This window comes from Anopheles gambiae, chromosome 3 (genome assembly GCF_943734735.2).
Source record: "Anopheles gambiae chromosome 3, idAnoGambNW_F1_1, whole genome shotgun sequence".
Taxonomy (NCBI): Eukaryota; Metazoa; Arthropoda; class Insecta; order Diptera; family Culicidae; genus Anopheles; species Anopheles gambiae.
In genome coordinates, this window is record NC_064602.1 from 75,841,022 (window position 1) to 76,120,082 (window position 279,061).

The following is a 279,061-nucleotide window of genomic DNA, read 5'->3' on the forward strand; positions in this document are numbered from 1 at the left end:
TGCTGCTGCTGTTTCTGCTGCTGTTGCTGGAGCATAAATATTGTTTTGCATGCACGCTGTTTTGTATACGTGTATACGAGAGGGAGAGAGAGAGAGAGCAAGAGACTCCTGGTACATAGAGCATTTAAAAACTCGTTCGTTGCAACCCCAAAGAAGTAACAAAACTATGTATAACAACAACATAATAATAACAACAACAGCAGCACAGGAAACACACTGATAATGTGTGCAATAGCGCACATCCCCGCCCTGCTGCTTGCTCTCCTCCCTTACCGGTCGATAGCAGGGCAATACAATGGACTGCAGGCGGATTTGTTGGTTGCAGCCATGCTTAGTAGCGATTGGAAAGCTGCATCGAAAGGACTCGACCGCGCAACCACTCACTAGGTGGAATCAGCAGGACTCGCCTGTACAGAGCTTTACAGTGATGGACACAGCAACGGTCACCGTGCCATCCTGCCAGCTGGTGGATTTGAACAACAACTGTCAGTGTCGATCGACCGGTGCGCCCAGGACACGCGCACCGCGAGCATTGGAGGTGAGTGCTGCGCTGCTCAAACCTTTCGTGCAGTTAAGGCGCGAAAAGCAGCTCGTTCGAATAGTGCGATCGTCCATACAGAAGCGACACAATCCAAAGTGGCACCCGTACAGGGTGGAGCTGCAGCAGGCAACCATCCAGAGCACTGTCGACCAAGCGGAACAGATCGTTGAGGGCGCTATCGATAGGCAGAGCAAAGACTGTGGCGGGACGGCTAACAAGAGCAAAGAGCTGGCGGGGGAAAAGCTGGAAACAGTGGCGTAGAGCTTTCGGGAGCTCGAAAAGGGGGGGGGGGGACTTGTTGTACATGTTGAGTTACGTGGTACATTCATAAAGCATCATTTGTTAATCGTTTTACAGTTTCTAGTTTTTGTAAAGGAATGAAATAAATTTAAAAAAAGAATTTAAAAACTGCGAGTTTTTGGAAGTTTCTTTTCCGTCTTTTACAGCCCGCTCATGATGACCCGTTGTTTTCACTATGTCGAATCATGCAGAACATCCGATAGCGGTGCCGGAGCGGTACTTTAATAAAACAGTAGGTCGAATGTGGTTCAATGCACAACTAAGCTGTTCCACGACTATGCAGTACAACGTATCAAAATGAATTTCTTGAAATATGGCATGATATATCACTATGATGTATATCGACTGCAATGATGTGCGAGGCGACCAGCACCTTCTAGGTCAGGGGCTATTCATAAGCAACCCGGAGTCATACCAACCATTGGCTAATTAACACAAGTGCAGGCCCTAAGCGGTCACCTTAATGTAGGCCTTTCTTAAAGTGCCGTACGACTGGTTGTATAAGAAATTCGTTAAGAACTACGTACAACACAGGTTGGGCGCAAGTGATTAACTTGCATGCAAAATGACTGAAATGAAATCTCCCCCGGGTTTGGAAAAAGAGCATGTTAAAATGATATAGGTTTTAAATTTTAATGATTTAACGTTTTATAATAATTTTTACATAATCCGTGCTCCAATCCTGACGATGTTTACTCATTTTGTATGCAATTTTAAGACTCGCGTGCAACGTGGCATATAAAAGTACGGTAAAAAGTACTTACCCAAGTACCACAAATCCACTAAATGACCACTAAACGGGTTTTAAACGGCTCAAGCTCTCAATCTAAACGAAATATAAAAAGACTTCGTTTAGCAGACGACAAAATACGGAGGTGACAAAATGTCTGAAAAAAATTTCAACTTTGTCAAAATTGCTTGTCAACTGTAAAAGGAGCTTTTCTCGTTATCGTTAATGAGAAAAGGCTCAATTATCTGAATCTGTTTAAGAAGTACTAAACAGGTACATAAATCAATTAAAAACATGCATTTTAACATTATCATAGCAATGGGTCACAACAGCGTTTGTTTACGCTTTTTTGCGAACGTTAGGTTTTGTCAACTTTTGTCAACTTTATTTCCTGGCTGCTCCAGGTTGCGACATTTTGACAAAAGCTAAAAAAAGTGACAAAAGCTCAAGTTTTGAAAAAAAATCAGCATTTTGTCACTCCCATGGCCTTGCGCCTTAATAATAACAAAAAAGCTGGAGGCGCTGGTGGGATAGTCACACAGCGGAGCTTACTTCGCTTTGAGTGCTTTCTCCCTTCCCAAGTGCCCCAAATCTACTAAACGACCACTAAACGGGTTCTAAACGATTCAAGCTCTCTACCTAAACGGAATATAGAAATAATTCGTTTAGCGATTATAAAAATAGCAAAAAAGCTGGTGGCACCATCTGTTGGTGGGATATCCAACCAGTTGTGGAGCGCTTTCCTTACTTTGAGAGCTTTCTCATTCCCTCTGTACTGGTATATGGTTACGCATTGATGTTATGCATCGCTAGAACTAGAACGACGATGCGATTGTTCCCAAATAGCTAAAATTGCTTAAGCAGGTCATCCTGGCACGCTAAAGCTCGCTGCTTGAATTCGCCTTTTGCAGTAGATAAACAGCGTCAAAGTTCCAGGTGGTTCTTTCAAATAGCGCTTAAGCAGCTTGCTTATGCCACGGTGCCAAAGATTATTTTTCTTTGCGTTTTATTTTCAGGCAAGTGTCATCGATGAAATAAACTAGAGGATTTGTTTTATTTGTGTACATGTGTATGTTTGTGAATCCTTAATATTCATAAATTACACGAAATGTATCACAATTTACTGTACAATCACAACCACAATCACAATTCCCTCAAAATCCCTTCTTCAAAGAACTAATCTAACTTTTGCATCAGCAATGAGATTATTGACGGCGTCAGTATTTAACAATTTGACAAGAGCTACCTTGTACCGGAATCATGCATTAAAAAGCTATACAGTTCTACCAAGTTCAGTACGCTTTCTTAACAAGCCCTCAAGTTCCATCATAAACCATAACATCAGGCTAAACAGCCACAAGGTTCCTGAGAGTATCATGTGCTTCTTAAAAAGCTCCATAGTTCCGCACAGTTCCGCAATCTCTTAACCACCCACAAAGTACGACATCGGAACGATTTTTTGTTAAACAGCCCCAAATCAGCTATAAAGTACGAGCTGGCTATTTGGGAATGATGAGTTGTAATACGCCATCTATTGATCAAACCAATGACGCTATGGAGCTTTGGTTTTTTTTTCTATGGATATTTGATTTTCCAGTCGTTTAAGCTTAATTTGTGACGCTTGGGGACAGTTCAATACGAAGGTGACATTGCGTTATGAGGAGGATATTTGAAAAAGCGGTTAAAAGAGCCCATTATCATAACAAAAGACACGATAATTCAAGGCAAATTTCAAATGTTCTTTTGGGAAAAACATAAAGTTAATAAAAACTGGATTATTTTTATCAAAAAATAAGATAATTTTCCAAAAATTAATCAGGAATTAGTGATAAAATATATCATTTGATTCATTATCCGTGTTATTCGCATATCCGGGTGAGATCGAAACGGCAACGGCGAAACAGAAACGGCGCTCCCCAAGTGCCACAAATCCACTAAACGACCACTAAACGGCTTCTAAACGACTCAAGCACTCTACCTAAACGGAATATAGAAAGACTTCGTTTAGCAGACGGCAAACGACTCATGCATTCTAAAAATAGTAAAAAAGCTGGTGGCGCTATCTGTTGGTGGGATACCCCAACCAGCTGAGCTTCATCGCTTGGAGGAGAGCTTTCTCATTTCCTCTGTACTGTTGTATGGTTTCGCATTGAAGTTTCGCATGCATCGCTAGAACTAGAACGGCGATACGATTGTTTAAATACTAAACTCCAACGGAAACCACCAGCACTGAAGCAAGTGAGATATGAGTTATGGTCGTTGGTGTTGATACCCACGTATCTGACCACACGACCATTCATGTAGATTTTTGCTCAGAAAGTTAGAAGGCTACCCAAATAGCCAGCTCGTACTTTATAGCTGATTTAGGGCTGTTTAACGAAAAATCGTTCCGATGTCGTACTTTGTGGCTGATTAAGAGATAGACGGTACTTTGCGGAACTATGGAGCTTTTAAACAGGCACATGGTACTCTTTGGAACTTTGCGGCTGATTAGCACTATGCGTAGGGTTCATGATGGAACTTGAAGGCTTGTTAAGAAAGGGTACTGAACTTGGTGGAACTTTATAGCTTTTTAATGCATGACATCGGTTCAAGGTGGCTCTTGTCAAAGTGTCAAAGACGGACGCCGGCAATAATCTCATTGCTGCTGCACAAGTTAGATTCGTTACTTGAAGAATGAATATTGAGTGAAGCGATTGTGAATTATCAGTAAATTGTGTAAAAATTTGTGTAATTTATCAATACAAAAGATTTAAAAATATACATATGTGTTTAAACGAAACAAATCTTGTTGTTTATTTCATCGATGACGCTTGCTTGAAAATAAAACACAAAGAAAAATAATCCCTGGCATCGTGGCATAAGGAAGCTGCTTAGGCGCTGTTTGAAAGACCCACATAGAACTTTGATGCTGTTTATCTACTGCAAAAGGCGAATTAGAGCAGCGATCTTTAGCGTGCCAAAATGAGCTGCTTAAGCAATTCTGGCTATTTGGGTATATCCCAAATAGCCAGCTCGTACTTTATAGCTGATTTGGGGCTGTTTTACGAAAAATCGGGCCGATGTCGTACTTTGTGGCTGATTAAGAGATGAAACAGTACTTGGTGGAACCATAAAGCTTTTTAACTAGCACCCGGTACTCTTTGGAACTTTGCGGCTGATTAGCACTATGTTTAGGGTTCATGATAGAACTTTAAGGCTTGTTAAGAATGTGTACCGAACTTGATGGAACTTTATAGCTTTTTAATGCATTACATCGGTACAAGGTGGGTCTTGTCAAAGTGTCAAAGACAGACGCCGTCAATCATCTCATTGCTGCTGTACAAGTAAGATAAGTTAATTGAAGAAGGAATATTGAGTGAAGTGATTGTGATTTTTTAGTAAACTATGTAAAATTATGTGAAATTAAAGAGCTTTTGGAGTTTTAAAATAAACATGCACATAACAAAACACAAATCGTGTTGTTTATTTCATTGATGACGCCTTGCTTGAGAATAAAACACAAAGAAAAATAATCCCTGGCACCGTAGCATAATGAAGCTGCTTAGGCGCTGTTTGAAAGACCCACATAGAACTTTGATGCTGTTTATCTACTGCAAAAGGCGAATTAGAGCAGCGATCTTTAGCGTGCCAAAATGAGCTGCTTAAGCAATTCTGGCTATTTGGGTATATCCCAAATAGCCAGCTCGTACTTTATAGCTGATTTGGGGCTGTTTTACGAAAAATCGGGCCGATGTCGTACTTTGTGGCTGATTAAGAGATGAAACAGTACTTGGTGGAACCATAAAGCTTTTTAACTAGCACCCGGTACTCTTTGGAACTTTGCGGCTGATTAGCACTATGTTTAGGGTTCATGATAGAACTTTAAGGCTTGTTAAGAATGTGTACCGAACTTGATGGAACTTTATAGCTTTTTAATGCATTACATCGGTACAAGGTGGGTCTTGTCAAAGTGTCAAAGACAGACGCCGTCAATCATCTCATTGCTGCTGTACAAGTAAGATAAGTTAATTGAAGAAGGAATATTGAGTGAAGTGATTGTGATTTTTTAGTAAACTATGTAAAATTATGTGAAATTAAAGAGCTTTTGGAGTTTTAAAATAAACATGCACATAACAAAACACAAATCGTGTTGTTTATTTCATTGATGACGCCTTGCTTGAGAATAAAACACAAAGAAAAATAATCCCTGGCACCGTAGCATAATGAAGCTGCTTAGGCGCTGTTTGAAAGACCCACATAGAACTTTGATGCTGTTTAACTACTGCAAAAGGCGAATTAGAGCAGCGATCTTTAGCGTGCCAAAATGAGCTGCTTAAGCAATTTTGGCTATTTGGGATAGGTCATGATAAGATAAAACTTGTCGAAACACATTGCAAGAAAAGGATAGCAATATAATGATGAGTTGTAATACGCCATCTATTGATCAAACCAATGAAGCTGTGGAGCTTTCATTTTTGTTCTATGGATATTCAATTTTCCAGTCGTTTAAGCTTAATCTGTGGCGCTCCACTGAAAAATTATTTAAACATTTATATAATTAGAAGTGCAATATAGTAATCTTCGTATTGTCTATCCTCCTAGCAATGAAGAATATGAAGAACGAAGTAAATTTAAAAAAAAATGAGAAAACCTTTTAAAGAAAGGATAACTGCTAAAGTTGTTAAGTTAAGAAGAATAATCATCATGTAGAAGGTTTTTTTAAGTCTAAAAATGGTTTACATACATTTTATTTTGCATCACGTAACAGAACATTACCCCCTCCCCACATGTTAAAAATTGTGTCCTTAAGGACACCCCATTTCCTCCCCTATGAGTGTTACGTTATTTATGGATGCCGCCTGAACTGAACTGACAGACCGATGCGATGAGGCGCTACCGCTGTGCAGAATTGAAAGCATCCCCGGGATAGAATACCCCCTAATAACATTCGCACACATGGTATCACCTCCCTCGCACGGCTGTGAGCAGTGATAAGATTTCGGTGGAAAGCAAATATATAAAAAAAAACCTCCTCGCGGTCATCGATCGGGCTATTGTTCTAGCTCAGCGACAATACGTTCCCAGCATTGGTGTGCATTCATTCTCCTGCGAACGTCCGCGAACGCGCTGCGCTTGTGAAAGAAGAACGAACGAAACAGAAAAAAAAACCTCATCATGGGCAACTACAAGGTAAGCACCGCAGGCACGTGCAAAAATATCGATTTTTGCATCTAGTTTTCTTCGCTTTTCCAACCCTGCCACAAATGAATTTTGGATAATTTGATAACGTACGTTGGATCTCCCCCCTTTGCCCCCTTTCATTCCCCCCCCCCCCCCCGCCACTCACAGCCAATCGATCTGTCCAAGGAGGAGTTCCGGAAGTATCTGGACCGGCAGGGCGTGCTGGACGCGATAACGCAGGTGCTGGTGAAGTGTAACAGCGAGCGGCCGGACAATGCGCTCGCCTTCGTGCTGGACAATTTGACGGAAAAGTACGTGCCGCTGAAGGCGAAGCTGCAGGAAGCGCACGAAGAGATCGACCGGCTGAAGGCGGAGCTCAGTGCGCTGAAAGTGTGTGACGAGTCGAAACAGCAGGAACAAAAGCAGCAGCAGCAACCACCACCACCGGCGAAGCCCCAAGACAAGCGCGGTGACGATGCGGAGGAGAAGAAAATCGATACCGCTGCCGCACCACAAACCAATGGGGTGGTTGAGGGCGCAGCTGCGGCAGGTGCTGCCGGAGAAGCCACCACTACCGGTGGTGGGACCACCGTGAAGGAAAATGACGCAACCACGACGACTCCGCCGTCCACTGCAACCGTGACAGGTGGAAGCGCGGACAGTGCGCCCAAAGACGCATCGAGCGATGCCCCCGGGACAGGTGCACCACCTGCTGCTGCCGGGGCCGTCGATGCTGCGGAAGTAAAGAAGGAACCAAACAGCACCACCACCACCTCTGCCGCCGACACTACCGAGAGCAAGTAAATGTGTGTGCGTGATTGTGTGCGCGTGAACGTGTAGCTAAAGATTCCTATATAGGTTAACTTGTTTGTAGTGTCTTTCGAATCGGGTATTCGAATTTATTAGAACATAGGGCCCACTAAGAGAGGAACAAAGAAACGGTGGAGTAAGGCAGAAACAGAAACCGAAACAGAACCTTGCCGCGCGAGCGAACCCGTCCAATTCTCTAAAACAAAAAGACCGAACCTAGCAGCCAAGGAAGAGGCTTCAGAATGTGCCGTACTCGAAAGCAGGGAATTATGAATCACGTTGGTCACTCGGTATACTACTTTAGAAACGCTATTTGACCATTTTGCGCTACTATTACTTTCCGCGTATTTAAACGAAGGCGCACGTGCGCGCGCCGCTTCTTCTCATTTTGCCATCCCGCCCCCGGGTCATCTTTAGCTGCATCGCCCATTATCTAATGTTTAATCATCTATCTAGAACCGACCGATTGAATCGTGTGAATCGTATCGTGACATAGATCACCCACCCACCCATGTTCGGGGGTGCCGCTGCTTAGGCGATGAAGAACCAGAGAAAACGCGGGGGAGCCGTATCACGCATCCACTGGCTCCCCCGGGCTCTTTCTCTCTCTCTCTATACTTTAGAGAATAAAAATATCATTCCAGCCATCACTAACAATTATAGTACGGAGACGATATATAAACGATAATAAAAAAGAGAGTATAGATGTAGATAACGAACGATGGATATCAGAAATGCATTTTTATTTCCCTCATACGTCTCCGATTAAATTGGTGTGTGTGAGTGTGTGTGTCGCCGCTGCCGCTTTCTCTCCCGTGTCTGCCGCCTCTCTACGATTTGTCCTCGCCGGACGCTTTCTTCGCCTGCCGCTTCTTCACGTCGTAGTTGTGCACCCGGGCCATGTTCACCTCGGTCGTCGTGATCTGGTCGCGCAGAAACTCCTGATCGTGCTCCAGGCACCGGAGGTTCACCTCGGCCGACTTTTTGTTCTGACGCAGCAGCTCCTCCGCCTCGTCTAGCGGATACTCGAGCATCACGTTGGCGCCGAGCCAGAGGCAGACCGATTTCGTCGGCGGCATCACCGTCTTCACGAACACCTGCTCGCTCAACAGGAACTGCGTCTCCTGGTCTTCCGACTGCTCCCGCAGGTGCTTGATCATTTCCAGGTTTTTGGTCAGATCGGGTATCTGCTGCCGCAGCCGCCTTCGGCGCGACACCATGTTGTACTCCATGAACCGGTACTTGCTGTGCTGCTCATCGAAGCTCTTCAGCACCTTCTCCACGCTGTCCTCGTTGCCCGAGTCCTTCATGAACTGCTCCACATCGTCCTGCGGGTGAAGCAAAGCATTCATCAATGCAAAGGCGAACCCATCTCACACCCCCCAAAAGGCTCTACACAACACACCGCCGCCCCCCCCCCCCACCGATCGGGTGCGCGGGTGCGTGTGTGTGTGTGTGTGGCCACTCAGCCTTAAAAGGGCATTGCACGCCTACTCACCACGAACACGGCCTCCGGGATGCCCGCGTACGATTTTTGGTCGCTTTCTAGCTTCGGCAGCTCGATTTCCTCCATGCTGGCGGGCGGTTTGTGTGCCGGGTCGGGGCTGGGATGCGGATTTTCTGCGCTGAGCGGCTCGATACCTGCGGAACTACCGAAAACACACAACAGTTGCAGTGCAGAAGTTGCGGTTTCGGCAAAAAAGGGAACTGTCAAAGTTATTGTTCCCCTTTGGTAGGAAAAGATTTCTTTCCAGGCATGTGCAACCCCTGTCCATGTGGTGAACTGTCAGTTTGTGGGCTGTCAAACATTTAGGCTCAATGAGCTGTCAAAGAAGAAAAAATTGATGAATTTTTTTATTATTTTATAAATTACGAAACCAATTTACAAAAAAGTGATTAAATGGCGTATAAAATATGATTCACAAATAGTAAAAATAGCTACATGAAAATGACACCGATTTACATTTTAAAAATACCAAAAAAAAGTTTTAAAAAGTGTAACATTACTATCTGTCCTTTTTACATTATTCTTATAAAAATCTCATAGAAAATATCATTATTAAAGATAGGAAAATACAGGCGGTCCCCGAGATACACGGTTAATGGGGACCGAAAACGGCCGCAAAATACCGCGTATCTCGAATTTCCGCGTAAGTCGAATCTCGTGATTTCCAGCTAAAATTTCACTAATTTTCGTGTAATTTTGCAAGTAGGGGGCGGTTTTAGTCACTTTATGAGTTATTTGATATGATTCTGACTGAATATAACAGTTTTAAACTTTTTGAAATAGTTTTTAACACTCTATCAAAATGGAAATTATTTGGAAATATACAATTGATGTGTCAAATCAGTACAATTTGCTCAAAGAACTGTCAAATTTAGAAAACCGCGTATCTCCGAATCCGCGTATAAGAGGTACCGTGTATCTCGGGGACCGCCTGTAGTTAGAAATGCTGGTAAAAATTACCATGTTTACCAACGCTAGGGTTAAAAATCAATCGGCAAATGCATCCATCATTCCTCGGCTTGCTTGACAACCGAACCTACTGGCACCATTTTCTTGAGACGTCTCCAGTTTTGGTAGCACTGCCCGTGAGTAACGGAATCTACAACCGTACGAGCGCGCGCGCGTGTGTGTGTGTTTTGTGTGCGCGTTCATCTATTCGTACAGTTGTGCTCTGTGAACGGAGGCCCTTGTGCGTGCGCCACATTCTTCTCGTCGTCCGTCAGGGAAAAGGAATAGATTTTCTTTTTTCCGCGGCATTTGCCCCTACGACTCGACGGTACTGTAAGCGGGTGACGCAAATCATCCAGCCACGGTAGAAGCAAAAGAGGATTTGTCGCAGCCAACCCTTTCGAGTGGAGAGCGAAAAGTGCACCCCCTTCCCCTCCCCTCCTTATACCCGCAAGAGCACACGGGTTGAAGAAAAAAGCGGAAGAAGCGCACACAGCGGAGCAGGGAGCGAAGCAGAGAAGAAGCAAAAAAAACCCCAGCCAGCCATCATTTGGGGCGATACGCGCGCGTCAGTGTGTGTGTGAGTGCGCGCGCGAGCTAGTGTGTGTGTGTGTGTGTGTTTGCACCGTGTTTTTCTTCGCTCGATTTTAACTACAGCGCAAACGGGCGAGAGACGACGTCGTCAAACCGCTGGGGCTTGTACGATCGCAGTAGTCGCGGCAACAACAGGAGAGCAGCCGCCCTTAATAAGAGCATCGGTCAGCGAGTTGCTGCTGCTGGCTGCTGTACTAGCGAAGTAAAGAGGAGCCTTGGAATCGAAGGCAGAAGGAGGAAACGTCCCAAGCCCAAGCCAATTTTGATTCCCGCAGTGTGAAAAAGAAAACGGTGTCCGGAAGGAAAGGCTCCCCCAAATACCACACATAACACACACGCACACATCCGTCGTCTGGAAAACGTCGTCGTCGTCGTCTTCATCCCCGGTGTGTGCTCTACCCCCGCTCCCCCACTACCACACTCCATCCACAACGTCAACTGTCCGTCATCATTGAGCGTAGCTGAGCAGCGCGAATCGATCCAAAATGTCGGACGTAGAGTTATCAAACATAGACCACCTCATTGCGATGCTTTTAGAAGGTAAATTTCATTTAAAAAAACAGCACTTGCCACAGTGCATGTGTGTGCAAGTGTGTGTGATTATGATGTGAAAAAAAATAGATTGTAGATATGTGATCTCGCCGTCGCTGCTCTGCCCTTCTTCTCGCCATCCCCGGGGCCCTGTTTTTGGCCAACGCCCCCGCTCTCCTCACTCGCTCTCTCTTTTAGTTCCGGTGTGTCTGTATATATGTGTGTGTATTTGTTGAACGAAGAAATGAGGTGTCTACGCGTGTGAAAGAAGGCAAACGGTGGTGGTTGCCTTCACGATTAAAGCCGCAATTTTAGTGTGAGAAATATAGAATGACCGTGCATGGGATGACCCCCCCCCGCCCCTCCATCCGTCGTCGTCGTCATCGTCTGCTTTCGTGATTATGATGGTCACAATCATGCGCGCGTGTGTGTGTATTTGCAAGTCGCTGAGGATGAATAACCATCGCAAATCTGCGAATGCGAATGTGTGTACGAGTGTGTATGTGCTTTTGAACAGAAATTTCGTGCGTGCTTATGAGTCAGTGTGTAGAGAAGATTTCGCTGCTACCCCTGGCGTGTGAGCGAAAGCGAGAAAAGGCAACAGATGAGAGAGCGAGAGAGAGAGCGCGTTGGTCAAACGGTTGCAGCGGGGAAAGGGGAACGGTACGATGAGAGAGCGAGAGAAAGAGCGGCAGCGTGTGAGTGCGCGCGCGCACCCGCCGGAGAGCGGCTGTAAAATGCGTGTTGCCGCTGCAGCCGCCGCCGCCGCCGCCGCCTCGACGTCTTTTGGGCACACGAACTGTCACACACCGACACCTAGTAGTACTGCGTGTTTTTTTTTTACTCTCTACCTTTACTGATTTTCATCATCTACCCTTTTTCCACCCCTTTCCCCACACTCACACACACACAGTTCGCGGTGCAAGGCCAGGGAAAAATGTACAACTGTCGGAAACGGATATACGTCTGCTATGCCTGAAGTCGAGGGAAATCTTTCTCTCCCAACCGATACTGCTCGAGCTGGAGGCACCGTTAAAAATCTGCGGTAAGTAGTGGAAAAGCCGGCACTCTCACCCCCCGGGCGGGTGTGGGGTGGGGTGGATGGTTGTGCACTAGTTTAAGATCAAATTTTATGTTCGGGTCGGGCGGGCCAAGGTGACTGAACGATTTACGGGCCCTCCTCTCGGGGGAGGGGAGGAGGGCGGTTTTAAAATCTGTTTAAAAAAAGTTTATTTACTCCTAGTGTTGCTGCTCTTTCTCTTCGGATGTGTATGCTGCTCCCCGGCGTATGCGCGTACTACACATTCGGCCATATTTGTTTGGTCTTCTGGCTGGAGGTGTTTTTTTTTCTTTTCTTTTTGCATTCTTTGTTATTGCCATTATTCACACACACACACACGCACCGGTTTTGGGTGGCATTACGCCGGTGCCGTCCCGGTGGTGTTTGTTGCTGGTCGGATAAATTGTCCTTCTTTTGCAGTCGCTCTCCGGTCCCCTAGCCTCTGGCTTGGTTTATGACGCATCGAACATTGTTGATCAATGAACAGCGCAACAACAAACAGAGCCCATATTTGCGAACAACGTGAACAATACCGCAAAAACCACACACCGTCGAGACGACCCTCCCCAAAGTGCCTGAGCAAAAGAGGGTGTGGTGTGAAGGGTTGCTGCTGCCCTCCTGCTCAACCTTCGCGCATATACTGCACGTGTGTGCGCGAACCTGAGGCTCTCGATCATCACCGTCGATCGAACCCACCCTTCTCATACCGGCGAAGGGGTGGGTGTTGGTTGCCCTGAATCACCCTAAAGTGGCCGTTGCCGTAATAAAAACAGCGCCTGCGACAGTCAACACGCGCGCACACGACGCACTCCTGCTCGGTTTCATGATGATAGCGCTCGGCTTGGCTCATATCTTACCCTACCCTCTTACCCTTCTATACTAAGAAGAAGAAGAAGAAGAAGAAGAATCTACACTTCCTTTTATTGGCGGTGGTGAGATACTCTCAACCCTAGCCCCACGCCACATCTCTCGACTTGCCCCCCACGAGATAAAAGCGATCGGATTAAAGAGTTGTCTGATACCGTGCGTCGGTGTGCGTGTATGTGTGTAAATGATTGCACGTATGAAAATGAAAGTGTATTTGTCACGACGGCGGAGACCGCGGCAAGGTCTAGCAAAGCATATATGAGGGCCGCGACACTAAAACCCTTCGCCTGGGGCCCACACACACACCATGAGCAATTGAAAAGGGATCGCTTGTGTACTTTCACGTTCGTGCAATTGTTGCAACTTCATTGCACATTGCTCCGCAAGCGTGTATTATCAGCTTACATTTGATATGTTTAAGCACAGAAATAGTTGTGCGGTTACACGCCTTCCAATTTGCACATTTGTATCTTTAAACGAATGACTCAAAAAAGACCAATTTCCTGGGCGCTCATGAAACGTGCTCAAAGGTGATAAGAAAGCGACACGAAAAAAAAAATGTTATCTTTACAACAAGATGCGATTGTAATCAACACACGCGGGGTCTTTCCCAGCGTTGCGAACGAATTCGCGCATCGCTGTACCTTGCGCTGTTTAAATTAAAACGACCCTCCCCCAAACCCCATTGAATCGATACACATGTGTCTCAACTAGTTCCGCTGGTGGCAAAACATTTTTACTAACCTTTCCCGTTGCTTCTCTCTTGTTGCCCCTATTTCCCACAAACAGGTGACATCCATGGTCAGTATTATGACTTGCTGCGTTTGTTCGAGTACGGCAGCTTCCCGCCCGAGTCGAACTATCTGTTCCTGGGCGATTACGTCGACCGGGGAAAGCAGTCGCTCGAGACGATCTGCCTGCTGCTGGCGTACAAAATCAAGTATCCGGAGAACTTCTTCTTGCTGCGCGGCAATCATGAGTGCGCCAGTATCAATAGAATATACGGGTAAGTGGTGCCGGGGTCCGGCTGAAGCAGGGGTTTTATTTTTGTGTTCTCACCGTTGCTTCCATATCGATCGAATCGTATCGAAGAACGGCAAAGATACGATTGGCGAGCGTGTGTGTGTGTGCATGTTTTCTCCTCTCGCAAACACGGCTTTGGGCTGTGTACACAGGACCAACGTGTCATTGGCATTTCGCGTGGGCATCGATTTTTCATCGCGCCTTCTCTCCGATTGCAGATTCTACGATGAGTGCAAGCGGCGCTACAACATCAAGATGTGGAAAACGTTCACCGACTGCTTCAACTGTCTGCCGGTGGCCGCGATCGTGGATGAGAAGATTTTCTGCTGCCACGGCGGCCTCAGCCCGGACCTGCAGTCGATGGAACAGATCCGGCGCATCATGCGACCCACAGACGTGCCGGACCAGGGCCTGCTGTGCGATCTGCTGTGGTCCGATCCGGACAAGGACACGAACGGCTACGGCGAGAACGATCGTGGCGTCAGCTTCACGTTCGGTGTGGATGTGAGTGTTGTTGTTTTTTTTTTGTTCCGTCATGGACATTGTGGAATTGTAGAACTGATATTAATTACCCCTCTTTTTGTTTGTGTGAATTGTTTTTTTTTATTTATCGCACTCTCTAGATCGTGGGCAAGTTTCTTACCAAGCATGACTTCGATCTAATCTGTCGAGCGCATCAGGTGGTTGAGGACGGGTACGAGTTCTTTGCCAAGCGGCAGCTGGTAACCCTCTTCTCTGCTCCCAACTATTGTGGAGAGTTCGATAATGCCGGTAAGTGTCACAACTATTCCCCCTCGGAAACGCCAAACTTGCCCTTGGCACATTTATTAGTAATTAAAACGGTAATTTTATTTTGCTCTCCCCCCCCCCCCCTCTCTCTCTACAGGTGCAATGATGTCCGTCGACGATACGTTGATGTGCTCGTTCCAAATCCTGAAGCCAGCCGATAAACGTAAGTTCCAATATGGTGGCCTCAACTCCGGACGGCCAGTTACACCACCGAGAAGCTATAGTAAAAACAAAAAGAAATAATTTATCAAATAGTACTATTCTCTTACAAAAACAAACTACTACTACTACTATTAAACAAACAACAACAACAACAAAAAACTTACTACAAAACTACGTACTACCAAACTTGTGCGGTATCCGTTCTGTTTTCATCCACCTCCGCCTCCTCCCTCCTCCTTACATTGTCCCCCCCCCTCCCCGCATCCAGTTGTCCCGGTTATTTTTCCCATGTAATTTCCTTTAAAAAAAAGAACATTTTATAAAATAAAACTCGATCGACTGACAATGCAGTGCCCACGCGTGTGTGTGTGTGTGTGTCGGTGCGCTCGCGCGCGCGCGTGGCGTTTGTGAAAGGCAAAAGGTGTATCTCCGATTGTGGAAATGAAAGTAATATAAAACACAGTAACACGCGGTACCAGAAGAGAATCATATGCAAGCGCTGTTCTGCGGCGGGAGTGAAGGACAAGCGCACGCGGGCTTTCACGAGGTGTTCGCATGCGCGAGCGCTCTTTTCTCCGCCGACGGTGGTTGAAGGCGATAGAAACACAATTCAGCTTATAAGTAGATATAAACAGGTGCAAGGTGACAAGCAGGCATAGCAACAGAACAGAACGGCAAAAGGAGAATGAAGGAATATGATGGTATTTGACGAAGGAAGAATTGGGTGGACTGCAAGACGAACAGCAAACGCCTAGGATCAGTGAGTAGGATAATAGCGACGTGTGTGTGTGTGTGTGTATTTCCCACACAACGTGTTTGGATGTTGTGTGTGTTGACGGTTGTTGCTCGATAGCTGTTTGTTGTGCAGAATGAGTAGAATGAGTAGAGGAGACGAAGCGATAACACAGGTTTTCTGTTGGCACCATAACACACCACCACCACCATGCGGGAAACGGTAGCAGAATTAGCAGCTGTTGCAGGATAGAGGAGAAGAAGAAGAGTAAGAGCATGGCAATAACCATGCAAGTGTTCGCCCCTGAAGTTTGAGAATGTAAGCGAGTGGTGGTAGTAGCACGCGAAAATAAGAGCAAACGAAGTGCAAACGTTTCTGAATGATAATTTAATTAGAAACACTAGCGCCAAGAGGTACACTCACAGTGAGCATAAGAAAAAAAAGAGGTAAATAAACATACAAACAAATATGCATGCTAACAACACATGATAACAAGAGGGCGTAGAGAGATTTGTCAGTTGATGATGATGATGATGATGATGATGATGATGATGATTGTGTGTGTGTGTGTTTTAAAGAAGAGCGCACACATCTCTGTAGCAGCCGGTAGCGTGTGGTGCACGGTCAGCTGTCCCAAAACCACACTCAAGCATCCCCCCAGCGCACACGGTAACTCCTCCTCTCCCTTTACGACCCAACTTGCATTATAGTGGACAACACACAGACACCTACTATATATGGGTACTAAACATCTTTTTTCTGATTACAATAATTGCGACAATGTTTACAAAACAGCAGAAGCAGCAGCATCAGCAATCAGGAACCCCGCAGCTGATAAATGCATGCAGGGGAAAGTAGCAAAAAGGCAGGCAGAAAAGCGTGCGCTGCATGCGAAACCGACGAAACTATTGAATTCGATCGAAATTATTAGCAAAAAATCGGAAAATGTGGCGCACATTGTCACCTTTTCAATTGCATTGAGATTAGTGAACGTACATCATCAATTTGTCTGTCCCGTCTGTGTCACACAGTGGATGTAATCCAACGACTAATATAATGCGTAAGCTATTGTTTCTCTCACTCTCTCTCTCTCTCGTCTGTAATCGCTGTAATGATGTTTTCTTGATTGTTAAAACAAACATACACACACACACGTTACATGTAACGGTCGGGGGACCCTCACAAGGAGAAGGGAACAAGGAGGGCAGATGATAATGAACCGCCGCGTGTTTTTCGATTAGCAACGGAACTGGTTGATGGTAGACGGCCCCATCGTTTTCGAGCGAGAACAAGGCCAAGGAGAAGAAGCAGTAGGAGAAGCTAGAATGAGGAAGAACTGTGCATGTTTCTGCGCGTGTGCGTGTGTGTGTGTGTGTGTGAGATGCACCTGTCATCAGTAGTCGGCGTGACCAAAGTGAAGTGTGTTGGTTCCCTCGGACTGCCGCCGCCGCCGCCGGATTCGCACGTGTTAACGGCGCAAGGGTCTTGCCAGTTTATTGTGAAATGTCCCACGATTATGTTAATAAAGTATCACGCGAGCTCATTCTCTTCTGAATCTGGACTAAATTTCTCTGGATGTGTGTGTGTGGCTTCAGTGAGCCCCTCGCGCACCCTTGTTATCACGCTGCATCTTCCATAAATGAGAGAAATTATTATCTTTATTTAAAAATGATCGCTTTTTTGTTGGAACCTAAAGAAGTGGATTCAAATGATCACATGTGATCAAATTAAACCGTATCATTGAAATGGCTATCGTTTTTTGGCTAAATATAATTTCGTTTCTTGCTTGCTTAAAACTAGCATAATAGGGGTGTGTTGACAAACGCAAACCCCCTCGATTATGGTGACATTACAGAATAAACCGACAAACCCTGTTAAAAAAAAGTAAAACGAGGATGCATTTCTTGCCGATGCTTGTGACAGAAGGTTCCACCTTTGGAAAAAGTCTTTAGGAAGCGCGATTACTGTTACGAATACTACGAGTAACTGCTTCTTTTATTGCTAATACTTGACCCTTAACCTAGCCAGCCTCGTGGTACAGTCGTCAACTCGAAAGATTTTAACAACATGCCCGTCATGGGTTCAAGCCCGGAATAGACCGTGCAGCGCTCATACGTAGGACTTTGGACTATCCTGTTACGGCAGGAATGAAAGAAGACTTGACCCCCTATACACTACTACTTGTCTTAACGGGTGGCGGAAGTGTTTGTTGTTGTTTGCCCTTCATGATCGTTCTGTTGGTGTTAACCCCTGAGAGAGAGAGAGAGAGAGAGAGAGAGAGAGAGAGAGAGAGAGAGAGAGAGAGAGAGAGAGAGAGAGAGAGAGAGAGAGAGAGAGAGAGAGAGAGAGAGAGAGAGAGAGAGAGAGAGAGAGAGAGAGAGAGAGAGAGAGACAGAGTAGACGAGGTGTACCAAAACACCGTATGCACTAAGCGTTTGTCGATCACCACTTGCTGCCCCTGTTTATTTGTTTACTTTCACGCGTCCCCCTGTGCGGCGCTGTCTGTGTGTGTGTGAGTGTTGCTGGACTAAAGGGTAAAAGTACGTGCTGTACGCATTGAGCGATGAAGAAAGAAGGAGTCTCTATATAGATTAGCTCTTTTGCATAGTTATTGGTAACAGAAACTGCTCCAAGTATGCGCCTCTTTGGGGGGAGAGAAGTAAGAACATATAATAATGCAATAAAGCTCGCTCGCTCGCTCTATTCGTAGCAAAGTGGGAAAACGATGTTGAACGGTGGCAGGCAAGTTTCTGAATATAATCAATAACCGCTTTTCTATCACTCTCTCTCTCTCTCTCTACCCCCCGTCGTAATTTACAAATGAAATGAGAGGGAAAAAAACAACTCAAATGTGGATGGTGGATGGTTATGGACGAGTGTTATGTGTTTGTCAATCAATCATTACTAACCCCCGAGCATCAGGTGTTGAACAGCTCGCAGCAGCAGCGCAACGGAAACACGTGCTGCAGTTTAGAGAAGCATTATTAGCAAGCGAGATCAATGTCAGACGACAGTCTAGAAGTCAAGAAAATACACAAACCACCCACAAAACACAATGCTGCAATACGGCTAGAACTGTGTGCGTGTGTGTGTAAGGTAAAACAAAAAATCACACACACACATGCTCTACAAAAAACACAACAGCAAAAAACCACACCAGCATAAGTAAGAATCAAAATTTTAAACCAGCATAAATAAAATTGTATCACACAAAAATGGATAAAAACGAAAACAAGGCGTGTGTGTAAAGGCGGTTGTTGCTGTGCGGATTTTAAATTTAAATTATTTCGTGTTCGCGTGACGGTCGGGGGGGAATGCGTGTGTGTGGTTGGTGCGCTCCAAAGGTTTGCTTGTTGTGTTAATTAATGTGACACCCGTGCTGCGCGGCATGATCGTACGGCCTGTATCAATGCGATTTTTGGTTTTAGTTTTTAGATTATTATTTGTTATGTATATTTAGACAAATGTTTTTTTTTCCACATGTTATCATCATCCTCCCCGCGTTGTTTGTAAATGTTGCTCGGAACACGCTCCTCCTCTCTGCTCCACCTTAACGTGTTTCGTCCGGGTTTTCCCCTCAATGTCCTCTTCAATGTGTGTCCGTGTGTGTGCGTGTGTTTGTGCCAAAGTGTGTCCACAATTTCCCTCTCAAGACCACACGGACTCCCACACACACACACACACGCGTAGGACATCTTACAACGGCCACCCCTGTGTTACCCTGTTTGCGCTTTAGTTTAAATATTATCACCACCATTAACTAATTGATTGCACGTTTTTGTTTGTTGCCTATGTTTGCCCGGCGCAGGTGGCTTTCAGAAGCTCATCAAAAGCAGCAAATTTTAGGCGGCAGCATATAATGGTGTGGTGCGTGAGGAGGTAAACATATCATGCAAAGACGCAGGACCATCATCAACAACTTCATCGCCAATCATCAACCCCCAAATCCCACTGCACATAGAAAATGGAAAAGCAAATGGGACAGAAGAGAGTGCGTGTGGACACACGGCCCAATGAACAATCAGCAGCAGCGGGCCAGCAGTGTATCGGGAGCAACACGAGTCACAACAAATTGGTGGGGGTATGGTACCTTGTTTAGGTTTAGAGGCGAAAAGCCCTACTACTACCACCAGCCTCTCCTCCATTGAATATCTTCTCCCCCGCGGGCCTGTGTGCTGGAGCCAAATGTTGTGATTCCTTGCGGTTGCGTTCGAAAATACCACCATCATCCCACACACACACGAATCAAACACCGACTCGAAAACACTTACCTACCCCACACAAAACACATCGCAACCAAAAGAAGCAAGAAGCAGAGAAAGCTCTATCGGATTTTTGTGCCAAATGATAACAACGTGGCAAAAAAAGCAAGAAGAAGAAGAAGAAGCGTTCTACGGCGGCCAACAATGAACAACAACGAATGCGGCACCACCACCATCTCACAACAGCAACAACAACAACAACAACAGCACCACAACACCCTCCCAACCTGCGTTGTGTTAATATGATTTCTCAAGTTCTGATTTTGTGAGTATCTTTTTGACCCCGTTTTTTTGTTCGTTTGTTACCGGAGCCACGGTTTCCACCTACCTTCATTTCTTTATGCGCTTTTTTCCTCCCCCGTATGCCTATTTTTCCTGTTTTTCTATTTCTCTTCTATTTCTCTGTTGTTGTTGTTGTTGTTAAACGAACACCAAATCTCTCTCAAGTGTGTGTGTGTGCGCTCTGTTGTTGTTGTTGTTGTTGCTGTGATGTGTGTGGTGGATGTTTAGTTGGTTGTTGGCGCGGTTGTTGTTCATAACATTCTATCAGTTTGCCGCTGTTGTTTTACGATAAAACCAATCAATCCGTCTTTCAGATTGTTATTGCGCAATCCCGTTTGTGTGATCCTTCCTTTGTCTGCGAGGCGTTGTGTGCTACTCAAATCGACAAGAAGTAGCGTTGTTATTTCTAATTTTCTATTTTGTTTGTTGTATTTTTCATTGTTTTTAATTCACCTCTACCGGTGTTTCTTTACTTATATATTTTATACCTTCTCTTCTTTCTTTTTCTTTGTTTGTTACACTACTTTTTCGTCTTCTTTTTGTAAATATTTCCTACAATTTTGATCGTTCTACTTTACATTCAGGTTTTATTCGTTTTCTTTATCGAGTTTTATATTCTTCGAATTTTTTATACATTTTCTTAGATTTTTCTTTGTTCGTTATACTACTTTTTCGTCTTTCTTTTGTAAATATTTCCTGAAATTTTGAACGTTCTACTTTACATTCAGGTTTTATTCGTTTTCTTTATCGAGTTTTATATTATTTAAGATTTTTTGTATACATTTTCTTAAATAATTCTTTGTTCGTTATACTACTTTTTCGTCTTTCTTTTGTAAATACTTCCTGCAATTTTGATCGTTCTTCTTTACCTTCAGGTTTTTTCGTTTTATTTATCGAGTTTTATATTCTTCGAATTTTTTTCATAGATTTTCTTAAATTTTCGTATTTTTTATTGACTGTTTGAATTGATTTCAAAACCTTCCAAAAACACCCCCCTTTACTTCTCATCTCTAAAGAACTTCCTGACCTTGTCATGTCACAATCCCTTCCAATGCTCTGCCAGCAGTGACTTTGTTCTTCTCCTCGTTCGTTCTCTCGTTGAAGCATTTTATTCCCATCTACTAATAATTGCGTATGTACGATTACTGCGTACCTCCTCTTCTACTTCTACTCCTCTCTCCCTTCTTCCGGGTGCGTGGACAATGGTTCCAATATCACAGCTGAAGGTTAACATCGTTGTTGGTTGCTGTTGCTGTGTTTGTCGCGTCCCCAGCCACTTCTCCCTTTTCTTATCGATCCCCTGTTTTGTGTGTCTGTGTGTGTGTGTGCCGTGTATTGCTTTCGTGTTCTTCTACACCCTTCTTGCCATCAGCAAATTCCAACACTCTGTGAAGCTGCTCCTGCTATGTGCGTGTATGTGTGTTTTAGTGTGAAAATTCTCCCGCTGTTTTTTTCTTCCAACCTTTTTCCGCGCTGCTGCTGCTGCTGTGCTTCCATGCTAAATGAGCCCAACACAAAAATCAATTTCCCATATTACACATCGCCATTCCTATCTTGCAGCAACCTATACTGCGCAAAAGGGTACCAGCGGCGGTGGATTTAAGATGCAGCAATACTTGGGGCCAAATGTACCTTTATGGACCTGTCTTATGATTTTGGGGTCACCGCCACCACCACCACCACCACCAGCACTACCACCACCACCCCAATCACCATCGTCATGTTTTGCCGCATGTTTTAGTGTACGAACTTGTTGGTTAGCATTTTTTGGCACCGTCTGTGAAATTTTACTTCCAAATTTAATGCAAGCGATCCTTTTCGAATATTAAATTCCCTTTTTTAGGCACTATTTGGACGAATTGTTGTTTTCTAAAAGTAGCAGTTACGGATTAAAGTATTAATAACTCACTACAAAACAATCGAGGTTTCCTTTCCAGCGGTGGTTTTCCTTCTTTTTGTTCTGTATCTTTTGCTTTATTTTTAAAATACGGTTTTGTTTTGTTTGAAAGAAGCGGTCCAGGAGTGCGGGTTTATCTTACCTTCCAGCAATTAGTCACAGCTTTTTATGTTTTTTATTTATCTCACAGCGGAACCGTGTGTCCTATCGTAACTCCTGGTCTGATAAAGAAGAGTTCCGCTTACCGATAACGAATCGGTTGGGAAGAGGGGTTTGCCTGATAAACGGGCGGCTAAATTCGACTTCATTTTTTTACATTGACGAAAGAAAGAACCTTGGGCATGGCTGATTTCGGTTTATCGTCCACTTTTTGGGGGCATGTTTCTCCATTCCACCCACCCCAGGCACATTCCTAAGCATATGAAGCTAATGAGCAGCAATGTGAGCGCGAGATCTATAATTGTTCGTCGATATGATATGGTGCGTGGTGCGTTTGCTTAAACTTTTCCATCCTCTCAACGCACTATTGTTATTCCACTTGGCTCTGAGCTCGCTGGTTTCGAGCTCAAACATCGTTCCGTTTAAGGTCACACTTGGGGGGAGCCCTTGTCCGCCCAACAAACCGTGCGCTAAATGGGTAAGCAAGCGGGGAGGTGTAACGAAATTTTAAAGTAAGAAGAAACAAGCATCCATCCATCCATCGCTGGTGCTGGTTTGGCATCGCAGTCTGCAGAAAAAAACAGAAGAAGAAGAATAAGGGGCCGGTCCCGGTGTTGTGTACAATTTGCATATTCAATCATCGGTCTATTATCATACGCCGACTCTACGTCAATTGTCGAAGTTATTTTTCGCAAGCGGTTTATCGAATATAGAATAATATTGTTTTGGAGCGACCGTCCCCGGTGGGATGACGAAAGGTGATGATGACACGAGGTGCTAAACCAAACCATTGATATCACACTATCTTTCTAGGTCAAATGGTATATACAACTTCAAGATCACCTGCAAGAACAAAAAGACTTATTTTAGTGTTTTCTCCAAGCGACTTCTTTTGTTTCAATACTGATTCTGATAAAGCCGAGTCTCGTGATGTACCGCTGACCCTTTCAAGATTTATTACATCCTGCATATTAAACATGTCTGCAAAAGGTCCAATCGAAAATACACAATGCGCTTGCAACACTTGCACTTGTCTGGCTCCACTGTTTGTGTCACGCCGACTCCCCGCGCATATGATCGATTTACGCGTATGCGCACATCAAACAACGAATCTTCGGCTGTCGTCTACGGAACTGTACGACGTGATCTGCTTCCGTAACTAACGCAGCACGCCACGCTCTCTCTGCAAACGCGTGTCTCTCTGCTTCCATCTGGTGATGATAAAAGTCGTGCGCGGCGTGGTGTTTTCCGGGTTCTTGTCATCTCTTGAGCGCACGCCCAAACAAAGGGCTACTCATACTTAGTTGGGTGGTGTCCCTCCGTACCCGGTTTGATATAAAACCGTCGATCCCAACCGACTACTTGCAGCATTCTTCTTGCAGCTTCGCCATCGAAGCTACACCCCGACACGAAAAAGCGGACAGGATCTTAACGGAAGCGATCGTTTTGGTGGATCGACCATTCTTCTCTTCACCATGATCAGTGTAAACGCGCTCGCGTGCTGCCTAGTGGGCATTTGGTTCCTTACGCTGGGCGCGCACACCATCGAAGGAAAAGATTTGCGTAAGTTGAGCTCGTAAAAAGATCCTGTAAGAATTGAGTTAAAATATCTTGTTTTTGCTTGCAGCCACCAGCTTCGAGAAGTGCCACCGAAACGATCCCCAGTTCGATCAGTGTCTGCGGAGTGCGGTTAACGGTGCGATACGGCTGCTGAAGGATGGGCTGCCCGACTTTGGCATCCTGCCGCTGGAACCGCTCGCCGTCGATTCGCTGGTCATTGAGCAGGGTGAACCATCGTCGCCGATCAAGCTGAAGCAACATTTCACCAACGTTCGGTTAAGTCATCTTACCGAATCGACCATCCTGAAGTATCGGTAGTGTTTTGGGGGAGGTGGATTGTCACAAGTGGGGAAAAATGGAGCAGCATTAACGCTTTTTATTCGCACCTCAGAACGGATCTCAAAAAACTCATCATCAAGGCGGAAGCGATCACGCCGCAGGTAGAATTTGCCGGCAACTATACGATGGACGGACGGATACTGGTGCTACCGATCACGGGCAAAGGGTTGGCCAACATTACGCTGCACCGGTTGAAGACACACCACGAGCTGATTGGCGAGCTGGTGGAGCGGAACGGTGAGCAGTACATGCACATACGAAAGTATTTGGTGCACTTTGAGCCAAAGCTGGTCACGTTTCAGTTTGGGAATCTTTTCAACGGCGATGAAAGGCTCGGTAAGACAGCTACTTCCTTCTTAAAATAGGGTTACTCTCAGTGATATTGACCCGTTTTTACCTGTCCGTTGCAGGGAAAACCATGCACCAAGTGCTGAACGATAACTGGGAGGTCGTGTTCCGGGAGCTGCGCAGCTCGTACGAGGACACGTTTGGGTACATCTTCAAAAAGATTTCCAATCAAATCTTCCTAAAGGTACCGATGAATAAAATATTCCCGCAGTAGTAGTTAGTAAAGCGTTAGTAAGAGCGAACAAATTGAAGTAGCGTTTTCATGATGACACGCCCGTTGCCACTACTATATTGGAAGATTATTTTGATTTTATTTCCATTCTTTTTGGTTTATTTGCATATCGTTTTTTGGTATATAATGTCATACATTTATCAAAACATTATCGGGTATTTTCTTATCTAAAAACAGTTGGGAGATCGTACGACAATTCAAAACCCGAAAAAAAACTTAACCTATCAACGTATTAAACGTGTACGCAAGAAGGAATAAAGGGATTTCTCTTAAGCTTCCTTCTGTTTGTTCTTTCTCTTTGTACCCATTCCATTATTGTCGCATTGCTTTGCCATGTCGCCTTATACATAGAGTATTAAAAAAGGTGCAATTTTTACGCAGAAGTTCTCTTAATTAAGCCTAGGGGACAAGGTACACGAATTGAGGATCGATGCATCGAAACGGTTCATCAACTGATTGGCATTAAGCTTAAAAGTAATATTATTATTTGTTTGTGCTAATAAGAATTTTCTTCGCGATTGATGCCGCCAGTTTCAGGGAATAAACCGACAAATGTTCGCTCTATCATATTGGATGGTTGTTTTCTGTTGTTTGTGGATCTTTCGTTTGGAGTTACTGTCCTTCTTTTTGGTATACTAGCTTGTTAGATTAAACAACGTTGCCTTTAAGTAGTGTATTACAATATATCGTCCCTAGGAATGCCTATGGCACCGGTACACACAAACAATTGCTTGCCATCAATTCAATCTTAAATAATATTTTGCACACACACTAACACACACGCACACACATACTGACACCAATGTCCATATATAGATAACACATTATAGATAACAGCTCAGTGAGTAACAATGATTGGTTTTGTGGTGGGGGGAAAAGATGTAAAAGCCTATTTTCCCCAATGTTTTGGTTCCCTTTTGGTGTGGTGTGTACGACGCACACGATTTGAGCATATGAGCTTTCGAATGTGTAAGAACACGTGTTTAACACAGTGTTTTGTACATAATTTTCAACCGATCGTGCGGCGGTCCGACCCGAAACACCGGATGAACACCGTCCTGGTCGAGATAGTCCTCGTACTTGACCTCGTGCCTGGTGACGAACCCGAGCGAGCTGGCCACCCGTTGAGAGAACAGCCCCGTGGCGTCGGTTTTCATTAGCTGGGTGGAATAAAAGGGGACTTTTTGTTGTATTTTTATTCCAACAAAAAAGGACTTCAGACTTACCTGAAATCCGTTGGTGCGTGCCACTTCTTCACTTTTTCTCATCAACTCCTTCGCCAATCCTTGTCCTCGAAACCTAAGCCGAAGGAGAAAGGAGCAGTAAATTACTTACAAGTCTTCTAATTGTTCTAGATGCACACACACACACGTACTTCGAGTCCACCGATAGGATGCGTATCTCAAAGATGCTCTCCACCGAAAACTGCTCAAACAGATCGATCTTCAGATTTTCCTCGTACAGGAGGGTGAAAATTTTGCGGAATTTCTCATCATCCATCTCGGCCAGCCGGTCGAGGGCACGGCCCGTATCCTCGTTGCCGTGCAGTATCCCGTTCACGACCACTCCCGCTATCTGGGGTTGAATTGGGGAGGGGGAAAAATGAGAAAACATTACTGACATTCTTTGCATCCCTCCACACCACACCGTTACCCCTCCTCCGTCAAGCAAGAAAAGGGACACGACGCGCCGTCGTGTCGGGACCAAAGGGATTATAACCAACCTAACACTAACCTCGCCACTGTTCGTCACTGCCATGACACTAATACCGTCGCGAAGGCTCGAGAGACTGTGCTTCTCCAGCAGCGTGTGCCCATCGCCGGGACGGCACAGACTGACGGCCTTGTTGAGGGGCTCGTCGGCAAAGAACGTTTGCCGCAGATGCTGTATCACCTCCGGGAACCACGGCTCGGTAATGATCTCCATCCGCAGCCCGTTGCTGTTGTTCGCAAGCATTCTTAGCTCTTAGTTTACTGTGGAATTTAGAGAAAGAGGATAGAAATGAAATTAAAGCTTTGATATATAGGGTTTCTTTTAAGAACTGTTTCAAAAAGGACGCGACTTAATGTCACACTGAACGTTCTTTATAAAATAGTTAATTAAGTAATAACGTTAAGAAAACAAATTTAACAAAATTATAACACTTTTTGTTGGAAAAAACGATTACCTTATACTGCACACACAAAAAAAGTAACGCAGGGAAACCCAAGCGCAATGATGATTCTGGAGCAAAACTGCTTCTTCACCCACTGTCTGTGCGTGCTCACCACAAAATGAATAATCCTTGGCAGAAAAGTGGAATGTGCTCGACAATAGAGCAGCGAGTGGAGTGTGTGCTGGTCGGTGGGCCGGCTCCCCCCCCTTTTCGATTCTCGAGAAGAGGAATCAATTCTCGCAGCCACAAGGACACAACTAGTAGAATGACAATGGTCTGTTTAGTGGCAAAGGGGCGCAGGGACATTGGTTACCCCGGGGGTTTCGCGGGCAACATTCTGAAGGGTCGCTCGGGACGAAAACAATCCCTTTTTACGCACTTTCTACGCATGTCCTGGTTTTTGCTACTGCTCCGGCTGTGTGTGTGTATGTGTGTGTGTCCCCACCGTTCCTCGGAGCACTACTCCGAGGGCAGCGAGTCCGTCGTCGTGCCCTGAAGGGCTTACACGGGAGGTTTTTGATCCGAACGCGATGTCATCGCCTCTGGAGGCTCGCCCTTTCAACAGGTGGTTTTGGTTCGGCACGGGTGAAAGAGGGGTTTTTTTTTCTTATTGCGGCATCATACATCCCCCGGTACCTTTCGGAGCAAGCGTAGAACGGCGTTCGGTTCGGTGCCGCTGTACAACACAAAAAAACAATTTACAGCGGTACGGCGGCACGGAGCGAAGGAAGTGAAAGACACAAAATCTCTTAGGCCTTACTTGGATTTATTTATTTTATTTTAATTAAAAAATATTTCTTCTTTTTCTTTTCTTCAGATCCAAAAACATAAACGAAAACAATCGAAACGTTCCAAAATTCTTCCCAGTCGAGCAGTGCTGCCAGCCCACCAGCAGAGGCAATGTGGTGAAATCACGTGTTGACACCACCGTCGTCGCTATGGCAACGCAACTGGACGTAACAACATACGCAAAAAGGAAACAAACGCAAATCGCATTGCCGTGTGTTATTGTTGTTCTCTTTTCCAAAAGTAAGCTCTTCAAGGTGTTTTATTTTGTGATAAATATCCGTTCGTTTTTTTTTGTTTTCTGTGGTCTAATTTTGTGCTACATAAAAAAATAATTAAGTAGTTTAATACATCCGTACAAAAAGCAAGACAATATCGTCGGCACAGTACGCTCGCGCGTGTGTCTTGTGAGGAGTTATAGAATCGAAACTTAACAAACACGCTTTAGACGCCAGAATCGCAACGCCAACAAAACAAGGCACTGTACCGCACAGGAACTTTACATCGCGCAAGGAAACGGAGCGGAGGAAAACGCAAGTCAACGAGAGACAAAAGAAGCGGTAAGCTGCTGGGTGTGTTCAACCTACTAGCCTGTAATGAAATCTACCTAAGCTACTTAAATATAGCCAGTACGAGTGCACTGAATCTCGTTTTCTCGCTTGCACGGACACGCAAGATGGCTCCCCGTTCTGCGGGTCGTGGATTGTGGTAATTAGCGCCTCAGTGTATCACTTTACTTACTACCTCCCTTACGGTAATTTGAGTATACTTCGCGGCGAGTGATATATCCCGCCTCACACATTCCCGGTGTTTTATACCGCTCGTAACCTTTGCAATGCGTACGTGAATATCACGGCGGCAACCGACAGCAGCAGCTGCTGCACCAAGCCACCCCGGTACGGTTGCGCACTAGCGCTATGCATCAGATACGCACCACCGGTCGGCTCGAAGAACCCATCGCTCTTGTCGCGCATCATTTCCTGCCGATTGCGCAAACTCTCCGTGCCGTCCTTAAACAGCACATCGCTGCGCCCATCGAACAGACCGTAGAGGTTAAATGCTTCCGCCTTCAGACCGTTCCGGCGCCCGAAAAGCTTGTCAATGTCTTTGAGCGCATTGTAAATCTCCTTCTGCCGCCGCTCGATCGTGCCGTTGCTGATCATGACGCGCCCGACCGCCGTCCAGCCGAGGTAGCAGAGCGCATTGTGCTTCACCGGTTTGTTGAACGGGCAGAAGATGGTCCAGTCCGTGGGTTGCTGCTTCTTGTCCGGCCCCTTCATGCTTTTGTACGTTTCGTAGCTCACGAAGGCAACGTCGGCCACCCCGTCCTGCAGGCAGCGCATGGCACCGTCCTCGCCGTCGTACACGGCCGAACAGCGGCTCGTACTCTTCCAGTTGCACGAGCTTTCGGCGAAGAAGTTGCGCACGTCGCCGATCGAATGGTTTTGCAGTGCAGTCAGTACTGCGGTGTGGGCCGCTCCCTCGAACTGCGGGAAGCAGGCACGTCGGTTGCGAAGATCTGCAAGAGAAGTGTGGGGAAGCGGATCAATTTTGTGACCTTACAAATGTCTATAATTTCTTCAAAAGCTTACCATAACCCGATCGTAGATTTGAGCCACGTGCAACGACCGCCACAATGAGATACTTGTGCAGCGCATTCGACGAGTACTCGTACAGTATCGGACGCAGCCCGTAGTCTCGTTCCGCCCGCAACGCACTGTCCTGATCAACGATCATCACATCCGCATCGCCCGACCGTACCTTGGCCATGCACTGGTCCAACCGGTCCACCCGGATGCACTGCAACCCCGGCTCGACCCCGTAAACACTCGCCACCTCCTGCAGCCACGAGCACTTGTACATCTCGAGCAACGACTTCGTACAGAACACGATCGATCGACTCGGACTGCAGCCCGGGTTATTGTACGCGTCCTGGAACCCGACCGCCTGGTCCAGATAATCGTCGACCGGTATGACCGTGTCCAGTGTCGTGATATTAACGTGATACGTTTCCAGCACCATCAGCAGCGCGTTCTGCCAGCTGTTGATGTCATCGTGGGACAGCTTTGCCACCAGGTCCTGCACCTCCATTGCCACTTTCCTGTTGAAAAGCGCATCGTGTTAGCAGAGAGGGGGATGAATATTCTTATCACGAAACTTAACACTTACGACTTGGCAGCAATCGCTGGCCAGGGTTTCGCTACCCACACGCACGGTTTACGCGTGTTGAGCGGCTGCAGATGCCCGTCCGGGCAGAGAAAGCTGTACTCGGACGGGTTCGCTTCGGCCGCCAGCCCCGAAAAGCCAAAGTGACTGCGCACGTCGTCCAGGCGGGCCCACGCCACCTCACCCGCACCGCTCGTGAGACAGTAGAGCGGGCCGCGTCTACCCCAGTGCTTGTCGCCGATTCCACACTGGTACGAGTTGTAGCACAGTTGGCACAGTGAAGGGTACTTCTTTTCTGTGGAGATTGAGAAGAAACAATGACAAATAGTTAGGGAGAGCATTTGAAGGGGAATCGTGTGTGTATTACGTACTTAATCGACGATCCTCTGTTGGATCCGGTACCCAGGGTCCTGCACGGCACGACGGTCCAAAGAAGGAGGACACCGATTTGAGTCTCGATTCGACGGGCGAGAGGTCTTCCTCACATTCTCGCGGTGTTAGTCTCGTTTCGAAGTACTGGAATATATTGGAAAAATGAGAATCAAAAGGTGATCTGTTATGACTACAAACAAGTTTGTGGAATCTGGCAACACAGGCATTTTGAAGAGATGACACTTCAAGAAGGCTTTCTTAGGTGGATTGAAAACATTGCAATTGCAAGCCCCCAGCAACTTCCAATAACTCCGTTTTAAAAGTAGCAATTTTGTTTTGGAGGAGATTGAACGTTCCAGAGAGGACTTAAAACTTGATTTTGGAGGCACCACCCTCTGTTCGATGAAGATCCTGTACAAAAATATCAAGGAATTTCCCAGCAATTAACTGTACTTGGAATGATCCGAATAATGCGATGTAGAGTCCAAATATCAAATGATGCTGCGAGACAATGAACATCTCTTGAACTTGTGAGCAACTGCTCCACTGATATTTGGAAAAAGCACTTAGAAACTTTGCAAATGGAAATTGCTAACATCCTGGCTGTATAGCCTAGGCATTGATCTTTGAGATTATAGTCTGTTTTAGCCGTTAGAGCATGATCTGGCTCACCAGTACTTCTCCAATTACGAAGAAGTTGGACCAATGGACCATCAATGGATATTTCCCAAAGAGCCGACCTTTTTTTCGCGATTTCTCGATACATTACCAAAATGATGGGAATAAGTAGTAATTATCCACAGAAAAAAAACTTGGAGCATTGAATGTGTTACCAAACATTCCAGTAATTTCGAAGCCATACTCACATCAGCCAGTACCGCCGTCCAGTGGTTCTTCAGCCCATGCCCGGGGTGGCAGAATTTGCTGCCCCGCAGCTCACGGGCCGTATTAATCTCGGCCTCATTGTCAACCACCACCACAATCTCATACTCAAAGTGTTCTGCAGAAAAAACCAAGCAAAATAAGAAAAAGGAACGCAAATGAAAGAAATGCTCGAGAAATGCAGCACCACCAATGGCCGACCCACGCATGCTGGGAGAGCCGCCGTACACTCTGAACTTGACATTGAGGGGCTTACCGGTGTGAAACCTCAGCTCGCTGGTAACCAGTATGTCCACGCCCGACCAGCGCGCGGCAAGAAAATCTTCCGGATAGAAGGCGGCAAAGTCGGCCGCGCCCTTGTGTATCTTGCGCAAGCAGTCTAGCCGATCGAGCCCGTACACGCACCGCACGTTCGAGGCGGCCTCCAGCGTCGGGCAGTTCTGGGCGCCCTTCTTGTAGTTGCCGCCACCCTCCACGATGCAAACACGCACTGGAAATTCAAAAACAAAAAATCGGTGAGCAAAAGCAAAAAGAAAAGGGTGTTAATTGAATACGACGTTAGTGTTTGAGTTGCAGCAATGTTGCACAAGGAAGTTTCTCGGACCTTTTTTTCTATTTTCTATGTGTGACAGATGAAACGGAGAATTGTGAACGATATAGATTCAATTGCTTATGACTGGCTCGAGCACACTACTCCACGGGACTTCCCCGGTAAAACGGTAAGGTTAGCAGTATGAACTACTCATTAGAGCAAAACGTGGTCGAGATATCATGTATGCAAGCAGAAAAAACGGATTGCTATGACAACCCGCAGCGCAGATCGATGGTTGGTGTACTTAGATTGAATTTCAGGTTTTTGACCGCCCGACATTTCCACCCAAGCGACCTTCAGCAACGAAGTGGAGGAGAGGGGAGGTACAAAACAATGTAACCCAACTGGTATTTCTGTAGGAATGCGCTTTGGTGACAAGCCGCGGTCCCATGCCGGAATGGAGTTGTACTGAAAAATTGACTGCATTTTAATGATTTATGCCTGCAGCGATAAGTCGCATTAATTTATTCTACTCCGCATTCTGCTTCCGTGGGGAGACTGTGGGGGTCTGTTTTGTGTTAGAAGTCGCCATCTATTTGTAACGCTCCAGCCGGCAGTGAATACAATTATCGTAAAATCATCATTTTTCTCGCTTCCTGATTAAATTAAACACGCTTCAAGTGTGTTTAATTACAACAGCAACAACGACAAAACTCCAACAAAGAAGTGGACACCAAAAATTATGGCAAATCTTATGCAATCCGATTCCACATCAAATCGAATCCCACCGCCCGACAGACAATGCCAAAATGTGGATCACAAACTGGCTCTCGGACGGCCGAAACAAAAGTGAGCCGAAAGCCCAAGTTCGTCAAAAAGTGAAAGGATGCCATAGCCGGTCCCGTAGCAGTGCCGGCCGCTGCTGAGGCCAGATCAAGGTGTACACAGAGACAAAAAGACACACAAAGCCTGGGTGGGTGGGTTAAATACGAGAAAAGATAAACTCGATAACATTGGCCTCGTTCACAGTGCTTCGGACAGGACATGGTCCGTTACACTCCCAGCGTGTCCTTGAGAGGGGGGACCGTTTGCGATGCGAAACGGGAGGAAAGGACGGACAGGTTGGCAAGCGAAAGTGCTGAACTTTTGGTTCGCAGACATGGCGGGACCAATTCGAAAGGGACACGAACACACACCCGGATCGGAAGATCACTTGTTCGACACACTTCTTTTCTCGCTATCCTTGTCAATTGTCACTTGGAAAGGGAAGACGATAATGCGCCGCAATGGCTCCTAATTACCCAATTCCCCCCCGGACACGACTGTTCCATTATGCAACGAAATGGAGTGATAATAATGAGCACCCTCCCCGACGAAGACGATACTGGAAGGGAATGTGCGTTCGTAACTTGCACTAGCATTGAAATCACTTGTTCTATTATACCACCGCCAAAGCGCGCGCGTGAAGGTACGGAGCGTGTTTGGTGAGGTGTGTTAGCGACGAAAACACAGACACACTTTTGCCCCCCACAAATCACCAAACGCGTTCACCATTCGTTTTTGCAACGTCCAAAAAAAAGCGTATTGCAACACAACTTACACTGTTTGGAGGTTTGTGATTTGGCGTCGATCGCGTGCAGCAGCGCCAGCAGAATGATCGCGCACTGCGTCAGCCTTTGAAATTGAGCCATTTTGTTGTTGTTGGTTGGTTTTATTATTTTCACTACTTCACTGGGAAACTATTAACTATAAATGCTCTTTAACGTGGATCTTCTTGTTGCTTGTGATCAAGCAATCGTAACTTAATTCACACTTCACACACTGCTTTGTGTTCCACTTGTCACTTTTGACCGTGGTTTTGGGCGTCTTTACTATCTTTCTTGTTGTTTTTGTTTGTCTGTCTTTGGAGGACAGCTTCTGCTTGTAATCCCTCACTCGCTCGTACGTTCGTAATCCCTCGTCTGCGCATTAAAAGCACACGCGAGCAGGATACGTTCACACACAGAGCGCGCGCCGTACACGCGTTCGCGATCGCAAACGATCTGACGGCTGCGGTACGGCTGGAACGTCACCGAAGCCCCTCTGTGTTTTCTGGTAAATCCACCGACCCCGCACACACACGCACACACACATACGCAGGACCGTCTAAAACAATACCCACACAAAGCCACAGAGCGCGCGAATGCGTCGTCGCGGAAACAGGTGAGCCTACACACAGTGGTCAATGGAAAGTCCGCGCACAGTCCCCTGTGCCCACTTTGTGGGGAGGTGGGGGGTTTGTGGGAAAGCAAACCAAAACAACGTGCTGCGCCTTACCCACCGAGAGGGATATTGACCACTACGTGGACGTAATTCCCCCGAGGGGGTAGGTAATATGTGTCGCCGATTTGACCGCTGGTGTGCGAGGAGGTCTGAGTGACGCGAAAATGCGACCCCGTCTGTGTTACAGCCCGATCATGCGTGACATTAGTTTTGGGGTTTCGGCTTTATGCAACAGACAGATGAAGCTTGCTGCTACCACTAACACAACCGGGGAGGATCTGGTGAACAGACACCGAAACGCAAACCATCGAAAAATTAGAAACACACACAAGGGAGAAGAACGAGAGACAGAAACGACAACGAAAAAGGGGGGAAAAAACGACAAGCATTTAATAGCTAAAACCCGTTTGCGATTGATATCCAAGGGCGATGGGGGACGCATTCGGAAGAAGATCGAGACGCGAGCGCACGCTAATGCATCTCGCCGTGTGCGGCACGCATCTTACGAAATACCGCATTTGCATGCTAAACGGAAGGGAGGGCACACATGCTGTGGTGGATGGTTTGAATTTTGGCGATCATCTTCGGGGGCGAGGTAGGCGAGCAAATAATAGAAAAAAACGCAAACTCCCATACCATCACGATCGGTTCCGGCGAGCGGTAAAGAGCTCGAGCGGGAAGGGAGGTCAAAAATATTTCCCCCTGAGTCACCACTGGCCAATGTTTGACCATGAAATTACCGGTTCTTCCCCCCGCACGCACACACACACATACATGACCGCCCCGGTTGAGGTCAGCTGAGAAGGAAGGTGTAGCTGAAAGCTACTCGGCAACGGTTACAGTGCGTTGCGGAATTTAGACAGCATGAAAAGATTAGATTATCTTGTAAGTTTGAAATTATTATTATTGTTATTATTATTATTATTATTATTGTTATTATTATTATTATTATTATTATTGTTATTATTATTATTATTATTATTATTATTATTATTATTATTATTATTATTATTATTATTATTATTATTATTATTACTTCTATTGTTTTTATTATTATTATTATTATTATTATTATTATTATTATTATTATTATTATTACACTTTTTTTATTGGAGTCGCTTACTTTTGGCTATGAAGCACTAGAAGCAAACTAAAATAGACTTAAAACATGTTTTATTATTTTTTTATTTGTTTTCCGTCAAAGTTGTAACGGGAAGAAAATCTTTGTTATTTTCTAATAATTTTGATATCATCATTTGTTATCAAATAAAAACATTTAAAAAATATGTTTTACTTTATTAGCTTATAGGTATGAAATGATCACTCATGATCGCACAAAGAGCAGCACCACAATGTATTACCAAATTACAATCCCTCCGCACCGTTTGGTAATATGGCTTCCTTTTCTCATTAAATAACCCTCCCCCACCCCATCGTTCACGTGCTCATTGTGTGTGGCATTAGCTGGCTTAATCAACTTATCAAAGACACACCACCACGCGCTGCCCTTAATCCAGTTCCACCAGATGCAGTTTCCTAACCAGACCGGGCCCGGCGGCCCCCGTACTGCTACAATCAATCATTAAAAATCGATACGTCTCGTATTTTCGCGACCAATTTTCACGCTTGCACGAACGCTGCTGTAACTTTATTGCCGTGGCCAAATGACACACACACCGACCACCGATCAGCGGCGATTACGAAAGACTGGTAAACCGAGCACCGCTTTACACTTGGTAGCGATCGTGCTGCGGCCTGCTGGTTTGCCCGCGATTGCCCGCGAGCGATTGTTGTAAGGGTATGGTTGTAAGGGTAGCAGGCAGACAGGCACGAAATGTCCACGAATTTGCATGCCAAAATCTGCTGGTTAAAGTGCCCATTAAAGTGCGGCCAGCGATTGTAAAGGCAATTGTAAGGGCAATATCGTTTCTGCAGTTGTGAAATGTTGGCAATAATAAGCGACCAATGTCTCACGAAATCATACATCCAGATCATTATTACTATTGCTTTCTTCGCACTCCACGCTGCTGCTTCTTCTTCTAGATGTCTTTTGGCCCTCGGAAACCAACCATACCGTCACGGCCTTCCCGTCCCGGTGTGGTGAAAAAACCCATCAGCAAACCGGTAACGAAGAATGAAGCGGCAGCAAAGCTACAACAGCAGCAAGCCGTCAAGCCGAAAGGAACATCATCCACTGGAGCCGCTTCCAAGAAGACGATTGCACCCGTTGCACCAAAGCCAAGCCCTCCGAAACCTCCCACCCCGGAGCCGGTCTATGATTATGAGTCGGATTTCGAGTCCGATCAAAGCATGCCCAGCCCAGCGGGCGGCTCGTCTAGCACGGAAAGTAGCGCCGAGAATACGGAATCCAACAGTTCCTCTTCGGAGGGAGGGGACGATGAAGAGGAAGAAGATGAGGGCGAGGAGGAGAAAAGGGAAAGTGATCCACTGGAAAGGGTACCAAACGTTACGGCACGTCCCGAGGTGCAATTAAACACACCATCGATCGTCCCCAGAAATGCAAGAAGCGTTGACATTTTGAGTAAGATCTCCCTCAACGACATTACGGTGCAGGTGTACCGGTTCGATCCGGAGGAGTACGCGGAGCTGAGAACTAGCTTCGGCATTACCAGCATGGTTGCGTACGGGAAGCACACGCAGACGGACTGCGGCATGGTGTCAACGGCTTCGCAAACATCCGCGATCAGTGTACGCGATCGTTCGACTTGTATGCATGAAGTGATCCGTTCGCCGTACCACGTTGAAGAGGAAGAGGAAGGGATCGATCGCATGCATGGGGACGATGGGGAGAACGATGAAGTGCAGAATTACAGCAGCTTGCAGAACATTGAGCGTATGTTTGGCACGCTTAACGGTGCGCTTGAACGACGATTCTCCAAGGTCAGTGGTGGGCCGAGATTAATGCCCACCGCCGGACACGACGGACGAAAGCAAAGCCAGCAACGAAGCATTCTGCAGCTACTGCGCAAAGCTGCACCGATCGTTGAGACATTGCTGGAATCGAGAAGAACTCGAAATGAAGAGGATAAAAGCAGCACCAATCACAGGCAGCAAGATCAAGACGATCGGTTGGATGTGGTCCGTTCGTTCGATGCTGGCAAAATGTGTCCCGAGTTTGAGATTAAGCTAGTGCTCACGAAAGGTACAGAAGCGTCAAAGGACATCACCTCTTTTGTGCTTGAATTTTGGGCCCGTGGTACCTACTCCCGGCCGATGTACCAATTCTCCTCCTGGTCTACGATCGTGTGTGTGGACTACGAGTTGCGCAACAGCATGATGGTGTTCGGTGGTACTAGTGATGGGTAAGAAAATGTCACTCGCCTTGAATATGCAGTGGTAAATGAGGCTGTTTTTGCTTTCACTCTTACACCAAAAGGACCTTGCAGATGTGGCTGGGAGATGCTGATCGATGTCACAGTGAGGTCTTGCCGCCGCATCAGATCGTAGCACCGAAGGTGCCTCGGAAGCACACGCTCAGCTGCTGCGAATTGGTAGCTGTCAAGGTGCTTCCAGTGCCGATCGTTCGGGACAGTAGCTTGGAGATTGGAAGTGAGAATGCATTCAATCAGGTATGATGCGGATTTCAATCCATCGTGACAACCATTGATCAAGATCTCTTCGTTTAGGTATTTGGACTGTTCTCTACCGGGATCATCGTCGTGTGGAACGTTCAGACACAGCAACATGGCGCTGTCCGTGCAGACGATGTACTGAGTGCAAAGTTAGGCACTCCAGGCGTTACGCTGGTACAATCGAAGGTGATAGACTTAGCCAGTCGTATCGGAGGTCGTTTACCGTACGATGCTTTGCGCACTTTTGAGAATCTCCTGCTGCACGATCATCATCAGATGGTGATGTCTAGCGGTCATGCCGTGATTCGGCTGAGCCACTTCGTCCAATCGGAGTACGATCCTGTGCTGTTGATTCAACCTGACTCTTGTAAGTGACTCATTCGAAACGAACGGCCAGTGCATGGACTCCGTTCGCTAAAATCCGTTCGCTATCTCCGCTCATTTTCACTCACGAGTGAGTAACATCACTCACTTTTCAATAAGAAACCCGTTCGTTGCCGTTTGTAAGGGGGAACTGATACATTTGTAAGACGTTCCCTAAACAGAACGTTGCACATGCCTACATATTTCCTTTGCTCTCACCGTAAATGATAGGAGCACTCACGCTCAGCTGAGCTACCTTGTTCCACTTCTGTTCTGCCTCACAAGGTGGGAATAGATGTGGAACAACATTTTGCCCATTTTGTATCGAAGGTAACTCAGTTGAGAGTCGTTTTACTGAGTGCCTCTATCATTTTCAGTAAGAGCAAAGGAACTGGAGCACATTCATATCAAATTGCTCTCTACCTCCTGCTAATGTAGGTATAGAAAACGTTATGTGTAGGGAACGTGTTAGGCCGCGGGGCCATGGGGATTCTCAGCGCTCATTTTCTCAAGCACTCATGAGTGCTTTTGAGAAATCCTCGTTCTCAGCGTTTGTCGAATCGCAACAAAATCGGTTTTGAGAATCTTTGAGAAAGTTGACGATGCAGCGATCGGCTTACTGAAATATAAGCAATTGTGCTATTTGTTTTTCGATAATCACTTTGGAAAATGTATTCAATATTTATAATTGAAAAAGTTTAAAAAACATGCAACCAAAAATATATTTTCTATTTAAAGCTCCAAATAAAATTTGAGTGGCTTTATCAGTTTTTCAGAGTAAGAAAAATTGACGACGGCCACGAGCTCGCGTCTGAGAACAAGTTTTGAGTGCTTGAGAAACTTAAATTAGTGTTTGAGAATGTTTCCTCAGCTTGAGAAAGCCCCATGGCCCCGCGGCCTTAGAAATGTATCAGTTTTGCGGCACGGATTCTTGTGTTATACTCTTATTTTGCGCCGTGAGTGAGTGAGCGCCGAACGGATATCGGCGAACGTGGTGCATGCTCTGGGCGTAACTCTAAAAAAGGGGAACTAACTTCCAATGTCTCTCCTCAAACACTTCCAGCTCACTCGATCGTTAATCTGAAGCGGATGGTACAAGCGAACGATACACTGTTTGTGCTGTACTCCAACAAAACGGTGCGCGTGCTAAAACTCTGCACCGAGCCGGGTGGCCGTGAGTCGGCCCAGAACCACCATCACAAGCACGACGATCAGCCGCATCTGATGCTGAGCGTTTGCACCAACAAATCCTGCACCATCCAGAGCATCGTGCACGATGAGGCTAAACGATACGGTAACGGGAACGGAGCGAGTGAAGGTCGAGCGGATGGTGGTGGTGGGAGGACGCCGGTTCCGAAAGTAACCGATCGTGGCGAGAAAGGAGAGGGTGAAGCGTTCGCCAAACCACGCTTTCACCACGGCCAGCAGATATTGTTTTTCGATGCTCAACATCCGGACGGTATGCTCAAGGACGTGTCGTACCGCGAGCGAAGGTTGGTTTAAGTATGGCGAAAATTGGAATAGGATTAAACATTGTGTGTTTTTTTTCTTAATCAACTTTATTTTGAACGTAATACAACATCATACATGTGTAGAAACAGAAAACCAACTTTGCACTTTGCCTCACTTCTGATCGGTCGAGAAGCGATGCACCGAGCGTGGTGCCTTGATCATCGCGTTCGCCCGCTCCATCCCGACCATCTCGGTCAGCTGGTACGTGTCGTACCGCGTGTACACCACCGTCACCGTCATCGACGCGTCGTCCACGCCGTCCTGCGGGTTCTGATTCTCCTTCATCATCAGGTTGACCAGCTCCGGGTAGAAGTGCGGGAAGACGGGCGGCCCGTAAAAGATCAGATGCCGCACGCCCCGTATCCGGTGGCGGCGGAAGAAGTGCGCCCGCTCCGAGTATAGCAGAAAATGCTTGCTACCGTGAAAGAACATATCCCGCGCCCGCGCAATCTTCCCGTCCGGCGTGTACTCGCAGATCTGCGTGAAGCTGATTTCCTCCTTCTTGAAGTGGTTGCGCAACCGCACATAGTCGAAGTAGCTCGGCACGTAGATCATGCAGCGGGCCATCGCGACCGTGCGGGCCTGCGGCAGGATGACGTTCACGAAGTGCGCGAACCGGGCCAGCCCCGCCCCGTCCAGCGTGCTCGTCTCGACGCGCTGAAAGTTCTGCGCCACCGGCACGACCACGCGCCGGATCGTGCCGGCCGCCTGCTGGTCGCGGCGCGCGACCGTCCGCACCTTGCCGCGATAGTTGCGAAAGTGCTTGTTGTAGAGCGAGCGAAAGTCGGGCAGCTCGAACGCGGACAGCAGCACCGACTGGCGGTAGAACTTGGACCAGCCGGACAGGCACCATTCGCGGACGCGCGAAAACTCCGTGTACTCGGTGCTCTTCGGCTGGTGGTGCAGATGCTCCATCACGTGCAGCAGGTGGTCCCAGTTCTGGGCGTAGCACACCTCCGCCTGGTCGACGATCAGCAGCTCGATGCTCGCGAGAAAGTCGTAGTCCCGGTACTTCTCGCCCTTCGCCCCGATCGCCATGCGCAGCCCGAGCGGGGACGCGATGATCACGTCGGACGAGTAGTACTTCGCGTACAGCTTCATCGTCGAGCGGTTGAACGCGATCGACAGCCGGAAGTTGTCGTCGATGTTGCCCGCGAACGTGCGCTCGTAGTCGGCCGGTTTGGGGTTTTTGCGCGGAAAGGCCATCGACGCACCGCCGTACTCCTCCGTGAAGCGCTTCCAATTGAGCACGCCCTTCTCCTGCCCCTCGCCCGCAAACAGCCGCTTCAGCACGGTCACGCACTGCAGGGCGGACTCGCGGAACGGCACCACAATCAGCACCTTCGGCCGGACGAAGCCCTGGTCACGGCACTCTAGCCCAACGGATGGCTCTTCATCGACCGTCGCCACCTTCAGCTTCCGACGGAACTGATCCTCGGCTGGCTTTTTCCTCTTCCGCCCTGCCGCCTTCGCCGCCTGGAGCTTGACCGTGTGGTGCTGCATCTTGCTCACCGCCTTCAGCACGTGATTGAGCGCGTGCAGACAGTACACGTACCGGAAGCGGTCCGCATTCTCGAAGCTGCGCTGCGTCACGTGCAGATCCTGGTACGCGTTCAGTATCGCGAACGTGTCCCGCTGCAGCGCGTCGAGCGGCTCGGTAATGTTGCGCGCAATCTTGTCCTTCACGTGCAGCGCCTTCCAGTCGATCGGTGCGTCCGGATCCGGGACCGTCGGCAGTGTGCCCGGTTTGGCGTACCGTTCCGTCTCGAAGATGCCCCGCGGTTCTGGGCGCTTGCCGACGGTGCCGCACTTCGGCAGCTCGACCAGCACGTTGCCGAGCCCGGGAAAGGACAGCTTGGACTGCTCGACACGTGGCCGCTCGGCTGCAATCGTTTCCAGCATGGCCGGGCTTAGGTTGAACGCCGTGTGCTGCATGTACGGATCGTTCGTCTCCGCACCATCCTCGTCATCGTCCGTCGACAGGTCGTTGGGGTCTTCCTCCTCTAGCTCCTCCTCCTCGTCCTCTGATTCACTCGCTTCGGAACCCATTTTTAGCCCTTCATCTTCATCTTCATTTTCTTCCTCCCCGTCATCCATTTCCACTGCCTCGCCTTCCCCATCCATCTCTTCCTCTTCCCCCATTTCCTCCTCGTCCATCTCCTCGTCGACAGGCTCTTCCTCCTCGCTTTCGTCCGCACTATCAATCACCGTCCGGCCCAGCGGGCCGTTAAACTCTACCGCCAGCTCCTCGAACGCTGTTCCATCCTCACCGTCCGCTTGTCCCTCCTCCTCCTCCTCCGAGTCGCTCGAGCTGAAGGCACCCCCACCGAAGGACGCATTCGACTCCTGGCGGTACTTGCGCTCCGCCTCGATCTGGCGCTTCTGGGCCTGGGTCGCTTCCTGTGCCCGCTCGATGTGCTTGAGGCTGCGCTGGAAGCGCGTCGGCGGCGGCCGACCGGCCTGCTCCTTCTTCAGCTTCTTCTTCATGTCCTTGCTCATGTAGCCCTGCTGTTGCCTGCCGCCGCCACTCTTGCCCCGCGGCTTCTTGAATATCGAGCGCCGCGGACCCATCGTGCCCGGGTTGTTTCCTTCGGCGCTAAAACACGTGGCTACTCACTTGGCTGGGGAAAATCAAACTGCGTCAAGGGGATGATGTTTACCGAACGATGAACGTAAGATATAAGTTTATCAAGGAACTATTTAGATTGGTAAGATATTTGTAAGCAATTTACTACACTTTTGCGGCCCTTGTTCAACGACGGTCGCTGTTTGTTTACGTTTGACCACGTTTGAACTGACAGCTGGCGCGATCTGGCACGATGGGTAAAATATGGACATTTGTTGTATTTTTTTTTTAATATTTAAGTAAATTCGCTTAAATTACAGTTCAAATGCTCTTTGTAAACTTAACAGAAGTCAATTATAGAAGTAAAAAAAAAGAAGAAAAACACTAAAATTGCTTCACTTTTTTGCTGACATTTTGTGATGATTGGCAACGTTTTTTTTCCAAGCAAAGTTCCAATTATTTCCTTTTACTTATCGCTTCCCTTTCATGAGCTAAACAACCGCTGAAAGCAACACTTTTTCAATAATCGTTCGTCAAAACCAATTTCCCACGGACCGTGCTCGGCAACATTCCGCTGGATGACAGTGCTCGCCGCAGTTGTGTCAACCCATATGGTCCGTCTCGTCTGTAGTGCGCGGTGTGCAGTGTGTGTGTGCGGTTGATAATACACCAGCAGCGAGAGCGATTGGTTCTCGGTGCCCACCAGGTGGTGGGAGCAACATTCGCCCTTCCTGCCCAGCACGGTATCGGACGTGTGCAGGCGCAGAGGTGTTCCGTCCCAGTTTTCCTCTCACACCCGCCCCCTTCCCACTGCCCTCAAAATGGTCAGCGACAGCCAGAAGCGGAAGGCCATCCGGGAGTTCCTCATACCGGACACGCTGAAGGACGACATCGCCTACTGCCAGCGATCTTTGCGGGACTGCGTGAAAGTGCATCAGGTGGGTACGGCTGGCTCGTGGCAGTGTGTGTGTGCGTGTGTGTACTGTGTCGTGACGAAAAACACGTTCCTCCCTTGCCCATCAAAAGAATAGTGAAATGTTAAATTGTGATCTTTTCTTTGTTATCGCTTCCTTTCTCATTCTCGCCACAGTATTTCGCCCAACGATACAACAGTTTATCAGCAATACAGGTAGGAAGTTGTCCCAATCCACGTCCCTCCACCCAAAAAAGTAGGCGCTGTCCTTTGACTAATGTGTGTCTCTTTGTGTGTCTGTGTCCTGATTCGATCATCATTTGTCAGCAGCAAGGGCAGGTGAAGCAATACTTGCTCGAGCTGGAGGACGAGATGCGAGCGATCGGGAAGGAGCAGAGCGGGCTGGTGCAGGATCTGGCCCGGCGGCTTAAGCACTTCCAGCGCAAGACGGCCACCGAGAAGCACATCGAGCTCGGCGATGACCTTGCCAACGGTTACGTCGCCTGGGTGCTGTCGAGCCACGCGGAAATACAGTGCAGCGCCGCGTACGTCCCGCACGCCGTCTCGGAGCGGCTGAACGAGAGCCAGCTGTACCAGAAGTATCCGCTGCTGAGCTGCGCCGCGGCCGAGGCGGCCACCGCCGCCCAGCCGGAGCAGGAGCGCAAGCCAGACACGGTGCGGCTGCGGAAGCGACCGGTGCTGCAGACGTCACTGCTGAAACCCAAGGAGGAGCGTGATCTGCTACACAACAACAACAACACCACTGCCTTAAAAGAGAAGCCTTCCCCGGCGGCACGATCGCCGCCCTCGTGCACGATGTCAACGCCACCGCCGCCCGTGCTGCCCGGCCCGGCCCGGACGGGCAATCGGCGCAAAACGCCGCCCGAGCAACCGCTGGTGCCGACGAAAATGCTTCGCTCGCGATCGACTACCCCGGTCGTGGTTACGGTGCTGAAGCAGGAGCCGAAGCAGGAACTGGTGGAGCCGGAACCACCAACAGCAGCAGCGGTGAACGATACGGAAGATCGTGCAACGCCGCCGATCGTTATCCGCGAGTCGGCTGCGGTGAAGCGGGGCCGTAGCAATCTGCTGCAAGCGCTGAGCAAGGTCAAAACAACACAAAAATCGGCCACAAAACCACTGCCACCAACAGCAACAACCACATCGACAACGAGCCCACCCGGTTCGGCGTCCAAGAGCGCCCGAAACTGTCGGGCCGGTTCGGTAAGCGCTTCGTCCGATTCGTCCAACTCGCGTGCCTCGACACCCGGGACGAGCGGCGGCGCTGCTGTCCCGCCGAAGCAAACGGACGAGCCGGTATCGGCCGAACGGTTGCCACCGCTGTCGTTACCCCCGCTGCCACCGGAAGAACCGACCGGCACGCTGCCGACCAGCATCGACGAGCTGGAGCAGTACAGCTTTCTGAAAATGTTCGCCCTGCACACGATCGAGGACAGCAACTTGCTGAAGGGGCGCAAAAACGAGCGCAAGCGTCGCAGCTGCTGCAGCACGGAGCGGAAGGAGTACCACTACGGCCGGTTCGACTACTACGAGCAGCAGTTTTACATCGTACAGAAGCGCCGGTACAACGCTAACAAGCGGCTGCTGTACACCGCCACGTCGGCGGAGAAAGCGATCAGTGCGCGCAAACCGTGGGCAGGTGGTGGGGTGACGATACCGCCATCACCACCGCCGCCTTCTTCTGCTTCTTCGCAGCCGGTGCAGGACACGCCGGTGGTTGAGGTGAAGCCTGCCCAGTTGGAGAGCGTCTGCGAGGAGGAGCTCCAGCCCGAGAACAAACTGTGCTGCGTCGTGTGCAATCAAATCGGTATGTATTGCTTTTTTTAATTATTTACTAGTTAATGTGGTCAGGTTACAGGGTTACGCATTTTAATATCAAAAATCCCCTTTACTGTAAAGAGTACGCCGAAAACAATGGTCTCGAAACGCAATTAAAATAAGGTACTTATGACGACAGGGCGGTCCCGTAGTACAGTCGTCAACTCGTACGTCTCAATAACATGCCCGTCATGGGTTCGAACCTAGAATGAACCGTCGCCCCGTAGTAAGGATTGACTATCAGGTTGTGTGGTAATGAATTAAGTCTCTAAAGCCTGTATAGGTCGTCTTGTCCGCGTAGGATGTTAAGCCAAATAGAAGAAGAAGAAGAACTTATGACTACCCCTTAAGAAACCTTAACCCAAAACCAAGCCCATACTGGTCCTTGCATCAATACATAACCTTTTTTGGTTCAAGAACTACACATGACCATGCTGGTCCAGCAACCAATACTGAATCCATTCCAGTCCAGGAACCAATACTGAACCCATTCCGGTCCAGGAACCAATACTGGTCATACCGATCTAAGAACTGATCCTGAACCCATACTGGTCGTGGAACCGATCCTCAACCAATACCTGCCCTGGAACATATCTTGAAGCCATATTGGTCCTGGATCCGATCATGAACTCATACTGGTCCTGGAATCTATCATGAATCCATACTGTTCTTGGAACTGATACCGAATCCTTACAGGAATTGGAACTGATATTGAACCCATACCGTTCCTGGAATCTATTATAAACCCATACTGTTCTTGGAACTGATACTGAATCCATACAGGAATTGGAACTTATACTGAACCCATACCAGTCCTGGAACTACTTATGAATCAACATCAGTGCTGGAACTGAAAGTAGACCCATAAAGTACCTGGAACTGATACTGAATCCATACCGGTCCTGGAAACGATCATGAACCGATACTGGTTCTGGGAGCTATGATGCATTCATACTGATCCTGGAACTGATACTGAACCCATATCGGTCCTGGTACCTATCATGAACCCATACCGATCCTAGAATCTATCATGAACCCATACTGGTCATGGAACTGATACCGAATCCATACAGGAATTGGAACTGATACTGAACCCGGAACTGATACCAGTCCTGGAACTTCTTATGAATCAACATCAGTCCTGGAACTGAAAGTAAACCCATAAAGTACCTGGAACTGATACTGAACCCATACCGGTCCTGGTACCGATCATGAACCCATACCGGTCCTAGAATCTATCATGAACCCATACTGGTCTTGGAACTGATACCGAATCTATACAGGAATTGAAACTGATACTGAACCCATGCCAGTCCTGTAACTACCTATGAATCAACATCAGTCCTGGAACTGAAAGTAAACCCATAATGTACCTGGAACTAATACTGAACCCATATCCTGGAACCGATCATGAACCCATACTGATCCAGAAATAGCTCCCGATTTCATGTATGTGCATGAACTGTACCTGGAACTGTTCCTGATTCGGATTCGGAACGATACTTGGCCCTGGTTTGGTGTATGGAACCATGGTGTATGGATACAATTCCACTTCCAATCGACAAAATATACCTGGCAGTAAATTAGCGTAGCAATTAGCGTAGGAAATTTAGCAGAATTCGTATAGTGATATTATTGGATAATTAATTAGAATTTTCTGTTTTTCCAGCAGGAACCAGCAACGAGGAGCTACGCGCGTGTGCAGACTGTAGCAATAATTATCATCTCAGCTGCCACCGCCAGGTGGACGACGTCGACGGCGAAACAGAACAAAAGACAGTGCCCAAACCCGCCCAGCCCGCCGAGGATGGCAACGGTGTCGAGGAAGCAAATGATGGGCAGCAGCCACCGGAGCAAAGCAACCGGTGCCCGGCATGCCTGGCCTTAGCAAGCATCCAACAATGAGGCTCCAATACTCGGGGCCCGTGTGTCGCCTCCCTGTTAGTTGAATTTTCTGTTTTTTTTTAGTAATTATTCTTGATATTGTATGATAATGGGTGTGTTAAGCGGAAGAGCAGTTAGGTAGCGAAAATTAATAGTAGCAAAAGGCAGGAGGACTTCTAACACATTAGTTTATAGCCCTCACACGTACACGCGAACGTGCAATAAATTGGAAACAAGATCATGCAAACGTGGTTTCACGCACATTTTATGGCAAATGTTAAGATTTTGGGGTGTATTTTACGCTTGTTTGTTGTTTGTACGTTTGCTGCCGTTGGGCAGGCATTTTCCGAAAGGGGCAGTAATGGTTGTTTCCGCAACCGCGCATCAGTAGCATTCCTTATGCCTTATCCAGCGCTTGCTGCAAATCGGCGATCAGATCATCCACATCCTCCAGCCCGACGGAAAGCCGAACCAGCCCATCAGTTATGCCGAGCTCCTGGCGCTGCTGCAGCGGTACCGACGCGTGCGTCATCACCGACGGCAGCTCGGCCAGGCTTTCGTACCCGCCGAGGCTTTCCGCGAGCGTGAACACGTGCAGCGCCTTCAGGAAGTTGCTCGACTCCTCCAGCCCGCCGCGGATGTAGAACGACATGATGCCGCTGTGCCCGTACGTTTGCCGCTTGGCCAGCTCGTGCTGCGGATGGCTCGGCAGGCCCGGGTGCAGCACCCGCTCCACCTTTGGATGCGTTTCGAGGAACCTGGCAATCGCCAGCGAGTTGCTCTTGTGCCGTTCCATGCGCAGGGCGAGCGTTTTCAAGCTCCGGTTGACCAGATAGCAGTCGAACGGGGATGGCACAATACCGGCGGCTAAAAATTGCAGTTGATACAAGTAAATTATTATTGAGTTTAATGTGCAAGCAAAAGAAGAAAATGCTCACCATTTTGCAGGAACTTCAAACGTTCGTACACAGCCTCATCGTTCGTTACCATGGCACCCATAATGACATCCGAGTGACCGTTCATGTACTTCGTCAGCGAGTACATGACGACGTCCGCGCCCAAATCAAGCGGGCGCTGCAGGTACGACGACAGGAACGTGTTGTCCACAACCACCACGATCTAGAAGAAAAGAAATAATCATTTTTCCATTTTCAAATCTTCTAAAAGCAGGCCCAAAAACCACTTACACCCGGATGCTTGTGGGCGATCTCCGACACCGCCCGTATGTCCACCACCTTCAGCAGCGGATTGGTTGGCGTTTCCATCCAGAACAGCCGCGTGTTCGGTTTGATCGCTTGCTCCACCAGCTGCATGTTGGTAAGATCGACGAAATCAACCTCAATGCCCATCTTGAGGGCGACATTGCGCAGCAACCGGTTGGTGCCGCCGTACAAATCGTCACCGGCCACGATGTGGTCACCGTTCTGCAGCATCGTAATGATGGTCGTCGTCGCACCGAGCCCGGACGAGAACGTTAGCCCGAAGCGTCCGTTGTCCAGCGAGGCAAGGCAGCGTTCCAGCACGTCGCGCGTTGGGTTTCCGCTGCGCCCGTACTCGAAGCCCTAGAGAAAAGGGAATGGATGGAAATGGAAAATGGTGTTTAAAACAGTTCTTTCGGCGCAATACTCGGTGGCTCTGGCCGTACCGCATGCTGCCCCGGACCGTGCTGCTTGAACGTGGTGCTCATGCTGATCGGTGGCACCACCGCCATGCTGTTCCACTGCTCCGGATCCTGCCCAACGTGGATCGCTTTGGTGGAGAAGCCCTTCGGCTGGCTGAGGAAGCCATCGCTGCTGCATTGGAAATTGGTAAGAAAGCAAATGAAAATGATATTATTAATTTTAAATTATCTATACTGCTTTTAGTGTGTGGGTTTCATCAGCTGATTAATCGATACGCAAAAAAGAGGGAAAAAGTGAAGCTTCTCGCATCAAACGCGTGTTTTGATTGGTGCCAACGGTGTGTTGTGTATCCGTGGTTTCGTATTTTCTTCGCGCTGATAAGGAATGAGGGGGGACTGATGAGACACCGCGGTGGTACACACACACATTTTAATGCATGGTGTGGTTTTTGGTTTTACTTTTTGTATACTTCACCCACAGATATTCTTATCACTTTGGGGTGTGTTGTGTGATGTGTGATGTGTTTGACCACTCTTCGGTGTTGTGTATTTTTGCATCCCGAAATATTTAAAGTACTTTATTGTGTACTGCGCGCTCCTCTCCATCAGTGTTTGATTTCGGGACAAAAAGACTGACGTCAGTTGTTGTAACAAGAAAAAATGAATTTTTCGAGTGATTGCCAGAGCACAATGGAACAAGGATGTGTCTGTCGTGAGCAATTTTGAGCAAAATTGGTTCCTCTTCTAACGCACATGATATGGCGCGTTTTTTTGTTGTTGCGGGACCGATCAGCCGATTTAAATGGCGCTCCAGAGAATGACAAAATATATGCGTCTGTGTGGTTAGGGTCTTTTGCGACCCTTATCAGCAGCTGGTGATAGTGCCAACTCTACGGCAGGGATGAATGATGGGCATTACGCTTATTTAAGAATCCTTTCAAGTGCCAATTGGAAAGAAACGCCGCCGGTCGCACCGCCAAACGCACACGTCACACGCAGGTTCACTGGACGTGGTTGACAATGAACCTTCAAGTGAACGTTTGCGTTCTTGAGGTGCGTAAGGGACCCGGGGGTTTAGGCACAATCTGGGTGGGTCTATTTTCGCGAGCTTTATCTGTCCGTTATCATGATGCCACGATAGATAAAACACAGTCAATAGCATACGATTAAGTTATCAGGGAATATCCAGGGCAGGGTGTGTGTGTACAGCCAGAGCAATTTACGACTCGTATAGGGCTTATCTTACCATTTAAAGATAACGGATAAAATGTCCACTACAATTCGAAATGAATGTTAATGAACCGTAACCGGTACGAGACTGTTTTCTGTGCTCTTTGTGATTCCATAGAAGCCACTCAAAACGCTCGTAATAAGATCCTTTCCAACTTACAACCTTTCTTCTTTTCTTGTGTGGTTTAGTATTACGAAATCCACTCGCCGCTCGCCATTCATAGTTGTCTAGCCGGTGTACGTTTTCCGGGGGATCCGGTTTTAATGGCAAGGGCTACACACGACAAAAGTGCATCGTCATCCAATTGGCCTGTTTAGCAGTGGTAGGGGAGGACGATAACTGACCACACATGTAATCATCTCATAACGCGTCATAACGCGATACTGATTTGAATGCAATTAAAACAGTAATTTGCTATGCCAATTGTCGTGCAGTGGAGCGTTTTTTTCCACTTTTGCGGGATGGTTTATGAATGTATAACGAACTTGTATTTAGCATGATTTAAAAATTGGTGGAATTCCCTTCGCTAAACTTTTATTGGAAAGTCCGTTTGGTATCGTTGTACCGCCGCCGTTTGTAATTTACAGGGGTTCCAACGGTTCTCATAGTTGTGGGACACTTCCTTGACTCTTTATTATAAGAATTTCATATGATGGAAATTGGACTCTAGCACCCCTTTTAAACAGGATCCTTGTAAATTCCTATTAGAATTCTGCTACAAGAGTGCTATGTGGAGTCCAATTCCCATTACACTAAGTTCATTTCAAGTAAGAAATAGTCAATAAAGTGCCCCACAGCTATGAGAACTCCTGGAAAACCCTGTAAAGCTGCGACAGCAAATCACAACACCATCACCTGAGACAAGTGGTAAACAAATCTGATAAAAATAACACCGGCCATCCCGGCCGGTCCCATTGCGGAGGAATACATGTGCAAATTTTGACGCGCACACACTTTCCAGCAGCAACAGTGGTGGGAATTGCCGTGTTTATGTGCAAATACAATTAGCGTAATACATTTGTTACTTGCAAAATATTTTAACATTCACTTTTCCTCTTTTGCAAATTGCGTCACTCCTACATTCGACGTGTAAATTTCGCGGATGTAAACAAACTCTACGCACCTGTTTGATTGGGCCATTGCTTCACGGCAAATGCTGTTTTGAACAGATTGAACAGAAAGTAACAACACTCGAAAACGGCAACACTCTGAACGACGAGCACACGGGCAGCACACCAGGTCCGTCTCGTGCGGCGACGTAGAATTAAATGTCCAGCGACACGCGGCCGTCTCGCACGATCATCGAGATCGACGGTACGGACCACGCAATTTTTTTAGCGCAGAATCTGCGATGTGGGGGGAAAACAATGGGTCCGGGAGCGCAAGGATGGAGGTCAAAATATTAATTTGGGTTTTTATTTTTACATTTATATTAAGGAATTTAGTGAATATTCGTTGAATCTGAATTATGTTAACCGCAGAGCAAAAGCAACTGAAATTTGTTTCCGCTGTTGGGTAGCGATGGCGGTTGGTTGAATGTTTGAATAGACGTTGCAACAGCAGTGTTCTAAAATAATTATTTTAATATTTGTCTGTGATGAGTTTTTAACTGATTTAACCACCTTAAAACTATTTAATTGCCTTTTGTGCGCTGTTTTTATGAGAAAGTAACAAATAAGGACAATGAATTACAGGCGGTCCCCGAGATACACGGTTAATGGGGACCGAAAACGGCCGCAAAATACCGCGTATCTCGAATTTCCGCGTAAGTCGAATCTCGTGATTTCCTGCTAAAATATCAAAAAAAATTGTGTAATTTTGCAAGTAGGGGGCGGTTTTAGTCACTTTATGAATTATTTGATATGATTCTGACTGAAAATAACTGTTTTAAACCTTTTGAAATAGTTTTTAACATTCGATCAAAACGGAAATTATTTGGAAATTTGAAATTGATGTGTCAAATCAGTACAATTTGCTCAAAGAATTGTCAAATTTAGAAAACCGCGTATCTCCGAATCCGCGTATAAGAGGTACCGTGTATCTCGGGGACCGCCTGTAATTTTAAATTTCCATCAGCACATGTGCCACAGTTGATTCGCCATCGATACAGGGTGATTCGACACATCCCTTCGAAAAACAGATTATTCCGACCAATTCCTACGATTCAACACATTAAAAGATAGCAGATTACCCTCTACACATTGTAAATTGCTATATTCTCTATCTTGTTCTTATAAAATTATTTGTTTTTAGCCCATTTCAGTAAAATGTTTCTAATTTTTCAAAAACATTACTGAGAAAAGACAATAACACAGCAGTTCGACTTTTCCAAGAACTCAACTCGCCGCCTGAAACACACCCTGCAACTGTCAACTGGCCCACCCGTACTGTCAGGCAAAAACGGAAATGAGGTTTCGGCCATCGGCCTTCTGACAGTTCTTTTTCCGGTGAAATTTGTTGTTTAGCGGACGCGTTGTTCCACGGTCTGCTACGAATTCCTCGTAATTTAAGGTACGGAACCGAATCGGACCTCCGCCGAACCGGGCACCAGTGGACGAACAGCATTCTGCAGTGTAGCTAAATACGTTATTTCTTTCGTTTCGTTTTAGGTAGCCACAATGGTAAGTGTGTAAGAGAGCGCAGTCGTGGAGCTCGCCGGAGGAAGGATATCAATCGTGACAGGCGGGGGGATGCAACATCCACCCGACCCTTACCCGCGGCATGAGCATGGCATTCGGTGTACACCTGTGTACTGTTGTGTTAAATCGGCAATGTTTCTTCCCTTCTTTCTTCCTCTCCCTTCCGTTGTTGTGTGCCGTGCGCAACCCTGTAGCCAGCGAAGGATGAAAAGACCGCGAAGCCCGCTGCGGGCAAGGACAAGTCGAAGAACGTGATGCGCGATCTGCGTATCCGCAAGCTCTGCCTGAACATTTGCGTCGGCGAGTCCGGTGATAGGCTGACACGTGCCGCCAAGGTGCTGGAACAGCTGACCAACCAGACGCCCGTCTACTCGAAGGCCCGCTACACCGTGCGCTCGTTCGGCATCCGTCGTAACGAAAAGATTGCCGTCCACTGTACGGTGCGCGGTGCCAAGGCGGAGGAGATCCTCGAGCGTGGCCTGAAGGTGCGCGAGTACGAGCTGCGTCGCGACAACTTCTCGCAGACCGGCAACTTCGGCTTCGGCATCCAGGAACACATCGATCTGGGCATCAAGTACGATCCGACGATCGGTATCTACGGTTTGGACTTCTACGTTGTGCTTGGCCGTCCAGGTGAGTGCGAGGCGCGCGTGTGGTGTGTGTGGAAGGAACCTAATTGTTGTTTAGTGCGCAAGGAGCAATTTATGCTCAAATGTGTGTAGTGGTGGTAAAAGTGTTTATCCTTCAGTTTTTTTTGTGACTGTTTACATCGTGGCAAACAAGTGTCCCCGTTCAGTAGTCAGCATTTTTCAAACTCAAGCCTCTGTTGCACCTTAATTAAACGTTTCTCCAACACTTCCCGGAGTCACGTTCAGTCCGGTGCAGAAAGCGAATTTGTCCCCCCGGAAGTCGGTTTCGGTCGTTTTTGCTCTGGCCATACCGATCATCCTACCAATTTAATTGGATCAGGGTGTACTGAACAGCAACGATATAGAAATTAGAATACAAAAAATACGCACAATTCCTTCATTTCATCTATTTGCTATGATACTGACTGTTCTAACGTTTGTTTTCGTTTTCTGTTTTGCAGGATACAACGTTGCCCAGCGACGACGCAAGATGGGCAAGATCGGCTTCATCCACCGTCTGACCAAGGAGGACGCGATGAAGTGGTTCCAGCAGAAGTACGACGGTGTCATCCTGAACAGCAAGGCGAAGTAAGAGCCCGGGTTACGCTCTTCCTTATGCACGTGTATGTGTGTTGCGAGTGCTTCTAAAGTTTGGGTAAGACAGGTGTGCCGCGGAGGAGGCGGAGGAAGGACCGGAGCAGGTGGGCGCGTTGAGAAAAGAATAAACAATTTTCATCGAAGCCATCATCGCCGAAGGTTTGGGTGAAAATACGGTGTACAAAACCTACATAAGCGTGTTGTTGTGTTGCTGTGAGGCAGCTCTTTCTTCGTCACTGAGTGTAATGATCCGAACTGCCCTTACCGACACTAGAGGAGAAACAACGTCAAGGACACGCCCCGGGGAACAACTTTCAGTCAACCACTTCTAAGCAAACGGTCGTGATGATGAAGCCGGAAAGTTCAGCAGAATGTCCGCTCCGACATAAACGTCGATTTTGATCTGTTTACGTTACAGCAGAAAAATCAATTTCGCCATCATTTGGAGTCTTACGCCAAGTAACCGGCAACTTAGGTCCCTAGAAAAGAGGACCCTGTTGGATAAAACTGATTCAAGTTCACGAGTCTGAATGAATTTACGAAATGGTTCAATGTTTCTGAATCTCGATTGCAAAGATTACGAATGAATCTCCAAAGATTTTTGAATCTCGAAAGACTCATGAATCGCGAAATATTAATATATCTCGAAAGATTCACGAATCTCTAGGGATTTATGAATTGCAAGAAATTCATACATCTCCAAGGATTCATAGAACTTGAGCTTTTCATTGTTCTTCTTCTTGAAGTAACAACCAACGTGGTCATGCCAGCCTATAAAGGCTTTCGGGACTGTGCAAGTACCACGTAGCCGGATAGTTTGTTTTGCTACGAGGAGACGGTCCATGCGAGGCTTGAACCCACGACAGGAATATTGTTAGGCGGAATCCCGCAAATTCAATATTTTGATAGACTCAGGAATCCCTGGAGATATATGGATTTTATGAATCTCACAGATTCGTGAATCTTTCGAGATACATGAATCCTTGGAGACTCACGAATCTTTAAAGATTCTTGCATCTTTAAAGATTTCATCAACACTAGGTCATAGGCACATTTTCATCTTCATCTTGTTGAGCTTTTTCCCCTACAGACCCTTCAGCAGGGTTTTAATTAATTAATGTTAATAGCTCAATGCTTGTCCATTTGTTAGGACATGCCTTAAGTTCGAATGCATTTCTTTCCGTGGCAGTCAATCTCATTCTCAACACAAAATCTCCAAACCAAAACCGTTTTTACGTGATCGGCTACCTGCATGAAAGCAACCGTATCCCAGAAGAAAACTGTTTTTTTTTTTTTATTTTGAAATGATACGAAAGTGATACACAAAACGCTGGATACTCGAAGGTGCGGCGGTACGAATGCCCGCTGTCCTTCTCTAATTGTAAGTCATATACCTCGGCGTGGCGCTGAACTTGGCGTAGCTCTTGATCACCTTGTTGACCGCCTCAAGGAAGTCCTTCTCCGTCGCCACCTTGCGTCGCGCGCGGATCGCAAACATGCCCGCCTCCGTGCACACCGACCGGATCTCCGCGCCGGTTGAGTTCGGGCACAGGCGGGCCAGCAGCTCGAACCGAATGTCCCGCTCGACCGACATCGAGCGGGCGTGAATCTTGAATATGTGCGTGCGGCCCTCCAGATCCGGCAGCCCGAACTCCACCTTACGATCCAACCGTCCGGGACGCATCAGCGCCGGATCGAGCGTATCGGGTCGATTCGTCGCCATCAGCACCTTAATGTTACCGCGCGGATCGAACCCATCCAGCTGGTTGATCAGCTCCAGCATCGTTCGCTGCACCTCATTGTCCCCTCCCGCACCATCGTCGAAACGGGCCCCTCCGATCGCATCGATCTCGTCGAAGAATATCAGACAAGCCTTTTTCGAGCGCGCCATTTCGAACAGCTCGCGCACCATACGCGCACCCTCGCCGACGTACTTCTGCACCAGCTCCGAACCGATCACGCGGATGAAGCACGCATCGGTTCGGTTGGCCACGGCACGGGCGCACAGCGTTTTGCCGGTACCGGGCGGCCCGAACAGCAGCACACCCTTCGGCGGTTCGATGCCGAGGTTGACGAACTTTTCCGGATGCAGCAGCGGCGTTTCGACGACCTCGCGCAGCTTCTCGATCTGCTCCTTGCAGCCGCCGACGTCGCTGTACGTCACGTCCGGCTTCTCCTCGACCTGCATCATCGTTACCGTCGGGTCGATCTTCGGCGGGAGCGGTATGTGAATTTGATACTTGTTACGATCGACACTGGAAGAGGCAAGGAGAACGGTTAAAACGGGCTGGGATTCGAGACACCTTTGGACTTACCCAACACGCATGCCCTCCTCGATATCAGTCGGCGCCACAGAATCTGCCAAATCGACGACAAACTTGGCGAATTGCTTGACGTTAATAATGTACTTGGGATCGTCCGAATCGGCATTGATGATCTTTGTGCAACGAGCGACCTGTATTTGTGGTGAAAGATACGTTTTGTTAGACGTCTTCCGGCAACAAAGATCCGCCACAAAAGCCAAACCTGAAGCGGCTGCTCATTCTGAAGGATTTGTTTATCGGACGCCAAATCCCACAGGGCCGGCGGTGCCAGCCCGGTATCGCTTTCCTTGATGCCCGTCAGTTCGTTCACCTGCTTCATCGCCTTCTGGATGTCTTCGTCGATTTGCTTGATCGACTTATGGTACTGCCCTTGGCCCTGCGGAACAAAGCGAACCGGAGAAGCGGGGTTCAGTGTCGTTGGAAAGGGTTAAATACTTTTTTCTCCTTTCGTATACTTACATACGTCTTCAGCAGCTCGATATCGACCTCATCAAGAGCTGAAAAGGGCACACGCGAAAAAAACAGAACCGTATTGATATCGCCGTACAAGCAGCAGCGGGGTTAAGCAACGGAGATTGCTTCTGGACTCGGGGCATCTTACCTTCTATTTCAGGCTCAACCTCTTTGTTGTCGGCTTTCACCTTACGCATATCGTCTCCCAGATGGTCCGGCATTTTGGATTATTTGATACCTGGACAGAAACGAAGCAGTAAAAACGATAATAAAAACAGCGAATTGTGGGTTTGTGGTCGGCTTTTCGGTAGGAAAACTTGTTTGCTGGAGGTGAGAATGAATTCGCCAAATTTCTCACAATGACAAGCAAATCGAAGTGAAACGCCAACAGACTACGGTTGACAACTGAACTGACCAAGCGAGCGATATGTAAAGGTGTGCTGATTGAACCATTTCTCCCAAATGGCAAAATTTATGCAGTCAACAAAACAAACATGATTTCCCATTTCTGCACATGGTATTTGCTACGTGCTAGAGTGAGAAAGCGTGCTTGGTTAATTTCTGGTAAATTACTGATTCTAACAGTTTTGTATTTCAATGAAAAAGATGGAGTAAAACCCCGATATGACTTGAACAATTTCGAAATGGGCTTTGGAAGGAATTAGGAGACGTCTTGAATGGTGAGGTGCCGACCAGAATCGGTCCAGCATCGGTCAGAGAAGGCCAGAATCGGAGTCATCCGGAGTCGGACTCGTCCACAGCTAGAGTCGTCCGAGGTCAGAGTTATTCCAAGTAGCAGTACCCAAGTGCCACAAATCCACTAAACGACCACTAAACGGCCTTTAAACAACTCAAGTTCTCTACCTAAACGGAATATAGAAAGACTTCGTTTAGCAGACGGCAAACGACTCATGCATTCTAAAAATAGCAAAAAACTGGTGGCGCTCTTTTACGTCCGTTAGTGATATATGCGACAATGGACAATACACACACGAACATAAATACAGGTATAAACTTAACGGATGCTTTATTGCTAAGTTGTGTACGCCGCGCTGCCCCGATGCGAAGTGTCCTCTGCTCTTCGCGCAGCAGCCGAACGATCCACCCCGACCGATCGCTCTCAGGCGCTCACGGCTCGTCAACTGCAGTAAGAGTGGCTTACTGCAGAGAGAGCACGCGAGCAGCTGGCTGCATTCTTTCATCTAACATCTCCCCCTCTTTTTAAAACCGACGGTACACGTCGAACCGACTGGGCGGTTTTCTAACTCTAGAAGACCGTCGTGGCACCTGGGCCGAAGCACACGATGGAACAGGTCGTTTCGTCGGGCGTGTGTATATCGCTGGCGATGTAGCGGGAACATAAGGACCGTTGGTCTCGGATGACGGCTGATGAGGGGACACAGAGATGTCCACATGCTCGGGGTCGACTGGCTGTGGTGGTATGCGGGACGTGCCAGTAGATGGTTTCGGTGTTAGCTGCCAGGTATCCAACAAAACATCTATCGGCAGCTTACGATGGGTGACCGAAGCCGGAACGTGATGATGCCTCTCGTAGCGCTTGCGTATCTGGTTAATATGAGATCTAAACATTTTCTGATCATCCGTTCCAATCATATACATGACATGACCTATTTGCTTAACAATTGTACCAGCTACCCATCTCCATCCGTTACCTGCGAAGCGTTTAAAATAGACTAGATCGTTGGGTTGGAACTGTCTGCTTGGTTTCGGTTCGTTTTCCATACTAATGGTTTCAGGACTTGGTGGACGGAGCAGGTTTAAAGTTGTGCGCATTTGCCTTCCCAACATGATATCCGCCGGTGACTTAGCATTTCCTAACGAAGGGTTTGGCGAACTTCGATATACTAGTAGGAATGTATCCAGCGCTTCTTGTAGTGAGGTACCATCCGCAGATATCTTTCTGACTGTTCGCTTGAAAGTGTCCACAAATCTTTCAGCTTGCCCGTTAGATTGCGGATGGTAGGGGGCCGTTGTGATATGTTCGATGCCATTGCGGTCGCAGAATAGTCCGAACTCCTCGCTGGTGAACTGCGTACCGTTGTCCGATACCAACGTTTTCGGGATTCCAAAACGAGCGAAAAGTGAGCGTAACATGGCTATAGTAGCTTTCGCTGTAACGTTACTGGTACGGATTATTTCGGGCCATTTAGAAAACGAATCTACGACAATTAAGTAATAATCACCGTCTAGTGGGCCCGCAAAATCGACGTGTAAACGTTGCCATGGGCCTGCTGCCCTCGGCCATGGTACCGGAGCGGAATGTGCGGGTGATTTGGCAGCTGCTTGACATGGGTGACATGTCTTCACCCATTCCTCGATGTCAGCATCTATTGTAGGCCAATAAAAGAAACTCCTAGCTAACGCTTTCATACGCTGCACTCCTGGATGGCCCTGATGCACCTGCTGAAGACATTTTTGTTGCAGCTTTTTGGGGATTACCACCCTCTCACCGAAAAGAATGCAATTCTCTACGGTTGTTAGTGCATCTTTCCTGGCATTAAAACGAGCAAGCTCATCGGTAAACGCTGCGTTTCTGGGCCAGCCTTCGCTGATGCAAACTGACACCTTTTTCAGAAGTGGGTCTCGTTTTGTTTCTCTGGCGAGATCAGCAAAGTTCAGCGGTAGTGAATCAAGCGCGCTTATTGCCACCGATTTAATGTCTTCTTCCAAGTTCACGCTTGCTATAACACAGTCTTCATCTGGCTTGGTGTGCGTGTTAATGAGTCGTGAGAGCAAATCAGCATTTCCGAAATCGTCGGTGCGCACGTACTCAATGTTAAAATCGTAGGCCAGCAAAGTAAGCGCGAAACGCTGAAGACGGTTAGCAGTAAATATTGGGATGCCTTTCTTCGATCCGAATATATGCAGTAGAGGTCGATGATCAGTCTGAAGCGTAAAATGCCTACCAAAAATCATTTTGTGGAACTTTTTTACTGCGTAAATGATCGCTAGTCCCTCTCGATCGATCTGGCTGTACCGACGTTCTGCCTCAGTAAGGGCACGAGAAGCGTGTTGTACTACACGTCTGAGACCATTGGGGTACAGATGGCTTATAGTTGCCCCAAGGCCAATTGATGATGCGTCCGCCGAGATCACAATCTTTTCTTGCGGATCGTAGTGAGCCAATTGTAGGTCTGACGATAAAATCGTCTTAAACTCTCTGAAAACCCGTTTACATTCCGACGACCAATGAAATGGAGTATTTGCCTTGAGTAAATTATCCAAAGGATGCCTCAATTTTCTCATGTCTGGTATAAACTTCCCGTAGAAGTTGATTGCACCCAAAAAGGATCTAACACCGGTGACATCTGTTGGTTCAGCAAGATTTTTGATAACCTGGATTTTTGCGGGATCAGGCCTTAGTCCACGACGATCAATTACGTGTCCGAGGTATGTTATTTGCTGCATTTTAAATGCGCATTTATCAACACGAATCGTGAATCCAAAGTCTTGAATGCGTTGGAATACTTTGGCTAAAATCTCGTCGTGCTCTTTTTCTGAAGTGCCCCCGACTATAATGTCATCCAGGTATCCAGAAACGTTATTTAGACCGGCTAACATTTTGTCCATGATCATCTGGAACGCAGCTGGAGCGACCTTAACTCCTGGTGGAAGGCGGTTATAATGATATAACCCGCGATGCGTATTTATTGTAAGCAGTGGGCGGTACTGCGGCTCGACTTCCACTTGCAGAAAAGCATCGGTTAGGTCTATCTTGCTGAAAATTATTGAATTAGCCAACTTTGAAAATATGTCATCCGGTAAAGGCAACGGGTAATCATTTGGCTGTAGCGCATCGTTGAGGCCAGTGGAGTAATCTCCACATATGCGAATGGCACCATTTGCTTTTTTTACTACAACGACCGGTGCTGCCCATTGTGAAAACTTCACTGGAGTTATTACTCCTATGGCCTGAAGTCGATCTAGCTCTCGGTCTACTGCTTCTTGTACGGCGTAAGCCACTGGTCGTTTAGGGCGAAACACAGGGCGACTATTTTCTTTTATAGCAAAAGAGACGTTTCCTTTCTTACAAAGTCCGGTTCCTTGGAATACTTTAGGAAAACGTTCTTGCCACGTTCTTTGCGACGTGAATTTAGTACCTCGTACTTGGCAGCAGAAATTATCTATTGGTAAAGACCAAAGAGCAAAAAGATCGATGAGGTCAGCACCTAAAAGCATTAAACGTGTCGGGGAAACAGTAATTGTAGCTTCTTTGGTCTGATTGCCTACACTGGCTTTGCATACAAATTCCCCGTCTAGTGCCAAATTAGTGCCAGAAGCTGATCGTGCAACCACTGCTGGTGGTGATAATGTCGGACTGCCAATCTTTTTCCAAGCTTCACGATCAATGACTGTGATGTCAGATGCCGTATCAAGCTGCAGACGGACGGGCGTGCCATTCATTGCAATAGTGACATATCTGCGGCGTTTCTGAACACTATGCACGTTCACCGTAACTACTCTGGTCTGCGTTTTGCCTTGCTTTTTATATTTCGGCTTATTATATTTCTGGCGATTTGCTGTTTTGCAGAAACCCTCTTTGTGTCCCGTTCTGGAACAGATCGTACACTGGTGTGCTTGATATCTGCAGTCATGCACCCAGTGTGTACCTCCGCAGAGCCAACATGGTTTGCTGGGATTCGCTTTTGAGGCATTTGGGAACTTTTTCTGAGGGTAGGGCGTTTTCAGGTTCACTGCCATAACTCGATCATTTCCCGGTGTCTCGATCATCGCACTATCTTTTTTTAAATTTCCCAATCTACTGCATTCGGCGGCTAGCTGTTGCAACGTCATGCTATGGTCCTCTATTTTTGCCAGCAAGCGTGTTCGTATGTCTGCATCAGTCTCGTCCTTCATACCACAGACGAATAGCAAGCACTTGAAGTCCTCCTCGTTGAGCTTGCCGAGCTCGAATTCAACGGCCGCCTTGTTGATTCGACAGGCATAACTTAGATGGTCTTCGTTCCGCTTCTTCACTAACTGCAGGCATCTGAATCGCTTACTCAGCAGCGATTCCTGGTAGTCGTAGAGGGTTGACAGCTTTTCCACCGTTTGCTCGAGCGAAAAATCGGACGGGCGGCTTGGCAGGATGAAACTCAAATAACGGTCATGCTCGGCAGCTCCCAGTTTCCGCAGCAATAACCGGACTTTCGCAGCATCGTCGATCCTAGCAGCATCTTTCTGGAACAAGTCTACGTAGCGTGAGTACCAGTTTTTGAACGTGATTCCCGTGTCCGTATCGAACCGGAACTCTGAAATATTTCGAGACAAGGAATCAATTATTTGTTCATGACTAAAACTGGTTGTTGCAGCGCCGTGACTTATAAGGCGTTGCTGCAAAAACTCATTCAGAATCTTCTGTTGCTGGGCCATTTGCTGTTGAAGCAAATTTAACGTTTTCAGCATCGGGTCATCATGCTGCTCCAGACGTTGCGCCTGCGATGGCGCGGGCGCCTGCGATGGCGCGGGCGCTTGCAATGGCGCTGGAGTGAAAAACGATGGCGCTGGACCTGGCAGCGATGGCGGCGGCGCGAATGCAGTTCCTTCCCGGCGTCCACTATACTGCTCCTGGGTTGAGAAAACTCCTTGCAGCAGGCCGCTTGGATGCGCGGCTTGGACAGGAACGGGAACACGGCCTTGCGACAATCGTCGTTGATCGGCATCTCCAAAAAGGTCACCAGAGTTCACTTCGTCCGTCTCCATCCTTCGACGTTTCCGACGCGGTGAAGGTATTTTAACACACGCACATACGATACGCGATCACACAATACGAATAAACGAACACGTTAAAAGGTCCCGATCGACACACGAGATAAAATGCACACGTTAAAATTGGGTTATAAACACGCAAACTAGCGGTATATTATAAAACTTTATCCTCGTCGCCACTTTTACGTCCGTTAGTGATATATGCGACAATGGACAATACACACACGAACATAAATACAGGTATAAACTTAACGGATGCTTTATTGCTAAGTTGTGTACGCCGCGCTGCCCCGATGCGAAGTGTCCTCTGCTCTTCGCGCAGCAGCCGAACGATCCACCCCGACCGATCGCTCTCAGGCGCTCACGGCTCGTCAACTGCAGTAAGAGTGGCTTACTGCAGAGAGAGCACGCGAGCAGCTGGCTGCATTCTTTCATCTAACACGCTCTCTGTTGGTGGGATACCCCAACCAGTTGAGCTTCATCGCTTGGAGGAGAGCTTTCTCATTTCCTCTGTACTGTTGTATGGGTTCGCATTGAAGTTATGCATCGCTAGAACTAGAACGGCGATACGATTGTTTAAATACTAAACTCCAACGGAAACCACCAGCACTGAAGCAAGTGAGATTTGAGTAATGGTCTTTGGTGTTGATACCCACGTATCTGACCACACGACCATTCATATAGATTTTTGCTCAGAAAGTTAGAAGGCTATATAGGTCATGATAAGATGAAACTTGTCGCAACACATTGCAAGAAAAGGATAGCAATATAATGATGAGTTGTAATACGCCATCTATTGATCAAACCGTTGAAGCTGTGGAGCTTTCATTTTTTTCTATGGATATTCAATTTTCCAGTCGTTTAAGCTTAATCTGTGGCGCTTGGGTAGGCTAGAGTCGGAGCCAGTTGAAGACGGTTGCAGTCGAATCCGCAGACGGCTTGTGTTTCATGAACCGTTTTTGTTGTGGGCAGCCGTGCGTGCCGACCCCTGGACTTGCCGTGGCAGTTGCGCTGCCACCGGTCAACGTCCAGAGGGACGACAGTGTGTACACGCACACTGTCGCACACACTAAGCGCGCAAGGCTTAGTGTGTGCCGAGCGCCGAGCAGAGTGTGTTTGCGAGCCGATCGAGCAGGAGCTCTCGGCAGGGGCGCTCGGTGCGGCTGGTGCGCGGCCTACGTTTTAAAGTGTTGTACGTTTCATCAATATTTATTATGTATGTTTTAATATGTGTGAATAAAGTTTTAAGTGTATAAATAAGGTGCAAATAGTCCAGTTCATAACATATTTCAATGAAAAGGATGGAGTAAATATGACCGATATGACTTGCACAATTTCAAAATTGGGTTTGGTAGGAATTCGGAGACGTCTTGAATGGTGAGGTGCCGACCAGAATCGGTCCAGAATCGGTCAGAGAAGGCCAGAATCGGAGTCATCCGGAGTCGGACTCGTCCACAGCTCTGTAGCGCTAGAATCGTCTGAGGTCAGAGTTTTTCCAAGTAGCAGTAGGCTAGAGTCGGAGCCAGTTGAAGACGGTTGCAGTCGAATCCGCAGACGGCTTGTGTTTCATGAACCGTTTCCGAGAGCTCTGGGACTAACCGCTTTGAGCTTCAGAGATTGTGAAGGGAAAAATAAAGATTTCGTCTAGCTCCGAAGTTTTCGGGAATTAATTCCGGATAGTAGTTGGCTCCGGAATTGGCTCCAGAATGGGTATCAGTTCCGGAATTGGCTCTGAAATCAAAATCAGCGCCGTCATCGGAATTGGCTCCAAAATCAAAATTAGCTTAGAAACGGAGTCGATTTCGGCATCCCCATGGGAATAGGCGTTTCAATTATGCTATCAATAAAGTATTTCTAAAAGTATTTCTTTTAGAAATTGTTGACACTTTTCTTCAACAAACCAGCAGCAGTACAAATTGTATGTAAGTTACCATAAATTTGCGTCCGTGTCATCGTACAGGTATTTCTTTTTTAAATTCAACCGACAACATTTGTTGCAAAATTATTTCTATTCAAACGACGAACGATTGTCCAACACGATTATGTTCTTTGGGTATTTTTGTTGTTGTTTGATAGACAATTCGAACGACACCCGCGTTATATACACCTTTACCACGAAATGTCAACGGCTGTCATCGGTTGACTTTTGCTGCTTCTTGTTTTTTGCTTCTTGCTCGCACTCGTCTTCACGGCCGTCCGAGAAAAGCACAAACTCGTTTTTCTCTTCTACCTCTCTTAGCAACTACGATCAAACAATCGTTTTGTGGCCAGAAAATCGGGACACAGCAGGACGGAAAACGATTTTAGTTGTACCCTCCCACCCCCACCCCTCTGCGAGAGAACCTGAGTACTTCCTTCGACGAAGTAAAGTAGTGCGGACGGCCATGGACGGAGCGAGCTGCTAGGCTGACGAGAACGACCTCGGGAAGGGTGCTGGGTTCAGCCGCGCTCATCACAGTGTGGCGGAGTAGCCAGTTGTTTTCGTAATGTAAATCCCAAAGCCCGTCGTCGTGTTTCGTCTCCCGTGTCACATCCGTCCTTTGCACGCACGGTGCTAGCTGTTGCTGGCGTACACAGATGAATTGCTTCCTGCGTGTGACGTGAGGGTCCGTTTTTTTGTTTGCTGGCATTCGCTCGAAAGGAAAAAAAAGTGCGTCGAGGAAGCGTGTGTTCGAACGACTATCGATCCTATCGACTGTTTGGATTGGGAGGTGGAAAGGGAAAAACGTCGGCGTGCATTTAGGGCCACGCAGTATGCCTTTCGGTGACAGAGGCAGTTGTGCATCAGCTTACTCTACCACCCCCCGCGAAGGCAGCAGCAGCACCATTGGATGGAGTTCCGTGTGATGTGCTCCGGGACTAACGACGGCCAACATGAGGAACGTTCTATCGAGTGTTTACCTTTCCACGAGCATACTGCACGCCTGCAGCGCTATACCGATCCCGTACGTCCATACAGGTGAGCGAGTGCGATGCAGAACGTTGCATTAAATGTCAATCGTCTGTCTGTCTGTCTGACTGTCGAGGCGCGATCGTGTGTGCTGCGTTTGTTGATTAGCAACTGCAGCAGCGGCAGCAGCAGCACGAGCAGCGGCAGCTGTCTGTTGCAGCAGGCCGATGCAAGTGTGGCCTTGCATCATTACATAAAACCGTGCCGTAAACGTAAACGATGAACCCATTCAAGAGCGTGCAAATTTGCTCCCTTTCCCGTACAGGACAGCATGATGCCGTGATCTTCGGGATGCTGGCCTGCCTGGGGCTCGGCTCCTTCATAATGGGGTTTTGCATTTTCTGCAAAAAGAAGAGTGGCAAATTTAAGGTACGTAACAACGCGCGATTCGGTGTCAAATTCAAAGGGGGACGACAAAAAACGGGCTAACTCCCGTGTGCATTACAGAAATTCAAAGACGGGGACATCATACAGGAAGTGATATCGACGGAGTATCCCATCCTGAAGGCGCTGAATGTGCTGGAATCTTCGGTACCGTGTGCCGTCATCCCGTCGAGCCCGAACAACGTACGTAAGCCAGTTTCCTTTGTGTGTCTGTGTGTGCGTGCGCACAACAGACAATGGCAAACAGAAAAATCAACCAGTCGGTAACGGTTTGTCTAACCTCTTTTAGCTTTCCACCGATAATCTGCTGGACAAGATTGAAACCTATCAGCTCGATGTGGACGACCACCAACACCACCGGCACGATTCGTACTGTACGCGCCGTAGCGACCCACTGACCTGCACGTACGACGAGTTCGACCCGAACGACGAGTCGGACGAGCGGACGGAGCGGACGGCCACGACGGCGACGGTGGAACCGGTGGCCGGCGACGAGCCGCTCCTGTTCTCCGACGTGTTCGACGAGTCGCTCGAGCGGAGCGAAAAGTGCAACCTGACGGCGGTGTCCGCCGCACTGCCCACGTCGTCCGGCGAGGAGGACGAGGATGGGTTGCCTCCACCGCCACCGCCGCCCCGATCGGACGCGGAGGAGGACGAGGACGAGCGGCGCCCGCTGGTGAGCGACGATAGTATTGACGAGGCGGCCGCTACCACCGCCACGACCATTACGGTCACGGCGACGGCGGCCCAGTCGGCCGACGCGATCAGCATCGAGGAGGCGCTGCGTGCGCTCGACATTGCGATCGAGGGCGAGGAGGATGAGGAGGACGAGGAGGACGAGGGGCAGGCGACACCGTTGAACGGAAGCGATGACGATGGGTCGATGTCGCGCTCGATCTACTCCGAGCCACCGCACGAGGAGGCCGCACCGATGGTGGAAGAGGAAGCGGAGGTTGAGCCAGAGCCAGAGCCGGAACCAGAGATGAAGCCAGAGATGGAGCCAGCGATGGAGCCCGCTCTTAAGCGGGAAGATGTCGAGCAGCAGGCAGCAGAACTGGTGGACGATGTGCTTTACAAATGCCAGTACATGCTGCAGATGATGGACGCCAACGGGAGTAACCTTTCGCCGCTCGAGGCGGACGAGTTTTCGCCCACCAACTCGCGGGGGAACATATTCGACGGGTGGGGCAACCTGGAGCTGGACGAGAATGTGTCCTTTGCGCCGCTGGACGACGACAACGACGACGACGCGTGGTGGAAGGGACCGCTGGAACCGTTCGACGGTAGCGAGGACGACCATGGGTGGAATCGTGCTGGCAACGATCCATTCCAGGACGATCATACGTTCGATCTGCTGCGCCAACAGCTGAGCCAGCTACTGCCACCCCAGGGCAATGTAGGTCGAAACGAGAGGGTGGGGGGGGGGTCATTTCAACTCGTTGAGCTTTAACTATTCTTTACCTTTCAATAGGATTGTGCCGGTGGAGCTCTTCGCACCGAGAACGATCACGATCAGTAAGTATTTGCTTGTGACCGTATTTGTGCAATAGTGTTGGGTAAATCTGATTCAGATTCATGAATCTAAATGAATTTTTGGAATGATTCAATGAATCTGAATCTCATTTGGAAAGATTCAGGAATCTCGAAAGATTCATGAATCTCGAAAGATTCATGAATCTTGAAATTTCTCGATAGATTAACGAATCACTAGGGATTCATAAGTCTCCAAAAAATCATAAAGTTTGAGTTTTTTACTACTCTTCTTCTTAGCTTAACAACCTACGTGGCCATTTCATGAATCATGAATTCCTGGAGATATATGAATTTTAATGGATTTATGAATCTTATAGATTAATGAATCTTAAGAGGTTCTTGAATATTTGATTCTTTGAAGATTCATGATTCTTTGAGGATTCATCAATCTTTGAAGATTCATGAATCTTATAGATTAATGAATCTTTAGAAATTCATGAATATTTGAAGATTCGACACGAAATTCGAATCACTCATCACTGAAGATCCATATGAATGAATCTCAACGAAAGATTCATGAAACCCAACACTAAATGTGTATTGTCGTGTGTACTTACCCTACATTTTTTTTTGTTTTTGTTATTGCTTGCAGAGCGCCCGGTGGAAGCCCGAAAGCGCAGGGCAACGGGGGGACCGATTACGACCGGCCGGAGCGTGAGACGGAGGAGAACGAAATCATCATCAACTACAACCGGTCGCTGTCGCCCATTTTGGAGGAGAACGAAGACGAATGCAGCTTACCCCCGTCGGTCAGCGTCGCGCACTGTTCCAACATTGTGGAGAGTACGATAGTAAGGTAGCTTTCTTTGTCGTCTCTGTGGCTATGAAAATAGGGAAGTGACCGTGTATGCTAAATCTTACCTCGTTTGCCACTCTTCAGCACTGAGGGACCGGTGGTGTGCGAAGCGACCGAATCGGTGCCCGCCCTCGCCCGGCGAAGCTCTCTAACGGCGTCCAATGACACGCTGTTCAACCTGGAGGACGTGCTGGAGGACCGCTGCCTGACGCCGCCCCAGGACGATACATTCCCCGCGAGCAGCCGCAGCAGCAGCAACACCGCATCCCCACGGACTATGCTGGTCGAGGCCACCAATGGCGATGCGAGTGGGCTAGAGAAATTGTACACCTTCTCATCGCGCCTCATGCCAGCACCAGCACCACCACCACTATCGTCTCACGGTGGTGGCGCTACCCGGCCGGACGATCATCTACTACTGCATCACCACCACCACCTCCACCATAATCATAATCATCACCTACATCAGCGGCATCACGTACTGCTGTCCTCGATCTGTTTGGACGATTTAAGCGTCGATGATCTCGGCATGGAGTCGCCTCCACCGCCACCGCCACCACCACCACCCTCACAGCCGTCGACCGTTGGCGGGGTAGGCAACAGTGCGGGCGGGCTACTCATGGCCGAAACGAAGCAAGATCTTCCCTCCTCGGCCTAACAAAGGGAGTAGCAGGAGCGCTACGTTTTCTTTTTCTTTTTCGATATTTTTAGTTTTCTTTTAGTAGATCTGAGCTTCTGGTGATGGTGGCAGTAGACCAAACCGGTGTAGTGTAGACACTGTGACCCAACAAAGGGTCACACATACACACAAAGCACATACACACATACACACACACATTCATCCCTTCTCGTCTACTCCTACAGACTGCTGTTTGAGCAGCAAACAAATCTTAGTACTGATTTGTACATAAATGTGACTGTGAGCGAGTGTGCAACTGTTAGTAGGTTTCTTCCGTTTGGATGTATTGTTAATCATTATGAAAGAGGGCGATGCGCGTACATCACACATCCAGCTGGGGAGGGGAAAACACTTGGAACTGGAAGTATTTTACCGCCCCAAAGTAAGACACTCGTGGCTCGTTTGATTACTCGGTGGAGAGGAATGCTCGTACAAAAGGCGAGTTTTTGTGAATATGCGGTTGTTTAGTTAATTATTGTGTATTCCGTGAAAAAGAAAAAAAAAACACGGACACGGTCGGATTGGACCCCGAGTAACCGATATTGATGTGTTGGTGTGATTCCGTGTGTGATTGTATTGTGTGGTACTAATACTCCCCGCACACAACAGCAACACCAGCAACGACACAACAAACTATCAGAGAAACTCAGTTGAACGTTTAGTTACTTATTGAATAGTGTCAATTCTCAACCCCCCCCGCCCCATGTTGTACTACAGTAAGCATTCGACTTTACCCTCTTTACCCCCTCATCCCCTTGCAAAGCACCCATTTACCCTGCTGCGTGTAATGCACACTAATCTTTCACCGCTTTTCCCTTCCCAATCCCATTCGTTATTTATGCACACAAGCCCCCTCCCGCACAAGTGGCGGGTGGTTTAACTTAATCGTGAAGTTTCCGTATCAGTTTTTTTTTTTAATATTTTTTTGTGCGATCCCGCATCTTCTTATCCGTTCTTGCATTCTTGCGCATCTTACGTTGTAGCGAATAGAAAATTGTGGAAACTGATGGATGCTGAATTCACCCCTTCCCCATTTCCTTTACACACGTAGAGGGACGGAAGGAAAAGAAATGCCCTACTCCACACCCTGTAAGAAAACTAGAAGAAATGTGACAAAATAGATTGCCTAAGATTTGTAAACTATTACAAAAAAGAGTAATCGAATAATCGATTTTTTTCGAAGTGGAACAGAATTTGAGAAATCGAACCGGAACTTTATCGATCACCGAAAACTTTTAGGCGGCTTAAATGGTAAGATTTATTGTTACTAATTCTATGATTTAGCATTACTTTTACCTACTCTATCTGGATTTTTTGTTGGAAATTACACTTAAATCTCGATTACAGAGAAGGTCGAAAAGGTCAGAAAAAGAATCGTTTTTGACGCTCACACGGTACTATAGTTTTAGGTGTATTTTCTCGTACGTTTCATCATAAGGAAAGTATGTAAGCAAATTTAAACGATTTTTATTCCATAATCATAACTATACCTTCACTTTCTATAACCACCTACCCGGGTAAGCCATACATTTCACAGATGAGAATTTACTTTTTTGTTTTTGTTAGAATAAGTATCTATTACCCAATTTTATGTTTTTTATTCAGAAAAAAAAAAGTTGTTTTACTGTGTTGTAACTTTTGGTTAGGAAGGTAGAATTATAGAAGTAAGTGGAGCAAATAGATTTTGTTTAAAAAAAAGTATATTAAATTAATTGCTTTAAATCAATGTTTTACACCACTGTTGGAAAACATGTGTTTCTAGGTATTTTTACCAATAAGACAATAACAAGTAAGATTGTTTAATAAGTTTAAAATAATAATTTGCAATTAATGAGCAATACTATCAGGGATAGGTGGTAATGTAATGAAGGTAAATGTAAATTTACAAATTTATAATTGTACAATAGTTTTCTCCTTTTATATCTTCATATATTATATAGCTTCTACCTTATCAAGTTTTCTCGCTTACCCGATTCGCTGCTCTTACTTATGTCTTTTGTCTGTATTTAGTCCTAAAAATGTGAAATATTTCCCGCACAGCGAGTTTAGTACATTCACCAAAGCCAACTACATTTACATTTAGTGCACGCACTGTAAGCACGCGCGCTGTCGGAAAAAAGTGTACGACACACGCGCGCACGCGAACCCCTACCAACCGTGTGTGTGTGGCTGTGTGCCGGTGTGTTATTCTGCTCTGTTGTTTTTCCTCCTCATTCGCCTTCCACTAGTAGGCCATGGCGGGTGGAAGAAGAGCGGCGTACGGCCGCGCGATAACAAAACAAACCTGCCCCCACCCCACCGACGGACGGCTCGTTCGGTCGGTCGAGAACTGTCACAATCAGCTGATTGCTCCGCGGAGGGGAAAAAACAGGACGAACGCGCGCGTTCTCGCCGGCGCTGCCGTCATCGGTTCGTAAACACACGCGCGCGTCCGCAAAATGGAGGGGAGAGAAGACGGCGTCGGCAGCAGCGAAGGGGAAAGGCCGGCGGCGCAAGGGCAAAAAGGGAGAGGATATCGATTTTTCACAACCAGCCTTCATTTTGGAAGACGGAACGCAAAATCCTGCTCTGCTGTCGTCGTCGAGGGCGTTACGGGTAGCGGGACGCCTTTCTTTGTGGTGAAAATTGTTTCCCCGTTTTGCTTTTCCCATCGGTAGTGTTAGGTGACTAGATAAGTTGGGCTAGTTATCTTCAAAGGTGTCCACGGAGGAGCAGCGAGGATGGAGCTGTACGATTCGGCACGGTATGGGTCGGTGTTTAACAGCATTTTCCTGTCGACCGAAACGTCCGAATCGGGCGAGCACGGGTCGGCGGGCTCGAAAAAGGACCCGAAGGCGAAGCAGCTGCAGCTGCTGCTCGAGCCCAACCTGGACCGGTACGAGATTGCCTCGAATGCGTCCCGCTTTGCCGTCTACCATGCGGTGCGGTCGATTGTGCTGGAACGGGAAACCACCACCAGAGCGACGGTCTCGTCCATGCGAATAATCGATACGGCGCTGGACGAACCAAAGTCGGTCGGTCGGGGCGAGTCCGGTGCGACGCAGCGCGTGCCCCAGATAGTGCTGGCCGGGCTGGACAGCCTGTACGGCATCATAGCGGAAACGCGCCAGAGCCAGCCCCGGATCGCGACCAAGGCGCTTCGCTCGCTGTACGACATACTGCAGGGTAAGTGCGAAACACTTCAATGAATTTTTCGGGGAGGGGACCCGATATGGCTTCGTCGTTCATTTTCGTCGCTTCTTTTCAGGTCAAGATCCGGAGGGTATGCGGCACGAGCCGGATGCCGTGTTTGGTCCACTGTTCGATTTGCTGCTGGAGCTGTCCACCGTCAGCAGTGGGCCGTCGGCGGCAAACGGTGCCTGGTCGTCGCTCGCCTGCTCGACGCTGCTATCGCTCGCCATCGCAAAGGGTGACACAGGGCGCATCGTCCGTGCGGTGGCCGCCATACTGATGAACTCGGTGTACGGCAGCAGCAGCACCAGTGGCAACAGCAGCACCACCAGCGGCGGTACGGTGCAGATGCCGCAGAGTGTCGCAAAGCTGCAGCGCACGATATTCTCCATGGCAACGGGGCGCGCCACCATTGCGGACTACTTTCGGTGCGGTGTGCCGCGTGGCAGCCTGATTGGCGAGTTTCGGCTGCCGCTCGAATCGTCCACCGTGCACTCGGTCGCGTCGGACGGGAAGTTTCTGTACCTGGTGACCGTGAAGGGGCTGCTAAAAATCGGGTCCGGCTTTAATGGCACACAGGAGGGACTGATCTATGGTGCGGTGACGATATCGAACGCCAAGAACGAGCTGCCCGGCTGGATCGGCTACTCGGGGGTATGTACCGCGGGCGAATCAATTGGATTGCGCTGCATTAATCTAATTAACGTACATCGCTTTATTCGCAGGGGAAGTTGTACTACGGCCGCATCAGCAAAATGATGGCGTCCAGCAGTGGGTGGACGTTTCAGCTGTACGACCCAACGACACTGACCGCCCTGGGCACGGTACAGACGGCACCAATACCCGCCTTTCAGCGTCGTTACGGGCAGCTCTTCTCGGACGGTGATGCAATCTGTTGGCTCGGTGCGGTGTCCGACTCGATCCGCGACTCGACCGAGCTGGACGACCAGGAGGAGGACATACTCGTGGTGAAGCAACTGTATCCGCCGGTGGCAACCGGCCCCAACAACAGCTCTACATCCGCCGGTGGCCAACCGACCGGTGGAGAAAGCCGCCCCGAGCTACGGCTAAAGCTGGCCAAAAACCGGTACCACACGTACGGCTGGGCAGCGTTTGAGGAGGAGCTGGTGGAGAATGGTAGCATGGCGGCGCCACCGCCGCCACCGGCCAGCATCGCCCCGATGCCCGTGCTGGAAAGCAATCCGACCGGGGCGGCCATACAGTCGATTAGCTGCGGGAAGGAGTTTGGCCTGGTGCTGGTGGACGACGGCAAGGTGCTTTACTGGGGCCGGGGCACCGCGCTGGGGCTGAAAACGTCGCCCAATGTGGCTGGTGGTGCGGTCGGCTGCGTGATGAGTGCACCGAAAGCGACCGTTTCGATGAAGCTGAGCGAGCTGACGGCACTACCGAAGGGGGTGAGCTGCTTTCGGCAGGTTGCCGTTGGCCATGAGGCGAACCATGGGCTGCTGTTGACGGGGGACGGAACGGTTTACTTTACCGGGACGGCCAAGCGCGGCGAAGACGGTGAGCTGGCTAAGACGAACCGAAGGCAACCGAAAGCCATCAAGCCGAAGCGATTGAACAAGCTGGACGGACAGACGATCACGTTCGTGGCGTGTAATAATGGTATGGAGAGATGGGTTGTTTACTGTTCTGTGGTGCGATAGCTTATTTCGATTTGTTTTTCTACGTTTTAGGTACATCGGCGTTTGTGACGAAGGATGGCAAACTGATCATGTACGGCAAGGACACCAATTACTGTGAACCGAATGGTGTGGTAGGTGGTCTAACAGACGTTGTGATACGGAAGGTGGCCCTCGGTAAAGCGCACTGCGTGGCAGTCGATGCACTGGGTCAACTGTACACCTTCGGACTCAACAATAAGGGCCAGTGTGGTCGCAAGTTTCAGCGAGAACGCAATGGTGAGTGTGGATTTTAATCTATTATTATGTCCATGATGGCTTCTACTGACTTTTTCTCTCCCTAATTTCTCTTCCCAGTGGATGAATTAGTGACCACCAACAACCAGGCAAATGCAGGAACGCTAACGAACGGCACCGGAGCCCAAACGCACCCAAACGCTTTAAACACAACCAACTCTACCTGTAACGCGTGCCACTCGGCACCATCCGCAGCGGCAGCCCATGCCACCGATCCGCCGGTCGCTTCGTCCGCGGCCAAATGTGGCTGCGGCTGTGGCTGCTGCTGCCATTGTGGAAATTCGGGTGGAACGGCTGGCGTCGCCGGTACCGCCAACCCGATCGCTGCCACCAGCAACGATGCCGACACACCGCGCATCGTACCGGTGCCACCGCAGCGGGTCGAGCTGCCACAGCACACGGGCAACGGTGATGGACGGCAGCGGCCCCCAGTCGTCACGCAGATCGCCTGCGGTCAGCACCACTCGCTGGTGCTTACGTCCGCGGGGGAGGTGTACAGCTTTGGCAGCAACCAGTACGGCCAGCTCGGCACGGGTGATCTGCAGGCACCGGCCGGCGGACGACCCCACTTGGTGCGCTTTCCGAACGGAGCCGGGACGATTGTGTCGGTTGCGGCCGGGAGCAACCATTCGGTGGTGCTGACGAGCCGTGGGGCCGTGTACACGTTCGGCAACTACCACAAGGGACAGCTGGGTCGGGAAGCGCCGGGTGGAGGGGGCAGATTGGACGGTGCCGGGGAGGGCAACTTCTTCTGGCACTGTGCGCCCGTGGCGATCGAATCGTTCGGGCCGGGCACGGGCCGTCGTGCCTCGTTCATTGCGGCCAGCGGCGACCAGACGTACATCAAGGTGGAGGAATCGCTTATAAACGGTGCAGCGCTGGCAAAGTATAGCGTGACGGCGGATCGGTCAACGATTTGTGAGTCTCTACGCCATGCTTACGTTAAGCTGGATACTAAATTATGTTTTTTCCCTCCACAGTGCTTATCCCCAACAATCAGTCACACCTGGGTGGCTCAATTACGATCGATCGGCGCACCGGGCACTGCCGGGCGCACAGGATGAACCAGTTCGATGCACGTGTTGAGCTAAACGCAGGTGCGCAGGCCGGGTTGAAGGAAGCGTATCGAAGAAATCGGTGGCACTTTTCGTTCACACTCGATCCGCTGTTCAACGTCCTGTGGGGTTACGACGCGATCCGGAAGCGTATGCTCATTTTCAATCCCATCGCGTCGGAGTTGTTTCGACGCAAGTCCAAGCAGCAGCGCAAGCCAAACACGCAGCGAGCACATGAGCAGCCGTCCTCCTGCCAGGTGGATGGTGGGGAGAAGGGCGACCCGGCACGGTACGGGACGCACGAATCACTGTCCGTGCTGAGTCCGGAGATAGCGCTTCCGCAGCGGTGGAACGGTTGTGAGGTGCCGCGATTTCAGCTTGCGCTCAATTTGCTCGCCTGCCTCGATGTGCTGACGGAGGCTACGGAGCGGCTCGGTGCGACTGGGCAGTGGCCACCGTTCGAACCGACGCTGGATGCGGGTGGTTCGTCATCGTCGCCGCTCGACGGGAATGTTAATGTGAACGCATCGGATTGGTTTACAGGGTCTCGCAGTGGTGGTGGTAAGTAGATATAATTATTCATTTAAATTAGCTATATGTTAAGTAGAGCAGAATCTGACTCATGTTTTGATCATTCACGATGCTTAATCTCCAGTCTTTTCAAGGTTCTTTGCAAAATTTTGCAAATCCCCAATGATTCATGAACAATAGTTCATAAGGATTTATAATTAATAATTTCCCTAAAAACTCCTGAAGCTTGAGTGAAGTCCTGTGACATTTATTGCATATTTTGAAGTTTATAATTGTCAAACTAGGTCTGCTTATACTACCACTAATAGGCTTGGTGTTCACTGACTTTCTGGCTACCTTATAAACCTTATACCTTATATCGTTGGCTTAAGATTCAATAAACTTGTGCAACTCGGATTAGGTGCAAACTAGAGATAGTTAACCCTGATTTATATCCAGACATCTTAATGAATCTGAATTTCAAGATTTGAGATTCACCTATCTTACAGGATATATGGATCCATGGATCTTTTAAAGATTCGTGAATCTCTGATGATTCATAGATCTCTAAAGATTCCTGAAATTCTGAAGATTCAAGAATATCTAAAGTTTTGGAAATTTGAAAAGTCTTAAAATCTAATGAATTAAGAGTCTTTATCTAAAGATTTTTGTCGTGATAACTTCCTTGTTTCATGGTGATTGCCTGCATTGAGTGTAATTCCGGCCTCTTTTCCGTGGCTAATGCTTTTAGAATGAGCAGGCAATCGTAGATCACATCTACACGCATAACGGATAATGCAAACCCTGTCGTTTTAGATATTCATGAATATCTTGAGTTTTATGTTACATATCCATAACTTTTAAGATCCGAAAGCCTTCAAAAATTCGCTAGTCGAATAATTCTTCTTAAAAGATTCATTATCTAACCAAAAACTGTTACTTTAACCTCTCTTTTTCAACCAGCATTTGGCAGTGCCAGTGGACGGCAGGTGAAACTTTGCGACCTACCACCGGAGGACGATCTACAGGAGGATGATCTACCCGAGCACAGGTCGGTACTCCTTACACCTACCTTCGGTTCGGGCAGTATTGACGAGGAGGTTCCCGCCATTCCCGTGCTGAACCGCTGGAACATTGGCAACGCCGACATGTCCGGCAACGGGTTCTCACCTTCAAACGTCGCCAGCGAGGGTCGTTTCCCGTTCCGAACCGGACGCACCAAGGGTTCAACCAGCGAGCAACGCATTGCCTCTACATCGAATGTGCAGTACCGTCGCAAGAAAGGCGGCGGACAGGCGACACCAAGCGGTGGTGCCGCTGGTAGTAATCAAACGCTCAGCAGCTCCTGCACGGAAGAAAGTGTGATCGCGCTGTGCCCCATCTCAAGGCGCTTTGCGACGGGCGTTAATAGGGAAACGTTTGAATCGCTTACCGCACTGCTAAGCTGGGCCTGGAACGCGTTCCGCAATCTGTCGGGCGAGCAGAAGCGGGGCGGCGGTGGAATGAAGACTTTTACGACCAACCCGATGACGACCAATAATGCGGGACTGATTGGTGAGGCAAAGGTAAGACGCTCTTTGGTTTATTCATTTTGTTTATTCGCTAATTTAATTGATTAAATAGTCTTGTTGAGGATGTGCCAGACATCTTCTGGAATTGTATGATGAAACTAACTATTTTTAATTTCCAACCCCTCCAGCTGATCGTTCGTCTGTCGTTCATTTGCCGAGTGTGTTTGCGTTTGCTTCGTCGCTATCTAAATGCAATTTATCATCCAACCGGATCTCGCTCCTCCGAAGACGACACTGATGCTCACATCGAAGATCAGTTCCGTTCGGACTTTAGCAATCCATTTGGCAACCCTTCACACCCAACGACTGGTTCACCGATGTCCTCCTCGACAGCCCATCCGATGGCATCGTCGATGACGGGAACGCATCAGTCACTGGCGATGGCCGTGGTCGAGATACGTACGCTGCTGATCGACATACTGGCCGATCGTGTCACACTGCCGGTGATGGAACGCTCGATGAGACGGCGCGTCTGCAAGGCTAAGCGGGAAGTGCTGGGCGAATGCCATCGGACGTTTGTGCGCTGCTTTGACATATTCTACCCGACGCCTCCGTTGAAGTGGGAAGTCCTGTGTAGACGGCTGCTGTTGCTGCGCGAATCCGATCCGGGTGGGATACATGCAGGGCCCAAGCCACACGTCGACCGGTACCGGTACAGCTACGGCTCCTCGAGCAGTAGCGGTGGTACGGAACGGTGCAGCGGCAGGCTGTTGCTGAGCGCCATCCTGGCCGGTCTCTGCCAGCCGTCCGTTAATTTGCGCGTCACGTTCTCCATTCTGATGTCCTCGCCGGCGCAAGCGGTACCGACGGGATCCGCCTCGACTAGCCGGCCTCAATCGACCGGTTCCGGGGCACTGCTGATCTCGCGCAATCGTGACCTGCTGGCGAGTTTAATCGAGCAGATGACAAGCACGGTTGGCAGCGGTGGTACCAACAGTGGCGGCGATGCTGGAGGACAGGCTGGTGTTGTTGGTGTGCCGCATCTGCCCGACTGGCACTTTCGCGATGTGCTGGAGCTGCTGCTGGAGCTTGTTTCCGATCCGGTGCGTCGAAAGTTGGACCGCATCGGGCGACATCGAAGGCGTGGTAGCAGTAGCAGTGGAAGCAGCAATAGCAACACGAGCAGTGCGAGTAGCTGCCGAAGCAGCGAAGGTGTGGAGTATGATTACGAGCTTGACGATGATGAAGCGACCGATGTGGCGGAGGGCGATGGAGGACCGTTTCCGTATCGGGCGGATGAGTATGACAGCGAACAGGGCGACGGTGGCAAAGGTTGGCCGATGGCGAAAGGCTACCGGCACGAGTCGCTCACCGAAGGTGACAGCGACGCAGAGGATGACGATAGCGATCAGGACGAGGGTCAGGATGACGATCAGAACCAGGAGCGGCTGCTGATACGCAACGGTTGCCGGCTGCTAGCGAAGCTGCTCTCGGAAATCATTCACCACGGGTGCGATCCGGTCGATCGGGAGCGTGGCGAGCGGGGCGGAGATCAGGAGGAGGCGACCCAGCAACCGGCCACCGATTTGATGGTCCCGCCGATGGCCCCGATGGGTGGAAGCAATCGGCTGTTCAGTACGGGCAGTCGCTTCGGGAAGGTGGATCTGGGGAAGACGTGGAACACGGGCAACTTCGGACCGGATGCGATCGCGTTTACCGTCGACCGGGCGGGCATATCGATTGTGGGGGCTTGTGTAAGTATTGGAGCGATTTTTTCCCTCTTTTTGTGGACTAATCGTATGGTTTCAACGCTCTTTTTAGGTTTACTCCGGTTCGGGCAGCTACGAGTATCAGCTGGAGCTGCTGTACGACAGTCACCATTCGACGCATTCGCACACCTACTCGCATTCGCACCGCTGGGAGGTGCTGGAATCGATCGTCGGCTCGTACGATCAGACTGCCGTCCGGCAGCACATGGCCGAGCTGCGCTTTAACCGCGCGGTACTGCTGAAGGAAAACCATCGTTACGCACTGCGTCTGTGCAGCCAGGGAGCAAGGACACTCTCGGGCGATTGTGGTCAATCCTCACTTCGTGGGCCGTGCGGTACGGTCACGTTTCGGTTCTATCCGTGCGATCTTAGCTTCAACGGGACAACGCCGGCCCGGGGACAAATACCGGCCATACTGTACTACTGCACGCCGGTCGGTGGTGTGGCGGGATTCCCCCACGGCGGCACGAATGTAGCGAATGGCCGCGAGCTAGGCAACTGCCGTACGCAGGCGCGTGATTTAGCGCTCGAGGTAGCGCGCGCAATCGTTGGCCGGTGCCGCGAGCTGCTGACGGTGGCGCACGAGCTAGCGCTGTGGACGTCGGCATCGCCCGGCATGCGTGCACCGTCCTCCTCGGAAACGTCCTCCACACCCTCGTCATCCGCTTCGTCCGGCGTTATCGGTGGCACTGCGGTTGGTGTGATGGGAGCAGCCGGTGCAAGTGCGGTTGTAGGCGGCGGTGTTGCCATCGATTCCGAGCACAACATAACACCGATCGAGGAGCATATGGACGTTGGAGCGACGGGGCTGGTCGGGGTGCTTGCGTCCAATACGGCCGCGACGACGATCGAACGTACGCGGCGCACGATCGGCAAGGTACTGCCAAAGGGTTTGCTGGAAACGCTGCGTGGTAGCAGCGGTACGGCCGGCACACCGTACGATCCGTACGAAATCGATTCCGCCTCGGAGGCAACGGTCGGTGGGATAGGCGGTGGAGTCAGCGGAAGTGGCGGTACAGGAAGTGCTGGTGGAAGTGGCGGTGCTGCTGCTGCTGCTGCCGGAGTCGGGATGTCCGCCGCGAATGGCAACGAGATGGAACTACCGGCCGGTGCAGCCTCCATGGTGCTTGCCGTACCGATACGCAAACGCACCGTGTGGGATCTGTTCCGTGCGCGCACCACCCGCTCGCCCTCGGTCGTGAACTGTCTGTTCCGGTACCTGCTGCCGCTGACGCTGGCCCAGCTGGAGCGTTGCATTCGCATGGATCTGAAGGTGTCGGTTGAGGTGCTGTCGATGGTGCAGGAGATACTGCCGCCCATTACGGCGCTGAACGAGCTGCGCCGACAGCGTGGCAGCGTGGGCAAGTGCTTCGCCCACATGACGCACAGCAGTGGTGCGGCGGGCAACGGCACGACCATTACCTCGTCCGCGACGAGCATGAACACGACCAGCCAGCACTACTGCATCCTGGAGAGCGACCATCCGTACAAGACGGCAAGCCTGACGGCGTACCGGGTCCGATTCCCCGCAACGGTGCGCTGGATGTGTCTCACGTTCGATGCGCAGTGCGGCACGGTACAGGAGGAGGACCGTGTGAAGGTGAAAATTCCTAACCGTCGAAGTGGCTCCGGAAGCGAAAGAGACTCACTCGATGATTGGTGCACGGTGCGGATGTATAATACACCCGCCCGGTGGGCTTACGGTGGTCCGGGCCGTGCGATGGTGCTGCCTGGGCGGGAGGTAGAGATCTCGCTCGAGTCCTGCTCGACGTACGTGAACGAACCGAAGCAGCAGTCGTACGGGTTCAAGTGTCTGGTGATAGGGTACGAAAATGCGGATCAAGTTCCTGGCGGTGAACATGTGGATGCGCAGGGTATAATGGAGCATGCAGGTGCCGGCACTGGAGCCGGTGGTACGCTAATCGCGCTGGAGCATGAGCTGGCCCATCTGGGTGGTCGGTGTGCGAGGAATCTTCTCCGGAAGGAGTTGCGTTTCGATGACGACCCAGACGATCGACTGACGGAACCGGAAGCGGCCACACTGGAGCGGTACGGGACGACGCTGCTTGCCAAGGGGCTGATGGTACCGGACGCCATGCTGACCATCCGCAACGCACTCGACTGCCATCTGCCCGTGCTGTGAGTATATTCGAATAAGCGTATCTTTCTGCTGATAGTAGTCGTTGAATTCTTAATCAGACTAGCTTAGGACCTCGTCAGAGGACCTTGTGGAGAGTCTCTTAAAAATCCGTCTTCAGCGTGCCGACCGTTTCGAGCTTGAGCAATATCTGCGTTTCACGATACGTTCTTGGCTGGACGACCTTCTGCTCGAGTATTAACATTTGCTCCTTCCTGCGATAGTGTCGCCAGCACAAGTAGCCACCAATGGCACCACCGAGCACGGTCACCCCAAGCAGGGTAGCTAAGATGATAATCAGCAGTCTGTTGTCCTCCGAATCACAACCCTCCTGGGTACGGTACTGCTCTACGGAAATGTAGGAGTCGGGATGATCGCGTGGTGTTGTGGCAAACGGTTGTAGGAAGAAGATCTCCGACCAGGCCGGGAAGGTTACGTTTGTGCTTTCGCAGGTCGCAAGCTGCGCGATGCGGAAGGCTTGTAGGCTGATGGAAAAGTTTCGTGGAAACACCAGAAAGCTGCTCGTGTCGGTAGTGATCGTGAAGGTGTCGATCAGGTTACGTTCCAACAGTATGTCTGGCTGTGCATTCCAGGCAGTTTCGTTGGATATTCGAATGCCTGAAATGGATAGATGGAAGCGAGTTATTGAGAAGGCCTTAAGATAGTAGTATGTATAACATACTAGAGATATGCAGAATGAACAAGAATGAGTGAGTTGAATCCTTAAATTGAATATAAGGATACAACTCACCACAAAGAGTTTATGTGAATCTTTTCCCTTTGGATTCTATTTTAAAGGCTCAATCTTTTTGGATTCTTCTTAACCTGTGCCCGGGAAATGAATTCCAAAGAATTGGGTCTCTAGTTGATCCAGAAATTCAGTGATTTGAATCCCAAAAGAGTGAGTCTACTCTAGTCTAGTCGGTACTAGTGATGTGCTCTTTGGAGCGCTATTATTATTCAGATTACGACTGCGGTAAAATCCGAGCCACTAGTTCTGCCCAGAATCGGAGTCGTCCGGAGTCATCCGGAGACGCTCGGAGTGGTTCAGAGTCGGTGTCACTCGGAGTCGTCAAGAGTCGATCGGAGTCGACCGGAATCGGAATCGGCGGAAGTCAACAGGAGTCGTGCGGTTGAATATGCTTGTGATCAGGTATTTCATTTCGTGGTGTTTTTTTGTCCTTCACTTTGCGCGTACACTTCGTATGCAGGCCTTTGTTTCGAAAGCCGACTCCGGACGGCTTCCTGACGACTTCGCTTTCAAATGACTCCGGTTGACTCCGACTTCCAATTAGTCCGGACGACTCCGAACGACTTCTGACGACTCCGGACGATTTCGGACGACTTCGGACGACTCCGGATGACTCCGGACGTCTCCAACTACGAATAACTCCGGGCGACTCCAGACAACTCCGGACGACTCCGAACGACTCCGGAAGACACTAGACGACTCCGGACGACTCCGTAAGACTCTGGATAACTCCGGCTCCGAATGACTCAGGGCGACTCTGGGCGATTTCGGACGATTCCGAACGACTCAGGATAATGCAGGGCGGACTAACCTTCCGGAGTCGATTCCGAATTTATCGGATTCGGATTGGAGTTGACCCCGGATTTTTGCCAACTTTGAGAGACTTGAAGACCTCTCAAAACCCCTTACGACACTCTTCTACTCTGATTCAAATCACTCAAAAGATTGAGTATTTTCATCTATCATGCATACCTCTGAACAGATTTGATGAAAGTTGATTGAAGCTGTTGTCCAGGAGCCTTACTCGAAGCTTTATTTCGAGCTGAAATGCTTCGTCAGCGATTGACTCATTGAAAACATTCCCCTGGAGCAGCAACTCGTCAGTGCCTGCAAGTAGCATCAAAGCTTTGAGTAACTCTACACATACACAACAAGAAGCGCATTCTTCCCATACGTACTGCTCTCTGTGATTGCGGCCGGGTGAATTGTTTGCAGAAACCTGGAAGCTCTTATCTGTATCGAGTTGCCGACGATAAGCCCCTGCCAGGCCTGCGAAGCCCACGCCCCGGTCATCGTGACATTGTGCAAATGCAACTGCTCCATCTGCGCTCGCTTGAACGCATGTCGGGAGAACGACCCAACAACCGTGTCGGAAAGTAGGAACTGTTGAAAGCGAGTGCTGATGGCTAGCGATCGGATCGCTCCAATGCTGGACGCACTGAACAGCACCGACCGTATCGCCGCTCCGTGGAACACATTGGCGGGCAGCTCGTCCAGCTGGCAGCGGTCAAAGCTAAGCGTAATCGGGCCAAGTATTGGATGAGGATCGCGTGGGTTCGTCACCACCTGTTGAGCGCGCGTTGGGCTGTCGCTTTCAAACGCGAACGAATCCAGCGTCAACTGTGCGATGTTGACGAAGCGTATCGTGCGCGGTAGAAATGCGGCCCGTATGGACCGGAAGGTACCGGCCGGGACGTGCAATTGGCCACAGTTTACGATCAGTATGTCCGTGGCGACGGTAGTTGCCGGGAAGGCGGACAGGACAAATACGGCATTTCGTAGCCTGGGCTGGTGATAGTAACGGAAGAGACACGATGATTCATCATCACTGGTGGCGTAACTCCAAAGCCATATGTTGATTTTGACACCTCAACGGAATAGGCATTTGTTGAAGGTCACCCAGCTTACCTGCTGATCGACGGTGTACTCCTCACTTCGACGCGTTCGGACACTGTCGTGACAGTCGCAGCGCAGTACCCGATCGCCTATCCTTCCGTGGAACGGTTCCCAATCATTTGCACTCCCCGGTCGACTCCACTGCGAGTTATCGATCCGTTCGCAGTGGACCGGCTGTTGGACGATATCTTCCAGCTGCTCCTGTTCACTCACTACCAAGCCACAGGGGACGCTCAGAAACACACAAACCACTGCCCAAAAGGGCCACCGAACGAGTCCCATTGCGCACTGGGCGAAAGCAATCCTCCAAAGCACGGTCGAGACGGTTCTAAACCATAGTTAACGCTCGGGCACGGCAAAAGGGCACACTGTGAAGGTTTCGAACGCGATCAGATCCGTTCTGATAACGAAGGTGTATGGCACGCTCGCTTGCCGTTACGGCACCCATTGCCCTAAAACGCTTGCAGTGCACACGTACACAAACAACTTATCGCGGTGCGCTGCCGTATCGTACGCAACGAGGTCTTGCGATAAGATAATAAGCAAACAATCTTATTGCGCTCCCCCTGCGTCTGGTACAGAGTTATCGCGCTACGAAACCTGCTACGAACGATGCGGTATGACTCATTCCCGTTTTGGATTTCGCAAAGCGACCGAAAAGCGCTGCGCTCGCTACACTTGTTTATACGAGTGTTGCGAGCGAGAATGTTTGTTTGAAATCTATTTTTATGACTTTAAAAAGTATGAGACGTTTTTATTGCTCTAGTACACAGATACACACTTTCTCTCTCTCTCTCTCGCACGCTCTCTCGCACTCTGAGCATATGTTACCGTTGCTCACGGGCGTCGTCATCCGCCAGGGTCATATCTTCGATGCGAACCGTTTGCATGCTACTGCCGGAATGTTCCGACCGGTTACCATCGTTACCGTCCGGTTGGTCCTCCCCGCCACTACCCGACGGCACTGGGGGCGGCGGTGTTGGAGGTGGTGTGTTGCCCCTATGGGGCCGCTTCAGCTGCTTCAGCGATATTGCGTACGTGGGCGCCCCAGCGCTGCCGCCATCCATCATCGGTGGGCGAAGCATCGTTTTACGCTCCGCTTCCCCATCGATGTCGTCCTCATCCTCATCGTCCAGGTCGTCCTCCTCGGCGTTAGCTTTCCACGCGTGCCCAGTGGGACGTATCACGTCCGGCAGGTTGCCCTCAGTGCCGGCCGGATTGCGCTGCACCGTAGCATCGCCAATCGCGTACGGGCTGATCAGGTTTCGATTGTCTACCGGGGTGGCGGAGATAGAAAAACGGTTAATAATGCGTTTAAAGTTTAAAATGCGTGTTTTTCTGTGGCCCGCAAACTTACCACCTCGGTGTGCTTGCGGCAAGCGCTGCCCGTGCAGGACGGGCTCGGAATAGATGCCCTCGGGCACGACGGTCACCGCACCGTGATCGAGCGGTGCCGCGTAGTCGCCGAGCAGCCGCGGCGCTCCCCTGTTCGGTTGCAGCTCGTCGTAGATGTGTCCGAGCAGCTCGTCATTGTTATCACTGTTTGGTCGTTCGCGTTCGGCCAGCTCCGGCGCTGCTGCTGCTACGGCCGGTGGTCCGAGTTGCCGGAACAGAACGTCATTGAGGGCGACGATCTGTGTGCCACCGATTTCGTGGCGCTTCAGGCTGTCGAGGATGGTGCCGATCAGCCGCACCTTATCCTTCTCCTCGACGACGCCACTGCCACCGTTCTGGGCAAGCAGCTCCTGCATCGGTGTGTTAATTTTGCTCCAAACGTCCGGCCCGTACGCTTCCCTGATCCAGCTCAGTGCGTTTGAGATGATGCGCCGGTCGGCCGGCGTGAACGGGCAGCGATTGAGCGACGCCGAACGGAACGTGCCCTGTCGCGAGCCGGCCGTTTGCGCTGTCATGGTTTGGTGGTGGTGTTGGTGTTGCGTTTCCGAGCTTGCCCGGCGCCGACCAATACATATCACTAAAATTACTGCTACAGCTATAACCAAAGCCCCCGCAGCAATGGAAATTGGAAACACATGTTCCTGCAGGAAGCTAGCGTTGCCACCGTCGCCCAGCGAATCGATCTTGTCGAGCGGTATCAGTGGTGGCGGTTTGCGATTCGCCGCATCCTCGCCGCTCGCCGCATACGAGGAGCACTTCTTTGAGCCGTTCTTTTGGCAAAACTCGGTCAGGAAGTAGTGCACGTTCACCTGGCCACCGGTGGAGGACGGTGAAGTGGTATCGTTGTGCAGTGGTGGACCATCGCTGCGATTAAAGCAGTACCGCAGGCTTTCCTCCACCTGACACGAAACGCTCGACGTGACGGCGGACGGCAGCGATGCATGGCCCGCCAGCCCGAACAGCTTGCTCAGCCACCCGCCGTACTCGCAGTCACACTCGCGCCCGAAGTGAACCGACCCCACCCGACAGCTGGTGCGTCCGAAGGTAAAACTGTCCGGCAGCGCGTTGGTGATCGTGTTGTTGCCAAAGTAGCAGTCCACCCCGTCCGTCCGGTCCGTGCGTTTGCGGTCCTTCAGCAGGATGCCGTTGAACTCGCCGAACGAGTTGCCCGCGATCGTTACGTTGACCCAGTCGCGCGGATGAAGCCATTCCTTGCCGGTGCGTATAATGTGATTCCCCACCACCAGCGTGTTCACGCCGGTGAAGGTAAAAGCGCCCGCAGCAATGTCGTCGATTCTGTGTGTGTGAGAGAAGAACCACATTGCAATGAGTTAGGTCAACATTCTTATCGTTGTAATTAAGATATCTTTTTTACAAACTTACGTGTTACTGTCGAGCACCAAATTGTTCAGCCCGCTACCGTTAACAAACTGCCGCTCGATGCTGTGTATGTAGCAGCCGCGGAAGATGAGCGAATCGGTTAGCAGACGCTCCGTTACCGCCCTTGCCCGCAGGCTCGTCAGCCGGCAGGCAACGAACTCGACGTGCTCTATCTCGTTCGCGTCGAGCGCGTGTGACGTGATCTCGCTGATGTTGCACTCGCTAAAGCTTAGCAGCCGGAAGGAAACGCCCAGCTTGGGCAGGCTTTCGATGGTGGTGCGAAGAATTTCCACCTACCCTCACGGGGGGAGAGAGAGAGAGAGAGAGTTTTTGTATTAAAAAGATGCGTTACAAAGGCGTTAAAAGGGCGTTTTTTTGCTGATCACACTTACCCGGGACGAGGTGGAGCCACTGAACGCGTTCGGCTCGATGTGCAAATTGTTCACGTCCTGGATGAACAGTTCCGCCTCGCTCACCGATAGGAACTCCGCCTTGAGCAGCACATCGTGGACGTGCGTGATGTTTAGCAGATGTGGCCCTGGCGGCAAAACAAGCAGACACAATAATTGGCAATTAATTAATCAGTTTATAGGGAGCGTATGTGTGTGTGTCCGTGGACATCCGAACACTTACGGCACGATATGTTTCGATGCATCACCACCCGGCCCACGTTCGCGATCAAAATCTCGGGAAACTGGCCCTGGTTGTTGCACAGTGCGCCCTCCTGAAACTCGACCGTGCCGGAGGACCCGGTCCGCGACTCGCTGCCATCGATGGACAGGTGGTTAATGTTGTTGCTCGGCTGGAAAAACTCCTTCCGAATGATGAGCTGCTGCTGCTGCTGCCCGCCGGCAAGCAGTTTGATGTGCAGCGCGGTGGCACTGGCCGGCAGCTGCAGTTGGCCATCGAGCACGATCGGTTCGGCGGCCGTGTCCTCCGTCCGGTTGGAAGCGCCTAGTGCACAGTCGACGGTGACAAAGTTCTGGTTGGTGCAGGTGCAGAGCCCGGAGCAGACGGACACGGCAGCAGCGGCAGTGACGACGACGGCCCTGTGGTGGTGAAGGGTGACGAATGTTATCAGCAGCAGCAATCGCCGGATTGAGTGGCCAGATTCCATCTCGCTTTTTTGTATTATTTTGTACTGTTGTTGCTGTTACACACACACACACACACAGACACACTGGTGGTTGGTGATGGCACGGGCTGATGATGTGATACGATACAGGGACAGATCGTTTGCTCTCGGCATCGATTGTTGTGTGTCACATTTTTGCTTGCGTGCGCTCTGCGCTGGGTGTGTGAATGGCGCTGCTACTACTGCTGCTACTGGTTTGCGCACTTAGTTTGCGCTACCAGGCGGTTGAGCTAATCGCGCAAAGAGCACTGGTTTCTGCTTTGCGCGGATGAATCACACGCGGCTGGTGCTTTGTTGTGACACGGTGTGTTGTTTGACTAATAGGTATTTAGCGATGTATATCTAGCGCGTGCTGTGTGATGTGTGATTGCAAACACTCCTCGATTTTGTAAAAAAAAAAAATAGGTACAAAAATACCAGTACCGCACCACACAGAGACTTATCCGGACGGAATTCCGTGTTTTTGTTGTTGTTGGACGTTTGTGTGTTTTTTCTCTATCTTTCTTTCTTTCTCACTAGCAAACACAAACCGCTAATGCTGAGATTTCATTACCATAACCACTTCTCCTCTGTTCCTCTCTGTATTGCACCTAATATTCCACTTCCAATGCACACACAACATTCTCGAGCGCACCAGCAGGGGTTTTTGTTATTGTTGTTGTTGGTGCTGCTGTTTAAAATACCGTTCACACTAAGGGCCGGAAATCGGTGCTGTGTGCCGGAATTCTGTACGCCCCGGTTAATTGTGACATGCCGCGATTTGGTTTCTGGCCCCGCACGCGTATGTTTTGTGTACCCGCTACTATACCGCGATCACTTTACACGCCAATTACCGTCTAATCACTGTTTTGGGGTGGAAGGGCTCTCCACCGCCGTTCCACATACACAAACTCTAATCAAGCACCAGAGAGAGCGAGAGCAAACAGGTTCACGCACGGCGAGTGATTGGTGTGTACTTGCGCGACCAATTTTACGAATCGGCTCCAGCGACTGTGCTGCTGCTGCTGCTGGCCCTTCGTCCGATCTTTTTCTCTCTTGCGCGAAGTACTGCGTATGTGCGTGCTGCTTCTTCTACCACCGCCACCACCGTAGCAGCCACTGACATTTTCTCACACCAACCGGACGGTGGACGGAGGCGGCGGGGCGCCCCGCAAAAAGCCAGCTACTAGTAAAAACAAAACATAAAGTTGTGCGCTGAGATCATGAATGTCAATCCGTACGTGTTCGGACAGGCTGGAACAGGATTTTAGGGTTTTCCAATCGTACGGGATGCACCCACACACACACACACGCACACACTAATGGTCACTTTATCATCAACACTAAACTGTCTCAAGTGGACGGGTCTCACTTTGTCAGGTGCATCGTACTGCACACACGGGGGAGGGACAGACCAGACAGCAGCACCAGCGCGACGTGAGCGAATGAATGGGCCACCGTCCAAACACCAGCAGAGCGGAGAACTGAGGCCGCACCCACTCCACCAAAGAATGGTTCCACTGCTGCTGGGTGTGTTTGTGTGTGTGCGTGCGTGCGCTACGGTTGCATTTACACACTCTCTCACGCACACGCACACATAAGCGCACTGTCAACGGTGGCAAACAAACAAAGGAGAATGGAGGAGTTGCGTGCGCAGATCTCGTACCCTCGCTCACTGCAAGGGTGAGAAAATCGCTGCACGATGGCTCCGGGCGTGGACATAGCTTAAAGTCTGTCGATATTTAAAATTAATTTGTTTAAAAAATACATCTCATAGAGACATTTATTATTGATGCGTTCCCATTCATTCCTAATGTTAACATGTGATTTATTAATAATTTAGTTTAATTATTTTAATGAATTGAAAAAAAAAATGTCATACTGCTAACTACAATTTCTCGGAAACTATGATTTGATTAGTTTGACGCATTTTACTACGCTTTTTTATTTTTAATCGAATTGGAGACCAATTGGATCGAAATTTTCATTAACAGGATTCATTTCCAAGCATTTTAAAAGCGACATAAACTGATTTGTCTGTATGATAGGCAGCCGTTTTGACAAAAATGTATTATTTTTTTCTTCCAAAATTATGTTCTTTTGACGTTGACCATAGTATAGTTGACTATACTGTTGTCATGCTAATTCCGTGGTACAGTCGTCCACTCGCACGACTCCATGACACGATCATGAAGTGTTCAATTCGCGTATGGATCGTACTTCATAATTGGTTTTTGCTCTATATTATTAAACAAAAAAGAACAACTTTACCTTGCACAATCACTTAAATTGACATGAATGAAATATTTACACTCGAAACCAGAGAAGGTTTTCAGGCGCTGCTTAAGGGCTACTGTCAGCCTCAAAGTGACAAAAAGGTGCTTTTTGTTCCTTTGACACTTTGGCTTTGTGTTAACTTGCGCCCCGACCTTAATATCTAGTAATCGGTGACTCAAAATTCAATCAACTGTCTGATCATGAAACATTAAATGGCAACAATCGCTATAGAAGAGGGGCAACATCAATAGCAAGTTTATTTTGTTACACTTTTAAAAGACACAAACTTACTTAATATCATTTTTCCTTTCCCCCCTTTCCAGCGAGAAAAACTACGAGAAACAGTTCCTGCGTGACTTTATCTATGTGGCGGCTGGTTCACCCGGTGCACGGTTGGCTGCCTGGCTGCAGCCAGAATCCCGGCTAGATCCCAGTCGGTGTGAAATTAAAATTATTTCCCCCCAATCGCCACCGCTACGGGCGGGCTGGCCATCACACTTCCGCCTGGAGACACGGGATCAGTACGGGGAGGAGATATTCGTTCCCGGCATAAAGGTAGGCAGTGGTGTACAATAAGAAAACAATGTTAAAATATCTATTATTACAACTTTTATCTGAAAATAAATAATGTTTCTCCTTTTCACGATTCCAATATACACGCAGATCGAAGTAAAGGCATCCCTGCGCCGTGACACGTCTGTTAGCGCAATCACGCCAAAAGTGTCGCCCGGAACGCCGACGGCCGCCTCTACCGCGACCGCCGTGCCGCCGTCCGTGCCGTACGAGCCGACGTACAAGGAGAAGGAGAAGAGCTGCCTGCAGGCAATCAGCGCGATGCGCCCGTACCACGGCTACTCGTTCGAGGAGCTGCGCCTGTACGCGGCAAGCGTGAGCAGCGCCAGCACCACGACCACCGCCACCACCGAGATCTTGACGGCGAATGATTTGGGTAAAAATAAGTACGGCTTCGTCTGGACGCCGATGGTGGCGGGCGCGTACGAGCTTACGCTGCAGATCGACGGTGTGCCGGTGGTGGTGGAGGACGAGGAGGAAATCTATCGCCTCGAGGTGATTGATGCGGGTGGCGCTGGTGGCGGAGCAGGTGGTGGTGGTGGTGGTGGGGCGGGTGGTGTTGGTATTTGTGCGGGCGGAAGCGGTGCATCCGGCGGACTGCCCAAGATGCTGAACGGTGACAAGGGCCTGGTGAGTGTCGGGCAGGGGCTGAAGAAGGTGCATCCACCGACGAAGCTGCGTAAATTTCTGGCCAAGAACTCGGCCGGCTTGCGGGTGCGCCTGCACCCAACGCTGCAGTCGGAGCAGATCGGTGTCGTTCGTCCGAATGGAATTGTCGCGTACGGTGATGAGGTAAGTGTGCGGGAATGATAGTGTGCATGAAGCGTTGGTAGAGGCTTAAGTAATTGTTAGGAATATATTCTATTATCATCAGTTTATGAAATACTAGTTCATTTGGGCTAGTTAAAGGGTAAGGCATTATAGTTTCGGAATACTTAATCCGAACTCCAAGGTGCGTACAAAAGTTTTCAACGCACTTCCCAGGTGTTTCTTTAAGAGGCCTGTCAAGAGAAACTGATGTTGTTCCACTTATTGGCAATGGAACTGATATTAAATTCATATCGGCCTAGGAACTCCTGCAGAACCTATACCGGTGTTAAAATTTTTGGGTAAGGTCTTGCAACAGTTCCAGAATTTAGAATGCATAATGGTCTTGGACTCAACAACATGCTCATAATGGGTTCAAGCCTAGAATGGACCGTCTCTCCGTAGCAAGGATTGACTATCCGGCTGCGTGGTAATGAATTAAGTCTCGTCTGGTTAATGAATTAAGTAATGAATTAAGCCTGAATAGGCCGACAAGTCCGCGTAGGACGTTACGCCAAATAGAAGAAGAAGAATGGTCTCGAAACTGATTCTGAACCATTACCGGAAGTGACAAACTGATTCTGACCCCATTTGGAACTAATCTTGATCTCATATTGGATATTTGATCTCATAACTTATCCTGAACTCATGTCGATCCTGGAACTGATCCGCAACCTATAACATCACATACCGGTCCAGGAACTGTTATCGACTCCATGTCAGACCTCGAATAGATCCCAAACCCATATCTGCCCTGGAACTGATCCTCAAACCATACCGATCCTAGTACACATACTTAACCTATAAATGTGTTGGAACTGATCGCCATCTCATACCGGCCCTAGAACAAATCCTGAACCCATACCGATCTTAGAACTTATGCAAAAACCACGCCAGTCCTGAAATGTATGTCTTAAAACAACTCCTGATCTCACCCACGTCTTCGAATTGATACCCACCACATACTGGCCTTTGACATGGTCCTAAAGATATATCAGTCTTGGAACTAATCTGGAACCGATATCGGTCCTGGAACTGATTCTGAACCCATACTGGTCTTGGAACTAATCCTGAACTCATAACGGTTCTGCAAACTGATTCTGAAGTTATGTAGGCCCTGTAACTTCATATCTTCCAACTAACATATTCCAATTGCATTCCGCTATATCTCCTTCCCTAGATGGAAAATGATGACGGTGTTTGGGTACGGTTGACCGCAGAATCTATCCGAGAGCACTGTCCCGCTTCCTGGTTTCCCGTCGAAGCCTGGTGCCTGCAGTACAACCAACATCTCGGGAAAACGCTGCTCCACCCGATCGTGGACACCTGCACGACCAAGGTGCTGCTGGAGCATACGGCCGCCAAAGAGGAACCCTCGGTAGTGGACGACACGGTCGAGGACATTGAGGCGGACGACGATTGCGAGGGTGAAGGTGAAGGTGAGGAGAACGAAAATACGATAAATTATGGCGATTTCCGCAAAGCAGCAACAGCCGCCCTGTCCGAAGTTGTTGGCGGTGGTGCTAAGGCTCTTCAGAAATGGTTCCACCGATCCGGCACGGAAGGCTCAATGATGGATGAAACAGGCCCCAACAAGTCACCGCATCATCAACCACCGTCGGCCAGTTTGTCTCAGCAGCAACAACCTCAGTCCAACACACAAACTCAACCACAGCAACCGGATCTGCAGCAGCAATCGTTCCAGCAGCATCTTCCCAAGCGCGCTCTGTCACCTTCGGTCGCGGAAACGTTACGTGCCGTGTTTGCCGCCTTCCTTTGGCACGAAGGGCTCGTGCACGATGCGATGGCATGTGCTTCGTTTCTCAAGTTCCATCCAACCATCTCGAAGACGGCTGGGATTGGGCTTGGGCCCGGTGCGGTTGGAATGGCCAATCAGTCCAGCGAATTGCCCATCCCGGCGGTGCTAACCCGCGAACAGAAGGTACTGCAGCGTCACTCGGTCGAGTTTTCCAACGCCACGCTCGATGCGCTGGAACGGAGCGGCAATCGGTGCATCATGAACCGAAGGCATCGTGGCATTGGGGGAGGATTTGCAGCTCTTGATGGGTCAAACGGGCAGTCGTCGTCGGTCGGTTCCAGTGCGGTACCGCCGGTAGCGTTGCGCTGTCTGGTGCATCTTTGGGATCAGTTAGGCTCTAACTTTGTGCAGCTGGTCGAAACCAATTCGAACGACAAGCGCAATGATGATGGGAAGGAATGTGGTCCCATTCCAGGTACCGGGTCCGGTACTGGGACGGTAGCAATTGCACCTTCAAGCGGTGCTCCACTGGTAGCCAGCAAAAGTGGACTCACGCTGGCAGCAACGGCCGGCACAGGTACGACAGCGGCAGCCGCTTCCACAACGGCTCCTGCGAACGGTGCAGCGGCAGACGGCAGTTACTGTGAGCTATGCCGCACCATACTTCACTCCATCCCGGTGACGTACCACATGCGGCTGGCCCATCCCGGCTGTGGACGGCCGGCCGGTGGTCAAGGCTACAATTCCAACGGCGTTTACTGTGAAGGCTGGGCCGGTGACTGTGGCGACGGTGGCCATGGTGTGTCGAGCTGGTATCTTCTATGCGAGGCATGCAGGAAGCGATACGAAGGTACTACCCCTGTGCCACTTCCGGTCGGACCACAGGCAGCTCTATCGGCTGCAGCGGAGCGAAGAAACGAACCGCCACGATCGACACTGCCCTCGGAGCTGTTTGCAATGATGAAGGAGAATGCGTTCTTCTTGCTGGATCTTGCCCCTGTAGAGTCGTCCGCGTGTAGTGGCAATGCAGCGGGAAGCAGTGAGGCGTCCCTTACCGAAGTAACGGATGCATCGGAATGGCCCACACCATCCGATCGACCAGCCTGCCTCAGTACGTTTGTGGATTCGGAGGGAGCCGTACAGACGACTGCCCGCTTTCCGAGCGATGGAACACCGGGCAGCTGCTATCTGCCCCTGTCTGGGGGTAAGTTTCATCGCAGCGTCTCGATGGGACAAGGTGCGGGACCGTCGGTGGTACTGCGCCGGCGACAGCGCCGCGAGGATGAGCGTTCTGATGCGAACTTGTTGAACCATCCTTCGGAGAATCTGCGCCGGCTGGTGCCGATGGATGTTGGTGCGTCGCATGGAGGTGGTGGTGGTGGTGGAGGTGTAGATGCTGCCGCTGCCACCAACAGCGTCCAGACGGGTCTGCTTGGCCGCCCGGCAATGGTGTTCATACTGGAACGACACAATTTGGAGCGTTTGCGTCGATTGCTCATACGGCAGCTGCGAAGGTCACTGTGCCATCGGTACAGTCTGCAAGGCTTTAACTGGCTTGTTCGGCAGCTAACTGAACCGATTGGGCTGCATGACGTCATGTGGTGGTTTGTGTCGGCCCTGACGACGTGCGATGCGGATGCCGATCCTACTGATGCTGACTCGGAGTTGGGACTGGAGCATCCTGCCAGCAGTTGTGAGGGTCATCTCGGGCGTGGCATTTCGCGTGCCCTGCACGCCTTCCTGTCGACCGTATCTGAGCTGACGCTACACTTTCCACTGGGGTCACCGCTTCAGCGCATGGCTGTCCAGTGCTTTGGATTGCGCTTCGTTCCATCCGATCATCAGTTTTTGCATCGTGTGAACGTGTTTGGAAACATCTCGCGTATCCTCTCGAAAGCGGAAGAGGAAGAGGAGCGAGCACTGGAGGCCCAGTCGGTACGGGATCATCTGCTCGGGGGGTCCGAGGAGGCACCGATCGAAGTAACGCTCTTCCAGGATGTTACCGATCTGTATGAGGTAAGGCTTGGTTGGAATTTTGGAGCGTAGTACCTAACAATAACCAATGTTGGCGTTGTTTCTCTGTCTTCAGCTTACGGTTTCTTCGCGTCCCGCACTCGCACAAGCACTGCTGGACAACTCCACGGAAACGTTCTGGGAGAGCGATGAGGAGGACCGTGGAAAACCGAAGACGATCGAGCTGATACCGGGAGGACGTGCGGCAGGCTCTGCAGCACCCGGAAACGGATGTCAGCTAACGCTGATTGCTGTTCACGTGGATAATAGTCGAGATGTGGCGGTATGTATTAGTAATGGGGAGAATGACGTTTTGGTCAGAATCGATTATTTCTAGCTTCGATGTTTTTGGGATTCGATTCCGGAATCCTTATCGGATCTGGATTCGGAATCGGATCTGGATTCGGAATCGGATCTGGAATCGGAATCGGCTTCAGAAACATAATCGGCTCAGGAACCGGAATCGGATCTGGAATCGGAATCGATTCTGGATTCGGAATTGGTTCCGGATTCGAAATATGTTCCGGACTCGGGGTTAAATTTATAATTGAAATCGGTTAGGATACAGAATTGAAGTCGGTTCTGAAATCGGATTCGGGTATTTCTGATTCCAAGCTCCTACCACTAGTTTGTATGCCCCAAAATGCATCCAACTCCTCAGAAAGTCTTCAAATATGCTGTAACTCTCATTCCAGTGCAAGGTAACATCCCTGTTGCTTTACGGAGGCTCCCATCTAAACAGCGTCACCGGAACTGGGGAACTCTCACTACTGCGCACGATCGAGATCGATCCGACTGCCTGTGCCTGGCAAACGATTCCAATAGCCAGCAGTGCAAACGGCAACACGCCCACCTCCGGACACTATCGTCTCGAGATCCGAGGCCCGGATGCGACACTCCGCATCCGGCAGGTGAAGCTGTACGGAACGCGCACGGGACATTCGGCCCCAGCGCCCATTCCCACTCCCCGGCAGGTACAGTCGCGTCTGTGTGAGCAGGAAACGCTGCGCGTATTCCGTCTGCTAACGGGGCAAGTGTTTGGGAAACTGTTGGAAGAAACTTCCACACTGATCGGGAACGGTGGTAACGGTGGAGCTGCTGGTGGAAACGGGGCAGGAGCAAATGCAAATAGTAGCAGTAACGGCGATGCGTGCAGTACGGAGCTGTCTCCGTTGCCATCGTTGTCCGAGTCGATACACGATTTGCGCGAACATGCGGTCGGTATCCTGTTTAGCCGGCGCAAGCTGAGCCACCTGCAGAAGCAAATCATCGTGCACGTGGTGCAGGCAATAGAGCGCGAAACGGTGAAGGCCCGTGATGCCTGGGAGCTACTGGTCGCTGGGGAACCGGCCAACACCGCCACCACGTATAATGATGCGTACTGCTTCGAGATGCTTAGTATGGTGAGTTTTGGATGTTTTTATTTCAGGGTTTTGCTGTTTGTAAACTAATTCAACACTTCCTGTTTTTCTTTTCAAGGTCCTGGCGCTTTCGGGAAGTTCCGTCGGGCGCACATATCTGTCCCAGCAGCATCATCTGCTGAAGGATCTACTATCCCTTGCCCACACTGGCAGCGATCGTGTGCAGCGGCAGGTGACGGCACTGATTCGCCGCATTCTACCCGAACTTCCCTCGGACGGTGCTGCTCACAGTACGGCGGACAGTGCAATCACCACCAACCATTCCGTCGATACCGATTCAGAGGCCCTACTAGACGTGCTGCTAGCACTGATCGCAAAATCGCTCCAGGTGCAGGTGAAGGTAAAGAATGGTTCGAACGGGAATCATCAAAGTGCTTCTGCTGCTGCTGCTGCTCCTCCATCATCGCTCGGCACCACCGTCGTTAGTTTGGGCAGCGTAACGTCATCATCCTCTGCCTCGCAGACCTTAGCGACCGGCACTGGGAGCGTCAGTCGTTTGCAGCGGTATCGCTGGTACCTGCGCGGCTCGATAGCGGCCAAACAGGCGGAAAGCATTATCGCGCTTGTGCGCGATATGGCCAGTGGAAAGCTGTCCGAGCGATGGGCGACGGCATGCCGGGCAGCGGTGGCAAGCTGTCTGCTCAATGTGACCCAACTGGAGGAGGAGTTCCGACGCAGCGCTGATGCTTGCATCCGTACCGCTACACTTTGGTTGGCCTTAGCTGCACTTTGTGTGATAGATCGTGAGCAGATAGATCGGTATGTTTGGGAGGGACTGAGACAAATATTTGGAATGCTTATCAACTCCTTTTCTCGCTACAGATTGTCTTCCAACCAATGGCACCGGCAGTCGGAATCGAACAGACCGTTGTGCAGCAATCATGACGATGAGGTTACCTACGCCGTTCTTAACTGCGCCCTTTGCGGTTCGCTCTGTGCCGATTGTGACCGTGTGCTGCATCTGAACCGTCGTGCACGAAGCCACCATCGAGCGGTAAGTGGACAACTGTCGGGAGCAAGATAAATGTACCTCCAATTTAACCCCTTTCCATCTGGCTTTAGGTTTGCAAGGAGGAACAGGACGCAATACGCGTGGAGCTGCACGAAAGCTGCGGCCGGGCCAAGCTCTACTGGCTGTGGGCGGTGGTCGATTCGCGCACGCTCAAGGGTATGCTCGAGTTTCGCGGGCACGATCCGGCTGCCGGCTGCGCGACCGTACCGGTCACGGCGACCGGCGTCGGCGTGTGCCGGTTCTGTGGCGCTACAGGAAGCAGCGGCCTGCTGGCGCTGGGCAACATCTGTCCCGATGCGCAGTGCCAGGAGTATGGGGCAGTGTCCTGCACCAAAGTGCATCAGCGCTGTGGGCACGCGTGCGGTGGCATACTGAATGAGGGCCAGTGTCTGCCCTGCCTGGTGCCGAACTGTCAGTCCGAGGCGGGGGTAGTAGACCCGCCGGGCGGGCAGTACGCGCAGCCCCGGCTGACGCAGGACGGTGAGGACATGTGCATGATCTGCTTCACGGAAACGCTCGGGACGGCACCGTCGATTCAGCTGCGCTGTGGCCACGTGTTCCACTATCACTGCTGCAAGACGGTGCTAATGAGACGCTGGAACGGGCCACGGATTAGTTTTGGCTTTGCGCAGTGCCCGATCTGTAAGGTGGATATTGAGCATCCGTCGCTGGAACCGTTTTTGGCGCCGATTGTCGCGCTGCGGCAGGACGTGAAACGAAAGGCATTGATGCGGTAAGCTGGGCGGTAAAGGTGAGGTGTATATTGGGTATTTTAATTGAGTTTTTTGGTTGCTTTCTTCGCGTACTTCAGGCTCGAATATGAAGGACTGGCAAAGGCGGTTACTGCCGACGGAACAGACCCCACCCGGTACGCGATGGAACGGTATGCGTATTACGTTTGCAGTCAGTGTGGAAAGGTACGTATCGAGCATTCTATCCCATCGATGTCCTTGATGCCAATGACGGCCTACACCTCCTTCCAGGCATACTACGGCGGTGAGGCACGTTGCGATGCCGAGCTGGGCGAAAACTTCAACCCGCAGGAGCTCGTTTGTGGCGGGTGCAGTGACGTTTCCAAGGCGAAGATGTGTCCCAAGCACGGTATGGACTTTCTCGAGTACAAGTGCCGGTACTGCTGCTCGGTGGCGGTGTTTTTCTGCTTCGGCACGACCCACTTCTGCGACACGTGCCACGACGACTTCCAGCGCTTGACCAACCTGCCGAAGGGGAAGCTGCCGCGCTGCCCGGCTGGCCCGAAAGCGACTCAGCTGACCGGGGAAGAGTGCCCACTGCACGTGGTCCATCCGCCGACGGGGGAAGAGTTTGCGCTGGGCTGTGGCATCTGCCGCAATGCGCAAACGTTCTGAAGAGAGAGGTATGTATGAGTAGTTATGCATAATGTTAAGGAGGCGAGGAACGTTGGTAGGACAAAGTTTATACTGCTATTGCACTGCACACATGACGCTTAGCATTTGGCTGAAGTCTGTCGAACCATATTTATATATATATATTAGGGTATACACAAACACTATATTTATATACTTAAATCAATCAAAACCGCATTAGATAGGATACGTGGAAGCGGGGGCAGCAGACTGTAACGATTACGATTTGATATTTTTGAGTTTTGAGCCTCCAGTCCAGGGACGAGTCCATTGTGTAGGGGTGGGCCAGCAGACTACATTAGCAATACATTCCACGCTACGATTTCTATACACTAGATCGCAAAGTGATTTTATACAAGCTGCTCCACCAACCACAGATTCCACATCCAGAGAACGTCCAGAACAGCTACCAAGCTAAATGCTCTCCTGTTTTTTGTATGGTAAGATGTACACGTAGTATTTATATGTTGCGACAAGCAAAACAAGCTAAAAGGCTATGAGATGAACATATGACAAATATTGCTTAGAGTCTCTGATACACCGTTTTCCCGTTTTACCAAAGAATCTGTCTAGTCAATTTAAGTTAAACTCTTATTAATGTAGTAGTGGACGAGTTTAGACGAGCGTGGTAGTGTTGTCGTGTCGTAGTAATATCCATCCACAAGAGAAACAAAATGTATTACCCCCTAATCAGGATCTCATTTGCGATATTAAAAGCATTGGAATACCTATAAAAACACAAATACTGCACGCTAGTTGAGCGCAGAGTCGTCAGAGGTTCTTAGAACGTTTAGGGTGCAAATTGCGGTGCAATTTTCCACGCTGCCGTGAGAGGACGATGGTTTTGGCTAGTTATATCTTTTCATTCCATCTGAACAATCTGATTATTTAAATAAAACAAACTTGCTAGTCAATTGTGCAATGCTGATGTAAAATGTAACTGACTGCTTCTCGGTATTGATATTAACTGTCATCACCTTAACACTCCTATCCCACTTAAAAAAGTCCATTTCCGTACAGTCGTTTAAGGTGTTTATTTTCGTGTCTAATTAAATGTATCACATTGTTTTGTTTATGACATTACTCGAATTACCAGGCATCGAATTTGCATAGGGTTTTGTGATTGGGGGCTATGCATCCTCTTGCAAACAAACATAAAACATGTATAAAATGTATTACATATAATACGAATACTATCGATGTATCTCGCCCCTCCTTGACACCGCTCGTCCTGGTCGTCGTAAAATCATAATGGTAATCATAATTGAGACAATCACAACATCGTTTGTTCGCCGGCTGGGTTAGGTGGTTTGTTCTCTTCTCCTTTTTTTCTCCGCAGGCTCTATTCAGTGATCGTGGTCATGGTCCGGTTCGGTCCCTCCACCGTGGCTATGTCCGTGATCGTGGCTGTGTCCGGCTGCGGAACACAAAAAGGTAAGCAAACATATCATTTAGTATTATTGTGCCATTTGCTCGGTTTGATTGATTGTAATCGGCTTCGGTTTGAAGATAAGAAACAAAGTATCTAAGCCCACTGATTGAGGGATTATGCGGTTATTTTATGCTGCAGGAGGGGTAGGCGTTATCTGTTTAAAAGCGATTCTCCGTATCGAAGGATATCGTAACGAAATGTGACACTAGCACGGCGAATGGAGCGATTATTGGCCAGTACCAGGAATCCAATTGGAGCGTTATCTTATCGGAACGAACGCCGTCCACTTGATGGCTTGGGGTCGGTTGACATCATTAACGATATATAACAAATGTGGCGCAAACATCCAAATGACCAAGCCGTTGATAATAGATGGAATAGTGGGTACCATCGCCGTTACATTGTTTTAACGGCGAAACGATAACGGACGGCACGAGTGCGCGTGATCGTTTCAAGTTCGTTCGACTACGAACCCGTAACGGGAAGCTTTGTTGTCAAGCCCGCCGCGCCGTTATGGAGAAAACGAGTCGTTTGTTGGGTAAAACCGTCACGAAACGGCCGTTTCGAAATGGGCCACAGTGAGAGGGGCTAAAAGCTGATGGGGTTAAGGGCAAATCTTTAGCCTATCATTCGCTGCTTTGATGATAAATTCCTTTCCAATCCGTTATCATTTACTTGACAAAGTCGTCATATAACGGCGGGGTGATAACGGCGCACAAGACTTCCGATTGATACTTGGCGTCCGGAGGATTGTTGAGATTGGGATCATGTGGATTTGGGAGATGGTGGGCTTTTTGCTGTCGTGAAATGATGATGCATGTTGAAACATAGCAACTGTGTAGCAAAGAAAAGCAGGAAGTAAAGACACCTTAGATAAAAAACAATAAACATCGACTGGGAACGTCAGTGAAGCTCGAGATGTTTGCATGACACACGCTGCCGACACTTGAGGCATCCCGAGTGCACTTGATCTCTCAACAAGTCACAAAGGGGTGGGAATGCTTCTTTGGACACGAGAGCTTAATGGAGGTGCTTTTCTCGAGAGCGATGTATATATGCTGAATAAAGCCATCGAGAGTGACCATTGCAATCGTGGCCGAACGATTAATGGATCAAGTGATCGGCTAATGAGGGATTGTACAATTAATGCACATTATATCCTCAATGCTGTCCGGGGTGTGTGTGACTCACTGGACAGGTTAATTAGTTCTTCTCGTTACATCATGTTTACTGATCAATGATTCCACCAAACAAGTGTTTCTGGAATGTCTGGGTCTAATGCATTATTCATGAAATGTGCGCGGTATGGAAATTATTTGGAATAGAAGAAGTTATTCTATTAGCTTAACTAGTTTAGATCAATCCGATGATAGCTATTTAGATTAAGTGTCTATCCAACAACGAGTAACTTTAGGCATTTAAAATGAAAATTAGGATGTATTTTTCGTCCGTCTAGTCTAATGCCTTATAGTGTGAAAGTTATGCAATGTTATTCTGAACACGAACCAATTCGACCAATAGATTCTCGATGCTCTGGAATGGATTATTTTCTATTTCTTCATTATCGTCTTGATGTAACGCTACACCCAAGACTTCGCCAAATGCATCTATACAAAGACATCAACGACCTCCTGTAGATGATAGGCAATATCATCCACCCAAGGTTCCTCTCCTACTACGGGGCGTGGGTCCGGATGAGAATCCGACCATTAACCGGCCTTGTAGCAACCGACACGCCTTCCCAATAGACCACAGAGCCTCCGAAACATCTGAGCTTAAATTGCTCCGTTTTGTCAAGCAGGTACAGTGCGTCACATCACTCACTCAGCCATAAATTTAACAGACAAATGTGATACCATCCCACACACTAATCCATCCGCGTGTTTTTCCCCGCAAACAACGTCATCGTTAGCGGTTGGAATTATAATAGGGCAATGAAATTCAACTAACGCTTTTGGGGAGGAATGTTTATCTTATTTGAGCAAGTGTTTCGGCGATACAGCTTCGCTGAAAGATGCATATTGTTTTTGCTGGGACTGGTTTGAGCTTAGCCACATATACTGATATACTGGGGAAATTGAAGTAAGTTGGTGCTCTTGTGAGATCCAATTTTATAAGTACTTTCTTTCGTTCTCGGGGTCGTTTTGTTTACGACCGACAGACAGAGGAATGCCAGCACTCATTGCGTACAATTAAGGTGCATCGTTCGCACCGAGAGACCTAATGTAAAGACAGACGACGTTCCGGTGTTGGTGTGTTTGGTGGATTTAATTTAAGCCTCCCTGAACTGCTGCTCCTCCAGTTTTATCCGGCTCCGGGGAGTGACGATATGCATAGTTGCGGTTATCTAATGTGCGGGTTGTAACCCACTGTTCCTTACCCCTTCCCCTTACTTACTACTACTACTCTATTTGCCCCGTTTCCCACAATCAAATCCCTCCTACTCACTTGCGGCCTTGATGCCAAGCAGCAGCCCGAACCCGGCCAGCACGGCCAGGAACTGCCACAGCCCGTTCGTGGGCGACACCGAATGCTGATGGTCATCGGCACCGTGCTTGTGCTCATCGTTCGCTTCTCCTCCTGCTCCTCCTCCACCTCCACCGTGGCTGTGGCCCGCATCTTTCGCGAGAATTTCGAAAAAGATCACATAGATGAGCGTCCCGCTGGCTAGACCCTGCAGCACCACCGACACCACCTCGATCGTCTGGTTCGTGTCGGAGCTGACCGAGCTGAGCGCAATGCCGATGCCGATACCGACCGGACTAACCACCGAGTAGACGAAGATGTACAGTACGGCAATGCGGAAACGGACGGCCGCCACCAGCAGCTCAAACGCGACGCAGAACGCAATCACAAACTTGTGCGAGGCGACTGCACCGAACAGCAACCATACGGCGGATGGTGACCGTTCCAGACCTACCGCGAGCCCTTCGAACAGCTCGTGAATGGAGAGGGCAAGTACGATTAGCAGGCCACGCAGGGGACCGTTAGCGCTTGGAGCTGGCGGCACCGGTACCACACTCGGTACGACCTGCGTCCCATCCACATCCGTCACGGGGTAGACGGCGGTTACGTTCCCGATCGGAAGATGCGAATGTCCGTGCGCGTGGTCGTGCTTCGATGCGCCACCATCGATCGGTACCATTGTACTGCTGCCACCGGGCGCTGTCTTTTCGGACCGTGCGATCCGCCGGGCATTGGCCGAGCGGCGATGCATCCACCAGTGGACCAGCTCCTCCGTGAGGTAGATCATGAAGAAGCCGCTCGTAAGGAGAAACTCACCCAGCGGGAAGGGCAGTTCGTCCGGGGCGGGTAGGGCGCCCGTCTCAACGAGCGCTTCGATCGAGTGATTGATCTCGGGCAGTAGATGCAGAAAGGTGGTACTTAGGAGGGCACCACCGCCGAAGGAGAGCAGCAGCCGGATCAGGAAGAGGTGTGTGCCTCCGGACGGGGTGGCCGGGTTGAGGTTAAACCAGCGCACCAGCTTGAAGGGTACGAGTCCGCACACCATGCTGACGCTGAACAGCACCACCATGGAGGTGACTTTGGCGATCGTTGGTGAGTCGTCATCGTGATCGGCATGCTCTTCGCCATCTTGCCGGGGGGTTAGCGAGAGCGTCCCGTTCGCGAGCGTTTCGACCAGCCGCTCGGTTGTTGCTGCAACAATGTCCATGATGGTGGTGGTGGTGGTTGTTTTCGGGTTGGTACTGTACGCGCTGTCTGGCTCCTGTGCAGATGCTGTGCGGCCTTGCGTTGTGCCGTTGTCTCGTGGTCTACGTTCTGGTTGCTGCGTAGCAAACTGTTTTGTTGACGCTTTGTATTAACACCTGTGATGGTGGCACTCTTTCTCTTCCTTTCCGGTCTGGTTTCGGATCGTATTCCCCCTCTTCTTCCTGCTTTTTCCTTCTCCTCCCCACTCTCGGACCGATCACTCTCACTAGTTACGCGTGCGCTACAAACACACATACACAAACACACACACACAGCCTGTACACTTTAGAGCGACCGCGACCGTTAACACCTTTTTAATGTCTTTCACCTTGCCCTTATCACCCGCGGACCACCGCACGCACCTGCCGTCCCGTCGTCGTCGTCGTCACTAGTGCACTCTGATATGGTCGCATCGGACTCCGGATTCTCTACTACCTAGCGGGAAAAACCCTTCAAACCTGCAACCTGGTGGCGAATCGAACGCTTACTAACTGGTGCTCTGTTAACGCATGAGCGCTTTTGCCTGACCGCTTCTCTAACACAGAGTAATAGTGGACGCCTCTGTTATCGCATCCAAATTTGAGTGCTCCCGCTCTAACCTGCCACCTCTACCCGGACTGTGTCTCTTTCTTTCTCGCTCTCTCGCACCTTCGTTCGATCTCTCTAACGCGCTTTTGAGAATGCTGTTTGTAACGGTGTGTGTGTGTGTTTGTGTGTTATCTGCCGCTCCAGATCGCGTCGTCTGCGACTACACCTGACATCCACTCCATCAAAGGAGCACCTGCTGCATCGGTACGTTATCAAACCAACTACGTAACGGATCGGGTCGTAGCAGCCGTTGGTTGCTCTGGTTGCTGCTTGATTCGTTGCTCTTCTCCCAGCGGTCGCTTCGTTTGCTGTGGAGAGAGAGATGGTTTGGAGGCACGTGTGCTTCGGATCTTCTCTCGTGTTGCTGCTTGCTCCGTTACAGCATCTGTGTGGGGGGATGTGGTAGACCTGGTGAGATCCTTCGGCGTTCAGGTTCGCTCTTCTGTGCCCTATATCCGTTGACAGCTACGCCAAGAAGCTGGCAGCAACAACGCCTGCTTGGATGTTTCCTGCTCCGTTGTTGTCTTCTGCGGAGGTGAAGAAAGCGAATAGCCAAAGACCAGCGTGTGCCCGTGGAATTATGGTAGATTATGGAGTTATATTCCCTGCCACCCCATGGTTGATGGAGGCGCACGATTAGTGACTAGCGTTTGATACCGATCGCGCTGCCGTACGTGATCCGTACTTTGGTGGTTGGTCCTACACGTACCAGATCGTATCGTGTGTCAGTGGCCAACCATTGGCTTGTCAAGGTGGTGGGGTGTATTTTGTGCGTGCTGAGATATGGCGTGTAATCGTTCGCAGTGTGAGATTGCTTAAGGCGGATGATGCACTGATAATTGTGGGGTTTTGGGGCTTTGTATCAGTTGTGCCTTACTTTCAATGCTTTGTTGCAGCAGCACGTGATACAGTAACAACATTTAAAAAGATTAATTGGGGCTGATGCTGTGATGACTACAGCTATAAAAGATTTGGATCAATAATATATCCGGTCGGAGTTTAAATCTGGTCAGTATGGAATCACCCAATATGTGTGCGCGATCTTCGCAAGATTCTATCCGCGCGGCTACATGAGGTGAAATATACAGCGAAATGAACTATTTGACAGGCGAAATATCTGACGGATAACGCATCACAGCAACCAGCTGATGTGCAATGCAAACAAATAACGTGTACAAAATCGTAATTAAATCCATTAAATAACTTCAATATTGAGTATTTCTTCAATTTTCAGTCAACAGATTATAATTTCTTCCAATTAGGGAATGTTCTGCTTGAGAAGATATTATTTTTAATAGAATTTCGAAAGCGGATGTTGTGTCTCTCCCAACCCTTTAGCTGTACCTGTCAGATATTTCACCTGTCAAATAGTTCATTTCGCTGTATATTTCACCTCATGTAGCCGCGCGGTATTATGTATGGGTGACCGATTAGTCAAAGACAATGAAGTTCATTAGTGTCTACGACACCACCAGATCAGCTAAAGTTGTTACACTGATAAATTGACGTTAATTACTTACTATCTTTTACATAAAACGAATTTATTTTAGTAATAAAATATTCAACATCCGTAAATAAGTAAAAAAAATGAATATCAGGATTAATGACGGAAAATAGGACACACCGAATCATGAAAAGCGAAGGTGACACGCGCTTCTCCAGCACTATAAATAACCGTTTTCATGCTTGGTGCATTTTGAATGAAAACATGTAACGCTTCGTAACGCTTTGTGTCGTGCGGATTGCATACCCGGAGGTAATTTATTTGCTAAGTATAAACTGGGAATGAATCCACGTGCTGTGCTATCCGCTTATACAACGGCTACAAATAGCTATTTATTCAACATGAAATTAACTTCCAGCATACTCATATGTTTAAATAAATAGAAATATGGCAATTCCTTGGCCAAATCTTGGAGTTATAGCCAAGAGAAGATGAAACAAATGCGTGCTATAATACATCTATCGTTGTACACCGGATCTATTACTGTTCTGCTGTTCCTGATAAGCAATCTATAACCATTAAAAATAATTCTTTTTATCATCATGCTCCATTTATGATTTATCGTCTACAGTTGTTTCATTTTTAGGATGCTTGTTCCTAAATGTCGAGTTGAGCCACGTTGCCCGGAAATGTCTGCTGCAATTGATGAAGATAAACAACGAATTATTTGGATTTTGGTCACTAAAAACTGCACAAGAAGCACTTACCTCACTCTTGAAAATCGTGACCGCTCAAGTATCTTATCATCCTGCGATGATTGTTCCATTTCTTCCGAATTCGTCCTCGAAAAACAGCAACAGATCGTTGATTTGCTGGGATCTGCAGGAGTTTGTGTCGGTTCCGGCTGGTGGAGGAAAGAAATGCGAGTCCATTTCGATCAATATAGTATGCCTGATTTACGCTTACAACACTTACCTCTTCCGGGGCCAACCGACAAAGGCACTGCAAAATCTTCGATCCGCGAAGTGCCTTTTTGAACGTTTTGTTGGTGAGTCCGTAGATGAGCGGATTGATGGCAGCATTTAGAAAGATGAACGCCACTTTCGCAAGCCACCAGACAAATATGAAACTTTCGCTAAACTGTGGAGAAGAAGTGCATTTCATTCATTCAAAATTGCGCACAATATTCGACAACTCTACTACCTGAAAATGGTCCAAAGGTTCGATGTTGTAGTACACAAACACCATGATGGTGAAGGGCACCCGGACGACGATAAACGCCAGCAGCACAATGTAGAGCGTTTTGGCCACCCGGCTCTTGTACCGCACTACCATCGGATGCTGCCGGCGAAGGGCATTCCGTTCGTACCGGTCCAGCTTAACGATGATCAGTGTGTACGCTACCAACATAACGCCCAGCGGGACCCACACCAGCATGACCAGCAGAAACTCCCAGTACGTGGCCAGTACGGAGCGATCCTCGTAGCAGTACATCTCGTCCACATCCTTCCAGTGGCGAATTTTGAAGTGACGATACAGGGACAGTGGCATCGCAATGCTGAATCCCATCAGCCAGCAGAACACAATCGCTGCTACGGTGCCGCGTCCTTTCAGACGGGTGCCGGAGGACAGTACGACGGCCGACAGTCGGTCGTAGCTGATGACACACATCCCGAGGACGGAAGTGACTAGGAGACCACCTGTCGAGTTCAAGATCATGATAGGAACTGCTGCTACTGAGTACTCAACCCCTTTACGTACCTTCTATAAGCCCCTCCAGCTTGCAGCCGACCGGTCCGAGCAGATAGTTCTGGAAGAAGTCGTGCGTCATGAAGAAGAGCGGACACACGAGCAGGGTGAGAAAATCGGTCACCACCAGGTTCGCTATCAGCAGGTGGCTGGGTGTGCGTAGCGTGCGATTGGAGAAGATAACCTCCAGCAGGATACCATTGCCGAGCAGCCCGAACACGATGATGGGAAGGAAGACGCACAGCTTCACGATCAGCTCCGACTCCGGTATCGTACTCCACAGCTCCAGCGGATAGTTGTAGAGGGATGTGTTGGGCTGGTGTGTGTGTGGAGAAGATGAAGATGAGAATGAAGATCGAGAGAGAGAGAGAAAGAGACACTTACTGCAGTGGGTGCTTCCCAGAAGAATCTTGACGCCGGTATGTAGAGGAGTGGCCGATTCTCCGGAATAAATTGGAATCCCGTTTTCATGATGCACTCGAATTTTTTAGTACTATCCGGAGCAGTTAATAGTTACTGTTTTTTCTTCGAAAAAGAAGTCCAACAAATCCTGCGTCACGATCCTAGTCATTCATGTTCCTGCGAAAATGAAGATCAACTTGGTACATCAACCTTAATTGACAGGAAACCACGCGAAAAACCATTCCACACACACAATTCCACCGAAACATGATCATTAAAATTAATCGCCAGTCGCCATCGTCTGGGTTGGCCATCTGCTTGCGTGTGCCGGCCGTTCGATCTTTCACCCCAGTGCTTGAAATATTATGTCGTTCCGCACACAATATATCAACGGTGTGTAAAGCAAACAACACTGCCTGCCTTGTACCGCCCTTGTACCGCCTTGTACCGCGAATCAATCTCAAAGTCCAGAACGTCCAACAAAGGGACGGGAGGATGTTTCGGGAAATTCGGACAACGATGGGAACGATCTGGCGATCGGATTTTTACTGTTGATGGAAACAACAGCCAACGCCGTCGGTGGGGTTTGGTTGGAAATTCGGAAATTCGACACGTAAATTAATTGCAGGTGAGAAGAAAATTGCCCAAATTGCGTCGATCTGGGCGGGCGAGGTCCAGGTGCAAGTGATCTCGGTTTCACGCGCCACTAAACCGTACGTACGTAAGTGCACACCTTTCTTTTGACGGTAGTAGTACGGGAGAAGGTGTAACTTTGTTTAGAAAAAAGCACATTGAGTCATACGACCATAATCGGGGGGGCAATTGGAAAGATCACTTGAGAATTGCAGAAAATATTGATTTTTTTGTGCGTTAAATTTAGAGATTGTTTGATTAGTGTTTAAATTAAATTAGTACACTTAAGCCGCTTAATACACTGATGATAACACATTTCACTTCTTTGATGTTTAATTCTTAGGCACTAGAACGGTGTTGTTTGTTTGTTTTTGTTTTGCACTTTTAACAGCTACTACTAACAAAAATTCCAAAACAAACAAATAACCACCAACGCCTACTACGACCGGTCAGGTAATTCGTCGGTTGGTAACGATCGCGAATAGCTAGGCTAGAAAAATCGTTCCATTCCCGGTAGCGCACCGAACCGAACTGACCCGACTGACTGACCACCAAAGACGCCATGGACCTGCCTGTATGGATAACGAAAGGAACGTTTACTTTACCGAAAAGAGAGGATATGGTGTGTTTTTTTTTGGTGGGGGTTTTGGGAAGATAAAATAATTCCTGGCACGCTTCGCAAAACCCCGCTCACCGTGTCTTTTCCCCCCTAATGTGCGGGGGGTACAGATGGAAGCAAACAAGAACTATTTATAGGTTCATAGGAAATCGCATTAGTTCCATAGGGGTTTGAACTTCATGACGTGGTTGTGATTATTTTTTTGAATTATTTCTATACAAAATCACCCAAAAGGGGATTTGCGTATTTAACCCTAAATCTCTTGTAATTGGATTAGATTTTTGAAAATGAAGGTAAAAAATAGTTTTAAAAATTCATCAACAAAAAATAGATTGACACAAAAAGGAGCTCTAAATGCATCACGGAATTTTTCATTGGAAAAGAACAATATTATTTAATTCCCATCGAATGTACTACGAAGCTACTTAACTTTTCGATTCACCCATAAACACTTAAATCGCTTATCAATGCACCCTGGAATGGGGGCGGGCTATAGAGACCGACTTGCCAGTAATGCCAAGCCCATGCCAATGGCAGCCGGGCTTAGTGGTTCGGTAGCGGAAATTTAAGAACTGCCGAAGCAAACAAACGCATATTTCGCTCATACCATACCATTGGACCGGATTTACGCCAGTTTTTGTTGATGTTGGCCGGTTGTATAAACACTTAAGGAAGGCGATGAGTCGCGTCGAAGAATTGAGCGTTGGATCAGATTTCAGGTCCGCACCATACCACAGACACTATGGGACACTAATCGTGTGGTTCGTTTTTAATGAGTTTTATTCATTTGAAATCACTTTGTCTATAGTCATTTTTCCGTAAAATTTAAATTCATATTACTATATTCATAGCTGTGTTTTTATGTTAAAGTGTGAGTGTAGGTAACACATAGCAGAGATAGGGTGTAGCGCAATGTGCTACTAACTTAGCTACAGTGCACGCTAAACTGACTGCACTGACTCGCCTTTCTTAGTACAACGTTTCGTACTTAACGTTACACTAAACTCTCTCTCTCTCTCTTTTGCGCCTAACTGACGTACCGTGTTTGTTTGTTTTTCTTTTAATTTCAAGCAATTGAGACCAAGACGACAATTAAATTAAAGCACACTAATTTTCGTACACTTACATCTTAACCAATACTAAAACGGCGGCCTACTCTGGGTGGTGTGAGTGTGTCTGTGTTTCTTATAAATTTATACGTCTCCTGGGCGCGCTACACTAATGTAGTAAATCACATAAAGGTAAAAATAAATGCTCAGTGTGTCGCTGCCGATGTACCCTGGCCTACTGATTGTAAATTAAAGCATGAATTGAAAATGTTTGATGAAATAAAAGAAACGAAAGTGTATGGCCACTTAATTACTAGAGCATGGAGGGTGGTTAGAGCAGATGTGAGCTGAGTACATTTGCGGGAGAGCCAAAGCGCACACAATAAAGCGCTGCCGCTCCATTTACCTTCCTATAGCGTGTGTGTGTGTGGGGGGGAGGGGAGGTTTGTGTGTTTGTTTTTTTGGTAAATAAGCACCCTTTGCTGGGTAAAACAACTACTTAACTGCATGTACTATTGGTTTGGATTAGTGTATCGCTTACGCAGGCTGTTGGTTGCACTAGCGTACTACTCGCGATGGGCGTCAGTAGACCATCCTGTAGCAGCGGTGGTGTGTCAATAGTGTATGGCGTTACGGTACTCACATCGGTACCGTTAATTATTAAAACATTAATAACATTGCTTGACGGCTGTGACGTGCCGTTGCTGTTCGGGCTGATACCGTCGGATGCTACCACCGGTATCGTAATGGGTGGTGGTTGCGGTGGCTTTGGTACCTTCAGGATCGTACGATCCATCACATTGAGCTGGTTGCCGTTGTGCAGCAGTATAACCGTTGAGTCGGCGGCGGTTTGCTGGGTTGCGGCGGCAGCACGTTGATTTTCGGACATTTCACCCCCAACCGGACCGTTCGTGGACGAGGATGATGGTGATGGGATACTATTTACCGGTGCTACCGGCACCTGCCTCGGCTGTGCAACATAGTTTACGCACGTTGCAGCAATTTCAGTGGATTTTAGCGTTTGAATGGGAGTACTGCTTGCTGGAGGAGTCGGCATTTGCAGTGCGGCGCTGGCCGCACGCACGATCTGCGAGGTGCTGTTCACCAGCAGCGGACGAACCTTATTGTTCCACAGTGGTCCGGCAACGGGCAGGGAGCTTGTTTTGGTCGGCACCGGTACGGTGGCCACACTGCTCACCGGTTTATCCATCACCGGGTGGTGCGTCGTCGTCACCTGCATCTGATCACCGGCCACGAATTGGTTGAACACGGTGAAAAAGTCTTTGCTGTTGTCGAACAAATCGGGCGACGGTTTTTTGAGCGCCGTTTCGTACACTACCGGCTTGGCGGACACGGCGGGCGTCGATTTCCGTCGCTTCGTAGTCGATTTTGGTTTTGGAGTCGAGTTTGTGGGAACGGACGTACTGCCTGCAGTGGCAGCGCTGCTCGAGACTGTTGTGGCCACGGGAGCACTGCTGGCGCTAGGAACGGCTGGTAACGATTTTCTACCCTGCGGTGGCCGTTTGCCGATCGGTAGCAGCAGACTAGTGGCTGCCTGAATCGATTTGGTTACACTTCGTGGCTTAGCAGCAACTGCTTTGGAGGGTATGGATAGCTTTTCCTGCTTGCAGCCGACGGAGGTTAACAGGTAATCCTTTGCGGGACGTATTTCCAGCTCCGGGTACCGTTTCGCCACATCCGACAGGAAGGTATCGGGCAGCGACTTGCGCTCGGCCGGCTTGCCGATCATCGTCGTCGGTTTGGGTGCTTTGGTCGATGGCAAGGATTGGCGCGCTCGTACACTGAGCGGATCGACCTCGTCCAGCGATGCGGCCCGTCGCTGGTAGAACGGTGCCTTCAGTACGCACACTCTTCCCACTGGCACCGCTGCTCCGCCCCGGTTCGAGCTCGTTTCGATGCGCAGTGGATCGGGTGGAATGGTGCGCGGCATCGCTTTCTGCCGGTCGATCATGCCGTTACTGCTTTTACCGTTCGTCGGTCGATTTTGTTGCTGCCTTCGAAGGAGCAGCTGCTGCTGTAGTCGTTCCTTCTCGAGCCGTTGCTGCTGCTGCTGTAGCCGTTCCTTCTCGAGCCGCTGCTCCTGGCGCTTTTTATTGATGTTGAGCCTTTTCGCCGCCAGCTGCCTTTCACGCTTTTCCGTGTCCAGTGGCGTGTCGTCCCGCTTTTTGGGCGTCCCACTTTTCCGTCCCTTCGATTTGGCGTGCGTGGTGGAGTACCAGTCGTCGTCGTAATCGCTGTCCACTTTTTTCCTCTTCTTGCCCGCCTTCTTCCGACGCTCCAGATACTCTTCCTCCTCCTCTTCCTCGTCCTCGTCGTCGAACGGATCATACGAGGACTGCTTGAAGCTTTTCGCCGGCTTGGGCGGCTCCTCCTCGTCGGCGATGCCGTACAGCGCCTGCTTCACGTCGTCCGGCAGGTGCGGGTTCTGCTGGATGTCCGTCAGGTCGAGGTCGGGATTTTTCTCCTTGAACGAAACGTTCCGTATACTGACGGTCAGGTTGCAGCCCTTCTTGAGCGGTGCCGCCGCCGCCGTCGCCGCCGGCCCACCGTCCTCGATGCCCTCGTCCCGCTCGTCGCCGCTCGCGTCCAGTATGCGGGGCGGCGGGCCCAGTATCGTGGTCGGATCCTCCGGATGCGGCCCGAAATCCGTACCGTCCATCCACGCCTCGTACCGGTCCGGCTGGAATCGCTTCACGAAGGTGTCCATCAGTATCTTCACCATTTCCGAGCTGCAGTAGCACTGGGCCGCCCGCTTGCCGTACTCGATCCACCGGGGCATCGCGAAGTTGGTCGACTCGGCACAGTTAAACCCGTGGTTGAAGCCGGCATGGTAGCCGAACGGGAACGTGATCATGATTTCGTTCTCCTCCTGCGTTATCTTATCGTACGGAATGTTGTGCTGCTTCAGTATCTGCGGGCTGATCAGCGTCATTTTGTGGCGCAGAAAGGCGGGACAGGTCTTGTGGCTGGCGGGGAAGCTGTTTCTGGCCAGCTTCTCTAGCTTGCGGCCATGCTCCGGCGGCACGGCGTACCACGTCTTCGGTGCCCCGAAGTGAAGATAGTTGATCGAGTACAGGTCCATGTCCTCCGTGTGCCAGGCGAAGGTTGTTTTCCACATGCCGAAGTACAGGTAGGCGGTGTTCACCCCGTCGATCGAGATGCCGTAATCTTCGTCCACAAAGTCCAAAATCGTACCGAGATGGTTGATGTTCCAGATCTGTGAGATGAAACAGGTGGGAAGGGTAACGTTAGCGTTATTCGGGAATAGTGTAACAGTCGTTTTCAAAGCTACACTTACATTGCAGTCTTTATCGGTGATGCTTCCACACACATCGGCACCATAAATCGGAGCCACATAGGTTATGTTTTTCCAGTATTTTCGCTCCAAATCTTCAAAGTCGAAATGTTTTGGAGTAGCATAGCTATGGAATTAAGGCATAAAAAACAAAATTAAATTTTTCAATAATCAATCAATCACTAATTCACTTTATCCGTACCGTTCTGTGTTGGCTAACTCAGCAAACTGCTTGACCGTGAGTGGATTTTTCTGAATATTGATTTGTTGATAGAGCCCCTGCTTGCCGGCAACCACCTGGCAGATGGGCGACGGAATAGTAATGTCTAAACTATCCAAATCGTACCCACTTTTGCGCGGCTTCCACTCTGGTGGAGGAATTATCTGTAAAAAATAAATAAATAGAAACATAATTTAGAAAACGAAAGATAAAAAATTAATAACAGAAAAAAGAAAAGAAATTGTGTTAATCACCATCAAATTAATCCAAATATTAAACGAAACAAAAATGAGCAATAAAAAAACAACTAAATGAAATGAAAACAAAACAAAACGAACAAAAAAACCCACACGCGATAAGTTCATTCATGACGCTACGCGCACGTGATACTGCAGCGTACAAACAGAGGCGCCCCATATGGTGGAGTTGTTTACATCGGGAGGCTACAAGTGTGCGTGCGGGTAAGGTGTTCGTAGTAGTATGCGTGGTATAAATACACACGCGCTAAGCTGCCACCACCGGCGCTGCTGTTGCTACACACTACCACACACAAGCACTCACGCACTCGATGTAAACAATCATCTGAGAACATTACTATCAATTGCATCTATAATGCTGTGATGTTAAGCATTTGATAAAAATGACGAAAAAATTTCGATAAAACATCAAGCGATTGCATCAACCCGCAAAGCGTCGAAAAATGAATGTGCTAAAACAAGACAACAGACAACAGCGTACTATAAAGATAGCGGCGTCTGTAGTAGTAGTGGTGTGACGTACGCTAAACGTCAAAATCAGCTGACTGCCGAGTACTGTTGATGTCGACTGTGTGCATACACGTTTCGATGCATATTTATCCTAGTGTTTGACTTTTTTTTGATAAAATGTTACAAAATACACTCTAAAAGTAGTTTGCTTTATTTTAATTCTACTTGCAGTCAAATTTTCTTATTCCACCCGCAAAGCTCACTTTTCAATGTGTTAGTGAGCGAGGGCGTCTGTTTATAGACGACGCGGCGTGGAGAGTGTGTAAACAAAGCGAGCTATACCCTTTTTAACTGAGCGTCAAACACAACGTGCTAGGTGGTTTACGCATTCACCGTGTACTTTGGGGGTTGTGACAGTGGTTGTGTAAAAAAATCCGGATTGACCTCTGGGACGGGGTCAAATTCATGCGATTTTTTTAAATGCTGTCGATACTTTTTTTTGTTGAGAATGCTTTTAGGGTGCGAATAATGTTTGTCGCTTACCTTTGCTAGACCGGCTTTGTGGGCGCCCTGCGACTCGATGTATTCGATGTACTTTGGGAAGTCTTTAAACTCTTCCCAGGTGGGCCGGAAGACCTGTATCTTCACGCGTGTGTCCTCTGACATTTTGTGTGCTTGTCTGGTTGTCTTTTTGTCTCGTTGTGTGTGGACCTGTACGATAAAGCGGAGGAAAAGGAAAAAAGAAACAAGCGCAACATTATTTTCCACTTTTAACTCAACATCAACTGATCAACATCAACTATCTAAAATAAAACAAAAAACATAAATCCTCTTCATCGAAACATGCTTTACAGATTGCATCATTGTTCGGATGCAGTGCAGCATTTTTTTTTTTTTTTGACAGTGCACAAATTAGATCGAAAAATACTATGATGGCCTACGTGACTTTCTTTGCTGTCTCTGCGCTGTCTGTGTGTGCCCTTCTGCAAGGAAAGCACCCTCGCCCGTGACCTGCAAATTTAGCAAATTTCTTGGTATCTGTACACAATCCACCTCTTTGTATGATACATATAAACTTCCTGGAATACTGCTTCCAGTGCAAAATATCGTTTAATTTCACTTTCAATCGCTTTATCTCAACTTTTTTGCCTAAATTTGTGCCATTAGGGTTCCGAGGATTGTGGCACTTCTCTCAGCTCTTCACTGTCTCTGTCTCACTCGCACTCACACTTTCTGACAAAATGGAGGCACCAACAAAAAAAGGGAGAAGGGTTTTTCTAATGAAACAATCCAAACCGGGCACACACACACTCGCCTCTCTAGAAAAGAAATTCGGAGAACACTTTGAGGGGGAAAATTCCTTACCTTTCTAACCGCAGAATAAAGATCACTTGTAGCTTTTTCTTTTTTTTTGGTCACGGAGCACACGGAGTTCACGGAATTGTTTCACTTCACGCTTGTATGTGGTGCGGCCGTGTGCCAGCCTCGACGAGATGAAAAACTGTTCTGACACACTCACACCAACGGCTACTGGCGAGTATGGCTGAATGCTCCGTGTATCGCTTCGTCGCTCTCTCGCTCGTGCAATGTTGCGCACACAATCTTTCTCTGTCGCTCACATGTACGTTTCAAACGTCTTACGTCTGAACGCTTGACAGTTGCGCTGCAGTACGCTTGACAGCGGAATACGAAATGTTGTGTTTGTTTACATTTAATTTAACAGCTGCAACATGAACGAAATATTCTCCTGCACGGAGGAAAAACGACTATTTCAGCTAGATGTCTGTCGACTATGCCTTAGCCAGAACGGTGAGCAAACGGGGGTGTTTTCCAGCTCGTCAGCAGCGGCACTGTTTGAACGGATATTTCACTGCACCGGCGTAAGGGTAAGTGAAACCCTTCGTGTAAAAGGCCCGTCCGGATTCTCATGAGAATACGCTTCACTTTTCAGCTAGCCGATTTTCCCGATGCACCCACAACGGTGTGTGATGGATGCATTTCCCAGCTCATTATTTGCGAGAAGTTTGTGAAGCTATGCCGTGAGGTGGATCAGAAGCTATGGCACCGGAGACAGCACAGTGACAAGACTGAAGCGGCAGTGCAAGAGCAAGATCCAGCGAACACGATCTCGCAATCGAATGATGAGCAAGCACCCGAATCCAAGGTACAGCAGATGCACGTGAAATCGGACGAAGCATCGCCAAACCCTCCGTGCGATGGAAAGAGCACGAACGAGGAGTTTTATGTGGTCGAACTCACGGACGCGCATCACGAGTACGAGCTGGACCTACCCGGCAGCGAAAGTATACCCGTCCCACCGGCCACTACTACCTCGAACGCCACAGATAATGTGAAGCACAGCCATTTACCCGTGGAAAAGCAGCCCCACAGTAAGGGTAGAACCGGGAGCAAAAAAACACAATGTACAGTGTGCGGTAGTTGGCAGCAAAATTTAAAGCAGCACATGCTTGTCCATACCGGAGAAAAGCGGTACGTGTGCCCCGTTTGCCAGCGCGCTTTCGCCCAGAAGGGTAACCTGACGTACCACCTGAACCAGCACACGGGCCACCGTCCGTACCGGTGCGATCAGTGTGATAAGGCGTTCAAAGATCCACAGTCGTTACGATCTCATAAGGTACGCATTAATTGTAGAGTGATTTTGGCCATTGGTTTGTAATTAATTATTTTCACAATCAATCTCTTCTAGCTTACTCACACGGATGAGCGTAAGTTTAAGTGCGAAGTGTGCGAAGATACGTTCAAGTACCGAAGCTCGCTGGTCGTTCATATGCGGTACCACACGCAGAACAAACCGTTTGCATGCAGCGAGTGCGAAAGCTCGTTCGTGAACAGGTGAGTGTTGGCGTTTTATTTTTTTATATAATATAATTTGTATACTTTTTCTCCTGTTTCGGTAGTTCCGGATTAAAAAAGCACCTGCGAACGCACACCGGCGAAAGACCGTACCAATGTGGCGAGTGTAAGAAATCATTCAAATCTTCGCACAATCTGCGCCTGCACAAGCTTTCCCACACCAAAGAGCGACGGTTTCAGTGCGATCTGTGCGAACGCTGGTTTAGCTACAAGAATGTGCTACAGACGCACATGCAAGTGCACCGGAAAGGGCAGGGCACGTGCACCGGAAGCACCAGACCAGGAACGAAAAAGAGCACCGAGGGAGAGATAGAGAGCAAAAGTGAAGGATAATAAAAATGATTAAAATTGATAGCTATTGCGGTTCGGCGTAAACTAGTTACCCCCATCCTTCACTGCCGAAAAACATGTTTACAGCGCCTCTTTTTTATCTTAGAAGAGCTGTTTATTTTATGTGTTTTTTTTTTGTTTTCGTTCCAACTATTTCTCCCAACGCGGATGATGCTATCTTATCGTGGGCGGCATCTTATCACCAGTGTCCTTGGTGTGAACTTCTTAGCACCATCGTTGGCATATTTTTCCTTTAAAAAACAACCATTTACGCCTTTATGTACAACGGAAATGGGAGCGTGGAAATTTGCACGCTAAATGCACTTTACCATTGTCAATTATGCAACCACTCTGTTTGGCCCGTGCGAACATAAACAATTAGCCAATAGTTTTTGGGGCTGAATCACATGCGCGTATGCGGGGTGGCGGAACACGATATTTCCTCGTACAGTTAGCACTTCTAATGTCAAGATCGAAAATTCCCCACCTTGGGCGCAGACACTCCAGCGCGTGGGCTTTCCAACCCGCGGTAAGGGGTCATTGAGAGTAATCTCTTTGGAGGTCAAGCAGGACTAGCTTTTGACGAAGTGGCCCGGCTGTCAAGAAGGACGCACCGAACCAGTGGTTAAAAACTAAATGCGGCATCATAATGCATAAAGAAACAAAACGGAAGCCAATTAGTTCCAGGGCGTCGTCCGCTCAAGGGCCTTGCCGCTGCGTTGTGCTGGGAGCGTGCATTGTTGCACGGGTAGGCTGCCTGCATAATGCAGTATGAGTCGGAACGAGCTGCTAATTTTAAAATTGATCATTACTATTGTGGCATTATTCAATCCAACACGTTGTCGAGCATTTTGGAGGTACGTACACACGCTCTTCGCCGATCAATCAATGATCGCTTGAATCAAAGGTCACATTCACACCGTTTACACCGCGCTTGTACAACTAGTTAATGAAGTGAAGTGAGAGTAAGAGAAAAGAGCCACCCTGCCTTCCCCTACCATATCCGGCGGTGGCTGAATGGGTTTGTACGACACAAAACGGAATAAACAACCACCCGCACCCGCGATCGTTGCGCCGTGGAGCATTGGCGTTTTGAACATAAAAGAAGCGATCGTGATCGCGCATTACACTCCACCTTGAACGGGTGTGTGTGTGTGTGTTTGGATGGCTGTATTCCACCGATGACAAATAGTGCGCACACGTTGGTTCCCTTCCTTACGTACCCCATTCCCTGCTATCTCTCTGAAAACGCGCGTCTGTTGGCCACATTTCACTCTCGCTCTCCGCTCTTCTCGCCGGTGCTCACACGGTGCCGGAGAAGAGCCGGTTCTCTTACTCCTATCGGTGGCGGCGGCGGCCGCTGCGCACTGTATAAAAGTTTCCGCGCGCCGCCAGAGCGCATTCAGTAGTAGCGCAAGCGAGCGGGAACGCGTAACCGCGTGGTGTTTTTGGTCTGCGGCTTTTGTACAGTGCAATATATACGTAATACACAAAACGGTTCAGTGCGGAGTGAAGTAGTGGTATCAGGAAGTGAATTCAAAGTGTTTCAATTTTGCCTCTTCTGTTGTTTGTTAAAGTGGAAAGATGTGGAACAGCATCACTGCCAGCGGTTTGATGCTCGTGGCCGCGCTTGCCACATTGTGTCATGGTAATAATGGTTGGCCACAAGTGAATATTACATACTGGGGCTGGGAGGGAAACGGGACGGAGGGACAGAGTGTGGTGAAGTGAGCCCTAAAAGAGCATTCATTCAATCGGTAACTGCCGCTGCGGTGTAGTTATCCACGAATTTCACCCTTGTTTGTGAAGCTCCGTTCGGTGACGATACCTGGAGAACTGGTTTTTACACCTTACAGTGCGTCAAAGTCAATGTGCGGCAGCTTTAATTGGAACCGTTTTGTTCGCGCTTAATTGGTGGCTTGTTTGCAAAGAGTGGCGTGTTTTGGCGACATTAGTTGTTTCATTCGTCGGCGTTTTAACGTGTTACAAGGACATTTTAATAATTTTGTGTCTAACATGTATCTAGGGAACTAATGTGGTTACAGTGGAGCCCATAATAGTTCAAATTATCATAGTTAAAATCAATTTTTGTGATAATTCAGAAAACTCATACCTTTTCCTCCTACCCGGAGAGAAATTGTTGAAATCTTTTAAAGACTAACGTAAAAATTAAAATGGCTCCATATCTAGTCGCGAACATTCATCAAGAGAAACAGTTGAATTCGAAAAATTGGTATAATTAGGTGATGATTTTAAAATATTATTCGTCCATAACTCGACCATCAGTCAAACTATTCGATGGCAGTTACAGTGCTTTCCAAATCACTTTCGAATGTGCACATAATTATTCAACGAGTCCAAAATGTTTTTCGACAACTGTATTTATTTGCTTCTTAATGAAATTTCAGTTCTTACACATGATTTTCAACACACTACAAAGAACTGTCAAGCTCAATCCAGTTTGAGTCGTGTTGAAAATCATGCTGTAGAAATTAAAAATTATTGTGATGGGAATGAAATGTCAGATCGATGTGGAACAACATTTTGCATGCGGTGAATAACAACGCTGATATTCGAAAGTGATTTGGAAAACCCTGTATAGAGTTTTCCAAGTCACTTTCGAATGTGTACATAATTATTCACTGCATCCAAGATGTTTTTCGACAACTGTCAAATTATTTATTTGCTTCTTAATGAAATTTCAGTTCTCACACATGATTTTCAACACACCACAAAAACGACAGAAACTCAATCCAGCTTAAGACGTGTTGAAAATCATGTTGAAGAACTGAAACATTATTGTGATGTACATACATTATTTGACAGTTGTTGAAAAACACTTCTCAAGCAAGGAAAAATGTTGTATACATTGGAAATTGACTCGGAAAACCCTGTAAATCAAAAGTGCATTGTGTCATTTTTATCATTAAAAATAGAAAAAAAATGCTAAAAAATTTCGTTCTTGAGCCGTTTCTTTCTGCTTGGTGTTTAAATGCGGCTTACGAATGTCTTTAATCGATCACTAGATTCGATCGATCACTTGTACGATTGCATGGGAACCTCGTAGACACAAGACAGAGACAGTTCCACATGCAAGTGCCCCGCTCAGCCTTTGACGCACTGTACGTCTCGATTGCCCTATCGTGTCGTTTATGCAAACAAAACATAAAACCCGCACGAAAACAGGTATCAATGTGTGATGCCGTTGACTTGGTTTGTCATTGAGACGACGTCAGTCGACCTCAGCATTGAAGGATTTGCATGTTTTGATGCGGCGCATCCCCGGCTCTCGGCCGTCGAAGGTTGCTTGGATGAAATTAGCAAACCGGCGGCTCGATTGCCATACTTAGCTCATTTCTCGCTAGCGAAAAAAAACTCTCACTTCCTACGATAAATCAACGCCTACTAGCGCACCGCAACACCGGAAATGATTCGTGTCACGTCACACCGCGATCGTACTGCACCCCCTATGAAGCAAAGATTGAATTATGATTTTAATTAGCGATTGTGTTTGCGTTGTTACCCACCCGTTCTGTTGCAGGAGCGTGCGATGAACCGTGCCCGGTGCCGCCAAAACATTACGCCGAGCTTGGCTGCAAACCAATCCTCGAGGAAGGTCAGTGCTGCCCGAAAAGGTAAGTCCGGTGTTTTGGGTTTCCGGGAACGTCAGCTTAACGTGACAGTAATCCCTCAATGCCTTCCCTTTCCAGATACCAGTGTCCCGAGTTGACCGATCGCGATGGAAACAAATGCTACTTCAATGGCAACATTTATCCGGCCGGCGCCAAGCTAGCTCCGGCCGAACAGGAAATTCACTCCTGCTCGCCTGCCTGCTTCTGCTCCAAGTAAGATCGCTCGACTTTTTGGAGCATTTCGTAGCATTTTGTCTTAACCCGTTTCCTTCTTCGCTTGCAGCCACACCGCACCGGCAACGTTCCGTTGCGCCAGCATCGATTGTTTCGAGTTTTTCGAACCGACCAAAGAGGACTGCATCCACCAGTACACGCTGCACGGGTGCTGCGCGGAAAAGAGCGTTTGCGGTGCGGACAAGCTGGCCAAGCTCGCCCAGTGCTATCTGGACGGCCGGCAGTATTACGAGGGCCAGCGGATGTACCCGAAGGAGGAGTCGTGCAAGTTTTGCTACTGCAAGCCCGGCTTCGACAACAGCACGGTCGGGGCGGACAATCCGAACTGCTACGAGACGCAGTGCGGGCTGGAGCTGCACGCCGGCGACCGGATCGCGATGGGCTGCATACCGATCTACTTCGGCAACCATCGGTGCTGCCCGATCTCGTGGAAGTGCCGTAAGTGCGCGGGTTACATCACCTCTTGGGGCGGGGGTTTGGGTGTAATATTTCATCGAACGTCATCGGTTTTTTTTCTCTCTTTGCTTTGGCAGCATCCGACAGCGATGAGGTGATTGTCGAGGGACGCATCGAGCAGGACGATGACGCCCAGCCCGAACCGGCCATGCAGTGTAAGTTCGGCAAGCTGACGCTGAACAAAGGGGACGGCGTGAGCAGCGACGACAAGTGTGTGGAGTGCAAGTGCACGGTACCACCGCTAGCCCACTGTATCCAGCGGGAGGATTGCTAGAGCGGAACGGGGGCCACGATTAGGGTTAGGTTGTTTTTTAAAGTAATTATTTAAATTTTGTCACCAGAGAGAACGCGAGGAAGAGAAAGAAAGGAAGAGAAGGAAAGAGTAGAGCGTCGAACATCATGTACTTAATAAGCGCGGCGTGAAGGCTGTGTGGAGTTTTTTTGTTTCGAATAAACCATGCTCGTTTTAAGTAGCCTGTAATTAAATTCTTTTGTTTCATGCTTCACTTTCATTTTCAGTTCACTTCAATTTTTTAAATATAGGACAAAAACAACACAATGGACTATTTATTTTAGCCATGCCTGTATGTACTTATTTGCCAAATTGGAGTAAATTTTCCCCTGATTTCACATTTGGTCAAAAAACTTTTCAAAAATGTTAATATCAATCATCTAATTTATTATTCTTTTCAATAACCAATATCCCCACAATAATTTATTACAATTTTTTTTACCGAAAATTTGCACTTTTATAAACTCTAAAGATTTAAGATGGTATGTTAGTTCAAACATTTTGTTGTTATTTCTCAAACCATTTCAATTACCGCTTAATGCTTTATTCAAACTTTCATTCATGATATGACGATAATGGCCTAATATGGATGTCTACATTAAATCGAGACTTCGGACCGATGCAGTTCAGTGTAGTGATCATATGATCATAAGCATATTATACATATTACGTTCACTTTCACTCGATCGCTATATGGACCTTTAACGTTATCCGTTACTTTCGCCACGCTGTTATGGTTTTCTCGGCTCATTAGGTTCAATATTTTGCGGTTCGTTACTAATTAAAGTTTTTTTTTAAATACCCATATTGCTCAATACGTTAAAATTGTGATATACTTCACCTTCTGCACCAATTTGAAAAGGACTTCAATACTTAATGAAATAAAACCAAATTAAAATAATAAACGACCAACCACAAGAAGTATAGAACTATACGCGTCCATCACTGTATTCGCCAGTTGATCGTTAAGGTGTAAATAGAGGTAGCGGGAAAGCAACATTGATAGGGTTTTTTGGTTATACTTTCTTCAAACAAATGTCACAATATTATTATGTGTAGCTGTATTGGGCATCAAATGATGGGATGGGGATTATTTACGAGAGCAAATTAATTCAATTTTCTATCCATTTTAGAAAGTATACACAATGACTTTTTTTATCATTATTTGCTAATTTCACACAGAAGACTATGAAAAAATGAGAAAATGAGAAATAAATCTTTATCCTACGAGGAAAGTAAAACTAAATATAATATAATAATAAACTTTTGATTACCCTTTATTGCTTCTTCTAATCATTGATTAAAACTTATAAAAATTTGTTCAATTAATGTCCATTTATATCCACTAATCAGAAAGGAAATATTTTAGATAAAAAGAATGATTGCCAAAAGATCGTATCCATTATTATCCAAAACCATTTATCTTTGTAACGAATTTTATCATTTTTTAACATCTAATAAGATTTATTTCTTTTTGGTTCATGGAATAGAAGCGCCAGCTCGTACAAGCTGAGCTGTGGTTCGGTTCTCATTTGAAAAATACCCTCTCGTCGTGAATATCGATATTCTACTAGTGCCGAACATGTTATTCGTTCGGCACCGGACAACCTTAAAAGTCATTTGCAAATCAATTGCATATGCAGACGAGAGCTGGTGAACAACAATAAAAACGAAAAATGGTTAAATGACGAAATACAAGCTCCAACACAAAAGCCGGGTGCAAAAGTTTGGTATTTTAAAGCCCAACACACGTGTGTATGGTAATAGCCAACCAATAACAAGTACACCAATTTTAAAAGTCGATTGTTCCACTGATTGGCCATATTCATTGGACTGTTTGTTGTCGTGTCTTTATTATTTTTGCTACAAGAACGGGTTTGTTACTGGTACCTAAAGAAGACAAAAAGAGGTAAAAATATCACCTGAAAAGATGTCGTTGTTTCCATTTCTGAAGGTAAACACATTTCTTTCCTTCTTCCCCCCGGTAAAGCCCACCAAAACACAAACACACCATTGTAATACTACCGATCGGCGCGAGGGGATGAGATCATCGGGTCATCATCTACAAGCAGGCCTGTGGGCTGCAAAGCCCGATCGATAGCGCCACCACCATCGACTTAATCAGTAGTCGTTGTTCAATCGACCTCACCAGAAGCACAAAACCTCGAGCTCTCGAGAGTGGGAGCGCCCAAAAAAAATGCATTTCTTAACAGTTTTCACCCTGACGCTGTGCGGTGGTAAGTGATCGTGTTGATATTTTACCCTTTTTTGCACTAACTTTTCTCGGCCGTTTTGCAGCGCTGACCGTCGCGCGCGGCTGTGATGTACCGCTGGCGCACTACAAAACGATGCACTGCCAGCCGGTCGGCAACCGTCCGGACGGTTGCCCGGAAAGGTACGACTGCCCCTCGATAACGGCGCACGACAGCAGCAAGTGTTACTTTAATGGCAAAACGTACGACATCGATCAGCCCGTGCCGGACGCGGAGGTGTCCCAGTTTTGCTCTGCCGCCTGCTACTGCCGATCGTAAGTGTGTGCAGGAAGTGGCCGGCTTCTGCAACCCCCGGTCACCCCCCTTTTTTCTAACGCTCGCTTCGGTTCGATTGCAGTGCTAATCCGATTGCTAAATTCCGCTGCGTGCACGTGGACTGTGCGGAGTTTTTCAAGCGGTTCGATTACGACAACTGCGTGCGCCAGTACAGCCCGCAGAGCTGCTGCTCGACCGGTACGGTGTGCGGGGAGGAGCGCAAGAAGCTGGCGACGTGCGAGCTGGAGAGCGAAATCTACCGGGAAGGCCAACGTATGCGCTTCAAGGGCAACCAGTGCCGGACGTGCATCTGTACCGCCGGGTTTAATGCGACCGCGATCGAGCAGGATCCGAACTGCGTGGAGACGGTGTGCGGGTTCGAGCTGTTCGAGGAGAAGCAGGTGTACGGTGGTGGCATCCCGGTGTACAAGCCGGACGGCTGCTGCCCATGGGAGTGGCGAATGCGTAAGTACACAGGGCATCTTTTGTCGAAGATTATTGCAAAAAATGAGCTTTATCTTCCCCTTTTCGTTTAGCAAAACAAACGGATACCGTTGTGAAGGGCGCTGGAAGTAAGCCGGCCACTGATCCGAAGCTACAGTGCAAGTACGGCAGCCTCACGCTCGATGTGGGAGACTCGCTCGACATACAGCAGAGGGCCGAGGGACAGAAGTTGTCCTGCAGCTGCCAGGTGCCACCGTTGATGCACTGCATGTTGAACTAAAGGACGTCCAACACGAGTGAAAATATACAATCAATAACCATTATCAAGCTAAAAGCATGCATACAGGATTTTCCAGGGGTTCTCATAGCTGTGGGACACTTTGTTGCCTCCTTCTTACTTGAAATGAACTTAATCTAGTGTGAATTGGATTCTATGGTACCCTTGTTTGACAAATCTAATAGGAATTTTCGAAGAGCCATTTGAAGTTCACTTCCCATAAGAAAGAGTCTAGGAAGTGTCCCTCAGCTATGAGAACTCATGGAAAACCCTGTAAAACCGCCATGCATTTGTCATGCGATCGTTTTTAAAGCTTTTTATTCAGTAATAATTGTAATAAATGTCACATATCACGCTCAACATGAAGTACATTCGCGTATCACGCTCCTCGCGCGTCAGTTTGCCGTTAAGGTACAGTGGACCATCGGGGGGATGGCACAGAAGCACTGGTAAATGCCGACCGGCGTCACATCCGCTACCAGTGACTCCCCTATGCTTAGCGTCAAGTTACCATACGTGCAGCTGTCTCGAACCGTCCTCCCTTCCAAAGCGTTTGAGCTCTCCGTTCCCTCGTCCCGCCGGATACGATCGTTTGCTTTTGCTGTTAATTAAGAATTTGAACTTATTTAATTAACAAATAGATACTACCAAACAACCGGCCAATCACTTACGCAGTCGCCACTCCCACGGGCAGCACCGATTGCCGTAGTACACCGGGGCTGCACCGTGCGCCAGCACCGACGGCGCTATCAGCTCGAACGCACACGCGTTCGTGTAGCATTTCGTGTGGCCGTGCGGGTCGCTCGCGTTGAAATGCTGCGTGCAGATGCACGTCTGGCACGGGTCGTCCGGCAGCTGCATCCGTTCGCCCTCGTAGTACGTCACCGCGCCCACCGTACAGCGGGGCAGATTGGTGCGCTTCTCGCCGCACGCCTGCCGGGACGAGCAGCAATCGTTCGTGCGGTACTGGCGCACACAGCCGGCCCGGTGCGGCGACAGGAACTCCGGACAGTCGATGTGGGCGCAGTGGAATTCGGCAACGGCGCGCCGTGAGTTCCTATATGTTTTACAGCGGGAAGGAGTGTGGTTTACTGTTACTAAATTCTAAATTCGCCGGCTATCAAATGAACCACACATTACTCACATTTGGCATGTGCACAGGGCCAGGCAGGACGATTTCACCTTCTCGTCCGGGACGTGCGCGTGCAGTTCGTACGTTTTGCCGAACAGATAACACTTATCATGGGCGCGCTGTTCCAGCATCGAACAGTTGAACCTGGAAGCCGAGAGCGAGAGAGAGAGAGGGCGTTATTGTGAGTTATTTTGGGATTGTACAAAGCGAGGGAAGTCTTACCATAGTGGGCAGCCCTGTGCGTTTTGCTCGGCGGCCGGTTCGCACCCGAGGGTCGTGTAGTGTTTGGTGGGCACTGGACATCGGCCCAAAGCGTTTGTGGCTGCAAAGAAAGTGGTGTAAAAAGTGATTAGTTTTGATTGGCAAAAGCAGTAGCGATCATTAGCTCACCTCCAGAGATCAGCAAAACGGCAACGATCAGCATCGCTGGAAGTTTGTGCACTAAAACTGAAAACATTTATGTCTAGATGTATGCTTTCACACGTAAAGGAACTAGAATTGCTGGTTTTTAGACAAGGATTTTGCTCCCAACTTCTTTAATGTATGCACTCCATTACCGATCACACCGCCGACACGACAGACACGTCGAGAGAGACGGCAAGCTGCTCACTGTGTGTCGGTTTGTGTTGTTTTTTTTTCGCACGAGATGCCACCGCCGATAAGCGACGGCAGCCCGGGACCGGGATCGAATCGACGCGAATGGGTTTTGTTTGGTGTCGCGTGATGTAATTCCGTGGAACTGATTGTGTCCGGGATGGGAAGCGTTTTGTGTACCTATTTATGGATGGTTTTCGGCTGTTAGTGCAGGATGCAAAGCAACTCAGCAAAGGAACCGATCTTATTTCCATGGAAATGTATTCATAGTATAATTCATAGCATAGTTGTAAAACAGCTTACAATAGAGCATTTCGTAACGCAACACACCGAAAAATTCTGTAATCCCATTCACCCCCATTCACGTAAACGTTAAAATATCAGCAAAGTAAAAAACTAATCACTGAGTTCATGTTCTCCCATCCGTCTTCATCACTCCTGTACCTTAAGCTTCTGTATGCGGCTCGATACGAACTCCATCTCGTGCGATACCTGCGACCCGTCGAGCGAGTTGTCCACGCGCACGTTCTCCAGCGAGCGGGACTTTTTCAGCAGAACGATCGGATTCCGGCTGTACCGCACTGCATTGATCGATACGTCATCCATCATCGGCGTGGAGTGTTCGCACGTTTCCATCAGTGTCGTTGCGATCCCGGCATGACTGGTGGACGCCGACGGATGATTGTCTGCACTGTCCTGCCCGGCTAGCCCGGAGTGGTTCGTCGGATCCGAGCTTTCGCTTTTCGTGCGCGTTCGATGAGGTATAAAGTAGGGGCGCATCCGACCGTACGGTGAATAGCAGTGGGAAGCTTTCGTTGGTGACTGAGGGAGAGGTATAAAAAGCATAAGAATAATTTGGTAATTTAACACTCACACGGACCACCAACACCTACCTCATTTTCGTACACTCCCATCGAAAAGTGTACGGCGTGACCGCGATGATTGCGCGTGGTCCGATGGTTGAGCGCCGGGGTCGGCGTAATCGGTACCGTATCTCGCACGTGGCGCCACGCCTCATGGTAACTAGCATTGCTTGGCAATGGGTGAAAGGTAAAGGGCTGCCCGCGCCGTTCGGTGTCTTTGGTAGGGTCCACTTCCTGCTTCGTTTGGCACATCGGGTTCAGTTCGGCCGCAGCCGGCACGCTGCTTTCGGCGGTTGGGGTCTAGGAGGAGCGAATTAAATCGAGGTATTAGAGCAAATTTTAATTGTTTGCAAGCACTGCCTTACTTACTTGCATTGTTAGGCCTTAACAACGGGACGGTGATGTGGTGAAGAGGGGGTATATTTCTGCAGTGCCAGTGCCAAATGGTTGGTATTGCTAAATTTGATTCCACGCTTAAAACATCTTGTCACGGCATACGCATCTCGTTCGGGTTATTAGTGCCAGGTTTAGTGCCGCAAGTATAATTGATTGGAGTTTTGTTTTCAGTTCATTGCTGCAGATGGATTAATTTCCAGAGAAAATGTTCGTTCGTTCGTTCGTTCGTTAACAAATAGCAATACCGTACCTGAATCGTTGCTCGTCCTGAAGGGCAACGTACCGGATGCGATTGGGAAACTGAACATCCTAGGCAATCCAATGCTCGATTTTATTAGTAATCAGTTTTTACGAGCGATGATTGTACCGTTTCTGTGGTTATGAAATAGAGTAAGTTAGTTCATTTATTCAAGTAGGTATTTGCGCAAAAAGTGCTTACGAGATTTTGGTACACAATTCACCGAAAAACGGATCACAGATGTAAACAAACATCCAATACGTTGACAGCAGCGCACTGTGATGCAGTGTGGCCAGATTATTTTGGCGGATTTCGGTAGAAGCACTGTTGAGAACGCGAAAATTTAAATTTAATCAATTATTTTAACAACCAATTTCTTTTTAAGCTTTAACCGCCAATGGCGAAATTCAAATTTAAATTTAAATGATTTTCTTTGACTAGCAATTTTTGGAATCCACACAACTGACATTTTCTTCTTATTAAGAACATAAAATTTTAACGGATAAAATTTTGAATTTAATACGTATGTAGCTTTTTTCAAGTGCCAGGCATACAAACGTGCATTGTGCGCGATAAGTTAAATGAGGATAGCGATCCTTGAAACAGCATCCCAATAGCCACAGATTAAGCTTAAATGATTGTAAAATCAAATATCTGTGATTTTCGGTAGGATAAATGAAAAATCGGTAGTTTTAGGGTATTCATCTGTGAATCGGTAGGAATACAGATAAATCGATATTTCTGGTCACTCTGCTGTGATGAAGCCACGGATAATCGAGGGCAGGCAAAAAAAAAATGGACAGTGGTTTAGAAGATAAGCCGAAATTTGGTCAAAATTTTGAAGAAAAAAAAAAGCTAAAACAATCCTTTATTTAAGATAAACTGTTTTCAAAATTAAAATCTGTTTTTCTTCTGCTTCATCATAATCATTTTCTCATTCTTATCTTTACTATTCATTTTTGTAAAGTTTCTTCACTCTTTAATTTTTGTTTTGTGGTACTTTTTTATATAAATTTTGTCTCCTAATTTATGATTTTTGTGAATCTTTTTTTCTAGCTATGTTTTATTATTTTTTTTCACTTTATCATTGCTGTAGTTTTTTCGGTTTTTCTTTTTTTGCATTGTTTTCATTTCTTTCCTTTTCGTTTTCCTTCCATTTCGTGTAATGATTTTTTATTGATTTATGTATTTTATCTTGAGCCCTTTTTGTTTCTCTGCTTATTATTCTTCTTTTACTTTTTACTTTCCTTCTTCGTCTTTCTCGTTTTTACTTCTTCTGCTATTTGCTCCTTTTCTTCTTCTTCTTCTTCTTCTTCTTCTTCTTATTCCTCCTTCTTTTTTCTACTACTTGCTTTTTATTATGATTCTTCTTCTTCTTTTTCTTCTTTTTCTATTACTTTCTTTTTCTCATGATTTCTCTTCTTCTTCTTCTTCTCCTTATTTTTCTTCTTACTCTTTTTCTTCTTTTCTTCTTCTTTTTTCTTCTTTTTTTTCTTTTTGTTGTGATCTTCTTCTTCTTTTTCTTTTTTCTATTACTTTCTTTTTCTTATGGTACTTCTTTTTGTTCTTTTTTCTTGTTTCTTCTTTTTCTACTACTTTCTTTTTCTTCTGTTTCTTCTTCTCCTTCTTCTGTTGATGTTATTCCCATCCGGACATGTAGCGAGGGCCAGCTACTCCGCCATTGAGCGAAGAAACGAATCAATATATCAACATTTATTTCATAATGCTATTTCCTTGCATTAAACATCAATATGTTTTAAAATTGTTGATCGAAATCCTTGTAATATTTCGAACCAACATATGACACCTTTTACCGGCCCTGCACAACACAGCATGCGTCCTTAGGAATGTGTCCGACCCTTCTAAAGCTAGCGCCATAAACAGAGAAATCACATTTCCATAAATTATCATTACGTCATCCCCTTCCCCCACCCGGTGCAATGAGCTTCATTTTTTCACCATTTCCTGCACTACTCCCAGCTCCCCAACCCGCCGGTTTGGTTTGATCGCTTTCACACGCACCGCATCGGAGGGGAAAGTGGGTTTATTTTTCTCCCGGTGTAGCGGTGTACAAACTCATATGCGTGCGTTTTAAGCGACTTTTGTGCGTACAATGTTTTTTTTTTGCTGTTGCTTTTGCGCCTTCTCGGGGGATGTTTGCTTTGAATTTTTGGTCGACCACCGTACCGAGGGTTGCGCGTATGAAAAACAAACCCCCGAGACGAATCGTGCGTTTTACGAGGTGTAAAAAGCGGCTAAAGTACGGCTAAAGAAGGCATAATGTAATGGCGCGATGGCGTAAGAAGGTAGCACGGCGTGCAATGAGTGCCTGGAGTGAAATTTGGCAAATATACCTTTTTTGTTGCTTCCGTTGTGGCCTCTTCTGAGCAGTCAACAAAAAAGGGGACACACTAGAACACAACCACGCTGTGGCCGTGCCGTTCGTTACACCAATTCGAGGGGTTTGTGTGCAATGCTTCCGATGTCAATTTCGCATCGAGTACGGGAGAGCATGTGTTTGCGTTGTGGGGCTGCTCATGGTGCCGAAAGTAGCCAATAAATAATTTAATACAAGCCTGCTTGTTAAGGGAAAGGCTCATCGCTTCATCGTACCAGGCCCCAGCACGTGGGGTTCGTTTGAGCAGCGAACCCTTAAGGCTACTACTACTGGTTGTCCAGCGGAAGGAAAAACTGGAAGCACAAAAGTTTGACTTTATCTTACCCGCATCCCCCCTAGCGCAACGATGGCAATAACCGTGCCCCGAATGATACTGACGAGGGCGATAATATGGCTTAGGATGGATGCTGCTGCAACAGCAGCAGCATGCGTGTGTTAGCCTTTGGGGGGGAAGCGACAATAATGCTCTGATTTGGTGGTTCCCCCCACGGAAACACGCTTGACCGACTAGCAGGCTGAAAATAACGAAAATATTGTTGAAAAGGAAATCCAAAGGCTGGGGAAAAGAAAGAAATGGTCACCAAAGCCATTGCTGGCCATGGTGGCGGGTTTGGATATACAGCCAATCCCGTGATACACTAGCACGTCTATCCGTTGCTATGCCTACGGTACGAGGATTATGTACATACGATCACTTCAATCCCTGATTTTCCCTTTTTCCGAATCTTTTTGTTCTACGAGGATGTTGACCCGAGCATATCCAAACGGCTCCGGCCCTCCTTCCCGTTTGAACGGATCAGGACGAATGTTTTCTAATCCTTACTTATGGTTGCTTCGTTGTGTGTGTGTCCACACGCGTGTTCGCTTCCCTTGCTTGACTTTCAACATAGCGCCTGAATGTAGGCACTAGCGCCCGAATGTAGGCAATTCGTAGGTCGTTCACGGCAAAAAAAGGATTTTTCAGGCAGCGAATGAGTTTTGCTATGTTTGGGATCAAAAATCCGACCAGCTTGGCCAGATACGTTGATACCAAAAAGGTTACAATAGTTGGGAAATTGCTACAAAAAAAAAGAAAACGACGCTCAAAGTGCGCACCGGGAAATTGCAATGCATAAAGTTTGAAACTAAATTGCGCCGTATGATGGTTTATCGTGGAGCTGGAAATTAGATTTCAGTTCGTGAGAGTTATGAAAGAGGGACCAAACACGGAGGAAATAGTGTGGTGTGAAGGTGGGCACTATAGTTGAACGTAATAATAAGTGTAATCGTATTAAATCGTAACTTAATAGCGTTAGTTTGTTAAAGGAGATAAGTTTTGGGCAGTAGAAATAGGGGTGTTGGTAATATTTAAAAGCGTAATGTAAAATTACCCTTCTCAGCCTAAGTTTTCCAATCCTCGAACGTTACTTTTAATCAACACAACTAAGGCAAAACCTCATCGGATCACACATCCCGAGCAAATGCGTCTCCAATGGCACCGAAAGGCAACTAGGCACGACAAAAAACCCTGCCACAAATCTCCTTGGCAGGCATCATCTATGTGTCCGATTGTCGGGGTAACTAGAGGACTGGAGCAATAGTAATTACAGCAAAAAACACAGGATGGGGTAAGGATCCAACCAACAACCAAACAACCAGACTAACCTATCATGGCCCGCACCGAAAGCCGACCGTATAATTTATTAATTACAGTGTCGGATGAAATCTTACGCGAGGACTTTTCAAGCCCTGAGATCTCCAGGAAAAAGGGAGCACCAGTACTAATCATAGGGAAAGGACTATCGCTCTTTTGCAGAATTTGCTTGCTAATATTAATGAGACTCTTTTTCCAGTGTGTCAGATTGAAGCTGTCAAGAGGGTGGCGAAACAAAAAGTCGATCCTAATACAATTGTATCATATTTTATAAGTTCAGTTCAGTGGTTCTCTCTCAACACCCACTAGCGATGCCGAACCTTTCAGCTGGTTACTTGTTATCTTGTTATGCCTTCCCTTACAGCAGCTCCCCACAAGCACACACTTACAAGATTGAATTTTAACCCTGCCGAAAACTTATCATGTTACTGTTTGCGGGATGTTTAAAAGTTTGATACCGAAACCTGGTAGCGGCAAAGATCTTTTCTCACACAAAGTAGAGGGCGTAAGTAGACGCCCCGGTAGCTATCGCCAAACCCATCGTTGGTGCTATCGATACTCTTGTGTGTTATGCCACCACGGGCCAGCCGCGAGGAAGTAAACTCTAACAAGAAGCTGCCGTGTAAGTTAGCTGCATGTTACGGAGGAGCATGGAAATGAAGTTTCGGTGAAGTGTAGTTTCGCCGGCTAACTTTGAGTTTGCAGGTGATACATGAGAAGGAATCTTGAAACTATTGTAGGTAACGAAAAGCGCAGGCTTTCAGGTATCTCTTGGTTGTAATTTGGTATTTTAATATTTTACACACTTTTGTTTGTTTTTCCGCTAAAATAGAAAGTTCCAGTCCACGTGTGTCCTGTGTTAAAAAGCTCTTCTGTAAAGTACTCTTCAGACGACTCACTGGCGCCAACGTCCTCCGTCCTCAGTACAGCCATAAAAACCGCTTGCTTGGGAAAAGAAAGAACTTTGCCATCGGTTATTTCCAATCAAGGGAAATTCGTTCAGTTCGATTTATGGCCCACTTTTCTGGGGCCAACTAGGAAGCGCGTAGCTGGCAACTGCTTTGCGGCGCTGTCCTCCGCTGCTGCTGCTGGTTATGAAGTAACCGTTGACAGGCAGCTGCATTTGGGGTAATTAGTAATAGTAGTAGTTGATTGGGGGTAGTGAATTGGGTCATGATAAGCGATTGGACATCGCCGACATGCATATTGGATTACGAAGAGGGGATGTACATAGTCACAGTTACAAATTTAGCTCTAGTGATATAGACGAAACGTGAACGGCGCTGAGTGTGAAGTGCGCTTGGTAGTGTTTGACGAATTCCATAAAAAAAGGATAATAGCTTTCGATGAAACCCATAACATCGGCCCCATGACGCTAAGGGTCGCGAGACGCAATCGATTGACTACCATGTGGAGTAATCGGAGAGCACGAGTACATGATTACTTTATCGTTTCGACGAACTGCACGCGTTGCTCGTGTCTTCGTGCTTGCGTGTATACAATTTCTTCAGAAAACCAAGGCGCCTCACAAAATTGCCTCAAACCTATTCCCAGTACGATTTTGCAGGATCCGATTTGTTCCAAACGAAAATAGGAACGGAACGATGACACGCGTACCGAAGAGTGTGCCCGTCGTCATAGCCCCGAGAAGTACCTGGGATTGATACATACCGCGCGACTGTCGTTCAGTACGGTTGCGTATGGGACTTGACATTGCCGTCAGATCAAAGACGTCGCCCAGATGGACCACACACTAGTGTCAGCTTTTCGTTTCTTTTTGTCGCCTCCGAGTTCTCTCCTCCTGCGGGGCCCAGAAATAGGAGGCCAGAAGGTAATGCGCCGCCGGAACCAAACCCGGTAGCTCCAGCCCAGTGCAGAGTGAAGCTGAAACGAATCGGTAACAGCGTTTGAGGGGAGATACAGAAAGACTAATTTTAACCATCCTGAGCTGCGATCGTTCACGCCCTACTCACTAGCGCACAGCAACTGGCGCCTTCAGTTTCACGGGGGATCTCCTGAGCGAGAGCGTGTTCCTGAAGCCTCCCTTTCAGAGCCAGCCTCTTCTAATTACCACACCAGCCCGAACTTTGACCTCGACTTTGACGGAGTAGAATGATTTGTTTCGCAGCTAATTACCTGCTGCCGCCGGGCGACCAGCTGCAAGATCTCCGTCCCGGGGCGTGTTTTTTTTTGATTGACTTCCAGGGACACGACTCCACGCAGCCATCAAAGTGAAGTAACGCACCTCGAGAACCTCGAGTCGATACAGTGCAGTGAAGGGGTTTTCGGAGACGGGAAAGGCAAATTATGCGCGGCACTTTGTATAAATAGCGCAGAAAATATGTTTGCCACCGCGCACGGGCCGGTACGCCCGTTTGATGTCGACGAGTGTAACGCTGCACAGGGCTGTGACTTTCACGGGTTCACCAAGTTCCGAGGAGCGACACCGTCGAACTAATTGGTTGTGGCATGGGTGCGCGGCATAAGACTCACTCCGTAGTTGTAGGGCGTGTAGAGTGAGAAGGGAGAGCGAAACAAAAAAAAACAGAAGCACGTGCGTGTGTGTGTGCGCGAAATGGGCCGGCATAGATCACTCATCACCACTATGCCACCCGTTGATAATTGGTTCGGGGTAGAAGACTGGCTCTGGGTCTGGGTCTGGGAGACTATTTTTGGAAAACCCCCCTCAGTTCGTCTCGGTTCTTGCGCGTGCATACGCGTGGAACGGAAGCGCATCGAGCGTGGAAGTTGGCGACAATAAATTTGAAAGTTTTGGCAAAATTTTTGCACCAAGCGAATGGAATGCAGGCAAATCGAGGGATCGAGAAGGGAAGGTTTTGGTGAATTTTGATGGCTATCCCTTTTAGTTGGCTCGGAATGTCTGTAGGGGAAAGACTAAAATGTTGCATTCCACAGTAAACACACAGTGGGAAGAACGATGTGTGTGTGGTCTTTGGTATTTTCAGACGAAGATGCAGTTTTTAGTGAGATATGGCATTACAAAATGACTCAGACGGCAGGCACATTGTGATACAAAGCAATAAAAATCTTTATGAAGGCTTAGCATCTTGGTAATTAAAGATACTGACAGTGAGATATTCAGGAGTTGTTCAGCTTCAACATAGGCGTTTAATGCGTTCCGAAGACATCCACGTAACTCGAACATCCACGTGAGTCGTATATTGCCAAATATTCTCCAAATCTGCATATTTCGAGAACCGCTCGTAATGCTAGAAGGTTTCATTCCAGTTCCCCGGGAGCGTATCGTAATTTAAGGATGATCCTCTTCTACCAATCCTTACTAGCTAAAATCCTTTTATTTGATGAGGCTTCAGGAAGGTTTCCTCGCTATCTCCTTGCAAGCGTTGCGTAATTCAAGGATGATCCTAGTCTACAAATCCTTACTAGCTAAAATACTTTTGTCTGATAAGGTTTCAGGAAGGTCTCCTTGCGAGCGTTACTTAATTTAGGGATAATCCCCTTCTGCGAATTCTTGTTAGCTAAAGACCTTTAGTTTGATGAGGCTTTAATCTCATAAACGTCCCGACTAGTTTTTGGGAACGCTACCAAACCAAGTCTCTCCTGCTGCACCAAAAGTTTCCCAATTTACGGGTAATAATAATAAATTGTAAACATAAACTTGACTTGTCCGCACACTTCACTGCATCACCACAGGAGTGTTCTTCAAAAGTTTCTAATCCATTTCCAATGCGCTCCGATCGTCCTTACGTACATCATCACACGCACGGACCGTTGCGGTAATTCCCCCGGGGAAAATTCGAGAGAGACACTCAGATCGACACTCCGTGCCGTATCGATTGCACCCGTTTGTCTGGAGCCTCGAAAACTTTACCTCCATCCAACTGGCACAACCGGCACAAGCGGTAACTAAATCGAACCCATTGTACTCTGATTTACTGCAATTACTTACTGCTCCGGGGGTGCCATTAATCGAACGAGCTGCGGTGAAACACTCACCGCCGACTAACTTACCAATAAACGGGGAGGGAAGCTTTTAGCGGTCCCGGCGTAAATTTGGCGTAAACCACTTTGCGCATCAGCTGCATCAGTGTAAGTGTTGGAATGTTCGTGTCCGAGCAGGGGGGGATTTTCTCCATTGCTTTTCTTCCTACCTTTGTCGCATTCTACTTCGTGCGTCCATCTCCGTGACATCGTGTGTCCCATCTGCAACTGCAGCCATTTGGCGATCGAAATGGGGAAAGTTTTTCTTACAATGCTCTGTCACCCTTCCCCGTCCCCCCATTACACAACCTTACGTGTCGCGTAACGTGAAGGACGCACCGGATGTGGTGGGTCTCACCCAACTGGCGACTTGCGGACTTTGGCGAGAGTTGCGTTTCCGGTTTTGGTAGGTCAAAACGTGTGCCAACGGTGGGGGGCTCGGGCAGCTGAAAAAGGTGACATGTTGGTCGGTGTTTGAGTTTGAGCAAAGTACATTGTACTACTTACTGATGTGGTGAGTTTTGTTTTAAAAAGAGGTTTAGAGTGTTCTCAATTTTATCTTTTTGGGTTGACGTAATGTAGAAAATTCCGAGCAGTTGCTGTAGCAATGCGTACGCAGGATGAAGTACAATGTTCCGTTCCGCATATGGGAACGTAATACCTTAGTAAAACGGTACAGCTGCGGAGTCCACCAAAAGCCAAAACATCACGTAACTGAGGCAAAGTTGACTTAAACTTCACCCGTGAATGGGACGGAGTTCAACACGGGCTGACGAAACGATAAAGCTCTTGCCGGTGCAGCACCGACATTGAAGCTAGTTATCTGTCGCAGGTCAGTGCTGCAGGTTGGACCATGGAGCCCCGGTTACTCTTAACATTGTTTCTGTGCCTGGTCGTCCGCGGATGGTTGGATAATCCGGCACAACACAGTGCCGTAGCAGAATCAGTGCACCCACGGGAGATTCACTTGAAGTTGGCAAAAACTCCGCAAACATTCGCGCCGAAAAAGAGTAAAGGATTTCTGTTCACTACGGAGCATCCCGAATCCAAAGAGCGGCCACCCTGTGGTGAGTGTGTTTTTCGCGTCGTATGTAAAGGCTCCAAGTGTGCGAAGGCATGTAAATATTGTGAAAAACATCCAGAAACAGGAGTGAAGGTAAACTTCGATTTTGATAGCGTGTCTGGCAGTGATTCCGACGAAGAAGATCATGACTATTGGGAAAAGGAACACAAACCTACAGGTGGCCCTAGACATCACGAAGCGGTGACAAAGTCGAGCAAACCTTCTAAAACGGAACACAGACAGACACTCAAGGACAGTGACGAAACAGTGACCAAATCGAACGCTCTTACTAAAACGGAACACAAACCGACCGCTGCTCCCAAGCAACACGAAACGGTGACAGCGGTGGACAAGCATATGGGACCGTTCCGGAAGTGGATTCACTCACGGAGAGAGTTTCGTAAAAAGAAAATGGAAGAACGAAATGAGCCTAAACACGAAACAACTGTCAAACCAGCCGACCCTAAGAAGACTCATGAAACAGAAAATTCGAAATTAAAACACGACAAAACAACACCGACCGACAAAATGACGACAGCAACAACGATGAAAGAGAAAGAAGCGCCGCTCGATAAAACGAATGTGTTTAGTGTGGCAAAGAAGGAGGAAATGAAACATGAAAAGTCAAACACGATAGTAAAAGACGATAAAAAATCGAGTGAAAACAAGTCGTTGGAAAAGTTAAATATTATAAAACTTCTTGACAAAGTCGTAAAAGATAAGGATCATCATGATAGTGACAAACATGAAGGGGACAAAGACAAGAACAAAGAACATGACACTAAAGTAAGCAACAAAATCGAAAAACATATAGAGAAACATACAAAGGAACATGACAATAATAGTAAAGCTAATGAGGTTGATGAAATAGAATGGGATCCGGTACTGCAAGCCAAGATAGACGAGGAAGTAAAGCATGACACATGGCCGTACGTGATCGGCAAGCTGCTGCAAACGGAAATAGAGAGTGCACATTACATGCTCACGAACAAACCGGTGAAGAAAGTGCTGAAAAATATAAAGGACCGCTTTAAGCCCATTTTCATATCCGTTAGTAAGGCTTTGGCCGAAGTATTCGCTACCGATGCGGCCCAGGCAGAGAAATCGCTGCAAAGCCTGCCAGCAACGACAGTAGCGCCGCCAGCGCCTACTAAGCTCACTAGCAAAGCGACGCACCTGTCAAAAGGGGCAGCTGTCAAAGCGAATGCGGACCGGAGGCGCATCAGGCACCGGCAGCGGACGAGACCGGGGGCGGCAGGGCACGGCAATAAGCTCAACGAGCTGGAATCGCACGGTGCAAAGTCAGGGGAAGTGGTGCAAAATGAAGAATTGCACCCAGTGACACGGTGCAGCTGCAAACGTGTACGTCCGCGTAGAATTGATGCCCCGCGGGCACGAGGCCATCGACTTCGTGCTCATCGCCACTTGGATGGTGCGTAAGGGAAGCGAAAGAGGGAAATGGAGACGGAATAAGCTCTGATAATTGTCAAATAGCCAGCGGCAAACGACGGCCAAGGGGGGCCCCGAGCATGCGACCGTCGTTTGGCTGTGGGAACCGTTTCAAATGTTTTGTAAATAAACCGTGCCGTGGACGTGCCTGCCGTTGTCCCACGTCGTGTTTTGCGAGCAGCGACGAAATGTTTGTTGTACAAACAGTCCGCCCGTTGCAGGCGCCTCAGGTAGTGCACTAGAAGGTAGTGCAGAATTACAACTGTTAGTAGTTAGTAGGTGAAAGAGAATTGTAAATGTCTTTCGGTGGAAGTGTGGTCGTCGCTAGGCTACATGCTATGGATAAAATAAAGATGTTATGCGTTTTGTTATGTACAAATTGGTTTAAGCTCATGTTGGAAACGTTGCGAGATCGTTACTTTGAGGTAATCCCATAAGGGACGAAGCGCCAGGATTTTGCAGCTTTTGAAATATCAAAGGGCACGAAAGAAAACGTATATTTGTTTGTAATGTTCCGTTTTGCAAAAAGCGCTGGCTTCGTTCGCTTGCCATGACCGAAATGAGTCGCTTTAATTAAAACAATCAAAATAGTTTTGCAACCAACCACCAACCAACGAACGCCGCTGTAGTCATCGTCACCGTGCGCAGGTTTAAACAAAACCACTGCCAAAAAATATGTTGTTTGTCTTTGAGCCGCACAATTGTTGTGCGCTCGGCGGCTCGGCCCGACCCCCAAACACAAGCGCGGGCGAACCGGCGAACCCGCAGGAATGCTGATAGTGAGAAAAGTTTTGCCATATGTGCTTGCAAAATTGTATCCATTCGGTTTCGCGTTCCATCGCCCCATCGCACGGCGAGATGCCTGTAAAACGCAGATTTCTGGTTACACGAATAAGCAGTGCCGATGTCGCTGTTGTTGTTGTTGTTGCTGTTGTTGGGTGGTTGGGTGGGTTTGCTGGAACAATTTTCACGTGTGCCCTGGAAGGCCGGAGTTTGTTGTGGCGGTTCCAGACCGAGCTATATATGCACGTGGTATGGGTGCTGCACCTGGCTGTGCGGTTTGCAATACCCAAAGGACCATGGATTGCCTGGAATGGAGGGAAAAATGTAGCAGAAAGCGTCTCTCTTATGCATATTTATGCGGTAAGGTTAGGTTGTTTTGGTGGGCGAAGTAATGCACCGAGCTGTGTGTTTGCTACCGTGCTGCGTTGCGTTGGCCAGTTGTGTACTCACGATGAACTCAGCATTGGCGTAAACGGGACTACCTTTACATCCAGTGGTGCCTGCATATGTTTTGAGATTTTGGTTTGCAGCGTGTTTGTTTTGTAAAGGGGTTTCGGGTGCAACAGAAATGCTCTTCGTTGTGGTATAGTTTTTGTGCGATCGAAACTGCTCGTTAATATGTTATAACTTGAATTGTTGTCTTTGTTGATAGATAGATTGATGTGGATACGAGTCGAGATTTAGATTGCATTGTATATAGATGTTATGATTGTTGTTACATGTTATAGGAGAACTGAAAGGATTGGTACACAAGATACTTTTTGGAGGCGTTATTGTTGAGTAACAGTTCGGATCGTAAAACCAGCTGAGGTTTATTTTGTTATTATGCAAGGATCACTCTATCTCCTCTATTTCAGCGTCTGCTCGACATTTTTGGATTAAGTAATTTTAATTACAACTTGATAAAAAGGGGTCAACAACCGAGACACGCTGCTTTAACATATTTTCCCATATCTAAGTACAAAAATCAGTAAAAACGATAAAAAAATGTAAGACGCTATTTGAATTACCGTTATGTACTTATATAAAATATATTGATTGGAATCTTAGTTCTTTTCTGTATTAACTAGATGAGACATCTCGATTCTCATTGTAACAAAATATCAAACTTCTGTAGAAATTGTAATAAACGGGCGACTTTACTAAACTGTAATAAACGAAATCCTTTCCAGAATTGAAAAGATCAATAGCTAGTATATCGAAATTGATATTAAAATTGTTGGAGAGTAAAATAGAACTAAAAAAACTACCCCAGATTACTTCAAGAACTGTTTCTTCACAAACTCCATTAGATACATGATCTTCAGTACGCCATTGCACCGCAACCAAAATCATTCCATTCTGAATGATCTCGTTCTACTTCCTGCCGAATTGTGTTCACCTTTGGCGCACCAGACTTTTCCAGCTGAAACCTCACACAATCTACACGATCGCCTGTGTAACGGCATCACATCGCTGGCTACCACCAGCCAGCCGCTCCCCAAAAACCGCCTTTCGGAAGAGATCGGAACGATCGTTACCGCGTGCATGGCAACCGACCAGCGACACGATGTAGCGATCATATTCGATCCGATAATTCGCCACCAGCTCCCACCGCAACGGATTGGAATTTTAAATGAATTCCTCCAGCGTATACCCCCGCTCGAGCTCACGTTCGCGAGCGGCCCTGCGCCACGAGCACACCGCACACACTGTCCCGGATTGGTGCTCGGTGCGATCTTCCTGCGCAATTTATGTCCGTACTCGAAATTTATCAGTTCGTGCATTCGTGTATTTGCTCAGGGCTCCCTCTCTGCTTCCAGCCCACCGACCCGATGTGCTGAAGTCATGCTTTTTTCGTGGTGCAGTCCTCCCGGAAAGAAGATGCGCGCGCATTTTGCGCGCGCGCGAGGTTGCGGAAAGACAGCGAACAGCGGTGTACTGCTGGTTCGCTTATATCTTAATCTCGACCTATCGCGTTATGCATCGTTCGGGACGGAGGTGATGCTGGAGCTGGGAGAGAGAGCATCTTTTCTTCCTGTTCGACGACACGGGCTGGTACGCTGTACCGGAAAGCGACGAAACAGAGCATCGCCACACCGCCGCACAAGATATGGCCAGATTTGTGCATTATCATTATCGATCGATTTCGATCGACATTATGTTTTCGTTTCTCTTTGGCTGTTTTTTTTGTTGTTGTAGTTGTTTTTCTTGCGTTTTTGTGTGGGTTAAAGTGAGGGCGAAGCGAGGCGGCTAATAGCTTTCCTCATTGCAGGCGCGCGATCGAGTGCAAAATCGACAGAAGGTCTCCGGCGTTGGTACCGGAGCAACGCAAGCTATGGCTATCGATTACGAGTTTCGAGTTTTGTCCATTTATGCGAGCACGACCCGTGGGTTTCGAATGCCGCCGAAGAACCGTGGGTAAACTGAGCCGAAGAGGTGGAATTATGCTTCTGCCAATGCTGCTGCTGCTGTTGACGTTGTTACCGTGCTGCTGCTGCTCCTCCGGTGCCTGTCATCGGCGAGCCTCCGACGAACCAAGGAACCGGGAACGACCACCTTGTTTTCAGCACGCCGTGCAGTTGAACTTAATCACGATCGCGGAGAGCTTCACTTATTATTAGCTATTATGTGTAGGGATGAAGGCTTTTTTTTGGGCCGTGTTCACCAAAAGGTTTAATGTTGGTTTAATGCAACCGTTAAAACCTGAACCTTCAGAGAGACTTCAAACTACGGGGAGGAATTGTAAATCGATGTTGAGTGTACAATTAATGCTTAAAGTTAACAAGAACATTTACAGATCATTGTGGCCACCCTTGCCTTGACATCTCGTGATGTCGTAATGTTAGGAAACGAACTCCATAAAATTGGGATACATGATTGTTTTGAAGATAAAAGCTAATGGATATTAAGCTCTTCCCCGAGCATTCCTTTCATATGAAACCGTCTCCTTAAAATGCCTTACTTATGCGACCTGGCATATCTTCTATCTCCAATAATTCGCCTTCGCCCCCCACCTTCACCCCAAAACAGTGGAGTCGAAATAGGCTTTCCGTTGGATCGTGATTTTCTGCTCTGACCTAAGCTTAGGGCCTAATTTATGAGACATACGGAGCGGTTCCTATTCCAGCCGGCAGAGCCTCCCGGAACAAGGTCACGGGAAGGATTTGTGCATGAGAGTGCACAACCAAAAATGGGCAACCTATTGAATTGTTTGTGTGGTTGGATCCGGTCGGCAGAACTGGGTGATCTCCACAAAGGCGTGCGGATTTTGTGCATTGCGCTTGTCGAGGCTTAGGTATTGATGAATGGCATCATTGTGGTGCTGTGCTGAGGAGAAAACTAAACAAACAATAATTTATGTCGCTTTAATTTAGGGAAAAGTCGATACGAAATAGTGTCTTACAGCTCCGAATCGATTAGTTACACACACAGGCTGAATGGACCACTACTTTCCCGAGTTTGTCGAAGTTGATGACTCATTTTGGGGGCGAAACTTAGCCAATCGTTCACATCGCATCGCAGAACCCCTTCTGTGTCTGTCCACATCAATTAAATGTGCTCAGATGAGCGAGTCCCTCAGCGCCTCCCTTTCGCCTTCCTTGCCGGCTTGACACTGGCTTCGATACGCGTTCCAGTTGCATGTTCGTTGACAAGCTGACGTCTGCTTCCACCACTCCTCGCGTAGCACAAAAAAAAACTGACGTGGCAAGTACAGAGGGCGAAGGATCCTTCCAATAATCTGATTACATTAATCTTCTTCATTTTGGCTCTCATCGGTTTTATGTAGACTCACACATACACACACAAACACAGACTGTGTGTGTGTTTTTTCGTTCAATTTTCTTTTGTTTCTTCCCGCATTATGCAGCAGCATCCTTCCCGCAGCTCAAGGACGTTTCGGGTACGGGGAAAGCCTTGCGATTGCGCGGCGGGGGAAAGATGATGAGTAGCGCACAATGTCCAGAACATCCGCTTCCTACCCCGTGTTTGGCGTGCTATTTGCCAACAATGGACTGTGTGGAGCGATTTTTCTTCTTCGCTTTTCGGCCTTCGTCCCGATCCAAAGTGTCCCTTACGTTCTGTTCTGTGCCTTCGCCCCGGGGGCACACCAACTGCAATGGTTCCGAATCCGATTAAATGAATTGACAAAAGACAGGCTCAACCGTTCCGGGGGAAAAACAAAAGTCATGCACCAGTGTGTTTATGGATCCCGGAAAATAGGGAAAAAGGGCTCACGAAGAAGGACACACAGACACAGCGGACTGCGCTGTCTGGTTGGGGGAAATTTTTTTTGCGGCCGTTGTTGTACAGTATACTACCACTTCCGGGGCGAGTTTGTCACTCAAGAATCGTAGAATTTGGCGCTAGAAACGGCTCAATGGTAAATGATGCGCTCGGTCAGGGAAAGAGTGAGGCGCACAAAAAGATATTTAATTTTGGATCCCACAACTGTTGTCATGGTTTGCTGCTTGAATTAATTCCATCCCAGCGCGTCGTCTCCATCGATGACGTGCGGCGGAAGTGACGTTTTGGTTTTTGCAAACCAAACACCCAGTGCCTGGCCATCACTTTCTCCCCCCATCGTTTGATTGTTTGCTTGAGCAAAACATTAATATCATTATCATCGTTGAGTGAATCAATCCAGCAGCAGCAGCAGTGGCAGTGGGATGGGATATTGGGCGTCACACTTTTTGGAGCGTCACGGGCAAAACAGGAACGGGAAAGCCGATACTACCGTCAGAAGATGATGGCACAAGCACTCCCGTCGATGGGACTAATGAAGTGGATTTTCAGCCGGCGAAGAAGCTACCGTCGTGGAAGATCACGCCCGGCAAACGGATAACGGCCAAAGTTTTCGTGCCGGAATAATGGTGCGATGATAATCCGCTCTGGCTGTGTGTGGTTGTCTCTTTGCTACGGATAAGTGGGTTTATCGATGCTACCGCGTACCGAGTGGGTGCGGGATTTCAAATGCCGCATTAAGGATACGGCGAGGGTGGTCCTCATTATCGTAAGTACGCGGCGCGGCGAATGTCATTTGTACCGTGGCGTATCGTTTTGAAGCGTGTAGCGACATTTTATTGTCACTGCGTAAAACGTTGATGGTGCGTATCAATCCCCGCCCGATGCGTTGCGCCAATGGAAAACAATCGAAAGGATTATCATGTGGTTGGAGATTGGGGAGAAGCAAATTGTGTCGGTTTTATTTTTGAGCAGCAGTGAATGAGCAGTCGATTAGTAATCCTCGTAATACTTATAAAATATGTATAAAACATTAATTAATTTCTAGTACATTGATTGCTGATGTATCAAAATTCCAATTTTAGATCTCAGAATATCTAAAATCTGCTTTTATCGCAATTTTCAGAGAATTTTTGTGTTTTTTTTCTTGAATTCCTGGAACTGTACTGTGATCGTTCCGGTAGTACAAATCTCGAATTTTAATAAATGATGAGTTCTAAGGTCGTTATTAGATCATTATTATTTTATTATTACTAGTTAAAATGGCCCGGTTAGAGGGCTTCGCAACATTGATTATGGGACATATGAGAATTGCACTTTTTGAATGCTTTTGATTAACTTTGTATGCTTATAGTATTTACAACATACATTGCAGTATACACACAACCATGATTTCTTAATTTTCTATTATTTAAAATTCTATAAGTTAAATTGAGGATGGTGTACCTCTTGGAATAAATAATTTATTCATCGAAATTCACATTGCTGCCATATATAACTCTCGCCGATAAGGAGCAGCGATTCTGCGAACTCTTTCCGCTCTTCAGCATCTTGAACAGTCTGGGCTTTCTGCACACGCATTTTTGGCCGCAAACGCAATACCCTAAATTGGCATCACAGCATGCTCTGCCGGATACACTGCTGCAAAACCTAGACGTTGGTATCTGTCGGAAGTCACCACATAGCAGCACCATCTTATCACCGAACGTTTGCCGATTTCCCATAACGTCCTGCAAGGCGTGATCGAGGGCGCGAGTTTCAAGAGCATAGCGGCTACTCATGGATGTCTCGTTCCATACGATCAGTGTTGGTGCCCACTGATCTCAGGGTATGTGTTCCATCCTTGTCAAGGGGGTGTGCTAACCTGCTCTACTTTCAAATGACACAACCAAACGATCAGTGAAGCCTGTTGCATCAATTCAGCCTGTGCTGACTGTACACGGATGTTACAGGAACTGTTAGCGTCCAGGTTGAGCGATAGCTTGAATTTAGAGTGTAGCGTACGTCACCAGGTCAGCAGCAGAGCAGCAATTCAACTCAAAGCCACTGCTATTGCAATGTTCAATCGACGCCGCGTGTACGCAAGATTAGTTTTGAGCAGAAACGGCTACCCGGTGCCACCAGGTTCATCAAAAATAGATTGTTCTGTCAAACCGTAGCTATCCATCCACTGCTGCAGTAACTATATCATACACCGTTCGTTGTTCATTCGGGTCACGTTTGCTAATATGTTGTTCATCACATCGATAGCATAAGAGTGCTCCCATAAGGCTCCGCATATCGATAGCATAAGGCAGATTTTAGCAGGTCTGGTCGTATTTGCACAAAGTCGGTTAACTGCGGAAACATCGTCAGCGTCTTCTGCGGCGTCATTTCGCGCAGGTGCTGATCAATGAGTCGCAGCGCTTTGAGGAGCTTGACAGCCCGCAGCTTCCGATTCTGCTCGGAGTCTTCAACGGAGTACCGGTCCATATTTTGCAGGTGAAAGTCTTCACAAACGTGGTTCACGTTTGCGTCCTACAATAAGAGAGGATTCTGGGACACTTCCTCAGACAATATAAGGGCAAATAGGTGACGCAGATAATTGAGCATTTTAAATCAGACTGCAACCTGTAGGGTCCTGGATATTTTGATGTCGTACTGCAGCAATCCGAACATCAACAGTACACCATGCAGCCAATAACGATATTAGTCTGGCAGTGGCGCACGATCTACTGGTTACCCGTACCATTATACCAGGGAAGCTGCTGCAATTAATTTTAAACTTACCTGGACTTATTTAATCTTTCTGCTATTTAGATTACTTCATACATATTACACAACTTCACATACTAATGGACGATATTCTTTTGACGAAAACATGGTTGTCGTTTTACGTCACACGCCTACATCGATGAATCGCTATGTCGGTGCAAAGTGTGCAAGAAAAACCAATACGGTATAAAAATCATCCAAGCTATCTGGACCTAACATCAACTCACTTACCAACATCGTCTCACTATAGAGTGAAAAAGTAACGCTCTATAGTGAGAGATTGAAAATGAGAACCTTTTTGTAAAATTTGTTATAGGATTTTATTATTTAAAATTGTCCGCCAAAATGGCTTAACAAAGTGTGTACTTAATGCTAGTTGACGAGAGGAAATAAGGTGGACGGGTACAGATTACAAAGACTGGAGTGAGGAAAAATCACGAAGACGTGAACGGAAACGGGACACTGGGACATTGAAGTCAAATAATTGATAAAAGTTGTTGAAAGCCGATAGAGCTCGGAGAAATGGATCGTTCGAACCGTAGCGGGTCTGGCGGGATGGGATGGATAGGGGAGGTCTGTCACGAAGGCGACGAGAGGGCGCATAGAGAGGAATGGCGGATGAGTGGGATGGGACGTCAAGTTCATTTAACAGGAGAGCTGAGATGAAACTTGCACGGATGTGGGAATGTCTATTTTTGATGGGGAGTAACCTAAGAAGGCGACAGTGGATAGGATATGAGGGAAGGGATTGATGAGAACCTGGAAGGAAGCGTCGAACAGCTACTCGAGTGATCTTACGCTGGACACTCTCCAGCCTGGCCATCGCTGTCGAGCCTGGAGGAGACCAAACAACGGCGGCGTATTCCAGGATGGGTCGCACCTAGCAGCAGTACAGAGACTTCAAGCATAGGGGATCGTGGATATCAGAAGCGAGTCTTATAATGAGTCCCAATGACTTGTTGGCCTTGTTGATGACATGGTCAACATGTGTATTAAAGGACAGCTTCTCGTCCAGCCACACACCCAGATCCTTTACCGACGATACTCGACGTATGACAGTACCACATAGGGAGTAGCTGAACGGAATCAACGCAGATCTGGTAAACGAAATAACGCAAAACTTATTAGGACAAAGGTGTCCAGTTGCAGATCGGATGTAGCTTCAGAAGCTATTCCAGAACCGATAAGAGTTTAGGGTCAATTTTAGTGTCAGTATGGGATCTGTTAGATGGATTCTTTATATAAGTTTCAGAAACTTTGTGGTTTCGTGATCAGTTCCAAGATCGATTTGTGGTTAGGACCAGTTCGAGCTCCGAAATAGGTTCAAAGCCTGTTCTTGGGCCGGTATGGGCTTAAGATCTGTTCCATGTTCAATATTGAATCAGCGTAAGTTCCAGGGCCGGTAAGAGCTCAGGATCGTTGCTACTATCGCTGTTTCAGAATTGACAAATTGGACAAATAAAATCTCTCTCTTTCTTTATCTCTCCCTTTCTCATTATCTCTTCCTCCTTCTCCTTCTTGCCACAGATAGTTAGCTTCGTGTTGGAATAGTTTAACTACTAACAGTTGCAAGTTGCATTTGTTTCCGGTAGATGGTGCTATTGTTCCAACAATACGATACAGTTCGTCAAAGTACACAAGAAAATTTTAAAATGGACTTCCTACTGAAACAGCATTGCATCTGATGGCACCTGGTCTGCAAAAAGTTAGGTTTAATCAACTTTTGTTCAATTTCTTTAATTTAATAACTCTCGTACCAAAAACAACTCTGCTAAAAGATACTAAAAAGCATTTCAATGACCTTCAGTTCGGGCATTTCCATAAAATTGCCCTTCGACTTCGGGCAACCTGTCTCACCCGGTATGACCACTTACGCCACGAGTTGATTTGCTTTCCAATTAACTCGACAGAAACAATTCCAAAAACTATTTCCCAAAAATCGGGCTGAAATTTTTCGACAGCGAAAACTTTCGCATCGCCCTTTTTTGGCAAGAAATCGGATAGAAAAAAAAGCTCCAAATCGTTACAAAACTGTCAGCCTCAGTCAACTCACCCCAAAACTAGGAGGGCAGCTAGGAAAGTTGAAATGATATTTCTAGCCGTTTCACTCCAGTTACTACCAGGGGTTTGGGGCGCTTCGGAAATCGAACAGTTACAGCATTCCTCGAAACCGGAGACCTAATTCGCAAAGTTTATTATTTTAATGCCACACACTCCTGACAAGCGGCACAGTTCTGGCCCGTACTCTGTAAGGGCAGGCTAACTTGTTCCGCCGTAAGTTTAGTTTTGGCCCGGTCGTGGCCCGCGACGCCAACGCCCGGAGGTGGAAAGTTCACAGAAATAGGTTTCGGTTCTTGTTTGTTGGCTGGGCAGCTGTCCGGGGCCTGTAACGGCTCAATCAAAATTGCTGATCTAGAATCGACCTGGGAAGAGAGGGGGAGGGGAATGGGCATATAGGAATGGAAGTATACAAGCAACAAAGCAAAAAAAAAGCAAACACAAAAAATGTAAAACAAAACTTGAACAAAACTGAACACTTCATGCATGAGGTACCACCATCGGGGGGCTGCAGTTTATAGCGACCATGTGTGTTCACTTTTTCTGTTCTGTTGTAGCTAGTTTAGGTTGAGGTCTTTTCCTCTCTCTCGTCCCCTCACCACTTTCCACTGTTGTTGTGAAAAATCCTTTACACCTGGAACATGTCGAAATTTGGTACATCAGGTTTTAAAAATTCCATCCAAAAACGAAGTGGAGGGAATAGGTCGACCTGTGAAATGAGATTTCGGTCGATTCGTTTCACCTAACACACACACACATACAAACACACACACACGATAAAGAATGCACGAGTGTGCAGCGGCAGCGGTGAAACATTGAGCGCACATCGAGCTTTTGCGCCATGTGCCACAATTTGCATGACGATGGACACACGATGGGTCGAGGCTTTTTTCCATAACTTTGCCGTTACCTCGGGAAAAATCTCGGTGGAGCCGGCTGAAGGGGGAGAGTTTTTGAGTGCTCCTTTTCTCCCCATGCCCCCCCCCCCGGTTTGCCACAACACACGTCGACCGGAAATCGACTTCTTTCGAGCTCGGTGCACACGGTACCTACGCCCAGGACCCGTGCATAAATGGGGGCTTCCGTCTGGCGTCGTCTAGCGAGGCGCTCGTGTTTGCACAGTTAGCACGCCATGTTAATAATTTTCATATTTTATGAAAATGAAAAACAACCGGAGATTAGCTTTACACACCTTTTGCTTCAGCCCCGTCGATGGTCGACGAGAGCGGCAAACTTGCGAAACCGTTCCTTACAAGCCCCCGTGCTGTGGGGTCAGTGTGGCACCGAGCGTGTAGTGTTAAATTTTTCCCTAACGAACTTGTCCATAAAGGCCACACACACGCACACATATATACATGCACAGGGCTTGGGAATTGGCTGTGTGTGAGAAAATTAAAAAGAATACAGAAACACCTCCACATGGAAGCTGTTGATAGCGAACGCCCAGGATAGCAAACACAGTCACAGGATGCGGCGACCGATTGCGCGTTTGAAAAAGCCCTGGATTTCCCCTTTAGAATGGGACGAAAACACATCCAATCGAGACGTGCTTACGAGCGAGATGAAACGAGCCATGCAATCAATGAGGCAAGAGCATGAGGCTTTTGTTTTCCATGCCATCCGACCTGTTTACATTTTTGCGGTATACACACATTTGGGGAGGAGGAGGGTTTTGCAAGAAAAACACCGATGTCGCCTGGATATGAGGTGCGCCATTGATAGTGTTACGGGTGAATAGGGAGGGAAGGGAAAACCGGTGGCAAGTACGATGGAAAATCAAATATTAATCAAGCACGTGATTACGAAAACGCACGGTAAAGAGGCTCCTGGCGGGAAAGGATGATTGAAGCAGGGGACAATCTAATTGTTGTCAAAGTTCAACCAGTGCCAGTGGGTGGACGGTGGAGGTCCTGCGAGCGGGAGAAAGGTTAAAACAGTTCAAAAAGGTGATGAGGTGCCTGGGCTTATAATAGGAACATTTAATAGGTTGTCAATTTTTATCCTGTTCATTATCAGTAGGACATCGCGGTGCAGGGGTTCCAGTGGGTGTTTGGTTGTTTCATGTTTTTTTTAAGGACAGATTAAACATATGTGTAGGAAACAGTCAACAAGTATTGACAGAATTCGTGAATTCCAATTGTTTATGGCACTATCAAAATATTCGTGGGAAACCCTGTGAAGTAGCAAGGAAGTAGCAAGGAATATGTGTAGGAAACAGTCAACAAGTATTGACAGAATTCGTGAATTCCAATTGTTTATGGCACTATCCAAATATTCGTGGGAAACCCTGTGAAGTAGCAACACTGTAGCAATTTTTAGTTACGTTTTTTCGAGATGAATTAACTTTTTTTTAAACTTAACGGTGCGTAATTTATTGGGGCTTGTAGAAACTGCTTGTTTTTTACATTATTTGAAAGTTGTTTCTTTTATTGGAAGTATCATTTGCAAAATTTTTGTCATCATCATCATCATGAATTGTATGAATTTTACGATTTTAAAAATATTAGTCCAGATCTTCACCATGCGGCAGATCTTGGAGAGCTTTCAGAACCTTTTGCTACCACCAAAGGTATGCGCCAGGGGGACGGGCTGGCTTGTCTCCTATTCAACCTGGCGCTAGAGAGGGCCTTCCACAACTCGTGGGTGGAGACTACGGGAACCATCTTCTATAAGTCAACCCAGATCCTGGCATACGCTGATGATATAGACATCATTGGTCTGCGGCTCTCCTATGTAGCAGAAGCCTACCAAGGGATCGAGCAGGCGGCAGAGAACCTCGGATTGCAGATATACGAGGCAAAGACCAAACTGATGGTGGCAACATCAGAGGGCCTAGCAATAAATAATCAGATCCTACGAAGCGTGACGTACAGATAGGTGAACGCACGTTTGAAGTCGTCCCAGAATTCACCTATCTGGGGTCAAAGGTCAGCAATGACAACAGCATGGAAGCTGAGTTGCGTGCAAGGATGCTGGCTGCCAACCGGTCATTCTACAGCCTGAAAAAGCAGTTCACCTCAAAGAACCTGTCGCGACGGACGAAGCTGGGACTATATAGTACCTTTATGGTACCAGTACTCACATACGCCTCTGAGACATGGATACTGTCCTAATCTGACGAAACCCTCTTAGCCGCGTTCGAGAGGAAGATGCTCAGAAGGATACTTGGCCCGGTATGTGTGGAAGGACAATGGAGGATCCCCTATAATGACGAGCTATACGAGGTGTACGGCGACGTCACTGTTGTACAGCGTATCAAGCTCGCCAGGCTCCGGTGGGCAGGCCATGTTGAACGCATGGAAACGGACGACCCAGCCCGTAAAGTCTTTTTAGGCCGTCCACAAGGACAGAGGAGGAGTGGTAAGCCCAAATTGAGGTGGCAAGATGGCGTGGAGGCGTCCGCCATTAAGGCTGGGATAACGGACTGGCAGACGAAGGCGCGAGACCGCGAGTGGTTTCGGACACTCCTGAGGCAGGTCAAGACCGTAAAGCGGTTGTTGCGCCGGATAACAACAAACTAACAAAGAATATTATTCAAATTCCTTTTAAAAATGTCATATGCTTATGAGCCACCGTCTCGCTTTGAGACATACTTTTCAGCCGTAGACTTTTACAACAATTATTTGAGAAATTTGAATGTTACTAGATTACATTAATATGTAACAATTGAAATGTACAGAACATGGAAGCTTTATCAAATCTCTTAAACATTCGAATAATAAGTAAATAAAAGAGTATTTTCAGAACTCAAAAATGAAGCATTGTACAATTGGCATTCTTTCAGGGGCCAACTGGTGTATAGAAAGTATATTTTCTTTTTGCAAATAGCGACGACACTTCAAGTTTTTGCCTCTAACGCGGTTTGAGTGTTTGTACACGATCGGATTGAAGATCCAATATGGTAAACTAAACTTGTTAATCGATGAAGAAAATAAAACAAACTTATTCTGAATATGTAGCAAACATTTGACAAATATAGAGTGTAAACTTCAATATTTTGCTAATCCTCAACATGAAATAAGCTACTATGTCACATTTAAATTGAGTTTTCAGTTAATATCAAACACTGAAACTAGATTGAATTAGGACTCAGGCTACTTAAACGTCAACATTACGAACCGATTCACAAGCAACCGATTCTTGGTGCTTTCTTCTAAACATCCAGTTCGAGGAGCACTTGAAGGATACAACCTTCGCTACATTCGCTGCACTAATCAAACAACATTAGTGACATATCATTGAACCACCAGCCACACATTCATAAATCCATTACCAACTCCGACTTGCCCTGTTCCGCGACTTATATGGTCAAAGGCACCCCTTTTTCCACCCATTTCAACCACCCAGAACCCAGATTCAAAGACGCTCAATAACAATCAAATGCACCCCGTCCGACCAAAGGGTCTTACCAGTTGCGAGAAATAAAACGCTTGTCCACTTTAATTGATATCAATTTACAGCGTAGCGTAGATTGCTTACGATCCCCGGAGCCCAACGGGCCCCATCCGATTGTGTACAGGGGCGGACGGGACCGCGTGGGATCGGTGCGCTCCTCACCGTACAACCGTGTGTGTGTTTTGTGTGTGCACTTTTTGTGCCACGCGCATACATGTCCGGGCTCGCGCATCGTCGCGCCGTTTGCGACAATCGGTGCTCATTGTTGTGTCGTTGTGCAGCGGGTGAGAAGCTCCCACGAACCGGGCGAGTGGAGTGGGAAGTGTTTTATTTGGATTCTTCGGGGCCATCCGCTTCCTACTGCCATCCAGGGGTTTGGCAAGATGGACGGACGGGTTGCGGGTGCTCGGAACGATTTGGAAAAGAAATGCCACACTTGAAGTGCCCGCTCGAAACCATCTGCCCGACCGCCCCCCCCGCACTGCCCCAAGAACTCCAGTTCAATTAACCAAGATTAAATCTTGTACAATTTAATTGGCTTTTGCGCCGTCTCGGTAACTGTTGTTTGCACTTATTTGTCCGAGGACGGCAGCAAACCGGCAATGCGGTTTTGGAGTTTCGCGGTCCCCAGCACGACGACGACGACGCCGATGTGTATGTGAGTGTGCAATCAAGATCTGTTTATTTATGCACTCGATCCAATGTCGATGGAGGTTTCTGATTCTGTCCACACTCGAAGGCACACCCCGGCGTATCACATCCTCTGTCCCCCACTTGGACGGGGACGATGGTTGCGTGCTCGCCCTCCGATGCCCCCCGGAAACCCCAAAACGGTGACGACAAACACCGGCGACCGTACGACAGCGCTGCGCAGCGACTCGTATCGACAGACGTGTATCGTGTTATGTTTATTGATACAGATATGTATATTTTGCAATTTACATACAATATCTCGGAATGTGGACCCAGCAGCGTCGCTGTGGGGTCGCCACGAGATTGGGACGAGTGCGCTCCCTGCAAATCAGTCAGTAAGTTCGTTCGCTCTCGTCCGCTCTCGAAGCTCAGCTCCATTATCGTTGCGGCTTGGTAGGGCTTTTGGAAATCGAATTCTCGTAGTACCACACCGCCGCCCGATCCAACGGGTGGTCAGAAGAACTGATTGGAAGGGGGGGAAAGGGAGGCGTTACATAATCGCGATGTGTTCCGTCGGCCCTCTAGTTGGATGAGATGGGCTCTGTTGTTTAGGTTTGAAAGATTTAATTAAAAGTAACGGGCTGGGCACACACACGTTAAGTTGTCGTTTGGACACACGTTTGAACATGGGAAGTTCTTGCTGTTCTGACTTTTGGGGAGAATATGTTCAAACGATATTATTTTAATATCGTTTTCACACTTCCTGGCGTCGTTCGCGACAGGTGTAGTAGTTTTGTTCGAGCAACAGTGTGCGTGTGTGTGGCATTTCGCTGCTCAAACCAAACAAAGCACAATTAAATGGTGTGCAAACTTTCGCGATATGATGACTGTTTGTCTGCTGCAAAATTGGATTAGCGCTTTTAATTACATTTCCTCAAACTATAGCCTTCAATTCACGGTTAAACACAATCAAGATGTTCCTAATATGAGGACAAACTGAGGTTCCGGAAATCAGCTTAAACGTGGCATAAATTCAGTAATGGTAATTGCATTTTCCAAACGTACCAGCACGCTGGTGCATATGTTTGGACGATTAAATTTAAATACATCACCCATAAACCATGCTCAAACTGGCAAACGATACCTTGGGACTTGCAGCCGTACGTTGCAGCGCCCTTGTCGCCACTTGTCGCCAAGTAAAGAAGCAAATAATTGCATTATAGCTCGCTCTCTATATCATGGTACGCTGAGATCCCATCGTCAAGTGACGCTCAACCGATCGTACTTCAACGAAGGAGCACAACGCTATAACATCAGAAAAAAAAATGCAGAAAAGACGCAATAACAGCAACAGCCGACGACAATACGCCAGACACTTTGCAGCCCAACGAACCCACCCAACGAGTGCCAGGGCGACAGTTTGTCAACACAGTGGTACTACACAGTAGTTGGATGCCAAAAAAAAAAAGAGAACAGAAGCGACAACCCCGCCCGACACATTTTGGAGCAACACAAGAAGCTGCTGCTGCTGCTGCCGCTGCTCAATGTAGTGCGAATAATATTCAAATTGTCGGCATAAATATGATAATCAGTTTTTGAAAGTTTTATGTTTTTCGGTTTGTTGTGTTCGGTTTCTGCCGTTTTTTTTCGCAAAGGGCAAGCAAGGACTAGTCGCAAGTATCGAGTAAAGGGAGTGACAGGAAACAATATCAGACAACTTATCCCTTGGTGGAGCTGGTGTGCCGATCGACACAAGAGGACACGAGATTGGGTAAGGGCAGCCCGTGTCCTCCCCCTTCTAGACGTTTGGCAAGTGTTTGCAAATATTTCCGTTTAGCTGTTATTTCTTTCGGGAACTGCACAGAAGGATACAGATACAAAAAGAAATCCTTTGGAGCTTTTTTTGCGAGCTGTTGTACCCACAGGAAGGGAAGGCGACAAGTGGAAGCGGCACACACCAAACAGGGTTAAAATGATATGCGAAATCCGGTGGCGTTTCTCGATGGTGGACGGTTGACGCCAGCAAGTCTTCGAGAGGCGTCGAATGCAGGCGCACCCGCCGTAAATGGGAAGGGAGCGAGTAGCACATCGGGTTACAATTTATGGGCGTAAAATATGACCAAAACTTTGGACAAGATGTGTGTGTGTGTGTGTGTGTGTGTGGAAGTTGTCCTCCAGACCGTGTGTGTGTTTTTTTTTTTGTATTTTTAATCTCCCATTGTTTTTACGTCCCACGTCTGTGGAGTTGGAACTTCCGGCTTACAGCGATATGCTTTTCGATATGTGAAGAAAGGGGTATCGCCAGAGTTTTGCCAGAGAGTGGTTTGGGGTCGGGAAGTGGTTGGATTAAATTGCACTTTGATGACTTTGTTGGTGTGAAAAGGGTTAAGTTTTTCCCCATGGCGCCTGCAAAGTATGCGTCGTTAGACGTGGAAGGAACTCATCTTACGACTCGGTTATCGGTTTAATCGCTTTGATGGAGACCACACACTAAGACAGGATGGAGTCCTTGCTATGGTCAAACAAATTACGGTTGAAAAAGGATACAATAATATCCTGGCCCTGTCGTCTCGAGACTGGAGGCTTTTCCATGTTTAGATGTAATAATCCTCGAGTTGAGTGTTTGAGTGTGTGCCACGCCAAAGGATGGGCTCCCTCTCTCTCTCTCGTCCGATGGATGGGGATGTAACTAATGAAGTGACTGCGCTGCGATGGGGAGGCTAGAGCAAAAGTAGGTCAATCGCCATCCATCACTGTTTAATCGGTTGATTCTTAAACCTCGTGTGATCCGGGGGCGATCTGGCGACGGTGCAGAAAAAGGGGAAAATTTATTGACGTTAATAAATGACGGGCCTGTTTATTTGACCGGGGCCAGTTTGCTGGAGAGGGAGAGTCATTTAGCAGTGATGGAGTGTGACTGTCCAGCTCGGTTCGACCGTTAAAGCCAGTGTACAATGTGCTGTGGGATGAGGATCCTTCTGGGGCAGAAAGATGAGAATACGATACGGGTTGGTGAGAGGATAATTTCTGGCTAGTCTCATTTGTGTCTTTTAGGCACGATAACGCTGGGTAGGATAGTTTATTTCAGCATAGGATAAATAGAGTGCCATTAGTCGATTTCGAAATAGAATTAAACCAGGCAATGTAGTATAATTAGAATTTGGTAGTTTGCGATGAACATACAAATAGAGTTGTTGTTTATAGTGCTAGAGTGGTATATGATTACTTATACTTATTGGATGATCACAAAGACTCCAACGAAACCGGACGGGTTTGATTCTCGTCTAGATTATCTGCCCGTAGGAATGATACTAACATACTACTGTGCATATGGCAACTTTGAAGTGCATCTGATAGCGCTTAGAAGAAGACACTAGGGTCAAAGAAACGACATGAATCGCCTTCTTTCCAGGAATGTATATGAGGAATATTTAAAAAATGCATGATAATAAATAGAGAAAGAGACTCATGAAGACACAATTCAAAATTTAACATTTTAGTCTTTATTGATGTGACTGTTTGGGTATTAGGGATATTACGATATCTCACTTTATCTTGTCTATGTCATAATGGGAGATTTAAAAGTCTCTGAATAAAAAATAAACAAAAAATGAATCGTTAGAAAGTTTGAGCCTGGACCTCGATTTTGGTAGCAGATCTTAGGACTTTTGGTTGAAGCGGTTTCTTTATTAGAACATTAAGAAATTGCACTATAATTTCACTAACATATTTACTTGTTAATTGCAGGCATTCCCAAAATACATACTACAAAGCTATCTTCAACAACCAACCTAGTACCAAAAATAACTCTTCCAACATCTTCGAAAATACCTCGGAATACTTGCATCGCACATAAAAACCCCCGTTTTCCAATTTAATCCCCGGCTTTCGTGAAAATGTAATTGACCTTTTCGGTAAAGTAAAAGAAACTAGCAGAAAAAAGTGGAAAATGGATACATGATCCCGATCCGTCCCGGACTATCCTGGCAAAACCAAACTGCCTAAAAAAATTCGGACATGTCTGGACTGCGGGCAAATCCACCGGGGGAGCAAGAAACACTACGAAAAAAAAACCAACATATTACCCGTTCGAGATCGTTTTGATAAATTTAACCCAAATGAATAATTAATTCCCGGCCCAAGTTGCCTACCAATCTCGCTTACCTTGAGCCCAGGGAGGAATCGATCGGGTGAACCCATTTCACCATTCCGGTGGGTTTCCAAGCTTCCATGGTTTAATCCGGTTTCGGGTATCCCGGCTCGTCGGTTTTACAGGTTTGCGGCAAATTGAAAGGATTCTATTTATTTGAATCGGTAAAAAATTGGCAACTTTACTGCTACAGTTGGTGATGGTGGTACTGGTGGTACACGTGCACCCGGCTGTTTGAAGTTTGATACGAAGGAAAAAGATGGGATTTTTTGGAGCCGGTGCTGCAGCTAGGGCAGTTGGGTACTCGGTACTAAGCATGGTCAGTGTTTGGGATTTTATTGAGCCGCAAAAAGCACTTATGTCTTTAACACTTTATGGAGCAGAAGGTAGTAATAGGGATTACCGGGATAGGGGATAGGGTGATCTATTTTTAAGGTGAAGGTTGATCAAATTAAACACTTACGGTATATTGTTTGGAAAGAAGATTACGCATAAAAAGGCTTATTTGGAGTATTAAAATGGGTTAAAAGAGTAAATTTCAAGCATCGGATGTGACCTATTTTCAGCCATATTGTACACAACATCATGTTATAAGTGCTTGCGCGATTGTTCCCAACAGATTAAATGAAATGATTGCCTTGTCTTTACCACACCCATTCCAGTACTTTCTACAGGAAGCTGTTCCTGGCATCACACGTTTAATTTCAGGATCGATCCGTTGGGTTGACATAGCTGGTAAGCGGTACAGAAAATAAGTCATCTGCCGTGTGTGACTCCACCTTTCGCATTGCATCAGCACCGAGCCATGTCACGGGATGAAACACGCACACATTGTCGTGTTGCCGAGAGTGCAGCAGGCGTTACAGTTGGCGTGTTTGACACAAAACGCTTTGGGATGCACGTGATCCAGTCCGTCCGTCAACTAGTTGCACCGACGCATTAGGAGAGAGACACACACTCACCATTCTCAGGACGGCAAGAGACTCGGGGAGTCTTGCAAGGCAATGTGCAAGTGATATAATTTACACATCACTAGGAACCAGCAGCACAGAACCGATTTGCCGACAAAACGGGGATGAACCATGAAAAGACAGATCTCTCTGCTGTCCGCCTACCTCCCCTCCGCCGTGGGTCGTTTTTGCCGTCGTATCTTGCAGCCGAGGTCGTGTTTTGCGCGTTGCAAACCATCCTCACCGATGGTATCGCCCAGACGGGTGGCTGTGTCGTGTAGCACGACGACGATGATGGTTCGCCCAGCCCCGTGTATCGGGTGGCGTGGAATCTCTCCTTTTTATCCACCGGTAGGCGCATGGGTTCACTTGACTGCATTGGGGCGAGCTGGTATGAGCCGCAGCAGCCATTGACTCACTCTATGGTCGGAGGGGGGAGGACATCAGGGCGTCAGGATGCAACCGTGCAATGCTGTGGATCATGATGATGATGCGAAGCGCATCCGGTGCAGTTCTGCCCATCCTCGATCGTGCATGGTGCGGGTGCACGAACACTTTTCTAATGGAGATACATGGTAGGTGGTAAATAAATTGTAAATTTTATTTCATTTACCAGTTGAGCTGAGATGAAAGTTTATTTAATTACTTTGCAACTCAATTTATTGCAGCGGCGGCCGTGTACTGTAGCAGCACCAGCGCAGCATCATGTATGCAGCGTGGTGCATACTGCAGTGGAGTGTGGTTTTTGCATCGCCTCCACGAACCCTTTTCCGTTCGATCGACTGATTACGTTCGTAAAAAAATCGACTTTTGGATGCATCAGAGGACCGTGTGTGTGTGTGTGTGCTGCAGGATGTGTTTTGGACAAGATGAATATGGTAGTGGGTTGTAAATTTTAGAATCATTCATCTTCATATCCCTATTTCGGTTGCACCATATGATTCGGGGTCAGACATATGTGCGGTCCAGTTGTGTGCGGTGTGTTTTGGTGTGATGGAAATGCATTTTCGGTTGCATTGGACCGTAACGGCACCGATTGAAATGATCTGTAGAGTGCAGCTCGGGGATGTAAAACGAACAAAAAAGGACCAGTGCAATCAGATGCATCGTTGTCACCGGCCATGCGGGTGCGAATTTGTTGGACTGTTTTTGGGCTTGACCGAAGGACACATTGAATGCAATACGCAGCGTACCAATTAATCTATTTTATGGGTTGAAATATTGTAGCGAGAGTGCATTGACTGGCCAATAGACCTATGATGGTGTTAGCTGAAATAGGTATAAAAACGCTATACAAAGTAAAGATATTAATAGAATTGAATGGAATATTTACGTAGTCAATTCTGGAATCAATTTTAGCAGAGTTTTAGAGTTTTATATTCGTCGCTAACATTCTACTATTTCTCACCGTGACTTGCTAGATTCGATCACCATATCACTTGTATGTGTACAGCTGCACGATATACCTACGTACTGCATTGCGTCATCGTAGTCTTCAGGTTGTTCTGTCTAGCCTTGTTGAAACATGTGTCTTCACACTGTTCCTGCTTTACGCGTCTCAAGTTTTGAAAATAGCATTTGCGATTTGTGCCAGCGAATAAAATTAGTGTCTCGCGTAAGGTGATACAGCTGGACTGTGGAACGCTTCCTTTGCGAGGAGTTAATTGATTCTGAAGTGAAACACGAAGCTTCAGAAAGCAAACAATGTGTGGTGTGGAGTTAAGAAAACGTCCATTCCTATTGTTAAGTTTATTTATCTGTTTCTGATACCAAACATGTAACGAATTGGCCAAGATTCTTAATCACCATGCATCCAAACAGTGATGTTAGGCCATTCATTATTAGGGCCCTTTTATGAATATACTTAGTACTCGAGGTTCTAAACCACTCCTTCCGGATTTTGGATAAATTCTTGCGCTCTAAAGTTTACTGAGGATTATTGAAGCTTAATCGCAGCTTTATCCATTACAACAGGAATTTTGAGGATGATGTAGTTCTTCACAAGGCAATTTAACAAATATAGTTAAATATGGAACTCAATATTTCCACTCTCATTGTACCAATTTGTATTGAAGTTTTTCAAAATTGTGCATTCAAAAAGACTTCCAAGATAATCAAGAGCCTTGTTTGGTTGAAATTTCATCGAGTCTTATACTTATTCATCCTCTTATGTTCTTATCCCTATCCATTTGTTTAATTTAGTTTAAATCTTATTAATTTTATCAGTTTCAATCTGATTCGTATCGTAACAGCATGATCACTATTTATGCCTGTCGTTGCGGAAACAATTTCAGTACCAGCTCCAGCTGCTATTGCTTGCGAGGCTGTCGATGTAGGTGATCCCGTATTAATAGCGGGGACAGTAGTAGTTGACTTGCACGGTATAGGTGTCTTCGAGCGTTTGGTCCTATCTTTGTGAACGCGCTTATGGTGACCACGGTGTGCATCGACCACATTTTGTAAACGAAAGAAAGATACGGTACATATAGCACATAGAAGAACCAAAAACGTGTGCAAATATTACCAAAATGAGTACCATGGGTACAACGAAAAGGAAAACGTATTACAGTTTCATCGTACCAGCTTAGCCAGGGCGTTTGCATGCGAATTAATGTAGGCGCTTGCTATCGGTGTAGGTTTTGTAACTATTTGCCGAAACAGATTTGACATTGAAACATATATGGTTCCATTCGCACGGCATATGATTAAAAGGCCGTACGGTGGCCGTACGCAAAAATAAAGCAAAACCTTGCGGATATACACAAGTGCAATCTGTGTCTGGTATTTGCATCCCACGTGCCTTCTTCCAAATAATATTCCAATACCTACACCAATACCTAAAAAGTAAAACGGAGTCAATCTCGAATATCGCACATATTTCGTCCAAGACATTATGGGTATTGTGCATTTAAAATGTAAGGCTCAAGCTCATGTAGAGTCTTGCCACAGATCAAGTAACAGATGATGAAACTGTTTCGTGCCTTCATCCATTGAACTCATATGACACTAATTCATTTCCTATTAGAGTTATGATTATTTGTGTAATCCGCCAAAAAAAGAACTCCTAACTATGATTATGGATTCGTAAGCTGGGTTTATTTCATGAGAGAACTTTTAACAGTTTTTGCCGTTAAGAATAGCTCGATCATCATTTGGTAATCGGAATTACTCTAATCAAACATGCTTTCCTGCAGGGGTTATTGTAGTCGTGTTGGTTGTGGATTACGCAGTAGGCACTGGTGCGGCGGTCGTCGTAGGCACGGCGGTTGTCGTGGTTGACCTCGGACGTCTGGTTCTAGTACTATTTTGACGGTGTCCTTCGCGATGCTCCCTCTTGTCTTCACCGGAAAAGTCGCGGGTGCGCTTCCTTGTCTTGTTGCCGTGTGCGTCCGCCACGCTCTGCAAAAATAACAACAAAAAAAGGTTAGAAAAGATTACAATATTCTACAACTCCAAAGGAAAACTGTCAGTACCAAGACGAGCACGATGACCACAAGGACGAGGAAAATGTAAGTAAACTTCATGATGATTGTATCGTTGGCCGAGGTAGCACTAGAACTGATTTGGAGTTGAATTTGGGGCCCGCTTTTATACGAGTTGTCAGACTCAACCAGACCTGACTTGACCAGATTGAACTGGATGCGGTATAGTCTACATTGTACTGAATCAGATGGAGTATAACAAAAAAAAAACCGCAGTATAAACACAAGTGCTGTATGTCTGGTATATCCAATGGCCTTACACAGTAGCTTCACTCACGCTAAATTAATCAGTTGTTTGAAAATAAGATACTCATAGTTTCATGTTCTTATAATCTTAATTCTGCCAACTGGCTATCTTATATATCTCACAATTAATGGTGATCTTCAAGCCTACAGCAAAACATAATCACATGGCAGTTGTGCCGTACAGTTTTTGGTTTTCCCCGGGTTGAGGTATTTGAGGTTGTAGGTTGAAGATCTTGGTGTTTCAACCCGGAACTCTCTAGAAAATCAAGTAGGAAGATGACATTGTGACCATTTGTTAGGTGTACTCTTGAAGAACATTTTAGTACTTACATTTCAATTCATTTGTAACGATTCACGTTGTGATGTTTCAATCCGAGTGGGAATATTAATTGGCTACTGTTATGAATTCAAAGGCTTATTTTATTTAATGCATAACATGTTCTGTTGTCTTTTATCATTCGGAACAGCAAGATCATTACTTGGGAGACGAATTCAAACAGACATCCCTGCTGCTCTACCCTTGAGCAGTAGAATCAACAATTGTAGTAGCAGGTTCCGCAGTAGTGGTAGGTGCAGCAGTCGTCGTTGGTGCTGCAGTCGTCGTTGGTGCTGCAGTCGTCGTTGGTGCTTCAGTCGTCGTTGGTGCTGCAGTCGTCGTTGGTGCTGCAGTCGTCGTTGGTGCAGCAGTTGTCGTTGGTGCAGCAGTCGTCGTTGGTGCAGCAGTCGTCGTTGGTGCAGCAGTCGTCGTTGGTGCAGCAGTCGTCGTTGGTGCAGCAGTCGTCGTTGTAGGTACAGCGGTGGTCGTTATAGGGCCTGTAGTAGTTGTAGCTGGCTTGGTCGTTTTACAAGGGGGAGTCGTCTTCGGACGCTTGGTCTTATTCTTGTTGTGCTTGTTTTTGTTATGGTGATGTCCTCCGTGATGTCCACTCTTTTTCTTGTGCTCACCGGAATGATCGGGTGAACGGTTCTTCTTTTTGCTGTTGTGTGCGTCCGCCACATTCTGAGAGGAGATGAAAAAATAGTTAATAAAGTTGTTCAATTTCACACGCCTGAATGGCAAACTATTTGTACCAAGACAAGCACGATGACCACAAGGACGAGGAAAACGTAAGTCAACTTCATGATGATTGTATCGCTGTGCGAGGTGGCGCTGGAACTGATTTCGGCTATATTTTGGTACTGAGTTTTATACTGTTTAGCACAACAGGGTGATATCGAAGCACACGGGATTTGCTTTGTGACGGTGATGGATATTGATATTCGGGATGTTGAACCAGCAGGTAAGTAACGAAACACACAAACAATCTATCAGAGCAAATACAAGTGCGTTATTGCCTGGCGCTTAACGTCATACGAAAACACGTACGTCATAAAATACTTTGTTCTAGAACAAAGGTTGAACCTGAAGGTTGAAGGAAAAAAAACAAATAAAAATAATTGACACATTCAAAATAAAGTATAATATAACGAACCATGTTATACCATATTTAAAAACATGAATATCTACACAAGATGAAGTCTGCAATCGCTCTTTTGAATATCTTAAAAAGTAAATCTTACTGTCTAATGCAAAACTAACCATGTTAGCAATGCACAAGAAACTACGTTATTTTTTCTTGTGAATTTGTAAGGTTTTCAGACAAGACGTGAATATTCTCAACGCGTTGCAAAAAAGTCGATGAAAGATCTGTTTGTTACATCAACGAGACTGTTACAGTGATAGCAGTAAGTAGCAAGTGATAGCATAACTTTAGGGGTAAATGGAATCAATTTGAACTACAATACGCGGCAACAACATAATCTTATCCAATTATTGTATAAAAACTGGACAATAAACCTTGAAGTTTCAACAATAAGCCATAATAACGGTAGAGATTTAAAATTGCTTTCTTCAGGATCACCTTTTTACAACTCCAGAATACTACCGTGACAGTCCACGATCCAACTGCGGAAGTGTGTATCAGTTGAAGTATTCTTCATTTCATCGATAAACGTTTTCCCTTTCACGTGCACCAACTTCATCACTACGCTTTGATATGATGATCGTCTCGGTTTTCTTACCACCCCAGCAGAAGAGGGGACCACACTTTTTTTGTACTTCCGGCCATGACCCCGTCAGTCCTTACGTGGTAACAACTGGTTTTTACTTTGATATTTCCTTACCCGAACACGAGCCAGGGGAAAGCAGGGCCTGGGAAAACTGAAATCGAATCGAAACATAAGCAAACAATCCCCGAAAAGCGGTTCAAAAACAGCAGGAAAATTTATTTCCTGTCTTCCTCGACTACCCTTTCCGAAATGCTCTTCCTTTCCTTACCTTTATTCATTCGGTCTCTTCATCTTGCCCCCAAAGAATGGATGAGTCAAAGCGACGTAATTTAAGAATTGGAGACTTTGTTTTTTTCTTTGGGCCTTTCTGTGGTGCGTGATTTGCTTGCGGTGTTTTTCCTTCTTCCTCGATTTTTCCGCTTGTTATACTCCACACGGGAAGCGGGTGATGCGGGAAATTCAATATATTTTTGTACACAGACACACATTCTGGGGGGCACGCAGTACAACGACGACAACGTTTCGTACGGCCACCGCCGACGCCCAAGGGCAGTTTTCCGGCTGGTTTTTCCAATTCAATCTTAACCCGATTCAACCTGCCTTCCTTGGGAGCGCGCTACTGGAGTGCAGTGGTAAAAAACCTTCCTTGCAAGGGGACGCAGGAGGAGTTTATTTTTTCACTCTTGCCTTCCCGCCTAGCTCTTCCGTTCCGTGCGTCATCTTGGTCTGGCTGCCCATCCGGGAGGTTTTTGAAATATTTATGATGGTACACATTTCAAAAATTCTCGTCCCCAAAACATGGCCTCGGCCGCAGGAGCAGTTGGTCCCGGGACTGGGGGGGGGAAGAAATCTTGGGCCCGTTCGTCCGGGACGCTCTGGGAGCTCTGTGCAGAGCCTGGCATGGAGAATGTTTACTGATTCGTAATAAAAATATGAAAAATAGAAACAAACCTTTCGGTAGCAGCAGCACTTTTCCTGGAATGCGCTTGGCAAACGCACTGGCTCAGTCCGCTGAAATGCCTTCGGCCGACTGCCGGATGAAACCGGAAACCCTGGGACGGAAGATGAGTTTCCTCTCCCCGCCGGAAGACACCCGCCGGGTGGCCAGCTGAAAGAAAGAATGAAAAAAAAAGAAGACAGAGACCAGAAAAGAAAATAATTCCGGAATTCCGGTTGCAACAAAAGCAACCCTGCACAAGTTAGTGGGAGGGTGGCGAAAAACGGGCTTACGACCGGGGTCTTATGAATAGGAAAAATTGCGCCTAACCGTCTGGTCATTTTTTTCCTCCCTGCTTTGCCCAAAAGGGCACATGTGGGGGCCAGTGGATGGGTAAGGCGTTAGGGCAATTTCTGCGCGAAAAATCACACTACCTTTCTGGTGGGCACTCGGCAACATACGGTAGCACCGGTAGCCAGACCGAGGTAAGAAGTGGAAGGTGCAAGCATAAGCAGCGTTGCAAAGATGAAGGCGTCTTGTAGCCGAATGCCAAACGTTGGAAGTCGCGGGCAATAGGTAGGATGAATGCACGCGCCGAGAGGAATGAATAATGGGCGAGGAAAACTTGTTGCTGAGCAAAGAGTTTTCCCAGCGCAACGGAGATGGAGCTGGAATGCATACAGCTGGATGGGAAGAAAGAGCTGGTAGCACGGGTGCTGCAAGTGGATGGACCGCCAACGTCCGCCCCCCATTAATGGGCAAGCTCGGAAACGGACTGCTGTATACGGCACACGGAAGGAAGAAAAATGAAGACAGGAAGATGAAAAATGCATGAATACGAAATGTTCTACATTTCAGGGCAGTTTTCCCATTCCCTCTGGTACCGTGTTTGAGGCAGAGGGGGAAGAGAGGGAACAGCTAGAGTAAATCGGGGGAAGCAGGAAAGTTGCACCGGTAATGGGCGCCTGAAAGAAAGTGGAAGTGGAACAGGAATCTAAGGAAAAACGGTTACCTCCTACGCACGCCAGATTACTTTCCACTGTTCGGAGGTTTCCCGCATTGCATTGAGAAGTTCAGCGGAAGGAGGCAGTGAGGCAGCCCCTCCCGAAGACGGTGGCGCGCAACGGAAACGCGTTGAACTCGAGGCTTCACGCTGATTTTAATATTTTATCAGCTTTACTTTCTGCCCAGCTTCGTTCTAAATTTGGGTCCATGGAATGCGGGATTGCAAACGGGCCAGGGGGTGGTTGTGGTGCTGGGAAGGAAACAGTGAGATTGAAATGGACGTGGGGTAGAAGCGTGGCAGTAACAATGCACTTGACTTTTACACTGCGCTTTGTCGCAGTGGAACGTGCATCGAGGGTAACGAAAATGGCTCAGCGGAAAGAAAGGGAGAGGAAATGGAAAAAAGGAAAAACTAAAAACCATGCCACAATACATGGAACCACCGGGAGCGTGGAGAAGACATGAGAAATCTTCCACCAAGCCCCTCCTTCGCGTTGCAACAGAACCCGCCCGATTGCTCCCTTAATGGCTTCATTTTTGGTTTTTGCTTAGCGCGTCCGTGTACATCGCAGCAAACGTCTTGCCAGCACAGGGGCACAAGACACAAGTTGTCTGCTCGATTGTGCATTGTTTTGTCTTGGGGCAGGTTGTGCACACGTACAGTTCGACACGGTGCGGCTACGAAGGTGTCAAAATTGATGCTGCAGTAATAAACGGCAGTCCCTAAATGTGGCGGAGCTGCCGAGATTTTGCCGTTGGTTTTGCAGAAGTGAACACAATATTCGGTCGATCTGCGAAGGAATGGAAAGGAATGTGTGTTTGATTGGTGTAGAACAAAAAAATACGCTCAAAATAGAGCATTGGATTGCATGCAAAATGGATGTCGCAGAAGTGATGGTAATCTTGTTGACATCGTTATCTCTGAGAGCTTTATTTTAAGTCGTTCTTATTGCAGTATTCCCACAAGTTGGCCTAATTTTATTGGTAGTAGACAGTTCGTATCGCTTTTTCAGGTTTAGTATTTCATGAAGCAGAAAATAAACCATAGGAAATTGGTTGACCATTGGATTGCACTTTTGCCCTAAAGTAAGAAACATTTTATTTTGTAGAATGAATGTTCAAAAAAAGATTCTACACTGAGGAAATTAAATCAGCTTTATGCTTGTTTGGTTTTAGAATTCTTTTTTGACTTTTTATTTTAGGAAGAGAACTTTATACTATGGGAATTCGACTCTATGGAACTTCAAAACTTCAAACTCTTTTGGAGATACAAATAGGTACATAGGGACATATAAAAATGAGCTAAATTTGGTGATTCAGTTGAAGTGATCATCATTTTGTTGGAAATCGATGAGGAAAATGTAACAATAAAGCCATAAAACAATGAAGCTTTAATTATTATCATAAACTTTAATGAGAAAACGTGGTACACAACTAAATACAGCAACTTATGCTGTATCGCTTTAATAAATTCAACCTAAGCGGCGAACCCAACCAATCATGTGAACAAGGAAATAGACTAAGTACATTTGCAAACACATACACACACATACATCCTTTCCACTCATCAAACTAATAGTCTTTGCTTTCACGTGGTTCGCAAGATTAGCCAACTGCGTTTGAACCAAAGGTTCACCCATATCAGTGAGAAAAAACAAATGACGACACACTCAACCGTAATCCATCCTCGTCCAAACGGGCGCTTCTCAGCATCCATTTACAGAAAAAGGGAATGTGGTACCTTCAGTTACCGGCATGATTTTTTGTGCTGTTCGTTTTGTTCTCTGCCCAGTGCCCAGCGCTCTACTTGTTGCTACATATCCGCTGGCCCGCGGTTGGCCATTTTGTACCGCGCGCGAATGACGCATTTTCTAATCTAATCCTCGGTGGCTACGCGATCGGGTCCGCAAACCGATCGCTGATTGAGAAGGCAAAGTTTAATTTGCTTAAAGATTTTTCATCTCCATCCAACGGACAAGGCTAGATAAAGGTTTCGGAAGGGCAAGTTTGAAGACTAACAGAGGAGCAAAAAAAAAACAAACTGCTCTCCCCGTGGAAGCCCTTTCGTGGAAGATTGGAGAAGCCCTCTTCTCACCCTCTGCTCTGCTGCAACACCCGTGTTCTACTGGGTGCTTGCTTTTGTCTCTTCGGGAAATGTTCCGTCCGAAGCACCGAAACACTTACGGCCAAAACAAATGTCTTGCGATAAATTATCCGCTTTACAAATTGTTCGACCCGGCCGGTGTCCGGTGCTGGAGCTGTTTGCCCGTGTGTTTCCACTGTTCTTCTTCACCATCATTTCTGTTGCGTCTATTCATCGGTTCATCGCTTCGAGCTCTTCGCGCACCGAATCGTCATCGTTGTCTGCCGTTGCTGCTTTTGAGAAATTGATCTGTGGTCATCACACACCACGGTGTACTCCGCTCACCGTAAGGAACCGTTTCGGAGCGGAAGGACCTATTGGACCCCGAGCGCACAGGCTCTCTGATGGACAAGCTGCACGGATCGCACTCGTCCGTGAGAGTCATCGCGCTGAGGTACATAAAACAAAACCAACTTAGGGGAGGCATAAAGGCATTCACAAAAGTAGGAAAAAGTGAAGCAAAAGCGCCGTGAGAAGTCCTCCGCCGAACGCGATCGCGGAACGAAGCAAGTGGACGACTTTCGCCCGGCGGCCAGGTACGATACGGTGGGTCAGGTGAACCAGAAGTGAGTAAGCAAACGGAACAAAACAGAACAAAAAGCATCATGAGAATGGAGAAGGGGGGGCAGGAGGACCTTGGGGTTGGTTGGATGGGGTCTGCGAGACCGCACACGAGACCACCCAAAGGTGTACGCGCGAGAGGGCTCATAAAATCGAAACCGAACGACGGCGTACAAAGGGAGGACAAGAAGCAACAAGAACGCTCCAGAGCACCAAGAACGGTGCTGGACGCGTACTGAGTGCGTGTGTTTCTCTCTCACTATGTGTGTGTGTGTGTCCAGGTTATAATAGTTTTGGATAGCTGACCCTGTGTTTGCACGTCCGTCTCGCGTATGCTGTGAGGGCCATCGGTGAGGGCCGCTCGCTTGGAGCTGGGAGGGAATGCACACACGTCGAGCATCACAGCCGGCTTCGAAGGGACAGGAAAACCAACAAATCGTGGCAGCGGGAAGTGAGTGTGTGCTCGAACGCTCGTGTGCCCAAGGAGTTGCATGACACGGACTCCCCGTTTCTCCTCCAACGTCCCGTTCTTTCCTCCCAAGCGGTTGCTGTTGCTGCTTCTGCCATTAGAAGCCCATTATCTATGATGTTCATTGTGTGAGAGCATCACGTTCTGGGTGCCGGGAATTATGCGAACATCGCCGCTTTTTTCTCTTTTCGTTTGGTTCCTCTTCCCTGGGCTGGAAGATGGGGAATGATTTTCTCACATACTTTCGGGGGCTGGGTGTGCTGAAGAATGCGAATAGCATTATCGTGCGCTGATTGATGGTGCAATTCACCGATCACGTGCAGTGCTGGAAGGTGCCTGATGCGGTGATTCTACGCTGGAGAGGAGACTTATTTTTAGCGATATAAATTGATACTTTGTTTGGGGAGAGTTAGGTTGGTTTAGATGCAGTGTGGGGCTCTGGGAAGGAAGGATTCTGTACCCTTGTGAAAGATGTATTTTATTTGACAACTTTTTGGAGTTTGCATATCAAGATCTTTGGATTATGCTTGGACCCTTGCTGGAACAGCTTAATTATACAAGATCTTTGTCTAGAAGAGTAAACAATTACATCAACGTTGTATCTCTATTGTGTAAAGTCAGTCATCACAAGTACCGATATGATTGAAAAATCATTCAGAATTTATTTAATTCGTTCGGTTCTCAGTAAATCCAAAAAAATGATGTTTGTTATCAAATCCAGCATATCCAGTAAGAATCTCATGTACAGATTATGGACCAGCTTTTGATCCGGGATAGGTATCAGGCAAGCATTGGGAAAGGTTTTAGAGCGGTTCCAGGACCGGATCTAAAACTGGAACAGGTTTGGCATCGTTTCAAGAATCGTTATAGAATCGACGTGACTTCTATTGATCTATTTCTATTGAGATAAGAGAAGACTAGTTTCTCGTAAAGGTATAGGCTTGCCATTGATTCATCTATTGAATAAACTACATGATCAGCTGCTGGAGCGTAATATATTCTGAAGCAGTTCCCGTTGAAGTGCTTCTTAGAGATGATGGGTGAAATGAACTAAGACATGATTCGCGACATCTTCTCACTAGGAGTAAGAAAACCTGAATAAAAATGAGTCTATTTATGGGAGAATGACGACTAACATTGGCTACATTTATGAATGATAAACATTAAATCAGATTGCCACTATTCATTTTAGAAATAACATTTGTAGTATCATGCGACTCTTCTAAAGATTCATGGGAATTTGTAAGTTTGAGTTCAAAAAACCTTTTTCGTTTTGAATTGAATGCCTAAACCATAATCAACTGAGTACAGTAGCAGATCACGCCAACATAAAGAAGCGCTAAATTAGGAGTTGGTAAACAGTATGGCACTAACAACGAGTTGATAAATAGAAGGGACAAAGCAAACAGTTTTAGGAAATCAGTGATAGCATCTTCAACCTAAATTACAGCTCCAACTGCGCTGAACCGTGGAAGGAAACAATAAAGTTGCCTAATTTTTCAGCACCCCCAAAACAATTTCGGTGTATTCTAACACCGCATCACCTGCGCGTAGAGATCGCACTTCTCTCTGCTATGCTACCACCAACGATCGGCGTGCGCCCGTCTCGCCCTCCCATTAATAATACATAAATGCGCAGGCAATGTTTCCACCCGGTTTGCCGTTGAAAAAACCAACTCCCCCATCTTTTACAATACGACACTCTAATAGGTTACATTGTTTCGCGGCCGATGATGGTCTATTATGCGCACGGCGGCCGTAAATTGTTGCGCCTGTGTGTGTGTGTGCCGGGACACACAATGCGCCGCTCACCGGCCAATAACTCACCCATGCACGGCAGCTGCATTTTAAGCCCTCGAAAAGAATCTCAAGAATTACACGCACGCCTGTCCATGCACACAGACACAGAGACGCTCGTGGCTTACTGTTCTATCATTTTCTTAATTTCTCTCGCTACAATGCGTGCGCGCGCGCTTTCGAGCGACTACCCAAAGCCTACTTGAGGCATTTTCAGAGGGGATTTTACTCGTCGAGATCTTTTCTTTCTAATTTCGAATTCCCTCCCCTTTCCGATGGTGGCCACGTTCCGATGGTTAATATGCGTTTTAGGTAATGCACCCTAATATTATTATAATTAGCTGCGCGTTTTTTTCCCTCCTCCTCGGTCCTCGGTAATGCTCTCTTCCGGTTGTTTAGCTCAACAACAGAACAAAAAAAAAAATGACGTCCTTGTGCGTGTACGTCATCGATCAAGCCACGATCCCTAAACGATCTGGTTGCGCCGATCTTTCGCGTTCTTTCGTATCACACTCGCTGCAGCCGCTCAACCATGGCAATAGGAACGATGAAAAAACTACAAACTCCAAGGGGAGAAAGTGACACCGGAAAAAAGCGGGTAAAACAAAATTATACACGAATAACAATTTGTACCACACACGTATGCGCACGCTATGCACGAGAGTGTCCGGGAATCGAGGGAATCGAAGAAATAAAAGGGGAAAAACAAGGGATGCACCGGTTTCGGGTTCGTACCTTACCGCCACGTTGTCACACGAATGCTGCCTACTGCGGTGTGTGTGTGTCTATTCAATTTTTCAAACGAGCTAGGGAAATGAGCCCACCGGGACCACTGTTGAGGTCCAACGCAAGCTTTTTCCTAATCACTATTAATTGTGATTCATGAGCAGGCGACGTGTTTAAGCTGCGTTGAGGTGGCTTTTGTTTTTCGGCGAGTTTTTTTTCCGCGGCCCAGGAAGCTTGGATGGGAAACGAGGGATTTGTACCACCGCAAAAGGGGTACAAAGCGGGGGGGGAAGTGGAATTTCGAGGGAGAGATTTTTTAATTGAGGGTACTTAAAAGTTTCTGTATATGCGCTCGCTCTGGCCCACCGAGGCGTGGTGCCTTACCGTGGCAAGGGGTTTTGGTGGTTCATGCGCCTGTAACTGTCACAAGCACTGCGCGTGGTTCTGGTGGTTCTTTTTATGGTTCTTCTCAACCTTTCCCAACGATGTGTTTAAACCTCGGCCCCCTTCTACCTGTGCCTGCACACACACACACACACACACGCTCGGACTTGTCGTTGTTGTTAGGCGGTACCACTATAACTGTCACTTGTAATGTTTCATTCGCTCTTTTTTGTTCGTTTTTGTTTTGCCTCCCCATGTATGTGGCCCTTGTTGTACTTCACGGCCGTCCATTGCGTCCCCTAGCTGTCCTCGCTTAAGCGCGCTTTAACTGCGTTACGATCGTTGTTCACACTGATGGACATCTGGAGCATAAAACAGTCCTCGGCGGTTGGCAGTGCAGTGTACCGAGGGCTGGGTATTGGTTTTCGATTCTTGGAGTCCGGCCTGGAGTTGCCTTGCCCGGGTCATTGGGTTTGAGTAACAGTTTGTCCAGAGACGGAGACGTTGCTGCACGTTCAAGTTCATGTTAAGTGTGCATTGGGTGAGGGAGAAACCGCGAAGAGAGAACAGCCGGCGCGGTACGCCGGAATGCGCGTGAAGTCGTTGCGGCTGGCGATCAAGATCAATCACGAGCCGTGAGCCGTTAGTGTCAAGGCGCTGGAACTGATGGTGATGCAAGAACAGGGCTATGATCGTGGTACGGTAAACGGTATATGTATGTGCGTGCGTTTTCTTCAAAATTATTTCCCGCATCATTGCAGTGTAGAATGGGTTTCTTGGGGTGGCGTTGTGGACATACAGGTCGGTGTCGCCTTGAGAGATTGAGCAGCGGGGGTTTATTTTATGACTTAAAAGGTTAAAGTACTTTCGAGTGCAGCTGAGGGTTCTTGGATAAAGGAATTCATATTATGTAACAAGAGCTAAAGTAATTTAATATTTAAAATCAATTTTAAACATAGAAAACATAACCTTTTTCAAATGTTGCGTTCCATAAGCGTCCTCTAACTTGGATGCCCTTCAGCATTAAAACAGTCCAAAAATAAAGCGATTGAAATACACCAAAAAGGCCTCCCCCACCGATAGTGTGTTTGATTTCCATTGCAGTTAATGCCGTTACAACGTTATTCACGTTCGACCTTCCGCCACAGTGCCACCAGGACCACATGTTTGATGCTCCGCGCTCGACCGTGTGCACGTCATTTTACACTTATTTTAACCACTTATCTTTTACCAGTCGAAACAGTCGAAACGGCCGACCATTGTCGGGGAGGAATTGTCGTGCAGTGCAGAGGCAGCAGCAGCAACAACAGCAACCGAAGCTGTGTGCTTTCAGAAATAACCGAGTCGAGTTTGGCCCGGAGAGCAGTTATGGTTTTATGGTGTTTTGAAATCGTTAAACTTTACGATTGTTTGCGTTTGTAGGGGAGTGTTTGTGGGCCTCGGCGTGGAAAAACTGCTTGACGCAGCAGCAAAGGTATGCTGCGGCGTGTAAGCTGGAGCTCGGGAGAGGACACAGGAAAACCGGGATTGCTTGCGAATGACGCACCATGCGGGACAAGGGGCCCTCATTCGCCGTTCCAGCATCTTGGTGGTCACCAGCATCATCGCGCGGACCCGGGGCCTAGCAATGGTCGACGTCGTCGGTGGTGCTTCCGTACCCTCCGCGTGCGTGTGGAATGGAATGGCCTGTGTCCTCGCTGGAATGCTCGAGTCGCTTGGACGATGATTTACTGGTCACCTCCGTGACCTGACACGTACGCCTTGCTGCGCTGGCGAGTTGCTATTTCTTCCTGTGCGCACCGGTGAACAGAAACAACCGGTGTGCAATGGCGTTGGGGTGTTCGCTTCGATTGCGAACTCCGAAACGATTCGATTTTTGTCCCGTGACCGGTGTTGTTGTATATGTTGTATGAGGGATGCGCTAGACACCTGCAGCTAGAACGGCAGTGTACGGGCACGATGGAAAACCACAAGGAGCAAGAAGCGTTGGAAACTAGAGCGCGAGAGCAATCGTTGGAAATTCAACACCTCGACGCAAATGCAATGTTTTTCGATTGCGCAAAATTACCCCCGGGACGATGCTGTTGGCGCTGCCGAGGACGTAGTGTTGTAGTTGTAGGACACGGACACTCTCTGAAGCCCAGAGGCAATGTTTTGTTTGCCGTTCGAGCCTTATCGAACCTTTTGCTCGTGTTCGGGGGGGTTGAAGTGAGAGCAAATAAACAATAATTCCTATCTGAAATGTTCCAACGAGGTATTTTATTTCGGCTCAAACAACATTCTCCAAAATAATGGAGGCCATGGGCCATTCTGTCGATGTGCATAAATCCCTGGAAGAGGATTGGTAAAAGAACTTGTGCTTTAAAATTTCCATTTAAGGCCATGTTAGATCTCAGGGAGGATCAAACATGTCTATAGCTCTTAACTTTAAACCTCTTAAATAGTTTGAGATGTTTTCTCTACAAAATCTGCACAAAATTCTGTCCTGGAGGTCTTTGCAAATCGTCGCGGTAGGTCAATGGACAAGAACGATCGCTAGCAAATGTAACTCTCCCGGAAACAAACACTCGCGGAAGCGCCGGCTGAAACGTTTACTTCCTTTAAGACCCATTTTAGCATTAAAAAGACACTGACGCGTACCTCCCACCGAGAACCACCGAAGCGCCTGCGAGCAGATTTCGTGCATGATACTGGGCACACCCCGAACACACATTTGCCAGAGTTGACAGATAAATGTATCGCCCTGTACACCGATTTTGCTTGGCTTGGCGGTGGGCGAAATTAAGACGAATGACCCCCGTGCTTCGACAGGTCAGCAGAAAATGCAGGAGTGGGAAGCAAACTCTCCCGGAAGTTCTTGCAAGACGCTGAAGCCGAAAAGGTCACTCCCAGTCAACCCCAGCTAACAAACGAGCACAAACTTCGAACACACCAAACTGCCGAAAAAGAAAGCGAGAGGGACCGGCAAGCAGCAGTGGGTCGCACTATCTATTTGATCGATGTTTTGGCAGCCACCGCCCGTCCCGTTAATGTAATCGGATATTTTTCCACAATTTCACCGCGTCCCAAGGCTTGCCGACTGTTTAATGCACTCCTGCCACGTACGGTAAACAACCGAGGCAGCCCGTTGCACCGGGGCCGAGCGAAGGCTTTGTGCAGAGCAGTGCATACGGTGCATGCACACGACCGAACCACGCTGCACACGCTTTGGCTAAAAGCATTGTTTTGAAAAAACACAATTTTACAACCTTTACACTTTTTTGCGTTGCGTTTTGCTAGTTTGTTTCGGCCGAACCGGGCGAGATATTTTGCCCTGATGCTCTGATATTATGATTTTATTTTACGACACTTTGAAACGCCATCCACGATGCGGTGAGTGCAAGGCCGGCCGGGTTACAGTTGGTGCCGGCTCCAAACCCCCCCTTTGGATGCATTCGCGCTTGATGGCGAGTGCACTTTGGGTGGTGCACGGCTTAACCGATTCGCCTGTCACATTCTGTGGTACGAAGGAGGTCAGTGGGGGGGGGGGGGGGGGGGGACACGTTGCACGGGAAGTATTAGTTAGCTTTTTTTTAAAAGCGTGATTATGTTGTTGGTTTTTTTGCTGGCTACTTTCTTCGGGTTTTTTGTTTTCTCACTCTCGATCCACTTCTCTCGTTCCAGGTGGCATTCTTGCGGTGGTCGGGAATAGTTATTATTGTTGAATAAATTTCCCCCGGAATGCAAATGCAACGTTGTGATTCGTTCGCATCGTTACACTTCTTGCTGATGAATGGCGTGTGTTTTTTTGTTGTGTTATATTGTTTCCTTATCTCTCGGTAAATGACGCAAAATACTTTCGACCGGTAGATAAAGGCAAAAAGCAGTTCGTTTTCTATGCTGGTGAACTAAGGCGAATGGTTTATAGAAGCGATGCACGGTATTTATAAGTAAAGTAAAGTTATGAGCGATGTTAAAAGCATTCAATGAATGAATTAATGGAAGGCTTAAAAACGTTAGAGTAGTTGAGTGCTGAGTGCATTAAAACATTCTAAAGTTATGGTGGATTTACATGACACAAAAGTAAGTAGTAAGCTTGACATATATAGATTATGAACAAGAAGAAACACTGAATAAAAATTAATACAAATATAAATAAAATTATAAATTTTAGTTAATATTCTTTCTCTGCAAATGACTATGTACACAGAAACTAGAAAACAACAGAAATATGTTCTTCCTTTAATAATTTTTAAATCATTTTCAAAGGCTTTCACTTTCTGACAAATATAAAAGAAAGAGAATGCTAAATGCAATAAAAGCAAATAAAGTAAATATTGAAAAACAACATTGTTATGGAGATTAAAATTATTTTATATTATTTTTGAAGAAGAAAGCACCATTTGAAAACTGTCCATCAAACAATATATTCGCCTGTGCGAGACATAACGGACATTGTGTTGTTGAGTGCTGCAATTTACATCCAAAGCCGCCCAAAGTTCTTCCTTCCCTTAGACCTCTACCAAAATCACGCTCATCTCCCATCATCTATTAATCGTCATAAATATCACATCATATGATTTATTGAGACGCAGCATCAAACACACACACACACACACCCGCGCGTGGATTAGTCTGGACGCGTCCACAGGCCAAAATTATAAACCCAACCAACTGGCCATCTTCCATCTCTTTCCTTACCCGGCTCTCTAACTGCCATTTATGCATCGATGCACTTTCGAGTTCATCAAAACGTTCGAATCGTGAGAGAGTCAGCGTGAGAAGAGCATGGCTGGCCGTTGCGTGGTAGAATTCATTCATCCTGAACGCAACGGTGAGAAGAGAAGTTGGTGAGAGCGAGTATCTCTCCCTCTCGCTCGCATCGTGAATGGGTGATCCGAAGATGGCCGAAGATTGGATGAATTGCATAATGAAGGAATTAATGAATGCGGATGAAGTAACACAGAGCAACAAATACAAAGAAATACTATATATTGTACAATGAGCATAATAACGACATTAAAGATTTAATTTAATAAATTTGATTATAAAAATAATGCTTTATTTTGAAAAACATTAGTTAAGGAAAGGTGAAATTTAAATGCAGGATTTACCAGAAGAGCATTATTTTAATCGATGCAAGCGACAACCATTTATTTATTTCATCAACGCACTTCTCCTAACAAAACCGTTCCGTTGCTTTTCTTTTTCTAAATCCAAACCAAACAAGCCCCAAAAGCACAACAGAAAACCAGTTTCTACATTCCTTTCCATTGATCATTTCCATCGCGAATGAACTCGCTCTCGCTTACTCATCGAAGCGCGTGAATCGCGGCTTTCGCGTTCGCCGTCACCGCGTGCTGCGTACGGCGTTCATCTGCCCATTCATTTCTACGCCAACCAGCAACGCGAGCGGACGTGTTTCGCGCTCCGCCTTACGCACCCGAACAAACCCGTGTGCGTGAAAGTTACGTGCGCGAGGTCAACAATTCCACCGCGAACATAGTAAACCAACACCGTGTGTGTGTGTGTGCGTGTCTGCGTGATAAAGTTAGAATTCCCGTGGCGACGAACCGGCCACCGTTGCGAAAACAGCAATCGAAATCGTGCGTGTATAGCAGGCAAACGTTCGTGCAGCCGTGCATGTGGTACCAAGGGCCAAAACAAAAAGATAAAAGAAAGGTCGTTTGCGTGTGAGTGAGTGAGCCGCGTTGCACGTGTATGAGTGAAGATTATTTTTAAAAGCCGCACACAGTGTTGTCGTCGCGGTGGCGGTAGGGGAGACCTACCGAAAGGGTCCCAAAAGCAAGCGGCGCCCTACACAGCCGTAGCAGCAGATAAAAGGCTGCTTTTAAAAGCAAACGGAAAGAAACCTTTGCGTCGTGGTGCCTGGCAGCAAAAGGAAAAAAAAAATTGCGTTACTTCGTGTTCATCTATGTGTGTGTGTATGCTACAGTGACGACGAGTTTTTTGCTGGATGGTGGCGGCACAAAAAGAAAGTGAGAGCTCTGATCGTGAAGTCTGCGTGTGTTTTTTGCGGTTTCTTGCTTGCGACCCTCTGACGAGACAACGGAAAACAGTGCTGAATGTACACAAGGTGTACAGAAGAAGAGTTTTTGCTTAATCCTTTGCCGGGTTTTGTGTTTTGTTGGTTTTGCTAGTGCAAGAAGACGTGCCGTTTTACTACAAACAACCCTGCAGTGTTACCCTACAGAGCTAGTGTGACAAAAAAAGAGAGAGAGAGATAAAGAGAGAGTGAGCCTGTTACCTGTTGTGCTTGGTTTCGTTGTCAGGGCAACATCGACGAGTGCGTTCGTGCTTATGAAATGAAGTAAACCGGAAAATGCCCGTATGCGCTCAGCGGAGAATGCATGCAGCGTGGGAAAATCTGTGACCCGGTGTGCATGTGTGTGTGTGTGTGCATGTGGTTTGAGTTGAGCAGCTGCTCCAACCCCACAATTGCCGTGTGTTGGGGTGGACGAAGCGAACGAAAAGATGGCCTTTCGAGTGTGTGACTGCTGTGAGGTCCAAACCGGGCAAAACATCCCAACGTGCCGTGCCTATTGCTGTGATCTGTGAAGACTAAACTGGGCCTGTGTGACTGTGCGAGTGTGTGTCTGTGCGCTTGTGTGTGTGTGAGTGTTACGAAAGGCCACTGGTGGCCACCGGCTGCGGATCATCCATCATTCATCCTGGCGGCGGCAGCCCGGACGGCGGAGGCGGCGGTCCACCTGCTCACGCTAGCACTGCTCGTCGGGTGCTGTCGGTCGGTGGACGGCCGGGGGAACTTCCTGCGGCACGATGAGACCCTCCCGAAGGCGTGCAGCTGGACCGGTGCGGTACTGGAAGTATCGCAGGAGAAGCGGTCGGACGAGCTGCAGTGCCGGATCAAGACGATCACGCGCACGGAGAGTCTGCTAGCAAACATAAGTAGTTATCAAATAGATAGGATTAAATCGCTCAAGCTCGAGTGCAACGACATTATGTTCTTCGAAAGTTCCTTAGAGTCGACGACGACGCCGGGCAACTTCCTGGGCAATCTGCACGGGTTGCTGCGGCTGTCGATCGAGTACTGCAAGATCAAGTACATACCGGCGCTGGCGTTCGCGAACATGCGGGTGCTGAAGCGGCTGGCGCTGAGCACGCACAACGTGGACTGGTCGGTGATGAACCTGGAGCTGCACCCGGACAGCTTCCGGGGGCTGACCGAGCTGAAGGAGATGCACCTGGCGGACAACAACATCTGGAGCCTGCCGGCGGAGGTGTTCTGTCCGCTGCAGAAGCTGCGGGTGCTCAATCTGACCGGGAATCGGTTGAGTGATCTGACGCAGCTGATGCTGTCCGACTGGGGCAATGGGCCGACAGAGCCAGGTCGGGCTTGTAATACGGGGCTGGAGGTGTTGGATCTGTCCGGGAATGATCTGACGCTGCTGCCGGACAATGGGCTGACGGCGATGCGGTCACTGAACGCGCTGCACCTGCAGCGGAATCTGTTGAAGGAGATTGCGGACCGGGCGTTCGTTGGGCTCGGTACGCTCGAGGTGCTCGATCTGTCCGACAACAGGTTGACGGCACTGACGCCGGAGTTGTTCGTTTCGTCGCGCAAAATCCGTCAGGTGTACCTGCAGAACAACTCGCTGTCGGTGCTGGCGCCCGGTGTGTTCGAGGGGCTGGACAGGTTGGAGACGCTGGACCTGTCCCGCAATCAGCTTACGTCGACGTGGGTGAAGCGGGACACGTTCGCGGGGCAGGTACGGCTGGTGGTGCTGAATCTGGGCCACAATCAGCTGTCGAAGGTGGACCAGCACGTGTTTAAGGGGCTGTACAGCTTGCAGATACTTAATCTGGAGCACAACGCGATCGAGCTGCTGGCGGATGGTGCGTTCAGTGATCTGAAGAACCTGCACGCCCTGTTCCTGTCGCACAATCGGTTGCGCCAGATCGAGCCGTACCACTTCAGCGAGCTGTACGTGCTGAATCAGCTGATACTGGAGTCGAACCAGATTGCGTACATACATGAGCGGGCGTTCGAGAATCTGACGCACCTGCACGATCTGAGCTTGAACGATAACCGGCTGGAGGAGATACCTTCGGGAATGAAGAGCCTGAAGTTTCTGCAGTCGCTCGATCTGGGGAAGAACCAGATTGCGGAGATTAACAACTCATCGTTCGAGGGGCTGGAGGAGCTGATGGGGCTGCGGTTGGTGGATAATCAGATATCGGAGATTTCGCGCGACACCTTCTTTGCGCTGTCGACGATCCATGTGTTGAATTTGGCGTCGAACCGTATTCGCCATATTGATCAGTCGGCGTTTAGCTCCAATCCGACGCTGCGGGCTATTCGGCTGGACAACAACGAGCTGGAGGATGTGTCGGGGGTGTTTACCTCCCTTTCCTCGCTGGTGTATCTGAACATTTCCGACAACAATATTGGTTGGTTCGACTACTCGCACTATCCCCAGTCGCTCGAGTGGCTCGACATTCACAAGAACAACATCAGCGAGCTTGGGAACAGGTACGATGTGGGGAATTGGTTCCAGTTGAAGATGCTGGATGTGTCTCACAATAAGCTGCGTCAGATTAATGCGAGCTCGTTCCCCCATAACATCGAGACGATCCTGATGAACAACAACCACATCGAGGAGATTGCGCCGGAAACGTTCACCGGGAAGGAACACATCGTGAAGGTGGTGCTGTACGGGAATCGGCTGCGGCGTATTGAAATGTCTGCGCTCGCACTAACGCCGTGGCCCGATACTCGGATGCTGCCCGAGTTTTATCTGGGCGACAACTTGATACACTGTGACTGCACGATGGAGTGGTTGCAGCGGATCAATGAGTTGGCGTATCTGCGGCAGTACCCGCAGGTGAAAGATCTTGACTCTGTGCACTGCTCGATGGAGCATGAACGGGGTGAGCAACGGCGTCCACTCATGGCAATGCGGGCCAGTGAGTTCCTGTGCCGGTATGAGGCGCATTGCTTCGCTACGTGCCACTGCTGTGACTTTGATGCGTGCGATTGCAAGATGGCATGTCCGGATCGGTGCCGGTGCTATCACGACACGGCCTGGGAGTCGAACATCGTGGACTGCGGGTCGGCCGGGTTGTCCCTCGTGCCGGCCAAGATCCCGATGGATGCGACCGACATCTATCTGGACGGGAACAATCTCGGTGCGCTCGGCAGTCACGTGTTTATTGGGAAGAAGAAGCTAAAGTCACTGTATCTGAACGGGAGCCGCATTGAGTCACTCAACAACAAGACGTTTGCGGGAATACCAGCCCTGGAGGTGCTGCATCTCGAGCAGAATGGGTTGGAGCAGCTGAGTGGGGCCGAGTTTGAGCAGCTGCGTGAGCTGAAGGAGCTGTATCTGCACCGGAATGCGCTGGCATCGATCGGAAATAGGTCGTTCTATTACCAGAAATCGCTCGAGGTGCTCACGATCGCGGAGAACAAGCTGAAGGGCGTCAGGCCTTGGGAGTTACTGCCGCTGCCGAGCGGTGGGCCCGATGGTGCCTATCGGTCCGTCTCGCTGGAGGGCAATGCGCTCGAGTGTTCCTGCGAGCTACTGCCCAAACTGCTCGACTGGCTCGAGCGAATGTACCGCAGCAACGGGTCGGCGGCACAGTCGGAGGAGCAGACGGAATCGTCGGAGGAGACCAGCTGGGGCGAGTTCCAGTGTGCCGGTGGGAAACCGCTCCCGGACGTGGTGAAGGAGTGCGAGGGACAACGGCCGGCCGTTGTTCCGGTGGCGACCGCTACCGTGCAGCGTACGATCATCAACGACGACTTCATCGACTATCTGCCGCTGCTGATCGCGGTGCTGGCCGGTTTGGTGCTGACGATCATGCTCGTTGCGCTGGTCGTGCTGTTCCGGCAGGATGTGTGCCTGTGGGCCCACTCCCGGTACGGTGTGCGGCTGTGCAAGGACCCACTGACGGCGCTCGAGCGCTGTGAGGACAGCGAGAAGCTGTACGACGCCTATCTGCTGTACAGTGCGGCCGATGCCGACCTGGTCACTAGTCAAATCGGCCAGGAGCTCGAGCACCACGGGTACGGCATGTGTCTGCACTATCGGGACGTGCACGGCGGGGCCGGCTTTCTCGGCGACACGGTACAGTCGGCGGCGGACGCATCCCGCAAGCTGGTCCTGTTCGTGAGCGTCAAGTTCCTGCAGCTCGAGTGGTCGCAGCCCGAGTTCCGGGCGGCATTGCAGGCTGCGCTGGAGCTGATACGTCCGTCGCGGCGCAAGCAGCGAATAGTGCTGATCACCTCCGTGCCCGGGTCGATGCTGGCGATGGACCCGATCATGGACATACTGGCACGGACGTGCACCGTGATAGCGTGGGACGATCGGCGGTTCTGGGACAAGCTGCGGTTTGCCATGCCCGATCTGGGGCGCGATGGAGGCTCCGTTAACAAGGCGTCCCATCGGAAGAACATCAACATTCGGTACACGCCAGCACCGACCAATAACCTGATGGTGGTGGGAGGTATTGGGGCGTCAGCGCCAACAGCAACCTGGCCCAAGCGGCTCAACTCGGAGGTTTCAATACAGCAGCAGCAGCAGCAACATCCTCACCATCAACAACCGTATCCGGTTCCACAGCCACGCTCTCTTGGCGGAGCGCACAGTACTTACACGACGGAAGATGAGGAGCCGTCGACGGCCGGGTCGTCTCCACAGTACGAGGCACCAACGAACCCAGGTGGTGGTGGTGCGATGTACCTTCATCATCATCAAAACGGTGGACTTGTGCAGTACCAGCAGCAGCAGCAGCAGCAGCATTCCGGTGGTGGCTCCACACCAATTCCACAAACCATGCCTCACCCCCACCACCATCATCATCCCCATGGTCAGTCGCATCATCATCATCATCACCATCATCATCATCCGGGGACGGCATACCACGGTGGTGCCCCCGGTACTGGTGGTAGCAACTTCACCAACACCAATACGCTTGGCCACGTGTATTCCACCATTCCGGAGCCTCAGTACATGGCCGAACAGCAGCAGCAGCTACAGCAGCACCAGCAGCAGCATCGAACCGGAGGAACCGGACCAGACGGCAACAATCGGCCGTACTTTGTGTAAAGTTCGTTTTTCTTATTTTACTTCCATATGTCCCCGATGTTCCCAAATGTTTTGTTTTCCCCCAAAAAAACTCGTGATTGTAGTCTTATCGTTGGAAGTTGTTTTGTATAAAAAAAAGAAATTGAAAATATCCCATCTTCCCGTGAAAAAAGACACCCTCAACTCCCATTCCCTTCCCATCGAAGTCGTTATTAATGGTCGTCCCGCCGTACGGGGTGGACCCCCCCCCACCATACAACACTAGTAGTCCTTAACTCGTAATCGCGCGCATCGTATGCTTATGATTCCTACTACACGCTAGGTTAGGGTTCGAATTTATAAAATAAAACAACAAACAAACACACATTGAAAAAGACATACGTGTACGCGTGTTGGCTTTACTGTGAGGGCAAAACCGTTGATGACTGCTGGGAGAGCGGCTGTGGTAGTGGCCATTACGAAACAAAACTGTACAAACGAATGGAGTCGCGATAAGCCACACTGGAGAGACTGGACATGGGAGGCTGTACAACAGGCGGGCGACGACGGATGAGACGACTTCAGCGATGGGGTTCAGTGGTTTTACATTCGATTTCACATTCCGCCGACGGTTGATAAGCAGTGGAACGTACACGTTTGGTGGCCGCACAGATGTCTCGTTCGTTGGCGGAGTACTCTCCGTCCATTTTTGCTCCCTACTGGCAACCCTGATTCCCGTCCTGCTCCACGAGCACGGTCATAACGTTTGATTGATGAGCGAAGAAAGCGGTTCCGATGGGTCGGGCGGGATCAAGTCGCGAGATATGGTGGTTCGCTTTGATGTTTTTGTGCGTTTTGTGCGACTGGGAAATTGTTTTCTCTGCCCGGGCTCGGGTGGCATCCGGGGCAGCAGCATCGTCACCGTAATGGAAAGCTAATCTCTGACCGACCGACCGACCGAGTGAGTGAGTAACTACTGGTGGGCATCGCAAATACACGAATGGTAAGATTAATCATCTCCTGGGAGATACTTTGTGCTGCAGTGTTGATGTCGCAGTTGGTGGACCTTTTGCTCTCTTTTTTGCAAGTGAGTGAGTAATGCAGATGGCAGGTTTTGTTTTTGATTCGGAAATTATTTTCAAGGTTATCGGGCCGGTCGATGGACAAAGAGAGGTCGTAAATTTATTCTAATTATACAAACAGTTGGCTGATGTTTTGGTAATTTAGTCTGTAGCAATCACTAGTAGGTCAAGTGATAGCAGAAGGTAATAACATGCGTTTTAATCAACTAATTTGTTGAAGGAATTATAGAAATGGGGAAAATAATAATTAATCCTGTTATATTGTTGTAATAATTCTTATAAGCGCACTGGCATTTCACTTGGCACAATGTACATATTGGTTGGCTCAAACATCGTAATTTGATTGCTTTTAGGCTTTTAGGATCACCTACACAGTTAGACTTTGGCTAGGTTCAAACTTTATGAAATATCGTACACTTCTTGTAGGTTTTTTAAGAAAATGCAAAGAGTTATTGTTTATCTTACTTAGTAACAGAATTTTGGCATCAAAAGTTTGAAGTTTGAGCAATTCAAAATTTAGAAATTCGCTCATAAAAGAGATAGCACCAACAACAATTTCAGATACTGTAATAATATTGATATTTTAATTTCATCTTTAATTGATGCGTGGATGTCAGTTTGCATAAGACGCCTCGTGTCTTATTACCATTTTGTTTATTTAATTACTTTCAACTGTCTGCTTCGAAACCGCCACGGTTCAGTAGACAACACGATTTGTTCTATTAAATTGCTCCATTCTTTCAACCTTCGCCGTCTGCAGCTTGCACTCCTTGGGTGTGTGTGTGTGTGTGTGTGTGTGTGTGTGTGTTTGGGTAAAGCGGGTGGCTTTTTGTTTAACTTTTCTCCCCAACTTCGCCACCGATCCCTTTTCATTGCCGTTTTCAAACCTTTCGCCTCGGTAATGGATAGTGTCTCCTCCGGGCGGTACATTTCTGTGGAAGTGGAACGATCGGTAACAGCGTGTCGTGACATTTTTAATCTATTCTATTTGCACTAAAGGTTTTCGCCTGGGCAAACGCAACAGCAAACAGCGCAAACAGACAGCGAGAGAGTGCCGGATGGTTCTACGCTCGTATGGTTGCTCCTCCAAACGCTTCACCAGCCCCCGGCCAAGAGCGATCGTAGCAAATTGCAACCGTTTCCGGTTGGCGTACGACGGCACCAGCGAGCGAGCGAGAGATGCTGGTGTGGCGATGGTGGTGGTGCTTCGTCAAAGATTAATTCAATCTTCGCTGTTGCTTCGCTTGACCTTCCTCTTGCTGGGTTTGCTCTGGAACCGTTTCGCCATCCATCGCACACACCGTGTCGCTTCGGAAAGCTGTAGTGGTGTAAAAACAACGAAAAAAAGATTTGCTAAGCAAACAAGACAACAGCGCGAGAGTACGGCGGTAGGTATAAAAACACACACACACACACACACACACACACACACACACACACACACACACACACTCAAACAGAGACACACATTTACAGCACAAATGAAAGAACTACACTGAAAGAAGGGCAAAGAAAACGGGGAAAATCTAAGGCCACGACCGTGGTTGGAAACACAAACGCAGGGGACTGAGGGAAATGCCGGAACGCAGAACGTACCGAATCGTCGATTCCGCTCCGGCTCCTAAAAACCTTGGGATGGTCATTTTTCTTCATTTTATGTTTGCTGTCGAGTCGAGCTATCGTTTTCTTCTGGCTTTTCCCCACACCCTCTACGTCCGTTTGTTCCCTATCTAGTTGTGTGTTTTCTTGTGGAGTGAAGAGTTGCGGAGGTGCACATTATCGGAACGAGAAAGGGAGCCAGCGCGATCGCCCGACTGATTCGGGGGTTTTAAAATAATCAATGGCTAATTGTAAAAATAAATAAATCTTAAACTGCTCCCAATAAAGCGGGCGGCCTGCGATCTGTGCGCGGGGCGAACGAATTGTGTCACCGGGTGGTGGCGGGTGTAACGGTGATCGTGAGCCCGCGAGTTCGATTTTCGAGCTCGGCCGGAGCTCATGCGGGTTAACATTGGGCTTCGAGCGGGCAATTTGTGAAGCGAGCGAACGAACGAACGAACGAAACGATCGATGGCACGCCGGAGCGCTGCGCGGAGATTGAAGTCGACAAGACGTCACGCCGCGTATTCTAACCGCCATTCTTTCGTGATCGCGAGCTGTTGGGGGAGAAGATCACAGCATCACTGCACAGCGCAAGGGGCGAAAGAGACAAAAGGCAACGGCAAACAGGTTTCTTCTTCGCCAACAAAGACACCTCCGGCCTGACGCGCATACCATTCGGTGTGCCCGTTTACCCGTCGCTCAAGATGAAACAGAAGGGTTCAAAAACATGGTCGGAAATAGGGGATGGAACGATGGGGAGAGTGCAGGGAAAGCTGGAGAGAAAAGAAACACCGTTCGGTTAGAGAATTCGTCTCCGATTGCCTGGGTGGCTGGGGATGCTGGTATGACAGTGTCCCCGCGGAACTGGGACGCTCTGTCACGTCGTAGTCCATTCCTGAGTTCACCTATCCAGACGCGTCGCTGGGGCTGCTGCTGCTGCTACTGCCCATCAATGTAGACATTAGCAATTAGACAACGAATGCTCGCACGCTTGTATGAGTGTCACTCGGAGCTCTCGCTCTCTCTGTTCGTAGCACGATCGACAGCGAACCGATCGGTCGGCTCTGATAGTTCCGCACACAGAAACGATACGAAACGAACGAAAAAAAAAGCGGACCGCAACCGATTTTGATAAGCATTTTTAATGAGCCAACCTTGCGCTGCGTGTTCGTTGTTTCGGGGCAGTTTCGGGGGCGCCATCTTCGTGCCCGAGGCACTTCCTGTCCTCCTTTGGCTCATTCCCGTGTGCCCGCAGGGAACGTTGGAGCTGATTTTCGGGAAGATTACACCAGCAGCGGCTCGCGTGTGCGTATTTTGCGGCTGATTTCCTCCCTGGTTTTTGTCTTTCGCTCATCAAACGAGATGATGACCATAACGACGTCGGCCGTGGACGTGGACAAAACGCGGCAACCCCTTGTTACTTACCCCTGCTAAAAGGCGGTGACCGTTTTTTTATCTAACCGAAAGAAAAGAAAGACACACAACAACAACGTTCTGATTTACACCGTATTGTTTGCACCGCTCTATTTATGCAGTCGTTAGGAAGGGCAGGTCGCCTTCGCCACTATCGCAAAGGTGGCATCTAGGCGTCGGCCACTCTCACTTTAATGGTGGCTTGTTTTCGGTGCGTGCGTTTAGTAGGTAGCGTAAGATAACTTTTCAAAACTGCCATCATTATCGTCCAGGTGTAGCGATCGTATCAGGGGAGCGTTTATTTTCTGCTGCTGCTGCTGCCGCTGCTGCTGCGGCATTAGCGCAAAGGTGCGGAATAGAAGAAAGCGTACAAGAACGCGATGCTTTCTTAATTTGCCGTGGTGGTGAGGGACGTTGAAACTGTCACAATTTTCCCCCTTGGAAGATAAACGGTAATGGACACTGTGTGAGCTGCAAAAACAAATGTTTTGTTAGACGTTTTCGTGCACGATTTTTCCGCCCGATTGTGTGACGATGGTGACGATAGACATCAAACCTGGAGACAGGCCGGACACAGCCGGAGCTTGTTGCTTCATGTTTTTTGTGATGATATACAAGATATAATTGATTTGTGACGGTTGTAATCATGGCGGTTTCATCTATTTTGCTGTTCCGCTCAGTACAGTACATTCCGGTAATTGTTTTCCTTGGAAATGGATAATTATAATATCACTTGTGCCACTATGAACCGCTATAGAAAACCCTTTTGTCTGTAAGCGTAGGGGCATTGGTTATTTTTGGGCTTAAACAGAAGCTATAATAAATAGTTTCAACCTCATTTTGCTTCGTTAATGCACGCTGCTTTTCGCACCTGCGTTGGCTGTTGCTGTGCTGTTGCGAGCGATCATCATTATGGTCAGTTGCTTCGAACCCAATAGCATCCACCCCGATTTTCCTTAAATTCGTTCTACTACCCTTGCCCGCAACCTAACGGGTCGGGACCGCGAATCGAGCAGTTTTTTTTAATAGCGCACGCTCCGATACGAGCGCCGTTCGAGCTCATCACGATCGAAATCGTGAGCGCGCACCACCATTGCACCTCGTTCGATCGTTACCTCCGGCTTCGGTACGCACAATTAGCAAAATCAACACTAATCATCGCCCCGGGAGGGTGCGCCGCGAATGCCCTTAGGGCAGTGTGCGTTGTTGGTCTCCCCACCCCCTCCACCCCCTGGGAATGGAGCATCCGAAATTCCCAGGCTAGTTTTGGGGTAGATTAGAGCCGCGGAGCATGATTATCATAATTGACCATAGTTTTCCTGCCCGAGCAAAATTCGCTAACTGGAAATGAATGGGCGCGTATCGGTAATGGGGGAAAAAAAATGGAAAGTCTGGTGCGGCGCATCTTGTTGATGCTGGTGGTAGTGCAGCAAAGGGAATCTAATTCAATTATCGAAAAACTCCAAACTCGCCACCAAATGATGGTGGTTGCGCAGGGAGTGGCAAGCGGTTGCGGATGCGGAAAACGAACGTCTCCCGTGAGTTCCCATGGTGTAGGGTGTGAGTGCCAATTGCGAAGGATCGCGCTCGGTGCGTGCGATCCACGAAATTCAATTAAAACCAATCAACACCCGTTATCGCCGACCGACCCCGCGGTTGCGGTTGGTGCGCTTTGCAGCGCATTTTTAAAAGCGAGTGAGCGGGTTTGGGGTGATGCCCCGATCTTTGGCTCGAGCGGATGACGGGCCGTCCACAAGCACCAAAGGTTACCCCCGTGGATCGAGTTATGGCTTTATAATTAGCGTTAATAGTGCTTTATTTGGTCGCTGGATTTATCAATTCGTTTCGCAAGAAAGCGAAGTCTACTCCCCGATGGATCTTATCCGCATCGTAAAGTTTGGGCATAGGAAGCACTAATTAATACCAGCCCGTCATAAAATTCGTTGCGAGCGTGTGCGCCCGGCTTCCGGCATTGGGTGATGTAACAGTTTTACAATCGACAGTAGTGTGCAGAGAGGGACTTTTCGAGAGCCCGGATACTGGGATGGTTTCTTCCCGGAAGGTTGTGTCCCGGTATGTTATATTGATTAACTCATAACTATTATAGGGGTTTGTTTTTTGTTTCCAGAGACTGCTAGGAACGAACTACCCCTTTTGACTTTTTGCCATTTTTTTAGCCCAAGTCTTCAGTCATGCTGGAACTGTTGCTTCAAATGGGACTTGTTCTGTGGCTATATTTGATTCTAATTGAGCTATTTTATTGTGAAATGCTCTCCTTCCTTTAGATCTTATGACCTGAACATTTATGGCGACCAATTGTTAGACCAAATTTAACACGAACTGGATAGTCGGGCCTTGCTATTGGCTGGAATTGTATCAGTATTAAAATCATCTTAGAGATCAATCCTCATGCTTAGATAAGAACAACATTGCTCTGAATTCTATAAGTGTAGAGTTGAAAATATTGAGGGAATTGGCTATTTTACAAAAATACTAAGATCTTTATCTGTTCTTATTATTAACGGGAAAATTCTGGGAAATTTTCGAAAAAAGGCATCACTTGAAAGCAGAAGCGCCATACCCTCAATATTAAGAAAGAATCATTCCAAAAATACGAAACATGCAAACTCTATGGAATTATTTATGCTTTCTTACTTAAGAAAGTTTAGTTTAGTTTAGTTCTTATTATTTAAGAACTATGTTATGCTATTCCAAGGTATCCAAAAACATTCGAAAATCTGAAGCTAATGTATAATAGGATTTATGCAGCTTCAAGTAGTAATGTCCTACAAGCTCTACCAAAAGCTTTGAATAATCTAACAATTTCTTATCTTTTAATGTGTATGGAACCTTTATCAATCTGGAATTAATACTATTTAAAATCGTGGAATTGGTTTTTTTACTAAGGAATTAAGTTTTACTAAGGGTTAAGGAATTGTTATCGAACGCAGTAAGTTGATGGAATACTACCGTTTATTTTCTGAGACAAAAAACGATAGTTTCTGGAGTTGATATGGAACCTTACGAAAGGCATTGATGACAAATCTTGCAAAAGAAATTCTATGATAGGTTTAGAAGAATAGACAAGAATGATGGAATATAAATGGTTTTCAAAGTACGTCTCTAATCGATTGAACGCAAATCCTTCTCAATAAACTCCATGCCTTGATATCTGGTGAGAAAATCTACACAGCGTACCTCGGGGACGATCCTTTCAGAAACAAACAGTTTTATTTAGCGATCATCTCTACGATCCTCACTCACGTGTGTCTCAAATCGTACCCATAATCATTTGGGAGTGTGATGCTCTATTTGCTCTACTTCGGACGAGTCAGCTTCGCCCGTTGCATTACCTCTGCAAGCATCCAACAGCTTCGTTGGATTGCGATGGTCTTGCATGGACCATTGGGGCGAATGAAGCAAATCGTACCAAACAATACACTAAAAGCCTCCCAATCAAACTGTACACTATCATTATCTCTCATTAAATTATAGCATGTATGGGTCCGGTACTCTTCCTTCCCCACCTGGTTTGGAGCATTCCTGCCCGCCCGGGAGGAAAATTGGACGGCAAAAACCGTCCAGCAAGATGTGCGTCTCCCGGTCCGGGTCTAGAGAAACAATAACACGAGAAGAACCTCCCGGGGGGAAGGAGCGAAAAAAAGAGTGTTGTTGTGTGTATCTGTGTGTGTGTGTGAGTAAAAGAGCGAGAAAAGAGAGAAAAGACTCGACGATCGCCCTCTGGCCGAGTCAGGTCGGTTATCTTGTTGTTGCACCGTTTAGCCCTTTGTCCGCTCCTACCTCGTTCTTCCTACCCTACAACTCGTGAACCGAGCACCGTTTGGAATTTCATCCCCCCTCTCTCCCCCCTTCTCCCTCTTCGTCTGATCACTCATCCGGACATTCCACTTCGCGCTTCGGTTTCTGCTTTTGATTCCACTGAAGTTGATTCCTTCTGTTTGATGCACTCTTACACCCTTACTGCTTGCAGATATTCCCCTCTATCTTTCTCCTTCTCTGTGTGCCTTTTTGCGTGAATCTTGGATCTTCGTTTGGGGGTGGTTTTGATGCGGCGGTGGTCGAGTTTACGCGCGCTCAAAGCAAATCAAGGGGACCTGCGAAAACCGTGGCAGTGCGCACAGAGAGCAAATAACCGCGAGGGGCCCGCGAGGGTTTGTGGTGGCGCGGGGAGTCGGACACAAAACGACACGATCATCATCATTTAAGGGGAGACGGGGGTGCAGACAAACACACACACGGACAGGAAATGATGATGCCCGTGATCCAGTTGGCCCGTCAGAAGAAGAGGAGCATCGTGCGCGCGTTGAGGTTTTTTTTTCGTTTCGGCGGTTTTGCACTGGCGAATGAATGGTCAGCGAACTGTAGCGAGATGATGCTGCGGTTAAGCATGGCCAACCCCATCACGGGGATGATCGACCCAAGTCCAAGGCATCTCCGTGTGACGGGGGGACTACCACCATTCACAGAAAGCCGAGCCAAGCAAACACAAACCAAAATAAATAACAAAAAATGAAACCGCCCGGAGGGCCACGGTCGAGGTTCGTTTCTGTCTCTGGATGGTGGTGGGCATGTTCGGTGGGCGATGTTCTTTTTTGCTTACCCTCGCCCGCTTTCTCTCTACATCGCTCTATCATACAGTTTTGTAATGTTTGACCGTTTTATTTATTTTTATCATTCATGTCGTAAGCGCGCGCGCATACGCTCTCTTTCTCTCTCTCTCTCTTTCGTCCGCCTGCGTTATTTGCACATTCTGCGCGGTTTGGGTTGTTTGCATTTTGCGCGTGTCCTCGCGATTAAAGAAAAAAAAACGGCGTACACTGGTTAACCGCACTGGCGCAAAAATGGCACAATAATTGCGTTACGCTGGAATGTTGTGGCGCTTTTAGCGCTGGTTTAACAGCAGCATGTGTTGGCCTTTCCTTCAGCTGCCGAGCGGATCAGATCGATTTGTGAGTTTTTTTGTTTTGTTTGGAAAGGATCTAGCGACCCAACCCGATGGCCAGATCATGCAGATGAGATGTGTGTGCGGCTCACGTTTTCCGCGACGGTCCATTTGCTGCGTTTTCTGTTTCGCTACGTTCCTCATTGCATTACGCCTCACTTCCGGCGCGTTCGATTGCGGGTTGCCGTTTGCTTTACTTCCATTTCACCACCAAAAGGCCAGGTGGAGGAACATCTTTAAAAGCCATTTCAGCCAGGGCAGCCCTGAAACGCAGAGCAGCAGAAAAGATTCATCCCGTAAGTTGTGGGGGAAAAAAGGTGAAAATAAAATAAATTTCCTACCACCGAAAGCTTTATGTTTGCACTTTTTTCCTCTGCACCTTATCTTCCCTCCCCCGGCCTGCAGTATGCAAACAAAATCATATTCCGTTAGGTTCGGTTTCGTACCTTGTTCGTTTAGGAGCTGCTGCCCCTGCCTTACGCCACACGCGCGATAGGATGACTTTAATTTGACACATCCTCCACCATCCGGGTGGGCAAAACGGAATACGAAATCTACCTTATGTTTACGCCGCCGAGAGCACGAGGACAAAGTTTCACCGTGGTCGCGTTTTTTTCTTTCTCTTCTCTCTCGCCGTCGTTGTTGTTGGAGGGCGCGTGGATTCTTTAAAACAGCATAAACAACATCCCCCGTTCTTCGGAGCCTGCTTCTAGCTCCCCCGTGTTGTGAGGCTCTCGGGAAGGCTGGCACAGGCCCACGGAAGCACGGCCGTGTACCTTTTTATGACCGTGCAAATATTGACTTTTCACAACCGTAGGCTTCGGTCTGGCCTGGAGGGACGAGGATGGAGGAATCGGGGGTGCCCTCTAGAGCACACGCACATTCTACGCACTGCGTGGCGCACACAAAACGATAAAACGGGGCAGCGGGAGAAAGGAATAAAACTAAAAGAAAGAAAACATCAAATTGCACCTTTCGACTTTGCCCTCTGTTTTCCCCCCGTTGCCCTGCTGAAGGGAGAGGCGAATTCGGTGGCGGCAAAACAAATTATTGTTCCCCAAAGGGCGTCCGTCGTTCGAGGACGTACCAGCTGCCTGATTGTGGACAGAAGGGGCGTTAAGGGAAGGTATCGCAGCTTCCTTTCACTGCAGCGCCGAGCGGCACCGTGAAAATCGATACCATCATCAGCATAAACATTGAACCGCTCTGCTCGCTGAATCGCTGTTGACAAGTTGGGGATCGAATGCGAGCCGTGCAGGAAAGCCAGCTGGGAGTTGGAAGTTCGAAGTTCGGGCTTCGAGGCTTCGATTTCCGGAACGGCAAGGACACAATCCGTCACCATTTTCGGGAGACAAAGAGAGACAGAGAGAGAGAGAGAGAGAGAGAGAGAGAGAGTGAAGTGCTGGATGCTAGAGGAAAGGAAATACGAGAATGGAGCTGTAAAGGCGCCATGATTGAAAGGGCATCCTGTGGTAGGGAAAGTGTTTGGTTTTGTTCGGTGCGGGGGAGAAAAGTTTTTCCTTTTTCTCTGCTGGGCGTGCCGGCGATGAACTGCCAAAGTTCACTGTCTTTGATTATGTTGATCGACCCTGGTGGATGCTATTGAATACATTTGCAAACACTCCATCCTCCCAGCTACTTCCATCCATCCATCCATCCCCTCAGGACCTGTTGGATAGGAGCAGGTGGTTTTCGGTGGAATAAATCATCAACCGTATTACCGGAAGTAGGTTTTTAATATGGTTGATTGGAAAAGATGCTGCAGTGCGTGGGCGCGGTGGATGAAGAATGTGAGACAGCTCGCCGTCCCATCTCTCCAAAAAAAGTAAGTTAGAAAATGTAAATGTTTGCCGAAAGGTAAGATGCTTTTTTTTTCGCTTCTTTTACAACCCCGTGTTTGTGCTGCGGTTGTATTGTGTTGCGCGCGGTGAAAGCGTGTTTTTGGCCCGAAATGAGCACCCCGACCTGATGATGAGATTTAATTTGGGTGCCACGCTTTTGTAAGCCCGCTTTTACAACGAGTGATAAAGAATGTTTTCATTTCTTGGAAGAACGCAAAGCGCTATTCAATGGGAAGGAGGAGCTTTTAAGGTGGTATGAATGAATGAGACACGAGTGAGTGCACGCACGTGTTACGCATCATACTGATTGAAGGAGATTTATTGTTAAATTTGTTTTTTTAGGGATTTACAGTTATTATAAAATAAGAACGTGAAAAGGAAATTGTAAAGAAAACCATTGAGAAGAGTAAAAAAATGCTTGAAAATCATCTAGCAATAGTATCAATATTTCAAATCATGTCAAAACCAATGTTCAAATTATGCTAAATTTAATTTTTTTAACACCGAATATCCTTGTTTTGCAGCAAAAGTCAACAAAATAAAGCGATTAAAAGAGTAGGTTGCGTTTTCCCCACATGTTGTCCAAATCGGCGTAAAATTGACTCAAAATAAAGTGGCAAGTTGGAAGTTATCCTCACCACGCACAGAAAACTCCTTAGTCAATGAAAGAACACAGGCACACACCGTTCGGCAACAAAATGAAAGAAAATAACCTGCAGTCAACCAGGCATACGGGTACGAGCCGTTTTCGGCTGCGCCAGGGAAATAGGGAAAAAGTTTTGCATCATGTTTGCGCGTTAGCCGCGCGCCCCGTGAAATACGTAGGTGCGTTGTTCGTAGTAGTAGGCGCTGGAATTTAAGGCAAACAGCGAGCGAGCGAGAAAAGAAAACAAACTTTTCCGTGTAGGCTGGTGAAAGAACAGGCGAAAAGTGGGTGGTGAATTTCATCAAATATGTAGCCAACGTAAGGAAGAAGGCCGAGTTTTTCCACCTTATTCCCGGGCGCTGCTGCCTTTGCTGCTTGACGTCATCTGCTGACACTCGTTCGCTCGTTCCCCAAATGTTTGCATGCTTCGGTGTAACATTATCTGCGTGCGCCCGTGTGCGTGTGTCCGTTCATTCGTATCCTGTGATTGGGGTGTAGGGGTGTACTTTCCTCCCACCTCGTTGGCCTGGCCACACTCCTGATGACTTCTCCTGATGCGCCTCCATATTGAAAGTCAATAACACATTAAATTATGCTGCCACGTACGATTCGCCTTGTTGGAGGAACGGGGGGAGGGCGGGTGGTGAGGTGAACAGGATGGTCCATAGCTGTAGGGGACGTGTACGAGCAGCAGAACATATGCTCCCCAACGCATCAATTTGTGGCTGCCGTGGCATGATGATGACGACGACAACGACGACAACGCCGACCATGATGATGATCATGACGAAGGCATGCAGAGAGCCGTAAATTGGCACAAAGTTAAGGATACTGATGAAAGAAATTCTCCTCCCGCTGTCGCTAAACGAACCTTCAAAGGAAGAGGAGACAGGCTTGCACACACATACTGAGAAAAAGTATTAAAAAAAAGAAGCAGAAAAGGATACGACGTTGCGTTGGAAGGATAACAGGCAGCTGAGCCTTGGCGTGCGCTGATGTAACCGTGCCAAGCCCCTGGAGGGTGTGGAGACAGTGGAGCGAGAAAAAAGTTTGTTTAATTGACTCACACATGCGTATTTCTACACGCACACATACACATATGTACACACCATGTTTACGGAAATGATGTGCCACTGCTTTTGTGTGTGCGTGTCTCACATTGTCATTGCGATTCCAACGTGGAGTGACTTTTGTGAACGTAGTAACGATTCTACAACGTTGTACTTTTGCATGCATTCGTTTTGTGTCCCTGTATGTGTGCACAGAGTAGCGTTTGTGTGTGTGTGTGTGTGCATGAGCCGTGTGTCTCTTGAGAATTGTTTACCCAGATGAAAGGTAAGGCTTTGGCGTGTTTGCACTAGCGGCGGTCGTGGTCACCCGTCCCTTCCACGCCCCGATGTATCTTGGGAATGGGGCAATTTTCGGGGAGCCCCGGGAGCCTTTTTCGGGCTTGCGACAGATCTGGCACGAAAGGATCGTTTTGGGCAGACTTGGGAGGCTTGGCTTGAAGTAGTAGACCAAAAAGAAAAAGAGTATATGAGCGAGTCTAAACCGTGCCAGAAGGGAATGGTGTGGAATTCGTGCTGAAGAAGTTTTGCCCTGTTTGTGCTTACGGTGAATGGAGTAGCGTTGGATGAACTGACTTTTTGGAGACGGTGGGAGTTGTTGTACGTGAAGTGATGTGTATTTGGATGCCATTTTTGTTGCCGCACAAAACACGTGATGAAACACGTGTTCGGTTACGCAAGAACGAGTCAGTCAGAGTATTATGCGTGGAGGAGAAAAGGTGCAATGATGTTAGCAGCATTTATTTGCACAAAATCGTGCACATGATGATGTAGTGTACTTGCATGTTTTTACGCTGAGGTTGAAAACTGAAACATATTAAGCTTCTCACAATGAAATTAATCACTCATGAGTTAATTAACTGTTTAGAGAGTTGTGGCCTAACTTTCCACGGCAAGTGGCTAATCCTTCACCAAGGATTCAATCATTCGCGAGTCTTATAAATCTTTCCCAAGTAAACCCAGTATAAGTCTTTTGAAAGTTAAATGCTGGAGTTATTAAGAAATTACACACTCAAAGTGTGTCAATTCATTCTTGACCGGAGTACTTTGTTCGACGATAAAATTTCAATAAAACGTTTAACTCTGCACTCCGACAAAGAACACTAATGCAGTGAATAACATCAGAAGGAAGATATTTAACGCTTTTTGGAACTAAGTCGCGATGTCTGATGCAGCTCTCCTTTTTTGAATAACAGTGGACTGCAAATATTTGTCAAAATAATAACCTCTTCCAGTGGTAAATCACGATCAACGATGTAACCCTTCGAATGATTAAATAGGTCAGACACAGTGAAATACATCATTTCTTGCGTTAAATAACTCGTTTACGAGTTGCTAGTAACTCACTTGGAGTAGTTCCATCACTCCTAGAGAATAACTTCAATGTTTAACTCTTCTCTCTAGCTCATTTAACTTGAATTACCTCACGTTAATGCGTCATTATTGCCATCAATATAATTATTTTGGTCTCAAACCGTTATTCCTACTCAATTACATTTCAGCCAGATGGCCTTAAAAGAGCGATATATTCATTTTTAGCTAATAAAGATGTTGTTTTTTCTTAATGCGCAAGGTGTAGAGAAAAAAATGATCCCATCAATTGCACACCACTATTTGCTGACCTCTTGATGCGTCGCAACATCATTATCAGTTTCAGCTGCAAAACCCAAGCGCACCGAAGACTCCCAGGGTCCTCCCCTACCGTGAAGGTCATTAAAGGAGAATATGAAAAAAGAAATTAAATTAACGTTTGATGAACTATCGCCCCACTATGCCGCGTACCGCATTCACAACTGCACAGGACGACACGGCCACTGGCTGACCAGCTGTGCTCATCACGTACGAACTTCTCTAATTTACCTCCGCAAGCGAACCTATCCAGTAGCCCCGTTCGCTGTCGCAAACGCTGTCTTGAGGCTACAATTTTCCGGTGTCTGTTGCAAGCATTATTTATGAGCTTCTGCTGCTAGATTAGACACACACACACACACACTCACATGGACGCGTTCAGTAGTCACATCAAGTCCTATCGATTGCAAATGTCATCGCAAGCGTGTGGTTAGCCGTCGCAGCAGATAGGCAATCTTCGGCAAGTTCGCGTTTTTTTCCGCTCATGTCGCCATCGCTGGGAATTTGGAAATCGATCGGACCGAACGCGCACACGGACGCCTTGGGAATTGGTCCGGGAAATGACACGGACACTCCATTCCGAGCCCGTCCGACGCGGTTCAGTGAATCGATCGAGGATAATGAGTGCACCGCACGGTTTTGTGCACGATGGCACAATCCATCGCAGGTCCACACGATACCGATTCCCCCCTGTGGGACTGTGTTTGGGGTATGAAATTGAATGTCCATTTTCGGAGGCAGCGAAGGCAGTGTGGGAACTATAAGCGGACGGGGTAGTCCTGGCGTGACACTTGAATGGTGCGCGAGACGCCTAGGTTCGCTTACACGCCACATTAGGCCGGGCATGTGATGCCGGGTGAACAGTGTGAAGATTCCGCGTGCACAAAGCTTTTGCCGGCGCTGGACAACTCTTACACATAGACACTCCGGGAATGACTGGACAGAATGCGGGCTACTGCCCTGCTTTGCCACCGAAACGGATTGGAAGTGTGAAAAACAAATTCAATTCATGCGTCAAATTATTTTCCGAAGCGCGTCGCGCCGTCCGTGGTCGGTGGGGATGGTGTTCGAACCGATGGGCCCCGTACCGAACTGATCCCTTGATCAATGCCGCCCGGGTGGACGGGGGAGCGCGATTTACATGGTTGTTTTTTCAGCTTTCTTTCGCGTTTCGTGTACAACTCGGAGGGCAGCAAGGATGGTCAAGATGGTGACAGCGTGGTAGCAAATGTGTGGTTGCCCTTCGGCTGATTAGCTCGCTTGACTTGGCGGTGCAGCCAAATGGGACAAGATCGATTACGGTGACGAAGGCGAGCGAGCAAATGTCACACGCAATCGTCGCAAGAAACGACGCTTTGCTTAAGATTGTCTGTTTCGTTGGCAATGTTGTAGGTATGCGTTTCGTTGCATGGTTGGGTAGGTTTTAATTTCCGACTCTGCTCTCCTTTTTTCGAATAAACATTTCATTTCAAGCTTAATTTTGAGAGTCTCTTTCATTTTAGTTTGTTTTTGAAGTCGAAACGCCATCAAGAGAAATGTGTCCTATATTCTGCTCACAGCTGAGTGGAGCTTGAAAATCGAACCTTAACTGTTCCGGGAATCAATCCCCTGTCCCTTTGATGCACTCTCGCCACAAATCGCCCAGGTTCGACGGTTCCGAAAACATTTGACACACTCGCAACGGTTACAATGATGCATGTTTCAGCCGTCGTTTTCCGTTCGTCCCCGGGAGCGCATAAATCATAATTGATTTGGCGGCAGCTGTCTATCGTTCCGGTGCCATTCCGGTAGGCTCGGAACAGGGCGCACTGTCAGCTCGAGGGGTGGGAGGTTAGATGCATCGCATCGCGGGCATTTGATTGATATGTGGTTTGGAAATTTTTGAGCGAAGATAGTGATTTACCGCGCCCCATTTGTCATCGTCGTCGTACACAGAGGCCCCAAACACTCACGGTACTGGTGTGTGTGCCTGTTTTTTTGTATATACATTTTTCTTTATCAGAATGACGCTGCACGGCGCGCGAGAGACAGCGAGTGAGCGATGGGGCTCGAGTGGACGAATCGATTGATTTTTGGGGGATACATTGCTTCTTTTTTTGTCTAACCGGAGACAGGTATCGAGGCGATCCGACACGGCCGGACCCGTGATTGCGACGGTGCGATCTCTAATGGCTTACCGCTAACCAAGGTTAGCGAAAACAGGGAGGGGGACCTCTAGGCAGTGGTTTTGTAATCTCTGCGCGGTCGTTCTAATGGTCTGAACGACGTTTCTAATGGTTGAGTCAACAGGATGATGGCTAGGAGGGGCGAAACAAAAAAAAACAGTGTCCACTAATTCAATTGACGTGGCGCACTGAAGTAAGATCGATACGGGTACATGATGCCAAGGTTTCAACAGGTTACTGATGCTTGTGTTGATGGTGAAATTTATAACCGTTGGTCACGAGAAGTGGTCATTATTGGAGGAAATTAAATCAATTCTTACACATTTTCTGCTGTGATTGCGGTTTATGGGTTTTGAATGGGTTTGGTGTGTAATTGATGTTGAGCGTTAACGTTAGCGCTGCATTGAGCTACTCACAGTAAATCCGGTTCGAAGGGCCAATTCGCTTATGGCGCTTGTATGCATACATTTGCAATTTGAATAGTACAATAAACTGTTTGATTAACTTCAGGTCATTGATGCAGGCTGTTCATTTGTATTGCTTAATGTAAGATCTCTGTTACTAGTACGACTGACGCTAGAAAAAAAGAACTTCACTATGATTAAACTGATAGTATTCTGTTTATTCTGCAGGGTTCAATGCTTAATTTTGGAGTAGTATATTTGAAGTTCGAAATTGAAATCGTAGGATATCATTATTGATTTCATAAATGTAATGTAGATTTGATAATTAGACGGGAAAGCCGTTATGGTTTATTGACGTATGACTAAAAAACTAGAAAACTATTCCCTAAAATTCTTACATCTAATGAATGTTTTACCTATTAAATCTATGAAACTAATAGAATTCTATTACAGAACAGTGTATCTTTTTCACAGAACAGGAATAGAGGAAAGAATCTAAACAAGGCTTGAATTGTATTTTTAAAACAGTAGCAAATAGACCCTTTTATTACTGTCAGCACCATTTCCTTGGAATTCCATCAATTTTTCAAACCACTACACTCACTAAACGGTTTACCCATTGCGCACATAGTGTCTACTGTTCGTGCGTTTTAGTGCTGGGCGTTTAAAAAATTCACGGAGTGGGCAGCGAGGGCGAAAACGTACCAGATTGCACATCGTTAGAATGATTGATGCGTTGGACTCGGCCTTCTTCTTCTTCTTCTTCTGCTCCTTTCAACTGCAACCCCAAACCGCCCCGGAGCAACCGGCGAGTGGAATGCGATGAGTGTTTGTGCTTTTTTATCTAGTGACGGTACCGGCTTTCGCGAAGACAATTAGTCTGGCGTTATCTGTTTGTGCGGAATGGGCGACCTCTGGCAAAAGACCGGACGCCACCGAACGCTACCACCGAATGCTACTACGTACACACTACTGCTGCTGCAAAGTCCCCACCACGGGTACGCGGGTACGTCAGTTAACGAGCGCTTTAATGCGAAATAGGGTTCGGCGGCTAGTCTAGGCCGGACACTGATGACGGCATCTTTCACTGACAGTTTCATGCAAGTGTTTCGGGCGGCTGCAGAATTTGCGCATCATTAACTCTCAAACTTCTCGCTGGACTACATGGGTGGGCTGAGTCTTTTTGGGAGCTGTCGGTTAGAAGCTGAGTTTGGAGAAAAAGACGAAGTTTGTGGTTGATTCCATATGGTGGTGGAAGAGGTGTCAGAACAGCTTGACCGCTTCAGAACTGCGTCTTTGATTCTGAAGTGATAGTGAACGATAGTAACTATGGGACATGAAGAGATCTCAATTTCAAAGAATTAGGATCTCCAAAGTTGCTAAAGAGACATTTTTGTGTATTTATTCCGGAGAAATGTACATCTTCTTTGCTTAAGAATTGAAGATGTTTTTAGTCCAATTCCCCAATATTTATTTGCAAACAAAACCTACACGGGAATGCTTTCTTATTCCACTGTGCGTAATGGTTTTTGGGATATGCTATTCGCCCCACGCAGCAGCAAAAAAGTAAACGAAAAATTGGAAAATTTTAATGGATTTCCCATCCGAAACGGGGCGCCAACCCCACTATGTTGTTTTTACACTTTCACATCTCCCCCCTGAGAAGTGCACTGATTCTGGGAACCGTGGCGGTTGGATGGAAAGACAGGAAACGCTCACACACGCTCGCCTGTCGGAAGTGTTTTCGTTGGCACACGCTTTCATAGCACAGGACACGGCGGGTCGACACGGGGCTAATGTGATACGAGTACGTCTGCCGTAGCATATGTTTCGATTCTCACCCAATTCCGGTTTGAAAACCTCACCCGCATTCACCCACAACACACACACGCACATGGCAAGTGGATGTTTTCGCACTTTTCGCAGCGAAGAGTAGCGCAGGGTTAGGGAAACCGATTCGGACGGCTGCGCCGGTCCGAAGATTAGTTGACTGATGCTTCATTGCGCGCGCTCTCTATCTCTCTGGTGGCAAGCGCAATGGAGCGATGTCGATGTTGTCCGCCCTTTCAAGGTACGCCCTTTTTCGCTCGAGGGATCCCCGTCTGTCTCTTGAAGTGTGTGTGTTTCTGGGTGACGGGATCTGCAATTAATAACCTTCCCTCTGTCCCCAAGTCTTGCGCGTAACGCGCGATTCGAAAATGCCACCGGAATCGCATCACTCATGACACTGTTTTCACAACAAAACACCTCATAAATCTTGCCTTACGGCTACAGCAACGGCAGCGCTTGCAATCAAAGCAGGCCAACGCTAGGACTGCGACGCGTCTGAAGAAGGTCCGAGAGCGAGTGGAAGATTTCTTCAAACGCTACGTGACGGCGGTGGTCGGTTTTGCAGTGTTTGCTTCATTTCTTTCCCGCCGTTCGGTTCTTGTCTTGAGATTCTCCGGCACTCTACAACGGGTGAATGTCATCTTCTTGTGAGCGGTGGTTTGAAATTTAATTCCACTTTGTCGCAACAAAGAAAAACATTCATACAAGCACACAAATACGCGCGGATGGTTGCGGAATGCAAGCGCATGTTGTGTGTGTGGCCCAAAAACATGTGTGAAAGCGTGCGCACACTGGGAGGGTGTGTTGTGCGGAAATGGAAAGTAAAATGTGTCGAATTTGCTGTCGTTTGGCAGAGAGCGGGAAATGGCAACTGCAAATCAAAACAAATGTAATGGCGTGAAAAATTTCCCTTAAGCCCTTAAGGCTGCCGTCGACGTTGGCGAATTGTTGTGTCCCGGTGGCCGGAACGAATTTTCCGGGCAGTCGGGAAAAAAGGGGGCGAGCATTCGATTCGCTCCGTACCGGGCAGGATGCGTGATTTATGCATGAGGTTGGCTTAAAAGGCCTTGTATGAACTGCGGGTGTGTTTTGGGGGAATCGAAAGAAAGACTAAATTATCTGCTACGAGATTCCATTTATTACACTAAGGTGTAGGAGTTTTGTGACTTTTACTGCAGAATAACATCGTAATTGAAGAAGAAGAAATAAATGGCGTCTGTGAATTTGGAACTAGCAATCTTGTGCCTTAAAGTGATATTTATTTCTCCAAAAGCATCGCTTCAAACCTCCTCCGAAAGAGCCGACTGTATTTAAATATAATCTCTTTAATTTATTTAATAACAAGCTGCTTTTGTCTCGACACTATGACCATCCCAGACATAGCTTTTCATCTTGAAATGTGTGAATAATCCTTCCACCTCTGGTTCCGCTTTTATTGTCACCTGAAACCTGGCCTTCCCGACCTTTTCCAGATAGATCAAATTTGATTTATATTTGACGTACCATTAAGTGCGTACTTTTATTACAAGATCCTTCGCCTGCCGGTCCTCTCGCAGCATCTACCGACGCAGGTCGTCGTAAAAACGTCATTCCTGTTTGCCCTTTTTTCTAAAACGCTTTTCGTACCGTACCGGAATCATCTTTCCGCTCCGTGCGGAAAAGCGAACGGGGGGTTTTTGCTAATTAACATCAATTTGTTCCGAAGATACTCGGCGTGAAATATTGTTTGCAACAATAATCTTCCATATTTCCCTCATGTTTTATCCTGTTTTCTCTCGACGTCAGGGCGGAGCGTTCCGAGCGGGTGGAATCGGTTAAAAAACGGGCGGAAAGCGGCCCTTTGCGCCGTCGTTTAGGGCCTCGCGGGAGGTCGCCGTTGATTGTCATCGACGTGCGCACCGTGCAATGCTGCTGCTGCTGCTGCTACAGGGTGTATAGGGTGACGCTCTTTAGCTTGCAGATGAGGCAGTGTTTCGAACGAAGCAGGAAACGAACTCCGGAACAAGCGGGGAAACGTTCGTTCCGCAAGGGATCAAACTTCATCAGCTGTTTTAATTTATCACATTACACGAAGAAGGGTGCCTGTCGACCGGGTGGGGTTCGAGGATCCTGTCCGGAACTGGTTCCATGTGCGGCCAGGCGTTACGTCTCATCGGGTTTCGCTCCTGCTGTGTGTGTGTGTGTGTGTTTGGTCCGGTCGTTCGGTGGTTGGAAATGGTGGTCCTTCAGCGACTGAAATGAACAACGATCGATGGAAGAGGGTTTTTAGATGTGTGTGCGTGTGCTAGTAGCAATATCAAAGCAGAGTTACATGGACACGGTCTGTTTTTTGTGAGTGCGTTGGACGTTGATGTAAGCCGGAAGATGGTAATTTCTGCACAACGCACGTGGAGGGTCAATTGGTTGACTGGACGCTGAACAGTGGGATTTTGGGATGGACAGAATCGTGAGAATGAGATTTTTTTTCGAATGCAAAAAGCGATTTACAGGGTTACTTGGTAGATCGGTGCATTTTTGACAGTGAGTCAATTTAACAGGTTATTAGAGTGATGTGAAATAAATTTTAAAGAGGAGTCACGCCCCACAAGCTCTTTAATTCCAAGTCCGCATGTGAAGTTCTAAAAGAAATAAGGTCCTTTTCAATGAGCACTTTTGTGAACAGATCACAATTGTTTGATGTTTCGCATCATCAACTTAGAGAGTTGCTATACAATTATTGTAACCAGCATGAAGACTCTGTAGCGACTCGATTGACATCAAAATCAAAGTCGTTAGGATGAATGAAATACTGTAACTGCTTAAAGTACAAATAAGCTATGCTACGTATATTTTGATACTATAATTAATTTGCATTTGTCATACAATACTGCATGATTGCGCTCGAAACTAGGTCAACCTTACCGACGCTCAGCCAATATTGACACATAAAAACTCTTCCGATCATTAAAGCACGTTTCCCCATCCCATCGGATACAAAATCACTACACGTAAGGGGGAAGGAAACCTCGTTAAACACATTTTCCACGCGGCACACCAAATCATCAAAGGAAATTTCCTAAATTATTCCTCCAAAAACGAGTTCAACAGAAAGCCTTCGAGTTCCAAATATTTAACGATGCCTATTTCGAGGAAAAATCAGTCTCGAACAAACCCGCCGTAACTGATTTATCGCGTGTGAGACCGTTCGACGGTTTTTTACAACACTTTTCACTTTAGGGGGGAGCGCGCGCGCTCGCGAAAAATCACCCATAGGAGGGAAGGTGGTGGTGATTCAAACTTCGTCTCTCTACCCGGAAATTTTCGCAACAAACGATTGCTAACGTACTTACAAAATCATTCAATTACCGCGTCCATTCCACGGGCTGATCCGGGGCAATTGCTGATAGCGATGCGGAGAGCGACAGTGCCCGACACCATGGAACGTGAACATTTCGTCCATCGAAGCATCGGAAGAAAACATGCTTACGGTTGGAGGGGTGAGTCGATCGGTGTTGCTTTTTTTTCGTTGTTGCTATAATGATTGGTGGTGGTACAGGAGAATCCGTGGCACAAAGGTGAGTCAACCATTATCGTGGCAGCTCATGCGTGACGCGAGAGTGGCTGCTGTTGTTGTTGCTGTGCTTATTCCTGTTTGCTTTCGTTCCATTTCTATTGCCCGGAACGTTCTGTGCGCACCCACAGTGCGAGTGCACTCATGGCCAAGCGCTCGAGATATTCGCGTGCGGCGTCGTGCCGGATGGTTTTTGCTGTTACCCCTTTGGACGTTGGTGCCGTCCAGGGATTTATGATTTGTGATGAATTAGCGCTAAACAAAAAAGCACGAATGAAAAACAAAATCCCCGTTCGGATCTATAACGCATGGTCATAGATGTAATGACGTATCAAAGGGCGATCCTATGTCCCGAGTATCGGTTTACAAGCGTGAGGGTGCTAGACAGGGTGTGTGCCGTAAATGTGTAAAGCATTGTGGAAATAAAAAAGAGCATCAACCGTAAAGGCAAAATCACTTTTCTACGGTTCTTCATCGTTCGTCCCTGGTGAACCATCCAAACGAACGAACGAATGGACGAATTCCATGAGTTGGCTTTTATGCTCTTGACGTTGACGACTGGACACACCGGTCGCTAGAACAATCGCGACAGCTATTGTAGAGCCCTTGGAGCACAGTAAAAAAAACTGCACACATCTCCATCCAATTCTACCCAACCACACACGACGTGTAAAATGGACATCGCCGGGCAATTGTTTCAGGCCCCGGTCCGTTGCGGTCTCGGACCTAATTTGTGAACGCACAATGAATAACTCCAACCCACTAAGAACAATCTAGCGTACAAATGTACACCGCAGAGCGAGCTTAAACAAAAAAGAACAACACATCTCCACCGCACACATTAAAAGCCTACCCATTTACAAATGCCCGAGTCCGATGACGGTGCCATTTTAATATCTGCCGTGTGCGTGCGAAACGGCGAACGGGTTAAAAATACCTTCCCAACGTGTTGCGCAGAGTTTCTGTAGCGCAATTGCGCATGGTCGATGTACTACAGCAACAAGACGTGTTTGGGAGAGATTATTACTTACACTGCTAGACACATTTTGAGGGTGGCAAGTAGGTGAGCAAACCGCGCGCGTAGGACTTTTTGTTTGATGCGCGCGTAGTTCGTGGTTGGCTGGGTTGATCATGGGTGATCGTCGGTGTCGCCCGCAAGGCGTACTTTTGGCATCGCCCATGCGCTTTTCGGTACAGCCTGGTTCGGACCAATTGGAATTGGTGGACCAATCGGGTTGGCCGTAAAGTAGGAAGGGTTTTGCCTGGTGTAATTTTGAGCAGTAGCAGAACGTTTGGGTGGCACTCTGTGTGGGTTGGAGGCAATGGCCGAAGGGAGGGATTGAGCGAATGTGTTCACCAATATGGAGGATTAAGGTTAAAGTCCATTATGATCAAGAGTTTGAGAAAATCAAGCAGAAGAGTAGTGTTCGTTGGGGATATAGTCAGGATCTTTTGGGGCTAGAAATTGAAAGTTTAAAAAGATCTTAACAAATTTATTTTAGTAATTGTTGTCTAATTTTAGTTGTGTTGATCTTGAAGTTGAATCTACCTCAGGTTAGGGATCGTTTGAATTTAGGGATAGTGGTCAACATAAGATAAGAATTTCTCAACAGTATTCTTTAAAGTGACTATTTATCTTCTAACAACTTTTGTAAAATGGCAAAAGAACACATATTAGCTAGTCCTCCGGTCAATAAACCTCAACATGCGAATTATCCTTTGTTGATCATGAAATTTCAACCACTTTTCGTCTGATAAAACTCAAAGTTTCTTTGATTTATAAAAGAATATCTTAATGAGTTCTTCTATTCTAAATATTTTGCTACAAGGACTTTTACTTGCGTCTAGATGACAAATCTTCACATACTGATACCTGTTAAATGTCGAAACAGATCAAAAGATCCATCCAGCTGTCCGTAAATTTCAATATCTAAATGAATCTCCTCAGCGGATCTTAAAACTTAACACCGATGGCTTTATCGTGACGCATGCAAAACATTTCTACAAAAACAAAATACATTGCCAAACCAGAAAACAAATCTGTCAATTAGGCTACCATCAAAACGTAACGCTTCTGTTGTGCTCTGCGCTCTTCATTTTCCACCATAAAATGGAGAGAAATGGTATGCAAATAAAACTTCCAATTATGAATGTTTATCAGCCCACTAGCAAACAGGTCCAATTTGGAATGGCACGCCAACGTACCTCCGACCGGTGTCTCCCAGGGTTCCCGTTTGGGAGGCGAGCCCGACTTGCCAGGCCCGACCGAAAGAACCCTGTCACTAACTGTTGCTGTTGATCTGAAAACCGAATACCCGAAAAACCGTCCACCGCTTGATACCGCCCTTCCCGAGGGCCTTGCCTGGAAAGTGCTTTATCATGCACCGAAATCATGGTGTCTCGATGAGCGGAGGAAAACTGATCCTGGCAACCCACCTCGGGCCTCCGGGAGAACTCCGACAGCGGACGGTTTTATCAATACCGGAGGGAATACGGGAAGGTTCCGCCTCGACCGCTCCATAGTTTCCGAATGGTTGTAGCGAAGCCGCCGTTTGCCGATGCTATCGGTCGCCTGTGCACGGCGCACACTCCCTGGGCGTCCTCTCCCTGTACCTCCAATCCAATAACCAGTAAGGAATTTGTTTTGAAATTAAAAGATCAAAGATATCCAAACAAACTTTTCATCCACTTGCATGAGGGTACGACGGCCGCCGCCGCAGCACTCGAGGGTCTCCCCACACCCCCATCCCGACGGCCGTTCTCGGGGAAGTGAAAGCGTTTTGCACGGGGCAAATCCAGCGTTCCAATGTGATCCTTTTTCGATTGCTGCTGCTGCTGCTGCTGCTGCTGCTAGCCGTGCACACATGTTGGTTGGTGCTAGGTTGCTCGGTTGCTTCACGCCCCTATGCAGGAGGAGATGTGCGTCCCGTCCCGTTTGATGTGCCAAGTGGAAATTGTTGCTACATTTCGATGATCTCTGATAAGTGTCTTATTTCAACGAGCGTGCGAACGAAGGCGCCGCCGTCACAGCAGAACACGAAACAAGTGTATAACACTTTCCGAAATTGGTGTCTTGCAGCGGTGGACGGGACGCTAGAAGGAGAGCTATTGGTGGGAGTAAAAACAAACCCAAAAATGCGAGATGACACCAGCTGCCGCTAGGCGATTTGGTGATGATGAGGTGATGGTAGTTCGATGTGCGAAACGGAAAAAAGGAATTTGTCTCCTTGTGGGAGAGGGCACGGATGAAAAGAGAGAAAGAGAGTTGTAAAGTTTAATTTCATTTTGATCCACTTAAGTTGCGGATGGATTTGGTGTGCGGTGGTTACAAACTAGACACTACACGCTTTGTTGCCGACCCGCTCCCGGGTGAGTCATGCGAGTGCTGGTTGTCTTGTAAAAGGTAGGATGTGGACGAAAAAGGAATTTGATCGGATAAATTGGTGAGTGTTATCTTTATCGGGATAGGCAATAGGACACCCAGGCCCACACCACGCGTACGCATACTTTCGTGGAACTTGATTACTTCCACGCCGTCTAGATTGGTTCCTTCGGATCGTGTTAGGAATTTTTCCTTTCACAATACATGAAAAGCGTCTTGTCTCGGAGCAGACAGGGAGAGAGTGCCCGATACCATTTAGACATACGATAACCCAGCATTACATGGTGTAGGAAATATGCTAAATTAAAAAATACTCATCAGCATAGTCTATTTTTTTGAGCTCGTTTTCTCACTCTGGTGCTGCTTTGAAGTCGTCTTGGATTACTTACTCGACGCGTTCAACGGCAGGACAAGGGTTTGGTCAGTAACGCGTACGGAAGGGTGCTAAATAACATAAAAATTGTTTGTCTGACAAAGAAGCTGTATGTAATGCAATAAGTGGAGTGAACGATGCTATCCGACCGACCCGACAGTGGTGAGTGAGAATTTCTATATTGAATTTTTGATGCATGTTGAAGTGAGCTGCACATGAGGTTTGCCATTTGTTGTGCCCATATTGCAGTGCCTTTATTGTGAACGAGATTGTGAGATGATTGTAAAAGGGATGATTAAAAGTATTAACCGGCAGCAAACATACAAGGAGAGGGCTGTTGAAGCTTCAGTTGTACTTATTGGTTTTATTATCTTAAATTCTGGTTAAAATTCTTGGACCAAAAGCTCCACAACCCCAATTCCAGCTTCAACATCTCACACATAAAGCACTTATTTGCAAACTCTCCACACACCAATAAACCGTTGCCTCACCTTTTATGCTCTTTTAAATCCGTTTATTGTTTGATAAAGCCTTGCCGTTTATCATCTACTCCGCTAAAGTGGATCTATTTCGGATGTTCGTATGCACACTTCCAGGTCAGCTACATCGTGTCCAGCTTAACACTCTAGTCGCCAGACGGTGCAGAAAACGGCACCCCCACAACACAAAGTTGTACAACGTCGTCGTCCCCTTTCGCATGGGTATTAGCATTGACCCATCATCATCGGTCATTTATGTGTGTGTGTGTATGTGTGGAGAGTGCAACTGCAGTAGAAGGAGGGAGAATCTGCACGCTAGAGCATAATATAAACCGTTGCCGGGCGTGAATACTAAGCAGGGCTTCTATCTCTCCACGCACGGGGACGGGAGTGCATCTTAATAAACCCATTGTACGATTCATCGTTTGGGGCCAAAGAACTTCGTTATGGCACCGGTGCCGGGGTTTTTTTTGTTGTTGTTGTTGCCCTCTCGTGACGGCTAAATGTTGCCGCCAGACGTGAGGGAACTGTATCACGCTCCGGACAGCCCTGTTGCTGTGCCCAGTCGGCTAGCATATGTGGTTTTGTAGAATGTCGCTGTGGAGCATACACACAGAAATACTGTGTGTCTTTGCCGGGGAATCATGGCTGTAGTCATGATTTTTTTTGCAATTTTGCTTGGTTTTGTTCGACCTTACGATCATATATTTCAATTTATGTATACCACATACAAACACACACACATAGACGAGGTTGAAAGAGCGTCATAGAGCGTCCCAGTGCTGGTAGTCGGAGTTGGTTGGTGAGCAAATTAAATTGTTCGAATATCACTGCACACACTGCAATATAGCGGGATCGGGCAACCGTTTTATTTACATTCCTCTCTCGGTGTGGCCTACCCAACCCAACCCAACGGCATCCGAAGGCACGAGGACCCGTCTTGGAGGGTATTTGTTTCGCTGAAAGTCTAATATTTTTACTGCACCCGGGGGCACCAAAAGGGGGACGGGTTTCATATTTCGACGTGCCGCCACTTTTCCTCATTCGCTCACCGTAGGCCGTTTGATGGCGCGCGCGTGTGTGCGTGTATCATATGGGTGAATTTTCATTCTCAATCTTGTGGAACCGCACTGGAACCTGGAACGAAGGCTCGCCCAGTTCTGCCTGAAGTGCTCCCGTGCATCCCGTGTGTGCGAGCTGGAAAGTCGCCCCATCCTCACAGCCTAAGGGGGCTTGCCATGGATGGGAAGGAATTTCCTGATTATCAAGACCTTTGTTCTCGCGATCATGACGCGCTCCACTCTTCACGCTCCAGGATCGCGGAGGAGAAGAGGGATTTGAAAAACACTGTGTTATATGTGCGAAATTAACCTCTTCTCGCTGTTGGTGCTGTTTGCACAGCGGAATCGCTCAAGTGTTACTTACGAGCGTTTTTGCGTCGCGTCTGTAAAGAAATACGGTGGAGAAAGAGCTTGCTCGAACATGTTGCTTTCCCTTACGAATGCACATAATTTTCGAGTGCGTGTGCTGTGTGTGTGTGTGCAGCCTAACAATGTTTACCGTGAAATGAAACGGAACGGAATGGAACGGTTTTTGTTTGAAATTGTGGAAGTTGATTAAGTTGAAGAGTGTGTGAGCTTGAAGTGAACGCTTCTGAATGAGGTGCGGAATGTAATGCTCGTCAGAACTTTGGAAGTTAATGTGCATGGTGTAAGATATGCATTGGATCAGATATATTCAAAAAATCTTTACTATTTCTTGATACTTCGAACTATCTCACAAAATCTTGATATATTTTGTGTAACATTTGAGAAATTCTAAACAAATTGTCATCATAATTCTGAAAGAAAGGTCTTCAGAAGTTATAAAAAAGAGGTTTCCAGATGGTTCATGAATAAATGCTAATGTTCAATCTAATTGTAAAGTTTTCTTCTCTTACTATAAAATAGTATATTGCTGATCACGTTCGATCAGTCATGAGGCCTTCTTCATGAGAAAGTTAACAGGATCAGTCTTGGTGATTATGCTTCAAACGATACTGGAACTAGTAACTCATACCTAGAGCTGCGGTCATAGAAGAAGTTTTGGATGTATAAGAATAGAAGGAATACACGATCATCAATTCTCATCGAAGTAGTTGCCTAAGAAGACCTCTTTCATACAACCGGTGGATCTTTATAGGGCTTAAGCTCATATAGCTCACATTCCGGTTTACTAAGAAGACGTGACAATCCAGCCAGCAGAGACCAGACAGACCGCTAGATCTACAGCAACGTTTGTAGTGTCAATTAAACGGACTGTCTGCCTCATTGCCATAAACAGAAATGGATGAAATCAATCGAAAAGCCTCCACACGGCATCATAAAAAACGCTACCTTAACCTCCCTCCACAACGCATAACTGTAACTGTGTGCCCACCGTGGGACTCTAGGCGCACTACCGATCGTCACCCGAGACAAGGATTAAAAGTTTACGATAGTGTTTAACTTGATGCCGGGTTCTACTGGCGATTTTGCGTTACGCGTAACCGCCCGGCAAGCGGCAAGGTGATGCAATTTCCATCCCAAGAAGCCACAAGACTCGGTTGAAGATGAGTGCAAAGAACTGACCGACACTTATGTTCATTGCGATCGTAAAATGGAAACATGAATGTACTACCGCGCGTATGATTCTCGCCGCGTGGCTCCCGCGTAATGTACGCGAGTGTGAGGCACTCGGGCTCATCAAAGCCCAACAGCGGCGGTGGCGGCAGCGGTCAGCCTCAACTGCCCATGGGGATGTCGAGCCGCAATACGGGAACCGGCGGCGGCAAATGATATCGAAATGCGGGTTATTAAATTCTTTCCTTCTCATGGCTGTGGAATGCCCTCCGTGCGCGCACCGTATCCGTTTGCGTACGCTCCCTGGGTACGCCGCACGCCTTGTACACTTGTACGGTGTGGTTTTCTAGTGTTTCGTGTGTGTGTGTTGGTTTTTTGCTTGCTGGCGCACCGGTGGATCACGAGGTCGAAGGCTCCGCAGTGAGCCTGCGCTTTTTTTTTATTGCTCGAGAGTACAATTTAATAAAAACCACTTTAACGCCCCTGTTCGTGAGTGGCGGCTGAATGAGAATTTAAGGGCCTCCTTCCAGGCCTCAAAGGTAAGGCAGCAGGGAGAGTGTGCATGCGTGTGTGAGTATTTAACGGACGAGCCATGAAGCCATGATCGGAATGACAACATGCCGCCCTCTCGGCGTAAAGTCGGTCGGTGTGGAGCTTTCTTTTCCGCGGCAGGCCAATGAGCAGCCGCGTGATGAGGATTTTTTCTCCCCATCCGCCGGCCGTCTCTTGATAAATCATTATGATTTAGCATATTTCTGCTGCCACGCTTGGAAGCGGCCCGGCAGTTGTGGGTTAGATTTTTTGTTGTCATGAAGTCAGAATGGCTGAGCGCGGAATGCGCTCGGGAATGATCATCACAATATTTACTTTAATTGATTTTGTGCAGCTCAGGGTGGTGAAGCCAGACATGGACTTGGCAGGAGTTTAGTATCATTTAGCGAGAGGAATTAACTGCTGATTAAGCACATCGGGGATGATTGGCTTGTGTGTCGTCTGATGCGTTGTGTTTTGGATGATAAGAGAAGAAAGAAGATTGAAATTAATAACGACGCTTAAGACTTAATTTATCAGCATGAATGGCGAGAGGGATAATCATTCCTGTTTTGTACGATCACTTGTTTGAAGATTCTAGCCAGCAAGATATCCACGCAGGAGGTTGCACAAGAGCCGCAACAATTCAAATCGACCTATCGCCCTCACCCTGTGGAGTGTCGTGTGGAGTTCCATTAACGAGACCCATAAAGATCCACTTGTCGCGCAAGCTTCGTTGCCCATTTGCGCTGTATCGGATTAAAGCACCCTCAATCAGGCCTGGCCGGCTGTCTATATGGGTCTATGACAAATGTTTTCCTCTTAAGCTTCACAAGTGCGTGTCCCGTGTGTCCGTGAGAGGACGAGACAGGGGTGAGAGAGAGAAGTGTGAGTGCACACAAGCCCGCGATCTTGGAAAGGAAATGATGACGGATCACTTTTGAAGGGATGATCTCCTGGAGCGGGTCATACCAGGCGATCGGACATGACAAATCCTGTCTGATGGAGTGGCAAGGCCAGGAGGCTTCGATTGTCGCGCCTACGCCTACGAACATCCCGGTATGGAAAGTTTGCTGTGTATGTTTTTTTTTCGGTAATTCCACACTAACTCGCACAGACTTCATGGAGGACCATGTTTGGGCTTTGGTGGTACAGGCACGTCGACGGCGTCTCGACTAACGAGGTCGATAACTAGTTTGGGACCCTATGATTTACCAATCGAGCGCAGAGGGTTCTCGCATCAGATCATCCCCTCCCCCCTCCCGTCATCACCAGTGTTGGTCTCATTTGTGCCGGTGATTCGTTCGATTTGCGCTCGCGCACTCCCTCCTCCAAGCTAACTACTTTTTGGAGGATGTGTTTTATTGTAGTCATTACTCGCACCCTCAAATCTTGCGGGCTGCTCGCAGGCTCGATGATAATGGGGTCTTGGGATCTAGTCTTGTGGCAGGAGAGTTTGCGAGTTTGTGCATGAGTGTCGAAACGTGAGCCGACCCAGGGTTTTGGTCTTGGATTTTGAGGTCAGCTTGCTCGAGAGGTCCTCACTCGCGCCCGCCGTAACCATTAAGCCGGTATGGTTTTGTCCGGTTCGGGACAGATGCCATTCTAGTTTGTGCGGAGTTGTGATCAGACCGTGGGGGAAGGGGTGCTGGCGAAAGGCGAAGGTGCACGATGTTTGCCGGTGTTTATTTGATGGAGCATAAATTATACGCCACAATTGAAATGGTGGCTGCTTGACGAGGCAGAAAAAACACCCCACGGTTGATGAGGGGCAGCGGAAGGTCAGAAGAAGCAGTCCAAAGATGGGCTTTAAGGAGCACTGTTTTGTGGATATCGTGTTTTGGGTACGAGTCGTTGGCGGAGATATAAATATTTCCTTTTTTTGGGGTATGCTTGATGGCGCTGCTGCTTGTGGCAGCTCGCTTCAATCGAACGAAGGCTGCCCCCAGCTCAAAAGGGGGTAAGATGTATTATATGATTTTTTTTATTGCGATCATCACATCATCATCACCCTCGCCGCCTGCCTGTTCGGTAGCACGGGAGTCTTGAAAGGACGTGAGTTTGTTTCTCGATTTGCATTTGCGGCAGAGTTTCTCGAATTTCGGACGCAGCAGTTCGAGAAGGGCATCGGAGGCTATAATTTACCCGGTGCCGGAGCACCGGATTTTGCGTAGGAGCGCGAAAGGGTGAAGTCAAACGCGGTAAGGCCATCAGCACAGTTTTGCTGAAATGATATTTTCGATTCACAAGAAAGGGGGGGCCGCCGCCGCAACCATAATTATCCCCTCATGTGCGTCTTCAGTGCGTTTGTTGGGACAGCGAGGAAAGCTGACAGCAAACGTGGCTGGAACGTGGCTTACACATTTCAACACATGCACACAGTTCAAGTGGATTAAGTCATTACCTTACACCCACCCGCGTGGCAGTGTGTGACTGTGCGGGACTGGAAATTGAGGATCACAGATCAACGCTGCCAACGCTGATGGCCGCTACGTATGGGATCAAACTTTTTTCGAAGGTTTACTGTTGTAATAGGATTAAAACTAAATAGGGGCCACGACAGCAAACGATTGATGAACGTTTCGAAACATCTTCACATAAATTTAGCGCCTGTCCAAAGTGTGTGTGTGTGTGTGCTTCATTGACATTTCAACGGCCGCGCTAATTCCAGCTGTTATCACCCTTTGCCGGCGCTTGGAAAAGGTCATTAAATCATGCGGTGTTATGGGCCGTAAACGGCCAAATATGGTAGCGGAATCGGTGTGGCGATCCTTTCTAATCGATTGCTTGGGACGCTGTTTGAAGCCCAAGGGCAGTCGGGCGATGGTGCGTTAGATTGTTGATGAATGTCGATGATTGGTTCCCAGGTTGGCAAAAATCAGTTCGATGGGCAGTCGATGTGCTCATGTAGAAGGATTTTAAAGTAAAATTATTGGATATTTCTTAAAATCGAGGTGCAGGTAAGTCTCTTTATGGTTGTACCATGATATGATCTACAGCTTAAATATACATACTGGAGCTTAAAGAAACTAACTAGACCTGTTTCTTTGGAGCATCCAAGAACTCATGTTTCATCATCAGAAAGCATTTTAGCAACTTTTGATTGTAGAATGCAGTAATTATATGAACTGTTTTGCAATGAGCCAATAAAGAATTACATCAAACTTATGTCAGAACTGTATGAAGAAGAAGTTGGAAAAGTCCCATGGATATGTAGAACACACAAGGAGACATTCATTTGAAAGGTGTTTTCTAAGATATTCTTCTAAAAGAAATAAGAAACTATGTAAAATAACACGCAAAATGGTCAAATTAAGGAGCCAATTTATCTTGGAGAGACTTCATTCAACGGAATGACTTGATTGGAGTGATTAAGACTGAAGATTAAATTGATTCGTTCTACATTCGTTTCAAACCAAAACAAAAAATGAAAGTTTGATTCAAGGAACTGTAGAACATGCTCAATCAAAATACTTCGTATTAGGCTCAAATGAAGATGCAACATCCAAAGCAAAAAATTCAACTAGTTTGACTGCAGCATAGGGCCAATAAACGCAATCCCAGCGCTCCAACATGCAAGCTCACGATTGCGCCGGCCGCGCAATCAAATGCGTCTAAATAATGGACGCATCCGCCCCTAATGATAACTTAAATCAATCATTCTGTGATTGTTTCTCGTTTGTTTCTAACGCAGCTCCCCGGATGGCTTCTAGATTGGTTCGCTCGTAATGTTTGTTTCCCAAACCCGCTTTAAAACAAGGGGAATCCAATTTTCAGAATGAGAGTTCCATAGCTAAGAATTGGAAACGGTGGATCATCTGCCTGCCCACTACCAGGCACTGCATACAAATCCAACCAAGCAGACGAGGCGCGCAATTAGGAAGCGTTGAAGCGATGCTGCTGCTACGAAGCTGTAGGCATCTACCGTCGGTGACCACACGTCGGTTTGCTGACCAGCGGCTACTCTCGACTGTTTTTTTCTTTTCGTTTTCGAATTCGGGGAGGGAACTCTGTCTGTTCGGGGCCATTTTTCTTCCACCGACACCGCAGGCTACATCGCAGTGCGACTCGTGGAGTTCGTCAGCGCTGCTTTTTTGGGGTGCTACTGGTGCGGAGAGTACTCGCCCTGTTCTGACCATCGCAGACTGATAGATGTTTAATAATAAACATTTACGTCTCAATAAGCGGACTGTGGCTCCATCGCGCTGCCGCAGGGTGGTAATGGTGCTGGCTCTTAGGAAGCAGAAGCAAGTGAACAGCAGCCACAGCAGCAAAAAAGCCCGTTCGTCCCGACCGACACGAGAAAGTGCCTTCCTCAAGGAGGTTGTGCCACATCTTCCCACCATCGGTGGCGCGCGCGTAATCCGGCAAGAGGTTCCGGCCTCCATCGCTGGCATCGGGGTTGGCCTTGAGCCAGGCCCGGTTTAATGAATGTGCGAATAAATATCGAAAGCAAATTCAAAACAAATTAAGTGCTCATAATTCGAGGGCTCGGCTGCCCAGGAACACACCGGCGTGGCTCGATCAAGAACTAGGAGAAGCGCAGTGGGCAGTGTGTCTGTGTCTGTCTGTCTAGGGCTTTTCAAGCAGCGTGAGGCATTTGTTTGAATTCCACCGAGAGCGCTCTCTTTAATCTTGTCGCCGTTAATTGGCGATTTGTGGATTATTTAATGTTTGTCATTTTTTTTGCTGAAGTTGCCGCTGTTTGCAGCGGCCGTACAGCGTACGGAAGGATTCCGGGAGGGACTGCTATTAGTGCGACACAGGGGGGAAGTAGCGGTATGCAATTACGCCCGGGTGAAATCGGGTGCCGGGTGTTTATGAGGCATTATGCAAGCTTTTTTTCTGCCGTTGCGTACCGACGAGGTGAGCAATAATTTCTGTACTTTCATAAATTATCGATCGCAACATTGTGTGTCGTGTGTACGGGTGCGTCCTTCCCAGGGTTGTGCCTGTGGGAGGAGATTAATCATTTTGATTATTTTGATAAGAAATAGGTGGCAGTGTCAGAGTAAAGCAAAGGGGGAGAGAAAATAAAGCGAAAGATATTGAACGCATTGTGCATGCATTCCCGCCCTGGAGTGTGTGAGGGAAAGGCGATCATTAATCATGGGATAACGATCGAGGACCGGGAAGCCGAATAAAGCGATTTGTGTGTCAACTGTTAATCGGTGAAGGATGATCCAAGATGAATGCAAATTTATCCTGCCGAGGGGGACAATGGAAGCGAGAAAGTAATGGTTTTGTGATATTTTCATTATGTTTTTGTATTCCTTATAAAAACTTATTGAAAAATGTATACACAAAACTATGAATAACCTATATATTAGGGTAAACATATAGGAATGAAATAAAAATTCTCCTGGCTACTTATTTATACCAATTTTTTACAATTTTGATAAATCCTTGTAGTAGTGTTTCTGATTAATATTTATTGGTTATGTACTCGCTAAAATTTTCCACTAAAGTTTAAAGTAATTTACGCGTTTTAAAGGTTTTATCGAACTAGAAATGCATTTTCCAAATTTTCTCTAGTTTTACATTTTCTGTTACCGCTCGCTATATATAAGAATCGATCTTGCACCATTTGGCGTCCTAGACCGAGCACTTACTAACGGCTTTATCGGGCGTTCCATGGAGGCAAACGTTAAGATGCAATAAAAAAGCATAGATGACAAACAAAAACCATACGTGGAGACATAAAACTTTATTAAAACAAGATGCCTTAAAAAAGCGCATATAACACATGAATAAATATTATTGTACCTCGTTTCGTTCCCCGAGTGCGTTGGTAAACGGATTCACGCTCAATTTTGTGCTCGATTCAAACGAAACACGCTTTTTACGGTACGCAATGGTGTTTATTTTGTTTCCTTTTCTTGGAGAACCAATTCCCAACAAGTGGTTCCCTTGCAGGTCACTCCACGAGGGCGGTATTTGGTTTGTGACTTGTTTGAATCCTCTTGCCCGCCTTCATGCCCGCTGGCGCCAACCCGAGTGACGTGCGCATCCGCATTCGGGGCCGTCGAAATGGGCAACCGCGCGCACGATGCCGGCTTTGCACGCCCGGCCAAAGACTACCAAATTCGTCGCACCGACACACATTGAGCGCACGGTCACGTTTGTGTCGTGAAATTTATGTTTTCAACTTTCAACTCCAAGCTGTCCGCGAAGGGAAGCGAGAAACGGGGGAGGAAACGCACGGAGAAGAAACACATCAAAAAGCCGTTCGTCCTGCGTTTCGCCGTCAGCGAGCAGCGCCGGGGCAGGAACAAACAAACGGTCGGAAGTCATCCCCGCGGCCAAGATCGCCAACGGGCGATTGCACGGAAACGTAAAATTTAGCCACGCTATCAAAAAACGGGTGGTGAGGAGGAGGTATGGAGAAGAGGGAAACGAAAGGAAACAAAAAGCGCGCACCATGATCATCTAATTTGGCTGTTCGTAATTTCAAACTCATGTACCTTCCGATTCCGATCACATCGGTCCAAACCGGCCAACGCTGTATGTTCTGTCGCGGCCTCCGGAGCTCCGGCGATCCTTTCGATCATTTTCCGCTTTCGCTTTGACCTTCGGCTCTTTTTTGTTGGGTTTGTTGTTGTTGTTTTCAGACCGAAAAGCGGGCTAAGCCAAAATAAACTTTCCCGCGTGGCTCCGAAAGTCGTGCGCAAATGGTCGCCGTCGAAGTTCAGGTCCATGGGGTCCGTCATCTCCATTCGCTATTTGCTGTACCGTTGTCATTCCGTCGGCATAAGGGAGCGAACCGGGCGCAATCTTGATCACAGAACTCCCTATCCACCCCTCCGAACTTCCCAAAAGTGTACCTTTGTTTGTGTACTTTGCGCGATCGCGAGTGGGAAGGAAAAGCTATACGTAATTAACTTTCCGTTGGTTCGATTTTTTGTTGTTTGCGTTCGTGCTTGGCAGGATCATCAGGAAGGAAGGAATCCACGGGCTGCCAAAGGGGTCAAGCTCGTAAGGTGAACTTCGCCGTGTCTCGGGCTTTTGGGGTTTTGCCATCGAAGCCGGAATCGGAAAGATCAGTTCCAGATTTTCGCGAGATCGGTAATCGACGTCGCGAGCAACAATTGAGCCGGTTGTTGTCGGCGGCGGCGGTGCCGGTCGGGACACGCTTGAAGCTTAATTTAGGCCTTGCAGTGTACAGGGAATAGGGAGCTTGTGGCGGGTTGTGATTGTTTTCCAGGTCTTTCCTGGCGTCTCGAGATCTCGATAATCGATTTCTTGTTTGCTTGCTCGCTCGAAAGAGTGGCAACAATATTTTTAATGTGTAAACGTAGTCCTTCTTGGGAACGGTTGAAAGTTTTGGCCCAGTTTTTCTACACAAACGAAACTGCCAATCCTCCAACATTCCCATGAAACTGTCCCATTGTCCTATCGGTAGTGTAGAATTAGTTTAATTATGATAAAATCAGTGCATAATGTGAGACATCATTCCCAGCATTTGTGTTGGTGATCATGCTTAGAGTGCGTTTTTGTGTATGACAAATGACACACAAGCTAACGTTCAATGGCATCCCTCTCAGGTTGGAATGGGAGGTGTTTCTGGGAAGCTATCATCACCGCACCATATCCGAAATGTGTTGCATGACATAATGTCGCCCTTGCTACACTAGCAGCAATATTTCAGTGAGCGAAATGTGCCACAAATGTGAACAAAGAGACGCTGTGGTTGAGATTTTTATGTCTTGGCTTTGGTCTACATGACTCTACATGCTTTTGGCGTTTTAGAATGATGAGCAGGAAGGATGGGGTCGCTGAAGACCTCTGAGACGCCAAAAATCCTCTTCACCTAGTCATACAGAGAAACAAATTATAAATGAGTTATTTATCTTGGCGTTTTTGTTTTGCTTAGCTTATCCACAGCGCTTTGGCAGAAAGAGAGGGGAAAAAACGAACGTTAGTGTGTGTGTGTTTTCGTTCCCTTGCCCCGCAGTTATCAAGGCTTTCTAGCGTCTTCATGTTCCCCCTGTGAAAAGGTGGTTTGGGAGTTTTTTTTCCCCCGCTACTTTACATCTACTCCGCTATGCCGAATATTGTTGTTGAGTCGTTGCTGCTTTTTTCTCGAATTCAAACGAAGAAGTTGTTGTTCACTCCCTCGCCCCTCTGGCCTCTTCGGGTATGCTTTCACCCGTCCTGTTTTTTGTTAACTACGACCGAATCCGCTTAGATTAATTTCGCGGCTAACCCGTTCTTTTCACTTTGTCACTGTGACGTTCGCCGCTGTTGTTGTTGTTTGGAGATGATGAAGTGAGTTGAGATACGCTTCTTTTCTTTTCTCTCCCTTCCATTTGTGTTTGGTTTCGTTTGATCTTCAACACACACACACACATACACACACACATACTCGACACAACAGACAACGGTAAGGAGTGGCTGAGGCGCATTTGAATGTCTTTCTCCCGCCCAGAAAAAAAACCCGTCCACTATCGGCTACCGCAAATCATGCTTACCCATACCCGATCGCCTGGTGGAAGATGTCACGGAAAAGGAACAGGCGCCGCCTAGGGACGGTGCGGGAGAAAGGTTGCACTTTGAAAAGTTGGAAATGATTTATAGTGAAATTTTGGCGTTTAATCGCGCCTGTCGGTCCGTGGGCTTCATTTCTCATTCGCAACCGTGGCACCTTGCGGTCCGGGCCGTGCGCTGTGAGCGTGAGAGTTTGCCATAGGCAATGGGCTAGCAGGAAATGGACAGCAGTCACTACTGCACCGAGTCGGTTTGCTGCAGCACCCGACCTGATCACGCACCGGATGCTAATGAGCTGTTGATCGTGGCTGGAGGCGAAAACCCCCAAAGGAAGGAAATGGGAAGATTCACCCACCAAACATTGTCTGGATTTGAAATAAAGGGGTTGTGCTAGAAATTCCGGGCGCACCCATTTCCTATTTCCCATCCCTAACAGCGGCCAACAGTGAGTGGGCTTTCCCCCCCCCCCCCCCCTAATAGAAGCGGGTGAAAATTCGACTTAACGCTGACAAATCGAACAGGGTGGGTCCGGTGGACGTGATCGTTTGGCGCTATCGAAACTAATTCGAAACGGTATGGTCACTCATTTTCGACCTTGCCTTTGAGGGCAAACGCATAGCTCCCGGGAAGAACGGGCAGCAGCGGTGGTGAAGGGGTCATTTGTAACGCCCCATCAGGAGAGAAAGGAAGGAAGCTGTAGTTCGTTAGGCCGCGTTTGGTTTGATTTTCGGGGAAGGTGCTAACGTTATCGTATTCGGCACGATTACAACTCCTCGTAGGGATACGCTCCGGAAGACTAATGGGATGAATGGGGCGGGGGCTTTGTTATGTTATTTGTTCCCATTTCGTTTTATTCGAAAGTATGGGGTTGTTTTTTTCTTTTTTAAATTTTTTTACATCGTTTGTGAACGATTCACTGCAAGATTAATCGATGTGTTTTGTTAATGTTTGAATAAATGGTTTACCGATGAGCTGCAGACAATTGGAATGCTTTTGTGTCTGAGTCTGAGCAACTGCATTCGTCTGCTTTTATTGCTTTCTATTATCGGAAATGGGTCACTTTTAGATGTCTGTATCTGTTAACGGTCCATTTGGAGGGGCTAAGTTCTCATTGTTTGACAATCGATTGAATGTGATCAAAATCAAACTGTGCTTATTATGCTCAAAATCCAATTCACTATCTCTATTTATTGTAACATTTTTATTTACACAGCTCCAAGTATAGTTGTCACAACTGACTCAACAACACTTTGGTTATTTTGCACCTTTAGAACCAAAGGAAAGAGAACATCGTTGTACATTTTTTACTAGTTGTGAAGCCTTAGTTTCTGGATAGTTTAATAGATTTAATATATTTGGAAATCTTGCAGAGTATTCTGAATTATTTCAGAGCAATCAAAGGAAAAGGCGAAGTAGGTGTTAGTAAAGCAAAATGATACAGGCATAGTATTTTAAGTTTAAATTAGTTTTTTAATGTATGAACAAAATCATAGAGTAAAAGGAAGATCGGAAGGAATTGCTGAGCGCTCTCTGGCTCTCGTGATTTATTTCTAAAATTTCTGTTTTTATTAACATCTAACAATCTTATTTGCAGACTACTTCTTGTTTGAAGCTACCTTATCTCGGGCATCAAAGTGACATAACTACCTTGATAGATATATTTCTCGTGAATTTTCTTATTACTACACTCTATCTCAGTATTCGATATCTTGAAAAGGTAGGCTTTATAAATGGTATAGAATGAAGGAAACTTTATTTTTAGTAAGAAACTCATATCAAAGTTTGATATGAGTGAAATGAAATCAAGAGACAAAAAATACCTCATCAAACCCAACTAAACCTTCCACTCGCAACGTGTAAAGTGTGATTTGTGAAGATGAAGATGAATAGATAGGGTACAAAGTTTCATAATCCATCAAGCCGGCGGAAGCGATGATAAAAATGATAAAAAATTGCGCCCAATGAACAGTGCCCGATGCTGGGACCATTTATTTACCCAGAAACCAAACTCTGGCTGGTATTGCTTGCTGCGTTGAGTAATTGTGAAAAATTACCTCCAAACTGTCTTGGAAAGCTCTCCACCCCGCTAAGATAACCCCTTAAGCCAGCACAAAAAAGGGTCAACTGAAAACTATCAGCTGCACTGCATCCCGATCCCAATCGAAACTGTGTGTGTGTGTGGCTGGTTAGTGGAGGAGATGAAGGAAAGGAGCTGAGATGGACGGGAATGGTAATAAAAGTTTTATTTACTCGCCGATATTCGTGCAACCCTTCAGCATTCTTACGGAATCGTCCGAGCTCCCCGGCGTAATCTCGAGTGATTTTTATGATAGTCTCTTTCGTTGAACGCGCTTCAAACGCGCGGGCACAATGCCAAATGATTTATCTCATCTTAAGTTTTATTTATCTTCCCAGTGCGCCCTCTCGCCTGCTTGCGCCTGTCGTCTGCCCACTCGGCGTTTTGCTGTGTGTTCGGTGGGCCTCGACGCGCCCCGCCAAAAATCGACCAATTTCGTAAGATGCGTCAGGTTTGGGGAGGGATTTGTACTTTTTTTTTGCGTTGCCCCATTCTTCTGGTGGGGAGGGGGGAGCTGAGGAAGATTCTTTCATGATTCACCCGCGCAAGCAAGCACCCAACATGTGGGTAAATAATCTCTCCACCCGATCGATGGATTAAGTTTTTTTTTTTTTTCCTTTTTTATATTTTCTTTCGAGCAAAGATACTTAGTGTCAGCTCGTGAGCAAACAAGCGCGCGATCCCGAACAAAGCGCGATGCTCTTGGGTGGTTGGGCCGTCCGCACGATGTGCACGATGGGTTTCGTTTTTGTTTTTTATTAGCGGGGTTGCGTACGTATGTGCCGTGTGGTTCGTGGTTCACACATTTGGTCTCGATTGCTGAATTTGTGCCATATGCCGTATGTGTGTCAGGCGATCGAGCAACAATCCGGCGTCACGATCGTGCCGGCGAGAACCGATGAAGAAATATCTCGCTGCCCGGGGAATGGGATATAATTTATATGATTTTCAAGATCGTCCCACTGTTTGTTTCCGTGTTGGTTTTTATGCAAGGCAGCGGTAGATCCGAGCGTTTGGGATCTTGCATCGGGGGAGCACAAACTGAAAGGAAGTTAGCGGACGAATACGTTTGCATTCTTCATTCTGCTGAAAAGAAACAGGTTAAGGTTTGCCGGACCGAAATTAAAGGAGTAAAAGGACAATAATGGATGGTAATCTTGAATCGGAGGGTTTCTTTTCTGGAGGATGCTGACAAATTACCTGAAGCATTTTTATCGCAATCATTTTGCAGTTGGGTTGTTATCTTTGATTTAGTGTCTTATTGCTTCAATTTGTGTTGCTAATAAATGCTATTAAATAAACGCATTTTTTCGACTGAAATCGTGAGAGTTGACTTCATTCAATTCCGTGTGGTAATTGCACCATCGTATGTTAAATACCTTCCAGAAATGCAATGACAAAGATAAACAAATTATAAAGAATTCCACATGATCAGCGCGTTTTTCTCGTCCACTCTCTCTCTCTCTTTCTCGCACCACAACACCGCACCACATGCACGCAAGCCGCAAGTATGTCCTCGACATACTGGCCAGGCAGCCGATGATGATAGATGACAGTAATCTACCCATCTGCGCAACATACACCGGGCGAAAGAACGCACGGCAGCACCCGGGACTGAGGCGAGGGTCATTCGCGAGAGGGAGCGCATGAACGCAGGGCATTTTCGACATGCATTCAGCGGCATTCAGCTGACAGGTGATGCATCAGTGCATTAATGCGGTAAAAGCGTTCGCTGGCTTTTGATGCAACCGGTAGCAGTTCGCGCGCGGGTAATAAGCGGTTTCACCGTCGCTGTGGGGTGATGGTGGTCAAAACCCGGGTCAACACGCACGGACGCACGGAGGGGTTTTGGATGTATTGATGAGGTGCAAGATCTGACAGGAATGCCTTTTTGTTGAACAGATGGTCCAACAGCAGTGGTTCCTTCCCAAGCATTCGCCGTTGGCGAATTCACTTGACGATTAGATCGTTTTGTGACTGTTGATAGCGGTTTTGAGTGATGCATTCATCCCGTGTATCCCGTGCCATGTGGTTGTGGAATGCGTTGGACATAAACAATGAGGGCTTGGCTGCTCAATATCCCTAGAGGTAACGTAGGAAGACGATAAGTAAGTTGTTTGAATTAGTTTTTTGAAAGAAAAATGTAGTATAGGATAAGTTTAATAATTTGAAATGTCTATCAAGGATCAAAGTTCGTGTTTCCACAATTAAAGTAAATCTTTAGGATGAAACATTGGGATGATACTGGATGCCCCAAAACCTTATTACCTTAAAATTAAAGTGATTTATAAACAAGATGTTTGTATAATTACGAAACTGATTGAATCCTCACAATGTTTTTTATACCACATAAGATTATATTTGAGCAAGATATTTTTAAATACCGATACAAGAATTGTTCCTGGTAATGAATCAAACAAGTATTGTGACTACTTTTATGATGGATTACAAGCAAAATGAAAGCCCTAACCCACCGCCTATCATCCGTCAATCGTGGACCGGTCCATCGATGGATACAATCACGCCATCACCGTCATCGATTGCGTCAAGTCACGTAGTCTTCCATCACCGGCAACCAGACGATTCCTATCTGTTTTAGGCTTGGCGCTTTCTCGAAGACGTTTAACCAAAAGGGAACTCCGGAAAGCCAATGAGTGTGTTAATGTTTTAACCAGAATCGAACGTGTCAACGATCATATCGATGATGCATTCCATCATACAGCTGGTGTAACCGACAGCGTCTCATTTAATATTTCACCCACAACAAACGGCTTGCGAAAGGGTAGAACGTTTTCCAAGAAAAAAAAACCTACCCCATAACCGATACAGTTCGTAAATTTGACCATGGAGAGACGCTACGCTCCCCGGTACGAAATAAAACTAATGCACAAACGGCGGGGTGCACCATCAGCACAACGATCACCAACACGCTTCCCTAATTGGCCATCAATTATTGAGCCTGTGCAAGCTCGGCGGGATTTTTATTGGCCTGTTTCTGTCGCTCTCAGCCAACCCAAGGCAACGTTTGTCTTATAAGCCGGTAATTAATAAAAATTATTTACCACAAGTGCGACCGTCCCCGGACTGCGACCTGACGATGGGCCCATCCTGGGCCACAGCAGAGCGGCATACCATCCTTGCAGGGGGTAAATTTAGGAATTCCATCGAGCGAAACCTCGCACCAGTGCGCTATTGCACTATTTAGCAGTAAATGGGATGAGAAAAAAATGTCCTCGGAAGCCACAGGCATGTGGTCCTGGTGCTGGAAATTAGTCATGCTGGGTTCAGATTCCGGGCGTGGAGAATTTCCTTCCCCGGCGAATCGAACCGGGGAAGGGTGTTATGGCACGGGATGGAAGGAGAGTGGAGGGGGGGGGGGGGTGTTCGAGGGGTGCGGTTGAAGGACACGCTGGCACCCGCTCAATAGCGTCGTTTATTATGCGTGAAATTTGACTGCTGGAAGCAGTCAACCCCGCTCGATCGCGGTACCTAGTTTTGATGCCGCAAGGCAAACTTGTGCGAACGCGATTTTGGGTGTCGGATTGATTAATGTACCGAAAGTGGTAGTTCAGGGCTATTGTAATGGTTACTCGACCGAATAAATTGAGTTATGCACGCAAGAGATCATTAATTTGTGGCCGGATTGCAAGGATTCTTGAGCGTATGGTGAATATTGGGCGAAGGTGCAGTTTTGGGTGGGGCTTGTTGGGGAGAGCACAGAAGGAAATATGGTGGCATAACTGCGCCTTTAATTCCAGAACTTCGAGGCTTAAAATAGGCTTAATGCAATGGTTTCTGCAAATGATAAATGCTTTCTAGTGCAAAAGCTATCAAATGACGTTTCGCTGTTGCCAGAACGTATCATATTGTATTGAGATTCTGTGGAGTTGTATGCGAACGGGCAATGGGCACTTTTGAAGCAGAGTACATATTATCAATAAGATATTCTAAGATTTTGTGGAAATATTCTTTATTGGGTGTCAGAATCGGTACTTATCGGCATATATTTGGTCGTGAATATCCTGGTAATAACTTCAACAACTATATACAGTTTATGTTTTGCCAATAATAATTCTGCTTTTTATAAGTCTGAACATATCTGAAAAGCTATGTTTACGTTATGCATGCTTTCTTTGAACTTGGGATCCAGAATAGAAGGCTTAAGAGTTTAATTTCTGCTTAAAGCTATATATTACACAATATTTTCTGATCTGTTAGAGCTTTCAAACTCATTTTGATAGGTTATAATTTGAAGGAGGACAGTTAAATTGTTCTGTTTTTGTCTAACCGTTTTAGATTCATGCAGGATCCATGCAGTCCTCCCGGTCTAAATGGATGGAACTGTAACCTTTAGAATAAAGCATTAAAACCTCTTTCCGAGCCACATTGTGTAGTATTCAGATACTCCAAAAAACTTCAACATTTCTATGTTATAACTCTGATTTGTCGTTACAAACAAATATTTGCATACTCACTCCGGTATTCTCACACTCGCACGCTCGGGCTCGGGAGCCTTTCGTAGATGTAGATTCAATTTTCTCACACAATTCATCCACCGCGGTAGGTGTCGTCACGAATTCAATTAGCCCGGCCGTAGAGGCCCGATTCGATAAGCATCATCTAACTGTCCAACCGCTGTACGCCATCAAAAATGAAAAGTGAATCTTCTGCCTTCGATCTGCGCGGAAGCGATCGTGCCCCGAGTGGCGATACTTTTCTTTTCACTATATCTGCCCCAAACAAAGAAGCACACGGCACAATGGAATGGGCCAGGGCGTGTATGTGAAAATGCGTGTTTCTATTCGCATTTTGAGCAAAAAAAAAGTAAGCATTTGTATGGGAAGGCAGGCAGGATTTCTAAAAGTGAGTAAGCATTTTTTTGTTGTATTAAGTGAGCCACCATCGGACACTGGATATATCGGGGGGTACAGGGGGTTTGGTTGGGAAATGTGCCCCGAAAAACATTCAAATTTTCAGCTCACAAAGGCCCGCAGAGGGCCTTCCCCAACCAAGAACCAATAGAGAACCGGTTCGGCCCTCCCGATGGGGGGACGGAACGAGATTCAATCAAGTTAATTATAAGCAAACAAAAGAGCAGAGGAGTGCTTCGTGGACGCGCGTACAGTGCGCGGTGTGGCATATTCAAATGAGCCGCCGCACGTCCGCCACCGGTTCAATCCGAATCCGGACTCGAAAGCCCCCCGTTGGAGCATATTGGGCGTGTACATGGGGAATGGGGATGCAGAACAGCCCGGGAGCGGTCGCGGCCACTTGGTAAACCTATAATTTGCTGCTAATCTCGCCTCCAGCCGGCCGGCCCGCTCGTCACTCACTTGTCAGCGGTGTAGCGGAAGGAAGGGGTGGCCGGCGTACCTCGCGGTGCCAAGAAGCGGAGAAACAAGTGCGCGTTCATGATCCGGTCATTCCACGGGCGCACGCGGGTTTCGAAGGCTTCCCCGGGAGGAAGCCAATTTGACTAAATTAATAAATAGGTTTAATTAAGTCCCCACTGGGCTGGCCCGAGCTTCCCGAATTGAGGCCCCGGCAGACGTAGTGAGTTGAGCGTTTGCTCCTAGATTTCCCGCTCGCGTCTGCGATGAGATAATGTTGCGGCGGGTTTTTTTTTGCTCTCCTTTTCTGCAACCGGTACAGAAGTATTGTATTTGTATCTTCAGGGTCACGATGATTAAGTAAAGTAGAAACCATTTCGCTAATGGTCAGGACCTTGGCTGGACATCTACAGTACAGGGTGCTGGAACAAAGCAGCAAACTCCTCACACAAAAACTGGCATCACATAAAAGAGAGTCGGAAATAATTGAAATCGGTCTCTGTGTGGTAAGGGAGCTCAGAGTATGATGCGAATGACTCGGAAGAGCAGCATCTGCAGGCTGATATTTGAAAACAATTACATGTAAATTATACACATTAGCTCAACTGTTTGTTGTTTGATGCTGGCGCGGAACGCATTGCGGGGGAAATTGAACCATAATCGTTAAAGCCAGATCAATGTCGATGGGTTTGGGGAAAATATCTGAACAATTTTCGCTAGGAAAAACGAATGTAATGCGAGCTCGGCAATGTGAATGTGTTAATTTCAGTAATGCTGCACGATAAATGTGATTCAAGTAGACGAATAATAGCTTCAGTGACAATGGCGCACAGCCCTCTGTGAGTAATCAATTTTCATACACTGTTACCAGTTCCATGGAATGCGTGCCAGAATGTACAGGGAATGACAACATGTGCAGTGTGGAATTTGTTTCTTCGAAACTGATAACTCGACGGCACGATGGAATGCTCCGGTCAACCGCACCATTTGACTCTACTTAATGCGAGTGTCAGCGCGCTTGTACCCCATTCCTGGAATTAATTCACTTCGATCACATTCTGATGCTGCAGACTTCCTCTGCGCACTGTTCTCCAGTTCGGCCACTCCGAGCCTGTGCCATGCCATGTGGTGTACGAGAGTAGAAATTGAAGTCCCCCGCACGCTACGGTGCAACACATCTCCGCCAGAGGGACTGAATAATTGATTACGTTTGGCGCAGTTCGGGTGGCCTTGGCCACCACTAGCCATTAGCGTGCGCAGCGCCTCTTTCGCGATCAGTTGGGACTTCAGCTGGGAACAGAAGGCTGTGGTGAGGCACGACGCAGATGCCTACCAGCAGCTTTGTGAGCTGTAAATAGCTTGCCATCCACCATGCTCTAGCACCACACGAAGACCTCTTTCGCCGTAAGCCTTGATCCTTCGGCATCGTGAACTCCCCGCTAGGGGTTTTTGTGGGACTGGTTGATTGACAGTTGAGATATTTGGAAATCGCTGGTCGCGGTGGGTCGGCGAGGCGCAATTATCTGGTTTAGTTCGCTGGGTGGACCTTCGGTGGGACCAGCTGTCGAATTGGCTGTATGTGCGACTGTGAGTTCGGAGTTTTGTGTTTTGTTTTTGCTTAACCTCGATTGACCGGACTAATGGTTTAGTTCAACAACGCAATCTGGCCTGCAAGTTTGCAAATTTGTATTGGCTTGTAGTTTTCGGGGTTTGTCCCCCGAGGGACGTGTTTGTTTGTTTTTGATAATGTGTGAACGATGAAGTTGTATACAGGCAGGCGAGCGTGAGAAACAAAGTCGATTGACACAGTTGCTGCGGAACGTGAAGCATTCGGAGTTGGCAAAACATTGAGCGCTTTCCACAAATTGATGCCGAACCATCTTGACTTTCACATTAATTCTACAATCTAATCACATTCCGCTGGTGCAGGCAAGTGTCTTGGAAGGGCAGCACGTGCAATCCAACCTCTCCTTGGGAAGGGAAAGGAGCCGCCTTTGACTGCTACTCGAAGGAAGCAAATGAGGTTAGAAACCAGCACGCCAGCAAAACTCTCCATTCGAAACCGTCCGGCCCAGGGACCCGGTCGTATCATGTGGCGATTTTAGTTTCACGCCTTTTCGCTACGATCATCCGATCGAACCACGAATGGCCTCGCCCGGTGTCGCCCTGTGCGGCAGGGACTGCATGAGGGCCTTCCACCATCGGTTTGCTAGGGTTTGAATTTTTCGATTAAAAATCTCCCTTTCATGTGCGATCGTGTGTTCTGCACGCGGGCATCGAGGGGCAGTTCAGGTGGAATCCTATCTTGAATGAGAAGCGATTGCACACGCGAGAGACAGAGAGAGAGAGACAGAGAAAGAATGGAATTGGAGGCAGCTGAATGGGGAGCCTCACAAGTCATTTATCATTCGGAATACATCAGTTTCTTATTTGCACTGCTCAGCGGGTACCGTACCGGGTTCCGAACAGGGCTCCAAACAGCCTCCGAAGAAATCGAAAGTCTGCAAGTCGCATTACGCAACTCACAGGGGCCTCGGGGCGGTAGACGAGGGTTCCGTGGTGTTCCGCGCGCAGATTGAGCTCGTCGCTGCGGTCGCTTTGCAAACGGCGCGCAGACCTCATGCCGGGGTCGCACATGGGGTCACGTAGCGCATAAGCTATGCTGGGTACTATCGGGGTTTGGGTTGTTGTTGTGGTTGGTTTTCGTGTGGTGTGTAGCGAGATAAACTGTATCTATGATGCGTGTGGGAGGGAGTGAATAGGGTAGTGGCTTCGTTTGGGATGCAATTTAAGCGAAGCGAAGGCAAAATAACGCAAGACGGTTGATTGAGGTTATTAAATGATGCAGAAAACAAGAAACGGTGTAATGATTGTTCGAGTGGAATCGAGTGGAATAGGATGAGATTATGTGACTGATAGTAGTTATCCAAGGAAAGGATTCCAAATTGTTGTTTAAGAAGATTCATGAACAAATGATTGATAGTACAACTTCTGAGCAATGCAGATTGTAGAAGATAGATTAGTATTTTGTTCTGTAGAAATGAATGAAGAAATTCATCCCTCAGTAACGGTTTATACTACAAACCATTATGTGACAAACAGTGGAACCATCTTGGTAAACCTTGTAAAGTTGTCTTTCACGGATCGCTTTAGAGACTCTCATCCGATCTCAATTGAGGTCAAAACATTGAATCATGGAATATACATAAAATTCAAGGTAAAGACCAATTAGAACACGAGTTGAGTAACGAGATGTATAGAATCGACAGTAAGGATGTATTGGTAATCGCTTTGTGAGAAAATGATTCGAACAATTAAAGGAAATTCTAACGTAAAGTAAATTATTGCCCAAAGTATCAAAAAGTAGATTTGTTGCGAATCTTCAGTGTGACGAATATAATATGGACTGATGTAACAACAGATTTGGGCCGGTCTCGAGATACAGTCGTCAACTCGTACGACTTAACATCATGCCCGCCATGGGTTCAATCCCCGAATTGACCGAGCCCCCATACGTCGGACTGACTATTCTGCTATAGGTAATGCATAAGTTACTGAAAGGCATGCTCACTGGTAGTAAAGGCAGGCCTTGATCTGACTGACAACGGTTGTTGAGCCAAAGAGGTAGAAGAAGAAGAATAATGATATAACAAGCATGTTTCTTCAGATATGATGTCAAAATAAAAATATAGAACGATGCAAGAGTAGTATAGTTAATTCTACTTCCAGAAATAGTGAGTGTTGGGTTCGTCACTTCCGGTGTAACCGATGAACCAGGTCATTTAGACGGCTTAGCAAATCATTGAAGACTGATTAAAGAAATAATAATATTTGGCTATAAACTTCAGAACATTCATAACAGATTCATAACTTTCATAACTTCATCCAGCATGGACTACAACCTGATGATTTCAACTGATGCCACATGTTTGACCAGCACAAACTCATAATTTCTATCCCTCGTTCCGAAGGCTCCGATGTACGGCCATTGCCTTACAACATTACGATTTTTATCACGGGTGCGGATTTGTTGACCGTTCGCTTTCTTTCGCCCATCCTCTCTTTCTCTCTCTCTCTCTCTCTTTTCCACTGAATGATGGGATGCATTCGGCAAAGGCTTACGTTCGTATGTTTTGCATTTCCGCTGCAGCTCCACTGGCTACTTCATACACGAGCACGTCCGGTGCCGCCGGATGAAGCGTTCGCAGGTTTCCGCTCGCATCAGGCTCGCATCAAAACAGTTGCAAAATGTCACCACCTCCCTCTTACCTCCGCACGCATACTCAACCCGCTCCCGCGTAGTGATGCGTGTGGAATCATCGCCCAAATCAACGCCACCATTATCCGGTCGGTCAGGTTCCGGGCACACAATCGATTCGTTATGCATCGCGTGCGATGTTGGTACAAATATGAATCATTTATCAGCCTCAGACTCTCATGTGGCGTGGCGGCGGTTGGTGGTGGTGTTGATTTTGCGCAGGCGGCATCCCATGTCCCATCAACGCCGCAAAACGGACACGACACAACGCGTCGCGGACCGAAAGAAGAAAGAAATTGATTATTTATTCCGAAGCCATCGCGCCGCTATCTCAATGCAATAAATTAGTGTGCGCGTTCTATGCGACTCGCTGCGCTCGGACTTTTCATCAAGAAGTGCGGGTTGCATTTTGCTCGCGTACTGAGGGCGACATTGCATTTATGCGACCGCGGGACGGAGCAAGGGTTGTTGTGTTTTTCGTAGCAGATTTGTTTGTCTTTTCTTTTTCTGCAGCGCCGGTGCAGCAGTGTCTTGTCTGCGGGGTCTGTGGCCGATGACATGACTTGCATTTATTATTGATGGATTTTTCCAAAGACTGTGGCTAACCAAGGGGGTGGGTGGGCGGTAGTATTATGTTGAGTGTTGCGTTTGTAGCATGACTGAGTGCATTTTGTGCCGCGCTGCATTTGCGGGCCGATGCGGGCCGGGTCTAAGCGGCTGCGTGTACAAAGTAATTGATTGCCTTTCTTAGTTTGAGAAAGACGTTTTAATCCACTGTGGGAAGGGGTTTCGCACGCTTGTAAGTGGGTTTGCACGCACGCACGCGTGCGCGCGAGAGAAGAACTAAGCGACTCAATTAGCTAGTACAATGTGCAGCAATGTGGCGTGGCTGTAGCAGGGATGCTGGCTGTGTTGCAAAGAAAATTCCGGTTGCAGTGCTTGCTTGGGCGATGGAGAAGAAGAAAATGGTATAAAATGAAACAAGAAAATAGGCGTATTAGAAAACATGGCGCTTTGTTAAACGATGAAAAGCAAGTGTTTCCCTCCACATTACAAGTGTTTCATATAAAAGCAACACTTTTTAAGTGACTTAAATTAGAAGCAGGAAAAGGTAACCATAAAGTAAACACAAGGAAGCAACAAAAAAGAGCAATAAAATTAACTCAATCACCTCGTTTTCGGGCGCTTCAGGCACTCGGGAAGTCTCATAAACCCATCCCAAAAAGCGAAAAGCGATTGTGTTTCCTTCCTGTTTCCCCCCTCTCCACAACTCACACAACGGGCTGTAATTTTGTCATTAGGAAAACTTCACTTAATTTCCGATTACAGCCCTCGCGGTTGTGTGTGCCCTCGCGGTATCATCCATCGCAAAACGGTTCCGCCCTTTCCGCCCGGTTCCTTTTTCTTCTCTTTTCTTTCGCAAACTCCAACGTTCGCGGGGGCTCGAAGGTGCAAATTATCATATTTTACCATTGACTTTTTGATTCCCATTGTTTGTTAACTGGTTCGGCACGAACAATCGCTTCAGTACTTTTGCCGCTCCACTATTACTTGGCTGCCAGCCAAGCGAGTGTTTGTTTACGTGTGTGCGTGTGTGGGTTTACTTTTAACAAGTCCTAGTTTTCTGGTTGGTGATTTATTTTTAACTTGCAGACTACATTGTCGACATCGGTCGATAATGGTGGATGACGTGTTCGACCAAAAGTGCATCGATTGTGCATTGTTTCCCCATTCGCGCCGCTGTTTCCTCCATCGCAAGAAGTCAAATGTCATTGTCGGGAAGGGGGAGCTATGCTTTATTTTCAATCGGATTTGTTTGAAGTAAGAAATTTAATCCACTTTTATTCGCTTTTTTTAGATTGGATTGGACCGAAAAGACTGCAGGCGCATAGCGAAAAGGGGTTTGATCAATCGATTCTGTTTTTGTGTGCGTTTTTTCTTCTCTCTGTTCTTGCATCAATTGTATGAGTTGTGAGGCTTTCTTTTCCCATCTGTTTCTTAATCAGTGCGCTGCTTTATTCGATGCCTAGCCATAATTACTGGTAATTATTTTCCCACCCACCCAACGGATCCATTATCGTGATAGACTCATTTCCCATGCTGCCGGTTCGGGGTTGCAAACGGGTGAAATAACCCTTGTGATGAAGGCCTTGTCATTCATGGATTGAATTTTTAAATTAAATTACTGATTTTTTAAGATAGATTAATTTGTATATTATTTTCTATACATTTAGATTTTTTAAACATTTCTGCATTCTTGTCTTGATGTTTGATTTGAAGCTCTTTTAGGAAGTCCTATGATATTAGTTGATATAAGTCGATTGAAGAGGCGTTAGCTCTTAGAGAGTTCTAACGTGTCTTGACTGAAATGAAACTTTTATAACAAATTAGTGGTATACATTGGAGAGAAATAATAATTTAATTATATAACGGTTTGATTTGATCAAATGACACAATTGAATCTATATCGTCCGACGACAAACAGTCATTACACAGCGCACTATCCATGTATCAAACAGATCGTTCTAAAGTGCTCTAATACTGGAAAAGGATGAAAACAAATATTTTTTCCTAAATTGTTATTGATTAAAAATAATGATAATTATAAAGTATAGTAAATGAACTACCTTTTTCTAGAACATACAACTCGTGCAAAAACATTTAACAAACCATTCGATTCTCACCGCTACCATTTCTTGGACCATCATCACAAGGGTTAACGAGCATCGACATCCATACATCGCTTCATCCGTGCTTCAGCCGTACTGCGGAACTCCGGACACCCGCTCCCTCACGACCGAATAAACAAAATGGGATGAATTTCATTTTCAAAATAAACAAACCATCACGATCATGGAACCGAATTAGTTTTGATTCCCCTTGCCACCACTCGCTGCCCATTTTCTGCCTTCTCACCCGATCTCATACAATGTTAGTGGGCTAGAGTTGAAGTCTTAACTTTTAGCTACGATCTATTCTCTTTCGCGAGGGGGCTTCCGCCAGAGTAATGAGACACCGACCGGATCGTTATGGACTGGTGGATGTGGGGGAAAAAAAGTTAGCCCTCCCAGTGTTACAGTGCGTGTGCGTTGTTAGATCGAGTGTGATCGTGGTAGAACGGGTTCGTACGGTTCGCATGGGAGAGCACAGAAGTGTTTGGAAAACAAAGACTCGCTGGTCGTACGCTGCGTGTTTATCTTTACGCTAGCCATCCCGCCTTCCGGGGAAGTGTCTGCACTGACTGTGGCGGCCCAAGTGCAGCTGGAGGGAGGGATGAGCATTAGGACCACACGCATATCTTCACGTGATGTGCATCTGTTCCGGTTTGATGCGCGTCAATGTGTCGCACCCGGGGTATATTTGCTGGCCAGAGTTTTTTTCTTGGATGTTGGTCAGACTGCAGTCAATTCCACGCGGCGAGGGATGTCGCCGCGATAGAAGTGATCACGCACCGTGCACAATGCGTTCGGTGCTCGGCGATAGACATCTAATACCATGCTCTAGTCCATGCTCGAAACAAATCGTTTACATGGTACATGCATCAGATTTGATCAAAACCGAGATATGGGACATTCCTCAAAAGGCCCAGAAGGCACAATATGCACCCTCCACTGTATGGCAGTAGACAACACTTGTTCTCGTACCTGACGCAGGAGTAGGTACGCTACGAGCTGTGGTTTTGAATAATGAGCACCCGAAGGCTTTTTCACCCTCCCCTCACCACTGTATCCGCATTATTAGTTGCTACCGGGCGGAAGCGAGCAGTGCAATAATCAAACTTAATTGAATCTCTTCCGAAACCTCCAAAATAAGCCTCTGTAAAACGAGTCGAACCAGATTCGGATCGCTTAGACGGATGGAGTAGACGGGGGAGTATGTAGGGAAAGCATACGGGTGGTAATGTAATTAAAGTGAACAAAACCTCCATTTCCTTCCTCTGTGTTGGGAAAAAGGGTATGGGATAGGCATGCCGAAGCTGATGACATGCGGTTGAGATAGCGCAAACCCGCGCACATCGTTTGACGAAATATTTGCGGGAATATTTCACCAATCGGTGGCAAGGGAAGGGGTTTGCAAGGCCTTCATCATCCTCAGCGAGCGTTATAAAACATCCCCTTCCGGTGTAAATCAACGCCTACATCAAGTCATCATTATTGGGTAGCAATTCTTGCAAATCGATCGGATCTCCCCAACATTTCCCATGGAAACCCGAGGCAGTTTATACCATTGCTGTGATTTTGCTCGACATCATGCGTAATGTGCAGTGCAGCAGCGTGACGCGAATTGAGTGCGAATTGTAGTATTGTAGTGCCCGTCCGACGCTACGGTGCTCGGAGGAACGGTGTGTCCTCGGGAGTTGTTTAATGTGCAGCAGCAGCAGCAACAGCAGAAGCAGCAGTGGAGAGCGATAGAGAATAGAGCATTGAATTAAATTGCTTTTGGTGCAGATTCTGGTTGACTTGGGCTGTGGGGAGACTCCAGTTTCGACAACCCCCCCCTCTAGGCACCCTGAATTTTTAGTCAATAGTTTGATAATGATTTGGAAGATTGAAGTACCTATTGTTGGACGTTCGCTGCCGAGCCGATGAAATATGGTTTGGGAGGGAGAGCGTCTAGATCGGTGCATTGTACGCCTAGTTTGCAAGGTACGATTGAGTGAGCAAAATTTAATCATCGTCATCATTGTGTGCCTTTTTCAGCAGTAACTTCAATGGTTTAATAATCGGAACCACTGGCAGCATGAAGCTGTTAGGGCTATACAGAAAGTTTAGGTCCTATTTCTTGATATTGATATTGATATTAACAGTGATTTTAAATTATTCGTTACAAAAGTCTATAACAGATTATAATCACGATCTTGTAAATCATTTTGGTATAATTATCATCTAACACCAATCATCTAATCATCATGCCAATGTGGTGGGATATGCACCTCAGCTTCAAAACGTCGGTGCTGTTGATCCAATCTTTCATCGGTGTGTATTTTAATGTTATATTTGATTGATTTTTCATCGCCCCTTGTCTGTATTTAAGCTCGTGTTCCCTTAAAAGGCTTTCGACATCGACCGAGCGACGGCTGCAGAAACGACCGCCCGGCCGGGTAACTCATCGCGTTAATCGGCTCGGTCGCGTTGGTAGCAAACACTGGCAACCGGCTGCTGCTGCTGCTGCTGCTGCATAGTGCATAGTGCTGGCGCCCGAGCAGTACGCACTTGGGCAAATGTTTGACTGTACGCCGAAAATCCGAAACGCCGAGAGTAAAATATTGGAAAATTGGATTGCACTGTAAACATTGTCTGGCGTGTCGGTCTGGTCGGTCGGTAACCGGCTGCATGAGTTTTGCCGGATTTTCTGGATGAGTTTTCGGACCGTTTACCTCTCCCGAATGCAGCTTCCCCGCTCCCCCGGAACGGAGGTAGATAATTTAACCGGATCTCTGGTTGCTGGGGTTCGGCCCGTGCAAAAGGGACCCAGGTGCCAGAGTTTGCTGCCTCGAAAGTCCCCAGTAAGTTGGAGTTGGTGGAGTCCGTTTTTCCATAGACCGTCCTGACCGTGAGTTGTTTACTGTGCGGTTGGTTGGCGCTATCCGTCGCAATGCCCCAGTGCCACCGTCTCCAACTGGACGTCGTCTATCCCGTGCTTTTGGGACGATTATTTTACGATAAACGTTGTTTGGTTGCATGGTTGCCCCCACCCCATACCGCGTGTAATTAGATTATCGTGGCGAAAGTTAGCTCAAGCCAGGCTTGAAAGCGCTCGCACTGGGGCGTTGATTGTAAATTTGCCAAAAACGGACTCTTTTGAAGTAGGTGGTGGTGGTGCGGGGGACGGATTTGATGTTTATATGGCACGGTTCATTAAGGTGCAAATAATGGCGGCTGTCCGTTTGTGTTTACTGTTTTTCACACTTTTAGTTTGATGCAGCGCGAAACGGGGGGGAATGAGGTGTTAGACCCGTTCCCAATTAATCCTTATTAGTCGACAGACAAATTGTGACACGGTGTGTGATTTCGTAGCGGAATTATATTATCACACCGCAGTATCGAAACGTGTCAAACATGATATTGAGCTGTCAATAATGGCCGCGGTAGAAATGGAATGGTCCAAACATATGGGTGACATAATCCATCAACAATGTTAGTGAACGGGCGGATGTGGCACGCCAGATGGTGGCGGACATGGAGTATAAAGTTTAGGAGGATTTACACACACACACACACACACACACATACACACACGATCGAGAGATCCAATTTTTTACTCATTAAATGACTTGCACAGTTAATGCTGATTGATGAGTTTATAATGCAGCCCTGCCGCTGGTTCGTGCGTAATTGATAGGATAATGAGCACCCGAGGGCAAACCTCAAACCCTAAACGATTATTAGTTTATGAGCTTCATGGCGTATTAATGCCTCGATTTGAAAGGGCTTTTGCATAACGATACAATTAAAACACAAACCGACATGCGACGGGGTGATTTGGGGGCAAATATTGGCTTTTAAAAATAACTCATTTGCGGAGTGGCCTGCGGTGTTTTTTTTCTCTGAATTTTAGTTTCGTAATGCGACCGGTCGGACCTTATGGCAGGGATCAAGCGCCAACCGTTTGACCGAGTAATGTGATACACGTGTGTGTTCTAGTCCCACGGAGTTCCACTTGAGCTCCACTATTACTTAACACTTGCACCCTGAACTGCTGTCCGAATTGGTTAGCAATTCCGTTTGACCCACTCGGACAGGTCTCGTTCACCCCGGTAGAACGGTAGACGGAGTATCTCCAACCTTCCGAATGGTCGAACAATACGGGAAAGAAAAAGCACTTGCCTGACAGGAGCGTGTCAAAGCAGGATCTCCAGGTGAGGGAAAACCTCCGAGCGTGCATATCATTTCACTTTCTACGCTACGGTACGCGTCACCTTTTGACATTGCGCATCGGGCGGTCTGGTGTCGAGTCGAGCGCGTCTCGTGAACGTGAAAGGCGGGTACCGCGACTCATGGTTGGTTGGTGGTTGCGCAATTGCGAGCCTAACGTATCGGCAAACGGGCCCGTTTTGCCATTTCAAAAGCGGCCGAAATTGGTTTTCAATTGTCATGTCCGGCCGCGGCAACTACGGTGCACGGTTCAAGATTGATAACTCGCCATCTCGATTGAGCTGTCCCGGGGCTGGATCGTGGCCTGCGTACCGAGCGTGCAAGGTACCTTGTTGTTTGCCCTGCACGTCCATGAGGCCCGAGTAGACAAAGTAATGGTTAGAAAGAGCGAAGGAGGGAGAGAAAAAAAATCACACACACACCGTAATACAACAAAAGGTGCCCGTACGCACCTTAAATAGAGCTGACCGGCCGCCGTGCCGCATTCGGTTTCGGAAATCGTTTATTTTAATTTGTTAACTCAGCGGGAGCCATCGTCTACGGTTGGAGCAAGAGCAAGCCAGGGGGAGCTTGGCACCATCTTTGGGCCAAGCCGGTCGGTGAATGAATGGCTGACAAATCAATGAGAACGGGATTTCCGAAAGGTGTCAAATCACTGAACCGAACGTCGCTGATTAGATCGCTTTTTCTCGCTGCAAAAGTGCCATAATATCGGTTCTATTGTGAGGTAGTTATCGTCGGCCTTGCACGACGTGTCGATCAAGCCCTGGGAGCGGTTTTGGCGCTATGAGCGAGGGTACCGTTGCTGGGAGTTATGTTACGATTTAATCGAATTATATGGCGGCACTGGTAACGGTCGGTATGGTCGTTTGAATAAATGCACCATAGAGTGGGGTACCTGTGACGATGAATGGGCTTTGGGGGTACTGTATGGGTTGCGTTTTTGGGTTGAAGTAATACATTTTTGTTTTCATAATATGGATTATTCAACGATTATTGGAGCAGTTTTACATTGCTACAGAATGATAATTAATGAAGATTGATTAATTATAATTAAGGGTAAACTGATTATGTAAAGTAATTAACATGAAAAAAACAAATAAGATAAATACAAGAACAAAACAAGAACAACATCTAACTCAAGAAATAGGAGTAAGAATGAAAAAACGACAAACAAATAAAAAAGAGATGTAAACAGAAAGGACACAAAATGGGAACAACGGACTTTGAGAGATAAAGAAAGAACAGAACAGAAGAAAGAAGAAAAATATAATGGGTCAAACAAGTAGTGAAATTAGCGAGAGAATGTTAAATATACTTAGTTAAACAAAAATCGATTCATATCAAAACCATATTAAGTACAAAATAATACCACTTACCAAACCAGTTAAACAATAAGCTGTTTCACCAATAATAAAATCCTCTTAATGGAAACGTTACGCTACTCCGGGAATGGTGTTACGATTTAGTTACTTTCAACATTATGCTCTCAAACCCGCTACCAATGTGTTCCATTTGCATCCCATACCGAAAATGGCCGATAACGGAATGATTAACTTACTGTCCACTGTTAGCTGGGATGGAGTTTTAGTTCCATGCGGCGTCCCCAGCAAAACTTTGTCCTCTCCATCAAAAGCTTAAGATAAAGCAAACACGCTGCCATTGCCAGCGCGAAATGCAAACGCAACGCATCACCCCGTGGTCCTCCAATCTGTTAACGAAAGATAGATTCACCTTTCAGCCACATCGGAAGGTTTCGATTTTTTTGTTTCTACACAGTTGGCAAATCCGCGGCGAAGCAGTTTCCATTATCAACCGCAGCAAAAGGCTAAGGGTTATCCTGCACGGGTAGGTGAAAGATTGAGTGAAAATAGATAAATGTTAAACATGGAGGAAAAAACAGCATCTCTACCAAAAAAAGAAACCCCACTGCATAACCTCTCGAGTTCCGCTTTGGCGGGTGACTTCGAGGCTGGCGGTTGAGTGATTTAAATCAGTTATCCTCAATTCGGCATTAGTTTCACCGCCAGTTCAGAGCCAGGAAATAGGAATTTACCCCGAAAAAAAGGCAACAACACACACAGTTTTTTAATCTTCTTATGGCAACAGGTCGCACGATTGAAAAGTTGTTCGGGCGGGGTGTAACGGATTGCGTTCGATCGACAACCAGGGGCGATGGCGATGAAATTTAAATAATCAAAACATTAGCTCCGAGTGCTGCTCGGGAAGGTGCGCCTAAAGGAGGTAGTGTGTGAATGAAGGAGGAAGAGAATGGTGTGTGTGTGCCGATGTCGCTCATTACACGGTCACGCGGCTGTCATTTGTCGTGCGCCCGCTCGCGACTTATGTCAAACCGTTTGACGAGCTGGTGGCCTGGCCGGTAACGGGCAACTTTTCGGGTGGGATTCAACTGTCCCGGCCAGTCCGAGTGGGAGTAGGTCGTTGGAATTCTTGCAATCGAACCCCTCAGCACACAAAACACACCCACTTGATGTTCGTTGCCCGGGTGAACTGAAGACGGGCGGGCGACGAAAACGCGCGGGAAAAATAGAATCTAGAGCGGTGATAATTTTATGAAGTGTAAAACATTCTGACAAACGAATCTTGACACGGACAGACCTGCCTAGCTGCTGACGGACTCACGGGTCCACGGGACTTGTGAATGAGTGTTTGGGTGTGTGTGGCAGGCGGTTTAAATGTTAATGTTAGTAGATTTCCTCTTATTCTTCTTTCTCGTTCGCCCCGTCCGTAGGCTCAAAGGCGGAAGATTTACGCGTAGTTTTGAAATCTCTCGTCGTCTACGGTGGTAGCATATTAGTGCTTGGTGCACGGACAGATGTGATTATAAGCCATGGTTCTGACGCGTCTGCATTGTGTTTGAAAAGATCATGTTTCTAGAGCAAAGAAGAGGTATTGAAATTGGTAGAATGTTGTAATATGATTCGGAGAGAACTACAATAGTAATATGAACAGTGTTAAGAACTTTGGAAAAATCATTGATGGTTCTGGTGTTATAAAATTCCTCACGAAATTCAATTTTTTTTTACAGAACTAACATTTGGGTTACTGTGCTACTAATGAAATTGATTATATTACAAAAATATATTGTAGAAAATATTCTTTAGCTTCAATTTAAACATTTACCTTCGTAGTATAGCCACTACTTAAGCGATGCCGAGCTAGATCATGTTCGTCGTACATCTTTACCAAGAACTATCTCGGTGCGTTGCGAAACAAGAGACGAACACCATCAAGACAAACGCTCACCATGAACAAACGATGAACCCAGTGGCATCGTAAAATTGACACACCGTTGACGTTGAGCACTGCCGAGGGAATACCGTGGGTCACATTTGTTCCCAGGTTCTCGTTCTCCGTTCCCGACACTTCATCCGCATCCGTTCTTGAGCGATCCCACGATGGCAGCAGCTGACCAGTTCAGACGCGCCAGGTCGTAGGTTGGTAATCGTCGTGAAGTCGTTCCGTGGTCGTCGTATATAGCACACGGTCCCGGGTATCGTTGGTCTGTTACAATAAATCGTCCACCCGTGGTGGTGGTTGGCCTTTGATGGTGTTACCGCTTTTATCGGTTGCCTTTTGTAAACAAGCAACGATGCGAGAAGCTGTGATTTACTTGGAGCTGGGGTGCTAGGAGAAACATAAACGCTCTGATGTGCCAAACAGAGGAAGCCAACTTTAAAAGAAGAAGCACTATTAAAGACACATTTTGCCAATCATTTTCGTGCCACGTTTTCAACCGAAAGTCATCCATTTCTATTTTCCCAAGCGAGAAAAAAGAAGCATATTTTCCACTCGTCCAAATGATGCTAAAATAATCGCACTCGATCCCGAAGATTATCCTTCCCTCCGGAGCACTTTCCATTTTGCTGCAAAACCCTGGACACAATCTGGATGATTGATTGATTAATTGATCTTGGATTGCACCGAAGATTATGTCCGAACGAATCAGATGCTGCAAAAAGGGAGGATTGTGTGCTTTTTTGCTCTAGTTCTCTTGCTCTTCTTCAATGTATCCGCACATCCGCTTGACTCCTTCGGACGGAGTGCCTCAGCAGGAAGTGGAGATTGATGACAGCCTATCAAACTGACCGGCAAGTAGGTAACTGTCGAACGCGCGCGCTGGAGAAACGCCAAGTGGTAGTGAATCAGCTGCGAACAGGCTGCGAGCGAATTGGAGAAAAACTTCCATTGGAGTGGTGTTTTTTTTGTGTATGCTGTCCTCCATTACTGCTTCTCCGGAAACAGCAAAAACCGAAGTACACTTGCCGGCCGGTTCTGCGTTGGAGTAAAGGGCAGGTCGCCACGGAAGGGCGGTGGAAAACATTTCCCGCTCGATGAGCTTCGATGTGGTGCGAAAGCGGGACCTGATCTTCGCCATCATCTTTCCGTCGGTAAAGTCATAAATCACGCCCCGGTTGTGCGTCCCTCGGTGAAGTGAAGCTTCCGGGAAGGGGGTGATGAAGGGAGCCAAAGTGCCCTGCCCGACGATTTCGCCCCAGTGGCGACCCATCCGCGCTATGGATGGTTGATAAATTGGCCGTAGGAATGTCCTTCTTTTCTGCTCTGTTTACTCTGCGTGCTTTTGGTTTTGGGGACGCAAAAAACAGTCTTGGAGCGCGTAGAATGATCCAAATATGGGTGATGCCATTTGGAGTGTGCGTGTGTGTGTGTGTTTTTCCCATCATGTTTCCTTGTTATTTGGATGAGCGGATGGCGGTCAGCCTGTTTTTTTGTAACCTCTTGCCACACGCTGATGCCACACTTGAACGCCTTTCCGGGACATTGGAAGGCGTTTTTTTGTCGAGGCTAGAGGCCTGACCAACAAATGAAGTAGCTCCGAGGGCGCTACCGTGTGCGGTCAGTAAAACCTTTGACATCCCGGAAAGCACTATTGTCTTAAATTAATGAACTGTAACGCTTCCATATTCGGAAGGCAGCACTCCACGCTCCTGGTGGACGGAGGGATGGATGGATGTGATGTCCTTTGTAGCTGGTACGGCGTTACGATGGCTTTTCCGTGACCCATTAAGGTCACCCAGCATACAAGGGGATCCTTTTAAAGAATAGCTTCACTAGTTTCACCCGAAAAAGGACAATCAACTACACGCACACAGTAGCAGGGCTGTGTGCGGTTGAGCTGCCGGGGAGAGTGGATCGTTCTTGAAGCACATGGGCACCAAAAAAACACCACCACCCTTCTAATCGAAAAGTTTCCACTTGAGTGATAGTTCCGGTGATGCGTCGATGGAGCTGGGCGGTTGATGCGGTTGACAAAAGCAAACTCCTTTACAGTGGCTGAACGTCGTGGAAGCATGGCCATCTCATTCCGGGTTGGTTGATGAAATTTGGCTGGCGCACCGTCAGAGCGTTCATCCGTTACGTGTGTTTTTATCGTAGATTGAAAGGACGAATCGGGCCGGAATGGTGCGTTTTTCTTTATGGGAAATTCAAATTAGGGCGACAAATTTTACACTCTTCACCAGGAGTTTGTGGCTAGGAGCTATTGGGAGCAATGGGTCCATTTAACTGAGCAAACAGAAGCGAGAATGCTGTAGGCTTTAAGATTAGCTTAAAGCATATTTGAAGACTCTCTAACATTCAAAATTATATAATTTATGATAAGTTATGAAAAAATCAATAAATTATTCTCTTTTACATTGTTTGACACTTATTTCATGTTAAAATGGACCGCTTACTCCAAACAACTTTGATTAATGTGCTTTGTGTCACACAAAAGTAAATCCCCAAAAAATCACCATCCCATAAGCAAGTAAAGTAAACAGCGCAAACGACCACACAATGCCCGGGGTATGTTGTTTCCGAATGCCCATAAACATATTTTAATCCGCGCTCCTACCTTCCCGGTACAACGCCCGTACCACGCTGGTGGACGCTGACAAATTCCAGACCACAGAACCAGCCTCCAAACTTCAACCGGAGCTCATTAGCTGTCCGACGCTGTCGCTGGTAAAGCTCACCGAAGCTACCGCCCGATACGATCCGCGTGCATTGTCATGCTCATAAATCTTACTTTTAATTGAAGACATTAAACTTGTTCACGCCATAATCATTCTTACTCCTCCCTGTGCACGAAACCGCACGCACAAGCCGAGTGCACGCACCAACAAGGCCGATGGAACTGTGAAAAGTAATTTTAATGCACACCTTTCCCCGTTTTCAAAAAGAAACGATCCGTTGTCCATGTTTTGGGGTGTACATCCCCAATGCGGAAAGGATGAAACGAATTAAACAAAAACACAGCAAGGAAAAAAGAAAAACGATCCCCAAATCATCACCAAACTACGCACCGTCCGACCGAAAAAGAAAAAAATCAAAATCGTGTTAGCTTTAAAAGCTCCTCGGATTTCCCCCTTTGCCCACCAGACTGACAGTAAGGAATGAAATAACTTCAGGGATTTCGTCGAAAGGGCAGGTCCAGACAGCTGTTGCCCTCTTTAGCTTTCCCAATAAAACGCAGACTGGTCGTCCGTTTAGTGCGGCGAGACACTTTTAAGGCACAAGCGTTCGAAACACGCGCATACTTCGTCGCGTAACTTGGACGACGGGCTAAAGATTTGGTGAGGGCTGTGCTGTGAAAAGCTCCGTAAAGCGTCCTTCGAGTGCAGTTCAGCCACAGTAGCAGCAACAAGAAGGGCATCGGAGTGAAAAATATTTGTGTCGACTCAGCGCGCACTTTCGCAGGGTGTGAAAATGTGTGCATTTCAGTTTGGACCAACGTGCATTCCAGGCACTGTATTGTTGAGCTTAAAGCGGGCGGGCGAAAAACAGTATCCAACCGGACGCCTTTTTGGAAGCGAAGTTTTGGCGCACAAACTCTTAAATTGTAATTTGCATGCATATTGCCCTAAGTAGCTCGATCGTTCTTACCCGTCTTCGCTGCAGAGGGCGTGTGGGGTTAAGATTCTTAGACGACCACCGTGGTGAGATCGAGAGAGAGTGAGAGACACACACAGACACACACACACACCTCGATGGAGTGGCGAAAAGAGCTTACGCCGTTACGGTTCTCGTGCAAAAGGTGAAGAGTGAGTGAATATTCATCACAATCATTAATTTTAAGCATGAAAGTCATTTCTTCGCGCTGGTGCTGCTGCTGCTCCTACTACTGCTGATGCTGTTGCTGAAGTTTATTTGCTCCACTTCCCAGCCAACCACACCTCGTCTGCTGGCGGAGAGCAATACTGGCCTGCTGGAGGACAGAAAAGAGAAAGATAATGTTGTTGTTATGGTAGAAAAAAGAGAGACAGAGAGGAAGGAAGAAATACGGGAAGAACCGAAATCGCACATTCTCAGGAAGTTTTCTGCAAAGATGATGTTATTTCAGCTAATTTGATGCAATTTATTTTTATTATAAATTAAACTACTTACGCTTACGAAGTTCGGAATGGGAGCCCTCGTTAGCGCCGACTGTTCGGTATGGGGGGAGCGTTGGTGAGTGAGGTGAAGCTTAAAAGTTGCTCCGTTGAACTTGTGGAGTGTATTTATGGGCAGCAGTAGCAGCAGCAACAGCAGCAGCATCAGCACATTTGGTGGTAGCGGCTGGCAATGAATAATGCTTCTCTGCTTGGATGATTTGTTCTGAGTGGAGAAGTAATCTTAACACGAGAATAGACAACTCGTTTAGGAGGTATTATTTGGGATATCATACACAAGAATCCACTCAATGTAGTATTTTGATTATTTTACAAGATTTTCACAACTTCTGTTATAAGGTGGATTTACGAAGTCAACTATGTTTTGTTTGAAATAGAGTTTTAAAGTTGGTGGCGTAAGTTATGTCGACTTTTAAAATTGGCTTTAAAAAAATGTAAACAAACGATTATTATTGGTGTGTTATAAAAGAAAATTGAAAATATGTTTTTGAATAATAAGTCTAATAAGTCTAATATTTCGGAATCGTTTTGAAGGAATGGAAAATACAAGCCAAAATAAAGTAGGGTAGAAACTTCTTATTGTTGTTATATGTTACTTAATTTTTGTTATGATAGGTTATGCCATCTTCGTTGCAAAAAGCTCACCGTTCGTACAAACATTTCAAAATCATTGAGAATTCTTCTATTTATTATAAAATCGCAAAAGTATCTTATGGTGAGATGTCTGAATCGACTTCTGAAATCTAGAACTTCTCCAAAGAGCTTATAGCAATCGCAATACAAAAGAAATAAAAATCACATTCGACGATCTCCAGAAATAAAAAAACAGACAGATAAAATCGATCTCCAGCACGTCCTCGTTACGATCATTAAATAAATAAAATCCATCTTCCACCGGTCGAACATATTTGATGTCCCTTTAAGTATCGGAATGTAGCCCATGTGTTAAATCCGAAAAAGCGAAGCATTCCATCCCGACACAGCACAAACACACACACACACTCACACGTACAAAAAGTAAAACCCGCCGATGGACGTGGATGCTTTCAATTACGAAACTTCACCGGAATGAGTGTACTTTACAGAAATGGAACCACAAACTACCGGTGAAACAATTACCGAAATGGACACGCTACATTTCCCAACTCTTCGGGGCTCCTTCACTGGGTTTCCTCCCCTTTCCCAGCATTGGAAGGATAACGGGCTTCAGGGGGGAAAAAAGAAGGAACAACGGTATCCATCTCTAACTTCGACGAAAGTCGTGAAAAGGAATAAAATAATACACATTCACACAGAGCTGCACACAGAACACAGAACAGAAAACCCTCTCGAAACCCTTGACAGCCGTCTTTACAACCCGCCCGGGAGGAGCTTTTCTCACAAAACTGTCGACTGTCTTTTCGCTTAACAATGGACAAGTGTAGCGAAAAGTGGTTCGTCTTCAGGATTTCACCAGATTCTTGAGCGATTTTCTTTCCCGTTTTGTGTGGTGGTTTTTGGTGGTTTTGGTCGGGTCCGGAAGGAGTTGTTCGTCGTCGTGGATGTCGTATTTTTCTGGGGGCGAGTGATCCACCCGGGGGTTTTGGGAAGCAAACCGAGTACGACCACCGTCTTGACATATTGAACTTGTTACAGATTTCTTCACTTGATTGGTTTCTGTTTATCTTTGCTCCGATGGTTTCGGGCTTTCGGTTGGATTGAGGTGGAGGATGGTTGGGTTGTGACTTTTGCCACTAGCGTCGTAGTTTCCGCCTAGCGCGTTCCGATCCAGAGAGCGCGGTACCATTTTTGCCGCTGTCCCCCGGGCAAGAAGGAGAAATAAAAGTGCAACCTAAATGAACAACAATTTTGAAACTGATCTGAGGAAGCTTAAAGCCAGTAGAGTAGTCAAAGAAATGTATACAAGTTACACACACAGAGCGAAAGAAAGGGAAGATATAAAAACGGTTCATGCTTCCAATCCAAGTGATGTGCATCCCAACAACAGTCAAAATTATCTTGTAAGACCTTTCCAACCGGGCGATATGTTCCGGTCACGACATCGTGTCCCTGCCTCTTCGCTTTAGCAAAGGATCGCGCACTGTTTGTTTTGCCAACGCGCTCCACAGAGGTATTTCGGAAGAGACAAATTGTGGCCTTTAAGCATTGCTTTCCCTTTTTGGCGAAAGTCACTCAATGCGTCGGCGGAAAGGAGGATGCTCCAATGCCAAACCACGAGGTAGTTAAAGACAAAGTGAAATGAAGTCAGTCAAATGGACGCACGTTTGAAGCTTGAAACTGAGCAGCATAAATGCTGGACGTTGAAGATGAATCCGTTTGGGATGCTTCAATTTTCGGGCTGATGCTTTTCTTCCACGAATGGTCAACCGATTGTTTTCTCTCCCCCTTCTCGCTTCGGATAGCAAAAAATCGAAGCGTCCGAGCCGAGGGCGGGAATCGGAGACGATACAAATTACTTACAATTATCCGTAATTTGTTATGCAAATGTAATTATTTTCGATTACTCTCGTTTGCTCTCGTTAGATGGACGCGAAACATCGGAAACTCTGATTGAGTCAGCGTTAGCCAGCTAGCCACCAAAAAGTGAAAGGAACACGGCAAAACAGTACAGGCACATCAGGGGTGGAGTTCGCTTCAACCCGGGCCGCGTGGGTAATGTTTAGTGCCAGAAGTAAATAGTTTGTAAGCCAGAGCACGGTGCTGATGATGATGATGATCATGATCAGTGTTGGTGCATGGTTTGGGAATACCAACGGAGAGACCGTAATCAGCATGATTAGAAGGCCGAAGCTCCGAACGAAGAATTGGAAAAGACGCTGCACACACACTCTCTCTCTCCGGTGGTGTTACATAAAACAAAAGCACACGGAAAGGTAAACTTTCCTCGTTTACGTGGCGGAAACGTGGCGCACCGCAAGGTCTCTCATGGGTGCGATGGGAAAGGATTTTGTTGCTCGATATTGGTTAGGTATGGGCCAAGCTACCAAGCGGTGCCGGGGCCACACATTAGACAATTATCGTGTTGTTGCCTCCGGGATGGAAGTAATGTTGTTTTGAGTCATCAATTAAAAATTATCTACTTTCTGTTTCGTAGGCAGTATGAGCGTGCTTGTTTTGGTTTGTGTCTTCCAATTCCATTTGCGATCAATCATTGCATTTTTCATCTGGCTACATCCGCAGAAAAGGGGAAAAAGAAAGGTTAATTAGCGCAAACCGCGCGGTGCAACGAGTTGGGAATTGCTTTTGTACGTACGCTCACTTGCTGTCTCTTGGGTCGAATTGTGTGAAACACGTGAGTTTTTGCCCATGACATCTTCGTTTGCGTAACAGCATTGTTCCGCAAACGGTTCTGATGCAAGCATGCTATGAAAAGATGTGTCTAGAGCAGCGGTACTGGCTCAAACACATCAAACAGCCATTGGAATAAAGGTTCCCGCATACTCGGAAACGTTTAGAACGGCCAGCAAATGAAATCATTTACCTATCCCGGGCAGTCACTTGTGACAGTTGCTGGAGTCGTAACGCAGCTCAACGGACAAGCGGACGTTGTGTAAAATTTAATTAATGTTAAAAACGGACATTCAGAAACAGATACATAGGTCGTCCTCGGTAAACGGGAAGGGCATCATCATTCATCATTTCACTGTGACCCGGCATGTGAACGGCAATCCAGCCGTTATCCCGAAAGCTAAAGTTCAAACAACGGAAAAAGGGTTTGGTGGTGAGCCTTGGTACACGCGCCAGGATAATGGTGGATCATGGACAGTGCACACAAACACATCAGTCTGCGTTTGGCAATTGTTGACGTTTTGGAACCATCGGTTACAATTTTGACGTGTCACTTCAATTCAGGTTGCGTTACTGTTTGTTTTACTTTTTGTTACATCAACACAACACAGTGCAGTGGTTCCTCCAGGAAATGGTCCAGCCTTACAGAAATAGAATCCTTGTGTGCGTACATCTCCTCTTGAGACCTGCTCTCAATCCTGGCAGACCGTGTCACTCTTCCCGACCATCATTCGGTGTTAGCAAACCCTTATTTGCGTTGCGTTTCGGACAGCATCGACAGCACCACCGGCATCCTTGCGTGACAAGTGCGAGATGTTCGCGATTGTATCACTTTACAGCATCACTGTTTGGAAAAGGGCTTCTTTTTCTGCGGGAAACTGTTGTGTGGTTTTGGTCCATCACGGGGATGGATTAGGGTGCAAGATTGATGCTTTTTCGTGGGCCGTTGTGCTCTAGGTTCTGGGAGGCGTACTCTTCCAACGGGGAATCTCTACAGCACATGGAGTGACCAGCCTAAGCCTGTGTCGGTTGTTGGGCTCGGAGGGGGGACCGACAGCACAGGACACCGTGAAGATTGATGATAATGCCTTGGTAAACAATGGTCCGTGTGCAACGCCAGCGCTCGGCGTAATGGTTAGTTCGTTTTGTAGTGAGTGTGTTAATTAAATGCATCTGCGCTTTGTTTGCACTTGCATTAGGTGCAATCAACGGGATTTGGGCCTTTGTTCTCCTTGCTTTCCCCGACCGTGGATCGTCGTGTTGTTGATGGTTGTTTTGGGTCATAGGTGAAGAATGCGTCTTACGTTAGGCAGTTGATGAAATTGCCCCCTAAAATGGACCAGATTTATTAAATCGTATTTCCATCGAGAATAGACAGCCAATTCAGACTTCGCCGAAAAGATTATCTTGATTGTGTGTGACAAGACAAGTCGTCCAGAAGCGCTGCTTCAGACATCATTCAAGCTAGCGACATTTTTCGCCAATCAGGATGATGTCATCAGCCATAAAAAAGAACGTCTTCATTCGGCGGTACGGCACCCCTCAAAACGACCCCAATAATGGCATGAATGAAAAGAGATCTCCCATCCCCGTAGCCGTAGCAGGATAATTGCCCCAAGGAACTCACCCAACTCGCCGAAAGGTGAACCTAATGCACCTTCACGCAGCAAAAGCAACAGTAGTAGTACTTACCCTCGCCGTATCGTATAATCATAAATCATTTAAAATTTATATCCCTACCTCATTTTTCGAGACGCTGTCATATTTTATTTATGCTTTGCATTTGCTAACCATGTCCTTTGCGTCCGCGTCATCGTGGGTTTACTTGGGCCACGCATCCGATCGAACAAGCTGTTCCTTACTGTACTGTGTACGCGTACTGCTCCAGAAAAAAGGGGAGTACTTTGGACGTCCTTTCTTGTTGAGATTTCCGGACCATATTGAAAGGAGTGGCAGACCCATCCAGGTTACGTTGGTTTGTTTGTCGTTCCAAAGCCAGGTCGCAGGACCTTGAGCCTTGTTTTTTGTTGTTGTTGTCGGTCTAAAGAGCTATACACGGTACAATGCCACGGGACATGAATATTTTCATGCCTATTTAAACTATTCCGTAAAGGTCGTTGGGGATTCTCGGGCGCATTCTGTACCGTGCGTTACGGTGTACAGTGTGAAGCGAATGATTAGCAAAGGGGATGTTTGCTAGGGTCATGTAGTTCTCGACGGGGAGCTTTGTGGGGAAAGTAGTCGATGTGCGATATCATGGTGGAACATTTTCTCCACCACTGTGTGCGTCTGTGTGTACGACGATGTCTCGATGGAAATGAACCGTAACCGGGCCGGGGAGAATGTCTGGAAGAATGTCGGAAGAAACGCTGTCGGAAGATGAGGTAAGCTGTCGTATAACAGCACAGCTGAGCGGTGTACCGGGTTATCCTTGCTAGTTGCAGCCCGGTTGTTGGAGTGGAGTGTCGGTGTACAGGCTGGAAAACAATCTTCGTCCACCAAACTGCATCGTCGTCATACCGCACACTCGATGACACGCTCTCATCAGCAGGATTCACGGGAAAACCACACCACTACTACTGCCGCCACAAGAACGCGACGCAAACGATGTGACTTTTCCATCGGGCCCACGGGTCGTGGCTTTGGTCTTTTGGCCCTGCCTGCGATCGACTTTGAAAGTTGAGGGGTTGAGGTTGGGTCGAAAACATTGCGTTCACATGTCAAACGGTTTTACGGCCTCGGCTCGGCAACTCACTCTGGCACCGCCGGCGCCACCTCCCTGCGACAAGAAGCCCGGTTCAAGTTGGCTAACCCGTAGCTTGTAGTATTAGTCGTGTCATTCTGTCACCCCATGCCACACGCACTCCAGGAGTTCAGTGGAACTAGCACCCAGGCAAGTTCGTCTTTTGCTCCTTTCTGTACGAAAAGCGAAAGCGAGAGCAAAAGGTCTCCCATGTCGCATCGGAAGGACATTTGCAAGCGCCGCCCGGGAGACCACAGACACATTTCGGGCCCGGTGAAAAACGACCCCAACGAAATGTGTGTGTATGAGTGTGTGTTGTAGGGTGTAATTTTTTACTTTCGCTTGCTCGCTGTAGGTGTTCGTCCGGTGTAGGAAAGGTTTGAGGGTCTGGCGAACTGGGGAGCTCGTTTTTTTGTTGGTTATTTTCCAAAAAGTCATTCGCCGCTCGCAGAGAAGCCATTTGGCACTTGGGGAAGGAATCGATTCGAGCAGCGATAGCGAGAGTGAGAGCGATAAGGGTAAAAAAAGCAAACAAAATTCGTGGCAGACAGAAGGATTTTTTTCGCTCCCCCCAAACGCTGCTTATTTTAGTGCATGCATATGTGCCTTGTGCTTTGTCGAATTCCGGGCCGGTGCGAACAAACAGCGAGCATAAAAAACAAGCGTCCAAATAGGGTGCCCGGAAGTTGGGAGGTGTGAAAAGGACCCCGGATGTGCAAACTAGTATCGTGTCTACAATCGCACACGGGGATGCATGGGGATAATTTGCGGTCAGGTTCGATGTAATATTTTATGCCGCTTGCTTCCGTTCTTCTCGCCATGTCGGTGTAGTGCGGGAATTGGGTAAAGTGCTGGGGCAGTGTCTATAACTATTGGAACCTTTTTTTTTCGGTGCGGAGAGTTTAAGTTGTGGGGCCGATGTTTGTAGGTGACTAATAGGGGTAAAGCATCGGGATAGCATGACGATAAATGATTTGTTTGTGCTCGAAAGATGCATAGATACGCAATTCCTCGGGTTTTGGGTGAATGATGTCTCATTTACGGTGAAATTGGGTTCTAGGTTGCTGGTTCTACCTTTTCGTGCCGTAGAAATAATGCGTGATAAATTGTACTATGTTATTGTGTTGAGCGAAAAACAAGGAAGAAAATTGGAAAAATGTTCGATGTGTGAATTTAATATGGTTTATGGTTTTGTTGTTGCCCTTCGGTTTACTCTTTAGATTGGACAGGAAAGATGCATGCTTATGGCATTTTGTTTTTATAGTTTTGACAATTTTGGTGGCAAAATCCGGGAAGAAGTTTGAATTAGGAGTTCAAATGGTACATTACAATATTTGGAAAATATAGAATAATCACTTCATTATAGCTTTTGTGATGTAAAAACTCTTAAAAGTTAAAAATAAAAGCAATATTTCAATCAAATCGTACCAACTACTGGTTATATACATATTTGAAGAATGAATAAGTCATACACTACATAAAAGTCTATCTATTTCCTCTTTAAATAACTGCTGAAGAGATGAATACTTCCAGAATTTCGAGTTTGTAAGGCTAGTAGCTATAAACGTTTCTTATTAATGTGGTTTAATTTAAGCCACGTATCACAAAAGTTTAGTTTTGCTGTGTGTAATGCAATTTAAGCTAAAATATATATTACTGTTAAAGTTTCCATTTCAACAAAAACCATAGCAAAATTTGTATGCACTTCAATTGCCCGTGCGACCAAAAAACACGGTGTGAACATAAAACGCATCTGCTACATCCAAGTCCCGGGCACGTGATCTCCGTTTGTCGGAATGCGCGACAAACAAGCGCGCTAATAAAAACAATATTGTATCCAAATTTGGGATGTGTAAAGGCGCGCGCGCGGGACAACACGTTACGGTTACGTCCGTACCGCGCGTATTTGCTGTAACTCATGATATTATCACTCAAATCGAACGGTGCTAGCGGCGAATCTCGTGTACATCTGAATGCTGATGGCACTGTGGGACAGAATTTCTCCGTACGTCAGCGTGATGTGCGTCGGCGGGCGGTACGGGGGACGTCTCGGTACGGATAGGACGTGCCTATCGGGTCGCTGTAGTTGTCGTTTGATTGTGCACGTAAACAAATTTTTCGCCATCAACGGGAATTGGCATCACTGGAGCAGCGTTGCGAGCCTCGGTGGACAAAATTGTGCCCTTTGAAGTACAGTAAATTCAACGGAAAATGCTTACATTACTGAATGTGTATACCTCGTTTCAGAATGCTCCAAATTCAATCTTTATTTCAAAGAATCTCCAAAATGCTTCATTCCCTCAATCCGTTCCCAGTGTGCACTAACACCATTATCCATTGCCCTTAGGGATACCAAGCGCTCAACAGCTTTCGGGAACTCGCGTGTGAGGGAGGTCGCCAGACTTTCCATTTGGTTTGTGCGCGATGGCAACGAAACATCACAACTCCAGCATGACCCCCCAAAAAAACACGCGCGAAAATACGGGTGAAAATTTGGCGAATAAATGATAATATTCACCACCACCAAGACCAAAGGGACATCATTCGGTTCGGGCTCATCCGAGGCAATTCATCCTGGTGCCCGGTGCCGGCAACGATCGTGTCATTTGCAACAGCTTCACCAGGAACAGTCATCCTCCACGGTCGCTCCCCAGACAGAAAGGCCCGCTGGTGGTGGCGTGTTTATGAGTGCGCGATTCCATCTGCTCACGTTCGTTTGCGGCACACATGGTGGTGGTATGGATTTGGTGCGGGAATCCTCCTCCCACCCCGGGAGGCAGTGAGGAGGTGGTATGATTTGATTAGAGATGACATCGGATGAAATTCTAGCGTACAAGCATCCGCGTGCGCGTCCGCCGACGAACAGGCGACGCCGGACATCAAAGCGAAGCGAACCCGGGGCTGTCGGCATATTTTAATTATCTGCTGCATTATCTATCCCGGTACTCCCGCGTGTACGGCGGGTTTACTTTTATTTCATTATGCTCGTTTTGTGGTTTTGTTTTCGGGGCGGAATGTTTGCATGGTTGCGTGTGTTCTGCTTTTTTTGTGAGTGCACCGGCACCGCTCGGCAATGGGAAACAAGTCATTTACATTTGCGCGCTCTAGAGAGACATTTACAATCTAATGAAGGATTTATTTCTGTTTGTTGCGTTGCGTTCTTGGGGGAACGGGATAATGAAGCCGATTGGAAATGAAATTGAATTAGCTGGAATGTGGCAGGTTTTTTTCTTTTCTTCTCTCATTCTCTGGGTGTGTGTGTGTGTGAGCGCCAGAAAACGTGCACACAAGAAGCGAAATGACTGATTTTAATCATGTAACTCATAATTAGCTTTCCCTCTCTACCTGGAACTTTCCAGCGGCAAATGAAAAGAAAATGGTATCCCATTCACTGCAAAGCTTCGAAGCCAATGAAGCTTTGGCAAGTGATACATAATAATGTGCTAATTACCCGCAATCGAAATAATGTCCCCACTGATTGACGCCATTTGTCGAACGTTCGCTCGAACCCGAATTGGTCCTTCGAGCCGGAATGAGCAATGGGTGGTAGGCACAAACAGGCAAAACAGGCACTGTCTGGATACTGGTCTGGAGCGATGAAGCCCAAGGTCCGATTGTCTAACAATACCGATGGTTTCCCCCCGAACAACTACTCGGGCGGTCAACGTGCAGCACCGGTCGTTTGGAGCTTGCTGCCACGAGCCACATACAGACAGAGAGCGAGAGAGAGACTGTAGCGCTTGCACCACCCGGGGTGCGGCTCCTATTATCCGGACAAGCCGGAAACTACTATCGCTTCACGTTGAATAAACACGTGACAACTTCCTTAGTTTGGCGTCCCCTGGCAACGTAATTAGTTTATTATGCCGACGACGATGATGCCTCTGTTGCCGATGATGCTGACGATGGCGGAGTCCTTCCGTTAAGGACAATGGGGCTTTCAGTGGAAGCTTTCTTCTTAGCCAATGTTCTAAGCCCTCAAGTTCCAGCTCCTGCAGGGTCGCATCGTAGAAACCACGGTCGCTTGTAGGTTTGCCGCGTGCCAGCCAGGTCGGTGCCGTAAGCTTCGCCACCCACCGATTTATTCATATCTATTCGAGCGAAAATAGGTCTCGTTGCGTTCGGCGGGTCCTGTGGACTGGCGGGTTCGGAGGAACGGAAAACCACTTCCTTGTCCTTTCTGGGGTGAAGCCACCCGGAGACTATTCATAAAGTTGTATCCATATTTCCGAGATTGATTACAGCGTAGAAGGGGCGGAGGGCGCCCAGGCTGCTAAGCCCGGAGGCGTTTAACAAGTAACCCATTAGGTTCCACCGAGGTATGGCCTCACATGCTGTGCTCGGTCTCATCGGGCTGTGTGTGTGTGTTTGTGCCGTGTTGGTGAACGAGCCTGCGGTGTGTATGTTTCTTTCATACATCCTTTTCCCGGTACAGCGCCGTAGTTACATCGCCTCGCAGCAACCTCCAGCAAAGGGCTGCCGATCCTTCATCCCTGTGAGCAGAGCCCTGTGTGAGTGAATGATTGTTTCCTTTACTCCCTCCCCACCAGCAGGGAGCAGTAGCTTGGGCAGCTTCATCTGCAATGCCACCGGTGGCGGGGCGGGACATGGTCCGGGCTTTGAGACCGCAGGGAAAGTGGTTTTGAAACGGTTTGTTTATTCAAATGATTGAATTTGTTTAATAACCGTACCCGTAGCTCACCTGTCGCTGTGGCGTAGAAGCAGCAGCAGCAGCAGCAGCAGCAGCGGGGTAACACGGCAACCGGCATTGGGCGGAAATGTTGGCAAACGGGATCACCCGACAGTGGATGATGATGTAAACTAGTTTTTGAAATGAAATGAAGTCACATTACCACCCCGAGGCAACACGTGACGCTTTTTGCGGTGACGCTGGGGAACGCCCGGGAAGAACAACACTGAAATGGCTTTCGCGTTGCTAGGATTCGAGCCGCCCCGGGTCTCCTGGGTTGGTGTACCGTCTAGCGTGTACGCCAGGGTAGGTGGGAGGCCCTCGGTGTGAATAGAGATTGTGCTCTCGGAGCCGTTTCAAAAGGCGCAATCACGCAAAAGAAAGCACTCGAAGCAGGGGTGGTTGCCTTGTCGTGCCTGCAAGCATGGAAGGGTAACGTAAAAGGTAACGAATCACGATCCACTTCGGAAAAGCTCGCGATGCTGAGCGATAAAATGGCACACACACACACACACACACACACACACACACACACACACACACACACACACACACACACACACACACACACACACACACACACACACACACACACACACACACACACACACACACTTGCACGGGAGGGAAGGCGCCACGTTCCTGCTAAAGGTGGATCGGTGTACCATGGGTGGTCTGACATTTGTGCCCGGGTATTGAAGTTACATCGAGCGTTACCAGTGCTTCCTCACCCAGCCCCCTAGCAACCATTTGCCGCATTTTAGTTTTCCGTTCGAACGGTTCGGCAGAAAGCGAGCGCAAAACGTGTGAAAATAAAAATTTAAGCACTTTTTGTGTGTTGCAAAACGGCGAGCATAACAAAGCACAATCGCTGTCGGTTGGAATCAACTGTGTGTTTATGAGGCGTGATAGGGAAGGGAGAAGAAGGGAGCCGGGAAGGGATGAACGCAAAACGATCGATTCCACTTGAACTATGAGTACGGGGCGTGCGTGTGTGTGAATATGCTCAATGGTTTGTTAAACCATTTGTCAGAAGATTAAAGCTTTTAGCCTGTAAAATGCTAATACCGACGCAGATCAAAACTGACACGTGCGTTGGCTTAAAGATGTGTGTTTGATGTTTACCATTTGTGACACAGTTCCGTGTTTTTTTACTATTATTACCTTTACCAATGTTATAACACCCATCACACAGCACAGTCAGTGCCTGTCAGCGGCGAGCAAGAATTGAATCATTTAAAGCGAGCGCCACATTCACTAAACCCCTTGTAGATATGCAATCTTCCGCGCATTTGTCCCATTATAGCGTTGTTCGAGATGAAACATGCGCGATTAGAATAATTAGCCCCTTTCTGTTGCTCTGTTTGCTGGGGCAACAGAGAAAAATGGACCACATAAACAACGGTTGTTAGGCAGGAAGAAAAAAGGTGACATCCTCCCTTTCCTGGTAAGCCGTTTCCTCTGTGCTTTGCGGTCCACTGGCACAATACAAAACAATAGCGCATAAAACCGTGCTTTTAGTGTGTCAGCTAATTTTAAGTGTCATTTTATAGCCACAATGCTTTCGGACCGGGGCGGCTGCAGTTTTTCGATGTGTTGTAGCGATGTAGCGTGATCAGCGAAAATGTTTGAAGCCCAAATTAAGGTGCTCAAAGGAGATTAAAGATGGTTGACGACGACGACGAGAAACAGGAAAATAATTCAGTAGCGCGTCAGTCGCCACGAGCACCAAAAAGGGCGAGCTAATGAAAACCGTTGTTTCTCACTATTTTTATGATGCACGAAACAAAATATTTTGAATGACATTAGAAATTCATCCGAAAGCAATAAAACATTCCACAGCCACGCGTGTGTGTGTGTGTACAGCAGCTATCTTCTCCTGCTGTTCCCTTCCTTTTTTTTTTGGGAGGTAGAGGGCTTAGGCAACAAAGCTTTTTTTTTAACTTTCTGGCTGGAATGACATACACACACAAGAGGAGGGCACGAATGTTGCCCATTTTTGGGATGACGAAGCGAAGACGCGTACGCAGACGAGATGCGCACCGGGTGGAGGAGGAGGTCCGAATAAATTATCACCTGTACATGCTTCTGTGGCGCGAACTCTCTCTCTCTCCCTCTCCCTTCGACCATTCGTCTCCCAGGCTCTTGTCGGGGTTCATAAATGCGTGAACGCAGAGCCGACCGAATGCGCATCGGCACAAGAGCAACGGTGCAATAAAATTCGGAACGGAAAGCCTTAAAAGCCCGTTTTTGGACCGAGTGAGGTAAGGTATTCGCGGCACATGGGGAGGTCATTTTGGGGAGTTTGCAGGGCGAGAGTTGGTTGGATTCGTAGATGACGAGTTCGTAAAACTAGGAGCTACAAAACCGTTGCGGAGACGTCGCTCAAAGACTGTTGGCAGTGGTGGCCCCACAGGTTTGAGTTGTCTATCTGGCGCACGTTGCTTGACGAACTTGATCAGACCGGTCATAGAAGAACCCGTTTTGTTGTGCCGTTTGTTTTTTTTGTGTTATTCCTCTCCTTCTGTGGATTGGAGCAGAGCGCCGTTTGTGTTGGAGCTAGATTTGCGCAAGCTTAAACCGTGGACAGACTGTCGAGAAATGATTTCGTTGATGGTTTTAATGATCTTATGAATAGTCTTTCCCATTCTTTGCCCCGATGTTTGATGCCATTTTGGCGGAGTTGTTTTGACACACAAACACACACACATACAAAGGCAAAAATAGTCACGATGAGTCAAAACAGTCACTTGACTTTACAGTTTTACCAAATCTAGCAGAAGATCAGTTTCTTTTAAAACGAAAATTTTGAAATGCATCCCCTTAATGTCTTTCCTCTTCGAGCGATATAAAAATACATGTTTAGTGGGAAAATAAATGAGCGTGGAGTGGAGCAATAAAAAAGGGTAACAAATGCATTCTAATTTTGACCCTAATCCGCAACCACTTCCGTGCAGGGCGTTCGGTAAAATAACAAACCCTTCACCAGAATCGTGCAATTCGGCGTTGGGCCCGGGGTACGACATTTCCGACGCGTTCACTTTCGTTAATCCGCACACTGATCGTGAATAATCGTCCCACCGTTTCACTATCATCCTGGGCGCATGGGACAAGTGAAACCGTGATGTCCCTTGCCAGCAAAGGCCCTGCCAGTCGCTCTTACTTTTCGTCAATTTATTTATTTGCTCTGCTCTCTGGGGACAACCCCATGTTTGAAAACACGCCATCACACCGGAACTGGGTTAATGACGGATTAGTTGCACGAGACGAAGGCAGGCAGAAAGCTCTTGTTCGCTTTGTGTACGCCCTCGCCCTTGCAGGGAATCCCACGGAGTGAAGAATCGAAAATGAAGTCCACTTCAGCAAACCCGAAGGGGACGGAATGGATGGAATGTTATTTCTAGGCCCTTGCAATAAATTACATTTGCACATATCGGCGAAACACGCGGCTCACCGGTATCCGTTGCGTCCCACGCGTACAGCTGAAAAGTGGGACGACGGTCGGAGCTTTGACGCGATTTGCTAATTACCGTCAACATTTTGAAGAGTTGGCCTTTGGGCAAGCGCGTGTGTGTGTATGTGTGTGTGTGTATGTGTGTGTGTGTATGTGTGTGTGTGTGTGAAAGAGGACGCGGGCGTGTGATCGTGGCCGGCTGGTCGACTGAAAGCAATCGCTTCTAGGGGGACTTAGGCAGCTTCGCTACCGCATAAAACATAATTTATGATAAGGAATACTTCCCGGGATAAGTGTTTGAGCTCGAGCTCCCCCGCACATCCTTCACGGTAGCCCTTTTAGACGTGTGTGTGTTTACTTTGGCAGAAAAACGGCTACTGATAACGTACCGGAGTGGAATATTCTCCGTTCACTGGCTCGCGGTTCACCCACGACCAGAGCCAGAGATTGCTGCAAGTTAGTTTGTAGGAAAAATGATGCTGCTTGGGGGCTAGTTGACGGGATGCTACAGCCACGCCACGTTGCACAATTTGTAAATCATTTCTAGCAAATGAAACCGCACGATGGCACCATGGGGCAGGTGTTTTGAGCAGCCTGGGCCTGGGCGAAACTTCATCAAAAGGAATCCTTACCCTGCTTTTTGCAGCCTCGGGAGTGAGGCTGTGACGTGACCCAAGGCCCCGTAGCCAGGCTACAACATATAAACTATGGATAGTGGGTAGTTTCATCCGAGCAGTCGCAAAGAAATACTAGCCTTCTAAATGACCATCATAAAACGTTACTTTCGCGATGGAAAACGTGTTTCCACCGGAGACTAATGGTTCTGGTTTTGCACCAAAGTGCACAGTGAACTGGGGGGTGGCTTTTGGGATGGGAGGATATGCTTTTTTTTTGTTTCTCTTTTACCTTTCTTTACTACTGCTGTTGCGCTCATCAGCTCAACTCTCGGTCCCGTGCGCTCGGTTGGGAGAGAAGTTTATTTTTTCGCCCCCCAGTTTTGGCCATATGGCACGGTGACCGTTTTTTACTTTCTCACTGCTTCAAAGTATGGTTAAAGTTTGTGCCACTACGTTTGCCCGGTGCCGGTGGTGTGAAATGGATAGAATGTTGTTAAATAACGATCATATACCCATCCCGGCTGCGCCTGGTACGCTCTACTTTGGAAATGTTTTTTTGCAAAGCGTTTGTTTTTATGCGCTAAAAGCTCGGTGATTTATGGACAGGTACTGGTGCCGGTGCCGCGGTGAAATGGGTTCTGGGAAGTATTTCGAGCGTGCTGTGATAGAGGAATTGCACAGCGACAGTCGAAACAAATGTACGGACGACGACGACGGATTCAAGAGCGACGCTGACATGGGTGATACAGGCAAAATATGTTTTGGGCACACTGTGTGTGAGTCTGACTTTTTTGTATGTGTGATCCAAATTAGTTACACTATGTTAACAAGACAGATTAAAGGGTGGGCAAGTACGAGGGATTATGTGGTCACTTATTAAGCTTTAATGTAAGCAACTAAATGGAATAGTTTTCCGAGAAATTCAAAGCAAATGGTGATAATGCATGGCTCAAGGTACAATGTCCGCATGTTTTATAGGAATAATAAAACAAACAGGTACAATAATCGGTGCTTGTGAGTTGTGATTGGGTAATTTTGTAATAAATATAAACATGGCAGGAAAAGAATAAATAGGGCATCGACAAAATAATCAAAACCACAACATGTAAAAAGACAACAAATAAAGGAAAGTAAAGGATGTAATGGATACGATTTTCAATTGTTGATATATTTCCTTGGATTTTAATGTTGGATATTGGAGAAAGTTACAATTTTTGACAGTGATAACAACAAGAACTGACTAATTGAGCCTTTACTTAGGCCTGAAGCCTTTTCATTTCGTTTACCTAAAATCACACCCAAAAATTTCCTTAAATTGGAATTTTTTGTTCAACTTTTAGTCGTTTAAATATTGAAATGTGAATGTGTTTGTGTTATCGCTAAAGGCATTGAAATTACACTTTCAAAATGGAGTTCAGCACAGTTGATAACTTTGAACTTTACCTTCGATCTTAAAAGAATAATATTAGAAGCAAAAATGTATGGCTGTATTACAACAACTAACGGCTAAATTCAAATCGTATAGATTCAGAGTAATCTTTTCTTTACATTATTATCCAAAAAATCTAATGCTAATACCTTTAAATCCTTTTCAAACATCTAACCGACTACATCTGACAGCACAAAAAGAGTCATAAAAGTGTACAGATCATCTGGAAATCAATTCACGCATAATTTATTCCTCCTCAGCGTGTCCCATGATGTCATCAAATGACTTGCTTCTGCCCTACCACCAACCTCCATCAACCTGTCTACATGGGCGTGCTGATGCTCGATGTAACACCATACCGGGATGATCCGGAAACATAAATCAACATACAGTACTCAGGCAGTGATTGCCAAATCCACTCCGCCACATTCAGCCCTTCAGCTGCAAACAGGCGAAGAAGGATGTCATAAAAAAACGAAGGTGTGCGTGCGTTGTTGTTTTGCGATTTATTTGCTCCGAGCGGGTAAAATAGATGTTTTGTGGCTTTGTGCTCTTGAAGCGATCGCAAACCGTCATTTGGCGAAATGGCGTAATGGTTTGTTGTTCCGGTGGGTTGAAACAATTCCTGAAAAGCGGTGTGTTTATGTTTGCATGCGCATTGAACACTATTTGCTCAGTTCATGTCCAAGAGGCGACGAAGTCTTCTTGCCAAAGCCGAGATAGAGCTGTTTGCCTGCGGTGCAAACACACACAAAAACAAATGACACTGCAGAGTAAAGTACGCTTACGAATAGTTTGTCTTTCCTCGCAAGGCTGACTTGCTGATTAAGTGTTTCTGTTTTGTTTTCACAAACAATTGTACTTTTATGAACACGAAGACTCGACAGAAAGGCTGAGATTGTTAGGACCAACAAGAGATGTTTATATTGCAGCATCTTCGAAAGAAAATGCAACGCACACCATCGCTTCCTTTGAGTCATCGAAATCAGCCAAGCAGAAAAGTGATAATGATTGTGATTCAGTTTCGATTAGGTTTCGCACCCCGGTGCATCCTGTCTCGTCGGGTTTCGCATTGATGTTTGCACCGCTTGACCGCACGTCCCAGAGCGGCACACCGAGCACGCCATATTTGCATCGCGCGATAACAAACAGCGTCTAATTGCGCCGATTGTAGGATTGGCACGTTTTGTCGTTTTTTTCCGGTCCCGCTAACACCTTGTTTGCTCAAAAAAACTGCAAACCCTTGTTAAAATGAAGCGAATCTTTTGTGGTGGATTCAATTTTTGCGTCTTCTGCTGCAGTACTGGAGTGTGGGAATTTCTTGAAAAGTGGTCAGGGTTTTATTTAGCTTCACGCAAGTTTATTGCTCCCGAAAGGCTTATTTCGCAGAAATCAAACGCCAAACGGGCCAAATGGATCCAAAAATCACGCCACGGCCACTTGGAGAGCTGAACTCTTAGTTTCCGTGCAGGTTCGCCGGAGCCGGCCGCTGGAAAATGAATAAATAAACACTTATTTATACATTTGTCTATGATACAGCAATAAATTGCGCTTTACGGCACCATTATAAAGTCGCTGTGGAGAATTTATTGTGATAATAAAAAAAAATCTCTCGCTCCTTCCCGCACTGCAGCGCAAGTGAGTGTACAGTGACACCAGCGATATAGAGCCGGTGGATGATGGAGGGGTTTTTTCGCGAAAGGGATGTGCGCACGCTAGGAAGGAAGTGCCTTTTTAGTTCTCCTCTTCGGTGAACTACGGGCGACGGGAGGCTGGCTGGGCTGAAAATTGCAAAATAATACTTTAGAGAAGTGGAACGAGGCAAAACAACAACAGAAACATAGACACTCTCTGGCTCTATAGTCCCGACCGAGAAGAAAGTGTTGCGGATACAGCACGATCTGAGGCTGACTTGGGTTGAGCTACTCCTATTCCCGGCTTTGGCAACGGACGTGTTGTCGCTGGACTTTTTTTATGGCGCTAGCACTCCGTTTAGCCACACACCAGCCCAGTCCAGTAGATAACGTCCGAAGACCGACCCGGGCGATACGGCGGTGAATGAGTCGGATGACTTTTGAGCTCCGGTGACGGTCAGCAGCCATAAATCGTGTGCCGGTGTGCCGTGTGCTGTGCTGGACCATCTCGGGCTCTAGGAGGACGCGAACGCGTGATGCACTTCCGGTGCATTTTGTCCATCTGGGTGGTCTTGCTGCAAGGGTTAACTATCGCGAGATGAAGTTGTTTGCGATACTCATTGTGTTACAATTGCATGTAAGCTGTTTTGTCGCTAGTTTTGTTCTGCAATTGCACTCTTTTGCCATTGAAGTGTTGTCGGACAAGCTTTCGTAACGTTAAGGTTTTGCACGGGAAAGAGATATAAAGCGCACCTGACGATATTCTTACAGTAGAAAGATGAAAGACGATCATGTAACAAGCCATGCCTTTTTGGTGGCCCCAACTAAATGACCCCATCAGCATGTGAGATTAGCAATGTTATCGTTCCATTGTTTAGAGTACTAGAGAATATTGTCTTTTTGAAGTGTGTCGGTGAAAAAAGGTTACAAGTTCAAAGAGCCCTCTCTGCTTTGCTCACGTATAATCGTAGGGCCCGGAACTTATGCCTGCCTCGCGTGAGTTTAATCAGGCTACATTTCATAGCTCGTGTCGTGCAGTAGTCGGGGCCCTTAGGCTCTGACGGATGAAATTAGTTTTCGATCTCCAACAAGGTCTGAGAGCGAAAAAAACTCAAACAAAGCATTCCCAGGCCAAGTTATCTCCAAGTTAGTACGGGTCTCAGAGCATCAAAAAGCATCGCATCGTACAACCGTCGTCGGCACTCGGGCTGTAGGGCTCCAAGTTTTTTGTGCTTCCTTCCTTCTTTTTTTCAATTACCACCGAACGACTGTGTCATCATGTGTCATTGAGGTTCCATTAGTGGCGGCATTGCGGCCCCCATCGCACGGTGAACGTCTTCTTCAAGACCCAGACACCCTGCGCCCTGCGCTTGCGATCACAAACAAGCCATCAGTTGCAAGATCTCATCGTCACGAGGCTTTGTAACAAGGCGGCCCCCAAAAACAGAGCAGACGGCGGCGGCACGCGGTGATGACTGTACGATAGCAATCTCATTAGATAAATTGCGCATCACGTCAGATTCCGGGGCAATCTAATCAATAGGGTTTTTGGCGTTTGAGTGTTTTTTCTTCTGTTGCCTTGTTGCCACCCTTTTTTTGCCCCTCACATTCTCAAGAGACGGGTGGTTGGGAATCTCCCACCTTTTTTTTTTGCAGCACATTTTCACAAGAAGCATTCTTTTCTTTTTGCGCTACAATTTTGGTTGAGGAAAGTGTGAAGAGAATTGAGAGGTTTTTTTAGGCGCCCGATAGGAGAGTGATAGCGATCGAGAATGGGATTGCTTAAACCACATTGAATGGCAGGAAGTAATATGGTTTTCGTTCGGGTTTTGTGGTGATAGCAAAGAGGAAACAATCGTCATTTGATAAATGGTTGTTATTGAACGTGATTTCAACTGGTTGAAGGATCTTTCTTTTTTAATTTAGAGCTTCAAATTGATGTTTTCAAAAGTAATTTTGAAACAAAGCTGTTCAATTTAGTCTTGCTTTAAGAAAATTTACACACAAAAATTGTGTTAAGCTTATCCGGTTTCTCAACAATGCTGGTGAAAGGGAAAGCCCCAATGCATCTAATTGAAACAAATGGATCCATTATTTCCCAAAGCGATGCAGCTTCCCACTGCCGTGGCACGTCCCAACTGGCGTTGCGGTTGTTTGTTGGTTCTATTAAAAATTCAAATTAGTTGTGATTGATAGTGTTTTAAATGGGTCCAATTGTTAGCTGGGGGAAGGAGGAAAACATCACCACCCTTACCGCACGCGTCCACCGGACGGATGCACAATGCAGCGGAAAACCACCACAACCCACAATGGACGGGTACTAGCCCGACGGTGGCAATAGCATGCATCATCCAGCCCGATTTCCGGGGGTTTTGCGGGTCAAACATCAATATAAATGAAGCGTAGCATAAGGTTGGACCGTTGTGTGACGTGTGAATCAGGCACGAGCCCAATTTATGCGATCCAGCCACTAGTCACCTGGTTGACACTATGCGTTTAATTTAAATCCACCGTTCGAATGCTCAATTAACAAACTCACACTCTTACCATGTGTGTATGTGTGTGTGAGTGTGCGTGGGAAGCACGTGTTTACAGGTTTTTGTCCAAAATTGGGAGCGTTTCGGGGATTTTGGTGGTGCAAATCGGTTTCGCGCCTTTGCTAAATTTAACATCCCCCAAAGCATGTGTACGTGAACTGCAGGCGTTAATAATGCTCAATTAAATTCGTTTGAATACAAATACCCTCAATTTAGCTCACAGGCTTGCCATTCTAAGGCAATCAAAACCGATAAATTGGCAGCGGGGTGGAACGCCAAAGCGCACCGACGTAAAAAAACAGTCCTCCTCCAATCCAATTGATTGGATGCTGGTGACGGTAGTAGAGGTGGTGGTGCTGTTGTTCTTCTGCTGCTGCTCCCGCTGCTGCTGTTTTGGCACAAGAAGCCAACATCCATTTAAGCCCAATATTCCATACACGTCCCGCGTGAGGTCAATCGCCCCCCAATCGCGAATGCGCAAACCGCGCGTCGAAATAAATCTTCATTCCATGATGCTCCGCAGCCGACATGGGGCGGAGGGAGGGTTTTTGTGCAATTTTGGCACCCTCGTTCTGGATTTGGGTGTCTATTTTATGTGCGTTTTGTGTGCGTGTGTGCGTGTTTATGGTGTCTGCAGAACAACATGATACCCGATTGATGCGGGATTTTAGGTTTGGAAGGTTCGATAGGGGAGCAGATTTTTACTGGAAGACAGTAAAGTACCAAGGAATAGTTTGCTGGATTGTTTTCGGTGTGCTAAAATGGGCTGTTGCAGAGGGGAGATGTTGGATGGTTTACTTGAGGCATTCTTACCTTCGATGTATTTGGTGGTGTTGCTTACTTCATCTTCTTTTGATTCGTGAAAATTAAAGACAACAAAGAAGTCAACAGTGGCTCGGACAATGTTGTAGAATTGTTTGAATGTATCACGCCGACAAATGGTATCCAGGATTGGAAAGACTTTTGGAGGATTGAAGCAGATGAAAGGAATTGAAGACATTATGATTCAGAAACCTTGGAGTTTTCTTGAAGAATGTTTAGCAGTAGTTTAGACTTATTTGTTGGGTTTTGTTTTTATTTCTTGCGATAAGTTGCAATCAGTGTTTCTGCTGGAAATCTTTAAGTATCTTCAAAATAAGTAAACACTCATAATAATTTCTCCTGATTCAAATCCTCAAAAACATTTAAAAATACTCGAGCATTGGATGCTTCCATCATCAAGACAATCAAATGTTGGTGGGCTTAGTTTCTTCACATGTCTCTTTACTGTTCAGTCTTGTATGTTCGTTCAAAAATGGTTTGATTTTGAGTAAGCAATTCTTGCCAGGTAGGATTACACTTTGATTTCATCACATATGCTATTTTTTAAAGACAACAGCTTATACAGGTTTAGATATTCTGAGAAGACTTGTTTGAATAACTATAACATGTTGGCACGTTTAAATGTATTACAGTAATATTTGCTTACCTTTAAGGCCTCTGACTATGCCTTTCCTAGTAGACTGTTTTCGGTTGCTTCAATCCATCCTTTTCACACAACGCTTTCTCAGCTAATTTGCTCTCTTTAAATCTTACGCTCCATTTCACAGCGAACATCGGCATTAATGGGTTCAAAGTGCGCGTGACATGCATTTCCGCTGCGCAAATTTTGTTGCCACTTTCCAAACCCCGGACAGACCAGACCAGACAAGGCAGACCCGGCAGAGCGCAAAGAGTCCTGTCTATCTTCTTCACCAACTTCCCGCCCGGCGGGGGGTTATTGGCGAGTGTTTCCTTTCACATTCCACCCGGTGCTGCCGAATGACGCGTGGGGCAAGAAATAATAGCTATCCAAATGCAACACATCGCACACGGCCCCTGCTGACCTGACCAAAGTGATGCCGAACCGTCTAATTAGCCGGTAGCTCGGCCGTCGACTGCATGCTGCGTGCTGAGAGAGAAAGAGAGAGAGAGTGCTGGAGAGTATACATGTCCGTTGTGTCTTTCAGGAATACACGGGAAACACACACATACACACTGAGTCGAGTCATTAATGCCGGCCTCCATACGGACCTAATGAGACGTCCTGTGAGTGTCAATTAAAAGCTAATGAGCGTTATGATGCTGTGTATTGAAAACGCATTAGTTGACAGTTTCCATTTCATTATCACATGTGATGGGATGGTAGAGGTAGAGGATCAGGACCAGAGCACTCTCACACGAGCAGACGCCACAACACCAACTACCACTGATCGCACGATCGGTCTTCTAGGCAGTGAAAACAGTGGAAAATATAAATTCCATCCCGACTGGTGCAACCTACGCGCTCCGGATAATACATCGGAATCATTTATCTCCCCAGAACGAGCCCATCGATTATCGGGATGGGAAAGGCATTGGAAGAAACCCATAAGATTTCGTTCCGCCGCGCAATTGGAAGCTTAAATTACACCTACGACACAAGCGCTTTTTTATCCTGCTTCTGATGAAAAATTTGATCATCGCTTGGGTGTTGTTGGTGGCTGCCGTTTGTATTTTACTCCTCTGGTTTCTTCTCCTGTACGATTTTCTTAGTTACAAGCACTGCCAGCCTTTTGTGGCTGCACGCTTTTGTAATGCAGCCCGAGGCAGATAATTGAAATCGAGAATGCGCCATCTTTTGCCCTCCTAGCCGTGGTTCTTGGTTGATGCGGGAGGTGTTTCCATAACAAGAGCACCTTTTTTGCTAGATACTATCAAGCAATCCCCACTCCACCATCACACCAACAGCAGGAAAAATGGAATGCACGTCTAATGATGTTTTTACGGCCTGTGTCTGGTGGTGGTGTATATTTTTTCGCAAACCCACAATGACCCGCTCTGCTGCTGCTGCTCCGTGCCGGAGATTTGATAAATAAGACCCCCCTGATGTGAGAGACGCATTGGATCCGATAGTCATCGATATCGTTCGTCGGGCCCCGGCGCATGAGAACGCATCCGGCACGAACCGAAAACCGCACGCTGACCGGGCCCGCCCGCTCTGCCATAATGATAGATTTCATCCCGTGCCCGGGCGTCATCCGAGAGCTGGGGGAGCAAACGGCACAGGACGGGGGAGTCGCGTTGCCACCATCGGGTTCCGGGGTTGATTTGTGAGCACCGGTCACCGCACTATTTATAATGTCTTGGCAACGAGATGCTGCCTGTCGTCTGGGTCGGTTTCTCGGGTTCGCTCGGCTTTCGATTGGGTTCTTAGATTTCAGTTGCGTTTTGTGGTGGGCAGCGGCAAAACGGCCCACCAACACTCTCCGGCCGGCTGGATAGGATAGGTGATAGATAAACGGTAGAGAACAGATGAATGTCACACGCACGCACACACCGACACACACACACATGTACTGTCCTTTGCATTGGCAAAGATCACACAGATCACCCGGAAACGGTGCTCCGGGAAGTTCCCTGCCTTGCCGTCGCCGTTGTCCATACAATCATTAAGCGAAAAGACGAAAACGAAAGGGCAGTGTGTACGAGCGAACTGAAAAAGAATTGGAAGGAAGGAAGGACAACAAAAAAATCTCTTCGACCGCACACCCGGACTCAAAGCGATGGAGCAGGATGAACGCAGCCAATAAATTTCCCCTCGAGGGGTTGATACTTTGACCGCTTTGGCCGGCCTCGGCGGAGCGTTTGGGTGAGGTGAATGATAAAGAAAACATTAAATATTTTATGCGCTCCATAGATTACTGCTTATATTCGGTTTTGAGGCAATTAATTATGTAATTAATTACGAGAAAAAGCCGGCTCTGCGGCACGGGTAGTAAATCAGCTACGATGCTAAAGGGGGTTAGGCCCGAACGCGACACCCCGTGCGTGTCATCATGTTTACACTAGGGCTAGTAAGGGTCTGGAAGACATCTCCGAAGTCGTCTCCAGAAGATACGATGTAACCTAGGGCCCTCGGGCTAGGGGCCTTTCTCTGTTAGATGTTTGGTTTGTGGTGTCTTAACTTTCGCCGATCGTGATGCTGTTTGACATTCCTTACATCGCTGGAAGATTTCGATTTCGGAGTTTGGGTTTGAGAACTGAACGAAACCAATTTGCTGGAATTTTATCGCTCCGTTCGTCACCTGCAGCATCGCTCGGGTGTGGTTTATCGGTTTATCAAACGGAAGTAGTGAACACATCCCGCAAACGGAAAACTATCTCCGAGCCATGTAAAATCCCAACGAGTCTTATGTGTATATAAGGCCATATTCCCCCGCAGTACCTGATAATGCGTCGGTCGTTCGATAAAACGTACTTGCTGGAGCGTATTTTACCGTCGCAGGGGAATATGAATCTTTTTCGCAATGAGTGAGAATGAGTCACCGAGTTTCCGAGTGATGCTAGAGTGGTTAATATTTGATGAGCCGCCGGTTTGCATTGGCTGGGACGAATAGCGAAAGGCATGCTGCCACGGTAGGTGGTAATGATGACTTCGATCCGGGAGTTAGCAGATGTGTCGTTCATTTGTTTTATAAATATTCCAGTACCGGTGCAATTGCCGGTAACTTCCACTGCCAACACAGAGTAAGCATCGTTTCATGCATGTTTGATGAAGCTTTCCAGTCCCAGGCAAGCAGGGAGCAGGGCTGTCGATTTGAGGCTGAGATTTGAGGGATTCATGTTGTATGGCTTAGCACTGATGGCGCAAAACTACATTTTGCGCAGGGGTACAAAAGTCATACATGTATGAAAGGTAAATTTGACATGTTTCTGATGAGTAGATGGGCCGTATATAACGAATGTAATTTAAATGCAATTTAAATATGAGATAATAAGTATAAATCTGTCCTTTGTCAAACGGAATTAAGGGTGACTTACATGAGCCTTTATGTAAAAACAGCTGTCCCTGAAGGTAACATGAACTGGATGTGTCTAAAAATTGTACTAACCTTGACAGCTTACCTTGTTCATTCCCGTCGAAAAAGAGGTAACTTTAGCTTGTCATTACAGTGCGCATAATAATTAAGACCCCCAGCCGACAACCAAACTCCCCGCTACAGATTATCGTATTTCCGCATCCTTTCTGTCACAATTACGTCACACTCATTTCAGCAAGTCGCTGTCTCGCAGCTCAAAAGAATCGCAGGAAGAAACAACAAGCGATTAGATTTCCACGGGCTGTGAAAAGCGTCACCCATTAAGCGGATTTCAGCGACAGCTGATTTCAGTCCGCCTCAGTTCGATTGTGTAACGCATTCGTGTCACGTCCGCTTCACCTCTAATCCTTTTCAGGTTCTCAGTGGCTGACGGAGGTAGCGACGGTACCCAACCAATCCTAACCCTATCGGTCACCAAATTATCAACAATGGGAGACCCCGTCTCTCCCTCTCATTTTTCGTCTGTCAGCCCTTTCCACCCTGTCGTAATGCATGTTAATCCTTTGTTGATATTGTCTAATCACGTTCCATTAGCATACTTTTTGTTGTGTACATGAGGTGACCTTTTTTTCTCGTTCGTTTCGTTTGTATTTGTCTTCCTCGGTGTCAGCCACCGCTAAGGGCCTAGCATTCCGATACCGTGTCCGTTGTGAGTGGCCCCTAACCGAGCAGTCCGCGGCGTCGTTCATACGAGACAAAATTTGGCTATTCTTCTGTCTATTAAAAAAGCGTTCCATTTCAGCTCCGGCGACAAAGGTTTCATAATGGGACTGGGCTGGCTCAATCGCAACGCGACAGGGCAAGGAAGTGACACTGGACTGGCTTCGCGCATAATAAAGCACCGTCGGGTCGGGCTTTGGGGTGGAAACCGTTTCCTCGCTGTGGACTATTTTTCGGGGTGGCCTTTTGCCCTTTCTGCGTACAGCGTCGGCAAGCGTCATCTTGGTTCATTTTTCTTTCTTCTTCCCCGCCCTGCTCACTCACTTCCTTCTGGCCATTTTCGGTGTGTTTCATCTGTTTGTACAGGTGTTGAATTTCAACTGTCATTCCCTCCCCTTCTGGTCGGGGTCGACTTGCACCGCACTGCAACGTTCCCGTCCTTTCCTGTCCGAGAGCGGGACTTGTTGCAATCCACAGTTCTCATTCCGTGCGCATCTCGTTTGCATAAATTTTACGCTTTAAATTTCACAGCATTCTCTCTCTCTTTCGCTCCTATTCCCATCTGCCTCGAAATTGTAAGCTTGTTGTTTTGCTTCACAGCAGGCTCGAATGAGTGTAGCAAGTCATATCGTAGATTTGTTGTACTTGCGTCTTCTATTCATCTTCCACCCTCGGAGGTCATTCCCTTCGTGTTTCCCTCCGTTCTTGGAGAAACATCTTGTACTCGATGGCAGAGTTCGAAGGCTTCAAACTCTGCCGAATCTGCCGAGGATTGAATATGTCAAGGTGTTACAGCGCTGTACCGCCATCCCTGTGTGTCACAATTGCAATCGCCGCGGTTAGCTTTTATGCTTTTGCGGCGCATTTAGTGGTAGCGAGGGCATCATGCTGCGCGGTACCGATCGATTGTTGCACTGAAGTTGTTTTGGGGTAGGGTGGGGTGGGACGGTTTTTTTTGTCATTTCATTCCATTGCCGTCTCGTCCAAAAAACTCCAGCATTGATGCATCGATGAATTGATGTTCCAAATATGCATAAACATGTCATTGTGCGCTTGAGGGGGTGGTTGATTGATTTGACTTTACATGGAGATGAGTCGAAGGTTTCGTGCTGCCAGATGTGATTGGACTTGTTTGTCTGGTTATGGTTGAAGTGTTAAATTTTTTGAGTGAAGATAATTTGAGGGTTATGGAGGAAGAATGTGTTGAGTTGAGCAATTGCTTTGCCTTTTGTATCAAAGGTTGTAAGTTCAACTTGAATGGCAGAGCCATTCTGGGTCTTTAATAGCGATTATTATGAACTTCCACTAGATGAGTATTCGTTCATAGTGATCAGAAGGTAATAAAAGCGAGAAAAATGTTTAACTCATTCTTTAAATCAGTAGGAATCATCAATACTGTACTCTAGATATAATTGTTTACCTTATACTCAAGTGATGATTTAATTCAACTCTTTCAACAGTCAGCAGTCACTAGCCTACAGCCTTGTGTTTTAAAGCCAAAAAGTTATCATACTTAGTGGTTCTATTTGAAATCTCACCGATCAAAAATCTGACAAAACATGATTATCTTCCACTTTTCTGCCATCATTTCTTCAATAGAACTTCTGTCCCAATCGGTTCAAGAGGTAAGCAGATTGTACAAATCTTTTCTCTCAATCTATCACTAAATACTCAATAAACAACTCAGATTAGAGGCATTAAACAAGGCCTTCACAAGCAAACTAGACGCAAATCATCACCATCGTACATTAATCAACGCTTACCGAGCACCAAACGGAATGTGACGAGTGCGAAACAAATCGGATCTTTTGCCGTAGGTAAATGTCTCGCCGTTGCTAACAGTCAACCAGACCATGAATCACCCTGCGAGCGCTCCGATCGTGAAGGTACGTGCGATAATGACTTTCACCTCAATTGTACGATAAAGCTGTGCTGAAAAATTAGTGTCCCTCCTCTCTGTAGGTTGGAGTGTTTATCTCACGTCGCGTGTCTCAATAAATTTTCAATCACTCGTCCCCGTTTGCATCATTCATTCTTGTGACTCGCCAAAACTAGATTTCAATTAGAACCTTGAGCGGGCTACTCGGCCTGCTCGGGAGCAAATTTGCATTTTCTCGCCTCGCAACCACAAGCGAACGAACGGACAACCATCCCACCCGGCCATCGTTAGTAGAAGAAACCGATTTTTCAACCCTGACAGATCCTTTCCGAACGTGTATCTTCGGCAGTGGAATGCGTTCTGACGGTGTCTTACGCTTACTCTCCCCGTTCCCGGCTTCTGATTCAATCGGACGCTTGACGCTTCCACGAAATCAAAACATCAGTAAAACACTTGTAAAACCTCGTTTCCTTTTCCTTTCGTCAGATAATAAGACAATAAATTAATGATCTCCACCCGGGGATGGGTGGAACGGGATGGATTGGTCGGTCTCCTACGCTCCTACGCGCGCGACCGCACGCTCACGTTCGCCACGGGACGCAGCGTCGTTGCGTATTCCGGTGGGTTTCGAAATCCTTCTGCACGGCGGAAGTACGGTACGGCAAGACACAAAGACACAGAAAAATGCGGAAGGGAGACACAAACAAATACAACAAAAAAAAAGCACCACCTCTCGTTTGTCCCGATGATGAATCGGTTCGAAGGCTTTGATTTATCTTAAAGATTTGCCTCGGACGGTGGCCCGCGCGCGGAGTAATTTATCTGTGGCACACCGTGGCCGTCTTTTGTGTTTGTTAAACTACGCTGTTTGTTGTTCGGGCTGGGTGAGTCGCACCAGTGAAACTCGAAACTGTACGACCAAAAACGTGCTGATTGTCGCCAGGAGAATAATAAAGCGACCGACCGACCGACCGAGCTGATCGCGCGTTCGCGGAGGTGTTGGCCAATCGATACGAATGAATCTAGAATTAGAACATATCTCCGTGATTGGGCGGGAAGAAGTTGGAGGCGTCGGGTGAGGGCGCATACCAGAACCTCCTCGAGCGCTCCGCAAAATCGTATAAAAGCGGCATGAAATATTACTGCTCGAGGAGTTTGAGCCGGAGTCTTTGCGAGAGACACCTTCGGCTGGTGCGAATCGGTTTGGATCGCTCTTTGCCGGGGCCAGGGGGGGGGGGGGGGTTGGTTTAACGCCTTCGGCCTAAGAAATCCGTTTCCCCTTTTCGACCTTTTTTCGACCGTGGGGCCACCCCGTGGGTCCAATGAGTGAATGAGTCGGTGCGGCAAGCGAGAAGGACCGATGCTAAGAGCACTTTTTAATGGGGCCCTCTATTAGCCATTACCGGGCGACAGGCACTTAAGGGCGCACCGATTTTCTGCTCCGATCGTTTAATGCTAGGCAAATATTATTATGTCTGTGTTACTTCTTTTTTTTGCTGCTGCTTGGTTTACGGGGAAGATGCTCTGGTTTTCTTTTTTGCTCCCCCGAGGTACATCAAAGGATGGTGGTGTTTTGGTGCATTAAGGTAAGGATGCATAATAGATTATCGCAAGCATGAGGGAAAATGATGAAAGCGGATGCGAGAAAACAAAGTTTATCAACTGGAGTATTTGAAAACAATTGGGAATAGTTGAATTTGATGTGAAATTGCTCGGGGAATTGACTATTTGGGTACGGTTTTTTTGGAGAAATCTTGTTAAAGAACTGGTAATGCCAGTGTTTAGAAGCGAATTTAATACATCAAGTGGGAATTATTAAAAATTTTTAAATAAATTGTCCACCTTCGATACATTAAAATGAAGGATCATGTGATTTTTTATTTATTTCTTATCGCTATACCAATTCTGCTTAATTTCTATGCTGCATATATGTATTGTTGGGGAAGTGTTCCTGAAGAGCCAGAATAAAGTCACGATTCGTTACTTTATTGGAACAAATAAAGTTACAGTTCCAGGACCTAATTCCGGAACATTTCCAGGATTCCAGGCACGGGTGCAGTATCAGTTTCAGGACCAGTGAGGGCTCAGTATTATTTTCAGGAGCATTGTCGGTCAACTTCTTAGTCGCTAAATCCTTGGTCACAAACTTCTTATCACAAGCTGATGTTTGATTGTCTGGTCAACCTATTGTAATGCATTATCTGAAAGAAGAGAACTTTATATTCTATCACAATCACTGTTACTATAATTGACAACATGAGAATGAGCATGTTGCATATTCATATTTTTTGTTCTTATCTTAATACGTGCATCAAAACTTCAATGATTTAAGGTTGTGTTTCCGTGACACTGAATGATGAGTGTTTGCTACCAAAAAAATGTTCCAAATAAATTACAAATAGAAACCTCCATCAAACTCCACTATATCGATAATCTTGTCATCTTTCACCTCATCGTACATCAAATATTTGTCTACCGTGCGCACTCTAGTTCCACCATGCTGTGCTCCAGTAGCAAATGTATGCAAATCATTTGTACAAATAAGGCCAGTAGCTAACCAGTTCCGAATCATTCGGTACACAAGCAAACCCCACAAACAAACCCCAGTTACATCTCAATACAAACCGTTGCGTGTGTGTGCTTCATATTTCGCTCAAAAAGGCTCCGCTCGACACCACACCAGCTTACTGCGTTACTCCAGCGCCGTTTGCTGGCTCTGGGCAGCTGGGCGAACGACATTTAAGGTGATGCTGAAAATTGGGTTCACGGGTGGCTGTTTTCGGGTGGTGGCTCGCCACACCACCTCCTCCGACACATCGACACATCAGTTCGACAGCTCATCATCGACAGCTCAACATCTCGCCCCGGCTAACTGATCTTGTTCGTTGCGGTCCGTCCGCCGTTGGCAGATTGATGATCTTGTCAGATCAGGGGGGGAGCGAGTTGCGTGTCTCGCAATGTGAGCAGACGTGAATGTTTGGCGCGTTGTCGGCCTTGTTAATCGCTCGCTGCGAGGTGTTTTGGTCGGGGAGATCGAGGACAGCCACCACCGTGCGGCTCCGAAGAGTGCCAAACTGGACATTAATATTTATTTTCCTACGAATCAAACACAAATAAAACAACGGCAAACAACAATCCGTCAACAGCTTCTGACTGTGCTTCCTTCGCTGCACAGGGGCAGGAGATTTCAATCAAAAATTATTGTTTGTTGGTTGGTTTTTTTATGATGAAACCAACGGACCACCTTCCGGCTGCAGCATTATCAGATCCTGACGCGAGTTGCGTTGGCTGGGTGTCGGGGGGATTGGTGGAACTCGAGCCGATCGAGTTTCCCGGCAGACGTGGGCCTTCCCATTAAACCCGCTCGTTTGCTCTCGCGTAGTATCGTTGCGGTGAAGATGGTCGGCCACTGTGCTGTGTGTTTGTGGTTTGCACTCTTCAACGGCGAAGGAGACGGTAATTGGAGACGGCCGACGGAACCGGAGCGGAGCACTGGAAGCACTCGCGACTCAGCGATGGCGTGAATTTATTGCTTGTAGTCTGTCCAGGCAGTTCCAAAAACCTACACGCTTCTGCCCGTGCCGGGTTAGCTGTACGAGTATTAATCAAAATTGATCTTGATCGAAGGACGAGACCTCACCGGGTGGTGTGGAAGGTGTGCCCAGGGGTGTGCGTCATTAGTGCGTAGTGCCGGGGCTGCAAATG

At 47.3% G+C, this 279,061-nt stretch overlaps 26 protein-coding genes, 1 long non-coding RNA gene and 1 pseudogene across 34 annotated transcripts; 12 read left to right on the forward strand and 16 right to left on the reverse strand.

The window, feature by feature from the left end:
* The first annotated feature begins 6,436 nt into the window (after positions 1-6,436).
* LOC5667980 (c-Myc-binding protein homolog) lies at positions 6,437-8,263 on the forward strand. Its single transcript, XM_061657629.1, has 2 exons — positions 6,437-6,743; positions 6,903-8,263. Exons 1-2 carry the CDS (start codon positions 6,729-6,731, stop codon positions 7,536-7,538), a joined length of 651 nt encoding a protein of 216 aa, XP_061513613.1. The 5' UTR covers positions 6,437-6,728; the 3' UTR covers positions 7,539-8,263.
* Positions 8,247-9,297, reverse strand: LOC1270764 (prefoldin subunit 3). Its single transcript, XM_309484.5, has 2 exons — positions 9,043-9,297; positions 8,247-8,872 (listed from the first exon to the last, which is right to left on the reverse strand). The coding sequence occupies exons 1-2, from the start codon at positions 9,115-9,117 to the stop codon at positions 8,375-8,377; spliced, it is 573 nt and encodes a 190-aa protein (XP_309484.4). The 5' UTR covers positions 9,118-9,297; the 3' UTR covers positions 8,247-8,374.
* Positions 9,298-10,103: 806 nt separating this feature from the next.
* LOC1270763 (serine/threonine-protein phosphatase alpha-2 isoform) lies at positions 10,104-22,218 on the forward strand. 3 transcript variants are annotated; one of them, XM_061657627.1, is made up of 7 exons: positions 10,123-11,133; positions 12,038-12,169; positions 13,841-14,057; positions 14,293-14,578; positions 14,698-14,845; positions 14,961-15,026; positions 19,567-22,218. In XM_061657627.1, exons 1-7 carry the CDS (start codon positions 11,079-11,081, stop codon positions 19,602-19,604), a joined length of 942 nt encoding a protein of 313 aa, XP_061513611.1. In that variant the 5' UTR covers positions 10,123-11,078; the 3' UTR covers positions 19,605-22,218. The 3 variants fall into 3 exon arrangements, with proteins under 3 accessions (XP_309483.4, XP_061513611.1, XP_061513610.1); XM_061657626.1 differs by having other exon boundaries at positions 21,863-22,218; XM_309483.5 differs by lacking the exon at positions 19,567-22,218 and having other exon boundaries at positions 10,104-11,133; positions 14,961-17,313.
* A 140-nt stretch (positions 22,219-22,358) lies between these two features.
* LOC1270762 (protein takeout) lies at positions 22,359-24,836 on the forward strand. The gene is made up of 4 exons (XM_309482.5): positions 22,359-23,921; positions 23,986-24,232; positions 24,310-24,593; positions 24,668-24,836. Exons 1-4 carry the CDS (start codon positions 23,834-23,836, stop codon positions 24,817-24,819), a joined length of 771 nt encoding a protein of 256 aa, XP_309482.4. The 5' UTR covers positions 22,359-23,833; the 3' UTR covers positions 24,820-24,836.
* Positions 24,837-24,898: 62 nt separating this feature from the next.
* LOC1270761 (arylalkylamine N-acetyltransferase 1) lies at positions 24,899-27,502 on the reverse strand. The gene is made up of 5 exons (XM_061657628.1): positions 27,005-27,502; positions 26,572-26,810; positions 26,213-26,412; positions 26,064-26,136; positions 24,899-25,997 (listed from the first exon to the last, which is right to left on the reverse strand). The coding sequence occupies exons 2-5, from the start codon at positions 26,791-26,793 to the stop codon at positions 25,821-25,823; spliced, it is 672 nt and encodes a 223-aa protein (XP_061513612.1). The 5' UTR covers positions 26,794-26,810; positions 27,005-27,502; the 3' UTR covers positions 24,899-25,820.
* A 493-nt stretch (positions 27,503-27,995) lies between these two features.
* LOC1270760 (transferrin) lies at positions 27,996-33,444 on the reverse strand. The gene is made up of 7 exons (XM_061657625.1): positions 33,331-33,444; positions 31,455-31,688; positions 31,183-31,316; positions 30,316-30,460; positions 29,948-30,239; positions 29,371-29,879; positions 27,996-29,297 (listed from the first exon to the last, which is right to left on the reverse strand). Exons 1-7 carry the CDS (start codon positions 33,419-33,421, stop codon positions 28,591-28,593), a joined length of 2,112 nt encoding a protein of 703 aa, XP_061513609.1. The 5' UTR covers positions 33,422-33,444; the 3' UTR covers positions 27,996-28,590.
* Positions 33,445-35,113: 1,669 nt separating this feature from the next.
* On the forward strand, positions 35,114-39,553 carry LOC133393297 (uncharacterized). Its single transcript, XM_061657631.1, has 4 exons — positions 35,114-37,315; positions 37,390-37,582; positions 37,640-37,952; positions 39,012-39,553. The coding sequence occupies exons 1-4, from the start codon at positions 36,036-36,038 to the stop codon at positions 39,449-39,451; spliced, it is 2,226 nt and encodes a 741-aa protein (XP_061513615.1). The 5' UTR covers positions 35,114-36,035; the 3' UTR covers positions 39,452-39,553.
* On the reverse strand, positions 39,489-42,258 carry LOC1270759 (U3 small nucleolar RNA-associated protein 25 homolog). The gene has a single exon (XM_061657630.1). It carries the CDS (start codon positions 42,029-42,031, stop codon positions 39,572-39,574), a length of 2,460 nt encoding a protein of 819 aa, XP_061513614.1. The 5' UTR covers positions 42,032-42,258; the 3' UTR covers positions 39,489-39,571.
* Positions 42,259-42,596: 338 nt separating this feature from the next.
* Positions 42,597-46,909, forward strand: LOC3291260 (uncharacterized). Of its 2 annotated transcripts, none has more exons than XM_061657632.1 (4): positions 42,597-42,964; positions 43,117-43,155; positions 43,270-44,767; positions 46,448-46,909. In XM_061657632.1, exons 1-4 carry the CDS (start codon positions 42,848-42,850, stop codon positions 46,681-46,683), a joined length of 1,890 nt encoding a protein of 629 aa, XP_061513616.1. In that variant the 5' UTR covers positions 42,597-42,847; the 3' UTR covers positions 46,684-46,909. The 2 variants fall into 2 exon arrangements, with proteins under 2 accessions (XP_061513616.1, XP_564347.3); XM_564347.4 differs by having other exon boundaries at positions 42,600-42,964; positions 46,451-46,909.
* Positions 46,910-46,925: 16 nt separating this feature from the next.
* LOC1270758 (cystathionine gamma-lyase) lies at positions 46,926-51,003 on the reverse strand. Of its 2 annotated transcripts, none has more exons than XM_061657633.1 (5): positions 50,638-51,003; positions 48,308-48,455; positions 47,850-48,224; positions 47,601-47,781; positions 46,926-47,529 (listed from the first exon to the last, which is right to left on the reverse strand). In XM_061657633.1, the coding sequence occupies exons 1-5, from the start codon at positions 50,652-50,654 to the stop codon at positions 47,060-47,062; spliced, it is 1,191 nt and encodes a 396-aa protein (XP_061513617.1). In that variant the 5' UTR covers positions 50,655-51,003; the 3' UTR covers positions 46,926-47,059. The 2 variants fall into 2 exon arrangements, with proteins under 2 accessions (XP_061513617.1, XP_309478.3); XM_309478.4 differs by having other exon boundaries at positions 48,308-48,452; positions 50,638-50,864.
* A 915-nt stretch (positions 51,004-51,918) lies between these two features.
* Positions 51,919-53,574, forward strand: LOC1270757 (large ribosomal subunit protein uL5). The gene is made up of 4 exons (XM_309477.4): positions 51,919-52,025; positions 52,124-52,135; positions 52,348-52,786; positions 53,244-53,574. Exons 2-4 carry the CDS (start codon positions 52,133-52,135, stop codon positions 53,372-53,374), a joined length of 573 nt encoding a protein of 190 aa, XP_309477.3. The 5' UTR covers positions 51,919-52,025; positions 52,124-52,132; the 3' UTR covers positions 53,375-53,574.
* Positions 53,575-54,608: 1,034 nt separating this feature from the next.
* On the reverse strand, positions 54,609-56,590 carry LOC1270756 (26S proteasome regulatory subunit 7). The gene is made up of 5 exons (XM_309476.5): positions 56,305-56,590; positions 56,163-56,200; positions 55,906-56,079; positions 55,695-55,834; positions 54,609-55,634 (listed from the first exon to the last, which is right to left on the reverse strand). The coding sequence occupies exons 1-5, from the start codon at positions 56,375-56,377 to the stop codon at positions 54,755-54,757; spliced, it is 1,305 nt and encodes a 434-aa protein (XP_309476.3). The 5' UTR covers positions 56,378-56,590; the 3' UTR covers positions 54,609-54,754.
* Positions 56,591-57,126: 536 nt separating this feature from the next.
* LOC133393566 (uncharacterized protein K02A2.6-like) lies at positions 57,127-62,321 on the reverse strand. The gene has a single exon (XM_061659071.1). The coding sequence runs from the start codon at positions 61,878-61,880 to the stop codon at positions 57,378-57,380; it is 4,503 nt and encodes a 1,500-aa protein (XP_061515055.1). The 5' UTR covers positions 61,881-62,321; the 3' UTR covers positions 57,127-57,377.
* A 1,721-nt stretch (positions 62,322-64,042) lies between these two features.
* On the forward strand, positions 64,043-69,387 carry LOC1270754 (uncharacterized). Its single transcript, XM_061658781.1, has 7 exons — positions 64,043-64,845; positions 65,102-65,205; positions 65,284-65,403; positions 65,510-66,616; positions 66,692-66,735; positions 67,346-67,549; positions 67,634-69,387. The coding sequence occupies exons 1-7, from the start codon at positions 64,761-64,763 to the stop codon at positions 68,205-68,207; spliced, it is 2,238 nt and encodes a 745-aa protein (XP_061514765.1). The 5' UTR covers positions 64,043-64,760; the 3' UTR covers positions 68,208-69,387.
* A 1,175-nt stretch (positions 69,388-70,562) lies between these two features.
* On the forward strand, positions 70,563-99,044 carry LOC5667986 (E3 ubiquitin-protein ligase highwire). The gene is made up of 19 exons (XM_061658782.1): positions 70,563-71,393; positions 71,476-72,053; positions 72,125-73,025; positions 73,097-73,321; positions 73,400-74,257; positions 74,320-74,955; positions 75,868-76,469; positions 76,604-78,169; positions 78,237-80,323; positions 89,458-89,689; positions 89,798-90,499; positions 91,695-94,289; positions 94,363-94,569; positions 94,982-95,689; positions 95,766-96,466; positions 96,530-96,701; positions 96,770-97,452; positions 97,531-97,636; positions 97,703-99,044. The coding sequence occupies exons 1-19, from the start codon at positions 70,949-70,951 to the stop codon at positions 98,084-98,086; spliced, it is 14,388 nt and encodes a 4,795-aa protein (XP_061514766.1). The 5' UTR covers positions 70,563-70,948; the 3' UTR covers positions 98,087-99,044.
* Positions 76,481-83,595, reverse strand: LOC133393533 (uncharacterized). The gene is made up of 4 exons (XM_061658785.1): positions 82,981-83,595; positions 82,251-82,860; positions 82,045-82,179; positions 76,481-80,939 (listed from the first exon to the last, which is right to left on the reverse strand). The coding sequence occupies exons 1-4, from the start codon at positions 83,248-83,250 to the stop codon at positions 80,425-80,427; spliced, it is 1,530 nt and encodes a 509-aa protein (XP_061514769.1). The 5' UTR covers positions 83,251-83,595; the 3' UTR covers positions 76,481-80,424.
* On the reverse strand, positions 83,692-88,526 carry LOC133393532 (uncharacterized). Its single transcript, XM_061658784.1, has 5 exons — positions 86,377-88,526; positions 86,136-86,281; positions 85,747-86,036; positions 84,326-85,659; positions 83,692-84,241 (listed from the first exon to the last, which is right to left on the reverse strand). Exons 1-5 carry the CDS (start codon positions 86,858-86,860, stop codon positions 83,796-83,798), a joined length of 2,700 nt encoding a protein of 899 aa, XP_061514768.1. The 5' UTR covers positions 86,861-88,526; the 3' UTR covers positions 83,692-83,795.
* A 75-nt stretch (positions 99,045-99,119) lies between the features above and the next one.
* Positions 99,120-104,043, reverse strand: LOC1270749 (zinc transporter ZIP1). Its single transcript, XM_061658787.1, has 2 exons — positions 101,985-104,043; positions 99,120-99,521 (listed from the first exon to the last, which is right to left on the reverse strand). Exons 1-2 carry the CDS (start codon positions 103,207-103,209, stop codon positions 99,451-99,453), a joined length of 1,296 nt encoding a protein of 431 aa, XP_061514771.1. The 5' UTR covers positions 103,210-104,043; the 3' UTR covers positions 99,120-99,450.
* Positions 104,044-105,562: 1,519 nt separating this feature from the next.
* LOC1270748 (neuropeptide Y receptor type 2) lies at positions 105,563-108,477 on the reverse strand. 3 transcript variants are annotated; one of them, XM_061658789.1, is made up of 7 exons: positions 108,346-108,477; positions 107,413-107,607; positions 107,041-107,344; positions 106,483-106,979; positions 106,255-106,419; positions 106,047-106,183; positions 105,563-105,972 (listed from the first exon to the last, which is right to left on the reverse strand). In XM_061658789.1, exons 2-7 carry the CDS (start codon positions 107,497-107,499, stop codon positions 105,891-105,893), a joined length of 1,272 nt encoding a protein of 423 aa, XP_061514773.1. In that variant the 5' UTR covers positions 107,500-107,607; positions 108,346-108,477; the 3' UTR covers positions 105,563-105,890. The 3 variants fall into 3 exon arrangements, with proteins under 3 accessions (XP_061514773.1, XP_061514772.1, XP_061514774.1); XM_061658788.1 differs by having other exon boundaries at positions 105,563-105,975; XM_061658790.1 differs by lacking the exon at positions 105,563-105,972 and having other exon boundaries at positions 106,043-106,183.
* A 967-nt stretch (positions 108,478-109,444) lies between these two features.
* Positions 109,445-115,515, reverse strand: LOC1270747 (uncharacterized). The gene is made up of 5 exons (XM_061658783.1): positions 115,340-115,515; positions 114,518-114,685; positions 113,250-113,431; positions 113,051-113,174; positions 109,445-112,969 (listed from the first exon to the last, which is right to left on the reverse strand). The coding sequence occupies exons 2-5, from the start codon at positions 114,638-114,640 to the stop codon at positions 110,231-110,233; spliced, it is 3,168 nt and encodes a 1,055-aa protein (XP_061514767.1). The 5' UTR covers positions 114,641-114,685; positions 115,340-115,515; the 3' UTR covers positions 109,445-110,230.
* LOC1270746 (zinc finger protein 271) lies at positions 115,458-117,202 on the forward strand. The gene is made up of 4 exons (XM_061658791.1): positions 115,458-115,860; positions 115,926-116,609; positions 116,682-116,827; positions 116,893-117,202. The coding sequence occupies exons 1-4, from the start codon at positions 115,705-115,707 to the stop codon at positions 117,179-117,181; spliced, it is 1,275 nt and encodes a 424-aa protein (XP_061514775.1). The 5' UTR covers positions 115,458-115,704; the 3' UTR covers positions 117,182-117,202.
* Positions 117,203-118,468: 1,266 nt separating this feature from the next.
* Positions 118,469-121,986, forward strand: LOC1270745 (uncharacterized). Its single transcript, XM_309465.5, has 5 exons — positions 118,469-118,826; positions 120,720-120,813; positions 120,889-121,023; positions 121,094-121,482; positions 121,578-121,986. The coding sequence occupies exons 1-5, from the start codon at positions 118,763-118,765 to the stop codon at positions 121,772-121,774; spliced, it is 879 nt and encodes a 292-aa protein (XP_309465.4). The 5' UTR covers positions 118,469-118,762; the 3' UTR covers positions 121,775-121,986.
* Positions 121,987-123,602: 1,616 nt separating this feature from the next.
* Positions 123,603-125,401, forward strand: LOC1270744 (uncharacterized). 2 transcript variants are annotated; one of them, XM_061658793.1, is made up of 5 exons: positions 123,603-123,701; positions 123,783-124,029; positions 124,091-124,319; positions 124,403-124,785; positions 124,857-125,401. In XM_061658793.1, exons 2-5 carry the CDS (start codon positions 123,990-123,992, stop codon positions 125,042-125,044), a joined length of 840 nt encoding a protein of 279 aa, XP_061514777.1. In that variant the 5' UTR covers positions 123,603-123,701; positions 123,783-123,989; the 3' UTR covers positions 125,045-125,401. The 2 variants fall into 2 exon arrangements, with proteins under 2 accessions (XP_061514777.1, XP_061514779.1); XM_061658795.1 differs by lacking the exon at positions 123,603-123,701 and having other exon boundaries at positions 123,752-124,029.
* On the reverse strand, positions 125,331-126,909 carry LOC1270743 (uncharacterized). Its single transcript, XM_061658792.1, has 5 exons — positions 126,564-126,909; positions 126,396-126,495; positions 126,186-126,317; positions 125,713-126,098; positions 125,331-125,642 (listed from the first exon to the last, which is right to left on the reverse strand). The coding sequence occupies exons 1-5, from the start codon at positions 126,628-126,630 to the stop codon at positions 125,437-125,439; spliced, it is 891 nt and encodes a 296-aa protein (XP_061514776.1). The 5' UTR covers positions 126,631-126,909; the 3' UTR covers positions 125,331-125,436.
* A 100-nt stretch (positions 126,910-127,009) lies between these two features.
* Positions 127,010-128,554, reverse strand: LOC3291262 (uncharacterized). Its single transcript, XM_564328.3, has 5 exons — positions 128,466-128,554; positions 128,277-128,398; positions 128,000-128,204; positions 127,661-127,930; positions 127,010-127,589 (listed from the first exon to the last, which is right to left on the reverse strand). Exons 3-5 carry the CDS (start codon positions 128,003-128,005, stop codon positions 127,200-127,202), a joined length of 666 nt encoding a protein of 221 aa, XP_564328.1. The 5' UTR covers positions 128,006-128,204; positions 128,277-128,398; positions 128,466-128,554; the 3' UTR covers positions 127,010-127,199.
* Positions 128,555-145,607: 17,053 nt separating this feature from the next.
* On the reverse strand, positions 145,608-145,663 carry LOC133394132 (U6atac minor spliceosomal RNA; annotated as a pseudogene).
* A 16,128-nt stretch (positions 145,664-161,791) lies between these two features.
* On the reverse strand, positions 161,792-162,601 carry LOC133393650 (uncharacterized). Its single transcript, XR_009766305.1, has 2 exons — positions 162,191-162,601; positions 161,792-162,116 (listed from the first exon to the last, which is right to left on the reverse strand). It is a non-coding gene; the product is annotated as an uncharacterized LOC133393650 (long non-coding RNA).
* A 15,239-nt stretch (positions 162,602-177,840) lies between these two features.
* Positions 177,841-183,943, forward strand: LOC1270742 (toll-like receptor Tollo). Its single transcript, XM_061656561.1, has one exon. The coding sequence runs from the start codon at positions 179,479-179,481 to the stop codon at positions 183,586-183,588; it is 4,110 nt and encodes a 1,369-aa protein (XP_061512545.1). The 5' UTR covers positions 177,841-179,478; the 3' UTR covers positions 183,589-183,943.
* The last annotated feature ends 95,118 nt before the right edge of the window (positions 183,944-279,061 follow it).

Coding starts and splice junctions, on each gene's coding strand:
- LOC1270764 (XM_309484.5), bottom strand. CDS start 9,117: ATGGAGGAAATCGAGCTGCCGAAGCTAGAAAGCGACCAAAAATCGTAC. Junction 8,873..9,042: donor TCCCGGAGGCCGTGTTCGTG/GTGAGTAGGCGT, acceptor CTTCACCCGCAG/GACGATGTGGAGCAGTTCAT.
- LOC1270763 (XM_061657626.1), top strand. CDS start 11,079: ATGTCGGACGTAGAGTTATCAAACATAGACCACCTCATTGCGATGCTT. Junction 12,170..13,840: donor GGCACCGTTAAAAATCTGCG/GTAAGTAGTGGA, acceptor TCCCACAAACAG/GTGACATCCATGGTCAGTAT. Junction 14,579..14,697: donor GCTTCACGTTCGGTGTGGAT/GTGAGTGTTGTT, acceptor CGCACTCTCTAG/ATCGTGGGCAAGTTTCTTAC.
- LOC1270762 (XM_309482.5), top strand. CDS start 23,834: ATGATCAGTGTAAACGCGCTCGCGTGCTGCCTAGTGGGCATTTGGTTC. Junction 24,233..24,309: donor TCGACCATCCTGAAGTATCG/GTAGTGTTTTGG, acceptor TTCGCACCTCAG/AACGGATCTCAAAAAACTCA. Junction 24,594..24,667: donor CAACGGCGATGAAAGGCTCG/GTAAGACAGCTA, acceptor TGTCCGTTGCAG/GGAAAACCATGCACCAAGTG.
- LOC1270761 (XM_061657628.1), bottom strand. CDS start 26,793: ATGCTTGCGAACAACAGCAACGGGCTGCGGATGGAGATCATTACCGAG. Junction 26,137..26,212: donor ATCCTATCGGTGGACTCGAA/GTACGTGTGTGT, acceptor CCTTCGGCTTAG/GTTTCGAGGACAAGGATTGG. Junction 25,998..26,063: donor CACGCACCAACGGATTTCAG/GTAAGTCTGAAG, acceptor TATTCCACCCAG/CTAATGAAAACCGACGCCAC.
- LOC1270760 (XM_061657625.1), bottom strand. CDS start 33,421: ATGGCTCAATTTCAAAGGCTGACGCAGTGCGCGATCATTCTGCTGGCG. Junction 31,689..33,330: donor ATCACAAACCTCCAAACAGT/GTAAGTTGTGTT, acceptor TTGAATTTCCAG/TGCGTGTTTGCATCGTGGAG. Junction 31,317..31,454: donor CGAGCTGAGGTTTCACACCG/GTAAGCCCCTCA, acceptor TTTTTTCTGCAG/AACACTTTGAGTATGAGATT.
- LOC133393297 (XM_061657631.1), top strand. CDS start 36,036: ATGTCTTTTGGCCCTCGGAAACCAACCATACCGTCACGGCCTTCCCGT. Junction 37,316..37,389: donor TTCGGTGGTACTAGTGATGG/GTAAGAAAATGT, acceptor TTACACCAAAAG/GACCTTGCAGATGTGGCTGG. Junction 37,583..37,639: donor GTGAGAATGCATTCAATCAG/GTATGATGCGGA, acceptor CTCTTCGTTTAG/GTATTTGGACTGTTCTCTAC.
- LOC1270759 (XM_061657630.1), bottom strand. CDS start 42,031: ATGGGTCCGCGGCGCTCGATATTCAAGAAGCCGCGGGGCAAGAGTGGC.
- LOC3291260 (XM_061657632.1), top strand. CDS start 42,848: ATGGTCAGCGACAGCCAGAAGCGGAAGGCCATCCGGGAGTTCCTCATA. Junction 42,965..43,116: donor ACTGCGTGAAAGTGCATCAG/GTGGGTACGGCT, acceptor TTCTCGCCACAG/TATTTCGCCCAACGATACAA. Junction 44,768..46,447: donor CGTCGTGTGCAATCAAATCG/GTATGTATTGCT, acceptor CTGTTTTTCCAG/CAGGAACCAGCAACGAGGAG.
- LOC1270758 (XM_061657633.1), bottom strand. Junction 48,225..48,307: donor ACGGTCCGGGGCAGCATGCG/GTACGGCCAGAG, acceptor CCTTTTCTCTAG/GGCTTCGAGTACGGGCGCAG. Junction 47,782..47,849: donor TCGCCCACAAGCATCCGGGT/GTAAGTGGTTTT, acceptor CTTTTCTTCTAG/ATCGTGGTGGTTGTGGACAA.
- LOC1270757 (XM_309477.4), top strand. Junction 52,787..53,243: donor CGTTGTGCTTGGCCGTCCAG/GTGAGTGCGAGG, acceptor TCTGTTTTGCAG/GATACAACGTTGCCCAGCGA.
- LOC1270756 (XM_309476.5), bottom strand. CDS start 56,377: ATGCCGGACCATCTGGGAGACGATATGCGTAAGGTGAAAGCCGACAAC. Junction 56,080..56,162: donor TCGAGCTGCTGAAGACGTAT/GTAAGTATACGA, acceptor TTTGTTCCGCAG/GGCCAAGGGCAGTACCATAA. Junction 55,835..55,905: donor AGAATGAGCAGCCGCTTCAG/GTTTGGCTTTTG, acceptor CCACAAATACAG/GTCGCTCGTTGCACAAAGAT.
- LOC133393566 (XM_061659071.1), bottom strand. CDS start 61,880: ATGGAGACGGACGAAGTGAACTCTGGTGACCTTTTTGGAGATGCCGAT.
- LOC1270754 (XM_061658781.1), top strand. CDS start 64,761: ATGAGGAACGTTCTATCGAGTGTTTACCTTTCCACGAGCATACTGCAC. Junction 65,206..65,283: donor AGAAGAGTGGCAAATTTAAG/GTACGTAACAAC, acceptor TGTGCATTACAG/AAATTCAAAGACGGGGACAT. Junction 65,404..65,509: donor TCCCGTCGAGCCCGAACAAC/GTACGTAAGCCA, acceptor AACCTCTTTTAG/CTTTCCACCGATAATCTGCT.
- LOC5667986 (XM_061658782.1), top strand. CDS start 70,949: ATGGAGCTGTACGATTCGGCACGGTATGGGTCGGTGTTTAACAGCATT. Junction 73,322..73,399: donor GTTTCAGCGAGAACGCAATG/GTGAGTGTGGAT, acceptor TTCTCTTCCCAG/TGGATGAATTAGTGACCACC. Junction 90,500..91,694: donor TTGTCGCGTACGGTGATGAG/GTAAGTGTGCGG, acceptor CTCCTTCCCTAG/ATGGAAAATGATGACGGTGT.
- LOC133393533 (XM_061658785.1), bottom strand. CDS start 83,250: ATGGGACTCGTTCGGTGGCCCTTTTGGGCAGTGGTTTGTGTGTTTCTG. Junction 82,180..82,250: donor GGCCGCAATCACAGAGAGCA/GTACGTATGGGA, acceptor TGCTACTTGCAG/GCACTGACGAGTTGCTGCTC. Junction 80,940..82,044: donor TTCATCAAATCTGTTCAGAG/GTATGCATGATA, acceptor TATCCATTTCAG/GCATTCGAATATCCAACGAA.
- LOC133393532 (XM_061658784.1), bottom strand. CDS start 86,860: ATGGAATCTGGCCACTCAATCCGGCGATTGCTGCTGCTGATAACATTC. Junction 85,660..85,746: donor TTGGTGCTCGACAGTAACAC/GTAAGTTTGTAA, acceptor TCACACACACAG/AATCGACGACATTGCTGCGG. Junction 84,242..84,325: donor GCCGCAAGCACACCGAGGTG/GTAAGTTTGCGG, acceptor CCACCCCGGTAG/ACAATCGAAACCTGATCAGC.
- LOC1270749 (XM_061658787.1), bottom strand. CDS start 103,209: ATGGACATTGTTGCAGCAACAACCGAGCGGCTGGTCGAAACGCTCGCG. Junction 99,522..101,984: donor GCTTGGCATCAAGGCCGCAA/GTGAGTAGGAGG, acceptor TGTGTTCCGCAG/CCGGACACAGCCACGATCAC.
- LOC1270748 (XM_061658788.1), bottom strand. CDS start 107,499: ATGAAAACGGGATTCCAATTTATTCCGGAGAATCGGCCACTCCTCTAC. Junction 106,980..107,040: donor GCTGGAGGGGCTTATAGAAG/GTACGTAAAGGG, acceptor TGAACTCGACAG/GTGGTCTCCTAGTCACTTCC. Junction 106,184..106,254: donor GTCGGTTGGCCCCGGAAGAG/GTAAGTGTTGTA, acceptor TTCCTCCACCAG/CCGGAACCGACACAAACTCC.
- LOC1270747 (XM_061658783.1), bottom strand. CDS start 114,640: ATGTCAGAGGACACACGCGTGAAGATACAGGTCTTCCGGCCCACCTGG. Junction 113,432..114,517: donor ACAAAGCCGGTCTAGCAAAG/GTAAGCGACAAA, acceptor TATTTTTTACAG/ATAATTCCTCCACCAGAGTG. Junction 113,175..113,249: donor GAGTTAGCCAACACAGAACG/GTACGGATAAAG, acceptor TTAATTCCATAG/CTATGCTACTCCAAAACATT.
- LOC1270746 (XM_061658791.1), top strand. CDS start 115,705: ATGAACGAAATATTCTCCTGCACGGAGGAAAAACGACTATTTCAGCTA. Junction 115,861..115,925: donor TTCACTGCACCGGCGTAAGG/GTAAGTGAAACC, acceptor TTCACTTTTCAG/CTAGCCGATTTTCCCGATGC. Junction 116,828..116,892: donor GAAAGCTCGTTCGTGAACAG/GTGAGTGTTGGC, acceptor CTGTTTCGGTAG/TTCCGGATTAAAAAAGCACC.
- LOC1270745 (XM_309465.5), top strand. CDS start 118,763: ATGTGGAACAGCATCACTGCCAGCGGTTTGATGCTCGTGGCCGCGCTT. Junction 118,827..120,719: donor GCTTGCCACATTGTGTCATG/GTAATAATGGTT, acceptor GTTCTGTTGCAG/GAGCGTGCGATGAACCGTGC. Junction 120,814..120,888: donor GGTCAGTGCTGCCCGAAAAG/GTAAGTCCGGTG, acceptor TTCCCTTTCCAG/ATACCAGTGTCCCGAGTTGA.
- LOC1270744 (XM_061658793.1), top strand. CDS start 123,990: ATGCATTTCTTAACAGTTTTCACCCTGACGCTGTGCGGTG. Junction 124,030..124,090: donor CACCCTGACGCTGTGCGGTG/GTAAGTGATCGT, acceptor GCCGTTTTGCAG/CGCTGACCGTCGCGCGCGGC. Junction 124,786..124,856: donor CCCATGGGAGTGGCGAATGC/GTAAGTACACAG, acceptor CTTTTCGTTTAG/CAAAACAAACGGATACCGTT.
- LOC1270743 (XM_061658792.1), bottom strand. CDS start 126,630: ATGTTTTCAGTTTTAGTGCACAAACTTCCAGCGATGCTGATCGTTGCC. Junction 126,318..126,395: donor GCACAGGGCTGCCCACTATG/GTAAGACTTCCC, acceptor CTCGGCTTCCAG/GTTCAACTGTTCGATGCTGG. Junction 125,643..125,712: donor CCCGTGGGAGTGGCGACTGC/GTAAGTGATTGG, acceptor CTTAATTAACAG/CAAAAGCAAACGATCGTATC.
- LOC3291262 (XM_564328.3), bottom strand. Junction 127,590..127,660: donor TGGGAGTGTACGAAAATGAG/GTAGGTGTTGGT, acceptor CCTCTCCCTCAG/TCACCAACGAAAGCTTCCCA.
- LOC1270742 (XM_061656561.1), top strand. CDS start 179,479: ATGTTCTTCGAAAGTTCCTTAGAGTCGACGACGACGCCGGGCAACTTC.